The sequence below is a fragment of the Dipteris shenzhenensis genome, chromosome 3 (assembly GCF_047967505.1).
Source record: "Dipteris shenzhenensis isolate YYH24624 ecotype China chromosome 3, Dip_SZ_1.0, whole genome shotgun sequence".
NCBI lineage: Eukaryota > Viridiplantae > Streptophyta > Polypodiopsida > Gleicheniales > Dipteridaceae > Dipteris > Dipteris shenzhenensis.
Window position 1 is genome coordinate 18,247,755 of NC_141598.1, and position 288,358 is coordinate 18,536,112.

The 288,358-nt window shown below is 44.2% G+C and overlaps 3 protein-coding genes and 1 long non-coding RNA gene across 9 annotated transcripts; all 4 read left to right on the forward strand.

The window, feature by feature from the left end:
* Positions 1–10,252: 10,252 nt before the first annotated feature.
* LOC147903467 (Clathrin adaptor complex small chain family protein) lies at positions 10,253–63,309 on the forward strand. Of its 5 annotated transcripts, none has more exons than XR_015540767.1 (8): positions 10,253–10,460; positions 10,676–10,718; positions 10,876–10,937; positions 48,881–48,977; positions 49,096–49,166; positions 54,609–54,700; positions 62,397–62,616; positions 62,873–63,309. XR_015540767.1 is itself a non-coding variant. In XM_087372535.1 (7 exons), the coding sequence occupies exons 1-7, from the start codon at positions 10,392–10,394 to the stop codon at positions 62,452–62,454; spliced, it is 492 nt and encodes a 163-aa protein (XP_087228661.1). In that variant the 5' UTR covers positions 10,253–10,391; the 3' UTR covers positions 62,455–63,309. The 5 variants fall into 5 exon arrangements, 3 of the variants coding, with proteins under 3 accessions (XP_087228661.1, XP_087228660.1, XP_087228662.1); XR_015540766.1 differs by having other exon boundaries at positions 62,397–62,766; positions 62,873–62,933; XM_087372535.1 differs by having other exon boundaries at positions 62,397–63,309.
* A 32,028-nt stretch (positions 63,310–95,337) lies between these two features.
* On the forward strand, positions 95,338–196,429 carry LOC147903468 (histidine kinase 5-like). Of its 2 annotated transcripts, none has more exons than XM_087399151.1 (13): positions 95,338–96,931; positions 97,994–98,050; positions 98,218–98,445; positions 115,838–115,931; positions 116,170–116,376; positions 116,515–116,648; positions 132,463–132,512; positions 136,055–136,455; positions 136,825–136,925; positions 151,816–152,103; positions 152,224–152,631; positions 152,820–153,011; positions 195,680–196,429. In XM_087399151.1, exons 1-13 carry the CDS (start codon positions 96,263–96,265, stop codon positions 195,842–195,844), a joined length of 2,994 nt encoding a protein of 997 aa, XP_087255277.1. In that variant the 5' UTR covers positions 95,338–96,262; the 3' UTR covers positions 195,845–196,429. The 2 variants fall into 2 exon arrangements, with proteins under 2 accessions (XP_087255277.1, XP_087255282.1); XM_087399156.1 differs by having other exon boundaries at positions 116,518–116,648.
* A 53,496-nt stretch (positions 196,430–249,925) lies between these two features.
* On the forward strand, positions 249,926–258,420 carry LOC147903469 (uncharacterized). Its single transcript, XM_087399168.1, has 5 exons — positions 249,926–251,103; positions 251,374–252,390; positions 252,962–254,161; positions 254,442–257,591; positions 257,704–258,420. The coding sequence occupies exons 1-5, from the start codon at positions 250,830–250,832 to the stop codon at positions 258,291–258,293; spliced, it is 6,231 nt and encodes a 2,076-aa protein (XP_087255294.1). The 5' UTR covers positions 249,926–250,829; the 3' UTR covers positions 258,294–258,420.
* Positions 258,421–261,641: 3,221 nt separating this feature from the next.
* On the forward strand, positions 261,642–262,198 carry LOC147903470 (uncharacterized). Its single transcript, XR_015540756.1, has 3 exons — positions 261,642–261,732; positions 261,852–261,929; positions 262,107–262,198. It is a non-coding gene; the product is annotated as an uncharacterized LOC147903470 (long non-coding RNA).
* Positions 262,199–288,358: the final 26,160 nt, after the last annotated feature.

Genomic DNA, 288,358 nt, shown 5'->3' on the forward strand with positions numbered 1-288,358 from the left:
GGCCAAAAGCATAGAGCCCTTCTGAATTTTCCAACTTTGAAAGCCAAAAGTGGTGTGAAAACCAGCATCATCTAGCTGACCCACTGAAATAAGACTCTTGGTCAGCTTAGGCACATGTCTCACATGTTTCAAAACAAATGCAGACCCATTTGCAAAATAAAACTTTATGTCACCTGCTCCCACTATGTCACATGCATAGTCATTTCCAAGATGCACACAACCTGTCTTTCCACTATCATAAGTGGAGAACCATTCCCTATGGGGAGTAACATGGAATGAAACACCAGAATCCAAAATCCAATCCTGGGAATATGCATCATCTGAAGTGGTAAGCAACTCTGCAGATAAAGTAGACATGAAGAGAACATCATTGTCACTATCATGTGTGACTGCATTGATCTCCTTGATCTTCACTTTTCCTTTGTCCTCCCTTGGACTCTCTTCCTTTTGATTTGCACCCCAATTTGCATTCTTTTTCTTATCCTTTTGCTCTCTTTTCAGCTTGTAGCAATCCTTTTTCATATGGCCCTTCTTGCCACAATGGTAACACTCAATGTTCCGTGCCTTGGATTTGCTACGAGACTTCCCTCTTTCTTGGGACTTCCCCCTGAACTGTGATCTGCCCCTTTGCACATTTAAGGCTGCATCCTGCTTGTTGCCATCCATAGACTTCCGTCTAATCTCCTCGGCCAACAAGCTACCCACAACATCATCAAATTTCAGTACTCCACCAGGTGCAGAGTTACTGACAGCTGTACGGAAGGTATCCCATGAGGATGGCAATGAACATAAGAGAAATATTGCCTTAGTCTCCGCATCAAAATTCATCTTCTGAGCCTGAAGCTGGCTGAAAATAATATTGAATTCATTCAAGTGAGAAGCAATGGAGACCCCTTCCTTCATTTGCAGCTCAAACAACCTCTTCATGAGGTAAACTTTATTAGAGGCAGTTTCCTTCTCATAAGTGGCACACAGTTTCTTCCACAAATCTTCCGTAGTCTGCTCATTTACTACTGTGAAATAAACTGACTCTGCAAGATGAAGTCTAATAGTAGACTTTGCTAATGCATCCAACTCATTCCAATCATCCTCAGACATATTTGCAGACTTAGCTTCAATCCCTGCCAAGGGTTTAATCTGCTTCTTTTGAATAAGCACATCCCTTATTTGTTCTTTCCACAAAGAAAAGTTTGTCCCATCAAACTTTTTAATGCTGAAAAACTCCTTTTCAGGCATGGAAGAGGATGCCATGATGCAAATGAAGCAAAATCCCAAATGCTAGTGCCTGCAAGAGAGAATCACACCAAATACTAGGTGCACCCAAATGTGTATGCCACAATAGACTGAAATATCACCAAAATTCAAAGCTCAAAGCATCAAAAGATGCATCTGACTCATGTGCATATACTATGCATCCATATGAGCAAATCTGGCCCAAAAGAAAATGCCAATAAGTGCCAAATGACTCAAGCATAAACACTGTCCACTGGCATATGCATCAATAATGTCTCATCCAAGAGAGCATAGCACTATCAGTGCATCACCTGCAATGTGTCAAAGCTGTCCCTTAGCTTAAAATAGCATCCATGTGCAAAGCGTCCATAAAAAATAGCATCCCACAAGGCAATTTGGGCCTATCAGCGCATCCAACAAGGACCGCAATGCATCCAAATGGCCTATAAATCATCCACTGCAACCCAATGCATACCACGAATGAGCACACTCAAACTGCAACCAGAGTGATCTGCATAAGGTATGCTCAAGAAATCATAGTCCCACGGTAATGAGCGCTACTGAAAACAGAACCTGAGATGCCTCAAAACATGGGCGCCATGGCATAATCGGACTCAGCAAGAAAATCTGCAAATATCTCTCTTCTGCCAGAACTCCAAAATCCCAACCGATGAGTGAGAAACGGGAGTCAATACTTATCCACTGCCATGTGGCATAAATCTAAGGTTTCAAAACCTTAGAATGAAAAATGCATAACAGAGAGACGAAATCGAATACACAGAGATTTATAACTCTGAAAATCCTTCACCGAATCGCGCAAGAACTGACAGGTAGGGGTTTTTGGGCGTCCGGAACGCAATGGGACAGACGGTTTTGGAAACCGTGGTCTCAATCACTGGGTCCAACACACAGACTGAAAAACGTTTTTGGAAACAGAGCTATCTGTAAACTCCACCGGAGTGCGAACGATGAGCACCGGAACTGACAGATCTGCAAATGGTTACTCCAAACTTGACTTCCAACTCCCGGGCAAAAAACGCAAGAATTGACACAGTGAGTCAGAAATCCAATGAAATGATCCCAGATTCAAGAATGAAGGTGTTTCCAAGCTCCTGAAGTGAAGTGGACACCAAAAGCAAGCAATAGTTGCCTCTACAAGTCAATACGGAGTCTCTGTCATCGAACGGAACAGGGAAAAGCTCAAAAAACGACTTTTTCTTTCAAACCACTTAACAGGCTCTCAAAACCACTTCGCAAAGCCAAAGTGACTTTTCCAAAGGTTCCTCCAAGGTCTCTGCATACTCGGATGCAAGTAAAGTCACCCACAAAGCTTCCCACAAAGCTTCTCCTTCCTCCCACAGAGCTGCTGAGCTTCCAAGCATTCACGCACGCTCAGCTAGATCACCCGGGCTCTGATACCAGTTGAGAGTGCTCTCAACAGAAGCAAGAATGGAAGAAGGAGAGAGAGAGAGACAGAGAGCCACACAAGTTTTGGTGGGTGCAGAACCACCCTAATCTTCTTTTTCATTCATTTATATATGTGTTTGAGTATTGTACATAACTGGGGTTAAGGCACAGTGACCTTTAACTCCCACACCATATCTAAAAGAACCTTTTCAATTCTTGCAATCATCCTCTCACTCACTTGTTGGGGCTTCAAGTTATATGCATCAATGATGTACAAATACACCAACTTTTCAATTATTCTCACAATAGCATGAAGTGCACAAATGTATACTCACTCAAGAGGAATTTCAAGAATTGGGCTCTACGATGGATCTTTCCCTAGAGCATCCCTATCTGGTGCCTTATTTTAATCTATCTCTGCAAGTTCAGAGGCCCATTGCTTTTGATTCTTTTTACCACCTTTGCAGGTATTGTTGTTTGCATGCATAGTGGACAAGGATGGCTTGTATTTGCTCCATGTGCCACATTAAACATACATTTAATAGTCTTGAGGTCTGCAGCTAGATGCCATTCTACATGGTAGGATATATAGCCCTCAACTTCAAGTAGCTCACCATTGTTATGACCTTTGATCATAAGTTTGATAAAAAAACTACTTCAAAATTGAATGTGACTCTTTCGGCACTTGCAAAAAAAACTCACGTGTTATTTCAAAATATTCTAGGTATTTTACATTATTGCATTAAAATTCAAATTTCCATCATACCTCAAAGGCAACCAACCACCAAATCTCCTGTGTCGATTGAACACTGAACTGCATAAGTCATCAAGCTCAACTTCAACGTCCAGTATTCTATTCATCATTGTTAAACTAACTCTTACTAATTTTTGAACTTTGACCACCTCACTTTCATCGAGCTTTAGTACAATCTGTAGAGTACGATTGCATTCCTCCATAGGCATATCATAAAACTTCACCATGGCTTGCAGAACTCTTCGACCATCCATCACAAAGTTATTGTTGACTATCAATTCCAATTCTTTAGACTCTCCAACCTCTGTTTTCAAAGTTATCAACATCAGTCGGTTTAGGAAGCGGGGCTTTAGCTTTTGCTCCCACAAAAAGACATGTTGTTTTTAAGCTCTTAAATATGAGCTGATATGCCCTTGTACTTATCCCTGCAGTATCACAAACTCCCTATGCACTAGTTGCATTGCTCCATAACTTTGTTCATTGATGACTCAGATGTTATCTCTAATTTTAGACTTTTGAATTTTGGATGTTGTATAATAGACTCCAATATTTTTTTCATAAACATTTCACCCATAGCACCATATTGTTCATCATGGATAGACATGAGTTCTAAAACACTCCTACAAGCTCTTCCAGTGACCACTTTTCTTGGATATTTCATCCATTAGACATGATTTTCCTCTTACGTAGTCTTGGACCCATTGGAGTATCCTTCATGAATGATAATGTTTTTTCTAACTTTTTTATCTTATCCTTCAGAGCTGTGTTTTGCATATGTAAGTGAATTGCATTTATAGTACTCTCTCTCAATTGAGCATCTAATGTTTGAACCTTTACTTGTAATTCCTGATTTTTCTTCTCTATGCCATCATATGCAGACATTTGAAACCATTCTCACCCTTACATAGTAACTTTATTAGGCTGGTCAATCCATGGAATTGAGGAGTCTGACAAGTTTGTGGATCTACTGGATATATTTTCCCTTCTAACCACAAATCCATATGTGTTTTTCCTTGATTTTGAAGAGCTACGAAATCACTTTCACTTGTTAAGGAGGATTCATTTCTCTAAAAAAATGGTGCATTCTCTACATCTATTTGAAAATGGATATCCACCTTTTTTTAAATTCTGAGCGGCTTGCATGATTTCATGCGCTTTCCACCTAATATAATATAACATTAACATCAACAAATAATATACAAACATGACATGTTTCAGAAAAGTATCAAACCAAGCAAAAATGAAAATCTCAATTGCATGCAAAATCTAATTATTGAAATCTACAAATTCAAAAAAGCATTTACTTATCATCAAACACTGTTAAACTATGTGAATGAACAATACCTCATAGGGATCTTTGAAGGGAAAACATGATCAAACTTGTCCTCCTCAATGGTCCCTCTTGTAATCCAGGATGCTGAAGTTGATGGATTTTTCTCCAAAACTAATTATATGCTTCCAAACAACTCCAAATCTATTTCAAACCATCTTTTGTAAAAAACCTCAATAGTAGGAGTGTATCAATAAACAAATCTTTCTTCCTCTTCAAATCATGTATTAAAAGAAAGCAACACAATTACCAAAACAAACTACATATTAACTACTTCTTCAAAGTTGCATCATAAAATCTTGTTATTTTCATTGTCTTGCATTGTTCTCAAGGTTTTCTCACCTGAATCTCCATGCAAGTTGCTCTGATAGACCCTAATTTGAGTTGAAAACTAAAAACATTCTAAAACTACATGAATGAACAGTACCTGATTCTTGGAGCAAGGTTCTTTAAAAGAAAAATGTGATCAAACTTGTCCTATTCCAGGAATGATGAAGTTGATGGTTCTTGCTTCAAAACAAATTATATGCTCCCAAACATCTCGAAATCTATTTCAAGCAATATTCTGTAGAAAACTATTGATAGTAAGAGTGGAAAAGACTCATTTCTCATGAAATTTCTTACAAAACAAACAAATCTTTCAACGTTTTCAAACCATGTAATAAAACAAAACAACACAACTACACAAAATGAACTACGAACTAATTGTTTCTTCAAAGTTACATCATTAACAAACAAATCTTGTCATACTCACCATGTTGCATTGTTCCAAAGATTATCTCACCTGAACCTCCATACAAGCTATCTCTGGAGGGACCCCAAACCTTCACAAATGGTTTGAAATCATTCATGCTTAGAGATTGCAACAGAGAAAGTGACTAGTATTGAGAGATGGGCAAAAGAAAGATTGATTTTCATGCATCAGCAACTGCAATGCATGAGAGTCAATCTTCTTTGATCCTTTCTCAAAGAATCTCATCCAGTAGCTCCTTCTAAGCTCCAAACACCCCTGCATCATTCATGGCTCACTCAGAACATTGATTGCTGTGTCTTCTTGAATCTCAGATGAGAGAGGAAGTGGCTAAATTTGAAGGAGAAGTGCCCAAAATAGAGAAAGGAGAAGGTAGGTTGAATCTCATTCAAAATTCTTGAAAGTTTTGAAAGAATGAGTGAAATGGGAGGGAAATGCAGGTAGAGAAGAGAAGTGACGAGATTTTGGCATGAGATTCCATCCCATGAGAGGGAGAATAGAGAAAGAAGCTTCCTGCTCAGGAGCCAGCAAGAAATTTAAAAAGAGGGCTGGAGCAAATAAAAATTCAAAATGGTGCTCAGAAATGAGGGGGAAGGAAGAGGAATGAGAGAGAATGAAAGGAGTGTGGTGGTTGGATGGGAGGATTTGGTTTCAGATCAAATGCTACAAGTTTCGTTGAGAAACTAGGTTTCTTAGTTTGATTATAGTTTAAAAATGTGATGGGAGAGTTGAGGTAGCAAGTGGGTGCTCCACATCATTGTTTGGGCCATTGAATAATGAAATAGAGAAGTTAGGCCACTTCCAATATTATGTTGCCCTCCACCAGCCAATATTCTATTGGGTTTTATTCACCTTATTCTTCCATGTCACTAGCCCAAGGGCTCCCTTACAAGGCCCTTTTTTAGTCCAATTTTTTTGTAATGATATAGTTAGGAGGACACTTAGATATGTGAAAGCCACAATTAATGTTGGCTTCGTTTATGCAAGGGAAGGAGGAATATGCTTGGGTATATAGATGCAGATTGGGCTGTCAGTATTGATGATATGATATCAACTTGTGGGTATGCATTCTCTCTTGGAAGTGGTGTGATTAGTTGGAGGAGCAAAAAGCAACCCACGGTTACATTGTCTAGCACGGAAGCTTACTCTATAGAGGGGTTGCCATAGTAGCATGTGTGAAGAAGCTTGGCTGAGATTACTTTCATATGAGTTTGTTGTATGAATTGATCATCTAGTGGTGATATATTGCGACAACATAAGTACTACAATGCTGGCCAAGAATCCCATTTACCATGCAAGGACTGAATGCGTAGAGGTCCACTATCACTACATCAGAGAGAAGGCAATACATGGAGAGAGATTGACATGAGATATGTCAAGATAGATGCATAGGTTGTAGATATCTTTACCAAGTCATTGGGTAAAGATAAGTTTTGCCTTTTTAGAGTGTGGCTTTAGGCATATGTGATGTACAAGCTCATGCTAAGATTGAGGGGGATATTGTTGATATATAGAGTGTATGCATATGCATGTAGAGTGTGGATAGATAGTGTGTGATGTGGAGTCTTTAAAGTAAGTGTGTGAAAAGAGTTAAGTATCTTCTTATTCATGAGGTGAAAGAAGAATGTAATGAAGGTGTAATGGAGACAACTTGTAATGAAGGAGCATAGTTCATGAGCATTTCTCTCCCTTTGTGTGTTACGTGTTGATTGTCTCTATAGCCCATACCCACCTCATAGAGTAGGTGGTTGGTACGGTGGGTAATATGGCTAAGGATAGTAGTTTAGGGGTCCCAACTTGATTAGAGTCAAAGGGGAATTATGGAGTGAAAGTGGAGCAATTGGAGGTAAAATTGGCACCGACATATGGGTTTTCTTGTTAGTAGAAGCTTCCTCAGATCTCAACCCCATAAGATACCTGCATTTGGAGGCGTTGTGACCATAAATTTCACAAAAAGTGCAAGATGAGGCAAAAGTCAGTACCTTACATTTGGCTGGACATTCCCAATGATGATTATGACCACCTCTGACCTAGGTTTCAAAAGATGAGGGCTCCTCATACCTCGTTATTTCTTTCAACTTTTCTTTTATTTCTTCCAACCCCTTGAGATTATACATACAGATGATCCCACATTGAACCTAGTGATAGGGAGTTGTGGTGGTTCAAAACTTAATTGAGACCATTCCATCTTTGCCCGCTTCCTTCAAGAAGCCATGCAAGGATGCCTGCTCAAGAAGTTTGTCAACAAGTCTTACTGTAATGGAGGAAGACCATGCCCTCAAGAACCATCCTTTTATGACAACATCATTAGGTGAGGCAGACATCTTAGCAACCAAGACAATTATTCAGGTTTCAGAGATGTCTTGTAGATTCATCATGACTGTGGACAACTCTTGGACAATCATATGATCAAACTTTTCCAACTTAAAGGTATGATAGAAATTAGTCTTGAGGTCCAACCGTTTTCAAGAGGTAATTGAATACACCATACATCTTCTGAATCCTACAAAGATGAAGGAAAAATGTATAGGAAGGCATGCTCATTCTCCACCCCCTTTGCCTTGCACATAGTGGGGAACTACATGTGCTTCTACATACTCATGCAGCTAGCCCTTGAACTTTTGTGTTTTGTTATGAGCCTTCACCATAGAGTTAAGGCAAACCATTGGAAACACGTCACTGACCTAGCCAAACTTACATCCAAGGAAGGTACCATTGTTGGAAGGGACATTAGCGAAGATAAGAAGCACCTAGAAACCATGGTTGACGATGGTGTAGAAGCCATCATTGGGATGAAACAAGAGGACCACACTTGAATGGAGTTCGTTACAAATGCATATGTTGACAAAGGAGTTATGATTTAGGTGGATGCCATAGATGAAGGGGAGAGATTGGAGTTAGATATGGTCAGCAAGAAAATGAAGCGTGTTGAATTCATACAGGTTGCAAAAGCATTCAATAACGATATGGATGGAGAAGCAAAAAGAACAGAGATGATGTGAAGGGAGAGGGGAAGGACATGGATGGGGAAAACATGGAGAGTAGAAAAAGGAAAGGTAGGAGATATGGGAAAAATGAAAAGCACAGAAGCCATTGGTACTGGTGAGGATGTTGAAGGTTGCAAGTAACCTGCATGGCTGGAGTTGTGAACTATAGGTGAAGCCAATTCCATACTTTGTACTCATGCCTCAATGGGTATGGATGTGGTCACCAAACCTAACAAATTGATGTTAAGAAAGACATCCCTCCTACCTCTAAGTAAGTTTCAAACTCTTCCTTTGCTATGTACCTCTTCCTCTTCTTTAGGAATCACAACTTCATCCTGACCACCATTGGTCTTATTGGTCCAAATCAACAAGGTCTTCAATGAAGTTGGTAGCCCATTCTGTCACCATAATAGGGTAACTTCTTGTCTAGTTCGAGGGCTTCCCAAGATGTCATCTCAGATATTGCCTTGTTTGGTCTTGAGGTCCAATCTCCTCAAGTACCTCCTATCTGTCTTACTTGCTCCCTTGAGGTGTTCAAAACTATGTGGTGCAAGCCAAATTGACCACTATCACCCTACAATGCCACTCCATTCTTCGGCTTACCCCCAATGGCTCTTACCTAATGCCTCCATTAGTTTCCTTATCTATACTTTCCATCTACTTGGTCTAATGGCCCTTTATCACAACCAATTATTCCATACATATATCTTGACCTAAGGCCAAACCTAATTGAAAAGGCCTTTATTTTTCAGTCGAGAAATTCAATTGATTTCTTATGTGAAAAGGCAGAGATATCGAATTAAGCTAAGATCAAAGGATAAATTGAAATCTTCATGCAAAGAGGGGATTTGAACACAAGACATCTTTTATCCACTCATAGAGTCTTTCCACTGGGCCCCTCCCCTTACAAATAGACGAACATTCTCAAGTGGATACACACCACCTAGTGCCCAGCCAATAGAGAGAAGGGGCGGGCGGTGTGCGATTACGCACATAGTGCTCGCAATTATAATGAACTTAAGAAGTTGGCCCACGTGGTTAAGGATAGAGCCTTCCTATTGTGCTATCCCATGGTAGCACAAATGTGGTTTTTGGATGGGCGAGGCTTGGGCAAGGGATTGAGGCTGCCCACGCTAATGGGCACCCCCCAATGTAAGGTTGTTGAGTGGTGGCCACATTAGGGCACGCTCTCCTACTGCCCATAGTAAGGCGCTTGGTCTCGAAGGCCAGGATCAGCCAAGTATATGTGTCGGACGAGTTCGTCGGATGGGTGTTCACACTAGCCGGGCAATGTAGGCTGGTTTATTGGCTGTCAAAGCCCGCGAAGGGTGCAACTAAAGGGGCTTAGCACATGGGAAGAAATAGGATGGGAATAGGAAAAGGTGGTCCCAAGTGGTCCCATGTATATTTCTATCCTATTCCCATCCCACCATGTGCTAACAAAAAAAGAACTAGGGATGGGTTTAGGAGGAAGAGGACACATGGCATCATTTCATGTGTTTAAGAGGTGGGGACCTTGTGGGGACAAGGACACATGTCATCCTTCCATGTTTTTGAATCCCTAAAAAAGGGGAACTCATTCTGGCTGCCAGGGTCTAGAGGCCATGGTCCAGGATGGGAGAAAAAGTGGCTACTCCCATTCTAAATCCATCCTAAACCACTTGGTGTAGGATGGGAGTAACGATGACAAAAATATTCCCATCCTAAACCCATGCTAGCCCGGTATGCCACACCCCCTATCGTCCAACTCACCAACCAATGGGTTCATTCCATTGTGCTAAACGGGGCGTCCGCGTGGGGTGTGAACCCAGAGTGGTGTGAACCCCCGCAGGGGCTCAGTACTCCCTCTTCCTAGCAATACGACACGCATCAGGATCGTGACGATCACAGGACAAAGTGAAAAGCAAGAGAGAGCTGCCAACTTTCAGAATGATTCACGCTGTGCTGGTGATGAATACACAGGGCAAGCCTCGCCTCACAAAATTCTACGACCCAGTTGTAAGCAAATTCTTGTTGTTTAATGTGATTGGGATGGATTGTGTTCCGCGCTATCAGTTGATGAGATGATCGTGAACAAGATAGAAAGCTCTAGGGTTGAAGCCATCGAGACTGACGGTAGAGGCGCTTCTCACATCATTTAATCAACTTTCTGTCTTTCAGTCCGCTTGTTTGCTAATAATAAGCAATTATTTCTATTGTTGATCGAAGAGCAGCGTGTGGACAAGCAACAAGACATAATTCGACGTGTTTACACAGGTCTGTCACTCTTCGGCTATTCCACAGGGTCAAAATTTTAATTCTATGAGAGATTAATGACTCGATCTCTCTTTTTCTTGGCTGATGTTCCTTTAAAGATTTGTCATTGATGTTAAAGAAAACATCAGAAGTTCTTATTGTGATGTGTTTCGTGCAGTTCTATCCAGCAGGGCTGAACATCTTTGCAATTTCGTTGAAGCCGATGACATCTTTGGTCCAGTGCGTCCATACCGTTCTTTTGAAAGTGTATTTTCTTTAAGGTTTTCTTTGGTTGCGTTATGAATCTTAGACTGTTTTACCTTGTGTTAGGTGTTTTAGCTTGTGTGTGTGTGTGTAAGAGAAGAAGAAGAAGAAGAATATATTATCGTCCTCTGAAGACCAAAACCGGCCTATGGGACCTGAGCAATACAATATCACAAGTACATGAAAGCTCCTCCCGAAGATGGGAGGGTGGAAAGAGAAACCACCTTCTAGGATTCAGGTGGATTCCTATGCTTTAAGAGCTTATACACAAATGTTCCTAAAGCTGAAGGTGACCCTTTATGCAGCAAATCAGCCAGTTTGTTATGTCCCTCAAGGAGGTGATTGAACTCTTCCCTAATGTGTGCATAGTGAGGGCATATCATTACCATGTGTTCTTCTGTTTCAACCATACCTTGATCACATAGTTGGCATATTCTACTCTCCCTTGGCATCTTTTTCCATCCCCCTGTTTCTATTTGCAGCTGGTGTGATCGGGTGCAAAGTGAGGCTAAAGCCCTCCGTTTATGCACTGCTATAGGTGTACATATGTACTTCTGCGTTGTTGTCTCCCTTCCTGTATAAATTGACCAATATTCGGGGTTGATATATGTGCGATAGTACTCAAATTTATCTTTGTTTTCTGCTGTTTGCCATTTCCTGTGTAGTGCATTCAGCAGGTCATAATGAAAAGCCTCTTCATCAATCTCCTCTGAAGAGTAGTTTAAATACTCTTCTACTTCCCACTTCTTGAACCATTTTTTTAGGTCCTGTGCCCATCCGGATGTCAAAATCTTGCCCTTGTTTGTCTTTTGAAGCTTCTGACTTTCATTCCATGCTCTCTTTGGTAGCCTTTCATTATCCATGCACTTGACCTTTGTGATGTATCTGAGTACTCTCTTCAGAGCATGTAGCTCTATGGGTATACATCCTGTCTCTAGGAGTAACAAAGAGTATGGTGTAGTAGCCTTGATGCCCAGGTGCCTCCTAATGAAAGACTTTTGCATTTTCTCTATCTCATTCCACGTTGATGGAGATATACTCCCACCCCATACCTCTACTCCGTAGAGTACTGTCTGTATCACATATGCCCCAAAGATCATATTTCGTACTTGCCACCTTCTCGTATTGCTATTGTTGCACTCATTTTCAAATTGGAAGTATTTTGCCCATCCTGCATCAAGTCTCCGTTGCACACAGCTGTTCCATCTATTATTGGCGGGGATTTCAATACCCAAGTATTTGAATGAGTGCACTGTCTCAATGGGTTGTCCTTTATATAAGATTTGGAGGGGGCTGCTTGGCTGTATAGTCTTGACTATCATGAGTTTAGTTTTGTTGACATTAATAGCCATCCCACTCTCTGCACAAAATATGCTGAAGATATCCATCATTTTTTGCATCTTACTTTCACTATCAGTGAAAACAACCACATCATCTGCGTAAAGAAGCAACCAAATCACGAGACCTGCTAGATGAGGGCTGTATAACTCATCTTTACATGCTTCTTCATTCACCAACTCCTCAAGTCTATCAATGCATAGGCCGAACAAAGTGGGTGAGAGCGGACATCCTTGTTTTACCCCCATATTACTATAGAACTCTTGTGACATCCCATCCTTACATTTTAGTTGACATTTTACTTTCTCATAAAGTCTAAAGACAGCAAACCTTATTTCCTCGGGCACCCCTATGCATTCCATTCTCTCCCATAGCACATCCCTAGGCACTGTATCAAATGCCTTCTTAAAGTCAATGAAACAACAGAAGAGTGGCTTCCCCTTGAGGCGGCTTTCCTCCATCAAAACTCGAAGAGTAACTAGGTGATCCACTGTACAGTGTTTTGGTCTGAAACCAGCTTGTCCCATTGCTCTTTTATTTTCTTTCTCTGCCCAAGCACTCAATTTTGCCTCTACTATTGTGCTATATAGTTTGGCTAGAGTGGAACATACCATAATTGTTCTGTAATTTGTTAATTGATTGCGGTCACCCCCTTTGTAGATTGGTTTGATCCAATTCTCTTGCCATTCTGTTGGGAAACCATTCATCAAAGCCTGATTTAGTGCCATTGCTATGTGCCTTTGCGTGTGCTCATTGGTCCACTTAATGAGTTCAGCCACTAGGTGTAGAGTGTCTGCTGCCTTTCCATTTACCATTTTCTTGAGGCCATCTTGTACATCTTTCAATGAGAAAAGACCCTGAGTATTACTGCTGAGAGGTATGCTCACCATGGGCCGAGCCTTGGGATGTGTGTAGAGCTGTTGAGCATATTCCAGCATCTGTGTTTCTGTAAAATCTCCCATAATGTCATTTGACCTTTATTTAATTCCTTTCCATGCTCTTCTAGGATGCTTGATAAAATCAATTGCATCAGTCCATTCCTTGTTCACAATATGTGCACGTCTTTTTTTACGTGTAAGTGCATGGAGCTGTTTCTCAGCTGCTCTTTTCTCATCCCCCATTGGGATCCCCTTTAGTGCATTCCTAGCTGCCTTGCACTCAGCATCAAACCAAACATTGTATGGTAGCCCTTTCTTGCATTCTTTATTGCTCTTTTTGTACCCCAAAACCGACTTGGCTGTAGTGAGAATAGCATTTTTCAATTCTGTCCACCCAATTTTCTGTTTTCCCAGCAGACACGTCTCTAGAGTTTCAGCGTACTCCACCTTCTTTGCCTCATTTATATGATAGTTGCCTTCAACTGTTTTGCGCTCTTCTAAAGTTGCCTTGGCAAGTAATATATTAAGCTCCACATATAGTGGTGTGTGATCTGAATCAGGGGACTTTGAGCCAAGTGAGAAATTGTGAATGAGATGGCAAGCTTCCAAACCAATCAATGCATAGTCGATCACCTTGGCCCTCCACTGGCAGGGAAACAAGTAGGGGTATTTGATTTTGGGAAAAGGGCTGTGCCATTCACCACCAACATGTGCATTCCATTCATCAATTGCTCCAATGCCCTACCATGTGCATTCACTTCCTTATCCTTCGAGCATCTACACCAAATGGGGTCAATGTCTATCTCATGTTCCTTGATGTATTCTTGCTGAGTGGGATAGTGAAACTGTAGATCTCCTATCCGTGCATTGAAATCACCAATGAGCAAAACATTTCCTTTTTTGTTGAACATAGCTATATCCAAGCACAGGTCTCCAAGTGGCTGGGTTGGGTCAACCTCATGTCTTTGGTAGAAGGGAGATTCTCTATGAGGAATGTAGCACCCTGCAATGTAAAGTGGTGAGTGCATTCCTTTTACCATGATCCATATGAAGCGTTTGTGGATGTCATCTTTGGCTATGGAAATCATGTCTTGTATATGCTCCTTGTATATGCATGCTACCCCTCCTTGCCCTCGTAGGCCAACTTGCTTTTGCCAGATGGAGTGCACCACGTATCCATTAATTTTAGGAATTCTGCATATGTCCCTTTCCCAAGTCTCTGCGAGAAAAATAATGTCTGCATCATGCATAACTTCATTCAATCCAGCCCCTTTATGCCAAGGGAAACCTCTACAATTCCAAAACATGATCTTCAACTTCTTTTGGGTTCCATAGGCCGCGTGTTCCTAGAGAGAGAGAGAGAGAGAGAGAGAGAGAGAGAGAGAGCGTTTATTAAAAGTCTTCGAAAATCCGAAGGGTCTATGAGATTGAAAAACCCCAGATACAAGGAGCTGGATGGTTGGAGCCTTTAAGCAAGCATCTATGCCCAAGACAAGTGCAACATAAACATAGAAACACTAGTTTTAAAAAATGTCTGAGCCCATGGAGAGGACAGAAGTTGTCGCATGGCATTGCTCCTTTGGATGATGGTGGAAGAGTCAAGCCCACAGTAGGTGCAGGTGATGCACGAGGCTGCAGTGGCATAAAACCTGTGATAGAGTGATGGCGAAGATCAGTGTGGTCTGCTGTGATCTCCTAGCTATGGCCATGTGTCGAACAAGTGCCACTATAACACCCGTCAGCTGTGCCATGATCTGTGCATCAACATGCTAATGGGTCTATCGTGTCTCTTGCTCCAAGCCTCGGCTACACCGTCTCCCCAGGGGTTGCTCGTTCGTGCTATTTGGCTGGAAAAACTTAGTGATCACACTCCGCGCTTTGATCTCATCTATGTGCCTTTAGCAGATGGTCTCTATATCATACGGCCTTAGGAATAAGAGAGAAGAGGAGATGAATGAGAGAAAGAAGAGGAGAGGAGGGCTTTTTTACTTTGTGGAAGCAATTCCAAGGAGCCAAATATGACTCATCCAAAGTGATATGAGGATCAAACACATGACACAGACAATGACAAGATCACAACTGAAACCAACAAGTGTGCTTGCAGTTAGTGACATAAATGTTCGTCGTGACGTGACTATATACATTGGGTGGGGAGAGAGAGAGAGAGAGAGAGAGAGACGTCTGCGGAAGGCCTAACGGGCCTATGGGACAAAGTGCGGAAAACACCAAAAGGGAAAAAAACCTCATACAAGCCACAAAGGGCTGGAGCAAAGGGCGCGCTAAGGCCCTTGCTGAGTACTATGCTGAAATAAAGAGCTCGATAGCTCAAGAAAAATCAAATACAAAACATGTCGTATCATATCATATCATGTCGTGTCATATCATGTACTATCTGAAAGTAGGAAGAGAGCTAGAATTGGGACTAGAACTCAGAATCCGAAACCCGGCACTGTGGTGTCTCATCTATGAGTGGCGAAAATGTCTTAGATGTGCGTATGTGTGGCCATCTGACACATCCCAGCACTCCTGAAACCCCTGATCTGCAAAATAACCACTCACAACATCAGAACTGAGCAGGCTGCTCACCACCCAACCGTGACATCTACGGGATGTGATCCCGAATCAGAAGATGTCCCCCCGAGCCACGAGCTGAGCTACCGGCACGAACTCCCAATCAGATCCAAACCAGCCTGGTGTCCCATACCACCAGGTGGCGCTGTGAAGCCCTGGATCTGCCACTGGGCCTTGGGCTACGCTAAGATGCAGGCGCGCGTCCGCGACACAATCCAGGATCAGACCTAGCACCTGGGAACGAGACTTGCTCCCAACTGCACACTGAGAACTGAACCCCCTGGGCCTCTTTTATAGACTCGGGCCCCGGCGCCAAAAATAGCGAAGACCTATAAATAGTTCATACCCTTGCCACTCAACCCGAGAATCAAGCCTGCCTAGCTCTAAGCCTCCCCAGGCTAACCTGAGCTAGTTCTGTGTACCTAGTACACGTCAGATACCGATCCGTGCACATGACATACTCCCCCTCCTCTAAGAACTCACTCCTGAGTTCGGTAAGAAATCGGGAAATGTTCTTTGGAGGTTTTGTAATGTCTCCCATGTTGCATCCTCCTCAACACGATCCTTCCACTTAATCTTGTATTCCGTGATAGTACGATTTCGAATCTGTCTTTCACGAAATTCAAGAATAGATTCAGGTTCGTGAGGAATAAAAGTTAAATCTGTAACTTCTATAATCTCATGAGGAGAAACAATTTGATCATCTGCACCCAATACTTCTTTCAGTCTACTGACATGAAAGACTGGATGTACTTTAACATCAGGAGGCAATTCTAGTCGATATGCAACTGGTCCAATTCTTTTAATGACCTTGAATGGGCCACAATATCTGGGGGATAATTTCGGAACCAAACCAGTACTTAGGCTCTTGGATTCCTTAGGAATTCTCAAATATACCATCGTTCCTTCAGAGAACTCTCTAGGTGAACGATGTCTATTAGCATAAAATCGGTCCCGATCTTGGGCACTTCTAATAGACTCCTTGGCAAACTGCAACATTTCCTGCATGTCTTGCAAGAAATTCTTAGCAGCATCATTTTGAATCCCTTGTAATCCTACCATAACTGGTGACTTAGGTTGAAACCCGTACATAAGCATAAAAGGACTATAACCTGTACTAGAATGCTTTGCACTGTTGTAAGCAAATTCAATCATGGGTAGATAATCTTCCCACGAAGACTGTCTCTTAGATACATATGCCCGAAGCATGTCTTCAACCAACTGGTTGACCTTCTCTGTACTGCCATCGGATTGTGCATGATCCGAGGAACTCATACTTAGAGTAGTTTCTAACTTCTCAAATACAAGTGTCCAAAAGTTACTTGTAAACTTTGAGTCCCTGTCACTGACTATGTCAGATGGCAAACCATACAGCTTGAACAAGTGGTCCACAAACTCGTGAGCCAGCTGAACAGCTGAAATAGTTGTTCTTGTAGGTAAGAATCTAGCCATTTTTGTCAAACGGTCAACTATGACCCAAATAGAGTCATGACCCTTGCGCGTACGAGGCAAACCAGTAATAAAATCCATGGAAATACTTTCCCATTTATTACCTGGAATCTGTAAAGGCTGTAATAAGCCCGCGCTCCTAAGGCGTTCAGCCTTAGTAACCTGACAAACTCGGCAACCTACCACATAGTTCTCTACAAATGCACGCATCTTAGGCCAATAAAAGGTATGCTTCACAAGAGACAGAGTCCTATGTATACCTGGATGTCCCGCACTAGGAGCATCATGACACTCCCAGAGAATCTTGGATTTTAGGTCCAGAACATCAGGTACACAAATCTTTTCATTCCGGAACAGCAAGCCGTTCCTAATCATCCACTGACCTCCCGCCGCCTGTATCCTAGGTGGCACAATCCCTGAGTCCTGGTCAACCATGGAGCTCCCATCCTGGACTTTCTGCCAATAAGAACTGAAATGACTATCAGTTGCGTATAGCCCTCTCAAGGATTGAAATAGGTCTGAGGATATTTCCGTAAATGACAAAGCATTTACAAACTTAACTCGACTTAAGGCATCCGCCACACTATTCAGCGAACCCTTACGATAACGTATTTCGAAATCAAAATCCTGCATTAGCTCTGCCCATCTAGCTTTCCTTCCTCTCAATTCTGATCCATCACACACATACTTGATTGACTGGTGATCAGTCAATACAAGGAATTTTGAACCATACAAGTAGTGTCTCCAAACCTTGAGAGCATACACTACCGCATAAAGTTCCTTCTCCAGTGTGGGCCAACGATACTGGGTGTCGTCTAGCTTCTTACTCTCAAAAGCTACAGGTCTACCTTCTTGGAATAGAGCGGCCCCAATCGCATAATCACTCGCATCGGCCTCTAAAACATAAGGCCGAGTAGGATCGGGTAATGCAAGAACGGGTGCTTCCTTGATAGATAACTTCAAGGTTTCAAAAGCCTTGTTCATTGCATCATTCCAAGGGATCGGTTGAGTAGACCTGCGTCCACGACCTTTCAATATGTTGGTCAAGGGTACCGTGATTTGTGAATAATCACGGACTGACTTCCGAAGAAATACCGTAAATCCTAGGAAAGAACGAAGTTGTTTCACAGTCTGAGAGATAGGCCATTCTAAAACCTTCTGGATACGATCCAGATCAATGCTAATACCTTCAGAAGAAATCTTGTGTCCTAAGTAAATGATCTCCTTCATAAAGAAGTCACATTTACTCATCTTGGCATAAAGCTTATGCTGTCTTAGAACAAGTAAGACAACCCGAAGGTGTCCTATATGATCCTCAAGCGTTTTACTATATACCAAGATATCATCTAAGAACACGACAACAAATTTGCCCAGATAATCTCTGAACAAATCGTTCATCATCTGCTGAAAAGTAGCAGGAGCATTGGTCAAACCAAAAGGTAATACGAGGAACTCGTAATGACCATACCTAGTCCGGAATGCGGTCCTATCTATGTGTTTAGCATAGATACGGATTTGGTGATAACCCGTACGCAAATCAATCTTAGTGAAATACTTCGCTCCGGCCAAACGGTCTATCAAATCATCAGAACGAGGTAAAGGATAGCGGTTCTTAATTGTAACTTTATTTAGTCGTTTATAATCTATACACATCCTCCAGGAAGAATCCTTCTTCTTTCTTAAGAGGACAGGTGCACCCCAAGGAGATTTACTTGGGCGGATATAGCCCATATTCAGGTAATCCTCAAGCTGGATAGCTAACTCATCCTCCTCTACCTGGCTCATCCTATATGGTGGTACACTGATAGGTTGAGCCCCTGGGACTAAGTCTATGCGATGATCTACTGCCCTTTCTGGAGGTAAACCTTCCGGCAGTTGAGCTGGGAATACGTCCTTAAAATTATCTAACAACGTTCTCAATTCTCGGTGTTCAAACACACTTAATTCATTTTTGTTAATTACCGAAACAATAAATGAAGAGAGTGGAATCAAAACACACTGATAGACATCATAATGAGAAGTGTTTAATATATTCCGAAGCTGCATCGCAGATACAATAGGCCCCTGAGAAGGGATAATCTTATCACACTGAATACAAAATTGGGTGCCTTTGTCTTCAAAAGAAAGGGTATGCTCCGTCCATCCGATCTGGATATTGTGGGTTTTAAACCACTCTATCCCGATCAACAAGTCTACATGCTCTAGATGCATAACGTAACATGTGAGAGCTCCTGTGTAGGCTTGAATCCGGATGGGAAGCGCTTCAACCTTGCGATCCCAAAACTGCTTCCCGGCTGGAAGCTGCACCTCGTAGGTGTGGTCGCTAGGTACTGTGGACAGCCCCATCTTCTGCACAAATTTGTAATTAACAAAATTGTGAGAGCTGCCCGGATCAAAGAGAATGTGAACCCGTTGGTCCCTAACTTCTCCATAAACTCGGAAAAGATCATGGGAACCAAATAACGAAGTATTAAAGGTACAATTACAAGAAAGGGGGCAAGTAATGACATTTACTGAAATACCTGTCATCGTAACCTGGTTGGCTCCCTTGGCTGCGGTACGCTGACCTGCCTGGAGCTTCGGTCCTAGCACCAATCTCTGGTTCTTCCGCTTAGGACACTCATTCTTCGTGTGGCCCCGCTCCTCGCAATAAAAACACCGGCCCTCTTTCTTGAGCCTGAGAGTGCGAAGGAATCGGGCCTTACCATTCTTCGCAGGAGTTAAGCTTTTCTTGGAGGCGTTGTCCGTAGACTTCGTCTCCCCAATACCAGTCGCATGCTGAAAGAACTTGCGTTTGTTCTTTCCGCTGGTCTCGGTAACTGTGGTTGTTTTAATACCGGCCATGGTATCATCATATATGCGTGCATATGTCATGGCCTCCTGTAATGTTGTGCACTTGTTATTCTTAATCTGTAACTTATAGGAGTCTGGCAAACCATCCACGAAAAAACCTAACAAGGTTACAGGATCCATTTTGGTGGCCCTGGTTTGCAGATCCCTAAATCTCTGAAGATAGACTTCAAAAGTTAAGTTCAATTTTGACATATCGAGGGCTTTGAGCTTGCCGACGATATCATAATCATCTTCCTTCTTCAGGAACTCCTTCCTGAAGATACCCTCAAATTCTGTCCAAGTATCAGGCTTAGGCTGGAGTTCTTTCCACCAAAGCAAGGCTTTACCTGACATAAACCCTGCTGCTAGCTGAATCTTTTTCTCGTCTGGATAGGGGTGAAATTGGAAGTGAACTTGCCACTTGTGCAGCCAAGTGTCAACCACCTCCTTTGTTCTTGATTTCTGGTCACCTGGAAAGGGATCCGGAGTGATATTCGGGCCTAGCACGGAGGCCATGGCATCCACATGCGTGAGTGCCTGAACCGTGCTAGCCAGAAGAGTCAAGGTAGCTTGTATCCCTTGGAGTTGCTGTGTCAACCCCGATTGATTAGCGTTGACCTGCTCAAATTTACCATCTAGAGCAGTCGTGAACTCACTGAAGGCTTTCTTAGTGATCAGGTCGTCATAGAGACCCTGATCATCCTCCCCCACTGGAGTGTAATCTAATTCCTGCTCTCCCATAGTGAACTCGGGATTCGGAGCATCAGACATGGCTGAATACTAACTCGATTACAGGCTGAGAGAAATAAATAACTGAAACGGAGCACGGAGGGAGATGGAGTAGAAGAGAACCGTCCCAGATAAATCTGACAGAAAGGATGCTGAAATCTGGAAGACCACGAACCCTGGTGCCTCCCCGAATCTGCAACCGGATGCGCAGTCAATGGTGGAGGCTGTACGGACTGCTGACGTGGCCTGTACGGCTGCTGACGCAGTCCGTACGGTGGCTGTAGGTGCAGGCGCAGCTGCTGTACGGAGCAGCTGCAGGTACCGCAGGTGACAGTACAGTCCGTACAGGCTGTACGGCTGTAGCTGCAGCTGTACGGGCTGGTACTGGAGCCTTGGGAGCAGCGCTGGGCTGACGCAGGCAGGGGCTGCAGCAGAGGAGCTGGTCGAAACTGAAGAGCGAGGCGGGCTGGCTCAGATCTCAAGGTAAGATCTCGAAACTGGGGCTGCTTGTGGGTTGCCTAGCTCCCAGCCCCCACCTATATAGGGTGCAGGGCGGCCTAATTTGGAAGCTAGGCTTCCAAAGAAGGCTGAGCCCCTCCAGCTTTGGAGGGGTGCTTTTACGAAAAAAGCACCTGAGCCCCTCCAACTTTGGAGGGGTGCTTTTTCGCAAAAAAGCACCTTCCCCCTGCCCTTCTTCCTGCGCAGGCTGCACGCAGCCCTAGGCAGGCTGTTCGCAGCCTGTTGCGTAGGCTGTGGTCAGCCTGTTGCGCAGGCTGTCCTACCCCTACAGCCTCGCCTCTTCTACTCCCCGCATACTCTACTCCTAGGCTGTCAATTTCCTGCCCTACGCTCCTTCCTTTCTGCTCTCCTTCTCCTCCCTCAGACTTCTCTCTGTAGCCTTCAGATTTTTCGTTTCTATTTCACTCCTCTTCTTCTTCCTTTTCCAGATATTTCCTCACCCCTTCTACCCCAGGTAGACAGCAAATACGCAGCAGGAAATCTCGAATTTTAGGGCTTACCTGGAAGAGAAATCCGTCAAATTTCTCGCATCAGAAGTTCCTACCTCAGGAGTTGGCTCTGATACCAACTGACACATCCCAGCACTCCTGAAACCCCTGATCTGCAAAATAACCACTCACAACATCAGAACTGAGCAGGCTGCTCACCACCCAACCGTGACATCTACGGGATGTGATCCCGAATCAGAAGATGTCCCCCCGAGCCACGAGCTGAGCTACCGGCACGAACTCCCAATCAGATCCAAACCAGCCTGGTGTCCCATACCACCAGGTGGCGCTGTGAAGCCCTGGATCTGCCACTGGGCCTTGGGCTACGCTAAGATGCAGGCGCGCGTCCGCGACACAATCCAGGATCAGACCTAGCACCTGGGAACGAGACTTGCTCCCAACTGCACACTGAGAACTGAACCCCCTGGGCCTCTTTTATAGACTCGGGCCCCGGCGCCAAAAATAGCGAAGACCTATAAATAGTTCATACCCTTGCCACTCAACCCGAGAATCAAGCCTGCCTAGCTCTAAGCCTCCCCAGGCTAACCTGAGCTAGTTCTGTGTACCTAGTACACGTCAGATACCGATCCGTGCACATGACACCATCTCACACAGAGGTGGCGGAGGGGGATGTGGTCTCCTCGATCTTTGAACAAGCTGAGCTATGTTCAGAGTGACCCCTCGTCTCGAGCAATCTCCTCTGAGGAAAGCTGTGATAGGTCCGACCTGTGCTCTGGTCACTCTCCGTGTCATGGGTAGCTTCTGTAGTCCTCTCTCGACAATCCATACGGCTCGCATATCAGCTAGCTCCTCCTCCTCCACCCCACGGTGTCTTGGAGCTAACTTGACACATCCCAGCACTCCTGAAACTCCTGATCTGCAAAATAACCACACACAACATCAGAACTGAGCAGGCTGCTCACCACCCAACCGTGACATCTACGGGATGTGATCCCGAATCAGAAGATGTCCCCCCGAGCCACGAGCTGAGCTACCGGCACGAACTCCCAATCAGATCCAAACCAGCCTGGTGTCCCATACCACCAGGTGGCGCTGTGAAGCCCTGGATCTGCCACTGGGCCTTGGGCTACGCTAAGATGCAGGCGCGCGTCCGCGACACAATCCAGGATCAGACCTAGCACCTGGGAACGAGACTTGCTCCCAACTGCACACTGAGAACTGAACCCCCTGGGCCTCTTTTATAGACTCGGGCCCCGGCGCCAAAAATAGCGAAGACCTATAAATAGTTCGTACCCTTGCCACTCAACCCGAGAATCAAGCCTGCCTAGCTCTAAGCCTCCCCAGGCTAACCTGAGCTAGTTCTGTGTACCTAGTACACGTCAGATACCAATCCGTGCACATGACATACTCCCCCTCCTCTAAGAACTCACTCCTGAGTTCGCTAAGAAATCGGGAAATGTTCTTTGGAGGTTTTGTAATGTCTCCCATGTTGCATCCTCCTCAACACGATCCTTCCACTTAATCTTGTATTCCGTGATAGTACGATTTCGAATCTGTCTTTCACGGAATTCAAGAATAGATTCAGGTTCGTGAGGAATAAAAGTTAAATCTGTAACTTCTATAATCTCATGAGGAGAAACAATTTGATCATCTGCACCCAATACTTCTTTCAATCTACTGACATGAAAGACTGGATGTACCTTAACATCAGGAGGCAATTCTAGTCGATATGCAACTGGTCCAATTCTTTTAATGACCTTGAATGGGCCACAGTATCTGGGGGATAATTTCGGAACCAAACCAGTACTTAGGCTCTTGGATTCCTTAGGAATTCTCAAATATACCATCGTTCCTTCAGAGAACTCTCTAGGTGAACGATGTCTATTAGCATAAAATCTGTCCCGATCTTGGGCACTTCTAATAGACTCCTTGGCAAACTGCAACATTTCCTGCATGTCTTGCAAGAAGTTCTTAGCAGCATCATTTTGAATCCCTTTTAATCCAACCATAACTGGTGACTTAGGTTGAAACCCGTACATAAGCATAAAAGGACTAAAACCTGTACTAGAATGCTTTGCACTGTTGTAAGCAAATTCAATCATGGGTAGATAATCTTCCCATGAAGACTGTCTCTTAGATACATATGCCCGAAGCATGTCTTCAACCAACTGGTTGACCTTCTCTGTACTGCCATCGGATTGTGCATGATCCGAGGAACTCATACTTAGAGTAGTTTCTAACTTCTCAAATACAAGTGTCCAAAAGTTACTTGTAAACTTTGAGTCCCTGTCACTGACTATGTCAGATGGCAAACCATACAGCTTGAACAAGTGGTCCACAAACTCGTGAGCCAACTGAACAGCTGAAATAGTTGTTCTTGTAGGTAAGAATCTAGCCATTTTTGTCAAACGGTCGACTATGACCCAAATAGAGTCATGACCCTTGCGCGTACGAGGCAAACCAGTAATAAAATCCATGGAAATACTTTCCCACTTATTACCTGGAATCTGTAATGGCTGTAATAAGCCCGCGCTCCTAAGGCGTTCAGCCTTAGTAACCTGACAAACCCGGCAACCTACCACATAGTTCTCTACAAATGCACGCATCTTAGGCCAATAAAAGGTATGCTTCACAAGAAACAGAGTCCTATGTATACCTGGATGTCCCGCACTAGGAGCATCATGACACTCCCAGAGAATCTTGGATTTAAGGTCCAGAACATCAGGTACACAAATCTTTTCATTCCGGAACAGCAAGCCGTTCCTAATCATCCACTGACCTCCCGCCGCCTGTATCCTAGGTGGCACAATCCCTGAGTCCTGGTCAACCATGGAGCTCCCATCCTGGACTCTCTGCCAATAAGAACTGAAATGACTATCAGTTGCGTATAGCCCTCTCAAGGATTGAAATAGGTCTGAGGATATTTCCGTAAATGACAAAGCATTTACAAACTTAACTCGACTTAAGGCATCCGCCACACTATTCAGCGAACCCTTACGATAACGTATTTCGAAATCAAAATCCTGCATTAGCTCTGCCCATCTAGCTTTCCTTCCTCTCAATTCTGATCCATCACACACATACTTGATTGACTGGTGATCAGTCAATACAAGGAACTTTGAACCATACAAGTAGTGTCTCCAAACCTTGAGAGCATACACTACCGCATAAAGTTCCTTCTCAAGTGTGGGCCAATGATACTGAGTGTCGTCTAGCTTCTTACTCTCAAAAGCTACAGGTCTGCCCTCTTGGAAGAGAGCTGCCCCAATCGCATAATCGCTCGCATCAGCCTCTAAAACATAAGGCCGGGTAGGATCGGGTAATGCAAGAACGGGTGCTTCCTTGATAGATAACTTCAAGGTTTCAAAAGCCTTGTTCATTGCATCATTCCAAGGGATCGGCTGAGTAGACCTGCGTCCACGACCTTTCAATATGTTGGTCAAGGGTACCGTGATTTGTGAATAATCACGGACCGACTTCCGAAGAAATACCGTAAATCCTAGGAAAGAACGAAGTTGTTTCACAGTCTGAGGGATAGGCCATTCTAAAACCTTCTGGATACGATCCAGATCAATGCTAATACCTTCAGAAGAAATCTTGTGTCCTAAGTAAATGATCTCCTTCATAAAGAAGTCACATTTACTCATCTTGGCATAAAGCTTATGCTGTCTTAGAACAAGTAAGACAACCCGAAGGTGTCCTATATGATCCTCAAGCGTTTGACTATATACCAAGATATCATCTAAGAACACGACAACAAATTTGCCCAGATAATCCCTGAACAAATCGTTCATCATCTGCTGAAAAGTAGCAGGAGCATTGGTCAAACCAAAAGGTAATACGAGGAACTCGTAATGACCATACCTAGTCCGGAATGCGGTCCTATCTATGTGTTTAGCATAGATACGGATTTGATGATAACCCGTACGCAAATCAATCTTAGTGAAATACTTCGCTCCGGCCAAACGGTCTATCAAATCATCAGAACGAGGTAAAGGATAGCGGTTCTTAATTGTAACTTTATTAAGTCGTTTATAATCTATACACATCCTCCAGGAAGAATCCTTTTTCTTTCTCAAGAGGACAGGTGCACCCCAAGGAGATTTACTTGGGCGGATATAGCCCATATTCAGGTAATCCTCAAGCTGGATAGCTAACTCATCCTCCTCTACCTGGCTCATCCTATATGGTGGTACACTGATAGGTTGAGCCCCTGGGACTAAGTCTATGCGATGATCTACTGCCCTTTCTGGAGGTAAACCTTCCGGCAGTTGAGCTGGGAATACGTCCTTAAAATTATCTAACAACGTTCTCAATTCTCGGTGTTCAAACACACTTAATTCATTTTTGTTAATTACCGAAACAATAAATGAAGAGAGTGGAATCAAAACACACTGATAGACATCATAATGAGAAGTGTTTAATATATTCCGAAGCTGCATCGCAGATACAATAGGCCCCTGAGAAGGGATAATCTTATCACACTGAATACAAAATTGGGTGCCTTTGTCTTCAAAAGAAAGGGTATGCTCCGTCCATCCGATCTGGATATTGTGGGTTTTAAACCACTCTATCCCGATCAACAAGTCTACATGCTCTAGATGCATAACGTAACATGTGAGAGCTCCTGTGTAGGCTTGAATCCGGATGGGAAGCGCTTCAACCTTGCGATCCCAAAACTGCTTCCCGGCTGGAAGCTGCACCTCGTAGGTGTGGTCGCTAGGTACTGTGGACAGCCCCATCTTCTGCACAAATTTGTAATTAACAAAATTGTGAGAGCTGCCCGGATCAAAGAGAATGTGAACCCGTTGGTCCCTAACTTCTCCATAAACTCGGAAAAGTCATGGGAACCAAACAACGAAGTATTAAAGGTACAATTACAAGAAAGGGGGCAAGTAATGACATTTACTGAAATACCTGTCATCGTAACCTGGTTGGCTCCCTTGGCTGCGGTACGCTGACCTGCCTGGAGCTTCGGTCCTAGCACCAATTTCTGGTTCTTCCGCTTAGGACACTCATTCTTCGTGTGGCCCCGCTCCTCGCAATAAAAACACCGGCCCTCTTTCTTGAGCCTGAGAGTGCGAAGGAAACGGGCCTTACCATTCTTCGCAGGAGTTAAGCTTTTCTTGGAGGCGTTGTCCGTAGACTTCGTCTCCCCAATACCAGTCGCATGCTGAAAGAACTTGCGTTTGTTCTTTCCGCTGGTCTCGGTAACTGTGGTTGTTTTAATACCGGCCATGGTATCATCATATATGCGCGCATATGTCATGGCCTCCTGCAATGTTGTGCACTTGTTATTCTTAATCTGTAACTTATAGGAGTCTGGCAAACCATCCACGAAAAAACCTAACAAGGTTACAGGATCCATTTTGGTGGCCCTGGTTTGCAGATCCCTAAATCTCTGAAGATAAACTTCAAAAGTTAAATTCAATTTTGACATATCGAGGGCTTTGAGCTTGCCGACGATATCATAGTCATCTTCCTTCTTCAGGAACTCCTTCCTGAAGATACCCTCAAATTCTGTCCAAGTGTCAGGCTTAGGCTGGAGTTCTTTCCACCAAAGCAAGGCTTTACCTGACATAAACCCTGCTGCTAGCTGAATCTTTTTCTCGTCTGGATAGGGGTGAAATTGGAAGTGAACTTGCCACTTGTGCAGCCAAGTGTCAACCACCTCCTTTGTTCTTGATTTCTGGTCACCTGGAAAGGGATCCGGAGTGATATTCGGGCCTAGCACGGAGGCCATGGCATCCACATGCGTGAGTGCCTGAACCGTGCTAGCCAGAAGAGTCAAGGTAGCTTGTATCCCTTGGAGTTGCTGTGTCAACCCCGACTGATTAGCGTTGACCTGCTCAAATTTACCATCTAGAGCAGTCGTGAACTCACTGAAGGCTTTCTTAGTGATCAGGTCGTCATAGAGACCCTGATCATCCTCTCCCACTGGAGTGTAGTCTAATTCCTGCTCCCCCATAGTGAACTCGGGATTCGGAGCATCAGACATGGCTGAATACTGATTCGATTACAAACGGAGAGAAATAAATAACTGAAACGGAGCACGGAGGGAGATGGAGTAGAAGAAAACCGTCCCAGATAAATCTGACAGAAAGGATGCTGAAATCTGGAAGACCACGAGCCCTGGTGCCTCCCCGAATCTGCAACCGGATGCGCAGTCCACGATAGAGGCTGTACGGACTGCTGACGTGGCCTGTACGGCTGCTGACGCAGTCCGTACGGTGGCTGTAGGTGCAGGCGCAGCTGCTGTACGGAGCAGCTGCAGGTACCGAAGTTGACGGTACAGTCCGTACAGGCTGTACGGCTGTAGCTGCAGCTGTACGGGCTGGTACGGGAGCCTTGGGAGCAGCGCTGGGCTGACGCAGGCAGGGGCTGCAGCAGAGGAGCTGATCGAAACTGGGCGCTGCTGAAGGGCGAGGCGGGCTGGTACAAATCTCGAGGTGGATTCTCGAAACTTGGGCTGCTGGTGTGTTGTCTAGCACCCAGCCCCCCATCTATATAGGGTGCAGGGCGGCCTAATTTGGAAGCTAGGCTTCCAAAGAAGGCTGAGCCCCTCCAGCTTTGGAGGGGTGCTTTTGCGAAAAAAGCACCTGAGCCCCTCCAACTTTGGAGGGGTGCTTTTTTCGCAAAAAAGCACCTTCTTCCTGCCCTTCTTCCTGCGCAGGCTGCACGCAGCCCTAGGCGCAGGCTGTTCGCAGCCTGTTGCGCAGGCTGTGGTCAGCCTGTTGCACAGGCTGTCCTGCCCCTACAGCCTCGCCTAACTGCGTCCTTTCTAACCCTCGCATACTCTACTCCCAGGCTGTCAATTTCCTGCCCTACTCTCCTTCCTTTCTGCTCTCCTTCTCCTCCCTCAGACTTCTCTCTGTAGCCTTCAGAATTTTCGATTCAATTTCACTCCTCTTCTTCCTCCTTTTCCAGATATTTCCTCACCCCTTCTACCCCAGGTAGACAGCAAAAACGCAGCAGGAAATCTCGAATTTTAGGGCATACCTGGAAGAGAAATCCGTCAAATTTCTCGCATCAGAAGTTCCTACCTCAGGAGTTGGCTCTGATACCAACTGACACATCCCAGCACTCCTGAAACTCCTGATCTGCAAAATAACCACACACAACATCAGAACTGAGCAGGCTGCTCACCACCCAACCGTGACATCTACGGGATGTGATCCCGAATCAGAAGATGTCCCCCCGAGCCACGAGCTGAGCTACCGGCACGAACTCCCAATCAGATCCAAACCAGCCTGGTGTCCCATACCACCAGGTGGCGCTGTGAAGCCCTGGATCTGCCACTGGGCCTTGGGCTACGCTAAGATGCAGGCGCGCGTCCGCGACACAATCCAGGATCAGACCTAGCACCTGGGAACGAGACTTGCTCCCAACTGCACACTGAGAACTGAACCCCCTGGGCCTCTTTTATAGACTCGGGCCCCGGCGCCAAAAATAGCGAAGACCTATAAATAGTTCGTACCCTTGCCACTCAACCCGAGAATCAAGCCTGCCTAGCTCTAAGCCTCCCCAGGCTAACCTGAGCTAGTTCTGTGTACCTAGTACACGTCAGATACCAATCCGTGCACATGACATAACTCTATGTGACATGCTGCTGTGTCTGGTTAGCCTCTGTGTCCTGTGGTCTGGTCCCCTCTTGCTGCTCCTTGATCTGTTGTAGTAGGGTCTCTCTGTGTCAGCACATCTCAAGTAGATAAGGCCCAATGTAGACCTAGTCATGGAAGTGGATCAGTCGCGATAGTTGGCCCGAACCCACTCCCATCTTGATAGAGACAGTGGTGTCGCCCTAGGATCTCGTAGAAGGCTACGCATGTGCAGAGAAAGTGCTCCTCTGTCTCAATCTCTCCTATCGTTCATAGCATGCAGATCCGCTGCTCTCTAGGTATACGTGCTGCTCTCCCTGTCTCAATCCTCAGCTGATGGGATGAAACCCACATTTGCCCAATGGGGATCCTCAGTGCGTGTGAGTGAAACCCAGGTCAGATGAAAATCGCAATTCACTTTGGCACCGTGGAACATTTCACAATCAACGCGGGACTCCTCTGGAGCAAATTGCGGTACCTGGGGCAGGATGACTGGCACTGGGGAGAGAAGGGTAAGGAGCAAAACACAGCACTAGGGCCTAGAAATAAGGCCCCCCCCCCCGGAAGGTCTTTATTGCAATAGAATAAGGCTTTGTACAACTGGCTCTCACAAGAGCATGGAGTGAGTACAATTTGTGTGTTCTAGAGCTCTGAGGCTCTTCTTTTATAGACTTAGCCTCCAACCTGAAAGTAAGAGCTTTCTAATAAGCTGGGGCTAGCTTTTAGCTTTTTCCTAAGCCTAAATTAGGCATACTTTTCTTAGAAAGCTGAGCTTTCCTTAAAATCAGCTTTAGGGGGATTTTCTTGGAAATTGCGCTGGAATTCTTGCTGACTTGGCCTTGTGGGGTCCTCGTGCCCACATCTTGGTGCTTTTTGCCTTGTAGGACTTGCTTTTTGCACTTTTCCCTTACTTCTAGGGTCTTTTTGCACTCCTCTTGGTCCTACACATTGCCACAAACAAAAACCAACACTTTAACCCATTAAAGGTTAGACTAATGCATGCATTCTAGTTCTTGGACTATCTCTAGTCCCTTGTGGGCGTCACCACAGTTCTCTTTTCTACCAATGCAAGGCAAAATTAAAAACAATAAAAGTTATTCTTGGTTAACCAACTTCACCATTCTTTAACCAAAGTCAATTCTAATAAAGATTACTCTTTATTTTCTTAGGAGAAGTCCCAAATGGTGACAATGAGACTCCTCTATCTTCTAGATATTGGAGAGAGAGAGAGAGAGAGAGAGAGAGAGAGAGAGAGAGACTTAACCAGTCTTGGTCAAGCTCTTAGACAAGGCCTATGGTAAAGGCTTTGTCTCAACATCTGATGCATGTCTTGGAGAAAGTCTTTGACCACTTGGTACCCTTTCTCCCTTAAGTCCTACAAATGGAGGAGCTCTAGCTAGAATCCATACACTAACATAACTTGTAGTTAAATGCTTTGCACTATTATAGACAAACTCCAAGATTAGAAGATACTCCTCCGAGATAGATTGTCAAGCATTTTTTTTCTTAGATCCTCATTTGGGAGGGACTAAAATGAAATTGTATAATCTTCACAAGTAGTTGTAGCTTGAATGAATAAAATGTGGACTGCTAGCGTTTGTCACCGTAGAGTCTGCCCTTCATTTCCGGACTGCCGACACAAGTTCAGTACGACAACCTTTGTATAAATGGATGCTCAAGTATGTATGGGTGTGTGGATTTGTTTGTGTGAGAGGAGAGCATATGTTTATACTATGTTCTACACCCACTGTTGGGCGTTGATAACGTTATTGGGGATGTCATAGTAGCTAGTCCTGTTAGAAATCGACCAGCAGAGGGTACTGTGATGCAACAAGACTGCTCCTAACTAACAGTAAAGACTACTAAGTTTAGGAGAATTTGCAGGAGAGTTAAGTAGTGTAGTACCTTATGTTTAAAAAAAGGGTAGGAGAGGAAGATCATGGGCTGGATCTTCAACAGGGACTTGTGAGGGGCTGCACAAGGACAAGAGGAAGTCAATCCTTTTTAGAATTCAGCTGAGTATTGAACTCTTGCTGTATATTCTATTTCCAAGTACAACTAGAGCCTTTATATAGGTATGGCCCAGGGTAGTACAAAGCAGTATTGCTTATGGCATTACCTCCTAGGATGCCACGTGGCAACTTATGGTATCCCCTAAAAAGAAGAAAACACTTACAAGCCAATAAAGGCCTTTCTACTAACTTTTAGCCTAAGTAAAAAGTAACCCTCTGTTACAATCCTCCCTCAAATAGAAATTTGTTCTCAAATTTGAAAAGGCTGTAACCTGGACATACAATGCTCCTTGTAAACCTGAACAGCTCAATTCTGGTCATATCAACTGAACAATGAAGTTTCTCAGTCAATACCTCCCTGGATTTGTAAATGGATCATATAATATTCCCAAGAAATCAAGCAATTGGGTGGAAGAGCTATGCTGTCCAATATAATAGATTTGATCATATAATCCAATGAGAGACATGCTGATCTGAGAAAGGATAGTGAATGCTGGCTGCAGCATGTCCATATATGCTATATAGCAAGAGAAAATCAAATCTCCTCATAAAGACTCAATTTTGGCCATAGAATTCAGCTAAGCAATTGAGGGTACTGCTTCACAATTGTAGATGGCTGCCAAGAAGACTCCTAATCAAGTAGACCTCTCCATTTGATAAGATATTCCATGTAGGACTTGTTCCTCAACACATGATCTCTAAATTCAAGGATCTTCTCAGGTATATACTCAATTTGGCCCTCTTCATCCATAGGAGGTAGCTCTTCCATAACTTGCTCCTTAGGCCCCAAATACTTCTTGAGCAGTGACACATGGAATACTTTGTGTATTCTAGAGGATGGTGGGAGCTCCAACTCATAAGCCACTTCCCCAACTTTCCTCAAAACCTTGTAAGGTCCATAATACCTATGAGCAAGTTTAACATTGGTATTACCTTTCAAAGAAGCATGCCTAGACTTATGTAATCTGAGAAATACATAATTCCCTTCTTCAAAATAAAGATCTCTCCTATGCTCATCAGCATAATCCTTCATCCTTGCTTGGGCCCTTACCATATTATCTTTACATTGCTGTAATAGAGCTGTCATGTGAGCCAAATCATCCTTGGCTTGCTGGCTTGTCAATGCTTGATCAATAATGGTTGATGGGACATGAGCTTTACAGCCAAACATGGCTTCAAAAGGGCTCATACCAATTGAAGCGTGCTTGGTGGTATTATAACAAAATTCAGCTAGATGCAACCATTGATCCCACGATGCTTGGGTCTCAAAGCAAAAATGCCTTAGATACTCTTCCAACCAGCGGTTAACCCTCTCTGTTTGCCCATCAGTTTGAGGGTGATCTGCTGTACTTGGGGTAAGAAGTGTTCCCATAGAACTGAAAAACTCTTGCCAAAAATGCCCCATGAACTTAGCATCACGATCACCCACAATCTCCTAAGGAAGTCCATGTAATTTAAACACATTCTCCATGAATTGCTTAGCCACCTTGGAAGCTGTAAATTGGGTCTTAGTAGGAATGAAGTGGGCAGCTTTAGTAAGTCTATCAACAACCATAAAGTTACTGTTCCAACCCTTAGAGGTCACCGGTAGACCTGTAATAAAGTCCATGCTGATATGTGTCCATTTACCTTGAGGTATAGGTAGAGGTTGTAGTAGACCAGCTGGCCTCAAATTCAACTCCCTGTTTTGTTGACAGGGCTTACAGCTTTGAACATAAGCAAGAACATCCTTCCAAAGCCCCTTCCAGTAAAAACTCTATTTTACCTTATCATACGTCTTGTTGAGGCCTATATGCCCAGCCATAGGAGATGAGTGAAATTCCTGCAAGATTAGCAGCTTATAGGAGGAATTTTCAGTAAGAAATATTCTATCATTATACGACAAGAGCCCATTGTGCAACTTGAAATTGGGATATTGCTGACAGTCAGGATCTTGCAAGTCTTGGAACATAGCAGCTGCTTGAGGATCATTGAGATACTCTTCTTGCATGCCATGGATCCAATCTTTATAAACCTCAGTAATAGATGATAAAGTACAAGCCCATATGCTGGAAAGAGAATCTGCCACAATATTTTCTTTGCCCATCTTGTAATCTATGTCAAAGTCATAGTTTTGCACAATGGATAGCCATCTCCTTTGCTTGGGTGATAGAGAAGACTGAGATAGAAAATATCTGAGAGTCTTATGATCAGTCTTGACCTTGAAATGGCTGCCATAAATGTAGTGGTGCCACTTTTTGATTGCATGAAGTATTGCCAACATCTCTTGGTCATAAATGTGGAAACTTGACTCTTTGTCATCCAATTTCCGACTTTCAAAGGCAATAACTCCATGACTGTGCTTTAGGACAGCTCCAATGCCCCTTCCACTGGCATCAGCCTCAATTATAAAAGTTGAGAGAAATCAGGACATACCAAGATAGGCGCTGAAGTTAATGCCTCCTTTAATGCTTCAAAGCTCTTATTGGCACTGTCAGACCATTGGAAAGCATTCTTTTTTAGAAGATTAGTGAGAGGAGCTGCCAATTTGGCAAAATGCCTTATAAACCTTCTATAAAATGATGCTAGACCAACGAACCCGCTCAGCTGGGTGATATTCTGAGGTATAGGCCAATCCTTTACACACTTTACCTTGCTGGGATCCACCTTAATACCACTACTGCTGACAATATGGCCCAAATATTCCACTTCTTCAGCCATGAAAGTGCATTTACTTGATTTGGCATACAACTGGTATGTCCTCAATACTTCCAATACTTGCTGGACATGCAATAAATGCTCTTCTTTCGTTTTGCTGTAGATCAGTGTATCATCAAAGAATACCAACACAAATTTATAGAGGAAAGGCTGCAATACCTTATTCATTAGGGCCTGGAAAGTTGCAGGTGCATTGGTTAGGCCAAATGCCATCACTTTGAATTGATAAAGCCCACGTTCTGTTCTGAAGGCAGTTTTATCTTCATCTCCCTCCTTCATCCTTATTTGATGATAGCCTGACCTTAAGTCAATCTTTGTGAAGTACTTTGCCCCTCTAAGCTCATCCAGTAGATCATCAATTCTAGGGATAGGAAACCTATTCTTAACTGTCATTTTGTTCAAATCCTTATAATCAATACACATTCTAAATGAGCCATCCTTCTTCTTAACCAATAACACAGGAGAGGCAAAGGGTGACTGACTGTGTGTAATAAATTCCTTGTCAAGGAGTTCCTTTATTTGCCTTGCCACCTCTTCCCTTTCAGCTCTAGAAAGTCTATATGGAGCTTTGTTGATTGGCTTAGATCCTGGCTCCAACACAATTGCATGATCCACATCTCTCAGGGGAGGGAGATGGTTGGGAAGATCAGCAAATACATCAGAGTATTGCTGTAATAGAGATTGTATGTCTTTATCCTACACCAACAACCTATTACCCTCTTGAGACTTGGTCAACTGAATAGCATAGACTCTGGCCATTCTTCTTGCAGAAATTAAGGACAATTTAGGAGATTGGTGACCCATCAAAGTGATTTGCTTACCTTCATGCATAAACTTCATATACAGCCTGTTAAGCTCCATAGAGAATTCTCCCAAGGTTCTCAACCATTCACAACCAAGGACAATGTCAATAGGTCCCATTTCCAAGACAAATAGATCTCCATGAAAAGTATAGTCTTCAGAAATTTGCACTTGAGCATCCTGACAATATTGCTTACAGTGGGAATGCTGACCATTAGCCACCTCAACTTTGATCCCATGATCCAAAGTGGACGGACATAACCTCATTGTTTGAAGTGTCTTTGCATTAATGAAGCTATGAGTGCTCCCACTGTCAACCAAAATGTGGACTGGTCTGTTATTGATTGTTCCTTTTAACCTAAGGGTTTGAGAGCCCTTGCAACCCATAAAAACATCAGGAGATATGCTGTACACAACTGATTGTGTATCCCAATACACTTCATCATCATCAACAGCATCATTTCCATCAGAATTTTTGATCTCATCCTCATAATCTTCAACAACTTCAATGTTCCATTGTCTAGATCTATTTAAGCACCTTGGTAAACTATCATCCATAAGCATGGTGTCAAACATGGATAACCCACCTGGATCAAAGGGAAAGGTGGTCCCCTTTTTGGAACTATGATCCTCATCATCATCAAGGCCTTCATTCACACAGTCTTGATATTCATGAAATTCAGATTCTGCTGCAGATGTATGAGGAGATAAATCCTCATCAATCTCTAGAATCAAGCTCAACTTTGCTCCTGTTTTTGCTTTGCACACATTCCTATGTTCAGGGGTCCACTTCTCACCACAAAGGTAGCACAAATTCTTCTTCTTCCTGTCATCAATAATTGCTTGAGATAACTGCTTAACCAACTTGTTTCTTTTATCACTCAGATCATCCTTTGGAGTGGGTTTAAAGGATGACTTTACATCTGTAGCCTTGTAAGCCTTAGGTTGTCTCATGCCACTGCCATACACTGTGGGGAACTAGAAATAGAAGAAGTTGTAGCAGGTGCAGGAAGTTTGCTTTCATCATTGGAAACCCCTTTGACCATAGGCTTAGTTCCAAAGTGACCAATACCCAAAGTCTTCTCCTTCCCATTGTATTTGGGTTCGTAAAGCTCTGCCAACTGCATGGCCTCTTTAAGAGAATTGGGCTTTTGAGCTGCAACATCTGAAGCAATACTAGGGTGCAGACCATGGATGAACTTGAGCATTCTAACTCTTTCATCAATACCATGAACAAACAGAGCCAATTTCCAAAACTGTTTGATATAATTTTTCAGTGATCCTTGCTGAGTAAGATCATACCACTTACAAATATATTGATCCCTAGTAAAAGGAGATATAAAAGTTTTAAGCATTTCAGCCTTGAATTCATCCCAAGCATTAAAAGTTAACCTTTCTTGCTATAGATGCCTCCACCAAGAGTGGGGGCATAATCTTCCAGATGAAGAACAACAAATCTGATTTTACCTTGATCACCCTTTGGATATAGAAGGAAGTAATCATCCATCTTGCTGAGCCATTCCTCCAATTTCTCAGAAGAGGTAGAATCACCTTTGAACTTAGGAAGTATAATCTTGTCTTTCATATCTTTGTCTTGATGAACAGGTCCTTTTGGTTCAATAGATTTAACTGTTTGTATATATTGCTGGAATATCATTGCTGCCCTAAGGTCTGCTGGTAGCAACTTATATTCATGGAATTTTTGACACAACTCTTCAGCTGCTGAACTGTTATTATTATTAGGAGTCTTACCATGTGCTGAATCCTTATCCATATGAGCTGTAACTCCACTAGAGTGATAGGTCCTTCGGGCAGAAGCCATAAAATCAACCGGTTCAGTTACATGTATAGGATCATCATCATCATCATCTGAACCTGAGTCTCCATCAATTTGGGGCTCCACAGGTCTCTTCCCATCATAAATTTGGCTTCTCTTTAACTGGTCAAACCTTTTATTAAAAGTGGCAGACATGTTCTGCATCCTTTGGTGCATCCTGTGACTATTGGACTTAATCTCATTAGTTAACTCCTTGAATATCTGTAGCATTGGGTCCATACAACTCTTTATGAGTTGCTCTTGGTTAAGGGATGCTTGTACTTGAGGAGTTGCTGCTAAATCCCCTTGAACATTGCCAACATGAGGATCATTGGGCTCAAAAACTACAGCCTGATCATCAATTGGTTCCTTTTCTGAGATGGAATCAAGGATACCCATTGGTTGCTTACTAGCTTGACCAGTAGATCTCTTTACAGGCATCTTCAATGACTAGAATCTAGAGTAAATGCACTGTCTTAAGCCCTAATCAAGAATCCAAATGCTAGTCTTGCCCTAATTTCACAGGTCAACTTTCAGAGAGAAAACTTGAAATTTCCCACTTGATTAGGCGATCCTTGTGCCAAGACTGAACCAAAGAGCCAATCAGGAGTAGAAATTCGTAACATTACACCTGGATGGCGAGAAATTGCTAGACTTTTGGCAAATTACAATCCTGCGCTAGCTGTTGCAACTGATTTTTGAAATTCTCAGTAATAAAAAAACTAGATCACTATCACACTTTGTCAGTTGCATTCATGGATATAGGCGACCATCTGCACTAAAGCTGACTCGAAATGGAGCTGTGCATCTGAAGTTCGCAGCAGTTCCTCCATGCCAGTCAGTCGAAATAGCTTATAACTCCTCCAAATAGTCTCGGATCACCACCAGACTTAGGGAGCAGCCTTATGAGATTAGTGCGAACAGATCAAGCCAAGAACGCCTTAGTTTGGTGCAGGAAAACAACAGATTGTCGCTTTCTTCAGTCTCTTGCGCCAGAGAGAAAATTCACTTCAATGGTGACTAAATACTCCACCATTTTAGGATTCTCACACATATAAATGATCAGGGAAGCAAGGGCTTTCCACTGATGCAAGAAGCTTCGAATTCTGAGCACTTCGAAAATCAGGGTTTCTCAAAGCTTGCCATGTGGCAGCTCACAACAGAGAGCACTTCTGGCGCTGAATTTTTGCAGAGAGGTAGGCCCTAGGCTCAAGAGTAGATGCTCCAAATTTCAAAGTGATTGGACAAAGAATTTCCCACAAATTCCCACGAAAAGTGCTCTGATACCAATGCAACAAGACTGCTCCTAACGAACAGTAAACACTACTAAGTTTAGTAGAATTTGCGGGAGAGTTAAGTAGTGTAGTACCTTATGTTTAGGAAAAGGGTAGGAGAGGAAGATCATGGGCTGGATCTTCAACAGGGACTTGTGAGGGGCTGCACAAGGACAGGAGGAAGTCAATTCTTTTTAGAATTCAGCTGAGTATTGAACTCTTGCTGTATATTCTATTTCAGTAATGAAGTACAAGTCATGAATCAATTGCCAAGTACAACTAGAGCCCTTATATAGGTATGGCCCAGGGCAGTACAAAGCAGTATTGCTTATGGGATTACCTCCTAGGATGCCATGTGGCAACTTATGGTATCCCCTAAAAAAAAGAAAATACTTATAATCCAATAAAGGCCTTTCTACTAACTTTTAGCCTAAGTAAAAAGTAACCCTCTGTTACATGTGACATGAAGTTGGGGGTAATAAACTTCATGCACCTCTTCACTTCCTGCTGCTTTCGAACTGAGTGGTAGAGATATTCATCACTGGGAAAGGGACATTAAAAAGAAGCTTTTATACCAAGAGACCACACCATACTATCCTCCCTTATATGAGAATGAAGATGGTAACATCCCAAGTGATGTTGAAGCATAGGGAGAAGGAAAGGATCAGCGGAGGCCATAATCTCAGCAAGTCAGTCTGCGCCAAAGAGAAGAGCGATACGTTGTTGAAAGAAGATCTTGCGGCTCAACATGACATGAACTGATATATATCTAGGAGTTTGAAGGGGCTGATTGGGTCGGATGGGTAGCTTCCGAGGAAACATTGCACCTCCTTCATAGACACCTTTACACTTAGCTCAAAATACTTTCCAAACTGTCATAAGACACAGAGACTCATAACTTTTAGCAGAGACATGATATAAAATATTCAAACACATATCCAGATGCACCTTGAAATGGGCTTCGCTTTGATATAAGTTTCGTAAGAAATAGAGAAGTGGTCGGAAAGATATGGACAGTTTACTAGATGGGGGTAAAAACTGTCTGAAAAAAAACAGTCACACACAGAGAGTCATAGATTTTTAGTTTGCCATCTAATACAATAACTGAAGACATAGGATGATGCTCCTTGAAGAGAGCTTGGCGCTGATATAAGTTTCGTCCAAATCGGACAACCGAGCGAAAAGTTATGAGCAAAATACTGACAGGGGGCCAAACTGTCATGAAAAACACCTACTCCTCCTACTGGTGCCGACTTAGAAGAATACTACCTCCATGCTTATTCTTCATCAACGATCCAAGTCCCATAGAGGTCGCCTTGGAGGGAAGAAAGAGCCTCCTTTGTGGCTTGGGAAATAGATAAACCATGTATGCGCAATGAGCAGCCGAATAGACAACACTTCTGAGTACTTTGGAAGAGAAAGTAATGAAAAAAGGGAAGAGACACTCTAGAGAGAGAACCTGAAGTGACCTTCATTACCAATAGAGTGAGACTCCACTTCAATGCAACTCAAAATTCTACAAACACAAGGGAGAAGAAGAGGTTTCATACATATAAGAGAGAGCGGAAGCTCCAAGACTACTCATAGAGAGAGAATAAACTAGAGAGAGATGGACTCAAGAGTCTACATAAGAGAATACCACAAGAGGAAGAGAAGACTCATGGAAGAGGCTTGAGGAGACTAGAGCTACAACAACATGAGGCCTAATGGTGGAACCTGAAGTGACCTTCATTACCAATAGAGTGAGACTCCACTCCAATGCAACTCAAAATTCTACAAACACAAGGGAGAAGAAGAGGTTTCATACATATAAGAGGGAGCGGAAGCTCCAAGACTACTCATAGAGAGAGAATAAACTAGAGAGAGATGGACTCAAGAGTCTACATAAGAGAATACCACAAGAGGAAGAGAAGACTCATGGAAGAGGCTTGAGGAGACTAGAGCTACAACAACATGAGACCTAATGGTGGAAGAGATGATGAACAAGGGAGAGGAGGGCTCCTTTTATAGAGATTTTGTTACCCTCCTTCACCCATTTACAATTGCTGCCTGTAGATTCTTTTCCCCATCAATCACATAAGCCCGTATGTCACCATCTATGTCCTTTTTGCTACTCTTGCCATGTGTCCCATCAAAAGATGCTCAAGGCTCTTAAAATATTAAGAAAGTCAAGAGTCTCCCCACATGGAGTCCATAGGGACCCTCTCTTTTCCATATGTTCACATTCTCCTTATTCCACATAAGAATTCTATAAGGCTTCCTTTTGACTCCACACTCCTCCACATGCCTTCCACACGCTTGGCATGTGGCCTTTCTTATATTATTGGAATACATGGACATGAGCCCACCTCTTTATATGACTCACTCTTCCTATTTTCTAAAAACCCCATAATATCCCATACACAAATAACTCTCACGGCATACCAAGGTATTTATAATTCATACCTATGGTATTTACAATGATCCATTTTACTCATCCTCTCAATATCATATAATATCTTAGAAAAAAGAAATAAGTGAGAGCCGCTAGGCTATCACTTGATACTCAAACTCTTATCAAACATAGAAGAAAACAATACCAATGCCAAATAAAAAATATCAAATTTTGGCGTCACTACATAGTGTGGTGTGGGTTGTGGAATCACAAACTTCTTAACTTATGTGCATCAAATAGATGTGCAGACTCATCAATAGGCAATGAACCAGCCAGATATAGAAACTACCAAAATAATATATTTCGCCAAATCTATGGACACAATACAAAAGAGATAGATCCAAAGTCCCACCAATGGTGTGGTCCTTTGATCCTACCACAAGGTCCTTCTCCTATTTGCCAGACTCGAGCCCGCATGCTCCACCTCGAGCGTCTGTAGACTTTGTGTCTAGAATGATCTTCTCAACCTTTGCCCTGTGTGTCAGCCCCGGTAGGCAGCCCCTTTCAAGCTTTGTCTGCAGCACATAGGTCCTATTGGTCCTCCTGAATTTAGGCCCCAAGGCAGCTGCTCCACTGCTCCAATCTGCTTGTGAAAGGCTGCTCAAGAAGATGAATGATGAGGGGCTGGAGGCCCTCCTTTTATAGGCCCCCCAGGGGCTGGCAAAAAACTGACCAGGCAGACCTAATCTGGCCAACCAGGTCTGCCATAAATGCCCCTTTGGGGCTCTCTTTTCCAGGGCCTTTGGCCCACAGTTCAAGGCAGGGGCACAGCCCCTATGCAGGCCGACTTGTGCTTTGTCTCCCCACTGGCATGTGGCTATAAAACCAAGGCCATATGCCCCTTTCAAGCTTTGTCTGCAGCACACAGGTCCTATTGGTCCTCCTGAATTTAGGCCCCAAGGCAGCTGCTCCACTGCTCCAATTTGCTTGTGAAAGGCTGCTCTAGAAGATGAATGATGAGGGCATGGAGGCCCTTCTTTTATAGGCCCCCCAGGTGCTGGCAAAAAACCGACCAGGCAGACCTAATCTGGCCGACCAGGTCTGCCATAAAGGCCCCTTTGGGACTCTCTTTTCTAGGGCCTTTGGCCCACACTTCAAGGCAGGGGCACAGTCCCTATGCAGGCCGACTTGTGCCCTGCCTCCCCACTGGCCTGTGGCTATAAAACCAAGGCCATATGCCCTTCAACCTTGTGGGTTTCAGGCCCCCATAGTCTGCCCTTGTTCCAGGCCTGGTAGGCTGGCTGTGACAAGCCCTACCAGCCTCCAAACAGGCCGACCTGGTTGCTGGCTTCCCCGCCATCTCCTTCCATCTTGCGCCATGTGCCATCCATGATGTCTGGGATACCCCTCTCTCTTTGATTCTTGCCCACATGGCAGCCACGCTGCTGCTCATGTGTCAGTCTCTCAAACCCTAGGTTCACCTCCCCCATGCTCTCCTCATATGGGGGCTTGCAGATGGGGAGGTGGCCTTTCCAACACCCCCTCTCACCGACACATCTCGGCCCAATGCCAACAAGTCGATGACGATGCTCGAGTGAATCTTGGGTCGTAGTCCTCTGGAACACTTTGAAAAATTTTCCTAGCTTTTCATCCAGTGGCTCTTGCTCCACTGGGTCTGGTTCCGCTTGCGCACACCATCTTGGTACACATGTCCTACACAGATCTATCTCTAGTAGCACCTCCTGGCACTACCACCTTCAGTCACGTTCTTGCCTTCGAACTTGAGCAATCCAGCCACCACGATCTTCCAGTTGTCCCCCTCATAATGAGTGAACAACCTGGAGTCTTCCACGCATCGTGCTTTGAGGGTTTGTTTCAACCCGTCCTTCCTTTGACAAGGTCTGCAACAAATGAATATCTCCAGATAACTTGGACCACGAACTCTCACTGAGCTCTCAATCAGGTACTCTTCTGGCTTCATTACACTTTGTCCATCACCTTCCAGCAATCTGTGTCCGAGATTTGAAGAAGCACCTACACTTTCCCTTCTGCCTTCGAAGAAGCCAATTCCTTCCAATCTCGCATTACCTGAGACAAATGAAGAGTAGAGTCTCTCCACAGCATGCTATAAAGGCTCAAATTGAGAATATCAAGTACATACCAGATGGTCGTACTGCCAGTGTGCTTGCTCTGAAAGCAAACCATGCACCTCATTGAGGCACATACCAATAGTCTGTGTAATCATGTACTGTCCCCACAGCATCCATCTAAACATGAAAACCCCAGGGCACACTATAGAATCCACCCTCGTGTCAGTATCAACAGCCACTCGCCTGGAAGATACCAAGCACTCCATGTTGTCCTTCACCTTCACAAAGGTTTCTGACTCCTTGTCGACTCAAATCTCAATGTTAGACATCATCACTGCGGTTTCTAGGTCGGCATATCTGACCTTAGTAACACACGGAGATGTCACCAAGAACAGCTCTTCGATTACCACATTAGCTTTGGCTTTTGTGTCACCCTCTGAATGTGAGTCGGACTCCTTTCTCTTGTTTTTCTGATTCGCCTTCTTCTTTTTGCAGTCCTTCGCAAAATGACCTGGCGTGTCACAATAGAAGCACTTCTTCTTCTGCTTTCTCTTGGAAGTGTCCTCGACATCAGAGTCATCCTTCTTGGACTTGCCACCGTAAGGCTTGCCCTTCCCTTTGCTAGCGTAATCCTTCGCCAGCAGCGTCTTGTCATCTTTGTCGTTGTTGTAGAGCTTCTCCCTAGCTTCTTTTTGTAGTAGTAATATACCCAACTCCTGAAAAGTTAGAGGTTGGGTCCTCTGTCCTGCTGTCATAGTTGTTACAAAGCTTTTGAAACTCTGAGGTAGCCTCGTCAGTACCATCAAGGCCAAATGGCACGAGTCCACCTTCTGACCAACTGATGCCAGTTGATCCCTCACCACCTTGACCTTTATCAAGTGGTCATGTACCGAATCTCCCCCATCCATATCTAGGTTGTAGAGCTGATGCAGAAGAAGCAAGATCCGTGATGTGTTGTTTGTCTCGTACAGATCCTTCGGAATGGTCCACGCCTCTACTGACGTGTTGACCATCTGGATGTGAGGAAGCACAGAGTCCACCGTAGTCCCTATGATCAAATGCCACGGCATGGGCAGCTCTGTTTTCCCAAGCTTTGAGCTCCTCTCCATCTATTGGCATGAGTATCTTCCCCTGTTTGTCCACCATATCCTCTGGCTTTGCCTCCACTCCTGTTGTCAATCTCCACAATTTTCGAGCCACTAAATGACTCCGGATCTTCGCCTTCCAGATCGGGTAATTTGTCCCAGCCAGTTTCCCAGACTCTCCAAAGTTAGGCATGGTGAAAGAAAGAAATCTGGGGGAGGAGGAAGGGAGAGCAAGGGCTGAAGAAACCGGCATCTCTATTTGTAAACCACACAGCAAAGTCGATCAAACTCAACCTTCCGTAGACCAGAAACTGCAAGTTACCCTCCTTCTCGCAAGGACACTGTCCTCCAGTCGTGGAAGTCGATTCCCAAGAGCTTCCGAATCCGGGTCGTCCTTCAGCAAGGTCCCTATCTTCAGACTCCGACACCCGTGAGCCTCCTACTTGGGCTGTGATACCATGTTAGAAATCGACCAACAGAGGGTGCGCACTGCGGAAGACTGATAGAATAGCCCAGCAGCTCACACAGTGTGGTGTGGGGTGTAGAATCATATACTTCTTAACTTAATGTGCATCAGGTAGATGTGCAGACTCATCAATAGATAATGAACCAGCCAGATATAGAAACCACCAAAATAATATATTTCCGTCCAAAGCTATGGACACAATACAAAAGAGAGAGATCTAGAGTCCCACCAATGGTGTGGTCCTCTGATCTTACCACAAGGTCCTTCTCCTGTCTGACTATCGCTAGACTCAAGCCCACGTGCTCCACCTCGAGCATCTGTAGACTTTTTGTCCAGAATGATCTTCTCAACCTTGTTGCCGTGTGTGTCAGCCTAGGTAGGCAGCCCCCTTTCAAGCTTTGTCTACAGGACACAGGTCCTATTGGTCGTCCTGAATTTAGGCCCCAAGGCAGCTCTCCACTGCTCCAATCTGCTTGTGAAAGGCTGCTCCAAAAGATGAATGATGAGGGCTTGGAGACCCTCTTTTATAGGCCCCCAGGTGTTGGCAAAAAACCGACCAGGCAGACCTAATCTGGCCGACCAGGTCTGCCATAAATGTCCAGGGCCTTTGGCCCACACTGAGAGCATATGTTTATATTATGGCCTACACCCAGTGATGGGTGCTGATGACTTCAGTGGGGACGTCATAGTAGCTAGTCCCTCCTATGCGTGATGGATTTAATGGTTTCCAACTTCACGAGTGACTTATCATGAGATTGAAACTGCACTATGTGTTGTGTTTTTAGAGGATGAGTTTGGGCATGTTCCTGGATTCATCTAGATATATACTCCTTTCAATGTGTTTGCTGTTTACTAACATAAGCATGCAACATATCTTCCAAAGTTTGATCGACCCTTTTTGTATGACCATCTGACTGCGGCTAATCATACATGCTCATATTCAACTTAATTTCTAGCTTATGAAAGACAACCCTAAAAAAATGGCTATCAAACTTACTATCCCTGTCACTGACAATACTGGTGAGTAACCCGAAAACTCATTCAAACAATCAATAAAAGCTTAAGCCCCAAAATGTCTGCATAAGAACCTGCAAAACTTTGAATTTCTGCAATTTCTTGCAGATGTTGACTTGGTTGTCTGCAAACAGCAGATTTGAGGCAAAAGCCCAAATTTTATAGACAACTATACCTGAAATCGACAAAAGCTCCAAAATTTCACATTCAATCTGAGTGATATAAACTGTAGAAACCTGCAAGTATGTTTGAAATCAACAGAAGCTCCCAAAATTACAATGCCAACCCTTAAGGCATAGTAGTACAAAGGCCCTGATCTGTTGACAGAGTTTACTTGCAAATACAATAAACAATATGACAAGCAGTACAACAGATGACAGCAAACAGTGTACGATAAATCTGTATGGACATATTCATATGGCAGACCTTGTATGATGGCAGAAGGTTGTACAGACGCAGATTCTGTAAGCTGCTTTGATAAATGTGTAAGCTGCCTTATATCCTCTTCTTTTGCATGCATAACAGGTTAAACTAAACGAACTGCAAAATTTTAGACAAATTCTGCATAAGTCTTGCACACATGTATGGATTGGGCTAAGATGGTAAAACATACCAGAGTCGCCTTGGCACATGTGTAACCTCAAAATGCAGCATCAAATGCATCTTGGATGCCCAAAAAGTCTTGAGGTTTGCACAAAGCAGGCTAAAGCTGAAAACGAGCTGTTGTTTGAAGCTTTCTCTATTACACAAGTGTGGGTCCCCTTGAGTCAAAGCTACCTGGTATGCAAATATAGTGAAAAAGGTGACAATCAATGAGAGCATTACTCCACAAAAATCAGCAAAGCTCTATTGTGTGGTTTTCCTCCTCTTTTTGCCCCCTTTTTATTCCAAAGGAAGCTCTTAGGCTCTCCCTTGAGTATTTGCTGCATTGTATATACTTCATTCTCATAGTCCATTCTTGTCTTTTGAAGATATTAATAAACACTATCCATTCAGGAGCTATTTTGGCCACTCAAAGATTTCTTGGCCCATTCAGATCAGCGACCGTGACAAATTTCCCCCTTGAGCAACAACATAGAGATCGGCTGATGCGAGTGCATAGGAGAGCACGGGAGGGGCCATCTGAGCCTAGCCAGAGGACGATCACTGACTTTTTCTCCGGTGGCCCAAGCCAGTGGCAGCAAGGGACGAGATGTAGTAGAGACTTTCAGCGCACGACTCGAGAGACTGGACCTTGAGTGGACTCTCACACGAGGACAGACCACTGGAGTGACGGTATCACTTGTCAAACGACAAGCTACCTCCAAGAGATTACAGAGGAGGGAGAGACCTAGACAGGTTGAGCACCAGCAGCATTTCAATACTGATTTTCTTCCTCGACGATGCTAGTCCTCAACCACTGACGGCTGAGCTCATCTCGTGTATCCTTAGCCGACCAATGGAGTTGGTCTCACAAATAACTTACAGAGGTTCTGTCACTCGGATGGATATTTGATCGGATGGCTGATGGCTAGGAACCTCCCCTCTTTGTCCTTTCCATTTGGGTTTCTCTTGCAAGGCGACAGCACAATGTATTTATGTTCTCGTCTCAGACATTGGCCTTGGGCGTGTGTGCCCTTTTTTAGTGGCCCCAGTCCTTAGCGTTCATTATATTTGGTTTTCTTCGTTCTCATAGGCCTTAGGTCTTTTGTAGACATGAATAAAGTCTCTGCTTGCCTTTTTAGATGGACTGACTCTCGACTTTTCAGTGTAATTTGGATGCCGTGCCCTCTCAAATACCACGAGATGAGATCAACAGTATCATACGGCTGGATCTACTCTAGATCTATACGTCATTGACTTGGAGGGGCAACCAGGAGTTTCCCACCAAGCTCTAGTTCTACCATGATCACTTTCTGATAGTGTCCGAGGATGGAGTGATTGTCAGATCTAGTATGCGGATTTTAGAAATGGCAATAGAGGGTATACACACAGCGGAAGATTGATAGAACAGCCCAGGAGCTCACACAGTGGGGCTGGGGGGCAGAATCACAGACTTCTTAACTTTGTGTGCTCATCAAACATGTGCAAGCTAGTGAATAGACAGTGCTCCAAGAGAGAGATAGAACCAACAAAATATTTCCATCCAAAGGACACAATACAAAAAGAGTCCAGAGATCATGGTCCTCTGTCCTTACCAAAAGAATATTGTGCTACTACCGTAGCACTTCTAGATCCCTAGCCTACTTTGAGTCCGATCCTGGAAGACAGCCAAGGGTGCAGCCTCTTGCTGAGCTATGTCTGCAGCTTCTTCAACCCTACTGGATCCCCTGGATGGCGGCCTAGATCTTACTGCTCTGCTGCTCCAAATCTGCTGGTGTTTGCTGTTGCAGTGGATGTAGAATGAGGCCCCAGGGGCCCCCTTTTATAGGGTCTGGATGTCCCCCAAAGTGGGCCAACTGGCCCTGGTCTGTGTGCCTTGTTTTGGGGCGCTGTGGGGACCCTCCATGGGTCTGTGTGCTGGCCGGCTTGGTTGGCCATCCAACCAGTCAGCCCAGGCACTATATAAGGGCGAGGGAACTGCCCATTGCAGTCCCTTTCCCTGCCTGTCCTGGCCCAGGCTTCTCTTGCACCTGTCCCCTCCAGGCCGACCTGATCTCGGGTTGTTTTTCCCGTCCAAAGGGTCTGCCACCTGTGCACCTCTTTCCTGGAACCTACTCCAGCCTGTAGACTCTTGTCCTCGGCCCATACCACGAGCTTTTCCTGCTCCGTACAGTCACCGTGTGGCAGATTTATACTGTTATGGGCCTCCAAAAGGCCTCCAACCTGCTAGGTATGTCCTGAGGTATGCTGCCCACATGGCAGCCTGTGTGCTGCCTATGTGGCAGCCCCCTCTTCACTGTCTTTCCCTTGAGTTTGGTACCCACATGGCAGCCAACAACACAGGCTGCCATGTGGCAGCCCCCTCTTCACTGTCTTTCCCTTGAGTTTGGTACCCACATGGCAGCCAACAACACAGGCTGCCATGTGGCAGCCCCCTCTTCACTGTCTTTCCCTTGAGTTTGCTACCCACATGGCAGCCAACGAGCTGCCCATGTGGTTCCCTGACCCTAAGTCAACCTGCCCCATGCTCTCCTCATATGGGGGCTTATAGATGGGGAGGTGACTCTTCCAACACCCCCTCTCACCGACACATCTCGGCCCAATGCCAACTTGTCTATGAAGATACTCTAGTAGCCCCCATGTCATAGCCCTTTGGAACAGTTTGGTGTCGATGTCAATTTCAACTAGTGTCTCTTGCTCCACCAGGTCGGGTCCCATACAAGCAAACCATCCTGGTGCACAAGTCCATTGAAGGTAGCACCAGATTGCACCACCACCTTCAGTCACGCTCCCGCCGTCTAGGCACCAACATCCTCCAACTGTCCCCCTAATAAAGAGTGAACAGCCCGGAGTCTTTCAGGCACCATGCTCTTGGGGTCTGTTTCAACCCATCCTTCGTTTGGCAAGGTCTGCAACAAAACAACCATCTCGAGAAATGACATCCCAAGAATCTCTCTAGATAACCTGGACCACGAGCCCCCTTAAACTCTCACGTACGTACTCTTTCTTTCTTTCTTTCTCGTTGGAATTCTGCACTGTCTAGTTTTGGTCTTATAGACCTTTTTGCCTTTTTCTTCCTACGCTTGTTTACAATTGAATATGTAGTGGTCCTATGAAATTGTATGCTAGCTAGTTGAAGGTTTCTTTAAGAGGTGTGAAAGCTTTGCATTTGTGAAAGCTTTGCATTTTATTGTTGTTATGAAATTTGGTGTGGCTTCATGTATTCTATTCCTTTATTTATAGAAATATATACAGGGGGTTTTGTAGAACGATGTTGTGTAGCACATTTTGAACAAAAAAGGGCCTTTGTTAAGTTCTTTATTTGATGTCTGGGTTTTGGGGCAGGACACGAAGTTAGTGTATAAACACTATGCTACACTCTATTTCGTATTTGTCATCGATGATGCTGAAAGTGAGCTGGGTATTCTTGACCTTATCCAAGGTAAATTCTTCACATTAATATTAATTGCTTTCTGCTCGAGATTGTTATCTTGAGGAAATTATTTTTGGTGGAAATCCTTTTGTATGGTATATAGTACTAATAGGTGAAGACTTTTTAGTTTTTGTAGAGTCGCTGGATAGGTGCTTCAAGAATGTTTGCGAGCTTGACATAGTTTTCAACTTCAATAAGGTATTCTTGAAAAGCATCAATTTTGTGAAAACAAGGTTTCCTTAAATTCTTATCTTTTGTGCATGTCTATCACCCTATTACAATGACTCGTAATTCTCAATCGTACATGATGCTTTTCCTTTGATAAAAATAGATTGGTTTTTTGTTTTTGGATGTTATCATGGAGTTGCTATGGCATGATGCCGTCCGATTATAGACTTTTGTTGGGGTATCACAATCAGGTTTAGGTGTTTTCTCGAATTCACGAGACATGTTATGGGAAATGTTGCGGACAAATAAAGCCCACCCTGTAAAAACAAGAAAATGTTTTAGAATTGATAAGTGAGGACATGAGGCCTAACACCTGACTTGCCCAGTATGCCTCACAATGGGGCTGATATGTGGCAGCAAGCAGGCCCAGAAGGACCTCTCTATCCTACTCTACCCTCATGGGGGGCGGGCGGGCACACCCACAAAAAGGCCCTCTCTGGACTAGCCTAACCTCATGGGGGGCGGGCATACCCACAAGCATTGGCCCTCTCTGTCTAGTGCTAGCCTTCGTCATGGCTGAGTATGCTCTTCACCTTCGAAGTGCCGACAAGAACTCAGTATGAAGACTTTGTATAAATGGATGCTCAAGTATGTGTGGATGTGTGGATTTGTATGTGTGAGAGCATATTTTTATACTATGGTCTACACCCACAGTTGGGCGCAGATGACGTCAGTGGGGATGTCATAGTAGCTAGTCCTTGCTATGCGTGATAGAGTTTATGGTTTTTAATCTTATGAGTGACTATCGTGAGATTGAAACTGCACTATGTTGTGTTTTTAGAGGATGAGTTTGGGAATGTTCCTGGATTCATCTAGGTATATGACATCAGGAGATGTTGACCTCCAACACCACCTCTCAGCTCCTGGATGGACACTAGCACCAAGGAGTTGGGTGTGCCGTTGGAACAACTGGAGGAATTCGTCGTGTGATGCTCCTTCGCTGAAGACCGTCACAAGTACTGTCAAAGAAGCCCCCTCTTGGCATGAACCACCTGAGCACGATCATTGGAAACCTGGAACTGCTGCTCCTAGGCCACAGGTGCGAGATACACTGGTCCGGTACAGGTACATCAAGTCAACAATCCAACTGCTGGTACTGGTACATCACTCCAACACAAGGTACTGTAACAATAATCCAACTGACACTACCCTCATTGCAAGGTCTGCTTCCCTGTATGGGCACCTGTATCTTAGAGCTATACGTCCCCCTCTCAAGTCCAAACTGGTACAGTGTCACTAGATCGTTGAACTTCAATGCTCCAATGACAATGGGCATCTAACAGCTGTGTCTGGATTCCTGCACTGGCAATCTGTTGACCCATTTGGATCTCTAGCAACTCATCAGACAATAACTGCAGCAGAACACTAGGATCTGCCACGTCATAACGTCCAAACAAAAATACACATTGGTAACATACTGCCACCTGAGTAGCGGGAACAACTCCTCGTGGCTCAAGGTCCTGCCTGAAAGGTTGCCGCAACCAATGAATCCCTTCCCATTGCACCTATCTGGCAGGTACCGTTGCCACAAACAAACTCCATCTAGATCTAGAAAGCCTGCTAGTAGCGCATCCTGTCGCGTGTGGAATAAATGTCATAGCAGTGGTAACACTATCTTGCTAGTTACTGGTCCCCTCACCATTCCTTTGAGGACAGTGTTGCCAACCTTTCTGGCCACATCGGTTACATGTACGTGATGCCTTGAGCGCTTTCCCTTCCTCAGCTCTCAACTCTTCCTACTTTTTTGCTCAGCTGTCAAAGCCTCTGGTAGACTCTCATAGGTACGATCTACAAATTGCTCCTCCTGGTCAAGCGCCATTGGGACCAATTCCTCCCAGGTCAACACATTCATCCTTCCACTTGTTATCAAGGACGAATAGAAAGCACCATACTGAGAGGATAACTTGGGACAGTAGAGTTATGGCCGTGTCCTCGGACGATATCTGCTCCCCACCTGGAGGATCTCTTGCTAAAGTTCCTGTAACTTGTTGATGTGCTCCCGCATCAATGAAGACTTCTTGGGATCCAACAATCTCATTTGGACTTCCAGGGAAATCTAAGGATTATAGTTAAGAAATATAAACGACCTTACCTTTGTGTGAGGGGGGCCTGTATATAGCCCTCCCAGGTCAACACATTCATCCTTCCACTTGTTATCAAGGATGAATAGAAAGCACCATACTGAGAGGATAACTGGGACAGTAGACTTATGGCCGTGTCCTCGGACGATATCTGCTCCCCGCCTGGAGGATCTCTTGCTAAAGTTCCTGTAACTTGTTGATGTGCTCCCGCATCGATGAAGACTTCTTGGGATCCAACAATCTCATTTGGACTTCCAGGGAAATTTAAGGATTATAGTTAAGAAATATAAACGACCTTACCTTTGTGTGAGGGGGGCCTGTATATGGCCCTTCACCCTCCTGCAGTCGGCTGCCATATGTGGGCCGACTCACTGCCCTACAAGGCTGACTCAACCTTGCAGGGGGCTGACCCCCTTAGTCCCTCTATAAGGGCTGGAACTCAGCCCTAAAGGGGCTCGTCCCCTCAGCCCTGCCACCAGGTCTGACTGGACTGCTCCCTCCTCTTGCCCTATAAGATGGGCTGAATGGGGCCTATATGAGGGGCAAACCTCCTGCACACACCCCCAACTGGGCTGCTCCAACTGGCCGACCCCTCCTGCCCTCAATCAAGACGTAGGGGCTGACCCCTTGCCTATAAGCCCAACCAAGAAGCCTAGGTGGCTGACCAGCAGGTCGGCCCACCTCTGCCCCTAAAAAGGACCCGTAGTGCTGGCCACGGAGGCCCTACACCTGACCTGCCCAGTGCACCTCACAATGGGGCTGATAGTGGCAGCAAGCGAGCTCGGAAGGACCTCTCTATCCTACTCTACTCTCACTGGGGTGGGCACACTTACAACAAGGCCCTCTCTCTAGACTAGCCTAACTTTACGGGGGGCAGGCACACCCACAAGCATTGGCCCTCTCTGTTTAGAATGGCATTAGGAGATGTTGACCTCCAACAGTAATAACATAAGGTATTCCCACGACATTTGAGCATAGGAACACATTTGTACTAGTCCTAGGGGCCATTTTTCACATTTGTTTGGATTGAGATATTTGGTCGTTGTATAGCTGCTTATGCTTGGGCACTGATGACGACATAAGTGTTGCTTTGCTTGCTAAGTATGTCTTCCTTTTATTTTTCATAAAAGTTTTTGTTTACCTCTTTTTTTCTTCTCTTTCATTTTCTCTTTTATTTTCTGTGTAGATTATTGATCTTTAGAACAACAAAAAATCTAAATTTGTATGATTGGACTTATTCTAGTCTTACAAAGGTATATTTGGTCGTTGTATAGTCTTGTGGCTATTCCTTGCGGCTATAGACAATGATACAGGAATCATGCAAAAGCCTGCAAGGGGCTGGGCCAAATAATGCCATCATGAATGCTTTTTTTTTCTCGGTTATCTTCAAGCTTATTCGATTTTCCTATCTTTGCAGAAAAGACATTTATTATAAAGGGAATTCATAGGGTGTATTAATCGTAGAATAAAGTGTGGGCCATTCGAAACTAGGTATAGGCAAATTGTACTCGATTTGAAGTCCTCTTTTAGGGTTTATGAACTTAGGGTCCGTCGTATGTGTGCTTTGGCATTGACTCTTCCCCTGCTTGCACAGTTGTTTATAGCTCTAAAAATCTCCTCTAGCCAATGAATAGTGAGGCTTTGATTTGGCCATAGCTGCCAAAATTGCCATTAGTGCAAACAAAATCAGGAAATTCCAATGCCATAACCAACTCCTACTACTAGCAGCTGAAGGTGTGTGTCACTAGAAAGTATAGGCATTTTCCTTCTCCAAGTCAACTACTTCTGTCCACTTTTGTCTTGAATCCTTCCACCAATGGTCTTGCCGGTGCATCAGCCTTGCCCACCCTCCAGGCTGCCTCACAAGTGAGGTTGACCCCTATCTTGGAGAACAGTTTGGCATCCTTGTGATCTCGGTGAACAGGGTTTTGGTGTGCGCAATGGGGGTATCTCCTACTGGTTAGCCTCTCACTAGTACATTTAAGTATTTGCTGTTTTGCGTCTTGTCCTCCTCAAGGACATCCGATATGATATCTTTTTAGGGGCTGATGTGCCTTTTTTAACCACATTCTCCCATTCCAACATCTTTGCTTCCTCTTTGCTGATTCGCTGTTTAAGTTCAGCGTGATTCCCTTGCATTGTGGCCTGCATAGGTGCAATCTTTCCTGAGGTTGGCATTCTCTGTTTTGAGGTCTTCCATGGCTTTACAAGTCCCTTCCGTGGTCCCTTTCATATGTTTGATTTGCTGTAGTTCAATCCCTAATGCATGCACTTTGTCTTGGAGCTTGGTTTTGACAGATTTCCATTCTGCTTTTTCCCAAACTTGGAGCATGCCTACTTCCCTAATCCCCACAACGTTTTGCAAGAATGCCATGGATCTCATCTTGGAGGCTAGCAAGGAAATTCTGAGAGGTTTTAGGAATCATGGTTGGAAGGCATCAACGAGATTGCTCCTCTGTCAAGATAAAGATCTACAAGAGATATGGGAGTTCTTGGTTTGGTGGCTTGAAAATGATTTCGAGGTCAAGTTTTAAGGATTGAGACAACCAAATGTGATCATCTTTAGTATGTGTGACTCAAGGACAACTTGGAGCAAGTACAACTATTTGCCAAGGAAGCCAACTGCAAAGGCAACAATGACCTCTACTTAATATTATGACGTGGATGTTAAGTAGAAGAGGTTGAGTTACCTTTTTAAGAGCAAGTATAGTGAACTCGAGAGAGTTCCCCAATGTAACATAACAACTAGGGATGAGTCTAGTACTTTGGGTGGGGAATTGCCGGGAGGGGGGGGGGGGGCATGTGAGGAGGAACAGCTTGCAATATGCGGCTTGTGTTTTAATGTGGTTTGTTGACCTTTCTTGCATGGGGGGGAGGGGAGGTGTCATGTTTGGAGAAAGAGTTCCAATAGGTGGGAGTTTGCAAAGGTCTGGTAGAAATACCTATACATACGCTTTTGTTTTGTCTTGATCAGATGGGTCTTGCTTCATCTTAGATTGCACATTGCAAAAAATGCACTTGTATATTGATGGTTGGTGAGGATGATGCACATGCTTATGACCATGAATTGAACACATTATGGACATTGCATTATGCACAATGCACACAAGAAAGTTCTAAGCTTAGAGGGGGTCTTGGGTTTTGGGCCAATATTTGGAAGGGGGGTTTGTTAAATGTTTGGATGTAATTGTGGGTGTCTTGTTTTGATATGCTTTGTTGAGCGTTCCTACATGTGTTGTAGATTTTGTATATATGGTTTTCTTGTTCATGTGTCCATCCTTTGGAAGGCTGAGAATTTTTAAGTAACCTCTTTCTTTTCTTGTTTCAATAGGTGCATACTATATTGGACGAGCTCATAATAGGTGGGCAGGTCGTGGAAACTAGTAGTGCAGAAGTTATCAAGGCGGCAGAAGAAGTTTTCAAGTAAGATTATTCCCATATAATCTTCCTCTTTTTTTAAATGTTTTGTGCCAAATTTTATAATCACAAAGAGGTATCGAGATATATAAAGTAAAGAGAGTCTGATTGAGTATGCTTGTGCTTTCTAAGTTAGGATTGTTATTTTGCCTCTTTGTAGGTAGCGATACATAAGTGTAAAGGGTCCATTTAGCTTTTTATGTTTTAAATAAGAGAAAGAAAGAAAGAAAGAAAGTCTATTAACGTCCACTGGAGACCAAAAGGTCTATGGGACAGCAAGAAACCCTCTAGTACATCTGCTTTAGGGAGGGCACATGGCAGCTCCCAAGGAGTGCAAAAAGCCACCCACATTATTTAGAACACCTACATGATAGTCTGGAAGAGTTAACAGCCATACATCCGTTTAAGACTGAGAGTCTTTTGGTTTTGATTTGAACTCTCTGATTAGTGCTGCCCTTTAACTTGTAAGATTGTCGAAGAAGCTTAATCCGCATATCTTTTGACTTCAGTGTAAGGATTGCATGACCTTTATAGTGCAAAATAGAAGCTGGCTTGGAGTCGTCATCATCCTGCTCATCATCATCCACCCATTCAATGTTGGGCAAGCTTGCTTTGATCTTTGTCAATATTTCACTATATGTGTCCTCCTCGTTGTACCAATTTTCTGGGAGTCCCCCTATTCTAATCTTCACTGCATTATCACATCTAGCTTCGTGTTCTTGAACATCTGACTTACATGCTTTGGTATCCACTTCCACAATCACTTCCTTCTTAGCAGTTTGTACTTTAGTGTGAATGAGATTTTTGACTGTAGAGACTAGCTGCGGGGTAGGGGGGAATCCTTACAAGATTTTACAGCCTCATCAATTACTGCCTGCTTACCAGGCCCTTCGAGAATGTGAAGTCGAGCCTTTACTTTTGCCTGTTCCAATCGTAGCTCTCTCACTACCTTGTTGGGATATCTCAAGGTGTATGCCTCAGGTACACCTTGGTTTCTATGTGTGAGTGCTAGAGGCACAGTTAGGTGCCCACAAGCACAGTTAGGTGGTGGAAGAGCCACATAGGATGATTGAGAGAATCTAGGAGCAGATTGAGGAGATGATTGTGGAGCTCTGAAGTCATCAATGATGTTAGTGAGCATGTATGAGGTGCCTACTTAAGGACCTCACTCTTCTTCATTCTACAAGCAAGTAATGCAAGTATTCTAAGTTTGTGTCCACTCTTTGCTTTCCTTTCAGCTTTCCAACATAGTATCAGAGCCATTTGATCCCCCTTGAGCCCATTTCTGCCACATCATCATCTTCTTCTTCTCCATTTTCCTCTTTCTTCTCAAAATCTTTGAGAGCTTGGTTCTCCACCTACAAACGACCATTGCCCAAACCCTCTGAGCTGGAAACTCCTCTAGTATGGGCGAACTTCCACTTGCAAGCAATTGAAGAAAAAACGTCTGTGGTGGCTGCCATTCTCCAAACAGCGAATTTCTTCTGTTGCTCAATACTCCCTGCCTGCTCCGCCATTGCCTGAGCCCTCTTAGGAGTAGATGGGCGACCTCAAGACGAAGATTTTGAGCCATTTTTCAGGTCATTTGGTTCAGTAACGAGGGAGAAATCGTCAAAACTCAGGTTCAGCCTGTAGCAACTCTCCCGGGCAAAAGTGCGCACCATTTCGTCCAACCTCTGTGCTGGACCCTCTCTGGTATATGAGCTTTCTTTTGCTTCAGAAAGCCCTCTTTTCCTTGCTTTGAAGAGTGAACTACAAGCCCTCCAAGTTCAGCCTTTTGGTTTTGACAGTTTTGGACAAGTTTTTGAAGATGATGCTACATAAAATGCTACTCTAGCATTTCTAGTTTTTTGAAACTTTCAATAACTTTAGTACAAGTGTGGCTTCAGTTTTGTTTTGAATTGCTAGACCTGGTTTTGATTGGAAAGTATTCATTTCAGCCACTTCTATGAAGCATGTAAGTGAAAGCATCATTGTTTGAAATTTGGTCACAAGACTTTGCTACATTAAATGCTTATATTTTGAAGCATTTCAGTTGTTATTCTGAGCCCTGTAAGAGAGAAGACACTACCCAATACCTGGGTTAGAGCCTCTCATGGCTTGCTTATGCAAAATATGTGAAAAGCCAAAACATAAAGCAATGTCTTGTTATGCTACAAAGGATGAAAATGCCAACCTGACTTGCTTGTTGAAGATTGCCAAAACAATGGTTGCCAAAAAGGAAGCAACTACAGAGATCTACCCTCTCATGGCACTTTTATTTGACTCCAAGTACAAGAAAAAGATGAAGGTCAGATACCTAAGATATGCTTCTCTACACAACTATGGAGATGACAAGATAATTGTTCTCTTGAAGGATATGACTTTCAGATCCACTTGTTCTATCATAGTACCATCTTATAAGGCACTAGACACTGCCCATGTGGTAAGACCTTGCCTTGACATGGATATTTTGCCTCCACAAGATGAGGCATCCTTTGAAGATTATGCATTTTAAAACATCTCTATGCTCGAGATCTCTCCTTTTATGTCAAGGTACTCAGCCTGGATAGTCCTCCAAAATGAATGAAATAAACTATTGTGTTTTTGTGTGTTTTGTAAATACCTCTGGTCACCTTATGATGTAGGCCATGTGTATGTTTTGCTCCATGGTACCTCTTGCAGACATTGTGTGCATGTACATGCAGGGGAGATAACCATTGGAAGGTCTTTTTTGTATCCCTTTTTGTTTACCTTACACCCAAGGGAACCCTTGCTAGCATGAGAACCTAGCCATAGATTAATCCTTGACCACCATGAGATGGCATGAGAAACTATGAGACTAGATGTATCCTTGACATAGCCTGAGGCATTCCCTTGAGGGGGGGTTTGTTGGGATATCTCAAGGTGTATGCCTCAGGCACACCTTGGTTTCTATGTGTGAGTGCTAGAGACACAGTTAAGTGCCCACAAGCACAGTTAGGTGGTGGAAGAGCCACATAGGATGATTGAGAGAATCTAGGAGCAGATTGAGGAGATGATTGTGGAGCTCTGAAGTCATCAGTGATGTCAGTGAGCATGTATGAGGTGCCTACTTAAGGACCTCACTCTTCTTCATTCTACAAGCAAGTAATGCAAGTATTCTGAGTTTGTGTCCACTCTTTGCTTTCCTTTCAGCTTTCCAACATACCTGCTGCAGATCAAAAATCTGATCCTGTTGCCCAAGGATATGCACAGAATTACCAACAAGAAGGCTCAAAATGACCCATGGAGAGAGTGTCATGGCTGCAACTGTAGAGTACCGAATCTTGATGTATGTTGAGGGAGTTGAGGGGGACTTGGAGGAGAGGGTAGGCCAGTAGTCCATAGTTGGTTGTCTGTTTGAACCCCCTAGCTTAACCTAACCCTCGGGTTGGGTTGGGGGTTTAGCCCAACTCGAGGTTACGGTCAGTTAGCTGCTTCTAACGGGTACAGAGGGAGAGGTACGAATGGAGAGGTACGACTGTTGTTGACGGACTATACGGACGGGGGAGAGGTACGGACGACGGGATTGTACGGTACTGGCTGCCTGCTGACGGTCACTCATGAGACGAAGGTGTGGTTGGTAGTAGTCATCAAGGTTGGGAGAGTCGGAGCAGCGAGGCCAAGTGTTGAAGGTCGCAAGTCACAATAGTTAGAAGGACTTAGTTACAATCGAGCAAACACATGGATCCCACTGAAGCCCTCATTAGAGGTATGCAGAATCTGCATTCGGCCCCCTTGACTAGTCACACAAAGTGTAGGTTTGTGGTCCTGTATATCTTGACGTTGGTCATAAGTTTTTGAATCTCCTTGATGAGCTATGTATAATCAAGGAATGATAGGCGCGATCTCCTGGTTTTGAATGTGACAGACTTTTTTCGTGTGTGTTTTGTCATGGTACCAGTCGACACAAAATTGATAGCGAGTTTTATGTCTTGTTTCCGAACAAACTTTTGTTGCATGATCTGAGGTTTACACTATCATGGGGATGCCATCCTCAATGCTTTTGATGAGGATTAACTATGTCTACATTAGTTATCTCATGTTAGCAAATGAGAGTTGCCTACTCTCAAACACCACCACCTTTGATTTATGGTTAATAGACTCAGGTGCTAGCAAGCACATGACAAGTAGAGGAGAGTGGTTTCAATCAATAATCGGTCCACCACAGTTGGTGTTGTAGAGGTTGCAAATGCCTACAAGTTGAATATCAAAGGGCATGGCACAATTCCAGTGTCGGCTTCACATGAAAAATGTGCGAAAAAATGTCAGATATGTGCTACGTCTAAAAAGTTCTAGCTTTCAATTTCAGCCTTTCACAAAGCTAAAGTGCATCGTATAGGATTCATTCGCTATCAAGCATAAAATATGGAGACTGTTATACATTTAACGGCAAAGTGATGAAGCTAGAATATGTATGTCCTGAGTTCAAATAGCTCGCTACTGATTTTGGGGACAAGAAGATGGCTCACAAAGCCTTTGCGCACTAGAAAGGATTAATGTGGTGCATGCCTTGGTTTGGTACATCAAAATAACGATGTGCTGTCCATGAGGCGCATGCATTGCTAGATCCTTTGCGCTAAAGGGAATCTCCATAAACAATGGGAGATTGTCTTTTCATCTCTAGTTGAGCAAGAGTGATAAGTAGCGTCCCTTCTCATATGCTCTTGCCAAGGCCCAATGGGAGGCCACTAGCCATCAGTCATAACAAGGGGATTCTTAGACAGGACTTGAAGACTCAGGATCAGACGATGGTTGTGACTTAGAGGGGGACAATAATACATAACCACAATTGGAGCTTGACGGTCCAGCTAAAAAAAGATTTGAAACAGATTTTCATTGCTTCGAAACAGATTTTCATTGTGCTAAAAAAAGGGCGATTTCAGCCTTTTCTCTGCTAGAACCTTTTCAGGTTAGAAAATTTGCAGTAATTTGCCATGGCTGATCAGAATACCTCCTCCCAGGGAGAAATTCAAGGTATGGACCTGATGGGGGGTGATGATCAAGAAATCTATGATGATTTGGTCACCAAGTTTGCTTTTCTAAAGAATCTGGATGCAAGAGTTGAAAGGGCTGCTTCGAATCATCACCAGTTGATTCAATAGATCCAAGCTCTAGAGACTTCAGTCACACGATGATGACAAATACCGTCCAAGTTTCTCACACATGTTGATGCTGTGTTGGGCCCGAATATTACTCTAGATACCTTTTTGATCAGAAAGGCAGAACCAAGGAGGTTGTGGACACCTGGTTACTTAAGTGGCAGGCGCACTTACAATTTCACGTGTAGTTTGATGGCAGGAAAATTCAGCTTGCAGTAGGTAAAGCCCTTCTTTGGTAGAAAGAAATGCAGCAGCAACCCACAAATTGGGCTGAATTTGAAGAAACCTTCAGACGAGCATTCTTGAAGGAAGAGGAAGGCTATGCATAATATTGTGGACAAGCTTAAGGCCCTTGATATGACCAAACAAAATCTTACTTTTGAAAACTATCTACAAAAGTTCAGAGACTTGGCAGACACAAGCAACAAAGATGGATCCTCTTACTTTGTTGGGATTCTTTGTTGATGGATTACTTGATTCTTACAAACTTCAGGTCAAGAATAATAAAAGTACCTGCTATCTAGCGTAGCCTAAGATCCAGCAACAGTTCCAAGGCCTTTGGGTGCCACTTGGTGGTATGGGACGCTGATGGGCCTATTATTGGAGCCTGGGAAATCACTGTAAATGTTGTACATGTTGTATATCTCACACGTAGGATCACCTGTAGGTAGGCGGGATTCAAGGCTAATATGGATTAGCTCCAGGCATGGAGGCTAGGAAGTAGCTACTAGCAATAAAAAACCTATTCGAGTTTTTGGTTTTGTGTTTGGAAATAATCATGATTTTCCTAATATGATTTTGTGAGAGACCTTGAATACAGGAACTGATGATGAAGTGCTCATGGCTACTCATGGATAACTGGCGTGCCCACCACAAGCTTTTGCTTGTGGATCTGGGAAATTGGCAGCTCAGTGCATGTGATGAGGATGATGGAGACTGAGGGAAGTACTGGAAGATGAGCGCACTTTACGGAGTCTTATGACAAAGGTAGGGTTGCATGGCATCTAGGAGGTTGCATGAGAAGCCAACGGTAAAAGTTTGGTTAGCTACATGTGGTCCTTGGTTTACTTGGAGACATCTTTAGAAAAAACTCAAAAAGCGGAGGTTCCATGGGTATATGTTAGCTAAAAATAGATTTGAGGTCGTTTTTTGCACGAGGGGCTACTTTTGGAGGTGATTTCAGCGCGCTTCGGTGATGTTGATCCATTTTTTACCACAAGTCAGCTCATGAGATAATGTTTTCATGTGTGGTATATAGGTCCCAAGTACTCCAGGTTTGTATGAAAAAACTCACCTTTTTAATGTTGATGTAGAGAAAATTTTCTCTAAGATAAAAGCTTGTCAAAGATGTTGCTTGTTTCAACCAAGGACTTGTTGAAGACCAACATGCCATCTTTGTAGATGATGTCCTACTTATCAAGATAAGGCCAAGAGATGTTACTTGTCAAGGTCATGAATGTTGCTTGGGCATTTCAAACCCAAAAGGCATACATTTAGAGTGTCGGTGTCTTTTGATATTTAAAGTGTCACCTGATGATATCCGAATGTGAAGTTATAAACTTCTTCACAAACTTCAGATGCCTCTGCAAAGCACGGGACCTGAAGCCCACCACAGGAAGGAGCTGAAAGAGCAAGAGGTTTGGCTACAGGTTACTATCATTGCTGCATCACAGTGTCAAGTGGCCTCATGATGCTCAAGCTCATCCTGCAAAGCGGAGTAGAGGACACCAGGTACTGATATCTGACATGCTTCAGAGATACTAGGATATTCTGCTGGGACCCTAGCCTGGAGCTTAGATCTCTCATGGCTCGCATTTGACGTATGTGCATGGTTTTTAGTTCTCAGTTTCTTTAGCTTCAGCTAGATTTGGATCTTTAGAAGTGTTCTAGACAGCTCTCGTTCCCCTCCACGGGGCTTTCTCTCATGATGTAATTTAGACTTGATCTCATAGGCTTTTTTTGTCTGCAAACATTAATAAACCTCTCTCTCTCTCTCTCTCTCTCTCTCTCTCTCTCTCTCTCTTTGGCCAGTTGCAAGGAAAAGTAGTATACACAATTCATACTCACGTTTTGATGTAATTCACAAGAAAGTTGAAGTTAATATTGTCAGTCTAGAGCCTGTAAATGATGTAAACAGACACTTGAAGTCTATTGCTGAGGTTAGCAAAGACTCTTAGTGTTTAAATGATATAATCACCTTAAGATAGGGTAGGAGAATTGTCGGTTTGTGCTAGCAGTTGGTGCTATTTGTACTTCTATTTGGAATCACTTCTAATGTCCCATAACCTTCTAGACCTCTGGTAATAACATATTTTCAGCTTTTGGTAGGCTGTCTCTTACTCCCTCTCCGAGTGCTTTGCTTAGGAATTGTTTCGTTTTGCCACACTAGATAGTTCTATCTCATGGGTATAGAGAAGAGGAGTAATGTGGTACTCTCTAATATAATTTCAGGTGTTGACTTGGAGCTCTTTGAATTCATCTTTGTACGTTTTGCTTTTCTTGTGGGACTTTTAGGAAGAAATGGGATTCTCCTTGCAAAAGGAATGTGGTTTTAACAAGTGGGAAGGGAGGGTCTGACAATTTCTGCAATACTATTGCAGGCTAGAGAGCCTCACAGATATGATCTCGATTGCTCTTAAAGCTACAGGGAAGCGCTAGTGGCTCAAACTGATTCCCTTTACCATGATCTCACAAGACATGACTGTTGATGGTGGTGCTCGTCAGGCCTGGCTCAGTTTTCTCTACATTATTGTTTGGAATCATCAAACAAAATGGTGCTTTTTTAGGGCATAACATTCATTGGGGTTTGGGATGCAAAAGGTAAGTCTTTTTCATGCAAGCAGAGTGGGTTATTTGATCGGTGCTGACTCAAACTTTTAAACTCGATAATGTTGTTCAAGATGAAAATTTGGGGTTTCCACATCATCATCATTCAGCATAGGCTTCCTTGAGTGCTTCAAAAAATACTAGGTTTGGCAAACTCATAGCCTTCTCTTTGCTTGTAATTTTAATTGCAAAAAATGTTAACATGGCCTATGATTTTGATACGTATCTGTTGCTGTTAACTTGCAAGCAGGGGGACGCATCTTCCATTTGAGTTTGTACCGCCATATTGTGAAAGACTTTCCGCTGCCTCTTAGGGTTGCAACAGCTTTTTAGAGTGGTTTGTTTATGGAACCCTGATGTGAGATGCAGGAGATCCTTTTCTTAATGTTTTCTTATATGGTCCAACAGAAATTGTCTCATTACAAAGCCTCTCAATGAAATCATATTCAATTTAATTGCTAACATTTATTTGTCCTTTGCTTCTACAACAAGAGTGCATGTGTGCACAAATGCACTGGGCTCGTCTTATGAGACTCGAGACATCTACAATCCGTTTGAAAGAAATTACTTATAAATTCCTTGAGCTCTCTAGTTGCAACGACACAATATTATTTGTAAGATCATGCACTCTATACTCTATTCGAAACAAGTGTAGTGTTGCGAGATTATGGCCCTTTAAATGGAAAATTAAACCGGTTTATCATGACATCCCTTGTTCATTCTTGACATTAATTAATTCATTGATGGCTTGCTATATGTCGCAGTCCTTGGCATGTATTTATTAATCCATTCATTGCGCACTTGCTATACTTTAGGGTCCCATTGTTGTCATAGAGCACATAGCTACTATCTTAAAATGGAACTTGGATCTTATCATTTAATTAAAACTTCCTAAAGGATAAAAAAGAATGAACAAAATATAAGCATGAGACACTACACAAGATCCATCAGGACCCGATCCTCCTTGCAAATGTTAGGGGTAGTGTTTTATTATTGCCTTGGTAATATTCAAAGATTTGCGTCTTTTCGAAATTGAAGCCCAACAAATACATGAATAAGACTACGTTGACAAGAGCTCATAACTCTTCCTTGGTTGTAGCGTAAATAATAGTGTCATGGACTACAACCATATGACATCTCATCCTTTAATCTTGCATCCAACTTGGCTATCTCTACTATTGATTAGGCAGGCATAAAGCTTGTTTGACAGGCATAAAGTCCGTTGGGTAGGCATAAAGCCCGTTTGGCAGGTAAAAGCTCTTTTTGATGGAATACCTCTTTTGGTAGCATATATTTTTAGAAAATAGTTTTTTTGGCAATTGACAGAATATCTCTTAAGCAATTGGCAGAACAAAGCGAGAAAGGAGTTGTAGTAATCTTCAACATTTAAAAGCCCCATCTATAGGTCAACATTGCACGTAAATAAATCCAAAGCAAACTCTTTATAGGATTCGATGTTACGGAAAGATGTATTGGGAGGATGATGTCGATCAAAACAAGAAAGAATCTAGTGTTTTGATCGAATATTAAATCAAAATTAAGAAATTTGAAGTCACTTCTCAAATAGTAACGAAGTTAATGTCAAATTGTCTCGTAGTTGCCTTTATACCAAAGATAACACACAAACAAGTATTGACTAGTCTCAATTATAAATCGAGCAAGGATAGCACATGGAAGCATGCATAGACCACTCGATTGTAAAGTACGATAAGATAGAAACACGCATCGACAACACTCAATTTCAAGGTAAAACTTGTATACAATTGTTAAACTGACCACAAAAGACTGAAGAAACAAGATGGTGTAAAATAATTTACCAGCTTGTCATGTATGTAGAGCTGAGATCAAGTGATAACTTTCGTGAGCTCTTTCAAAGTGCTAAATTCACTTGCAAAGCATGGACTTCAATTCCTTGAATGGTTTTTGCAAGACAGCAGAATAAAGAAAAGTGTTTGCAGGAGGATTGACCAGTGAGGAAGTACTTATATGCCTGTTGAGACATCCCAACCTTGTGTTGGTGCATGTCAGCCATAGCTCGAACCTCTCCCACTGTTTTCCCTATAATCTGTCACATTAAAAATTTAAGTTAAAGAGATGAGCGAGATCGCTAATAACACTCGTTGTCACTCATCATAGGTGCCAATAAAAAGATGCCAAACACTTAGCTGTCTACATCGACATTAGAAGACAATACGATTGGCTTCAATGGCTGTGGACTGTTTTGCTCCTTGGTGGAGGGATAACGAGGGTTACCTGAGAGTCGTCAGTCGCCTTGCTTGCTTTTACCCATAATGGTCTACAGTATGCTTTTAGAGATGAAAGCTAGATGTGAAAGAACTGCTTTTGGTATTGTTGTGTGGCATGCTCCTTCAAGGCTCGAACAAACACAGGCCAGTTTCACACTTGTCAGCATAGCCTTTGTCTTCTTTAATCTTCATCAGACAGATCATTAGATTACAAACCTTGTTGTTGTTGGGCTCGATTGAGAGAGCTTTTCTGCACGCAACGAAAGTTTTATTAGGACAGTAGAGACAACAATGACAGAAGCTGAAGACTTGTCAAGATGATAGAATGGGAAGAGAAAGTGTGCTTGAGCTAAGTCAACTAGAATGTGATATTCACATATGAAAGGAATGAATGAAATAGAAATTGTAAGAGCCAAATCACGTGCCATGAAGGCTTGTTAAAGAGCTAAGATCAAGAACAAAGACTCGGTGGTGCATCTTCTCCGCTCCTCCCCAATAGGAAAGACATCCAAGCTTTTGCAGCACAGAGCATTGACATTGTAAGAGCTAGAATCATATATAAAACATAGCTATAGATGATTCAGAGTGAGCATGTAGTATGTACCCCATCTCCAAAGCCAAAGATGATGTGCACCAGCATAACAAGAGATTCATTGTAACCTTCGAAAAATTGGTAGAAGCTCGCTGAAGGACTTTATTAAGGAGCTGATGAATCGGGGGAGAAGATTAGCATGTTGGAAGCCTAGATTTAGTGTTTCCTGGATTTCAAGGCAACATATAGAGGGATGGATTGAGAGAGCTCTGAGCTCTTTAGGATTTTGTGACTTCGGGAAGAAGAGGAATTAAAGGCAATGGTAGGCAATTTGTAATTAAAAGTTTTTGCAAGATTTACCGTCCCCGAGGGGAAGGTGAATTGAAGGAATCAGAGGTTTACTTGTGAGGGTCGACAAGGAAGAGGTGGCAGTGCAGGCTCACAATCTCTCATATCTCTTTTGTTACAACCTCTTGGGCCCATATGGCACCAAGGCATTCTTTCAACCTCCCCTTGTCTTCAAATGGCTCTTGTGTTATCCATATATAGGATCCAAATGGCTCGTGTTATTCTTGCCAATTTGGATGATCTTGGTGCCTACCTCTGTCTTAAGTCATTTGAGGCTCAAAACCCGCAAGACAAGAACGATGTTGAGCCATTTGCAGCTAAAACCCATATGGCCAAATCCATCACCGTGCTCCATGGCTGTGGCTATTAACAGGCCCCCCTTCATGTTGATGAGCCACCCTCGGATCAACCGCGTTGAAGTGGAGAGGAGTGTCTGGAGGATTGCGTAGCAGTCCAATTAGCGGGGGTGATCCACGTGAAGTACGAGCGGAATTTCCAAAAGTGGGTGGCATGCATGTGATCGAAGGTGCAAATGTGATGGCCATGGAGGTTGCAGACTTGAAGGTAGAGCCGAATGTCCAGGAACTGAGGGGCCGATGTCAAGGTTGAAGACAATCTGATTGTTGAGATTATCGAGCTTATCATTGTCAATGGGTTGACTGTGGGCGGGGAGATCACGGAGGACCAAGAGGATGCGAGAGAATTTGACTAACTCCGGCTGTCTTATACTCTCTAGAATATGAAATCCGGGTGGCTAAATTGCCAATCTCGAATGAGGAATAGTTTTTGGGTCTATCTTAACCTCTCTCCAGTGATTTAGCATACTCAATGGCCCCTCTCACACGGAGGGGCTCTTAAATATGGGTTGTCTTTAACATACAGCCTGTTTACCACCAAGAATCTCAATTCCATTTTGATATGTGAGTGATCAGAGGAATCGGACCATCTTCATGTTAAAAGGGAGATCAAGGAGGATCCAAGCTGATAATGAAAGGCATAGGGGAGAGAGATGTAGGCACACTCAAATGTCTATTGTAATGTATATCATCAACAATATATAATAGGCTTCTTATATAGAGAGAGCCTTTAGAATAGTCAATAGTTGTGGGATCCTCTGATCCAAATCTCTCCTTGTGGATGTCCTCAATCCACATCCTCACATCATGTAGTCCACATCCTAGGGTGGCTACTTTAATACATTCCTATACCATACCTTAGCCTCTAATATGTGCTCATTGCACCATATCTCAACCACCTGGGGGCCATGATTCATTGGCTACTGCAAGGTGGTCAGATGTGAGTTACAAGATCAAATCCTCCCCTTGGTGCTTACATGGTACTCTCAAGTGGTCAGGTTTGATTACAAGAATATAGGCTAAAGGTGGAAAGGATGTTACTTCTTAATACATGTTATTCTTGTCATTGTGCTCATGGCTTGATGATGACTCCACGTAGTTGACCTGCTAGATCTTCAATCTGTAATCTTCTTCCTTGTTTTCCAGCTTCTTGCAATGGTGACACTTTGGTTTGTTCTTTAATCTGCAGTCACTTTGATAGTGCAATGGTAACACTTCATTGATGTTTTACTGAACAATGCTTGTTCTTCATTATTGCTGTTGCGTGTTGATGTTGATGTTGATGTCGATGTCGATGCCTTCGACTCTCTTTCTTTCTCAAGAAGAGAGGATACACATTCCTCAACTTTGGATCTGGGAGATTCTTCAAAGTGGTTGTTAGTGAGCTGTACTCTGTAGGCATGCTTTTAAGAAGAATTGCAAGTGCATCTTTTTCCCCTACTTTTGCATTTATGCCTTCTAGTTGGGTCATCATGCTTTTGATTTTGTTAACAAATTGTGCCATGGATTCATTGAAGACCATGTGCAAACCATAGAATTCAATCTTAAGATGAATTTCTTAGTTTTTCGCTTTTGCACACCAAACACTGTGTTCAACTCATCCCATGCATCTTTGGCATGATCCTTGGAGTCTATATGATGAATTATGTTTGGACCCAAGTGCAAACCAATGAGTGATAGTGCTGCTTCGTATTTTTTTCCTTCCAGGCATCATTTTGTGCAATGGGTATGTCTTCTTTTATAGTCTTTCAAAGCCTTTGATGCATCAAAAGACACCTCATTTGTGTAGACCAGGTGTGAAATCCTTCCCCAGTGAACTTTGCAACAGTTGGGGTGCGTATTGCCATTGCAAAGGTCTTACCGGTTGAAGAAACTTTCAAATCTGACAGTGTCTAATTGCTGACAATGATTTTGACTTGACAAGCGCGTAGAACTCAAAAAGACAATCACTTTTTCTTTTTGGAGCGTGTGCAAATTCTTTTTGGATTTAAAGTTATGGGCTGGTAAAAGTTTTTAAGGAAGAGGTGGCCTTTGATGATGTGGCACAAGCTATTCACATGCAACTTACAAATTGTGCTTGGCAAGGGGTTACTGTGCTGAGGTGTCCCTATGTCACGTGGTAGCAAATTGACTTAACCAAACCTAAAGAAACTTAACTAAGGGAAATGTAATCTTGCCACGTGTCCAAAAATCTACCTAACCCAAGGTCATGTTGACTTGGGCTTATCTGCCACGTGTCAATTTGTTGGGAAGATCAATCGGAACGGATCGAGCTTTCGGGAGGAGAGCTGAAGTGGAGGGCGGAATTCGAAGCGGTTCCTTGTGAGCATTCTAGAGTCCTTCTTCACCAATGGAGGTCTGAAGCTAAGAGTGGTGTGTCTTGTTGATGCACACTGCTCGTGTGCTGCTCTTGCGGGTCATTGAAAACTCTGGTGCAGAGAATGAGACGTGGCTAGAGAGAAGACAGGCTTGCAGGCCTTTTGGAGCTGTCGTCGCAAAAGTCCTTTATGTGGGGTGGAGACTGTAGTTTTGTTGCGCAACCACAAAGTTGGGAGTCAAGAGAGCCACAGAGCCGGGCTGGCACTGCTGTCCTTCAAAGGAGGAGCAGAAGGTCGGCTGTGGATGAAGGTAGCAATAAGCTTACCAAGAGCTACTGTGTTGGTCGCTGAAGAAGTTCAAGCACAAGATGTGGCACCAAGCTCAGCCCGTTGCCGTTGACGCTGCTGTAGGCCCGCTCTTTGAATGACGTTGATGAGCTCGGTTGGCCGAAGATACAGGAGTTGTTAAAGGTTGACAGCCGTTTGTATTGTTGAAAACTTTGCTTGGTCATTTGCATCGGTCGTCTGGTCGCCCCTCTTTTATGCTACATGCTTTTGACTGCATGTTTTCTGTTGCTTATATGCTCCCCTACTTTCGCTTGCTTGGTTCGGCTAATTCCTTGTGGAGAACCCGATGTCGCTAGCCCTCAAAGACCTAAGAGTTTAACTCTTAGGCATCACTATCCAATGCCTCTACTCGCAATGTCAGAAGTACAAAGAAAGAAACCGCTTGATGTGTGAGATTCGGAGCAAGAGTTATATCTTGTTGAGACCAGGCAAGCTCTAGGGAAGTTGAGAGAGACCGCCTCTAAGAATGACCTCAAAAAAGAATGAATGAACTAAAAAATCTCTCAAGAACACTCAATGAACTAGACTAGGAGAAATAAACCTATGCTCTGATACCATGTTAAAAGGGAGATCAAGGAGAATCCAAGCTAATAAGGAAAGGCATAGGGGAGAGAGATGTAGGCACTCTCAAATGTCTATTGTAATGTATATCAACAACAATACATAATAGGCTTCTTATATAGAGAGAGCCTTTAGAATAGTCAACACTTATGGGATCCTCTGATCCACATCTCTCCTTGTGGATGTCCTCAATCCACATCCTCACATCATGTTGTAGTCCACATCCTAGGGTGGCTACTTTAATACATTCCTATACCATACCTTAGCCTCTAATATGTGCTCATGGCATCATATGTCAATACCTCCCCTTGGTGCCATGATCCATTGGCCACTGCAAGGTGGTCAGATGTGAGTTACAAGATCAAATCCTCCCCTAGGTGCTTACATGGTACTCTCAGGTGGTCAGGTTTGACTACAAGAATATAGGCTAAAGGTGGAAAGGATGTGGCTTCTCAATACATGTTATTCTTGTCATTCTGCTCATGGCTTGATGAAGACTCCACGTAGTTGGGCCGCTAGTTCTTCACTCTGCAATCTTCTTCCTTGTGTCCTAGCTTCTTGCAATGGTGACACTTTGGTTTGTTATTTAATGTGCAGTCACTTTGATAGTGACCCATCCTTCCGCAATGGTAACACTTTATTGATGTTTTACTGAACAATGCTTGTTCTTCATTATTGTTGTTGCGTGTTGATGTTGATGTCGATGTCGATGCCTTCAACTCTTTTTCTTTCTCAAGAAGAGAGGATACACATTCCTCAAACTTTGGATCTGAGAGATTCTTCAAAGTGGTTATCAGTGAGCTGTACTCTATAGGCATGCTTTTAAAAAGAATTGCAAGTGCATCTTTTTCCCCTACTTTTGCATTTATGCCTTCTAGTTGGGTCATAATGCTTTTGATTTTGTTTACAAATTGTGCCATGGACTCATTGAAGCTCATGTGCAAACCATAAAATTCAATCTTAAGATGAATTTCTTAAGAATGACCTAAATGAACTAAAAAATGTCTTAAGAACACTCAATGAACTAGACCAGGAGAACTAAACCTATGCTCTGATACCATGTTAAAAGGGAGATCAAGGAGGATGGAAGCTGATAAGGAAAGGCATAAGGGAGAGAGGTGTAGGCACACTCAAATGTCTATTGTAATGTATATCATCAACAATACATAATAGGCTTCTTATATAGAGAGAGCCTTTAGAATGGTCAACACTTGTGGGATCCTCTGATCCACATCTCTCCTTGTGGATGTCCTCAATCCACATCCTCACATCATGTAGTCCACATCCTAGGGTGGCTACTTTAATACATTCCTATACCATACCTTAGCCTCTAATATGTGCTCATGGCACCATATCTCAACACTTCGGACCTTTGGTGCTCGAGATAAATGGCTATCAGAATGTTTCAACTCGGATGAAGTATGAAGGTCCTTACAAGGTCCCGGATTGATTGGCCGGCAGTCGTGGTCTATTTTGATATTGATGCTCATTTTGAATGGGAATCTATTAGTACTTTCTTGTTTAAAGCACTAATGCTCAGTGAAGAGCAACAATAGAGTAGGAAACAATTCCGTTTACCATAAGTCAAATTAATATGCATGTTATACTCATAATGATTCAACATCGAGTCTAAAGGCAGCTATGATCCTACTTTGACTAAGCAACAACGGATTTATTCGTCGACAAGACAATGGTTTTGATTGGAAATTTTAAGCAGATGAGGCAGTCAAAGGAAACAATGCAGGTTCGTTAATCAATAGATCATCCAGGTGATTATTTATCAAAAGAACTTACACAATCTTTGTGGAGGCAGCTCTTGTAAATCACATGCAAATCAAATGACAACAGGTAAACAAAATTGGAGCGTTCGTGAAGAACGAAGACAGTGCAGAGAAAACTCACTACAACTGATGCAAAAGAGAAGGAAGGCAATGTATTTCATCGAATCCATGGTTTGATTGTAGATCGTGTATGTCGCTATGACCAAATCTTAGATTTTCCTCACTACACGAAGTCTTGATAGATCTTACTAGTGCATGCCCCTCGCTTTGCTTCTTCCATAAATTACCACAATCCTTGACATCTTGATCTTCACCTCTACGCTGTTCACATCGCCTACAAGCCTAGCAGTCATGTGTCCCCACCCTATTATTATAATCCTGCACACTCAATCCTGTCTAATTATCCTTGCGAGTTGCGCTTACGTTTTTTGCATCACGGCATAATCAATCGGGCAAGCAGCTCTTGCTGATCTTTCCTATTAATCCTAAGACCCTTCACTTTCTTCTTTACATCATCGATGTATATTCATCAAGCAATGGGATCTATTCATTGTATGTTGCTCCATTAATACATCCAATAGGTCATCTATCCTGGGGATTGGAAACCTATTCTTGATAGTGGCCTTATTTAGATCCTTGTAATCAATGCACATGCGATGTGATCCATCATTCTTCTTCACCAGAAGCACTAGAGAGGAAAAAGGAGAAGTGCTATGAGAGATGAAGCTCTTCTCAAGCATTTCCCGCACCTGTACTACCTTTTCCTCCTACTCAACCTTAGAGAGATGGTATGGGGCTTTGTTTATGACTGCTAGGCTCTAGAACAATGGCATGATCCACATCCCTCTTGGGATCCTCAACACGAGGAATGCTACCCCCTTGAGATACTGACACATTCCAATGCGTAGAGGGCATGCTCCTTCCAGAGCTCTCTGGCCAACTGCCTTACTGAAATGACCTACAAATCAGGAGTGGAAATGCCATGCAATGCTATAGTTCTACCCTTGTGGACAAAGCTGAGTGATAGGGCATTTAATTCCATGCTGATTTTACCCAAAGATTTTAGCCAATCGCAGCCGAGGACAACATCTATTGGGCCCATATCTAGTGCCAAGAGATCCCCAGCAAATTCATAATCCTCAGAGAGCTTCATCCTTGCATCTTGGCAACAAAATTTATTGACCAAATGCTGTCCATTTGCCACCTCTACTCTCAGCCCATGATCAACCTCAGTAGCAATTAGTCCCACCTTCTGTAAGGTCTTAGAATTGATGAAACAATGAGTGCTACCGCTATCCACAAGCATGTGAATAGTCCTACCATTTATTTATCCTTTTAATCTAATAGTTTTAGCACTTTTGGCACCCATCAAGGCATGAAAAGAGATAGCATAGATTGTTTGTTGCGCATCCCAATAGATCTCCTCCTCGTCCACAGGAGCATTTCCATTCGCATCCTCTCGCACAAGAAAGGCATAGCAATCTGATGCTGCACATGAAAGACATTAGGCCAATGGCCTCGCATTTAACATGTGGGTTGAGTGCCATCGGATTGTATACCATGCATATTATGTTCATTAGCACACCAGGATCAAAGGGGAAATCAGCCCCCTTGTGGCTCCAACATCTGGAGCTTCTTCCACGACTTGTGCACCGTCTGAATCATCATGAGTGGCCTCCAAAGTCTCTTAAGCATCCACTAAATCCTCATCACTTGATATCTCAATAATCATGTTGAGTTTTGTAGTACCACTATTGTGCATTTTGCAAACTTCCCGATGCTCGGGAGTCCACTTCTCGGCACACTTAAAGCATAAGTTTGCCTGCTTTGCCTGACCATAATAGCACTAGTGTGTTGTTTAAATTTTGATTTTTCATTTCCAAGACTTGGCTTAACTCTTGGCTTAGCATCAAATGACATGTATGGCTTAGCATATGGCATCTTAATGCCTGTAAACAGTGGGAAACCTCAAAAATGGTGTTGTTGCTGATTTTGTTTCATACCAATCAGTCACCTTAGGCTTCTTCTTAGCCTCATTTGCATTCCCATATGTGTTGCCCATTGTCATCTTATACTTGCTGGCATATTTGGGCTCAAATACCTCTACTAATACAATGCCTTTTCTACTTTGTATCATGAGAGCTTTGCTGACTCTTTCCCCAATCGGCCTGCCATGATCCAGCTAGCACTCGCTTCTTCAATTATTCCAATTTGAGAAAGCATGATGTCTAGGAAAATAGCATAGTTGAGGAGCAGGAGTCTGGACTGCTATTCTGAGTCGCATCGCGGGGGGACATAACAGAGTGGAGAGGCATAATCGAAGGAACCATGATACATTAGCAAGAAACAACCGCTCTTCCAACATTCAGCAGTTTGAATTATGCACAGGGATGGGATCAAAGAGGAGGAAAGGGATGATAAGATGTGAAATTTTGATTAATCCATTTACACAATTGATTAAGTTTTTTAAGATGGAAGGAAGACGACACCCGATTGCTGATGGAGCGATGACATTTCTATAGGAAACTTTAGGCTACAAGTTTGTTAGCAATGGCTCCGCTCTTGATTGTCTTCTTGCTTCCACCCATCTGCCATAGCCTCCACAGGTCACGGATTTGAACTTTTTCCTAAGGTATACCAATTTATAGTTTCTTTCCTCCTCCTGCTACTTTGAGATCAGCCAACCATGGGCACTCCAAGGGTTCTCAGAAATTCTTCCACTTATCACAACCTACAAGATTGGTTCAAGCAGCCTGAGTTCTGATACTCTTCCAAAGTTTACGTGAAGTTCTTCGTTTACTTTTTTTGTGGTAATCATCAGTTTGTGGATCGTCTTTGCTGTGAATTGCTTTGAAGTTCCATCAATGGAGAAAAATAGGGTTCTGTCGATGGAATTATTTTCATTTTTTCAACCTTAAATTGTTTATAGATGATGTGGGGTTCTATTGACTTTAACTTATATATATTTTTATGTAGCTTACAATGGTAGCAATCCTAGAAAAAGCTAACCTTTTGATTTCTTGCAAGTTCTTATGTTGGTAGTGATGATGGCTGTAGGGACAAATTGATGTAATGAGATCATACCGAAGGTTTCAAAGTCTATGATTATAAGTGTGATCACATGAGTGAGTGTGTGAACACGTGTGTGAATGTGTAGGTGTGGCTGATGATGTGTCAGTTAGTAGGTGTGATTGAGTGAATCTAGGAGTGTAGTGTGTGATTGAGAGATTCATGGAGAAATTTGTGGATCTAGATGCTCTCTTGAGCTCATAGGTACGTTGTATCTCTTGCCTATATATTGGCCATCTCTCTCATGAAAGAAGAATCTTCTTCCATCTTCTTGTGCCTCCATCATGTTTCCATTGCTGCTCCAACATGTGGTGTCAGATCCACCAACCCGTTTCTAGCCACCTCATCATCTTCTCCACCTTCTCCATCCTTCAAGAAATGGCTAGAAATGGGTCAAGGAGGGCGTGGTTGAGAAAGAATGTAAGATCGTGCTAAACCTAGTGCACACAAGATCAGCAGAAGAACTAAGGAGGCTCAAAGCACACTAAATAAGACATGAGAGGGAGATAGCAAATCTATATCTCTTGCAATGTGTGTTCAACAATACATGATAGGCCTCTTATATAGAGAGTGCCCTTTGAATAGTCAACCATGTGGGATCCTCTCATCCACATCTCTCCTTGTGGATATCCTCAATCCACATCTCCACATCATGTAGTCCACATCCTAGGGTGGCTACTTTAATACATTCCTTATCACATACCTTTGCCCTTTAATCTATGTGCTCATGGCACCGTATCTCAACACCTCCCCTTGATGCCATAATCCTTTGGCTACTACAAGGTGGTCAGACGTTACATTCCATCACCTCCCCTTAGTGCATGCATTGCTACTTAAGGTGGTCAAGTCTGGTTTACATGTCAATACCTCCCCTGGGTGCTTTCATAGCTACTCTCAGGTGGTCAGGTTTGATTTACAAATGTGTGGGCTCAAGGTGGCAAGGATGTTTATTTCTCAATACATGTTGTGGATGTCGTTCTCTTCTTTGCTTGATGTAGCTTGATGCATGATGCTTTGTTCTTCCATGTGCCTTGATTCTTTATGTGTGGATGCCATGCTCTGTGCTATGGTCATCTCATACAATTGTGCTTTTGGCATGCTTTTTGCATACACGCGTCGCTTTTCCATTTGTTGCAAAGGTCTTACCAATTGATTTCTTTCAATATTGGCAGTGTCTAATTGTCAACAATGATTTTGACTTAATAGGCGCATAGAGCTCAAAAAGACGATCACTTTTCCTTTTTGGAGCGTGTGCAAATTCCTTCTGGATTGGAACTTACGCCTTGTTGAAGGTTTTGTGAAGAAGAGGGCCATTGATGATGTGGCACAGGGATTCACATGCTGAATTCCATACTGTTCTTAACAAGAAGCTCTGTGCTTAGAAGGCACTTGGGTGATGTGGCATAACTTTGACCAAACTGAAACTCAACCAATCTGTAACTGAACCAAACCCTATGTAACCTAACCAAAGTCTTTGAACTCAAGGTTAGCTAAACTCAACCATTGTGTTAACCAAGGTTAGAATCTATCTTCCACATGGCTAGAAACTGACCAAGCCTATGAACCATGGGTTAACATCACCTAACCTTGGTTAGAGCCTATCTGCCACGTGGCCTAATGCTAGGAGAAAGAAATGGAAGCTTTGCTTCTCTGCAGACGACAGCGAAAGGAGAGCTGAGTAGAAGCTCGTGCTGGTGAGAAAGTCGTAGCTTGCATGTAGCGCGGGATTGATGAATGCTTTGGAGCACGAGGCTATGAGGGAATGCTCGCGTCTTGCTGGCTCGTAAGCGGCTGTGGTGGAAGCTTGGAGCGGGAGTCGCGTGAGGCTGGAGCTACCAGAAAGTCGATGAGGGAGCCGTTGCGTGTGGTTGATAGGCGGCTGTTGACACTGGTCGTGGAGAACTTGGAGGTCTTCAAGTAGTTGGAGTCGTTGTTGAAGCTTGATGGAGGTGTTGCTTGGTGGCTATGGGAGAAGCTCTCGCTGATAGCCTAGAGGCTGTGAGGCAGCCCGTTGTGTGGAGGGCTTTACATGCTGTAGGCCTGTTGATGGAGATGCTCATTTGGAGAGACGTCGTCTGTTGGGGAGTCCAAGTCATGGATGCTGCAGGCTGCGTGCAGGCCTTCTGTGGGAGCTTATTGTAGAAGCCTCATAGGAAGCCGGGTGGGAAAGCAGCTGGATGAAGCTTCAGGATGAAGCTTCAGAGTAGTTGCCCTGTTACATGCAGTCGGGAGGCTTGTTGGAGCATCGCGGATGGCTTGATGAACAGCAGGTCTCTGTTGCAGGGCGTGCTACAGGGTCGTTTGAGCATAGCGCCTCAGGGCTATCTGCGATGGCTAGAGTTCTTCCGTGGGGAGCAGTGTAGTTCATGTGCTGGAGCACCGTTCGCTGCTGCGTGCTTCTCTATGATAATGGATTGCCCACCTTCTCGGGGCTCATCTGCATCATATGTGTAGAGGCCCGAAACTAATGCATCCAAGACTCTATTAAGCCTCTTTCTGTGAGCTGTTCAATAATCGCAATTGCTTGATATCATTGGCGATGGTGGAGAGCTTGTTGTGAGGTCTTCTAAAAGAGGCAATGAATAGGTCTCTTGGTCTAAGCTGCCTTAGGTAGAGTCGTATTGAGCTGAAGGTGTAGAGATTGCTCGTTCAGTTGAGGCTTTGAACTATGGGAGGATTGCTCACTGGGCCGAGCATAGACTAGGATAGAGAGATATAGTCTCTCTAGAACATTCCTCACACTCTCGTAGCATGTTAACTAAGGAATACAACATGTCCTTTGGAACGATATAGAATTTATTCTTCAAGTTTTGGCTAGAGAAATCTTATAAACTATCAAGAACAATTGAACCTAACCCAAACAACTTAGGTCTAACATCTTTTTAAATATCCTACAAAAAAAACCAAAATTGTAGATAAGGCATGAGTATTAATACATCAAACAAAATCTTCAGCTTCACATAAATGCTTCCATAAACCTTAAGAGGGCAAAATTTGCACCATAGTACTAATTACATGCAATAATATCTTAACACTAGTTTGGTAACCTGACATGATAATGACCTAGGAATAGCACTAATCATGATAGAACTAATTCATAGATGTCTTTTGCGTCCACCTCTTTTGGATTACATCTTTACATCTCAAAGAAAACTCGAAAATTTTCCCTCACATGCTAAGTTGAATGCCAAATTTAGAACATTTTTATCTTGGTTATATCTATGCTAAAGAGGGATATAAAAAGGACGGTCTAATGATCATGTATGATTTTTTATTCCCATGCCAATAATTTTCCCATGTGTCTTAATCATAATAAATATTGATTATGGTCCAAGGAAATCATCAAATGAACTTTTTTTCTAGGAGAGATTCCCCCTGCAAAGGCTCCCTACCTTTGATCTTGATTTAGCATGGCGTAACCATGATGTATCTTTTTTTTTTTGCCATGCCAAAATTTTGCAATAATATCAAGATAACATAAATTGACTCTGGATAAGTGAATTATCTAATAATTGTTTTTGTTGAGAGTTGATTATCAAAATCAATGAAAGGACAGTTTATGTCCCATAGTGTGACCAATCTAGTGTTGAATCACATACGAAAATAATGACATTTACATGATATATATTCCTAGCCTGCACATTCCTATATTATTCACAAACAAACATTCGTAAATGTTAGTTTGTTAGCACTGGCTCTCCTAGAGACAGCGCTTATTAAGGATTTAGTTTGGGGGAAGACTTGTGATTATTCGTAGTTATTTTGGGAATTTTTTAAATTCACAACCTCTCTAGCATCAAGCAAAAGGCCTGAGAAAGAGAGCTACGACTCCAAAGAGATGCAAACAAATTTGGAGATTCCATGCAAATTTGGAGCCTAGGCTGGGCTTTTATTTGAAGGTGAAGGTGCCAAGTGGCTTCATACAAAGCTACCAAGTGGCTTTATGAGGGTTGAGAAAACCAAAAACTTGGTATAGGCTGCCTTATGTAAAAATATATTCTCGCCTGATTCTTCAACATATTTTAGCATTTGAGGTCATTGTATGCTTCATTGAAGGTATTCTCTATGTTTTGAGTGGTTGATCCTCCATTTTCACAAAGTAGGTCAACACACGTTGCCAATTGCATTACATGGGCACTATTTTATCTACTTGATCCTAGTAATCAAGAGCTACCCTCATGTAATCAACTGGTTTTTTGTTTGACAATTTATAAAGACATTCTTCTTCAATTCCACTGGCTATGATTTTGAAATCATCAGCCTTGTCTCAAACAAGAATTTCCCTTCATCAAATTCCACCTCCTTGTTCTATTAGTAATGGCACTAATAGATAGAAGGTTTTTCTTCAAGCCTAGAACATACAAGTATGCCCCATATATTTTATTTAGCATTTGTATTGGTATATTACCACTACCCTTGGTTTGATGAAGTCTCAAGTCTCCTAACTCTACATGGTCACTGTCACTTTTCTCTAATTGAGAGAACCACTCATGGGGAGTGAAGTGATTGGAGGCTCCAAATTCAATGATCCATGACTCATCAACTTGGCAGACTTAGTTGGTTTTGAGATAGCTAAGTATTTCTTAAAATGACTAGTCTGGGGCATGGCTACATTTGTGTTGTCTTTACCATTACGTTTCAACTTGCATTTAGCCATATATGCCTTTTCATTTTGACATTTGATAGTAAAGTGGTCAAGCTTCTCACAATAAAATCAAGGTCCTTTCTATGATGTTCATGTTCACACTGATAATAAAATTTACACTGTGGCTTAGGGTTGAACCCGAGTTTTTGATTTTCTCTTTTATTTTTAGCCATAAAGATTGTATCATGATTCATCCCAATTACCTAGCATCTTGCTCTGCCTTTTGGTTTCCTCAATGATGAGGTAACCATTTGGCTGAGTTAAAGTAAGAGGATCTGTCCTTAAGAGAGTGTGGTGACAAAGTTGCCCCATGGGTCTGGAAGACTATTGATGAGAAGACCTTGAGAAGACCAACTTTGTGCATTAGGCATCTTCTCACCAAGCATTGCTAGTTGAACTATCAAGTCTTTGAGTTGATTCAAATGGTCATTTACATTTTTCCTTCTTGCATTCAACTATCTTTTAATGACTAAGGCTTTTTGCATACTAGTATTTTCATAGGATGTCTATGATATTTTCCACTCTTTAGTTAGATCTTTTTAGATTTTTGACAATAGGGCTTATTTATTCCTTAATGATCAAATTTAGAGTGTATGAGCATGTTGTCTCTTCTCATATAACTTCTGTAATTCTCTCTTGGATATTTTTTAGTCCCATCAATTGTACCCAAAGACTTTTGAGCTTTGAGAATATTATCAAGCTAGAAAATCTAAGTGCTATAGTTGGTCCCACCCAGCTTAGCACCTTCTAGGAGGGGATATTCATTGGTTTGAGACATCGTGCCTTGAGTGGCGTATCACGCACACACTGTGAGAGCAATGTGTGTTTTAATAGGCTAGCTCAATCAAATGAAAGTATTGACACCCAAGAAAATAATTGAAACTTTCTAATTGAAGCATAATTGAACCACACACCAAGTAGAAATAAGGCATAATCCCTACCTCTATTCGTAGTTGAATAGCAATGATGATGATGTTCCCTTATCTATACTTCACTTTAAGGCCTACATCTCTCAATTAAGTAGGGAAGAATGAAAGGTTTTTCCATTGAACATAAGGCCTAGTCCTCATCAATAGGAAAGGTTTTGTGAACAGCTTGCCTCCTCTTCCTCAAGAGAAGATGGTTCAAAAAGGATGTATCATGGAACAACACAACCATGAAAATCTATCAAAGAGGGGGTCAAGAAAGAAAGATATCCTTGAACTAATAAATTTTCATCTCCATGGTTCTTTGAATGTCAAAGTAGTAGGAGGTAAGGTTTACTTCCATTGGTCAATGATTACTCTGGGGAGACGTGTGTACTTCTTGAAGGAAAAGTATGAGAACCTTAAGTACTTCAAGGAAATTGTTGCCACATTGCAAACCAAATTGACAAATGTGTTAAGGCTCTCAGATAAATAAATGGGGAGAATATAAGTCAATAGAATTAGTTGAATTTTGTAAAGGGAAGGGCATTGAAAGGCAACAATCTACTTCTCACACTCTCTAACAAAACGATGATGTTGATTAGTGCATGTACCATACTCCAAGTTAGAAAAGTAGGAGTATGTTGATAGCTTGTAAACAAAACTCTTCATAACTAGAGTGTTATGAAAGTTCTACTAAACAAAACTCTTGAAGAGGCTTTTATAAGAGTAAAGCCTGCATGGATTATGCTCATATATCTAATGCCAATGTAAGAAAACTAGATAATAAATCAATGGCAGGTGTATTTGCTAGTTATAGTGATGATAACAAGGCCTACAAGATTTGGAATCCTAAAGCACACAATATCATCATGATCAAGGACACAATGTTTGATCAAGGAGGAATGGGTTATACTTCACAACAAGATATGTTGTTTTGTCTTATCATAAGACAGTGGTAGAAAGAGAGATAGACCATCTATTGCTAAAGAAGATAATACTAGTGAGGTCAAACTTGATTCAAGGACCGTACCAAAATATTTTAGGAAAGCATCAAAGAAGGTCAAGTTATTGATGAGCCCTTGATTAGTAAGGAAGGACTTGGAAGATCTAAAAGGATCCAAAAGGCACTAGATAGGCTCAATACAATTCATGCATTCATGACCACTATGGAAGATAGAGATGAGTTTGAGAGATATGAGGATGCCAAGGATAATCCCACACTTAGAAATGACCCAACGAAGGGTACATACAGCGAAAGAATTGCCTATTTAATACATAAATCTTTACATGAATCTTTGGGAATGGTGAGTAACATAATAGGATGGCTTTTGAAGAAACCCACATGTAGAGTAGACTTCTCTATGAAAACTCTCTTATGATCCTTCTTACAACTTTTACTTAATAAGGGGTGACATTGAAAACCCTCTCTCAACATGGCCTCATGAAAGGGTTTCTCCAAAACAAAGAAACCTCATTGAAGCAAGCCATCAAGGTAGTTTCGCCAGCAAAACCCCTTTGAAGTACCTCGATGGCTTGCTCTAGCCACTCAAATCAATTGGAAAACCCCATTTGAGCACATCTAAGGGGTTATATTTTGGAAAATATTTCATATATAGTATTAACTCTTACATGTATTTTATGAGAGTGATATATAAGCCCAAGTTAATCCTTATTTATAGTAATTTAAACTTCTATAAATATCTTGTTATTTATGCTATTAAAACACTAGAAAGAACTTGTCATATTGATATAAATGTGTTTAATAATAAGTAATTAGATATGTATAAGATTATTACATTGAGAGTGATTATGAGGGATGTTTCTTAAAAGAATTATTTTCCAATACTTTTTTAAGGTAATAACAGGGGTACAAAGGATGTCTATGATTAAGAAAATTTATGTTATGTAAAATTGAATGAGTGACAATTCTGTATATTTTTATGTTATTTTCACTTTATGAGTGAAAATAAAAGTGTAAAAACCATGTTTCCTAGAGAAATACAACTTTTAAAATCTCTTGAAAAACATGCTCGGATAAACTTGCTCATAAAATTGACACATCCCACACACACACACACACACACACACACACACACACACACGAACGCGTGCACACACACACACACACATGTTTTTTGTGAAATCCATTTGTCATTAATTAAAAAGAACCCCAAAAAAGGGACAACCAGCTACAAACATCAAAATATGTCATTATTTGACGAGAAGGTAGGATAATCTAGATCTAGCGCATGTAGAGAATCATAAAATGATCTTCGTAGAGATGCTCAAAAGAATCGATAGTTAGCTAGAAGGGGATCACAAAAGACCCTATGATTGCAGTCATTCCATAGAGTCCAAAGTGCATAGTAGCAAACCTTTAAAAAAAGGTAGATCATAGCCCTACCTCATAGGATGAAAACTAAACAACCAAAAAATCTTGCAAAAATAAGCAATAGGGAAATGAACCTGGAGTCGTTGCTATACAAGAAGAGAAATACCAAAATAGGTGAGGCATAGACTTGTTGAAGAAGTGAAAGGAAAGCATGAAGCTAAACATTAAATGAGAATGCTTGCTTGCTTATGGAATGAAGAAATGTGAGGTCCATATGTAGGCACCTCTACATGAGCCACCAAGCTCCACAATCATCTCCTCAATTAGCTCCTAGAATCTCTCAATCATCCTATGTGGCATCTACCACCACCTAACAGTGCTTATGGGCACCTAACTATGCCTCTAGCACACACACATAGAACCCAAGATGTGCCTGGGGCATACACCTTGAGATATCCCATCAAACCCCCCCTCAAGGGAATGCCTCAAGCTATGTCAAGGATACATCTAGTCTCATAGTTTCTCATGCCATCTCATGGTGGTCAAGGATAAATCTATGGCTAGGATCTCATGCTAGCAAGGGGTTCGCAAGGGTGTGAAGTAAACAAAAGGGATACATAAGACCTTCCAATGGTTATCTCCCCGACATGTACATGCACACAATGTCTGTAGGAGGTACCATGGAGCAAAACACATACACATGGCCTACATCATATGGTGACCAGAGGTGTTTACAATGTCTGTAGGAGGTACCATGGAGCAAAACACATACACATGGCCTACATCATATGGTGACCAGAGGTGTTTACAAAGAGCACAATAGTTTATTCCATTCATTTTGGAGGACTATCCAGGCAGAGTACCTTGACTCAACATAAAAGAGAAATCTGGGGCATATATGGAGATGGTTCAAAAAGCATAATCTTCATAGGAGACCTCATCTTGTGGAGGCACATCAACTGAAAGTAAATTGGCAGTTTCTGGTTTTGTAGTTGCTTCCTTTTTTGCCTTACAATACTTTTCATGGTGATTGTTTTTGCCACAATATTTGCAAGGATTGATCTTGAAGAAATCTTTTGAGAGGTGATTAGTCTTCCCACAATGTTTGCAAGGTGAAAACTTGCCCTTTTGAGTTTTTATGGCATAGGCTGTGTCATTGCCTCTTTGGAGTTCCATGTGCCTTTCTTCTTCTTAAAGAGCAATAATAAGACCTTCAAGAGTAGGATTAGGAAGATTTTTCAATGTGGTAACAACATGATCATAATCTTCAGGCATACTTTTGAGCAATACTGCCATTGCATCATCTGTAGTGATTGGAGAGTTGATAGAAGCAAGTTGAGTCATGAGACTCCGCATGTGATTGACATGGGCAATCAAGGGAGTGCCACTAGCCATCTTCAATTCAAAGAAAGCAATCTTAAGTGACAATTTTGAGATGTGAGAGCTAGCACCAAAAATAATATCAAGCTTCTGCCAAGCTTCAGAAGGAGACTCCAAATCAAAAATATGATGAATATAGTCATCTCCTAAGCCAAGAGCAATAATGCCATAGGCTTTCTCCTCTCTAGTAGGATCTCGTGCCGGGCGTGTAGGAGCTGAGGATTATCCAACATTAGAGGCTGTTGAAGAAGAAGTTGAAGCAGGTTTGACAAGCCCCCAGAGGTTTTCCCTCATCAATGCAAACTTGACTTTCATCTGCCATGTGTGAAAGCCTTTACCATTGAACTTCTCAATATTCAAGAAGGTAGCCATGAGAGGGTCTAACCTAGAATGGGCAGCGTCTACTCTCTTACAAGGCTAGAAAGAGTTGAAGAGCTTCAAATTACAAGCATTTAGTGTAGCAAAGACTTGTAACCAAATTCCATACTACAAATCATAATGGAAATGATGCTTCAACTTGCATGCTTCATAGAGATGGCTAAATGAAAGTATTCCAAGCAAATCCAGGTATAGCAACCTAAAGTTGTAGCCACAATTGTACTGATGCTATTCAACACTTTAAACATTAGAAATGCTAAAGTAGCATCTAATGTAGCACCAAACTCACAACATTGTCAAAACTATCCAAAACAGAGGCCTGATCTTGGAGGGCTAAGATCTCCTTCTTTAGAGCAAAGAAAACAAGGCTTTCTAGCTCAAATGAAAGCTCACATATGGGCAAATTTCCGGTGTAGAGGTTAGACGTAATGTCACGTGGTGTTGCTGGCTAAAATGTCGTCAAATTCGAATGGTTTTTAGCTCTGTTCTCCTCGAGTATACAGCCATTGCTGCTCAAACTTGAACACAAGAGAGTACAAACTATGGAAAAGCTTTCCCTAAAAGGAATTAGAAAGAGGTGGAGCAGAGAAGGAGAATACATGACAGAGAGCTTCGACGAAATTCGGGGAATGGCGACCAGCAGCGACAATTATTTTCCAATTCCTTGTAGGTGGAAGTTCGCCCATACGAAGGGTCTCTCCCACCAAAAGGACTTGGAGAATGGTGAAAAGAAGAGGGATTGGGAAAGAAATGGTGAAGATGAAGAAGAAGAAGATGATGACATGGCATAAATGGGCTTAAGGAGGATCATAGTGCTCTGATACCATGTTGAAGAAGTGAAAGGAAAGCATGAAGTTGAACACGAAATGAGAATGCTTGCTTGCTTATGGAATGAAGAAAGGTGAGGTCCATATGTAGGCACCTCTACATGAGCCACCAAGCTCCATAATCATCTCCTCAATCAGCTCCTAGAATCTCTCAATCATCCTATGTGGCATCTACCACCACCTAACAGTGCTTATGGGCAGCTAACTGTGCCTCTAGCACACACACATAGAACCCAAGGTGTGCCTAGGGCATACACCTTGAGATATCCCATCAAGACTCTCAAATAGGTAGACATTATCGACAAATGGCAGGAGCAATATGATGACAAGGTAAAAGCTATCTAAAGGGAAGACCCAAGCATAATCTGCCATAAGAAGAAATTTTTCCAAAGGGGAAGTTTAGAAGCCCAAATGCAGTGTACTCTTTTATGCCACCATCAAGAGGTGTGTCTAATAGTGTGGCATGAAGTGAAACCCAAGGGGGAGACCTCAAAACCCTATACAAGATGCCATGGTGATATCAACCAATGGCAATGCACATCAAACACAATCTTTTGATTGAAGAACCCAATCTTTCAAGCAATCAAGCATCTCAAGCCAAGGTACTGGCTGAAAATCATGGAGCATCTTTGATAATAAGTACCATATATGCTTACAATGCTATCCCAAAGCATATTGCCTAACAACTGCAGGAAAAGAGATGATCATGCCAGCTACATTAAGCAAATCATCGACCTTGGAGATACCTTTGGATGAAAGGAATTAAGAGTGGCAAGGTTCTTGTAAAGCCAAAGGAGCTACAAATGCCTTTGACCGATGATGACTCTCAGCACGCAAAGAGTCACTTGCTAGATTATCTGTGCCATTCCATTTAAGTATGTGCTACCAATCAACAGTCAAACTAGAAGCAAAAGGGCATCCCTTTACTCTACCTTTAATGTGACCTAAAAGGAAGTCCCATTGAGTGGGCTGCTAGTGACAAAAATCTAGAGAAGACAAGTGTATAATAAAATGTCGCATCATGAAAATCCATGGTTGCTCACCTTGCATGAATTGTAGCATCATTTTCCCTAGTATGTGCATGCACACACACACACACACACACACATGCATGCACCCACATGTGCATGCACAAATTGATCATATTATCATGCTTCCTTCAAGCAAATCAAATTCGGTATATAAGACAACCATATATCCATATAGATATCAATGTAGATATATAGATATTTGGAACCCATGCTATCATGCACCTAGATTTTTCTCATATGGGAGCCTTACATGTGAGAAATTAAGCTATGGTGAAGTGATAGAGCATGGAGGATTGACCTCGAACAAAAAACTTTAAGAGGAAGGCTTTCTAAAGCATGTGCCACACTTTTACTATACCATTGCTCATGCAAATGTGGAACCTTAAAATTGCTAAACTAATAAATAGAGTAAGTTCCTTGACCTGACCCATTGACTTGGTGCGTTATTGACTAATTTGGATAGCATGTGTGCTTTTGGTTTGTGGTTGCATGTGTGAAAGAAACAAATGAACTATGTAGAATCCAAAGCAGAAAAATGAATGTGGTGTAACCTACATACAACTTTTAGATGATTGTGTTACTTCATTATAGCCATTTCAAGAAAGACAATAACACTCATGACTAATATAAAACCTCACAAAAGATAAATATGTGCGTTATCTTACACTACCTTAGTCCCAACCCCTTGTCAGTACAAACAATTCTAAGGAGTGGATTCTTACCTTTGTTTACAACCTTTGAAACCTCGTTGACTCAATTGCCAACCTTGAATTACAAAGAAACACTAAAATTATCATGGGGGAACCATGTCTATGTATACTTAGAGGTTTTGGACTTATGTCGAGGGTAAACTCAATCATTTTGATTAGTACTCATAGGGAATAGTTGAGAGTGCTCTCAACGGAAGCAAGAACGGAAGAGGGAGAGAGAGAAACAGAGAGCCACACAAGTTTTGGTGGGTGCAGAACCACCCTAATATTCTTTTTCATTCATTTATATATGTGTTTGAGTATTGTACATAACCGGGGTAAAGGCACAATGACCTTTAACCCCCACAACCTCCCACTTAAAGGACAATGTGCCTTTAAGGGAGAACAACTAGTGAGCATACTATCCAATGCCCATCAATACACGACAATACTCAAACCGCTGACTAGGTAGACTCTTCATCAGCATATCTGCAGGGTTATCATCTGTATGAACCTTGACAAGCTCTATGCGCTTGTCCTCAAGTACCTCCCTGATGAAATGGTACTTGACCTCAATGTGTTTGGTCTTTGCATGAAAGACCGGATTCCATGCTAGCTGAATAGCACTCATGGAATCACTATACAATTTCAGTACACCTGTATGAATCCCCAAATCTCCCACTAGCCGATCAAGCCATATAGCCTCCTTGCAACCCTCTGTGGCTACAACATACTCAGCCTCTGTGGTAGACAAAGCAACGCAGTTCTGTGCACAAGACATCCACGACACTGCACCACCTGCAAAGCTGAACAAATAACCAGAAGTGGATCTCCTACTATCCACATGCCCTGCATAGTCTGAATCTGTGTACCCAAGTACACGCATGTCTCCTCTACCAAAGCAGATGCACATCTCCTTGGTACCCTTCATGTACCTCCCATGATGCACTTAACTGCCTCCCAATGCCTCTTTCCTGGATTAGCCATATACCGGCTAACAACTCCCACTGCAAATGCAATGTCTGGTCTAGTAGCTATCATAGCATACATAAGACTCCCAACCGCTGATGCATAAGGAACCTTGGCCATCATGGCCCTCTCCTCATCTGATTTGGGACTATCTGTATGACTCAGTTTCACATATGGAGGCAATGGAGTACTCACTGTCTTCCCCCCCTCCATATTGAAATGCTGCAATACTTTTGTAACATACTCTTTTTGTGAAAGCCAAAGGAGTTTCCTACTCCGATCACACGTGATGCGCATACCAAGAATATGACCTGCAAGTCCCAAATCCTTCATATCAAAGGCCTCATGCAACTTGGCCTTTAATGCATCTAGCTCATAAGTATTCTTGCTAGCCAATAGCATATCATCCACATATAGTGCCAAGATTATCAGGCTATTATCCTTAGCCCTTTTAGTGTAGAGGTAGTGATCAATTTCACTCCTTCTAAAACCCTGGGACCGAATGAAAGCATCAAACTTCTGATACCATTCTCTAGGCGCTTGCTTAAGACCATAGAGACTCTTCTTCAGCTTGCAAACTAAATGTTCTTTGCCCTTTTCTTCAAAGCCTTCTGGCTACACCATGTAAATTTCCTCATGCAAATCCCCATGCAAGAAAGCTGTCTTGACATCCACAGCTGCATAAGCTCCATATCCTCTGCTGCCACTAGTCCAAGCATGCATCTAAGTGTGGTCATCTTCACAACCGGAGAGAATATCTCATCAAAGTCCACACCCTTCTCTTGCTTGAACCCTTTAGCGACCAAACGGGCCTTGTACCTAGGCACATCATCACCTGTGACCTTCATTTTGTAGACCCATTTACATGGCAATGCTTTCTTTCCATCTGGCAAAGAAACCAAGTCCCAAGTCTTATTCTTCATAAGTGAACTCATCTCTGATTGCATAGCATACTCCCACTTGCGTTGATCCTCGCGCATCATAGCCTCTCTGTAGCAAGAAGGCTCCCCGCAATCAGTAAGCATCACATAGTCTACCCCTGAAACAAACCTATCAGGCGGTCTAGACACTCTAGATGATCTTCTCAAGGGCATTTCAGCTTGCTGTCCCACCTGCATATCAGCCACATTTGGCTCATCATTTCCAGCAATAGATGATCCATCATCTTCCCTTGATTGTATACCTGTGGGAGTACTTGGTGGTACCATTTCTTGCACATTTGGTGCATGGACAGCTTACTGTCTATCAACATATGCAGGTGGATTCACATCCTGGAAAGTGATTCTCCTCATTTCGACATCCCTCATGGGTGCCTTATGCATCTTCTTCTCACTCAAGACTACATCATGGCTATGTATGATCTTCTTTGCTTCTGGATCCCAGAGACGATAGTCCATCTCTCCACTTTCACCATAACCCAGAAAGATGCATTTCCTAGACTTAGGATCTAGCTTCTTTCGAAGCTCGTTTGGCACATGTGCATATGGCTCACACCCGAATATACGCAAATGAGAGTAAGAGGGCTTCTTGCCACTCCATGCCTCTTCAAGAATACCACCATCCAAACTCTTACTAGGTGATCTATTGATCACATGCACTGCAGTCTTCATTGCCTCAGCCCAAAAACCACCAGAAAGACTTGCATTGGAAAGCATGCATTGCAACCTTTCTTGAATGGTATGGTTCATCTTTTCTGCAATTGGATTTTGCTCTGGAGTACGAGGGGATTTGAGCTCCCTCTTAATCCCACGTGTATCACAGAAATGCTGAAAGTCATGAGAGAGATACTCTCCACCATTGTCAGTCCGTAGGCATTTAAGCGTTCTACCTGACTGATTCTCAACCAAGGCCAGCCATTTCTGAAATACCTGGAACACATCACTCTTTCGAGCTATAGCATAAGCCCACACTTTCCTAGTTGCATCATCAATGAATGTCACATAGTATTCAGCCCCGCCTAATGATCGTGTAGGCATGGGACCACATATGTCTGAATGCACCAAATCAAGCTTTTCAAACTCTTTCTTTCCCCTTCTTTTATGGGATGATTTAGTCTGCTTCCCATAGAGACAGTGCTCACAAAATTCAAAATCAGAGAAACTCAAATGCGGTACATAACCTAAACGGTATAAGAGTTTCATTCCATTCTGGCTCATGTGCCCCAACTTGCAATGCCACAAAGAAGTGCTTGGCTGCTCGGTTATTGCAACAACATGATCAAATACCCCTGATACATGTAAGGGATACAAAGTCCCACACTTGGCACCCCTTGCCAAAAGCATAGAGCCCTTCTGAATTTTCCAACTCTGAAAGCCAAAAGTGGTGTGAAAACCAGCATCACCTAGTTGACCCACTGAAATAAGACTCTTGGTCAACTTAGGCACATGTCTCACATGTTTCAAAATAAATGCAGACCCATTTGCAAAAGAAAACTTTATGTCACCTACTCCCACTATGTCACATGCATAGTCATTTCCAAGATGCACACAACCTGTCTTTCCACTGTCATAAGTGGAGAACCATTCCCTATGGGGAGTAACATGGAATGAAGCACCAGAATCCAAAATCCAATCCTAGAAATATGCATCATCTGAAGTGGTAAGCAACTCTGCAGATAAACTAGACATGAAGAGAACGTCATTGTCACTATCATGTGTGACGGCACTGATCTCCTCGATCTTCACTTTTCCTTTGTCCTCCCTTGGACTCTCTTCCTTTTGATTTGCACCCCAATTTGCATTCTTTTTCTTATCCTTTTGCTCTCTTTTCAGCTTGTAGCAATCCTTTTTCATATTGCCCTTCTTGCCACAGTGGTAACACTCAATGTTCCGTGCCCTGGATTTGCTACGAGACTTCCCTCTTTCTTGGGACTTCCCCCTGAACTGTGATCTACCCCTTTGCACATTTAAGGCTGCATCCTGCTTGTTGCCATCCATAGACTTCCGTCTAATCTCCTCGACCAACAAGCTACCCACAACATCATCAAATTTCAGTACTCCACCAGGTGCAGAGTTACTGACAGCTATACGGAAGGTATCCCATAAGGATGGCAATGAACATAAGAGAAATATTGCCTTAGTCTCCGCATCAAAATTCATCTTTTGAGCCTGAAGCTGGCTGAAAATAATATTGAATTCATTCAAGTGAGAAGCAATGGAGACCCCTTCCTTCATCTGCAGCTCAAACAACCTCTTCATGAGGTAAACTTTATTACAGGCAGTTTCCTTTACATAAGTGGCACACAGTTTCTTCCACAAATCTTCCGTAGTCTGCTCATTTACTACTGTGAAATAAACTGACTCTGTAAGATGAAGTCTAATAGTAGATTTTGCTAATGCATCCAACTCATTCCAATCATCCTCACACATATTTGCAGGCTTAGCTTCAATCCCTGCCAAGGGTTTAATCTGCTTCTTTTGAATAAGCACATCCCTTATTTGTTCTTTCCACAAAGAAAAGTTTGTCCCATCAAACTTTTTAATGCTAAAAAACTCCTTTTCAGACATGGAAGAGGATGCCATGATGCAAATGAAGCAAAAATCCCAAATGCTAGTACCTACAAGAGAGAATCACACCAAATACCAGGTGCACCCAAATGTGTATGCCACAATAGAGTGAAATATCACCAAAACTCATGTCTCAAAGCATCTGACTCATGTGCATATACTATGCATCCATATGAGCAAATCTGGCCCAAAAGAAAATGCCAACTGCAATGGCAATCCAAAATGCCAATAAGTGCCAAATGACTCAAGCATAAACACCGTCCACTGGCATATGCATTAATAATATCTCATCCAAGAGAGCATAGCACTATTAGTGCATCACCTGCAATGTGTCAAAGCTGTCCCTCAGCATAAAATAGCATCCATGTGCAAAGCGTCCATAAAAATAGCATCCCACAAGGCAATTTGGGCCTATCAACGCATCCAATAAGAACCGCAATGCATCCAAATGGCCTATAAATCATCCACTGCAACCCAATGCACACCACAAATGAGCGCACACTGCTCAAACTGCAATCAGAGTGATCTGCATAAGGTATGCTCAAGAAATCATAGTCTCACAGTAATGACCGCTACTGAAAATAGAACCTGAGATGCCTCAAAACATGGGCGCCATTGCATAATCGGACTCAGCAAGAAAATCTGCAAATATCTTTCTTCTGCCGGAACTCGAAAATCCCAACCGATGAGTGAGAAATGGGAGTCAACACTTATCCACTGCCATGTGGCATAAATCTAAGGTTTCAAAACCTTATAATGAAAAATGCATAACAGAGAGATGAAATCGAATTCACAGAGATCTATAACTCTGAAAATCCTCCACCGAATGGCGTAAGAACTGACAGGTAGGGGTTTTTGGGCGTCCGAAATGCGATGGGACAGATGGTTTCGGAAATCGTGGTCTCAATCACTGGGTCTAACACACGGACTGAAAAACGTTTTTGGAAACAGAGCTGTTTGTAAACTCCACCGGAGTGCGAATGATGAGTAACATAGAAGTTTTAGGACCTCCTGAGTCCACCGGAACTGACAGATCTGCAAATGGTTGCTCCAAACTTGAGTTCCAACACCCGAGCAGAAAAACGCAGAAACTGACACAATGAGTCAGAATTCCAATAAAATGATCCCAGATTCAAGAAGGTGTTTCCAAGCTTCTGAAGTGAAGTGGACACCAAAAGCAAGCAATAGTTGCCTCTACAAGTCAATACGGAGTCTCTGTCATTGAACGGAACAGGGAAAAGCTCAAAAAATGACTTTTTCTTTGAAAACACTTAACATGCTCTCAAAACCACTTCGCAAAACCAAAGTGACTTTTCCAAAGGTTCCTCCAAGGTCTCTACACGCTCGGATGCAAGTAAAGTCACCCACAAAGCTTCCCACAGAGCTTCTCCTTCCTCCCACAGAGCTGCTGAGCTTCAAGCATTCACGCACGCTCAGCTAGATCTCGGTCTCTGATACCAGTTGAGAGTGCTCTCAACGGAAGCAAGAACGGAAGAGGGAGAGAGAGAAACAGAGAGCCACACAAGTTTTGGTGGGTGCAGAACCACCCTAATCTTCTTTTTCATTCATTTATATATGTGTTTGAGTATTGTACATAATCGGGGTAAAGGCACAGTGACCTTTAACCCCCACAATAGCTAGATCAAGAACCTTACATATAATAATTTTTAAAATGTTAAAATTCTGTGTATATTTATTTTTGCAAATTTTTTGCAAGTGCAACTTGGAAAAACTACTTCTTATTTATTGAAAAATAAAAAGATAACACTTGAGGAAAAATATTGAAGCAAGAATTAGAAGTGTACATGTGCCAAATATATAGAAATAGGAAGACCTTGTATTTGATGGCCATGTACATCTATGGTATCTTCAAAGATGTATTCTTTTGGGATTAATTTTCATAGCGTCCCTATATATGAATAGGAAACACCCTAAGTGACATTTTGGTAGATGCAATTTTTGGTTATACCACTCAAAAAGTTGCAAATGCTATTGATCTTGCGTGAAAGACTAGTGTTAAAGAGATGATGCAATAGTAGTTTGCAAACCCTTATTAGACATGTGATGGTATGGCAATTAAGATCCATTATGGAAGAAGGGGGGGGGGGAGACCCACTATGGAAGGAAAAAAAGGGCTAATTGGCTACGTATATGTGGAAAGAATGCCTTTCATCATTCCCAATGATAGGCTATTTAACGTAAAGGAAAGAATCATAGCATTCTTACCAAAAAAGACACAACATTCATGATCCTTTTGAAGGCCAACAATGATGAGTTTTTTGTTATTTCAAGGGAGTATAGTTAAAGGAGAAGAGAGACTTAAGTATAGTCCTTGCATCATCATGTACTACACTATAGGGAGATGTGAGAATATGACATGATTTAACTCACTCATATGTTCAAGTGGAGGCCTCATCTTGACCTCAACTTTGCAACAATTGCTAATATGATATTCATGGCATCAAAATGAAGAAAATATATTCATTAAAAAAAAAGGAGTCACACAAAAAGTTTTGAGCCAATATTTGGCAACATTTTAAGCTCTTGATGCATTTACAAATATTTTAATACATGTGAGGAGATAGATAAAGAAGCACTATGTCCTAATACTTGAATAAAGCTAGGCGCAATTTGCAAGTTATTGCTTACCAACTCATGCATTCACACATGGAACCATTTTTAAACATCAACCATTAAAAATAGAATTGTTGAATGAAAGATAGGGGGAACACATGCAAGACAGAGTATGTCAATAATTTACATGACTTGACAATGCAAATAATGTTTAAAGAGAGAATATATAGGTTAAAACTTCAATTTACATGGAAATTTTATCAAGATTCCATCAATACACATTCTTTTGTGCATGCTTCCTTGTGCATGATGGGAGATCAATAGCTTCTACAATATATGAGGATTCTTAGTTTTTAATGAGTCTCATTCTTAGTGGCCATCATAATTCATTATGAAAAGATTGCAATACAACAAAATGGGAGAATGTATCCACAAATCTTTGGATTAGTTGTGTATATGTAGATGCACAAGTAGGCGTATGTGTGCGCGCGCGAGCGAGCGAGAGAGAGAGAGAGAGAGAGAGAGAGAGAGAGAGAGAGAGTTATTATTTGTGAATTGGGGAAGCAATGTGAAAAATTAAAATAGAAGAGTATGGTACCCTTAGAATAGAAGAGTATGGGAAAGGGGCCAAGCCACACGACAACAAAAGCACTGGGACACTAGTCTTTCAAAAGTGTTCATAGAGCACTCCCTAAAAGGAAGTGTTAACAAATAAAAGAAAAATTAGGGTCTTTACACATTGAGGCTCCACCTGCCATAGACACTCCTGAAAACCAATGGGAATAAATTAAACCTATGGCAAGCACTTAGGGCTTTACACAGCCCACCACACTCTCCTCCTTACGTCTTGCTTGGTTGCCAAAATTTGCCGATCCATGGGGCAATTATTGCAACCAATGGGTTAAAATTTTAATGCATTTATGGGCGGGCAGTGTATAGGCAAAGGCTTTGCCTAGGACCACATGCCCGTCCCATTTTTTATGTGCACTAACTTTGGGTGGCTTTGGGCGGTCTCTAAAGACCTTTAAAATCATGAGATGTTTGTGCCTTTCTTTGCCAGGTCTTATTGAAGATTCACACTTCTAAGAAGGGAAATTGGGAATATGAATTTTATAAACTCTTTGATTTTATGTGATTGTTCCAACTTTCTCCATCCTCCATCTTTTTCTCTTCTCTCTCTCCCCCCCCCTCTCTCTCTTTCTCTCTCTTCTCTCAACTTTCATTCACTCTCTTCCCCCTTTTCGGTACACCATCTCCACACACATCGAAATTCATCTTCTTTTTCACTTTTTGTATTTCGGGGAGGCCTTATGAAGGATTGAATATCATTCACCTTGTTCCGCTTTTTAGTATTTAACTCTAGAAAAAATTCAAATTTTCTAGAGTTGGGGGGACATAGTACACCTCATCTTTAAAAAAATGGATTTTTGAAGTTAGACTTCCGAGCTTCCTTACTCTTGGCAACTCATTTGTTTCAGAGCATGGGGGGAGAGAGAAAGATACAATGAGCTGAATAGGCTGCTGTTTTTTTTTTGTGAGGAGGCCTCAAAGGGACAAAGTTTCACGTGGGAGTGGGCGATGCAACAGAGTCGAGCTCATGAGTGAGAGAAAGAGAGAGAGAGAGAGAGAGACGTAACAATGGGAAACACAATCAAAGGAGGAAATGGCTGCTGTTATTTCTGAGGCTCTATCCATAGCTTTTGAGAGAGAGAGAGAGAGAGAGAGTATTTGTGAGGCGCTGTTGTGTGTGTGTATGTGTGTGTGTGAGATTGGGAGAATTTTGGAAACACGATCACAGAAGGAAATTGTTTATGCTGTTGTTGTTAGACTCTATCCATAGCTTTTTTGTGTGAAAGAGAGAGAGAGAGAGAGAGAGAGAGAGACACAGACACACACACACACACACAAAAGATTGTTTGTGAGGCTCTATCCATAGCTTTTGAGAGAGGGAGAGAGAGAGAGACATAATTCTGGAAACACGATTAAAGGAGGACATTGTCTGTGCTGTTGTTTGTGAGGCTCTTACTTTACCAGTGTGGGAATATGCAACTCTCTCATTGAGACTCATCGTTCAGAGAGGAGAGGAGAGATCAGAGCAACTCTATTCAGAGCTCAGAGCAAGCCATATAGTAGCGAGATGAACACCTTACTGGCACACAATCAATCGTCCTCCCATTCACATTCTGCATTTCATTACACCAGCATCTTTCCAATCAACTCACTCTGCATGTGCTATCAACCCAGCTTCATGCTCAATAGATTTCTAATTGTTGCAGTCCACCTCCGAAATTGGGCGGTCGCGAGGACCTTCTCAAGCGCCTACCACACGATTGTATTTTAGCGTCAATGAAGAAACAGTAGACGTAAAACTGTTCGTTCGTTCTTTCATGTTCTTGTCGATCCGTTCCGTGTAGAGAATCATCATGGAGGTTGCTTTTTGGAATTCTTTTCCCTGAAGCGGAAAGCTTCATGGGTATACTGGAAAGCAATAAGACAAAGAGCTCCAATCTCTATCAGCCCTTTCGCCCGATCCAAGGCAAAAACAGCTGAGGACGAATTATCGACCGCCAGGGCCTCGAGAAGCAGCCCGTTGGAGTGACACAGCTTACTTATGGGGTCACGTTATTCCTCGCACTATTGCATATGCGTGGGATTCAGAGTTCCCGGTCTAGGAAATGCAGTCCAGCTTTCTTGATCTGCAAAATTTTGGAAGTTCTCAGCTTTTTGGATCGCCAAAATTTAAGTTGTTCATTGAGGGAGTTCGTTTTTACTGAGTCCAAGCCATCGATTGGGGAGCTACACGCATATAAAGCTAAATGGCGTCCTGCTCTCAAACAGTTGTATGTTGTTCGTCAGCGTCTTGGGCATAGACTTAGGCGCAGCAGTTAAGATGGAAGTGGAAACAATGCCCTCTATGTGGCCAACGCATCTGCCTAGAAAGGCTGAGACAAATTATACGGTTAGCCAAATTGACTCAGACAATGGACTATTTGAAGAGGCTAATGCAGCCCCATTAGATGGTCATCCAATGATTGACAAAGAGCGGCTTGTGGAGCTAGTTAGATCTAGTCAGAAGGGCCTAGGACAGCTCACTAGTCTGGCAAAGCAGTGGAAGATTACGCAAGTTAATGCTTTTCACCACCTGCAGAAAGAATTGCATGATCTAACCCACGAACGACTAGAATCATGCCTGAAGCATCAGGAGGTGCTGCAGAACTTTGAGAAGGATGATACATATGGTATCGCAATACTGGAGCACGAAGTCAACGAAAGCAAGAGTTTGGATAGAGAAAGTGAGTCCATAGAGCTCTGGAAAGGCCGTGCCATGTATTTGAATCAACTTTTGTCGGAGAGCTTACAAAGGGAACAAATACTGGTGACGAGACTTCGAGAGACTACATGCACACACTCAAAGACACAAATTTTAGAACAATTAAAGCAACAGCTGTTAAGAGCTGACAACGTCTTGCATTCAATTCTGAAAAATGGTCCCGTAGCCATTGCTCATCAGGTAGTCCTTGTAGCCTCCTTTACTTTGATACTGTGGAAACACAAGTTGACTCTTTATTTTAGAATGTATGCACAAAAATAAGTGATTGATGTAAGTTAGGATTCTCTTTTAAGACGTCAAATGAATACTAAGCTGAACTGCAAAAGGAAAAATTTTACAGTAACTCTTTGCCTACAAAAGGCTATCTGTGGTAAAAAAGATAGTGCAGCCTCTTTATTTGGATAGAGGGCTAAAGTGGTTTTGAAAAATGAACGAGGTGAAATATTTAATTTATGTTGACCAAAGTTTTGCACAATCCAAGTGTAGATACAGGCGGTTTTGTTTTCCTTGTACATACCAAGGCATCCACTATGTACAGTTATCTATAGTAGATAATGTTCGTCGTTCCTTCTAAACAGCTTTGTTGAAGTGACGAAAACACATAGCTTTTAGTTTAGCTCACCCTCCAACGTTGACATGTGGTCAACACATGGTCATCATGTGGCACATGGTTGGCATGTAACTGCTTGAGAGTGTCTCTATATCTGCAACACACATGTTTGATGAGCACGTAAAGTAAAGAAGTTTGTAACTCCACCCCCAACCCCACTGTGTGAGCTCCTGGGCTATTCTATCAGTGTTCCACTGTGTGTATACCTTCTGTTGTGATTTCTAACAACCACCTTCATTGCGATCAATGGGAAATAAGTACCAGTGGTCGCTGGTAGTAGGGAAAGAGTGGTAGGTAGTAAGGAGCAAAAGACATGCCAAGGTAGGCGGTGCTGCAATTGGGATTTGAGTAGGAGCAATGGGAAGTAGTATTGGAGTAGAAGCAGTAGCAAAGCTAGAAGAGAATAGAGGAGTACACACTAGACTAGAACTCACACTAGAACATACTAGAACACACCAAACTGACTCAACTTGGCTTCATATTCTAACACCTTGTTAATTCTTCATTGATTTTGAAAGTAGTAAGGTAGTGGTGTTACATTCTGCTTGCTGTCCCTGTCCCAGATCCTTCTATCTTAAAAATTATGGCATGCTTCAAATTAATTTAGTTTTTCCTTTTTGTTTGGTTGCTAGGACAAAGAGCTGTGCTATCGATTCTACCTCACTCATCAACCAGGATTCACTGATAAGGTGACAACATAGATTTGGAATTTGCATTGACTCAATTGCTAATACAAGCTTAAGAGGCATTTATGCACTTTTTTTATAAAACTCAAACATAGAGTGTGAATGGTGATGTCTGAGAAGGAAATGTGACTTTGGAAGTGTTCTGAAGATAAGTTGTTTTATGCTTTCAGAATATCATCGGGAAAAAGGACGATGAAATGTTTGTGGGGGTCGGGCTTAAGGAACTTGTGGATTTCAAGCAGGATATTTTACAAAAAGCAGTACCAATGACTCGGGAGCTTAATCTTGAAACAAAAGTGTTTGGAAATAAGTCATTCCTGATAGCAGCTGAGCCAGTGTTGAATAAAAATGGAGAGACTATTGGCTTGAATTATGTCAGTCTCGATATTACTGATCAGGTATGAGTCCTCATCTGTAATTCATTTGAGAAATCATATGTCCATTGGCATGTTAATCTCAAATACACGTATGTTCTTGGAGGTATAGGGTCAATGCCCCACATGTAAGCCCCCAAATGAGGAGAGCTTAGGGGCTTGACACCTCATCATGTAAGAATCATAATCAACAATGCTCATGCTAGAGGAACAAAAATGAGCAACAGGGTGACCAAGTCGGCCGAAGTACAGAAGTCCACCTCTCAGATAATAGAGAGAGCTCTCACCAAGAATCCCGACACACCAAGGCGAGCTCGTAGTTCAAACCTCTATCTCCACTGACACTCTCCTCTCCTTCCCTGTACGAATGATCATCCAAATGATGACCCCCTCCTCTTCACCCCCACCTTCATCGGGCTCTCCTTGCTGGAAATCTCCTCTGTCTTCCTTAGCCGTTATGCCACTCCGTCTCTTGATAGCTTCGGCGACTTTTTGACTCTCAGCCTCTCCTGGTTGGTGCGGCGTAACTACTGGATAATAAACATCCTAGCGCTTTAATGGGCTCCATGTGCACCTCTTAGTGCGTCTAACTGGTAGTGAGCTGGACCGGGTGAGATGACGTCCATTGACATAACTGATCCTTCACCATGTGCACCACCATGTGCTTTGGTAGACTAGGTGAAACACCCAGAACTGCTTACTCCTAGCTTTACATTGAATCACGGGCACAGGCACAGGAAATCACCTCCCAGCCGATCTCAGTGGTAGTTAGCTTTCTTACACAAAAAAATCTTACGTTGAAGCTCTTGCTTACTAAATTTCCACCAAGCTCCAAAATTCCCTAGATGGATCTAGTATGCCACATGTCTTCATTTTAGGGTCCCTCCTTAATGCATCTTTCACCCCTCTCTTGGGATATCATTACAACCATTTGCCCCTTGGCACATTTCATGCATTTAGGTCCCTTAGCCTTAGATCCACCTAGTCTAGTGCCATCATCCATGTCACCCTCACCAAGGACCTTGACCTTGATTCCTTTTTTATCATTTACATGAAGCCCAAACAAATATAATACAAACATTGATCCTTTAAAGGAAAATGTCGACTGACCCTTCCGAGGTCATGTTACCTCGACTTGAGCGTAACATTCCTTCCCTCTTCAGGCATCAGCGTCCTTGATGATAAAGTTTGGGAACACTCTCCGTAACTGATATACGGATTCCCTGGTAGCTTCTGATAGAGGTAAACGATGCCATGCAACCAACACCGTGGGTATCTTCCGATTGCGTACTTGCATTGTTCCTCGGTCCAGGATTCCTATTGGTTCGCGTCTTGCATTATCCTCTATCTTCTGAAACAAAACAACACCCTCGATTAGCGAGTCACCTGTATGCAAAAATTTCTTTAAACGAGAAACATGAAACACTGGGTGCACCTTACAACCCAGTGGCAATTCTAATTTATAGGCTACCTTGCCTATTCTTTTAAGAATTAACCATGGCCCACAATATCGAGGTGATAATTTAGCACACTCTCCTGTAGTCAAAGACTTAGAGTGCCAAGGAACTTTGAGAAAAACTTTTTCTCCTTCCTTAAATTCTCTAGCGGATCGGTTTTCATCCGCATACGCCTTAGCTCTATCCATAGCTTGGCGGATGTTAGCTCTCACAAGTGCTAGCATCTCCCGCATCTGAACCACAAAGTTCGCGGCACTAGGCACTTTCTGAGGTATTCCAACTATAGTTGGATTCGCTGGTCTATAACCATAGTTCAGCTCAAAAGGACTGAAGTCTGTAGAGGAATGTTTTCTATCATTGTAGGCAAATTCTAACAATGGCAACCACTTGTCCCATGTATGTTGCCTCAATGACACACATGCTCTAAGCATATCCTCTAAAATTTGGTTGATTCTTTCCGTCTGACCATCCGTTTCTCGATGATCCCCACTACTCATTCCCAACTCAGTCCTTAGTGTCTCAAACACCGCAGTCCAAAATTGACCGGTAAATTTGACATCCCTGTCTGACACTATGGATTTGGGTAATCCATGCAAACGAAATATATGTCTAATAAACAAATCCGCCACTTGCGGGACACTAATAGAATCTCTAGTTGGAATGAAGTGAGCCATCTTGGTAAGACGATCAACCACCACAAGGATAGAATCATATCCACCTTGTGTCGTAGGCAGACCTACAATAAAGTCCATGGAAATGCTCTCCCACCTACCCAGTGGTATCTCCAAGGGCTGTAAAAGTCCGGGTGGCTTCAACCGCTCTGCCTTACTTACTTGACACGAAAAACAACGTGTCACATATTCATGAATATGCTTTTTCATCTTTGGCCAAAAGAAATCTCGCTTGACGAGATCATATGTCTTCTTGACTCCTGGATGTCCCGCACATGGGCTATCATGGCATTGTCGAATGACTCTCTGCCTGAGATCATTCTGATTAGGTACTACTACCTTGGCATTTCTTTTCAGCATGCCATCCCTTATGGTATATCTTGCATAAGTTTGGCCTTTTCTGGATGCCAGGTCATCCTTTTCCCCGGGTTTGAATACATGAGCCTTAGGCCAACGGCTGTGGACGAACTTGTCCACCTTTTGAGTTTCTCTAATCTCGGTCATTACAGCACTCTCTAATACCGTGAAACTCATATTATGCATAATGCGTGACAATGCATCAGCAACTTTATTATCCTTCCCTCTTCGGTACCGAATCGTCAAGTTAAACTCCTGCATGAGTTCTGCCCACCTAGCTTGGCGGCCTCTCAAGTTAGGTTGTTTATAAAAATGTTTTAGAGTATCGTGATCAACATCAACATAAAACTCTCACTCATACAAATAATGTCTCCATGTTTTCAGAGCATGGACAACAGCATACAACTCTAATTCATGAGTTGGCCAATTTCGTTGAGAGGGAGAAAGCTTCTTGCTTTCAAAGGCTACTAGCCTTCCCTCTTGGAGGAGAACTGCTCCTACCGCAATGCCACTTGCATCGGTTTCAAGGAAAAACGGTTTCTGGGGATCAACTATTTTTAACACCCGTCCTGAGACCACATCTTATTTTATGGTGTTAAAACTTTCCTGTTAATTCTGTCCCCATAAAAAAGGTACTTTATCTGAGGTTAGATCAGTCAATAGCGATACTATTCGGAATATCCTTTGATATGCCTTCGATAAAATTGGACAAATCCCAAGAATGATCGCAAAGCAGTCAAACTCTGAGGGATTGGCCAAGTCAGTATCGCAGCCACTTTCTTTGGATCCATTTCTACCCCCTCAGGAGTAATTATGAATCCTAAATATTCAAGTCTTATCATACATAGTATAGTTTTCTTTTTATTTACATAAAGACTGGCCTTCCTCAAAGTACTGAACACTATTCTTAAGTATTCGTAATGCTCAGCAATACTTTTGCTAAATATAAGAATATCGTCAATAAAGTGTACTACAAACTTTCCGATATACGAACGTAGTAAATCATTCATAAGCATGACGAATGTAGCTGGAGCATTGGTAAGTCCAAAGGGCATTACCAAAAACTCATAATGTCCAAACCTGCTTCTAAAAGAGGTTTTATGCACATCCTCGGCTCTAATACGGATTTGATGGTAGCCACATTTAAGATCTATCTTACTGAAAATTACGGCCCCATGTAATGCATCTAGCAAATCATCGATCCGAGCCATCGGATACCTATGCTTAATCGTGATATTATTCAATGCTCTGTAATCTATACAGAGGCGAAAAGTATCATCTTTCTTCTTCTTTAATATCGTGGCGAAGCAAAAGGTGAGAAACTTGGTTGAATTTGTCCCAACTTGAGGTATTCTTCCAGTTGTCTTCGTACCTCCGCCTCTTCGGTAAAACTCAACCTATAGGGAGGTCTATTTACAGGTTCTGTCCCTAGGATTAGTTCAATCTTATGCTGAACATTCCGCTCTAGAGGTAACCCATAAGGTAGCTCATCCCTAAAACAATCAGAGAACTCCTCTGCTATTTGATCAGCCAGCTTGGCCATCTCTCCATTTTAAGCAACATCAGTGCTAGCCGAAGAATCATTAATCGGCTCTACCGATGCTGTACAAAGAAACAAAAACCCTTCTTGAGCTTTTCGAATTTCGATTACGGAAACCAACGGTCCTTGAGGTATATCTTTTTCACCTCGTAAGACATACAGCACATCATTCATCTTGAATTGATAAATGTGCTTTTTTCAATCTATGGCTGGATTCTTCCTAGAATGCCAAGCCTTACCCAGGGCTATGTCTGCATGAGCAAGCTTTGTCATTTCAAAATCAAGCTTCTCAGCATAGTCTTGAATTCGAAGCTCCAACTGGGTAACCCTTTGGTCCCATACTTCAGTTGAACTTCCATCTGCCATTCTGACTGTATATGCATAGTCAGATGGGCTAGTCATTAGTTTCAGCCTCTTCACAAGCTTGGAGTTAATTACATTATGCGTTGACGCTGAGTCAAACAACACAATGACATCATGATTAGCTACTTACCCTTTCATCTTAATTAACTCCGTATCATTAAAGGTTGTATACCCCGTTGGTGCGGGCTTTGACAGGACATCATCAGGTGCACTAGTTACTAACTTAGCAACAGACACACATAACAAAACATGTACTGACCTTTGAGAAGATCCCGCTAGCTGAATCTGCATCTGCATCTATTCTGCTCTGGGACTTCCCTCCATTTCCACGTCGCATTCTGAGATCACCATCTCAGCCATCTGACGATCTTTGTTTCGTGGACAATCTTTCCACTGATGAGGCTGAAGGCATCCAAAACACAAGCCTTCTCTCCTCGCTTTTTCTCTTTGCTCTGGGTTTAAAGAAGACTTCGACCAAGCCCAGGCTGCCATTGGTGTTACTTTTCTTTTCATTCCAATGGTGGTACTTGATGTAGGAGTCTCAACTGGTTTCGCCTGCTTGGCTTGACCACTAGGCTGTGAGACACTCCCTTTGCTAATCCACTTCTTCTTAAACCCAGTTTTCTTCGGGTACCCATACTGAGTCCCAACCTGCACAAACCCACTTGGTCTGTTTCCTTTTGCATCCTCATAGTTCAGGGCTCCGGTCATTGGGATTCCTTCTGACAGGGCCTCCCTTTCAGCAGGTGTGGGGATCGTTTCACCTGTTGAGTTTCCTGCCCTCAGCAGGAGTGTTTCGGCCCAGGGGAAGCTGGTCTCCTCTACTAGGTCAGGTAAGCCTTTCCATCCAACATCCTCCTGTCGATGAGGATAGTCAGCTGGAACATACAGGGCCTAGGCGGAGTTCCACACCGTTGCTGTAGGCAGCTGATTCGGAACCAGCTTCATCCAGGCGTCATTGGAGGTGCTATTGATATCCTTTTTATCCAGGAACACAAGCTGGATGCCAGTTATTGCTCTAAGTCTGGCAAACTGCTTTCAGGACATACCTTCTGGTCGCCTGCTATGGGCACAAGGGGAGGTACTTGCATTTTGGTCTCTCTTTCTATTCTCCCCTTGGTTGCTGGTCATGGTATTATCTCCCCTTCTAGAGCTCAATGGATCAATATTTTGATTGGAGGGCGTAAGATTGGTCTTCTCAATCTTTATGCTCCCAACAACAGAGGGGAGCGGATCTCCTTTTGGAAGGAGTTACTCTCTTGGGCCCCCATTGCAGATTCTTGGATCATTGGTGGCGACTTCAACATGGTTGAGTTGCCTTCAAACAAAAAGGGAGGCAGACAGGGTGGAATTCATTCTTTGGAGAGGGCAGCCTAGGATGCCTTTCTCTTTCAGTTCAGTGGCAGAGACACTTGGTTGGATGATGCCTTTCATATTATGCCACAGTCACTCCTGTACTCTTGGTCGAACAGGAGAATACACATGCCCATTCATGCACGGATTGACAGATTTTATGTAGACGATTGGGCACTTGACAGAGGAGGATCTGTATGCATTTCTACTGGGGTCTCCACCTCAGATCATTTTCCAGTGGTGTTGCAGATTCTTGAGCCTCATCGGAGAGGACGCTCTACCAGTGTCAGGATTTCGGATGCTTTTTATGCAGAGGAGAGCCTCACGGAGGATATTTTACAGATTTGGGTTTCTCACATACAGGGTGGAGCTGTCCATCCATCTCAGGTAGCTGCAGCCTTATCCGGAATTAGTGACTATTATCATTCAGTCGCTGATTCTAGGAGACGTGAGATTCTTAGATGTGAGATTGGTATACGCCAGCAGTTAGCGTCCCTTCAGAGGGAAGAGCAGAAGAGGCCCACAGATGCTTGGATTCAGGAGCGCCTTGCTGCAGCAAGGGCTCATTTGCAGACATTGTTGGATCAGAGAGCAGAGTATGCCTTTCATGCACGGGAATCCTTTTGGATTCAGATGGGTGGCAGGGTCAACAAACACTTTTTCTCTACTCATGGGCCCAGACATAGTAGAGATAGTGTTTCGCAGCTTGTTGGCTCAGACGGGGTGTTACAGTCAGATCCTGATGCTGTCATGCGTGTAGATTCAGATTTTTTTGCATCCCTTCTTACTGCAGATCTAGGCACACAGGCCATTGATGATGCCAGAGAGGTTATTTCGCAGTGTATCCCTGTATTGGTGAAGGATGAGATGTATGTTTCTCTGGATGCACCTTTCATTTATGCAGAATTCAAGACTGCATTACTTGCCCTTCACAAGGGCAAGTGCCTAGGTTCAGATGGACTTACCCCCTCCTTTTTTATTACTTTTTGGGAGCAAATTGGTGATCACATTACATCAGCCCTGCAGGGCGTGTGGGACTCAGGTGAGATGCTGGACTCACTCACAGATGGTCTCATTCATCTCATCCCAAAGGGGGGTAATAGGAATCTTGTGTCTCAATGGAGACCCATCACTCTTTTGGGAACTTTTTACAAGATTTTGGCGAAAGCCATCAGTCTGCGGCTACAGGTTTTTCTTCCAGATTTGATTCATGACACGCAGACAGGGTTTGTGCATGGCAGAAGTATTTTTTATAATATTTTCTCATTTTGGGAGGCCTCAGAATGGGCCATGCAGAGCCGCCAGAGATTGGCCATTCTACTCTTGGACTTTGAGAAAGCTTACAATGGAGTAGACTGGGATTTCTTAGAGGGTACTCTATCTCGCTTTGGTTTTTCAGATGCATGGATTAGAGGAGTATCCTCTCTCTACAGATCAGCCCATAGCCAGTTGCTCATTGGGGGGGTGACAGGGGGTTTCAGATTTCCAGATCCGTCCGCCAGGGATGTCCTCTTGCCCCGTTTCTTTTTCTGTTTGTGGCGGAAGCTATGAGTATCTACATTAGATCTCAAGCTGATATTTATGGGCTGAGGCTTCCTATCCGCCGGGAAGAAGAGCTCCTGGATAGTGAGTTGGCAGATGACACGGCTGTTTTTTTGGATGCCTCCCCCAGGACACTCACTTCCTTCCGGACAGCCTTGGATTTGTTTTGCACGGCTGCAGGTGCACACATTAATTGGCATAAATCCAGTGGTTTTTGGATTTCCGAGGATGACACCCCGGATTGGGGTAATGATATTGGCTTCACTTGGGTACAGAGGGGCTTCTCCGTCAGATATTTGGGCTGCCAGGTTGGGGTGGGCATCTCTCCCTCACAACAGTTTGCTCCGGTGTTGGAAAGCATTAGAAGAAAGCTCCTTTTCTGGAGCTCAGCCAAACTTGACTTGGCCTCCAGGGTGGTGGTGGTTGTATGCTCTTGTTGGTGCCACTCTAGGGATTGTATCACTCAACTTAAGAGGCTTGTACGAAACTTTTTATGGAGTGGTCTAGATGGCACAGCTGATGTTACAGACAGGGTGGCTTGGGAGACCTTGATTCTTCCTACAAGAGAAGGGGGTTTGAATATCATCGACCCAGATCTACAGTGCAGAGCTTTACTCTGCAAGTTCGTTGTGAGAGGGCTTATGCCATGACAAGAGCCTTGGAAGGATTTTTTTATCAAATGCATACAGTCTCGTACTTCAGGAGAGGATTGGACACACAGTACTAGATGGGTTTTCACCATAGCCCACCTCAGGTCTCCCTCTTCCCCTCTTATGGTTGCTATCCTGAAAGCATGGGCCAGCTTCAAGAGTACTCTTCGCAGGATTCCCCCATCCACCCGTGAAGAGATTGAAAGGCAGCCTATCATGTGGAATGACAGGATTTTGGATGAGCTTGGCAGACCACTTGGAGCTTCTCCTTACATGCAGTGGCCAAGATGGGAGAGGGGCCCTGCATCTACAGTGGGAGCATGGGAAGCCTTTAGGAAGCTTCCTGCAGACCAACAGGCCCAGATGGTTCTTAATCTCAGAGGGAGTGCAGGGAGAGTCCAACAAATTGATGCAGCCTTGCCCTTGGATTGGGTAGACACAGATGACTTGCCTATTACTTGCTCCACCTGGATGGGGGCATTTTCCAGATTGGGAGTTCCTTTACAGGTGATTGCTTTTCTTGACCCACATGAGGATGCCTTAGTATTTGATGTTTCTTCGGGGGGCAGGCTGTCCAGATCCACAGACGATATCTTGTCGGAGGTACCGTTTCAGCCAGTCAGGATAGTGGGCTTCATGGAGCATGGCTCTCTTTCACAGTGGTACTTGGATCCTGACCCGCTTCTCCTCGCCCTTGGCTCATGGAGGCTGTGGCTCTATGGAGGTGTCCCAATTAAGTTTTTGCAGTGGGACCCTGGGGAATGGGAATGGATAGATGAAGGGCACCGAGAGAAGGGCATCCCCTTCTTTCGTTACACGGTCAGTAATGCTAGGAAATTCCAGCTCGGCTCTAGGGGTTGGAAGCCTACCAGAGCTCCTCATTGGGAGAACTTTCAGATTTCTGTTGACTTGCAGAGAATTTTTTGGCAGAGGCTCTGGAAATCCCACCGGAATAGAAAAATCACTCTCTTCTTTTGGCTTTTTATTCATGGTGGGATAGCAGTGAACAATTGGAGATCCAAGTTCGGAGCTGATCCTTCTTGCCCTCGCTGCCTTTCTGCTTTGGAGACAATACATCACTGCCTATGGGATTGCAGACAGGCGAGAATCATATGGAAGGGGATTGCAAGACTTTTCAGCACTTTTGTTCGCCTACCTTTCTATATGACTTGGGGATCAGTGGCTTGGCTTACTCTTTCAGGGCCCCAGGTATTTTTTGAGAGACTTGACTCCTCTTGGGCTCTTTACATCCGACGACACCTTGTGGAGTCGTGCTCTCTAGAGGATGTTCCAGCCACTCTTTTCAAGGCTGCTCACTCCTCGGTCGACTCTCCATGGGAGATCCTAGCTAGCATTGCAGCATGGCACATTTGGAGAGCCAGGTGCACTGAGGCTTTGGAGGATTCTCAGGTTCACCCTTCTCAGATCTTGGCCAGTACATCTTGGCCAGTACTTGGACAGATACGATACACACTCTGATGGCCATTTGGGCGACCATGCAAGGATCATCTCGAGCAGCCTCCTCCAGGAGAGTTATTTTTCTCAGAGATTGGAGAGACTCTCCCTTCTTTGGTGAGACTTCTACAGGGTTGAGATGGCATTTTCAGCCTCAGCCTTGGTTTCTTTCTACCTCATTCCTCTGAGGTGTTTTTATTACATGCTTAGCATGGTGTATTTCCGCACAAAGCTTGCTCTAGCGGGTTTCTTTCTTACTTAATAGAAGTCTCTTTTTTGAAAAAAAAAAAAAAGAGTGACCAAGATGTGAACATATGTGAACACGATGCGACTAGGTATGACCAAGGTCTAACAACTTGGCATGTTGCTGAGGTGACCTGATGTGACCCAGGTGTGACTCTTGGTGGGAGTCCCGGAGACTTTGAGTACAACAAAGATGGTCAACCAAAGAGCTATGTATAATCATCTTGGTAGTGGCCGTACTCACCGCAACTATAGCGCATGATTAGTCTACAAAGGTTGGGCCTCCCTATACCTTGTCCTCCCCGACCTCCTCGAAAACCACCTCGTCGACCGCATGGGTAGTATGGTCCATACCCACCTCTCGAGGTAGGTGGCTGGTACGGTGCATAATACGGTTCAAAAATATGGGGCCCAACCTGACCGGGTGTAGAAGCTTGAAGCAAAGGGAGATTAGGAAGTAGTAGACGTGGAACAGTAGAAGGGATAAGTGGCTGTGATGCACTTACAACAGTGGGAGGTACGGGTACTTGGTTGGTGTGGCTTTTTGGACTGCAACAACTAGGGGTTCTCTACTCAGATACTAAGGTAGAGGCTTCCTTATCCCCTTAAGGTATGTACATTCGGAGGCATCATATCCTTGAATTTCACAAAAGGTACAAAAGGAGGCAAAAGTCAATACCTTATGCTTAAAGGGGACATTCCTAGTGACCATGACCAGATCCTTTGCACTCGATGCTCCGGAGACCACTTCTGACCTAGGTTTCGAAGGAGGAATGCCCCTGCTTCTATATTTAAGTCCTTTGATTTCTTCCAACTCCTTGAAATGCTACCGTTCTGATGATCCCTCATCTCTTGGAAGCTTGGTGGGTGACAGTTGTGGTGCTGCAAAACTTAGTTGAGACCATTCTATCTTCACGGCTTCCCTCAGAAGGTCTTGCAGGGAGGCATGCTCAAGATTTTTATTGCAATGGAGGCAGGTAATGCCTTCAAGAACCACACCTTCAAGACAACACCATTAGGTGGACTAGCATCTTAGCAACCAATACCCTCATTCGAGTGTACATTTCATAGATGCTCTCTCCCAGCTTCACCATGTCTATGGACAACCCTTGGACAGTCATATGTTCCAACTTTTCTAGCTTGAAAGTCTTGTAGGTCCATCCAAGTTTATAAATGATTACCACATGTCAGCTGCATCCTTCAAAGATGATGGAAAGATGTGTAAAAAGGCATGCTCATTATCCACACCCGTAGCTTGTTAAAGATAGTGTAAATTGCACTATTGCAGTCCAAACAGACATACAGAAAATGGAGCAAGCAGGATTAATCTACCCAGTGGATTACTCCGATTGGGTCAGTGGAATTGTCATTGTACCCAAAAGAGAGACCGGCAAACTTAGAATATGTGTTGACTATCGGAGTTTGAATGCTGCAACACGACGTGATAGGTTCCCCCTTCCCTTCACAGATAGAGTGTTGGAGATAGTGGCAGTACATGCTTTATACTCATTCATGGATGGATATAGCGGGTACAACCAAGTCCGAGTGAAAGAACAAGATCAGCCCAAGACTACCTTTGTCACTCAATGGGGAACATATGCCTACCGAATGATGCCCTTTGGACTAGCCTTGTTCAGGGGGAAATTTTTGAATTTGCATCGGTTTATGCCCCCCAATCTTCTCGTGATAGAGCTTTGATCTGGGCTGCTATGCATACTTATCCATGGCAACAACATGCCTTCATTTGTGATGACTTTAATAATGCCCCTCAATCGGGTGACAACACTTCAGGCCACACTCATATGTTGGCTTCTGAAACACATGCATGGTCTGATTTTTTGCTTCAGTTGTGCCTAGTTGATCTTTGGAAGGAATTACAGTCCATGCTTCTGAGCTATATCTTTTAGCATAATGCTCAATCTTCTTATCGGGCACGCTTGGACAGATGGTATCAGATTGATTCACGGCATTGTGATGCCTTTACTTGTCAAATTTGGGTTGATCATGCTTTCACACATTCGGATCATGCTCCTCTTTGGTTGAGGCTTTCCTTACATGAATTTCCCACTGACAGATTGCCGTGCCGAAGGCTTTTGCTGATTAATAATAGTTATCTGGAGCATGCTGACTTTAAAGCCTTGGTCTCTGATGCTATTCAGCCTCTCTCTCGTCAAATACACATTGGTTTGGATTATGCCTGGCAGGCTTTTGTTGCTCGGATGCAAGCAGTTATTCGAGATTATGGCAAATCCTATATGCAAGCCACAAGGGAGACTGTAGCACATGCCAAATTTACTTGTCAGAGTTTGACTGAGCTTGCTCATCTTCGCCCTTTGTCTTCAGAGGAAAGCATGCTCTTATGTGAGGCTCAAGTCTCTCTTCAATCCAATGATCGCAGAAAGCTTGCTAAATGGGAAACTCGATCCAGACAACGGGCATTTTTGGATAAAGGCTGCTCTTTCAAGTAATTTTTTAAGAGTTTACACTACAAAAGACAGGCTGCTAATATCTGTCGGATCCGGATGCCTGATGGCTCTTGGTCAACATCTCGTTCAGAGCTTGCTGATTTATGTGTGCAGCACTTATCCACTCATTTTGGGCATGTGGATACTCTTTCTCCTCGGGTCGTGTCTGCACGTCAGCTTCTTTTGCAACATATTCATCCAATTCTGTCTGATGCTCAAGCTTGAACATCCCTTCACTGAAAGGGAATTGTCTGATGCTGAGATCCTGTGGCAGATGGAAATCTCCAGGATGGGATGGTCTCACTGTTGAATTTTTTCTTGCATTCTGGGATCTTCTTAAATTCACCTTGCTGCAAATGGTAAATACAGCATGGCAAAATCAACAGATGCCTATGTCATGGAAAAAGGGTCTTCTCAAGCTGATTCCAAAAAAGCAGCTATATGTGATTCACTTGGTGATTGAAGGCCAATCACGCTCATGCCAGTCATTTACAAGATCATTGCCAAAATGGTGGTTGATCGGATTAAAGGTTATTTGCATGATGGGTTGCATCCCTCCCAATGTGGCTTTGTTCCACGTTGCCATATCACAGATAGCATTGCCAATGCTTATATTGAAATTGAATATGCCAAATACACGCAGTAGGATGTTCTACTCTTGCAAGTAGATATTGCAAAAGCCTTTAACATAGTTCAATGGGATTTTATCTCGCAAACTATGCGAGCTTTGGGGTTTGGACAAAAAATGCAGCAGGTTATTTACTGGCTTTACAGAGATAGCAATGCGGCTTGCATTCTTTCTGGGGATATCTATGATGAGTGGACTCTTCGTTGTTCGGTCCGCCAGGAATGCCCTCTCAGTGCTTTACTGTATGCCATTGCTACTCATCCTATGCTGCAATATATTGATCATCTTGTGGCTACAGGATCACTTCATGGCTTGGAATTGGATGCTAATCGCAGCATGGTTGCTCAAGCTTATGCTGATGATTCTTTCTTTACCCCGAAGAATACACCCCATGATCTTGGTGCCTTGATGCAGGCCCTCTCTGTTTATGGTTTGGCAGCTGGTCTTCATGTTAATTTTCAGAAGTCTAAGCAGCTCCCTTTGCATTCCAAAGATTGGCATAGTCTATTATGGCCCGGGGATATCATTCCACCCACTCAGTTTGTTCGTCATCTTGGTTACCCTTTGGGGTGGGAACTCACTCGCCGACAACAAACTGATTGGGTTTTGGCTAAGCTTCGGAAAAATCTTTAGTATTGGAAATTGGCAACCTGGCCTTCGTCTTCAAATAGTGCAGTCCATCCTTGTGGCATATATTCAATTTTACTTGCCATTGATCATGTTCATTAAGGCGGATCTTACATCTTTCATGTCTGTCTTTATGGAAATCTTCTGGTGATCCAAACATGGCAGAAAAAGTCTCAGGTTGCTTTCGATGCATCACATTTGTTCTCCCAAGATGCATGGTGGATTGAACATCACGGATATTCATGTGCATATTCTTGCCCACAGGGGGAAAATGTTGTTGCAATTTCTGCAAGGTGATCAGCCTTGGGCTCTTATGATTAGGACTCTGGTCACTCATATCAGTATTTCTGCATTTGGTCATTGGCAACTCAATCACTGGGATTTCTTTTTTGGCTGCACTGATGGCACTTTGCCTGGCTGCCCTTTTGTCTCCCGCTTGCTTCTTGACTAGAAGCATGTTCTTTCTCATCTAGAATGGAATGGATGGCAATCTTTGCTTGGGAATTCTTTGAGAGCTGAAAGCATTCACTGGTCGAAAGTCTTTCAGCCTCCCTTGGCTTTACAGGAACCTCAACGTTCCTACTTTGTCTCGTTTAAAGGCATTACCTCGGTTGCTGATGTTATAGATGATGCTGGTACTGTGCTTCCCTTTTCTCTAGCAGCCACTACATATGGATTGGGCTCTCATTATCGTCCTTTGTGGCGACAAATTACTTCTATGCTTTCACCTTTTGTTCCGATTCCTCCTTTGGAACTCCAGGACCAGCTAGATGATTGGACTTTGACTTCTTCAAGGTCCTCTTCTCGTCCTTTGAGGCTATCTTAGATTATTGTACCTCCATTGTATAAAATCCTTTTGCCTCAACCTTGGGTTTCAGAGAGAGGTGATTCTATTTGGCGAATGCATCGCCCAACCAAGTGGTGGAGAAAAAGATTACAACAACTTTGGGCCTATAAAGTACCGCTTCGGCAACAGGTTCTTTTGGCGAGTTCTTTTAGGAGTATTTCCATCTGGATAGCTATTAGCTCATCGACACATTGCTCCTGCACTTTGCCACAGATGTTCTGCTTCTTCGGAGACTGTGCCTCACTTGTTTTGGCATTGTCCGTGCTCTCGTGAGTTTTTTGATCTGCTTCGACAGCTTGTGTAAGTGAGATTTCCATCTATTCCGTTTGGGAAGTTCTTCTGGCTATTTGGGTTTCATTCATCCAGACCGGAGTTTCATCTTTTCTTCGTTTGGGTTCGCTACTGGGCACTATGGACTTTATGGACATTTCTCTGCATCAATCTTTCTTTGATTGCTTGCAGACCTGCTACATAGATCATGAGGTCTTTTTGGCATATATTGAAATTTTCAGTTGATGCAATTGTAGCACCTTATTTTGAGGGTTCTACTCATATAATATAATCAATCAAAGATTTCACCCCAAAAAAAAAAAAAGTGTGTGTGTGTGTGTGTGTGTGTGTGTACACTTGAAATGTATAAGTGTTCAAAGTTTCCTTGCACAAGATGGTCACATATAGCGACTACATTAATTCACATGTGAGCACATATAAGTGTTCAAATTTATGAGTGTGTGTGTGTGTGTGTGTGTGCACTTGAAAGCTATAAGTGTTCAAAGTTTCCTTGTCACATATAGCGACTACATTCATTCACATGTGACCACATATAGCAAATATCAATCACATCTAGACAGCATAATGTGCATCCTCACTCTACATGGGGAATGATCTATAAATATTTAACACAAAGTTGGTGTATATTTTATATATTTTTACATTACCAATGCGTTTGGAGTGCCCCAAAACCCCTGAAACAACTTTTGAATCACCAAACCTAGACTCCGGATGAGAGAGAGATGACATGCTTAAAAGATGCCTAAAGGTCCACAAAAGGACTGCGTGTTAACACGTGGTCTTTTTGTTAACACACGGTCCTTTCGTGGCATGTTTAAGCCATTATTTGAAGTGGAGTATGAGCATGCCAAATCATGCTTAAAACATTCTTAAAGGCCCACAAAAGGACCGCGTGTTAACACGCACTCCATTTGTGGATGTTTAGGCATCTTTAATCATGCCATTTCTCTCTCATCTGGAGTCCAATTTTGGTGATTCAAATGTCATTTTGGGGGTTATTGTGCATTCCAAACGCATTGATGATGTCAAAATTCACAAATTCTGCACCAATTTTTCGTTACATGTTTTGGGAAGGTCTTCTGCATAAACATTCGAGCAATTAACTTCCTTGGATTTCATCACTCGATTTTCCTACTTGGCTCGTTTTTCACGGCTCGCTCTTGGCTCGCTTTTTGGTAATCCTCGGAGAGAATGTGGTTGAGTGTGAAAAGCATCATCATGCCAAGCATCCCTGTCACTGTACTGAAAAAGGAAGGCATCCCAAGCTGCTCTCTCTAGGGAGTAGATACCACCTTCCCTACCACCCGTTTTGTCTAAGGGCATTTCAACCATGTTGAAATCGCCCCCTATAATCCAAGCCTCTGCAATATGTGACCAAGAGAGCAGTTCCTTCCATAGAAGGACACGATCCCCTCTAGAATTGGTTGCATAAAGGTTTAAAAGACCAACCTTCTGCCCACCAATCAAAAGTACAATCCACTGAGCTCTAGAAGGGACTATGATCCTGTGTCCAACCACCAAGGGGAGTATAGAAGAACAAACAGAGATGCAAGTACCTCCCCTGGTGCCCAAGGCCGCTGACCAAAAAGTATGGCTTGAGAGAAGCTTACTTGACTTGGCACAATCCCTGACATCCAATTTGTGTTCCTGAATCATAAGAATATCAATGGGTCCCCCAGTAACACCTGGATGAAGTTTTAAAAAGCATCTTCAGAATCCTGTACGCGATACAAGGCAAAAAACATCTTAGAATCTACAAGGCAAAAAACCATTTTTATTGCCTTCGGATAGCTCTTGGCATACATGTTTGAGAGTCTTTTGTCCCATTAATTTGCCCCAATTCATAGTCGTCAATGACTTTGGGATCTTTATTTGTAAGTGTTTTCATTGCGCTAAAACCCGGCCTTCCAATGGCAATTATTTCTTGGTACAAACCTGAAATTTCCTGCATTAGAGTCTCTTCAATGGAATCTGCTTTCATCTATATTCTAATCAACTATCTGAGATTATGTTTCTTTGTCTTTGCACTTCTTGACTCTTCTCTTTGTGTGTGTCATGCGTTGACCTATATTCCTCTTTTAGAATGGTTTGAAGGAGTCTTCGAAAGTTCGCTTGCTGAATACAATGGACAGGTTTTGGGGTGTATGATGCTCCTCTCCTCCATTCACCCTTGCTTGCATCCCGAGCACAAAGCACGCATAGTACACGAATAAATTATACAGCTTTCAGTGGATTTCTAGGTGAGCATGGGCTCTTGTGTTTACAATACAATTTGGCTGTGCTATGCCAATAGCACTTATCTCAATATTATGTGCATATTTTGGTTTTTTCAGAGGTACTAGACAAGGTTGGTAATGAATTTCACAACAGTGTTTGTTTAATAAGAGAAGAAGAAGAATTCTGGCATCATGCTATGCCATGAACCTCCCCTTTGATCAAACTATTATCATAACAAACAACTTTTAGAGACAGATCATTTCTACAAACATGTTTTGGCTCACTTTATCCAACTTCGGTCTCTGATTCTCTCAAATTTGCTGTTTCTGACAAAGATCCCGTTATAAGATTATGTATTTCTGTGATGTCCCGTTTTTTTCTTTTCATATTAAGAGTAGTAACACCCAATCCACCTGAAATTTACTTCACGCATGTGCATCTATAAAAAATTGGCACCATGAGCGACAAAACGAAGAGTAGGTTGACTTTGTATTTTTTTCAAGTGCTTTAACTGATGGAAAACATGACCAGACTTGGCTATTTCGATGTGGGATTCTCAAAGCATATATTCAGAAAACTACGTCATATAAAGATGCAGTGTTTGTTTTTCATTCATGCCACTTGATAAAAAAAGCTGGCACAGCAATGGTCGCTGTGGTATGAAATCCTTAGGGTCTATTTTTCAATATCTCTGTAATTGTGATGTGAAGATCACCAAAATGGAGAAATTAGCACAAGTTAGGGAGGAGATTGCAGTACAGAAGGCTATGGAAACAGAGCTTCACAAAACAATACAGATAACAGGTAACGCACTTTGAGTTTACTATTCGTGCTATTTTTACAAGCAAACATTGAGCTGGAAATGATCTAGACTGTGGTAGAATGTCATGTGCTTTTCTGCATGGACACCTTGACATAATGTCACCCTGAATTGCAAAAAGGTAGCTTTTGTGATTGTAAATAGTTCATTCCATTCTAGAGAAGTCAAGGATGTGGAGTATCATATCTTATTTTCTCTGTAATAAGCATGTATGATTTGCAGAGGAAACAATGAAAGCAAAACAAATTCTAGCTACGATGTCTCACGAGATCAGGTCCCCACTTTCAAATGTTGTAAGCATGGCTGAGCTTCTCTCCATGACAGAATTGGATTCTAAACAAAGAGATCTGGTAGGAGGCATAATGTCCTCTGGGGACCTTGGTCTGCATGTCATCAATGACATTTTGGATCTATCAAAGGTTGAATCAGGTGAATAAATTTTTTATGGTGTTCATGCTTTGAACATTGTTCCCTTATTGTACTCCATCATCCTTATCTGCATCTCTTTATTGTTCATCACATTTGGTTCTTTCATGACTCTGAAAGTTTTTTGACTTTGCAATGAAGGAGCCATGAAGCTGGAATATACAATATTCAGGCCTCGAGAGATGGTTAAACATATACTAAAGGAAGCAGAAGCTTCCTTGCAAGACACACGAGTAACTCTTGAAGGTGTCGTGACCGACGATGTACCTGATGAGGTTGCTTAGCAGATACAAATTGCAATTTTATTTTTCTTGTTGTGTGTGATTATGTGTGCGCACGCGCTTTTACAACCAAAAAAACAGTGTGTCCTTAACTAATTTAAGTAGTTGGAAAACCACCAGGCTGGTCATCAATTATTTCTATTATGAAATATATTTTTATTTTATTTTTTCAACCACGCTGGTTTAGGAAATCACATCACTCGTCTATGACCTAAACTAGCTTGGTGATATATTGCATGATGCTGCAACCACCGGGCTGTTTTAGGACAATCACATTAAGTCCAAGCCAACCCAGTTTAGAAATTAGCTGGTATATGACCCAAACTAGCCCAAAAATTAAACTCAACTAATTTAGCCACCGCTAGGAAACACATCAATTTCAACCACCAGGCTGTAGAGATATAAAATGATATGGTGGTGTAGGATAGGCTAGTACTTAGTCTATTTTGTGTGTTAGTACTTGGACTATATATACCAAGTACTTGTACAAGTACTTGTACTTCATTTTGTTGAACATTTCAGTTGGAGTTCACTTGTGTTCACTTCTTGATCTCTTGTGTTCACAATCCATCTCCATTCTTGTTCCTACATTTAGATGATTAAAGTCGCCTTAAATCCCGTATTTCACCAATTCTTTTTTTTTCCCCAAAAAAATTACCTCATTAAGTATAAATGAAAACCGCAAGAGCAAGCTCTAATGCGGGAGTACATCATGCCATGCATGAGAAAAAAAAACCAGCTCGAAAAGAGCTGAAAATGCCACCTCAACCCTGAAGGAGACTCAGAGAAGAAAGGCGATCCTCTCCAAGCTCTGAAAAAAGTATCTCTCCTGGCTGTAGTTGCTCTGGAGGACCCCTGCAAGGTCGCTCAGATGGCCATCAGTGTGTGTATAGTATCAGTCCATAGACTAGCCATAGACTGGGAAGGGTGAACCTGGGAACCCTCCATCGCCTCCATACATCTGCCCTCCAAGTATGCCAAGTTGCAATGCTAGCAAGAATCTCCCATGGTGTGTCTACCGAGGAATGAGCAGCTTTGAAAGGAGTGAAGGAAACATCCTCGAGAGAACATGATTCCACAGAGTGTCGTCGTATAATGAAGGCTGAGTCTGAGTCATGTCCCTCGAAAAACACCTGAGGTGAGTAAGAGATAACCATGCCACTGATCCCCAAGTCATGAAGAAGGGTGCTCTATGAAATATGCTAAATATCCTAGCAACACCCTTTCAGATCGTCCTCGCCTGTCAGGTTCCCTGCAATCCCTCCATGAATAGAAAGCCAAAAGAAGACAGCGATCTTTCTATTCCTGAGGGATTTCCAGAGCCTCCTCCAAAAGTTTTTCTGCAGCTTTGCAGAAATCTGAAAATTATCCCAATGAGGAGCTCTGGAGGGCCTCCAACCTCTACTGCTAAGCTGAAATCTCCTAGCATTTCTAATTGTGTAACGAAAGAAGGGGATGCTCTTCTCTCGTGCCCTTCATCAATCCACTCCCACTCCCCGGGGTCCCACTGCAAGAACCTAATGGGGGAACCACCGTAAACCAGAGTCTCCAAGACCCAAGTGCCAGGAGAACAGGGTCAGGATCAAGATACCACTATGAGTCCATGCCCCACTCCATGTAACCTGCAATCCTAACAGGCTGGAAGGCAACCTCCAAAAGAATATCATATGAAGATATAAGAAGTTTGCCTCCCAACTGAACATCAAAGACAAGGGTCTCCTCATGTGCATCCCACAAGGCATGTGCATCCCACAAGGCAATAGCCTATAAAGGAATACCCATCCCATGAAAGCTCCCAACCAAGTGGACTCTGTGATCGGCATGTCATCTATATCTATCCACTCTGCTGGTATGGCTGCCTCTATCTGTTGCATCCTGATTGCACTCCCCCTGAGGTGGCCAACTGATAAGAGTCTCTAATCCTCTAGAAGCTTCCTAAAAGCCTTCCAAGCACCTACTGTGGAAGCGGGTCCCCTCTCCCATCTAGACCATTGCATATAATGTGACACTCTTAGTGATCTTCCATGCTCATCATGCATTTGAGTTGCTCGCTGTGGGCCAACACCATGTTCCACCGTCGATCAACTTGGTAGCTATCTGGCAAGACATCATCTTCACGCTTCGCACCATTTGGAAGCAAGGCTCTCTAGGTTCTCGAGCTACCGTCGCACGACGGGAACGTTTCTACAAGGCTTGGCCTGCAGGTGTTTTCTACAACATCACTCCGAGAGGGATCAAATGGTTGTATAGTCCGCCCCTGATTGTTGGCCCCTATTACAAAGAATCCCTAGGCAGTGAGTTGGGATCTCTAGCAGCAGCAGGAGTGCCTTTCTGACAGCTAGCATTAAATTTTTTGTTGATTTTCATGGTTGCACCTTTATGGTATTTACCAACTTGTATGATGGTTTTTTACAAGCATCAATAGAAGTTCTTTTCTCTGGGAAGAAAAAAAGAATCATTCCACATGACTAGCTGCCTGTCTATTTCTTCGCAAGAGGAGGGTGGAGCTCTCCGAAGAGTCCCTTTGAAGCTATTCCAAGCGTTCAGAATGGCAGCCATGAGAGGAGAAGAGGGAGATCTAAGATGGGCTGAAGTAAAGAGCCATCTTGAGCTGTCCATCCAATCTCCCCCATGAGATGGTGTACAAGACTGAATGCTGTGTAAGAAAAAATCTTTTCAAGGCTCCTATCCATGCATCAATCCTCTCACTATAAACTTGCAGAGCAACACCATATACTGCTCCTTCCTCTGTGGGAAGAATGAGGATCTTCCAAGCCACCCTGGCTACAACATCTGAGGTGCCATCTAACCCACTCTAAAGGAAGTTATTGATAGGTCTCATGAGCTGAGAGATACAACCTCTAGATCTGAATCCAAGTGAACCCAATGTCAGCCCTCCAATCTGGAGTGTCCTCATCACAAATCCAAAATCCATTGGATTTGTTCCAATTAATATGAGCCCCTGTTGCAATGCAAAACAAATCCAAGGCTGTCGTGAATGAGGTGAGTGTCTATGGTGTGGCATCCAAAAAAATAGTTGTGTCATCCTCCAACTCACTATCCAAGAGCTCATCCTCTTGCCTCAACGGAAGCCTCAGCTTTATAATATCCGTTTGAGCTCTAAGGTAATAGCTCATAGCTTCGGCCATAAATAAAAAGAGAAGGGGGATAAAGGGCATCCCTGATGGACTAATATGGTAACGTGAAACCTGTCTCCCCTGACTCCACCAATAAGAACCTGGCTATGGGCTGATCTATAGAGAGCTGACACCCCTCTGATCCATGCATATGTGAATCCAAAGCAAACAAGGGCACCCTCTAGAAAGCCCCAATCTAATCTCTATCATACGCTTTCTCAAAGTCCAGGAGTAGAATGGCAAGCCTATGGCCATTATGCATGGCCTAGTCAGAAGCCTCCCAGAATGAAAAGATGGTATTGAAGATGCTCCTGCCATGCACAAAGCCCGTCTGCATATCATGTATAAGATATGGAAGAAAGGGCTGTAACCGTAGGCTGATTGCTTTTGCTAAGATTTTGTACAAAGTACCCAACAGAGTGATCGGTCTCCACTGAGATGCTGAATTTCTGCAACCCCCTTTTGGGATAAGATGAATGAGACCCTCCGTAAGTGAGTCTGGCATCTCACCCGAGTCCCAAACGCCCTACAGGGCTGAGGTAATGTGATCCCAAATCTAATCTGAAAATGAAATAAAGAAAGAGGGGGTAAGTCCAGCTGAGCCAAGGCACTTGCCCTTGTGGAGGGCAAAGAGAGCAGTCCTAAACTCTATGTTGGTGAAGGATGCATCAAGTGAGACTATCATATCTCCAGTCACCAACATAGGTAAGCACTGCCAAATAACAACTCGAGCATCATCTCTGGCCTGTGTGTCAGGATTTGCTGTAAGAAGGGAGGCATAGAAATCTGTGGCTACCTGCAAGACGGCATCTCATGTGTTTGTAAAACTCCGTCTGAGTCAACAAGCTGTGAAACACTCTCCTTACTATGTCTGGGACCAAGAGTAGAGAAGAACTGCTTGTTGACCCTACCTCTTGCCTAAGCCCAAAATGACTCCTTGGCATGAAAGGCATACTCTGCTCTCTAATCTAACAGTGACTGCTGTTGAGCCCTTGTTGCACCAAGGCGCTCCTGAACCCAAGCATCTGTAGGTCTCTTCTGCTCTTTGGTCTGAAGAGCAGCCAATTGCTGGCAGATACCTTTCTCTTGCCTGAGAATCTCACCTCTCCTGATACGAGCAAGTGAATGATAAAAGTCGCTAATATCTGAGAGGGCTGCAGCTACATCTAACTGGGAAAGCTGCCCATCGTGCATGTGAGATACCCAAGTCCGCAACACTGCCTCTGTGAGGACCTCCTCTGCATAGAAGGCATCTGGAATCCTAATACTGGCAGAGCGGCTCCTCACCTGAAGGATCTAAAACCAACAAAACAATTGCAAAATGATCTGAAGTGGACGCCTAGGTGTAATGCATACTATCCCACCTCTATCCAGAGCCCAATCATCCACATAAAATCTGTCAATCCGTGCATGGATAGGCATCTGAAATCTCCTATTCGACCAAGAAAACAGAAGTGATGTGGCTGAGTGTGAAAAGCATCATCATGCCAAGCATCTCTGCCACTGTACTAAAAAAGAAAGGCATCCCAGGCTACTCTCTTTAGAAAATGGATACCACCTTCCCTACCTTGTCTTTTGTCTCTAGGCATTTCAACCATGTTGAAATCACTCCCAATGATCCCAAGACTCTGCAATGCATGACCATGAAAACAACTCCTTTCATAGAAGGACACGGTCCCCTCTTGAATTGGGAGCATAGAGGTTTAAGACCAACCTTACCCCCACCAATCAAAAGAATGATCCAATGAGCTCTAGAGGGAACTATGATTCCATGTCCAATCACCAAGGGGAACATCAAAGAAGACATAGAAATGCAAGTACCTCCCCTAGTGCCCAAGGCGAGTGACCAAAAAGTATGGCCCGAGAGAAGCTTACCTAACTTGGCACAATCCCTGACATCCAGTTTGTGTTCCTGAATCATAAGAATATCAACGGGGCCCCAGGTAGCACCTGAAGGAAGTTGGTTACGAATCAGCTGCCTATGGCGGCGGTGAAGTATACCTCCAAGGCCCTAAACGTTCCAACGGACAATCCTCATCGGCGAGAGGAAGAGGCTGGATGAAAAACCTTACCCGACCTAGTAGCGGAGACAATCCTCTCCTGGGAAAGAATCCTCCTATTAAGAGGAGGGAAGTTAACTAGGGAAAGCACTCCCATACTTGTAGAAGGGGAAGCTCTATCCACTGTGATTTGAACAACCTACTCCCCAGAGGTAAAGGGTACAAACTCCTCTAACTCAAACTCTGCCATATGAGCCAAAACTACAAAAGAATTCTTGAGTGATGCTTCTAGCGTAGGTGTGCGGAGGATCCCTGCAGATGGTGGAGTGGAAGCAATAACCCCCTTGCCTATGTCAAGAGGTGAAGAAAGAGGAGTAGAAGAGGAAAGGGATTGTTGACAACGGGAGAGCAAAGCCATAAATTTAGCATTAACATCGAGTAAGGAACAGGTTTCGGCAATGAGTTGCTCCATAGATGGAAGCTCCTCCACATGAACGTCTAAGGGGATAGGAGCAACTTCATCAACACAAGGAACTAGGACAAGAATATCTCATGCCTGTAAGGAAGGGTCCATGGTGCCAGCAGTAGCCTCTAGAGGTGGAAGGCTCACCAACTGACTGGCACCTAACGTGGGACGACTGGAACAAGACAATGACGCGGTACCCCATCTGATGTGACTGCTTCTACTATCGAAGAAGGCATCCCAAGGAGAGGGGGGATCTTGGTGACCATATATATATATTTTTTTTTTTTCAAGAAAGAGACTTCTATTAAGTAAGAGAAAAAACTCGCGAGAGCAAGCTCAAAGCGGAATACATCATGAAACCATGAGGATAAATAAACCCCCTCAAAATGAGGTGGAAAACAACCAAGGCTGAGGCTGAAAGTGCCACCTCAACTCTGTAAGAGTCTCAAAGAAGAAAGAAGAATCCTTCCATTCCCTGAAGAAAGAAGCCCTCCTAGCTGAGGCTGCACGGGAGTCTCCCTGCATACTCATCCATACGGCCATCAAGGTATGTATGGTGTTTGTTCAGATACTAGCCAATGTGTGCGAGGGATGAACCTGAGTTCCCTCCAATGCCTCTGTGCATCTGGCCCAGATATGCCAGGCTGCTATGCTCGCTAGAATCTCCCAAGAGGTATCCACAGGGGCATGTACAGCTGCAAAAGGAAGGTGCGGTATCACATCCAAAGAATAGGACTCAACCTGATGATGTCGAATCGAAATGGCCCGAGAAGAGTCAAGTCTCTCATAGAATACCTGAGGCCCCGTAAGAGAAAGCCAAGCCACTAAGCCCCATGTCATAAAGAATGGGGAGTGGGCAAAGTGACTGAAAATCCTGGCTACCCCCATCCAAATCATCCTCGTCCTCCTGGAGGAGGCTGCTCGAGATGAACCCTGCATGGTCGCCCAAATGGCCATCAGAGTGTGTACCATATCTGTCCAAGTACTGGCCAAGATCTGAGAAGGGTGAACCTGAGAACCCTCCAAAGCCTCTCCCTTCTTTGCTGAGACTTCTACAGGGTTGAGTTGGCATTTTCAGCCTCAGCCTTGGTTTCTTTCTACCTCATTCCTCTGAGGTGTTTTTATTACATGCCTAGCATGTTGTATCATCACACAGAGCTTGCTCTTGCGAGTTTCTTTCTTAATAGAAGTCTCTTTTTTGCCCAAAAAAAAAAAAACCATCCTTGCCTGTCTGCAATCCCATAAGCAATGCTGAATCGTCTCCAAAGCAGAGAGGCAACGAGGGCAAGTAGGGTCGGCTCCAAACCTGGATCTCCAAAGAGTCACTGCAATCCCACCATGGATAGAAAGCCAAAAGAAAAGAGTGATCTTTCTATTCCTGTGGGATTTCCAGAGTCTCTTCTAGAAGCACCTCTGCAAATCCGCAGTGATATCAAATGCCTCCCAATGAGGAACTCTAGAGGGTCTTCGACACAATCACATACTAATCTCTGCCTTCTTTCGTCAAATCACGGGCACAATCACAGGCGATGGCATCCAGATTATCCTCCCAGCCTATCTCATGGATTGCATACACACAAGATACGTAATTCATTTTCTTCATGCCTATCCACAAGCCCACAATTCCCTAGATGGTTCCCTCCTGCCACATGTCATCATTTTAGACCTTTAGCTTGGTACACCATTTACCCCTCTCTTGGGGCACAATTAAAACATTTGCCCCTTGGCATTCTTACACATTTAGGTGCACCTAGGCCTGAGCACTTAGAACCACCTAGTCGATGCCAATACACCCTCACCTAGGATCTTGGCAGTTACTTCCCTTGACCATTTAATTTACGCACATAAAATATTACAGAAGTCGGTCCTCGAAGGGAAAATGCCCACCGATCTTTCCGAGGTCATGCTATCTCGGCTAGAGCATAACATTCCTTCCCTCTTCAAGCATCAGCGTCCTCGATGATGAAATCTAGGAACACTCTCCGTAACTGGTATACGGATTCCCAGGTAGCTTCTGATAGAGGTAGACCATGCCATGCAACCAACATCATGGGTATCTTCCGATTGCGCACTTGCATTGTTCCTCGGTCCAGGATTCTTGTTGGATTGCTTCTTGCATTATCCTCTATCTCCTGAAACAAAACAACACCTTTGATTAGTGAGTCACCTGTATGCAAAAATTTCTTTAAACGAGAAACATGAAACACTGGGTGCACCTTACAACCCTGTGGCAATTCTAATTTAGAGGCTATCTTGCCTATTCTTTTTAGAATTAACCATGGCCCACAATATCGAGGTGATAACTTAGCACACTCTCCTGCAGTCAAAGACTTAGAGTGCGAAGGAACTCTGAGAAAAACTTTTTCTCCTTCCTTAAATTCTCTAGCGAATCGGTTTTCATCCGCATACGCCTTAGCTCTATCCATAGCTTGGCGGATGTTAGCTCTCGCAAGTGCTAGCATCTCCCGCATCTGAACCACAAAGTTCGCGGCACTAGGCACTTTCTGAGGTATTCCAATTATAGTTGGATTCGTTGGCCTATAACCATAGTTCAGTTCAAACGGACTGAACCCCGTAGAGGAATGTCTATCATTGTAGGCAAACTCTAACAATGGCAACCACTTGTCCCATGTATGTTGCCTCAATGACACATATGCTCTAAGCATATCCTCTAAAATTTGGTTGATTCTTTCCGTCTGACCATCCGTTTCTGGATGATCCCCACTACTCATTCCCAACTCAGTCCTTAGTGTCTCAAACACCGCAGTCCAAAAATGACCGGTAAATTTGACATCTTTGTCTGACACTATGGATTTGGGTAATCCATGCAGACGAAATATATGTCTAATAAACAAATCCGCCACTTGCAGGGCACTAACAGATTCTCTAGTTGGAATGAAGTGAGCCATCTTGGTAAGATGATCAACCACCACAAGGATAGAATCATATCCACCTTGTGTCGTAGGAAAACCTACAATAAAGTCCATGGAAATGCTCTCCCACTTACTTAGTGGTATCTCCAAGGGCTGTAAAAGTCCGGGTGGCTTCACCTGCTCTGCTTTACTTACCTGACACAAAAAACAACGTGTCACATATTCATGAATATGCTTTTTCATCTTTGGCCAAAAGAAATCTCGCTTCACGTGCTGGTGCCGTTCTAGGGACTGCATCGTTCAGCTCAGAAGACCGATCAGAAATTTTCTTTGGAGTGGGCTTGATGGCACAGCAGATGCCTTAGCCAGGGTGGCTTGGGAGACCCTCATCCTCCCTACACAGGAAGGGGGTCTCAATATTATTGATCCAGATTTACAGTGCAGAGCTTTACTTTGCAAGATGGTGGTGCGGGGACTTATGCCAGGACAGGAACCGTGGAAGGACTTTCTTATTAGCAGCATACAGAGGTGCACATCTTCTTCAGGAGGAGACTGGATGAGCAGTGTTAGGTGGATCTTCACCACAGCACAGCTCAGACCACCTTCATCCCCTCTCATGGTTGCCATTCTGAAAGCTTGGGCCAGTTTCAGAAGCACTCTTCGGAGGATTCCTCCTTCCTCTCGTGAAGAGATTGATAGGCAAGCCATCATGTGGAATGACAGTATTTTAGATGATCATGGCAGACCACTGGGTGCCTCACTCTACATGCAGTGGTCCAGGTGGGAGAGGGGACCTGCATCATCTATGGGGTCTTGGAAAGCTTTCCGCAAGCTTCCAGAGGAGACCAAATCAAGGTTGACAGGACATCTCAGAGAGAGTGCAGGGAGGATCTTGCAGATTGAGGCAGCCCTTCCAGAGGTTTGGGTAGACACATGATATGCCACTCACTTCCTCCACTTGGGCAGGTACTTTTACGAGAGGCGGTGTTCCGCTTCAGGTTTTGGCCTTTCGAGATGCACAGGAGGATGCTCTAGTTTTTAGTGTCCAGGATGGTGGCAGATTGCTCAGGTCCACAGAGGACATCTTGCTTGAGTCTGCTTTTCAGCCTATCAGGGTTGTTTTTTTTTTTTTTGAAAAAAACAGTGCTGATTATATTACTTCGAGAAACAAGAATACATGGGGTCAGTTTTGCAGCTAACGGGGCTGCATTCACAAATCGGACGCAGCCCTAAGAGGAATCAAAAGCTCTCTCTCACGGAGGGATCAGGCGGGTGTGAGTAAATAGCCAGAGAGGCGGTGAGTAGCGCCACTGAAGGCCCTGAGATGTATGCTCGAAGAAGAGGCCCTGCGTATCCCAATCTCGGAGGAAACGTCTCCGCTTCTCCCGGTCGGCCCGGGAGTCCCCCTGGATCTGGTCCCACTGACCTCTGAGCGTGTGGATAATCTCGCTCCAGATGTCGGCCATGATCTGGGCAGTCGAGGGTGAGGTACCTCCGAGGATCTACGCGCAGCGCGAGGTCCAAATGTGCCATCCAATGATGCTGCCAATAATCTCCCAAACTGGCTGCCTCACCTGAGATCCTGTGTCCACCTCTGCCAAATGCTGCGGGATGCCCTCAAGCGGCCCCCAAGTCCCCTGGTGGGTGATGAGGAACATAGGGTCCTGCGGGCCTGCCTCGAACATCTGGTGATAGCCAGGTATGGTACTGCACCAGCAGAATGCGCCCCAAGTGATCAAACCTAGCTTCGGCTCTGCACGAGTGAGGATCCCAAAAGCCCACCTCCACACTTCCTGGGCGCGAGTGCAGCTCCACAGGCAGTGTTTTGGTGACTCCTCGTCCTCATGACAAATTTGACAGAGTCCATCGTGACCAAACTGCCGCAACCAGCTCCCCACTGGAAGTCCCTTGTGGGCGAGTAGCCAAAGGAAGTAGGAAATCTTCCGCGGCCGCCAACTCTCCCACAAGGCCTTCCAGAAGGCCTGAAGAAATAGCCTGGAAATACCCTGAGCATACCATCTGGGCCGCTGGGTGGGCGATCTGCTCTGCATCCTCCCGAGAACGCTCCTGCCGAGCTTCGCACTGTATGCGAAGAAAGGGGTCGTCCCCTGGTCTGCCACAACCTCTGGCCATCTCCACTCTCCTGGGTCCCAGTCAAGCTCTGAAAGGGCCCGCCCCTCCCAAAGCCAGAGACGCCACAACTGCAACTGATCCTGCTCTACTCTAGGATCGACCTGCCAAACCTTCCCCAAGAGGCCTACAACAAGAACCCTCTGCCACGGGAGAAGGGGGTCGATGAGCGCACCCTCTCTCCTGAGTCGACCGTCACCCAAAACGGCGAAGAAGGAGACAGAGGTGTCGGCTAGCCGACCTGCAACAACCAGTGGGATGCCACGGGGGGTGAGCTATCCAAGCCAGCGGGCATCACCAGGCATGAGGATCTGAATCTCCATTGGTACCAACCAGCGGGCAGGAATCGCTCCATCTATCTCTGTGCACCTCGCCTGAGCACCACGGACGCCCCCTGCTGCGGCTGCAAGTGCAGCTGTCTCCAAGTGCCTGTAAGTGTCCCTCCAAACTCGAAGGGACCAAGCGGGCCTCCGCATCCAGCCATCCCACGAGATATGCGACCTCTCCCCCAGCTGAAGGCTCGAGACATCTCTGACCTGACCGTTCCAGATGAGCGTTTGACGATCGATCTCCTCTTGACTGCTAGGAGGCGACTGGATGAGGCTGAGACGAAGTCGCCTCCAAACAGTGAGCATGCTACGAATGAGCAGGGAACGGGGGCGGGTAAGCGGTGCAGAGGTAAAGATCCACCTGAGGGATGGCAGCCACTCTCCTCCTCGGCGCGGGGTGCAAGAACTGATCCCTTGCTGAAGTAGCAGCTTCCACGTTTGCCCCCCCGGGGTCAAACCGTGGATAACTAACTTGCCCAGCAGGGCTTGACTCTGGAGCTCTGGATCAATGACTCCTAAGCCTCCCTCCGCCTGCGGGAGAATGACTCTGAGACCATCCCCTCCGGACCATAGGAAGTTCCGAACCATCCTCCTGAGCTGTGCCACGCAAGACCGCGAGAAGCACCAACAAGAGGCCACATACCAGGCCGTGGCCACGAGAACCTGATTGACCACAAGGGCTCGATCTGCAAGAGAGAGCTTAGCAGTGCTCCAAAAAGCCAGCTTCCGTCGTATGGAATCTAGCACTGGGAGAAACTGCTGAGCTGGCGTAATGTCCAGGCCAACCTGAAAACCGAGGTATCTAGTAGTCTGCCCCCGCGGGATCCATCTGAAACCCAAAAACCTCCCCCACTGTGAGTAGGCCCCCGGGTCTGTGAGAAAACCAACTGATTTGTTCCAGTTGATTTTCGCACCGGCTGCCGAAGAGAAGACCTCTAAGGCCAGCCTCACCCTCTCCAGCATCATCTCATCATCCTGTACATACAGCGCCGTGTCGTCTGCATACTTCGAGTCTAGGAGCTCAGAGTCCTCCCTGATGGGAAGGCGAACAAATCAAAAATGAAGTCCATTGTAATACTTACTCACGGTGCCTGGGGCACGGGAAGAGGCATAAATAGGCCAAGTGCCTTCCGTCTGTCATACTTCACTTTCTGACACGTAAGGCATTCAGTAACAAACTGATGTATATCTTTCCGCATCCCTGGCCAAAAGAAATACCTCTCTAGTGCCAGAGTTGTTGCTGTAATTCCTCTATGTCCAACATAGGGAGGTGCATGGCATTCCTCCAAAATCTTTTTCCTCATCTCCTGGGTGATGCATAGGCAGTCATCTTTCATTAGATATCCATCTTTCAGGGAATAGTGACTGGTGGACTGCCCCTCTTGCATTTGCTGTGAAATCTCACCAAAATCTGCATCATTAGCATATTGCTCCCTCATGCCTTCCAGGTCCTGATGATAGGCAATAGTCACATTATTGACCTGGGGTCTTTAGGACAAGGCATCTGCCACTCTGTTTCGAATTCCTGGGGTATGGACAATCTGAAAATGATGCATTGACAGCATATTTGCCCATTTCATATGCTTCTCGGAAAGTTTTGTTTGAGTTAGAAAATGTCTTAGACTTTGGTGATCTATTTTAACAGTAAAATCTGCACCCAAAAGATAGTGCTTCCATGTATGGATGGCATGGATTACAGCCAATAACTCTTTCTCATAGATTCCCAGATATCTCTCTGTATCCCGGAGTCTCCTGCTCTCATAGGCCACTACATGACCATTCTGATGCAATACAGCCCCAACAAATTCCCCACAAGCATCACAGTCCACATCAAATGGCTGATACAAATCTGCAACGATTAAGATTGGCTCTGTAGTTAGCCTCTCCTTAAGTGTGGTGAAGGCTGTCTTTTGAGGAATTCCCCATCTGAAAGCTGCATTTTTCTTAGTAAGATCGTGGAGTGGAGCGGCTATATCCGCAAAATGCCTGATAAAAATTCTGTAGTAAGAACACAGGCCTAGGAAACTTCGAACTTCATGGACAGTTTTCAACTCTGGCCATTCGTGAATGGCACGAATCTTTGCCGGATCCATCCGTATCCCATCTTTGGATATTATATGCCCCAAGTAATGGATTTCTTTCGAAAAGAATTCACTTTTCTTGCTGTTTGCATAGAGCTGATGATTTCTCAGTTCTTGAAACACTATAGCAAGATGTTCCTTGTGCTCTTCTTCGGACATAGAAAAGACAATTATGTCATTGAAGAAGGTACCAGTGAACTGTCTATAGGGTCGGAAGATACGATCCATCATCCTATTGAAAGTAACTGGGGCATTTGTCAATCCAAAAGGCATCACCAGATATTCATACAACCCAAAAGTAGTGCGGAACGCTGTCTTGTGCACATCCTGAGGCTGTATCCTCACTTGGTGATAGCCACTCTTCAAGTCTATCTTGCTGAAAACTGAAGCTCCATTTAACTGATCCAGCACATCATCAATGCGCGGAATAGGGAATCTATTCTTGATGGTCATTTTGTTCAGTGCGCAGTAATCGACGCACATACAGAATGAGCCATCTTTCTTCTGTACTAGCAGTACAGGGGAACAAAAAGGAGAAGAACTGGGCTGAATCAACCCCTTGGACAACAAGTCCTGCACCTGAGTCATAATCTCTTCTCGCTGAGTTGCACTAACTTTGTATGGGGGCCTATTGGGTGGCTTGCTGCCAGGAATGAGTTCTATGCCATGATCCTCAAGTCTCTCAGGGGGTAGTGCCCCTGGCAAAGCGTCAGAAAAGCAATCTTTAAAATTTTCAAGGAACTGAAATTGCAACTTCGTCTGCCAAGTAGTAAAGCCTTGACCCTTGAACTTCTCCACGAGCAAAGAGGAGGATAGAGATGTCATAATAAGTTCCTGAGCTATCCATATCTTGGCCCCTTTCAACTTGTAAGATTGTTGAAGTGTCACATCATCACCTATGATTTACAAGTACTCACAAATTCACCTTATAGATTAAATATAATCATTCCTCTTGCTGGCTTAGGAGACTTAAGTAATAAGAGGGTAGACAAGCTCATTGGTTGGGTGTCACCTTCAGTGTAGGTGTTCCTTCACATGTTATTTGTATTCTTTAGAACCAAGGAGGCAAGACAATTACTTACATAGCAGAGCAAGGCTGGAGACTAGTGAGATCGACAGAGTATGAGCTGACTGAGGATGCTATTTTCCACACAGTTGGAGTTTTTGGCTTCAGTGACATGAGTTGGTAGATAGATCCCCAATTCTCTCTAGTCATAGGACATCCATGGCTCCTTTGGCTCTATGGTGGCTGAACTCTTCAGCACGTGCCATGGGACCTAGGAGAGTGGAGATGAATTGATGCAGTGCCCTCCCGTAAGCCTTTTCCTCCTTCAACTTACACCATCAGGAACGCTATATGAGCACAAATACAGAGCCTATAGTGGATACCTACGCAAATATCATACTAGGAGAGCTTTTGCATTATAGTCCCCATGCAAACTCATTAGAGACGACTATGGAGATCAATTAGAAGAGACAAATATTCATCTTATTTTGCTCCTCTAGCACCGAGGTCAACATTCAAGATAGGACTTTGGTGTATGTAGATCCTTGATGCCCATGATGTTCCACAGCATTGGAGTCCATTTAGCATTGCATTTGGGGTTGTAGAGAGGCTAAGAGGGATTGGCATAGCATTGCACACCTCATGGACAGACTGAAGAGAGAGACCCACTATATCACCACCTAGGAATGCTTCACCTGGCTCACACAGTCAAGAACTAAGGTGTTGTATGATTGAGCAGATTTGGATAGGGCTTGCCTGATCCGGAGAGGAGTGCCTCAAATTACCTTGGTAGATGTAGTACCGATTACTATGTCGAGGCCTCTTTCTCCATCTGCAGATTTGGGCTAGGAGAGTATCACCAGTCTCATTGTAGGATAGATATATTTGAATAAATAGAGGCTATATATGAGACTTTGACTTTTCCTCTTAGCCATGTTGTATCATGTAGAAGGATATTATTCACATTCTCATGGCCATTTGTGGCATGATTCAAGGCTCTTGACTTGCTGATGTGGGCAGAGGAGCATCTTTCATGAGAGAGCAGGACCATGTTTTGTTTTTCTCACACGGTCAGAAAAAATAGTGTCAGATGCTTGGCTCTCTCTTACGGGGCCTTAGTCATGACTCAGGTGGGGGTTTTTACTTTCGACGACACGTAGTAGAGTCATGTTCTTTCCAAGATGTTTCATTCACTCCTTTCAAAGTTGCACATGCTTCCGTAGATACCTCATGGGAGATTCTGGCTAGTTTTGCAGCATGGCATATTTGGAGAGCCAGTGGATCCCGGGTTCACCCTTCTCAGACATTGACCAGTATATGGATTGATACTATACATACTTTGATGGCCATCTGCGCAAGCATGCAAGGGTCATTGAGAGGAGCCTCTGCTAGGAGGGATATATTTTTCAGAGTTTAGAGGGGATTGCCTTTCTTCTCTGATTTTGCTTCAGGTTGAGGTGGCATTTTCAGCCTCAACCCTAGTTATTTGCTTGCTCTTTTTTGAAATTTGGTTTCTCTCATGCATGGCATGGTGTAATCCCGCATTGAGCTTGCTCTTGCAGTTTTCTTTCATACTTAATAGAAGTACCTTTTTTTTGCAAAAAGAAAACATGTGGTGTTCCGTGAATATTCAATCATTTGAAAGCTATGGAAGCTGCACATGGATGTAGAGAATGGATTACATTTCTAATTTCTTTATTGGCAATAGCATATATCACAATTTATTGGGTATTGATGCTATTGTATCTGTTGACTTAAAACTCATTGCTTCATCCACATTTAACAGGTTATAGGTGACATCTTGAGGATTCAACAAGTGTTGAGAAACTTAGTCAGGTAAACACTTTTCTCTCTCTTTTAAATCCAACAAATATATGAATGTATTTGCATACTACATGAATGTGTTTGCATGTAAAAGGACCTTGATTAGAAGCTATTTTTGCCTATCCACTTGTCACATCTTTTGATGGAGACATCAGGTATATTTGGCCTTGGATTTATCTTGCCTTACTAAATGATCTCAGTTGTATTTAATGGCATATTTTTGCATAAAATAGGCAATCCTTGAAGATTTTGCATAGTGAAGAACGATGCCTAGAAGAACAGCTAAAGTAAGCTCCATTTCTCTTGATGCATACATCTTTCAACATAACTTTTGGCATCACCAACCTCTCACCTACCATATGAATCTTGAAAGGTGTCGATTTCAAGTTATTCAAGTTTTACATTTTTCAAGACATTAGAGGTTTCTCCAAGTTGAGAAGTAGATGCCTCAAGTTGACATGGAGGGCTTGACAATATGATTCTAGGAGTTACAATTTGAGATCTGTTAACTTTGAGATTGGTGCAGTTAGATCATCATTAACGATTTTATATATTAGCAATATGGTTTTCTAGTCTCGTGAATCGTGAATACAGAATTCCATATTCACCGTAATCTCCACTATTGTTTTTCCTTTGTTTTCACTCTCTTTAATTAGCTTTTCCTACTATGACATAACTTGTCATGGAGAGAGACTTCTAGAAACAAATAAAGTGAAAAGCGTTATCTAAAGAGGAGAATGAGGTACCTACTTTCTTGCTATTTGTTCGAGGTCTTGGGAACTTGACTTCATTAACAATTACTCAATGAAGAATATCTTTGATGAACAAGCTCACAACCAGCAAGAGTTGATGAAGAAGCTCTTGATGAGGAAGCTCACAGCCAGCAACAGTTAATGAAGAAGACCTTGGCGAGGAAGAGCTGCATCAGAACTGAGTGGCATATATTTTAAAGACGCTGACAAATTCGTTGCCAGCTACTACAACACAAAGCTTGGAGACCCCACACGTGCCATTTCATGTTTACAGGATTTTACTACGTGCATGAGCTGCTGAGATAACCCGCACATAAAAAGGAACAAGAAGTTCTTGAGATGAGCGCAGTCTGCTACAATAATTCGCTCCTCTCTCAAATTCGCTCAAACATCTGTTTGCCACTGCACAATGATTAACACAGAATTTCTACCCCATGCATAGCTTCATCTTTTACATTTTTATCAGCCACGGGCTGCTAGTCCTCTTCTCAAGTGGCATTGATTTGCATGTTGCGTTGCAAACAACGGTAATAGCACCTCAAGCAAATCAAATGGTTGACAAGCCATTTGTTGAGATTCTACCGATGGTAAGATATTAAGACTTCGCGAACCAACTATTGGAGAGAAAAATTGTCGACTTCCATATTCTTAGCAGATCACACTTGTTCAATACGATGGTCTGTTTTCCTCAACTATAACTTACTTCAAGGTCGATTATGCCTCTGATACCATGTAAAGTAGTCGAACCCCTTTAGATTTCCACCCAACCATTGCGCTATCAACTCAAGGCGCCCTTACGTCTTTGTATACGTGAAGAAAGATCTTCCATTGGCTAGGATCAGGATATTGAATGGGCGTACTGCAACGATGGATCATCTAGGTTGTCTGGAAATAGAGCAAGTTGGTATAATACGATCCCAAGGAGGTTAATCATGAGTCCATGTGCACATGCGAAGGTGATAAGGAAGGCCACTGCAAGAGCGAATGTCGATCATGGAAGATGCAGTTGGACACGCTACAAAAATCATGCGACCAAGATGGCTGCCCACCAAAATGGTTGGAGTGGTGTTGGCAGAAGTGGATGCGCAAGCGGTCACAAGATCACATAACCAGCCAAGATGATTCCATAGAAGTCAAATGAGCCAAGGATTTGCTAGAAGTAAGAGAAGAAGATGGTGCAGGAGATCAACAATGTTCTTTTAAAAAAAGAACCCCTTGTCGAAATAAGGGAGTAAAGGCAAAGCAGGGAAGCCTAATAGTGCAAAATCAAATCAGCATGGTCTAGATAGAAATTTTGTAAGCTCAATGTGATGTTTTCCATAGGTCAACTAATGGAGCTCTCTCCCTATTGTGCAAAGTTCTTCCAAATCCCTACAATCAACAACAACATACCGTGGAATCATTGACCACAAGGGTGGAGGTGGGCAAAACAGTGATTTGGGATGAAGAGGTACCCATGATCCACACAAAATTTGGAACCATACGGTGAAGGAAGTGCTCCTTGACAGAGGCTCTCACGTAAACCTCCTCTTTAAGGAAGTCCAAAAGAGGCTCAAGACAAAAAACTTGAATACTCTCCAATATAGATTGATGCTTCAATTATACGTGAGTTGTAGGGTTGGGCAATCGACAGTACTGGAACTGCACCTGAGACGGCAACCCTTGTTTGACGAGGGGCAATGGGGGCATGGCCCATGGGGTGCTACTGGAGCACGCTATCAAGGAGAACAGCCACCTGGAGTTTCTGCCTTCTTTCTGCTTTCGGAAATCTCTATCGAAGTGCCCAAAGAGAACCAAATTGTAAACTCTCTACCAACTAAAAGGACTCATCTAGTCTTTGAATAATAATATGGTCATGGGAGACGTTAGGGTAAAAAATAATGACCCTAACCCTTGGGACCTTGTCAGCCCTAAGTGCCTCTTCTGTGGAAATAGGCAAACCAGGGAGAGGGGGAACCTCTGTGAGCAATCCAAAGGAGGTTCCAATCAAGGCCAAGATCCAATGATAAAACTAAGTAAGACGGGAAAGTCCGATGAACAAAGAGGTGACCCACCTATCAGCCTCTAGTGGGTTGAGCCCTATTGTGTAGAAGTTGGAAGTGACAAGAAATGGAATTTGTAGATCACGAATAAGGTAGCAGCTGCACTAGTTGGAAGTGTTAAGTCAATTGCTAAAGCAGTCAACAAAGTGGTTTCTGACGACGACATAGTTTTGCAGAAGAGGAGGGGATGTCCTCTTGACCTTGTGAGCTTCAGATGAAGGTTATCCTCCTTGCCTTTCCTTCTTCACCTGCTATCCACTTTGCACTTCTTCGTTCCCTTCAGAGTTGCAACTTGGATCCAACCACCATGGATCTTGTTGTATGGACGACTTTCTATGCCTGATGTAGTAGCTCAAAGGGTGGCTCATAATCAGCACTGTGTGAGGGGAAGTAAGCTCGAATCTACCTCATCCCAAACTGAGCATTGTTTCCCTAGAGATTGTTTATTTTAAACTGGAATTCTCAAGGAGATTCCACCCCCGGTTTCTACAGAAATGATTTCTTATAAACTAAAATTCTCAAGGAGATTCCACTCCCGGGTGTCCGGCCTCTTGGTCACTCCACCAAAGCTGTGTTCATATTATAATCCCTCTTTTAAAGAAATCAAAATGAGGGCTAAAATGTCATAGAGAAGAAAAATATCTAATTTGTCTCCTCCTGCGTATGTGTTGCAAGCAAATAGGAAAAAGGAGTGAATTTTCTATTTGCTTGCATATGTTAACAATGCATACCCAACTCACTACTTGTTATTGATGTGCAGCAATGGCATTAAATTCACTCATGAAGGCACTGTTCGGGTTATCTTGCAAACGTTATGGTCCTCAATCAAAGAATCAAAGTCAACTTCTCTGGGATACTTTCTGAGTGAGGGTTGCTCCGAAAGTCAAAGTGACCCTTCAACACGAGAAAATCAATCAAAACACGAAGTTGATAAGCATGGTTTCTTTCTTGGAAGTAGCAACAATATATATGAGCATAAATCTCCAGTGCATTGCGCCAATAAAAATTATAATTTAGCACATTTAATCCCTCAGCTCAAGAAAACGTTTACTTTAAAAGAGTTGTTACCAAAGGTTTCTGGTATGGAACAAGAATTGACCATAGAAGAGGATATGGTGGTGCTTAAATGCGATGTTGCGGACACGGGCATTGGGATTCCTGGTATGTTCAAATATCTGAAGCCCTATTTTTTAAGTGGACCATTTCTTCCAAAAACCAGGGTATAGAGTGCTTGAAATCGAGTAAATAATGATATTCTCCGAATTTAATCTACTAAGATCACTAAAAGAATCTCTGCAACAGGCCTGCCAAACAAGAGTTTTATTAACAAATTTGGTTGTACTCTGTACTTACAGTTAAAATAGTTCACATATGACCATTTTAGGACCTATGAGTACTTTTTGGATTTATAGGGTATAGTATTTCCCCCCCCCTTTTGTGCTTTTTTTAAAAAAAATTCGGGATGCAATCAGAGCATCACATATGCATTCCTAGAAGAAAATGTGCTAATATGGTTTTATCCAAATACAGACTCTATGCTTCCAACTTTATTCGAGTACACACAAGCAAGCACTGGAGATGCACAGAAGGACTGTGGCCATGGACTGGGACTTACAATCTGCAAAAAACTGGCAAGTGTTTGCTTACATATCCTCCAAGAACTTCCACCCACATTTTTATATAGAAAAATGAACTGGTGAGGGTAGTAAAGACGTAGACATAGTTCTTCAAGGATGATTTAAATGATGCATTACATTAGACAACTCCTGAAGATTGCAGATCAGCAGTAAAGCTTAGGAATTAGCATCCTGGAGTTATATCAGTGTAAAAAAGACCCATGCACGGAGTATTTATATTTTTTCAACGTCGCTGCTGTGAAGGCCTAATCAACTCGTGTGAATACTATGTTATCTTTCCCCCAATTAAATGTAAGGTTTGGTACCCAAACACACTATTTTGGGAAGGAGGGGCAGGGGATAATTTACTTATTTCTTCAATGGAAGTGGCTAGCCAGCCAAAATTAGAATCATGTGCAAGTGCATTAAGGGGAATTTCAAAGATCAAAGAGTGTCTTCTCCCTCATACCTCCTCTCAGACTAGTCTATGTAGTGAATTCATTGTGTTTTTGCAGTTAGTTGCTGCATTTTCAGTTAGTATACTCTCCACTTCTAATAGGAGAGCTTCCAGGACAGCATTGGCTTACCAAAGCATAATGCATTTCAGTTTGTTAAGACCTTTTGTAAGGCCAGTTTTGATAGAATCTGTGGCAGAAGATCCAATGGAAGTGAGATTGTTCCATCCCAAGTGGATAGCTCATCATGAATTCAAGAAAGGCATGGATGGATACTTGATGCATGTGAGGACTCTTTTTTTTTTCTTAAAGAAAAAGTGATATATTCCATTCAAAACGAATCATACAACAGGTGGGAGAGAAAGCACTCTATCCCTAGCCTCAACAATGTGGCAAAAAGCCCATGGTGGTGGTCTAAAATGCCACGACATCCCAAAAGGGGTCAAATGAAAAAATAATGAGCAGTCCCATGTCCTCATGAAGGATAAAAGTCTCCCACGAGTTGCCAAAGAGGTGCCTGTACACCGCTCCCACTGACTCCTGAGAGTGAAGATAATCTCCGCCCAAATGGAAGCGAGAGTGTCAACCTTCGTGCATAAATGGCCCCCAAGGACAAAAGAACATCGCGAACACCATATCCGCCATAGGGCAATGCTGGAAATCACCTCCCAGGCTGACCTTGCAGGTGAAGTAGGCATGGAATCCTGAGCTGGTACAGGTACCAAAAGTAAATCCTACGGCTCCATGATGCTGACATCTGTGGGACCCCGTCTCTGGCGACGCTGCATGAAGAAACTGTGGTCTCCTGGCTCTGACTCAGAGAGAGCAAAGGCTCCAGATCCTCTCCCCCAAAGGGCAGCGCCCCATGTCATCAGAAAGGACTCGGATGTAACATATGAGAACAACCTGAAGATACCTGTCCATACCACTCTAGAGCTGGGGCAGCTCCATAAACAATGCTTACTAGATTCCTCTGCAAGCTGACAACGCATACACAAGGAGGGTCTACCCATCTGTTGAAGCCAAGTACCCACAGGTATACCCCTATGTATAGTGAGCCAAAGAAAGTAGGAGACTTTCCTGGCTCTACTGATGCCCCAAAAGTGAGTCCAGTAGCTCAGCAAGAGCTCTGCAGTAAGTCCCTGTGCGTGCCAATGCTGTGAGGCAAATGGTAGGTGATGAGAGTCTCTCTGTTGAAGCCTGTAACCTGCCCTCGTTGAGTACTGGAAAAAAGAAAGAGGACGAACGCCTGCCACCAGAGCAGGCCACGCCCACTCACCTGGGTCCCAGTCGAGCTCCGCAAGAGGTCGACCCTGAAAAATCCAAAGTCTCCATCTAGGATCCTCTGCAATGGTCAACCTGGAAGGATCTGTGGGCCATTCCTTACCTAGGCAACCAATGACCCTGACTCTGCCAAAGGAGCTCCTGTCGATCCAGGGGCTGAGTGGGATACAATCTGTGAGAGGACTCCGTCTCAAAATAAGTAAACGGTGCCGGTCCTAAACGAACTCCAATGCATAGCCCCTCACTAAAACAACCTGACCAAGTAGAGATGGGATGAACATAGGCTGGATCTGTAAGCATATCCCTCCACTCCTAAGGAATAGCTCTCATGATCAGTAATCTGGTGGCAGCAATCTGTCCAAGTGGCCCGTGTCTATCTCTGATCTCCTCCTCTGACATCTCCACACCTCCTCTGAACCAATCTCCGACTGTCACAACCCCCTGAGCATGCCATTTGGCCAAGGGAGTCCTAAGTTCTGTACCAATGGAAGATCCGTGATATCGAACCAAGGGGTTATGATAGAGTGGCTGTCGGGCAATTTCCTCTCTGGAGGAGGGAACTGCTCTGATGAGGTGTTGTTGAAAGTGATCCCATATCTGAATAAGCCTTTTCACAAGTGGTGAGGAAGGCTGAGAATGCTGGTCCGCCAGGAAGATCCAACTGACTCTACATGCCCACTGGCCTACTGCTCTAGGGGTGCACTGGTGAATCCCATGCAGTAGGAACTGCTTCCACGGCTGATCTCCTGGAGTCAAACCTCTAACAAGAAGTTTGACTAAAAGGGCTCTGCTCTGCATCTCAGGATCAAGAACCCCAAGTCCTCCCTGCGAGGAGGGTAAAGTGAGTGTATCCCATGAAACCCTGGCCCTAGTGTCCTCAGAACCGTCGCCACCACTCCACAGGAAGTTTTGGAGCAATCTCCTCATCTGACGGATCGAGTCAGCATGAAAGCACCAACATGACGCAACGTACCACATAGTCGCTAGTAGAACCTGGTTGAGTACCAGCGCTCTTCCAGCCAAAGAAAGTCTAGCCGTGCTCCAGTAGGCCAGCTTTCTCCGGATGCTCTCAAGAACTAGGGCAAACTGTTGCGTCGGGGACACCTCAATGCCAACCTGGAAGCCTAGATATCTCGTGGAGGTGCCTCTGGGAATCCATACAAAGCCTCTGTCTCCTCCCCATGCTGGGGTATCCTGCTGAGCTCCTGTCCAGATGCCTTTTGATTTGTTTCAATTGACAAGTCCCCCTGAGGCTAGGCAGAACTTGTCAATTGAATCCGCAGCAGTAGCAAGACTATATGCATCTCCTCTGACTGTCAGTGCCGTGTCGTCAGCAAATTCAGTGTCCAGAAGCTCCCGCTCCTACCAGATAGGCAGATGGAGGCCCAAAGTGCCATGACTAGTAGCCTACATAAAGTATCCCATAGCCTCCGCTACGAAAAGGAAAAGGTAAGGTGCAAGCGGGCATCCCTGTCGTACCGATCTGGATAGCTGAAAAGCCGGTCCTCTGCCCCCACAGACCACCATCCTGCTAGAAGAGTGGGAGTAAAGTGAGGAGACCCAAGAAATCCATCTATCACTGAAGCCTAGCCTCCTCATAGTGCCCTCCAAGAAACCCTAGTCCACCCTATCATAAGCCTTCTCAAAATCGAGAAGAAGAACTGCAATCTCCTGCTGACTCTCCTTCGCCCAGTGAGTGGCCTCCCAAAAAGTGAAGATGTTATCCAAGATACTCCGATCTTGGACAAATCCTGTCTGAGTAGTTTTGATGATATCTGGCAACATAGGCTTTAGGCGAAGAGCCAAGGTCTTCGCTAGGATCTTGTAGGTTGTCCCTAGAAGTGTAATGGGTCTCCAATTACGTAGGACTATCTTGTCTCCCCCTTTCGGGATGAGACAAATCATACTTGTGCATAATGTCTCGCCCAAAGATCCTATATCGAGAGCCTCTGAAAAGGCAGAGAGTAGATGAGGCCCAATCGTATCCCAAAGAGCTCTAAAAAGAAGTGGCGACAAACCGTCCTCCCCCGGGCATCTGTCTTCGGGCAGCTCATGTAACGCGTCCGTGATCTCCAGGAGTGATAGTGGGCTATCCAAAACATGACTCATCCTGTCTGAGACCATCAGGGGGACATGACTCCAAATCTCCTCTCTGGCTCTGATCATCTCCTTGGTGACTGGATCGGCGGTGTAAAGAGTGGAATAGAAATCAGAAGTGATCTCAACAAGATGGTGAGGGTCCGTCTAAAGAGACCCGGCCTCATCCACAAGTCTACGAAGACTGTCCGAAGAGTATCTCTGACCCACTGCCCTGAAGAACTCTCTAGAGCATCTATCCCCCTTCTGAATCCAGAAAGTCTACTGGGAGTAAAACCTGAACTAGGCCCTCCTGCCCTGAATCTCCTCTAGTCTCTCCTGAGCCTCCGAAAGCTGCCCTCTGATGAAAAGAGAATGAGGGAAACTTTGAATCAATCTCTGAAGTCTGGATACCTCCGCTCTTGCATTCCGATCTCTGATTCTGAGCTTTTCCTTCTCCTCTTTTGCCCTCAACTGGCAGGCCATGCTGACTCTAGCCAAAGCCCCCTCTACCCACATCAACCAGGGGGACGAGCATTTTCTGAGCGAAATCTTCCGAGCGTCCGAGCGAAGGAAAAAAAAAGCTTCCAACTATGCATAAATATGGCAAAAATCGATCAGAAGAAAACATAGTTTCACTTAGAAATATGCAAAGTATTATAGCAATGCCTATTTTATACAAAAATCTTTAGGTGAATCTGTAGAAATGGTGAGAGCATAATGGGATGGCTTTTGAAGAAACCCACATGTAGAGTAGACTTCTCTATGAAAATTCCCTTATGATCCTTCTTACAACTTTTACTTAATAGGGGGTGACATTGAAAACCCTCTCTCAACCTATCTTCATGAAAGAGTTTCTTCAAAGAAAACTCATTGAAGCAAGCCATCCAGGTAGTTTCGCCAGCGAAACCCCTTTGAAGCAAGTCTCCCAAGGTAGTTTCGCTGGCGAAACTACCTTGGACAGCACTTTTAAAAGTGACATAACTTTCATATCCAATGTCCAAATATAGTCATTCAACCACTTAAATTGATCGGAACACCCCATTTGAGCACATCTACGGAGTTATATTTTGGAAAATCTTTCATATATAGTATTAAATATTACATGTATTTTATGAGAGTGATATATAAGCCCAAGTTAATACTTATTTATAGTAATTTAAACTTCTTTAGAAACATGTCCATAAATATGCTATAAAAACACTAAAAAGATATTGCCATATGATATAAATGTGTTAATAAGTAATTATATATGCATAGTATTATTACATTGAGAGTGATTATGAGGAATGTTTCTTAAAGGAATCAACACTTTTTTAAGATAATAACAGGGGTACAAAGGGATGTCTCTAAATAAGAAAATTATGTTGTGTAAAAATGAATGAGTGACTAGTCTGTATATTTTTATGATAAAGGGATCTAGTTCTAGTGAAAATAAAAGTGTAAAAACCATGTTTCCTAAAGAAAAACATTTTTAAAAATCTCTTGAAAAACACGCTCGGATAAACCTGCTCATAGGTTTTTGCTCGTAAAATTGACGCATCCCATCAACCAGCCCTCATCCACATGAGTGTCCACTGACAACTAAGTCTCTCTCAACCGTTCCACGAACTCTATATCCTGAAAAACAAAGTCCGGAACTCTCACAGACCCTGTGCTCTCTAATCGAGAGGTAGGAAGAATCTGTAATAGGACTGGAGCATGGTCAGATAAAACATAACCCGGGCGGATCCCAATCTGTCCTCCTCTGGCCTGACCCCATTGGCCAATATAAAACCTGTCAAGTCTGACCAAAGGAGCAAGAGAACTGAAGACTGTCAGCCAAGTGACGAAAGTCGTCCAATCGAGCTACATCATGAAGTCCAGCATGCATAACAAAACTATCCCACTTTACTCTCTCCCTATCAGAAAGGCCACCCTCTGTCTGACCCGACTTGTCTTCAGCGATTTCAACCATGTTGAAATCACCTCCAACAATCCAGGTGTCTGCCTGAGGAAGGGACTCTCTGAGCTGTCTCCAAAAAGCGCGTCTGTGGGCTGGATCTGTGGGAGCATACACATTGAGAACACCAACTGATGTGCTCTCAATATGAAGAATAACATAGCATGCTCTACTCTCCACTAGTGTACCCTCTTGGGTGATCTCTGAGGCCCACCTAGCTGAAACTGAAATGCAAACTCCTCCCCTCGTGCCATCCGATGGGCTCCAATATGTCCGGCTCTGTCCTTTGAGTAAGGATCTGCATCTATCAATCCTGTCCTGGGAGAGCTTATGCTCCTGGATAAGACCCTGAGGAAATAAACCGAAGGGAGTCCCTAAGCAACTGCAATCTAGGAACTCCCAATCTACGACCATCTGCATCTGAGGTAAATCTGCGGCCGTTCAATCCTCTCACATTCCAAGAAATGATGGACAACCCAAGAGTGAAAAGCTGCGAGGACGAGGCTGTACTGGGAGGGGTGTCTAAAAGGACGCTCCGCATAGCAACAAAGGAAGGTACTGTGCGACGGGGCTGTGAAAGGGGTCTCGAGGGAACCTCGTACAGGCGCATGAGATCCTGGGACGGGCTCTGACTCTGACCTATGTCATAAAAAACCACTCTCTCAATGGACTGTTGGGGAGAGGCATCCATCACAGTAACTGCAGCCTGAGCAGTCTCCTGCTGAATAACTGTCTCCGTACCCAATATCTGAACCTCCGGGGTAGTAGTGTCTAGAGTCATGAAATCGTGAGCTACTGTCTCCTGCACAGTGTGAAGACCTGCCTATGGATGATCCTCCGCATCTCCCCTTTCCGGGGTCTCCTGCACATGTGTCTCGACTCCCTGAGCTACCGTCTCCTACACAGTGTGAAGACCTGCCTGCGGATGGTCCTCTGCATCTCCCCTTTCCGGGGTCTCCTGCACATGTGTCTCGACTCCCTGAGCTACCGTCTCCTGCACAGTGTCAAGACCTGCCTGTGGATGGTCCTCTGCATCTCTCCTTTCCGGGGTCTCCTGCACATATGTCTCAACTCTCTGCCATCTGTGAGCTCGTACCTGGGGCTGCTCGTACTGCTGGCTCTCTCTCTGTCTCCGTCTCCTCCAAGCTCTCCGTGAAAGCTATTCCACTGGAGGCACCTCCAGGTAGAACTGTGAAAACACTTAAATGAAACGTTCGTTTGAGTGAGCTACAATGTGCCTTTCTACAGTTGGAAGTTACATGTCTGTTATGAAACTGACAAATGATCATATGTTTTTTACTACAGGAATGGTGCTGCTTTGGCTTGGATTGGTGACTGGGCTTGTTGTCTTAGTGGATATCAGCTTGAATTTTACAAATTTTCTCAACCCTTGAATTGAATTCAATTTTCTAGGTATTTAAGCAAGCAAAATTTTGATCCTATCTTATTGATTTTCACCCTCCAACTTCCAGAAGGGTATTGAGTCAAGGGGAACAATTTGTGTTCCATGTGCTTTCCATTATGTAAGAATTCTCCAAATGGATGAATAAAGGTTTTTGGTTATCACTATTCGTCTTGCAGCAGTAAATACCTTAAAAGTTGCATGGAGTCAATCAATTCATGTGAACACAATTGTTCCAACAATCTTAGGGCACAATAGTTTCATCTATAGTTCAAGCAGCAATAATGGTGAAATGTGGCTTCATTTGCCACAGTAAGTTTCAGACACTATGCCAATCAATAATAGCAAGTCTGTATGCCTTTTCCAGTGAAAGATTCACCTAGCAGGCAAAGGGAAATTTTGCTCTCATATGAGTATTGTTGCCAGAAGTGTTACTGCACAAAGTTTGTATAGAAGAACGGAAGGGAATTGAAGCCCTCCACGTCTTCCACTAGGAGGCAAGGGTATCCAGTCTAAAGGGAGAGGACAGTTTGATTAAAGTTAAACTCAAGGATGTGCGGCCTTGGACCGTCCTATGATGACTTGCTGGGTGGGAGGGCTGCCTCTAAGAGGAAGGGTCGTACCCAGTATTAGGGAAGATTAACTCTACAAAGCACAGATGTGGATGTGATTGTGCACGGGCCACTGGCCAGATTGGTTCAGTTTTAGTCTTCCAAGGAAACTCCATAGGAAGTGCAACACTGAAGATGTGCCAAGAAATGGAGGAGACTTACACATCATCTGTATGCTATGAAGTATGTCATTGGACCTTCCCCGATGGTAGAGTCGCTGACTGGGAGGACTCGGTCATAGCTCAGCAACTTGTCAGATTTGGCTCAGGTTTGGTCCTCAAAGGAAACTCATTCTGCAAGGGTAGAGGAAGCCCACTCAGGAGGGCATCTGCCAAGGAACTGAAGTTTTTTAAAATGGGACACTCTGTACATCTGTTAGGAAGTATACCAATGGACCTTCCTCAGTGGTATCCTGGCTGGGTGGGAGGACTTTCACTAAGAGGAGGGATGGTACCCACTATCAAGGAAGGAAATTTTTTTGGAGGTCTTGGAAATGAACATATGCCAAGGAACAGAAGACCCTGAAAATGGGAGGCACTTTTTGTTCATCCATCAGGAAGTATTCCATTGGACCTTTCTCAATGGTAGCATGACTTTGTGGGAGGAACTTCAGAGATCTGGAGTAAAGTAAATCTGCATAATGCCGGATGTAACACAGCCACTCGTATTGCATGGCTGATATGTGAAAGTTGCTCTTTTTTTGTACAAACTCCTTCATGGAGGGGACACCTTGTAGAGGGTGGTGGAAGGGTTTCAATATTCACCTAACCTTGAAGGTTGTGTAAGGATTAGAATGGCACAAAGCCATGAACTTAAAAATTATTTTGCAAGCAAGAAAGCTATTTCGAGGGCCTTAAGATTGTGGTCGTTCGGATGTGAAGCAGGGGAGTGAGCTGAGTATTAGCCAAAAAGAGGTTATCTTGATGATAAGAATAAATTGCAAAGACAAGAGTTGAAAAACAATGTTGTGCTGGACTGTTGTATACCTTACCTATCAATCGAAGGATGCTAGGCCAGCCCAATTAGAGCAAAGACAGATCCGTGCAAAATTAAGGGTCAAATTTCAAAGGCAAGAGAGTGATCCTTGCAATATTAGAGCACTGGAGGCTCCCCCAGAGGAGGTTCCTCTCGTTCTGCTGAATGAGTCGAAGCAGGCTCAGAGACCCCTGGAGGCTGAACTGAAGGCTTTGGGTCACTCAAAGGATGAGAAGGATCCGGAGTCTCTAATCGAGGCCGACGACTAGGGCAATCCCTAATCTCTTCTGACAGAAAAGACACTGATCAGGAAGCCCCTCGTACAAAACCCTCTGCTGCATCTGTACCCCATCTCCCGTGGAGTACGAAATCAAAGTAGGCAAAGGTCGAGGAGGGGGGAACTCTGAAGTGAGTCTAACCCTTGTAACACCTGTACCAGCAAGTGACTGAGCATAGGAAAGTCTAGCACCTAATGGGATGACTGTACTTGCCACGCTAGCCATATGCTCCACAGCTCTGCGACAAGAGCTAACCTCATCAGGATGTCCAGGGAAAAGCATCCAAAAAGAGACCTGACAGTACTGAAGTGCTTCCGCCAAGGCCACAAATGGATGACTCTGCTCTAAAACTGAATCGGTGAGCTCATAAGTACTCTTTGAGCCTGCTCTGCAGACTGAAGGCCAAAAGAAAGTACCCTCTGCCAAGCAATCGGAAATCCGTAACTGAGACACCCAATGAGGCCATGCTGGTGTACACCCAATCACGTAACTGTTGGCCTCTACTGGGTAGAAAGCCAATGATGTGCGTCAAACGAAAACCCTCGTCTGCTACCTCAATCATCTGCACAATGTCAGGAGGAAAAGAAACTGTGACTTCAATCTCCTCAGGTTCAGCGACGGGAGTGGCATTAGTGTCCTCCATTGTCTCAGCTTGCGCTGTCCTGAGGGGAGGAGCTACCTCTGCTGAAAATACCCACCAAGAACTCGCAACCAACCTCTAGAATCCCAAAAAACCCGTGGTTAAAGAAAGCCCCAAACTTCAGCCTACATGGAATGAAAACAGGCCACTTAATGCTGAAGTAGAAAGCTCCGCCAATGTCTAGGAGCAGCCCAGGAACTCAGCTCCCCGGAACACGAGTAGAACAGCCCCGGAGAGGGCCCTGAAGCAGCCCAGCCTGAAGCGCAAGGGAGGGGCAGACAACAGCTACTGTCGGCCTAAAGGGCGGCCTAGATGGTAGCTTGAAGGGGCGCGACCAGCAGCAGCTAGCAGGACCAGCAGGGTGCGACCAGCAACAGCCAGTCGGGGGCTGTAGGGGGAGGGGCCACAACGCGAGCGGGCTGAAGGGGGGGCACGACCACCAGGAACGACCTGCAGCAATCAGGCGCGGCAGCAGGCTGAAGGGGGGCGCAACGCGAGCTGAAGGGGTGGGCGACCTGAGGGCACTGCCAACGGACCCTGCGCGGCCAAGGCAGCAGAGGCGAAGCCAAGGGAGCAGGGCGCGGGGGACAGGGCGCTGCCAAGGGACCCTGCGCGGCCAAGGTGTAGGGCACTGCCAAGGGCTGTGTGATGGCGACGGGCGATGGTGGGCAGCAGCAGGCGGGAGCTCCTCCAATCGACTTTTTGTCCAAGTCTTTTGTGAGGACTCTTTATAGTTGAGGTCATCGGTCTAGCAATAGAGATAATGTTGCAACCTTTCGCAGTCTCAATACTCGGATGATGTTCCTACCTAATTCTATCCACCTCATTTATGTTAATTGCATGTCATTGTGTGTTTCCTTTAGGATATGCGTGCGTTGTGTGTTTGCCTGGTACATTGCATGCTTAAAAACTTTCCATGCCAGTTAGAAAAAGGTTTGGTTCATGCATAGTACATGAGAAAATTATTTGAATAATAAAGCCTTCAAGGGGAAAGCAGAGTAACAATCTGAGAGAGAAAGAAAGAAAGAAAGAAAGTGTATTATTGTCCACTAAAGGCCAAAATGGGCCCATGGGACATCAAGAACTCTGCATACAAGATAGCACAAAATCAACGTGCCACAAAGAAGAGGCATCGTCGAATATCATCTAAGTGCTTCGCAATACAATGCAAGTGAAAGTACATAATGTCAAATATGAGCCTAAATACAAAGTAAACTAGATGCAAGGAAACCGCCCCTGGGTGCAAAATGGGGGGATGAGTACAATATGCCAATGCAAAGATACAAGTCCAGGTGTCACGGAGTCTGAGAACCAAAATAATACTGGAAATCCTGTCCATCGACTCTGCCTCCACGTAGTCCATCACTCGTGAGAGAGGTCCAAAGCCATCCGTGAAGAGACAGTGGAATCTACCTCTGAGCTGAGAGAGAGAGAGAGAGAAAGAGAGAGAGAGTCTATTAAGGTCCACATGAGACCAACAGGTCTATGGAATAGCTCAAAACCATCTAGTACATCTGCTTAGGAAGGGCACACGGCAGCTTCTAGGGAGTGAAAAAGAAACTCCTATTATTTAGAGTACCTACATGATAGTCTGAAAAACATAATCAGCCATACATCAGTTTAAGAATGACAATCTTTTGGTTTTGATGTAAACTCTTTGATGAGTGCTAGGCCTTCATGGTATACTGCCCATTTTCCATCCTTCCTAGCAGCCTTGACCTTGGCTAATTCTATTGCTACGGCATCCCCCACCTCTCTTCTTCATTCCATCACTCCTCTCCCTTCCACCTCTGTGGCCTCCCCCCCCTCTGCATCTATTGTATCCACAGGGGTGTCTCTACAGGTGATTGATGTTGCGGACACTATTCCAGTGGAGTCAAGATGCCAGGTGACACCAATTTTCCCACCATTCTACAATATCCACTGGGGGGTCTCTACAAATGATTGATGTTCAGGACACTATTCCAATGGAGTTAGGATGCCAAGTGACACCGGTTTTCCCATCACTATCGGGCGCCCCTTCTTCTATCTGTACAGTTACTGATCCCATCGTCGCCTCCTCCATCCATGATGGTTCTTCTGCTCCTGTAGCATCCGCTGAGGACCAGCTCCTTCCACTTTCTCTGCCACTCATCAAGTCTGTGGAGGTACTATCTCCCTACAGGGCACCACTGTCTCAGGAATCTTGTGGTTTTGATCTTACCTTCAGATTGGGCCTCCATTCTCCTCTGAGTACAGATTTGATAGTGACCGCTACCACAATCGCTTCTTCATCAGGATAGCAGGCTCCTCGCCTCTCCCTAGTACGGTCCTCAGCTCCTGCCACTATAGTTATTCCCCCTCGGCAACACCGGACACGGCCACCTGACACATTTGCCCCCCGAGTAGGTCCCACTGTTTTTGCAGCTGCTACCTTGCCCCTTCAGGCTAATTGTCCTCCTCTCCAGGAGAACGATATGCTGGACCACTACATCGCATCATCCTCTGGGCAGTCTTTCTCCATTGAGGCACAGTAGTAGGCGCAGACTCAACATTACAAAAAATTGAGCTAAAGCACAGGAGATCTTCCGTGGACATTGAGGAGGAGGACATCGACCAGATAGTGACAGTTCCCTTGTGCAACGCCTTGACAGCTGGCTCTATCAATCCACAACTCATGCATGTTTTCTTAGCATGGATGCCCTCGCACCTGTGGAGGATTTGGACAAATTGGAGGATCGGGCCATGGCAGGTGTCTTTGAGGAGTTTGGTCAGATCGTTGACAAGGCAGACAGGTTGAGTTACGAGGACCGCTATGCGTGGGCGAAGCTATCTATGCCCATGGCGCAGCGGATCCTCGATGACATATTTACTCAACTTGGTGCAGTGCTTCTCAACTCCAGAGGGCATACTCAAGGCATGTTGTCCAAGAAGCAGCACCTATGGTTGGAGTACGAGCGTCTCACACGCACACATCAGCAGCAATGGTAGTCACAGCTTGAAGCAAAGGAGGCACTCTAGCACAAAGAACAGGAAGAGCTTCAAGAGAAGCATCGCCTTGGGCAGGAGGAATGGGGCGATTAAAAGCAGACACTTACACTTCAGCGTACAGCATTGCAAGAGGAGCTTCCTATGCTCCAGGACCGCCATACATCAGAGCGTGCCGTTGCTGAAACTCGAATCAACAAGGTCCAAACAGAGCTTGCAACCATTTCCATAAGAGGATGAAGGTGGCACTGGCTCCTGGTGTTGGCTGAAGACGATGCTGGCTCTTGGTACTGGCTAGAGGTGGTACTGGGTTTTGGTTCATGGTTGTAGCCATCTCTTGAATGGTAGAGCAACTTCTACAACATCTATATAACAGCAGGTGCGTGGGCGAAGCGATCTATGCCCATGGCGCAACGGATCCTCGATGACACGTTTACTCAACTTGGTGCAGCGCTTCTCAACTCCACAGGGCATACTCAAGGCATGTTGTCCCAGAAGCAGCATCTACGGCTAGAGTACAAGTGTCTCACACGCACACATCAGCAGGAATGGCAGTCACAGCTTGAAGCAAAGGAGGCACTCTAGCACAAAGAACAGGAAGAGCTTCAAGAGAAGCATTGCCTTGGGTAGGAGGAATGGGGCGATGAAAAGAAGACACTTGCACTTCAGCGTACAGCATTGCAAGAGGAGCTTCCTATGCTCCAAGACCGCCATACATCGGAGCATGCCGCCGCTGAAACTCGAATCAGCGAGGTCCAAACAGAGCTTGCAGCCATTTCCATAAGAGGATGAAGGCGGCATTGGCTCCTGGTGTTGGCTGAAGACGATGCTGGTTCTTGATGGATGTGGTGCTAGGTTTTGGTTCATGGTTGTAGCCATCTCTTGAAACTTCTACAACATCTATATAACAGCATTGGTGTCAAATTTTATTATTGCAAGAGTCTCTATGTCAGCTTGTGCGGTGGGATATCCATATCTTTGTGAGTGCCTTTGAGGCTCGGGTATCTATCCTTGTCTGTAATACACTTAGGATTCAACCTAATGTGTATGACAAGTTATGTGGACACTTGGAGGTCGCCACTCCCTCTTAAGTCTTCATCAACTATTGCACAATGCTTGATCCCCTCCATCTTGACCTTTTTCATTTGACCAATGACTTCCAAGCTCTATACATCTTTCAACCATAACCGCTGAGGTGCCAAAGACACTAGACTTTGACACCAAACCTCTATGGATACGATGGCCGATTTGGCACCTAACTAACTTATTGTGCAAGATTTCATGCCAAATGTTGTTGGTAGCTTGGCTCATTTGGCAAATTTACATTGTAAACTTTATGATGTGGAATCCTTCATTTTTGGGGAAATTTGGTGTTGTACATCTTGAAACTGGAGTGCAAAATTGTGGACTTTTTGTAATGTTCTCAATTGTGATTTTGAGCCGTCAAGTTTACATAGAGATTTAAAAGTGCACTTGATATTTGCTATTGATTTGGCAGTCCTCTAGCTGGATTTTATCCCTCCATGGCTGGCTGTCTTAAGGACGAACATGACATGCCACCATCATATTGGATGTACATGACACTACGTTCTTTCATTCTTTGGCACATAGAAATGCATGTCTCGAGGCAGATGGGTTGGATATTCTATCTCTATGTTATGAACTTCTTATGAAGAAATGCCTCAGCCCATCTAACTTACAAGCTACATTGCATCATGCTTGCCTTGTCATTTCTCACTGAATGATGTTCATAATGTTGTTCATGGTTTAGGCAGTTGGGATGCTTCATCAACGCTGAATGCTTAGATCTCTTCTTTGAATATGGTCATCAAAATAGGGCTTTCCTGCTCCAAAAACACTTGTTTCTTTTAATGAAGAGACTATTTCTCTCTTTCTTTTCTCCGATTGCATGATAGTTTTCCTTTCTTTCATTATTTCCTCTGTTTTGTTTCCTTGTGATAATCGTCTAGTTTATTTATGTCACTAACATATTCTTTTTTCCAACAAACAGTTTTTTAAATGTGATGCTCATGCTGATCTTGGTGCACAAGGCCTGCCGTTCTTCTTGCTTTTTTATTTCCTGCTAATAAGACTTACAGACATGGCCGCAGGCAAGGCTGTTGATAAAAATGATTGCATACAAAAATCCTTGTTATTTTGATTTGAAAATTTGGGGAAGAAGTTATGGCTACTCAATTCATAGATAAGGTGAAAGGGTACATCCCTGTTTACACATCACGCATGTGTTCTGATAGTAGCCTTTTGCCAATGACAGGTGGAGAGAATGGGTGGAACTATGATAGTAACCAGCAAAGAACATGTTGGCTCTACGTTATCTTTCAGTCTACCATGTAAAACTGTAAGAAAGAGAGAATCTCAGCTAGATTCAAAATTTGAATTGGGCCAGAATATCAACAGCCAACAGCATAATAATATGCAGAACCAATCAAGACCTCTGGAAAAACATGAAAATGTATGTTTAGATGGAAAATACCCGTGTCATATTGGTACTCCTGTTCAACTTCCATACAGGCATAAGGAAGTCAATAAGTTTCCAATCAAGGTAGGAGAGACAATGCTCTGCCAAATTGATTTTGACAGTTTTGATTTCCAATAGGTACAATATTTAACTATTGGGAGCATTTCCTATGGATTGAATAGTGAGACGGATGGTTTTGTGCAGGAGTTATCAACAGTAAATCAAAGAGATTTGAAAAAATCTTTTTTTATCAGAGAAAACAGATTTTATCCCAATACGTCTGCAAAGCCCCCTGCATTGGGATATCATCACAAAGAAAATACTTTCGATGCAGAGATTCAAAATAGGCAATTATATCAAAGCATGTCCTCATCTCCTGATCTGGCAGGATCTCTGTGTACAATGTATAAAGAAAATCTGTTTTGCAGACTACACATGACCCCTGACAGGATGCACAGAAAGCCAAAGATTCTTTTAGCAGAAGGTGACTGTGTGCATGTCATTGTAGCTCAGTCCATGATGGAGTGTCTTGGGTATTCGCTTGACGTTGTCAATAATGGAGCAGAGGCTGTGCAAGCAATGCAGACAGGCATCTATGATCTTGTTCTGATGGTAAGCTCAATGACTTCTGAGGTTCCATATGCCTGAGAATAGATTAAATGACAATTGTCTTTTAATGTTGTAATAGATGGCATGGTTCGTATTAGAGGTAGATGTAATCTATCTGCTAACAGTGCTTGTTATGAGTGGGTTTTAGTATCTATTTTCATTCACTTATTCCCTTCTTATGGAACTGCCAGGATCTTTGTATGCCAGTTATGGATGGTTTTGAAGCAACACGAAGGATACGAAAATTTGAAGCAACAGGGAAATGGGATTTAAGCTGCACGAAAAAGGGAAATGAATTATGTCCTTCTTCATTACTTGTAGATATCAATGATCACAAGGAGGAAGCACATGCCCTTGTACGAAAAGGAATACCTGTCATTGCGGTATGTTTTTCATCTGACATTCATTAACGGCTTTGTGCATCATGGCACGATTCCTGATTAAATACATGCCAGTCAGTGGGTTACAATCTAAGATGGTACAATGATTTGCAAAAGAAGACTTATCCTTTCTTGCTGCCCTTACCTTCAGCTCTTGTTGTCACCTCTCCTAGCAGCTGTGGTGACCACCTCCTTGACTGACTGTCTACTCTCAGCTTAGGTTGGCGCCCTAGCCTTAAACCTGCCTCTTCTCTCAGAAGCCTGCCATCCCTTGCATCAGCCCATCTCCTTTCTAGCTGCCCGCATTCTTTGTCAGCTCTTCTGCTTGCTCCACTAGTAGCCTGTCAACCCTTTCCACCTGCTTGTAACTTATGTGGTTTAGCCTTGTACCTGCCACCTCTTCAAACTCACCTGTCCATTTTTTGCATTTTGCTAGCCCACCATCTACACTTCTTTCCATTTGTCTCTCCTTGACAGCTTGTAAAATGTTCCCATATATATCCGTCCATTTTGTTTTGTTTTGATTTTTAAAGACATTCCCCGTCATGAACTTGAAAACGGAAACAAGAAGAAAGGATTGTACAGAATTTACAAACTATGCACTATCAAGGGTAAGCCCCATGCACGTCTTGTATCCGAGACATACTAGCATCAGGAAGGAATAATACAAGATACATATTCTCATCTGGTGATAGGACAAAATCTGTATCAAGTTTTTGAGCACTACTTTTCTTTAGAGATTCTGAAGATTTAGGTATCTTGAGGTAGACTTTCTCATTTACTTCAAACTCCAACCTTCTACAGTGGGGGTTTGCATAACTTCGTGCTCTATCCTGAGCTCTTCTTATGCTATCTTTAGCTAATTTAAGCATTTGATTCATATCTTCAAGAAAGTCTTTGGCTGCTTGAACCTTCTCTTTTTGGAGTCCCACTGCCATTGGGTCTCTTGGTTGAAATCCATACATCATCATGAATGGACTAAAACCTATAGCTGAATGTTTGGCACTATTATATGCAAATTCTAATATGGGCAAATACTGTTCCCAATTAGTTTGTTGCTTACTTACATATGTTTGAAGCATATCCTCAATGATCTGATTGACCCTTTCAGCTTGATCATCACTCTGTGGATGATCCGTGGTACTCATATTCAACGAAGTTTCCAATCTCATAAACACATCCCTCAAAAAATGGTTGTTAAATTTGCTATCCCGGTCATTGACGATACCGGCTGGTAGCCCATACAATTTATAAATATGCTCCACAAATAGCCTAGCTAATTTTGGAGTTTTAACATCTTCATTGAGAGAAATAAAATGAGCCATCTTGGTCAACCGATCAACAATTACCCACATAGAGTTGTGTCCCCTTTGTGTTCTAGGTAATCCCATAATAAAATCTCCAATGGGTGTAGAAGACCTCCTACCTTAAGGCGTTCAATCTTATTGACTTGGCATCTTTGGCACTTCAATACATAGTCTTGGACATCCTTACCTATTCTAGGCCAAAAGAATTGCCTTTTCAGAAGCTCATATGTCTTCTGAATTCTTGGGTGTCAGCACTTGGACTCTCATGACACTCAAAAAGAATTTGGCGCCTAATGTCATTATTATCCGGGAACATACTCTACCCTTGTAGAGCAAGTAGCCATCCTTAATAGTATGTTTTTCCCACTTGAGTCCTTTATCACCAATTTGTGATGTGTCACCATTTCCATGTGACTCCTCAGTGAAAGCCTCTCGATTAGTTGGATCCCTATTTCTAATTGCTTTCCATATTTCAAAGAAATGAGAATCAAACTCACATTTCCCTTTTAAGGACTCTAGGAAATCATTCTGAAATTGAGTAAAACTCAAGCCATTATTGGCATTCGGCTAAGGGAGTCTGCTACCACATTGAGCTTCCCCTTCCGATAATGTCAATTGCATATTAAACTCTTGCTTTAATTCAGCCCATCTAGCTTTTCTACCTTTAAGCTCTAGCTGATTGCAAATCCACTTAATGCTTTATTGATCAAAGATGATCTCAAATTTGACACCATACAAATAGTGCCTCCACTTCTTCAAAGCATAGACTATAGCATACTATTCCTTCTTATATGCCGAGTAATTCCGTTAGGCATGATCTAACTTTTTTCTTTCAAAAACCACTAGTTGACCTTTTTATAAAAGTACTGCCCCAACAGCAAAATCACTGGCATCTGTCTTAACCATGAATGGTTCATTGCGATCCACTACCTTTAAGACAGGAGCTGCTGCTATAGCTACTTTTTAATTTTTCAAAACTTCTCTTTTGAGGTTCGTCCCATATAAAGGTGCTTCCCTTCCCCTTAAGCAAGTCTGTCATCGAAATAGCAATCTTAGCATAATCTTGGATGATTCTTCTATAGAATCTAGACAAACCTAAGAATATCTGTAATTCTTCTAGGTTAGTAGGATGTAGCCATTCCAATATGGCCCCTACTTTTTTAAAATCCATACGAACCTTTTCTTGGGATATTATATGTTACAATTCTTTTGCAAAGAATTCAAATTTGGATTATTTAGCAGAAAGTGAATTATCTATAAGTAGTTGGAACACTTTTCGCAAATGTTCTAAATGCTTTTTCTTAGTCTTGCTGTAAATAAGAATATCATCTAAAAATACTACAACAAATTTTCCTAAATATGGCCTCAAGATACTATTCATAAGTGTCATGAAAGTTGCTGGAGCATTTGTTAACCCAAATGGCATTACTTTAAACTGATAATGCCCATACCTAGTACGAAATGATGTTTTAGGGACATCCTCTTCTCTAATTCAAACTTGGTGATATCCTTAAATCAATTTTAGTAAAATACTTTGCCCCTTCCAATTGATCAAAGAGCTCATCAATGCGAGGCCTCAGGCATAGGATACTTATTTTTTATGGTGAATTTATTGAATGCTCTGTAATCTATGCATAAATGCATAGTACCATCCTTTTTCTTTACTAGTAAACTCTCTGTAGGTCTTCTTCACCTCTTGGGAGTAGGTCCAAGAATGCCTTAACTGCTGCTCATGTTTGCTGCAGGTTTGCTGCTCCAGAAGATGTGATCACAACACCTTGCTGCCCTAGAAGACAGCCAAGGTCCAGCCTCTAGGAAACTCAGTCTGCAACACACCTTCCACTCTCCTTCACCCTCAGTGTGAGGCCCAAGGGAGTGGCTTCTGGCTGCTCCTGTCTGCTCCTTTTCTTGCTGAATGTTGGATGAATTATGAGGCCCTGGGCCTCTCCTTTTATAGGTCCAAAGGCCCTGTCAAATGGCCTACCCAGCAGGGGGATGAATCGACCCCCTCTGGCCGACTTGGTTGGCTGGCCCAAGCCTAACCAACTCTATATAAGGCCCTAGCCAGGCCCTTTTGGGCTGCTGCTAGGCCGCCCTTTGTTGCTGCTAGAGACCTTATTGCAGGCTGTACACTTGCCCATACACCCCCGCCATGCTGTGCCATGCTACAGCCCTTTGCTGGCACCATGTCCTGCCCGTACTCCTTCCGTACATTGCCCTGCAGCAGCCCGTACTGATCTGTACAGTGGCTGATGTCATCGCGCATTTGTTCTAGGCTCTTTCAGCCCTCCAACCTTCCAAGTATGTTCTGAGGTGTGCTACCCACATGGCAGCCCATGTGCTGCCCATGTGGCAGCCCTTCCTCTCCTTTTCTTTTGGGCACATGCCCTAGGTCTCCCTCCCCCATGCTCTTCTCATATGGGGGCTTACAGATGGGGAGGTGACCTTTCCAACACCCCCTCTCACCGACACATTTCGGCCCAATGCCAACACGTTGATAAAAGAAAAGGGGGAAAACTGGATAGTCCCTAAGCAATCTAGAATAGCTCAATGACCTTATCCACTCCTCCCAAACCAAAGGAAATGCTCCCTCACTAACAAGACTTTAGATATTTTATCCAAGAGTGAATCATTTAAAGGGAAAAAAAGTGACAGGTTTCCAGATAAAAGACACTTGATTTATTCAAGAGAGGTTCTCTTCATTACAAGATTGAAACACTCCAAAGAACACTTCATGTACTTCAGGACGTAACTCAAGGAATAAATATATCACATCACTTCCGAAGTACACCTTGGAATGAATGAACTGAGGCCGGGAACCAAGTAGATCAAAACACCAAGTGAGGCTCTCAAGACTAGAGCGCTTACAACACTTTAGAGCAAGATATCCGAGCACCACTACCACAAGAGTCCCCCACAACAAATAATCACAAGACAACACAGATCTTGCTGTTAATTCAGGAAAACAATCCCCAGAACAGAGAGCACTCAAGCCACCAATGAATCCCACTCCTACGATCAAAATTCCCAAGGCATCACTTCAGAAAAAAACAGTGGATCCTTTGCAGATTTGAAGGTACTCCATCCTGTCAACACCAAATGAGAACTCTAGCCAGAGATAGGCTGAATCAAACTATTCGATTCTGGAAACTCAGCAGCTTCACACCAACAAACGATCCTTCTCCTGACTGCTAGGAGTCACGGAACAGCAACAAGTAGATACACAATTCCAAGGCCCAAACGTCTTTTTCAATGCAACTTTAACTGGAAGCGATCAGCCTAGAAGAATCGAAACGCTTCCTCTGAGTAGCATCAATCACAACTAACTCTCGTACAACTTGCTCGATCAACAGAAAGAAATGGGAATCAGCTCCTTTAGATTCTTGTTCCTTCTTTCCTGAGGATGAACTCTTCACGCCCTCTTTGCAGCAGCAAATTGATGCAGACCAGCAAGCTACTTCATTCGTCACAAAAACCCACGTACATATCAAGAAATGAATACCTTCAAGAACAAAATGATGAGCGATGGCTTCGCTTTCTTGCTGGTGTCCAGAGAATGAAGAAGAAAAGCTGCCTTCTTTGGTAAGAGATGTCGATCCAGCCCACAATTCCTCCTTGCAATCTTCCACAATCAGTAACATCATTGCATGGCTTCCAGCAACCACATCCGGTGTCGATTCTTCCCCCAAATGGAGCACTGAAATCAGCACGTCGATCGTCCTTCTCCACATCGCACAGGTTTCCGGAATTCTTTTACCCACGTATCATTTTTGATTTCTTTCTTGTCTGGAGTAACCTTGGCATACATTCTCATTTTTCTCCAAAGGTTTTTTACCACTCTCCTTTGCTTACATAGAATCACCCCATGGCAAATTTAATTGCACATTTGGCCCCCTAGGCACACTTTCTACACACACTTTTCACATGCAATTTTGCCTTGTATGCAAACCCACATTAACCAGCTAAAAGCCCGTTGACCTGACAACAAAAAAACCCCAAAATCCCATCCCATCATGAACACGGTGACCCGGAAAAAAACCCCACAATTACACATAATTTTGGACATGTTACCCCCCAACACATGACCCTTGGATACCCTTGCTCTGATGTGATTGGTGTAGCACTTGGAGATTCATCATCTCCCATTGGGGCCCTTGCAGAGTTTTATTCAACTTAAAAAAAATATTTACATCACATCATATATATTTTTTTGAAAAATGTCCTTGGAACAAAAAAGCCCCATCATCTGCTAGCTAAGTGTACCTATGTGCCTACCCCTTATTATGTACAGTGCACAAGAGCTTACTACATTTTTTGACCTATCATATTTGCCCACACCCAAGACTGCAGACATTCATGTCTTGCAGCTCGGAGTTGAACATGTGCTTCAACTCAAATGAAAGATTTTCATCCATAAGACTTTCTGCTTTATCTGCTACTATCACCATTGGTCCACACGAGCTTACTTGTATGATCCTGACAACATATTTCTTCAATCTTAAACCATTAACCCGATTCTTATGCATCTTGCCATCCAAGTCTTCAAGCTGATATGAGCCATTGGAGTACCTCTTCAACACACGGTACGGTCCTTCCCACTTGGTCACAAACCTTGTCTTGAATGTGAAGTCCAGCTTACTATCATAATGCAGAACTAAATCCCCTTCCTTGATCTTTTTATCCTTGTATTTCAGATTTATCTTTTGCTGCTTTTTCTCCTGAGCCATTGCATAGTGTTCTACAGCTTTCTGCCTATCCAACTGAACTTCCTGCATGTCAAGCAATCGATTCTAATAAGCTGTACTTGGCTTTTCTTCCATCTTCATCAGCATCTGGAGAGCTGGAATCTCTACCTCTAGTGGCAATAGTGCTTCCTTCCCATAAATTAAATGAAAAGGTGAAAACTGAGTTCCCTCTTTTACTGCAATCCTGTATGCCCACAAAGCTGAAGGTAAAGCCTGATCCCAACTCTTCTCATTAGTCCTCATCATCTTAGCCATGATATTTCAAACTTCCCCATTAAAATGCTCATTCATAGCATTACATTGGGGGTAATAAGGAGTAGCATATCTGTGCTTGATTTTCAGTTTTTCACAAAGCAAATCCATTAATTCACTCCAAAAGCCTGGTCCTCTATCAGACACCAATTCTAAGGGCATGCCATAACGACAACAGATATCCTCATACACAAACTTGCAAACTGATTTTGCATTTACTGATCGTACCGCTTTTGCTTCAGCTCATCGAGACAAATAATCAACAACTGTGAGTAGGTAACAGTTCCCTCTCGCTGTCATTGGTGGTGGACCAACAGCATCGATTCCCCACTTCTCAAAAATATCAAAAGCAATCACTACATTTCTTAGTTCTGGATGCAAGATCCTCTTTCCCATTTGTTGGCACTGAAAACAAGACATACACCAATGTCTTATATCTCTCTGTAAGGAAGGCCAAACATAGCCTTCTGTCAAAATCTTCCTTAACATGATCTTAAATGCAAAATGGCCGCCACAGATGCCTTCATGATTTGCTTCCAGTATATGCTGGATCTCATCACGCCAAGGTACTCTTCTGAGTATCAGGTCAGCTCCTTTCATGTATAAAACATCACCAATCAAACAATAAGGCTGACTTGTCTTCACGAACCTATATCTCTTTTGTTTGGGAACTTCTTCAGAAACTTTTCCAAACAACAAAAACTTTTCCACCAAAGTCAAGAATTCTCTACCCCTATAAAGAGGTTCCTGTACTCTCACTGCTTGTATATGTGGCTCAGCCAACTCTTCGGCAGCATTATGAGCCTCCAAGTTTAGACTCCTCACAACATGATGCAAGCTCCAGGCCTCAAGCTGTCTCAACTGCTTCCTAATGACATTCAGCCAACTCCTTAAATGCAAATGCTTTGTCTTCCAGACTCCCAAGATTTGCTTGACAACTATTAAGGCATCACCCTTGATCATTAATCTCTTGATTCCCAAACTGATACATACCTTCAAGCCTTCATATAATGCTGCATATTCAGCTTCATTATTACTGCATGCGTTAAGCTGAATACCCAATTTATGAATCTGCCTCTGTTTGAGGGGAGGGGTTCCTATCCTTCCGGAGGTGTTACCGGAGGCCAAAGGCCACTGGCGTGAGAAGCATGAGTTTTGCAATGCTCTAATGCAATGGATCGTGCAGAGCGCACCGTGCAGTAGTGTGCGAGTGTCGTATGCTATACTGCAGTGAACGACGACGTACGAGTGCACTATGCTAAATGACAATCACCGGTGAACTCCACAACATAAGCTAAAATAAGAAAATCCTACACTGGTGAACAATCCCCATATCGGGAAGAGACAAGAGATGAGAAAGTGACCAAGTTGGCCAAAGTACATATCACTGGACGTGTCCCCAGGTCACAAGTCGCAAGTCACAAGAATACACAAGTCGCAAATCACAAGAATACACAGGTCTATCCCCATAGTAGACAAAGGGTACACACAAGTCTCTCCACATTCTCTCCTTGGCGAGCTCGTAGCTCTAGCCTCTCTCTCTCCTCACTCTCCTCTCTTTCGCTGCCTTGCCGAATGCCGAATGCCCCCTTTTCTCTCTCCCTTCTCCTTCATCCTCATCCCCCGCCTTGGAGGGTCCCTTCTTCGCTGAGAATCCGCCCCTTTCTTCCCATTGGTCATCCTCTTATCGCCTTAGCTGTTGAGGATAGCCGTTGCGCCGCTGGCTCTCTTGATGGCTTCGGCGACTTCCTGACTCCCTGACTCGCCAGCCTGATGGTATAAATTCTCCATGTGCAGGTGAGCTGGTTCACCGCATCTCTTGATGGCTTCGGCGACTTCCTGACTCCCTGACTCGCCAGCCTGATGGTGTAAATTCTCCATGTGCAGGTGAGCTGGTTCACTGCACCACTGCACCACTGTATCACTGAACCACTGTGTAAATATAAATACTCCTGACTGCTCCATGTGCTAAGCTCACTCTCCAGGTGTGCAGCTCTTGGTGAGATCACTTTGGACACGGTACTCCTGGTTGACCTGTGTCGACCTGTGGTTGACCTGTGTCGACCTGTGGTTAACATGTGTCGACTTGTGGTTGACAGCCTCGGACAGTACTCCTGGATGAACCCGTGTGATCGCGTGGCTAACTTGTGTTGACACATGGTCAACATGTGGTCAACAGATGTCGTCATGTGGTCAACGCCTGTCGACAGGTGGTCGTGTGATAAGGTAACAGTTTCCCCCGCCACGATCATTCACCGTCCCGGTGAATAGAAAGGGAGGACGAATCTGTCAAAGAAAAATAAAAATGAACTTACAAACCATTGATATGGTGATGGAGTGGGAAAAGGAAAGAGTACAGACCATGTGGTTGGCCGTGGGAGTAATCCAAGATTTGTATTAAGTTGAAACGTGAAAAATAAACTGCTGTATGATAAGGGACAGCATGGAAAATTGCAGAAAAGCCTGAGTATATCTTGAGGTAAAACACTGATATTTACAGTGAGGGCCAAACAGCTTGGCAAAATCTAACAGTGCAAAAAAAAAAAACCCAAACACCAACAGCCATGTATCAACCCTTCTATGAGATTACGGAGGGTGGTAAAGCTGCAGCCTGTTCCTCTGCCTTCTCCTCTTCCGCCTTCGTATTTGGCTCTGTGGCTTTTTGCGCATCCCTTTGCTCTGGCTCAGTCATAGGTATCTGTGGATGGGGTGCTTCCTCCTCACACTCAAGCGTGTCCATCACATTTCTCAAATTTTCATACTTGTCTTTATATCGGTGGTATCGCCGGTAGTAATGATCCTTTTGCTCTTGCAAGGTGGACTGGGAAATCTGGAGGGTGGCCAAGTGCATCCGAAGAGCTGTGAATTCTTCCTCCATGGATGAACGCTTCTTTTCCAATTCAACCACTCTGGATTCTGATTTTTCTTTGGCAATCTCGGAGGAAGACAAAGACTCTTTTAACTTGGTAATCTCCTGGTGAAATCTGGTCACCTCCGTGACATGCTGGCTGTGCAAAGTTGCCAGAGCTGCAGCATGTTGGCTGCGTAAAGATGTCATTGCTGCTTCCCATTCCTGCCTGTGATTATGGAGGCGATCCTCAAGGGCAGCCTTCTGAATATTCCAAGCGATGTCACGCTCATGTATTGCTGAGTCCTTCTCTTTCTGCCACCTTTCCTCTTGTTGTCGAAGTGTCACGCTAGTGGCGCGCTGCTGGGCTGCCTGAGCTCTCTCGAATTCTAACTTTAAATGTTGCTGTTGAGAGAGGAGCTTATGAGCATAACCTGTGGAATTGAAGACCGCTGTCCCAAGCTGCGTGAAGGTGTGGTCCATGATACGCTGAGCAAGATGCAGGGACCTTTTCATCCACGCATACCTGTCGCTGTAATTCATCCTGTCTGCCAAATTAATGACGTCCCCCAATTCCTCAAACATGTCAGGGAGAGCTCCCTCTTCCTCGGTTGACAGGTTTCCTGTAGGTGCCAATTTGTCCAAGTGCACAAAACATGTCGGGGCCCTGGAGATCTTTTTGTTCTGTGCGAGGCAGTCCTGCAAGGGAATGGTGAAGATTTGAGTGAGATCCTCCTCTTCCCCACATACTGGTGAGCGTTTTTTGTGAAGGACAGATAGTAGTTGGCTGTAATCTTCATTCTGTTTTTCCACCAGGGAAATATTTGAAAGAGGTGGGCCCGATGAAGCAGCTATGTAAGCTGTGAACATATCATTCTCATGAAGGGGTGGGCAATCCACAGATTTGGGCAGAATCCCTCCCTCAAATACCTCCTCTGATGCTGAAGTGGCCGATGGAGCATCTCCGCGAGAGGGGCTCCCACTCCCGCCGTCTCTAGTCCTGTCTCTGCCTAGGGAGGCCGAAATGTGAAGTACACCCTGGGATGACATCTCCTGAGAAAGCCCGTGGGAGTGGGAGTCGGGTCCTAGGCTAAGATTCAGGTCCAACACCTGGTCCAAAACATGGTCAGAGGTCGCCTGAACTGTGGTGATGACTGCATCGGTGAAAGTGGTAGGGAGTGAAGACGAAACAGCTGCAGTCCTTCGTAACAATACACCTGTCGAGGAAGTCCCGGGTACAACAGTTGTCGTCACTGGTACAACAGGAGGTGTACCTGGTGCAATCCCTCTCATTGAAAGTCTGGAGATCGCCGGAGAAGCCTGGACAAGTGTGACTGATGGAGAGGCAAGTCCTGGCACGGGCACGACTGATGGAGATACAAGACATGTCACTGATGGTAACCCTGTGGCACCGGTAACAGAATATACTGAAGAAGCTCCGGTGCAGACTTCATGAGGTGGCACTCCCGAGGTGTCCTCCTGAGCGAAAGAGGAGAAGAGGCAGTCCCGGGGGAAGGAACACTGGAAGTGACAGTGAACGATGTGGAAGAGGGGGTGACAGGAGGGGAGAGAGATGATGAAGGGAGGCGACCTGTGACAAGGGGAGGAGGGTTGGCCTTCCACTGATGAAGTAAGAAGGTGAGGTGGGGCCCACAAGTACAGGTATATGTGCCCCGACGCTTGCGAACTGTGTTACGAAAGGCAGAGTAGAAGAGTGAGGCGAAATCATAGGGAGTGACCGAGAGAATGGAGTCTAAGGTAGAATGGATCGCCGTGGTGATGAAGAAGTGGCCTGGGGCAGAGTAGAAGTGTGTGAACAAATACCTCGCTAGAAGCGCCTCTCGGCTGTTTCCCTCGAGAACTTTCTTGCACTCATGTCCTCTGCGATGAGTTTTACAGGTAGACAAGAAGGACAGGAATGTGGGTGAGCCGGTGTGAGGTGGCAAAAAGGGAAGTGTGGGAAGACGGAGATATGTGGATACGAGACTAGGAGTGAACATGTGACGGGAATTCAAGAATCCGAATGTGTCTGTTGCAAAGTCATAAGACTGAATGAACGCAGTACACATTTGGACATCCACCTGGGGAAGTGTGACATCATCAAACTCCACGAGAGACATGCGGGCTATCTCATCAGGTGACAAGATGCTAGACAGCTTGAGTGTGGGATCGAGGAAAGGTTTGAAAACCACCCGAATGATCGAGGAGGATGAAGCTGGGGGTGGAAGATCACAAGCTGTACTTTGTGGGGCCAAATCACCGCCACCGTTACTGTGACCACTGTGCCCACTGGATGCCTTGGATGGTGTTTTGATTGTACCTGTGGGGGGCAGATAGTCAGAGCCTCCATGATTTGAATCAGAGGAACTCGAAAAGGGGGATAGCTCCTCATCCGATATGATAGTGATCCTGTCGGAGGGAGGTGAATCTGCAGCTGCTCGAGGTCGTTTCAAAGTGCTCTATGGTGTAGACCCGGCACCCAGGTCATCAGTGGTGCGTTTGCCAAGTGATGCCATGGAAGATGGTCCCGATCCTGTCGTGTGGCCTGCTCAAGCCCGATGGAAGTCAACGAATAAAGTATCGCGGGGTAATCTGGGTTTGTACTTGTGGTGAGAGGCACGGGTAGGCATGAACGATGGCGTCGTATGGAGAGGAAAAGAGTACGGAGGGGGTGTCGATGTCGAGGTCTGGAGAGGCAAGGAGGGAGGAGGAGGTGTTGATGTCGAGGTTAAGCAAGAGAATACTTTAGCAGAGCCACCAGTGCAGGCCCATGCTTCGATGGAGAGGAAAAGAGTGAGGAAGGGGGGTCGGTGGAGAGGGAGAGTAAAAGGACAGATGTAGACTAGGGGGGAGGAGGGGGGCTGGAGCTAGGAGGGTAGGTGATGCAGAGGGTGTAGGGAGGAGAAGGGGGGAGAGTTGCTCCAGAGAGGGGGACGTAGGCAGATAGAGGGGGGCTGCGCAGGAGAGAGGGGGAGGGGCAGGGTGGTGTGTAAAGGGAGAGCGGGGAGGGGCTGTTGCGCAAGAGAGGGGGAGGGGACTGTTGCGCAGTAGAGGGGGAGAGGGGAAAGGTGGTGGGTAAAGGGGAAGAGGGGGGGGGGGGCCTGTTGCGCAGGAGAGGGGGAGGGGACTGTTGCGCAGGAGAGGGGGAGAGGGGAAGGGTGGTGGGTAAAGGGGGAGAGGGAGGGGGGGCCTGTTGCGCAGGAGAGGGGGAGGGGGCTGTTGCGCAGGAGAGGGGGAGGGGACTGTAGCGCAGGAGAGGGGGAAAGGGCTGTTGCGCAGGAGAGGGGGAGGGGACTGTTGCGCAGGAGAGGGGGAGGGGGGGGACAGGTGGTGGGTAAAGGGGGAGAGGGGGGGGGGCTGTGGCGTAGGAGAGAGGAGAGGGGAAGGGAGGGGGGTAAAGGGGGAGAGGGGGGGGCTGTGGCGTAGAAGAGGAGAGGGGGGGACAGGTGGTGGGTAAAGGGGGAGAGGGGGGGGGGGGGCTGTGGCGTAGGAGAGAGGAGAGGGGAAGGGAGGGGGGTAAAGGGGGAGAGGGGGGGGGGCTGTGGCGTAGAAGAGGAGAGGGGGGGACAGGTGGTGGGTAAAGGGGGAGAGGGGGGGGGCTGTGGCGTAGGAGAGAGGAGGGGGGGAACGGAGGGGGGTAAAGGGGGAGAGGGGGGGGCTGGTGTGCAGGAGAGGAGGAGGGGGGGGAAGGGTGGTGGTAAAGGGGGAGAGGGGGGGGCTGTTGTGCAGGAGAGGAGGAGGGGGGGAGAGTGGTGGGTAAAGGGGGAGAGGGGGGGGCTGGTGTGCAGGAGAGGAGGAGGGGGGAAGGGTGGTGGTAAAGGGGGAGAGGGGGGGGCTGTTGTGCAGGAGAGGAGGAGGGGGGGAGGGTGGTGGTAAAGGGGGAGAGGGGGGGGCTGTTGTGCAGGAGAGGAGGAGGGGGGAAGGGTGGTGGTAAAGGGGGAGAGGGGGGCTGTTCAAAGGGTGGAAAGAGAAGGTGTTTGTAAGAGAGAGGTAGGAGTTGGACAGAGGGTGGAAAGAGAAGATGTCTGTAAGAGGGAGGTGGAAGTTGGACAGAGGGTGGAAAGAGAAGGTGTTTGTAAGAGAGAGGTAGGGAGTTGGACAGAGGGTGGTTAGAGAAGGTTTTTGTAAGAGAGAGGTAGGAGTTGGACATAGGGTGGAAAGAGAAGGTTTTGGTAAGAGAGAGGTAGGAGTTGGACATAGGGTGGAAAGAGAAGGTTTTTGTAAGAGAGAGGTAGAAGTTGGAGAGAAGGTAGAAGGAGAAGGAGTCTGTAAAACAGGATGAAAAGGGAAGGCCGTAGTTAGAGAGAGAAAGTGACACAGAGTGAAAAGGGGAGGCCGCATTTAAAGGGTGGTCATTTAGAGAGAGAGTGGCACGGGATGAAAAAAGGTGGTCACACTTAGAGAGAGAAAGTGGCTCGGGTGAAAAATGGAGGGCTTACTTAGAGAGAGAAAGTGACACTCGGGTGGAAAGAGAAGGACCCATTTAGAGAGAAAAATTGGCACCAAGGGGAGAGAGGAGGAGCCATGTAGAGAGAGAAAGTGACACGGGGTAGAGAGGAGGACCCTTGTAGAAAGAGAAAGTGGCCCTCACTCAGAGGGAGAAGATGTCACCAGGAAGGAGAAGGACTAGGAGGGTGTTTTCTCATTGATCATGGTACCTCTTGATGCGTGACCCATTCACCGGTGCAGGTAGGAGTCTGCCTTCCAAAGTGGCCAAGTAGACTCCGCCACTTGGGATAAGCTTGGCAATGAAAAATGGACCTGTCCAACCACTCACAAACTTAGGTTTGTGTTTGAGAAACTTACTGGAATACAAGAGTACTAAATCTCCGACTTTGAAATTCCTTTTTCTGAGGTTCCGGTCATGCCAAGCTTTTTGTCGCTTCTGCCAAACTTCTTGAGCGAAAACTGCTTCACGTCGATGCTCTGCCAGTGCTTCCAAATCCCACAAGCGTTCCATTGTGCAGGCTTCAAGGTTGTCATTTTTGTCTGGAAGAATCCTGTGAGTGTCAAGATGAAATTCATAAGGCATAACGGCCTCCAGTCCATAGACCAGCTCGAAGGGTGAATACCCAGTACTCACCTTGTAAGTCGTTCGATAGGCGAATAAAGCAGCTGGAAGTACGTCGTCCCAATCGGCTAAAGAATTTAGGCAAAGTCGATGCACGATCCCGCACATTGTGCGATTTGAGCTCTCAGCTAGACCATTGGCACGTGGGTAATAGGGAGATGAAAATTTGTGAACTATTTGAAGCAGGTGAACTAGTGCAGCAATGGTGTCATTTAGGAAGTGAGACCCTCTATCACTTATCAATTCAATACGACAACCAAACCGAGAGATGATCTGGTCATATAGAAATGTGGCTACTACCTAGGCTGTACAGTTCTTGACTGCCTTGGCTTCGACCCATTTGGTTCCATAGTCGGTGGCAAGCAGAGCATACTTGTTCCCTCGGCGTGTGGCAGGAGAGATGGGTCCAATGAAATCCAATCCCCAGCGATAGAAGGGAGGCACCGGAGTGAATGGTTTGAGAGGGAGGTACTCACGCCTTGTAGGCTTGGGGCGCGCTCATTGACATGAATCACATCTGGTCACATGAACATGGCAGTCGCGGAAGAGCTTGGGCCACCAGAACCCTGCTCGCATGATCTTCCGAGCAGTAGCATCTGAGGCCATATGCCCTCACCTATGCCAGCATGTGCCTCTTTAAGAATGGATTGTGTCTTGTGCGGAAGCACACACCGTCTCAAGATCTGATCCTTCCCGAGCTTGTACAATTGACCTGCAATCAACTTAAAAGAAGCAGCTTGAAGGATCCGTTTGCGTTTCTCTGTTGGAGTTAATCCTGGAGGAAAGCCACCTGTAGACAAGAGGTGTACTATGTTGGCATACCATGGTGGGAAGCAGTCCACCGCAAATAGGCATTCATCAGGTAGTGCCGTTATTCCGAACAAGCCCGCATCGGGTAAGTCATCGGTGATACCACTGGCTCGTTCCCCGGAATGTAACCTGGACAAGTGGTCTGCAGGTTGATGCAGTCTCCCAGCCCTCACCACAATGTCGAATTCAAATTCTTGAAAAAGAAGAATCCATCTGCTTATCCGGCCACCATGAGTAGACTTATTCAATAAATACTTAAGAGCTTGATGATTAGTGATGATCACAAACTTGTTGCCCAAGAGGTAGTGACGATACTTGGTCATGGCATAAACCATGCCGAGACCCTCCCTTTCTGTGGTACTGTAATTGCGTTCTGCTCCATTGAGTTGTCAACTCGCGAAGTAGATCGGCAAATCAATCTTGGTATCCTGGTTAGGTTGAGCCAGTATAGCACCTACTGCCCACCCACTAGCATCCACATGGACATGAAAAATTACATCCCAATCGGGCTGCCTAAGGATGGGGGCCTTCACGAGGCGATGCTTCAGATCATCAAAGGCTAGTTGTTGTGGGGTGGCCCAAACAAACGATCGGTCTTGATGTAGGAGTTCTGTCAAGGCAATAGCAATGTCGGCATAGAAACGTATGAACCTTCGGTAATATCCTACATGCCCTAAGAAGGACTTCACCTCTTTGGGTGTACGAGGGATGGGCAATGAGATGATCACCTCTACCTTTGCGGGATCCGTGGTCATGCCCTCAGCAGAAACAATATGACCAAGGAGAACACCTCGGAGTGCGAGAAAGAAACATTTGTCAGGGTTCAAACACAAGTGCACTTCTCTGCACTTATCAAAGACCCATCTCAACTTATGTAGATGATCATTTTGTATGGCCGGATCAAGATGGGAGGCTGATTTACCATTAAAAACAGAGAAGTCATCTAGAAATACCTCAAGAAACTTGCCGATATTCTCTTGAAAGAGTTTGGTTACGAGTCGTTGAAAGGTTGCCGGGGCATTAGCTATGCTCCATGAAATCAGCAGGCACCCCCTTCAAATCCTTGTAGGACCAAGCAAAGACATCCACAAATTCTTTAAAAAGGTCGGTGATTGCAGCTAGAAGATAGTCATGTTCCCAGACCCAAGTGGCTAACTTCAAATGCCTGGGTTGGTCCTCACTTCCAATGTTGAGATACCGCCAGTTCCGTGCCTCATCAACAAGGGCAATGCATTGGGATGTTGAGGTACTTGGTTCACCCATTCTCAATCCTGTATGTGCTGGAGTATCTTCAAGGGGAAAGTCCCCCTCCACTTCTCTCAACCAAGATGAGGGGTAAGTAACTGGGGGGTTCTCAGGCATTGACTGAGATGTAGAATCAGTAGATGTTGCAGATGTTGTGTGCCTTCGATGCCTCGGTGACTGTTTCAGCATGCCCCGGTAAGGTAAGCCTTCCACCTCATAAGTGGTTTCCCGAAGGTCTTGAATTGAGGGGTGGTCAGCTTCTGATAAGAAAAGGTCAAGCAAAGTGAGATCGGCCATGTCCTCATCTCTGTATCCTGTATGCACCCTGGGTCCGCCCAAGACCTCAAGCTGTTGGTGGTGATTCTCCTCAAGTTCAGCAATGTCTATGTCACTTTCTTCTAAATCACTATCATCATTAGTCTCGTCTTCATTAGTGTTCCTGTCTTCTCTATGACCATCATTGCACTCAGCAGTACCATGGTTGTACACCGTAGTACCATGGTTGTGCACCGTAATACCATGATTGTACTCTGGAGTACCATTGGTGGGTTGTGCACTACTAGCCTCGTCCCTAGTAGATCCTTCATTGTATCCTATAGTATTGTCAGCATCATTTTGACCAATGTCCTCCATGTCGGCCACTGGACGAGATCCTCAATGTTTATTGCAATACCATCATTGTCCTCAGTACGATCTGTGGTGTCCACTGTAATACCCCTAGTGACCATTCTCTTATACATGTGTGGACTATTGCAAAGTCCAAAGGGCATCCTTTCGTAAACTAGTTCAGCTAGACCCTGTCGTTGTTCTGGGTGGATTTCTGATACTGTAAGTAGGTGTTCTTCTTTATCTTCTTGTTGGCATAGTTCCACCATGTGGACCGCTAAGGAGCCCAGGGCTCCCATCCAATCCAAAATGACAGCCTCCTCGTCTTCTTGATCAGCCCGATCCAACAAGTAGGTCAAACTTTCAAATCCTTCTAGGGTTGTCTCCTCATCGATATCTTGGTCACCACCCCTAGGCCAGTCCCCACAAGCCCAATGCTCCTCTTCGACTCCGGCTTGTTCTTCAAAATCCTCCTCTCCTAGTTCTATTGGTATGTGCCTTGCCTGCCCTGTGACCATATCTATTTCGAGGGATGTCGATCCCAGGGGCAATCGAATTTCATCAGTTGACCAATCCTGAATGGCTTTTGAAGACCGCAACCATGGCCTACCAAGAAGTAGAGGGTAAGTTTGTTCATTTTCGGTCATATCAAGGACAACAAAATTAGAGAGAAAAGTTACTCCGCCAATCTTCATGTGAACACCTTTGACTGCACCCATTGGTTTTACTCTGCGTTGATCAGCCATGCGTACCTGAAAGTGAACATCACTTGTCAACTTCAATCCTAGTTTTTGGAGTGTACCTTTCGGCATAATGTTCACAGCCGCCCCACCATCGAGGAAGACGTCCTTCAGCTCCACTCCATGGATCTCCACGGTGAGCTTGGGACTTTGTTCACAAGTGAGGGCAGCGTAGGCAGAGAAGTGGTCCGGTGTAGACCCATGCTGAGCCGGTAATGTCTCTGGTGTTGGCCCACTCGGAGTAGATCCCTTGTGTCGACCTCCTGGGAGGCGATTCAGAAATGTAATAGTCTGATGCTTGATTTGGAGGGACAATAGACAGAGTTGTCGTAGAGTGAGGTTGGGTTTGAAACTCATAAGATCTTCAAACAAGGAGTAGTGGTGGACACTAGCATTAGCCTTCTGCAACTTCATCCTCCTAGCCTCTGGCCGAGGGTCGAAGCTTACACGAGGATGTGGATGTAGGTCTGAACTGTGAGTCATTGTCTCCAGTGGTTTCTCTTCCATTACTCCTTTCCCTTTTTCCTGGGCAGGACTAGGTCTTGTCCCCATAGCCTCTTCTCTGTTGAGTGCTGTTGGGGACAAAGTGGGAGGACCTACTCGTGCCTCCTTATCCCGATACTGTCCGAGGGTTGTCACTTCTATTGCAAACCTCACAGTTTTGGACTTGCGGGACGGAAGCTGAGGTGTGCTACCTTCATCTTCAGAACTTGTTTGAAGATCTCTCGTGACACCCTTTACTACCTCCTGATACCTCAAAGGCATAGATTGATCACCCGAGGATGAGGCACTCCCAGAGTTAGTGGTTGACCTTAATGGCTGTGGGCCCTTCGAGTTTGTTTCTGAATCACTATCAGAAGCCATCATGGGTGGTCTATTCCTGGGCGTACTGTGTACCTTGGAGGAGGAGAATGACCTCGGTGGGGGAACACTTGTCGAACTCATTGGTGCTGAGGTCTCTGGTGCTGACTCTGAGTCACCCTTACATTTGTCACCTTTTGTATGTGACCGTGTCACAGCGCCCAACACTGCGCCAATCAAATGGGGATTGTTGCCCTCCCCCGCCACTACTACATCAACCATATTCACTTGGGATGCGGGTTCCACTCTTCTATTGGGACAATCTCTGGTGTAGTGGTCATTTGTGTTGCACTGTGTACAAGAGGGTCCCCCGAACGGCTGTGTACAATCATCTTGGTAGTGGCTGTACTCGCCACATCTGTAACACATGATGGGTCTTCTAAAGTTTGTACCTCTGCCTGCACCTCCGCATCCACCTCTGAAACCACCCCGTCGACCGCGTTGATAAGAGGGTCCATAGCCACCTCCTGACATAGGTGGTTGGTACGGGGCATAGTATGGCTGAGGATAGAAATAAGGGGAACCAATTGAATTGGGGGCAGGAGCTTGGAGCAAAGGGGGAGTCGGAAGCAATGGAGGTGGCATGACAGGAGGAGGAGGTGGCTCAGATGCTCGTGCAAGAGGGGGAGCAGGAGATACTTCTGTTGGACCAGAAGTTATGGGTACCGTTCTGTTGACTGCAGCAACCAGAGGTTCCCCCGAGGTATACTCTGGAAGAAGCTTCCTTAATCCTTTGAGGTACCTACACTCAGAGGCATCATGTCCATGGATCTCACAAAATGTACAAAATGAGGTAGAAGTAGGTACCTTTCGCTTGGAGGGGCACTCCCAGTAACCATGGTTAGAACCCTTGCATTCGGTGCACCAAAGGCCACTTCGAATTTGGGCCTCAAAGGACGATTGGCCATCCACCTTTATTCTATCTTTTAGGCCTTCTTTGATTTCTTCTAACTCCTTCTTGAGTTGCTGCCATGCGGATGATCCCTCCTCTCTTGGGAGTTGGGTGGTCGTATTCGTTGATGAGGCAAAGCTTAGCTGTGACCGTTCCATCTTGACAGCTTCTTTTAGGAAGTCTTGAAGTGAGGCATGTTCAGGGAGTTTATCCACCAACCTTATAGCAATGGAAGGAGGTAATGCTTTTAAAAACCATCCCTTCATGATAGCATCATTAGGTGGCACAGACATCTTTGCCGCCAAGACCCTCATCCTTGTGTACATCTCAGAGATGCTTTCTCCAGGCTTCATGGTGTCAGTGGATAACTCTTGGACAATCATGTGTTCGAATTTTTCCAACTTGAAAGTACGTAAGAATTCCTCCCTTAGGTCTGTCCACGTCTGGAAGTGGTCCGGAGGAAATTGGCTGTACCATACATCCGCGGCATCCTCCAATGATGAAGGAAAGATGTGAAGGAACGCATGCTCATTCTCCACACCTTTAGCTTTACATGCTGTGAGGAACTTCCTCACATGAGCTTCCGCATCCTCATGGAGGTGGCCTTTGAACTTTTGAGTCTTCACGTGGACCTTGTTGAGTAGCTCAAGAAGTCTAGCTCTGTCTGGGGGACTGAGAACGGCCATCCCCACCCAAGAGGTTGGAGAAGATGCAAGAGTTGGAGGGAGTCCCGATGGGGCTGTAATGAGTGTTGGTGTTCCCAAGGAGGAGACCACCCCGACAACTCCTCCTGTGGAGGACCACAATGGGGAAGTCACTACTGATGTAGTCATAGAGGGAGTGTACCCAGATGGTAGCGCGTAAGTGGGGGGTCTCGGTGTTGCAGAGGGAAAGGGTGAGAACATGGAAGATGTGGGGGTGAAAGAGGATGGGAGAGCATTTGGGAAAGAGAGGGACGGAGCTGAAGTCATGGATGAGTAGGCAGAAGGGAAGGAAGGAGGTGGTGGAAAAGGCAACACCGGTGTGGATGGAAAGGGAGATGAAACCATCGTGGCAGGTGAAGGCATGGCCGGAGCAAAAGTACCCCCCAATGGAATAGATGTAGAAGAAGGATTAGCTAGGAGCCCGGAGCTATGCATAACAGATGAGGTAGCAGCTTGTCCACAAGAGGTTGAGGCGGGAGCAGATGGAGTCACCACTCCAGTAGAAGAGGTGGTTGATGAAGACATCGTTGCAGGAAGAGGAGAGGGGCTTCCTTGACCTTGATGAGTCCCTGAGGAGCCCTCGTCCTTAGTACCCTCTTCTTTCACCTGTTCTCCGCTTTGCACTTCTTCTCCGGAGTCCGGATCTGACCACCAGGGTTCCTGTTGATCCAAGTCAATGAGAGTGTCGATGAAGTTACTTGCTCTGGCTACTGCTCCAGTGGGCTCACTTTGTGCTCGAGTTGAGGGCTTCGCAAACTTACGTCGCACGTAATGCTGCTTGTACCTAGTTTGGTCTGCCGAAAGTCTTTTCTCCACTCTCCTCAAGTACCTCCTAGTTCTCTCACTAGCTCCTTCAAAGGTTTCAGAACTACTCGGCATAAGACCTCTCTCTAGGACCCTAGATCACCACTTCACTCGTGCTACTCAATACCAGCAGAGTCCCACCGTGATCGCCATAAACTGTTTGAGGGGAGGGGTTCCTATCCTTCCGGAGGTGTTACCGGAGGCCAAAGGCCACTGGCGTGAGAAGCATGAGTTTTGCAATGCTCTAATGCAATGGATCGTGCAGAGCGCACCGTGTAGTAGTGTGCGAGTGTCGTATGCTATACTGCAGTGAATGACGACGTACGAGTGCGTACGAGTGCACTATGCTAAATGACAATCACCGGTGAACTCCACAACATAAGCAAAAATAAGAAAATCCTACACTGGTGAACAATCCCCATATCGGGAAGAGACAAGAGATGAGAAAGTGACCGAGTTGGCCAAAGTACATATCACTGGACGTGTCCCACCGTGATCGCCATAAACTGTTTGAGGGGAGGGGTTCCTATCCTTCCGGAGGTGTTACCGGAGGCCAAAGGCCACTGGCGTGAGAAGCATGAGTTTTGCAATGCTCTAATGCAATGGATCGTGCAGAGCGCACCGTGCAGTAGTGTGCGAGTGTCGTATGCTATACTGCAGTGAACGACGACGTACGAGTGCACTATGCTAAATGACAATCACCGATGAACTCCACAACATAAGCAAAAATAAGAAAATCCTACACTTGTGAACAATCCCCATATCGGGAAGAGACAAGAGATGAGAAAGTGACCGAGTTGGCCAAAGTACATATCACTGGACGTGTCCCCAGGTCACAAGTCGCAAGTCACAAGAATACACAAGTCGCAAATCACAAGAATACACAGGTCTATCCCCATAGTAGACAAAGGGTACACACAAGTCTCTCCACATTCTCTCCTTGGCGAGCTCGTAGCTCTAGCCTCTATCTCTCCTCACTCTCCTCTCTTTCACTGCCTTGCCGAATGCCCCCTTTTCTCTCTCCCTTCTCCTTCATCCTCATCCCCCGCCTTGGAGGGTCCCTTCTTCGCTGAGAATCCCCCCCTTTCTTCCCATTGGTCATCCTCTTATCGCCTTAGCTGTTGAGGATAGCCATTGCGCCGCTGGCTCTCTTGATGGCTTCGGCGACTTCCTGACTCCCTGACTCGCGAGCCTGATGGTATAAATTCTCCATGTGCAGGTGAGCTGGTTCACCGCATCTCTTGATGGCTTCGGCGACTTCCTGACTCCCTGACTCGCCAGCCTGATGGTGTAAATTCTCCATGTGCAGGTGAGCTGGTTCACTGCACCACTGCACCACTGTATCACTGAACCACTGTGTAAATATAAATACTCCTGACTGCTCCATGTGCTAAGCTCACTCTCCAGGTGTGCAGCTCTTGGTGAGATCACTTTGGACACGGTACTCCTGGTTGACCTGTGTCGACCTGTGGTTGACATGTGTCGACCTGTGGTTGACATGTGTCGACCTGTGGTTGACAGCCTCGGACAGTACTCCTGGATGAACCCGTGTGATCGCGTGGCTAACTTGTGTTGACACATGGTCAACATGTAGTCAACAGATGTCGTCATGTGGTCAACACCTGTCGACAGGTGGTCGTGTGATAAGGTAACAGCCTCCCATCTGGATCATGCACAACAACACCTCCTGAGTCTTTATTCAAGCTCTTCTTAAAAGACCCATCAAAAAACAGGGTATATGCATTATCTAATGGCTGCTCTTCCTCCTTTGCAGTATGCTCCTCAACTTCCTTCACCGGAATCGGTCTTTCTTTGTAAGTAAGCAAATCAGCCAGCATAGCCCTGGTAGAGTCTTCAACAAGAAAAGTAAATGAAAACTCCTGAAGTTCAGTAATCCACTTAATCATGCTTCTTGAGAGGTGGGTGCTATTCAACAAATGAGAAAGTAAAGAGGAAGTAGTAAGAACCACAAAAGTTTGAGACAACAGATAGGAACGAAACCTTCTACAAGCATAAACCAAGCTGGCCAGAATCAATTGAGCTGCTGTGAATTCTCTTTCAGCCTCACTTTTTACCCAGCTTGCATAATAAACTGGCCTCATATACCTTGAGCCCTCTCCTTGCTGTAAAAGTATAGCCCCAATAGCATCGGGACCCACCAAAGGATTCACATAAAAAGTTTTTTGGAAGTCTGGTATCTTCACACTTGAAATATGACCAAGCATCTCCTTCACTGCTTCAAATACTTCTTCATATTCACTTGTCCATTTCAGTGGCTCATGCTTCACCACCTGTTGAAGAGGATACAACACCTGAGATAACATATGAACAAAACGAGACGAGTATTTTACCTTTTGCAAAAATGTGTGTAACTGTTTAGTGTTTGCGGGAGCATCAAGCATAATTGACGCCTTGATTTTACTTGGGTCAGGTTCAATCCCCTGCTCAGAAACTAATATGACCCAACACTTTCATTCTTGTCCTCGCCAAATAACACTTATCTGGATTGAGCTGCCCTCCACTATCATCCAGCTCTTGAAGTACTTGGTCCAGCTTTTCACAATGCTCTCTACGCTTACTGTACACACATATATCATCAATAAAAACTTTACAAAATTTATATAGGAACGGTGCCAACACCGCATCTGAATTTTCTTGATAATGAGAGGGAGCATTTGAAAGGCCAAAACACATCCTTCTATATCTAAAACAGCCCCATGGAGTGATAAATGGTCTTCTCCTGATCCTCCAGTGCAATACCAATCTGAAAATAGCCCGAGTAGCCATCACATAAACTATACATCTCATGCCCAGCCACTCTATCAAGTATATCATCTAAATAAGGTAAGGGATAATGATTCCTCTTCGTAACTGCATTCAAGGGCTTGAAGTCCACACACACCCTCCACTTGCCATTCTTTTTGGGTACTATCACCACAGGACTGGCCCAATCAGAGAACTCTACAGGATACATGATATCAGCCCTCAACAACTTAATTATTTCCAACCTCAGGACTTCTGTTTGCTCAGGACTAAGTCTTCTCATCTTTTGAAATATCGGCCTTGCATTCTCCTTAAGCTGAATCCTTAATGGCTTACCTTTGAATCCTCTTATCTGTTCATATGAAGTAATGAACAAATTTGGATATTTGCTGAGCATAGCACAATACTCCCTTTTCTCCTCTACAATGAGATCGGGGTTTAAAGTCTGCTCCACCTTTTCTTGCATTGATTCTTGAGAATTGTTGGGCTGCATGAACTTCCCCATTACTTCACCTCTGTCCTCCCCCTCTTCACTGCTTTCAGGTATCTCATTATGTTCTATTTGCAGATTTTCTACTCCACCAATAAAAGCCACATCAACATCATCACTTCCTGATGTAAAGCTGCTTTCTTCTTCACTGCTGGAATCACTTTCACTGCTCTGTTTCTTCCCTTTTTCTGGATCAGAAATTTCTGCCCTACTAACCATATCAAATCAAATTCTCTTTCTTGAAAGAGCATGAACAGTAATCACCTCATTTTTCCAATCTTGAATTGCCCCCACCCTGCATAACCAAGGTCTCCCAAGAATCAGAGGATAAGCCCCTAAACCAGCTGGCATCACATGGAAATCCATCTTGCAATGCACCTTAAAAGCTTCCACATCCAATTCAGCCACAATCCCCAAAGTCTTGACTTTTGCATGGTTAGCCATCCGAATCCGAAACCTTGAAGGAGAAGAGATCTTCAATCCTAATTTCTCAGCACTTGCCTGAGTCATCACACATATTTGGGCTCCCCCATCAATATATGCCTCACCAAGTTCCTTCCCTTTATGCCAGGCCTCCACTAAGGGCAAAATATATGAAAGCTCAGACATAGACATCAACTTCACTGTCTTCTTTCGGGCAGCCCTATTGCCAGGATTCACTGCTCGCCTCCATTCCTTCTTCAATTTGGGACACTTGCTGATCATTTGCCCAAAAGTAATATCAGACTTCCTCCTGGAGAGATCTCCCACAAGATCATATTCTCCTTGTTCTCTTCCAATAGGATAATCAAACACCTTGTATTTTCTTCTGGGATTCTTAGCTCTTCTGCTCTTCTTCCTTTGATAGTTGACCACCTCTTCAGCATGCTCTTCCTGCCTTGCACTCGGACTGGCTTCTTCTTCACGGACTCTTTTCCCTGTAGGCATAACATCTGCATCCTCTTCCTCTATTCCAAGTAAACTCACAAGCTTTCCTTTGCCCTTTTCTTCAGCAGTGAATTTACCATTACCACTCGATTGACCTGCTTCCTTCACCTCTACATTATGATCATCACTCCTATTATTCAGCCCAGTGGATAAATATCTCCCCCCTCTCGAGGTGGGTTAACACATTGTGAACTATGATGACCCATAACTCCACACTTAAAACATTGCACATTGGGAGCATAAACCCCTCGTCCTCTTCCCGCTTGCCACGGAGCTGAACCACCATGTAAAGGCAATCCACCTATATCCCTCCCTGCTGGAGCCCTACCTTTTCCCCTACCACTCATTAGATTCAGAGAAAGATTCTTCATAAGTTCTGACATTTCATGAATCTCTTCCTTCATGGATTCTTCCTTTTTAGGTTCTGACTTAAATGGCTTATCCGGCAAAGGAAATGTAGCAGTAGGATTAGCCTGCACCATAGGAAGCTTACTACTAAGCTGTATCAATCTCTTTTGTTTCCTTTCCTTTTCCATGGCTACTCTCAGAGCATCCTCAAAAGTGGGCAATTCCTTACATTCCACCTTAATTCAAATTTCAGACTTCAGTCCAGTTATGAACCTATCCTTCTTTATCACTCGAGGAGGCACCTCTGGCAGCAAAGCAGTCTGCCATCTATTCCACAAGATAGTAAACCTTCCAGATTCATCCAGTTCTGCTGCAAAGCACACAACTCTCTCCACAACCCATCAGCATCACGCGCACATGCGAACTGTGCCAAAAAGGCAGCCCTCACCTCAGTATAACTCGAATTTCTATGAACCCTTTGCTCATCTTGGCAACCAGCTTGGAACTCTTGCAACCAATTTCGAGCCTCTCCCATCAAGCAAAAGGAAAGAAACTGCAAAAACACTTCACGAGCATTTCTGTCTTTAATTAAAGCAATAAACTCCATACTCTCAATGAACCTCTCAGGATCTTCATTGAGCAACCCATAAAATCTGAGAAATTCATGAGCCATCTTGTACACAGGAAAAAAACTCAACCAATCACCACAAAACAAATAACTCTATTCCTCAGTAGTACTCTGACTTGCAGCTAACTCAGATCTCTATTTCTTCAGGGCAATCTTCTTGAGAACTTTCTTAATTATTGCTTGGAGACGAATCACTCGAAGGTTGTGATCAATGCAATTCTGCCTTCTATGCCCACACCCACTACATAACTCACAATGTATCACCCGCATGTGAGGCATTGTCTTCATAGCTCATCAAATTACACCCAAGATTCAGAAGAGAATCTTCAACCAACCCACGAAAAGTAGATTAAATCTCACCCAACCCTTCCAGGCTGTCTTGTTTCGAGTGCACACTATCTCAATCCAAGAACCACAGTGTTTTTGTGTCTCCAGCAGGATCACCAAAAAAGATGATAAAAGAAAAGGGGGAAAACCGAACAGTCCCTAAGCAATCTAGAATAGCTCAATGACCTTGCCCACTCCTCCCAAACCAAAGGAAATGCTCCCTCACTAACAAGACTTTAGATATTTTATCCAAGAGTGAATCATTTAAAGGGAAAAAAAGTGACAGGTTTCCAAATAAAAGACACTTGATTTATTCAAGAGAGGTTCTCTTCATTACAAGATTGAAACACTCCAAAGAACACTTCATGTACTTTAGGACGTAACTCAAGGAATAAATATATCACATCACTTCCGAAGTACAACTTGGAATGAATGAACTGAGGCCGGGAACCAAGTAGATCAGAACACCAAGTGACGCTCTCAAGACTAGAGCGCTTACAACACTTCAGAGCAAGGTATCCGGGCACCACTACCACAAGACTCCCTCACAACAATAATCACAAGACAACACAGATCTTGTTGTTAATTCAAGAAAACAATCCCGAGAATAGAGAGCACTCAATCCACCAATGAATCCCACTCCTACGATCAAAATTCCCAAAACGTCACTTCAGAAAAAAACAGTGAATCCTTTGCAGATTTGAAGGTACTCCAGCCTGTCAACACCAAATGAGAACTCTAACCAGAGATAGGCTGAATCAAACTATTTGATTCTGGAAACTCAGCAGCTTCACACCAACAAACGATCCTTCTCCTGATTGCCAGGAGTCTCGGAACAACAAGTAGATACATGATTCCAAGGCCCAAACGTCTTTTCAACGCAACATCAATTAGAAGCAATCAGCCTAGAAGAATCGAAACGCTTCCTCTGAGCAGCATCAATCACAACTGACTCTCATACAACTTGTTCGATCAACAGAAAGAAATGGGAATCAGCTCCTTTAGATTCTTATTCCTTCTTTCCTGATGAACTCTTCATGCCCTCTTTGCAGCAACAAATTGATGTAGACCAGCAAGCTACTTCATTCGTCACAAAAACCCACGTACATATCAAGAGATGAATACCTTCAGGAACGAAATGATGAACGATGGCTTCGCTTTCTTGCTGGTGTCCAAAGAATGAAGAAGAAAAGCCGCATCCTTTGATAAGAGATGTCGATCCAGCCCACAATTCCTCCTTGCAATCTTCCACAATCAGTAACATCATTGCATGGCTTCCAGCAACCACATTTAATTGCACATTTGGCCCCCTAGGCACCCTTTCTACACACACTTTTCACATGCAATTTTGCCATGTATGCAAACCCTCATGAACTAGCTAAAAGCCCCTTGACCTGGCAACAAAAAAATCCCAAAATCCCATCACATTACGGTGACCCAGAAAAAAATCCCACAATTATACATAATTTTGGACATGTGACCCCCAACACATGACCCTTGGATACCCTTGCTCTGATGTGATTGGTGTACCACTTGGAGATTCATCATCTCCCATTGGGGCCCTTGCAGAGTTTTATTAAACTTTAAAAAAATATCTACATCACATCATTTTTTTTTTTTTTTAAATGTCCTTGGAACAAAAAAGCCCCATCATCTGCTAGCTAAGTGTACCTATGTGCCTACCCCTTATTATGTACAGTGCACAAGAGCTTACTACATTTTTTGACCTATCAACGTCGATGACGATGCTACAGTAACTCCCTGGTTGTAGTCCTCTGGAACACTTCGATGTCGAAATCTTTTCCTGGCTTTTCATCCAGTGGCTTCTTCTCCACCAGGTCTGGTTCTGCTTCCTCACACCATCTTGGTACATAGGTCGATCTTTGGTAACACCTCCTGGCACCACTTCAATCACGTTCCTGCCTTTGAACTCGAGCAATCCAGCCATCACGATCTTCCGGTTGTCCCCCCCATAATGAGTGAACAACTTGGAGTCTTCCAGGCACCATGCTCTCAGGGTCTGTCTCAACCCGTCCTTCCTTTGGCATGGTCCGCAACAAAAGAACATCTCTAGATAACCTGGACCGCAAACTATAAACGCACCTGACTGAACCTAAGTCACCCTCCTTCTCGCAAGGGCACTGTCCAGTCATGGAAGTCGATTCCCAAGAGCTTGTGAATCAGGATCGTCCTTCAGCAAGGTCCCTGCCTTTAGGCTCTGATACTTGTGAGCCTCCTACTTGGGCTCGGATATCATGTTAGAAAAGACCTAATAGAGGGTACGCACAGCAGAAGACTGATAGTATTGCTCAAGAGCTCACACAATGTGGTGTGGGTGTGGAATCACTGTAGGATCGGATAGAAGAGAGAGAGTATAGGTAGCTAAGGGTCGCAGAAGAACACCCGTCAGGTCAAACTTAGATAAACCAAACACAAAAGAGTACAAGGTACAAGTACCTAGACCTAGGACTAAGTGTCCTAGGTGTCACATAGGACTAAGTGTCCTATGTGGCCTAACAGACACTAACACTATAAGTGTCTTTATTTATGCCTACAAGGCACATACCATGGCCTATAGGGCATCACTAGAACCACCAGAGAATGGCCTACAAACCCCCCTCCATGGGATGGGCTGAAGTACTCTGGAAACGTCTCAAAATTCCTGGTATTTTCTAGTCATGGTGGCACATGTTATCCAAAAGGATATAGCCACCTATGAATGTACAAGGGACGTCAGATCATGTAACAAAGGGAACCAAGTGTAAAGCCTGTCGAAAGACTTCGAACTTGGGACGAGGAAGTGCCTTTGTAAACATATCTGCTATGTTGTCCTCTGTGGGAAGATAGGACAACTCTATGTCTCCTGCTGACAACCACTCCTGAACATAATGATAGTGAACTTCAATATGCTTGGTACGCGCATGAAACACTGGGTTACGCGCAATGGCCAAAGCACTCTAGCTGTCAGTGTAGAAAATAGTGGAGGATGTCTGGCGAATACCAAGATCTGTAAGTAACTGTCGAATTCAAACACACTCTACTGTAGCGGTGAAAGCTGCCCTATACTTAGCCTCACAGCTAGATGTGGCAACTGTTGGTTGCTTCTTGCTGAGCCAAGAGATACATGAATTGCCAAGCAAAAAACAATTGCCAGTATGTGACACTCTGGTGTCGGAACATCCTGCCCAGTCACTATCCGTGTAAGCATGCATGGTAAGTGAACCCTGATCACCATAGAAGAGGGCTAAATCCTGAGTGCCTCTGAGATATCTGAAGAATCTCTTCACTGCTTGCCAATGCTGTGAACTGGGCATGTGCATGAATCTGCTGAGCTGAGATACTGCATACTGCAAGTCAGGTCTGGTGCGACATAAATAAATAAGGCATCCAACAGCCTGCTGATATAGAGTGATATCACATGGTGGGCTCAGCTGAGAATTTGAAGCCAGGGTGCACTGGAGTAGAGATTGGCTTGCAATCCTCAAACTAAAAACGATCAAGGAGCTGTCCAATATACTTGGACTGAGACATCATGATACCCCCCTCAAGACGAGCAAGCTGAATGCCCAAATAATAATGGAGCTGTCCCATGTTTGACATTTCAAAAACCTGCTGCAAATCAGCCTTGAAAGCTGGAATTTGCTGAGTATCTGGGCCTGTGATGAGCATATCATCCACATATAATATCAGCACCAAAAAATCAGATCCACGTCCACGGACATAAAGAGTGGGCTTTGTGGGACTATTCTGAAAACCAAGGGATAGTAAGTGTGCATGAATTTTGGCATACCATGCCCTAGGTGCCTGCTTCAAACCATAAAGGGCTTTTCTAAGCCGGCATACCTTATTTTCAGAATTAACAACCTCAAAGCCAGGAGGTTGTGTGACATAGACTTCTTCCTATAGATCCCCATGAAGAAAAGCAGTCTTGATATCAAGCTGGTGCACTTGCCAATGATGATGGGCTGCAATTGCAATGACACATCTAATGGTAGTAATCCTGGATGTGGGAGCAAATGTCTCCTCAAAGTCAATGCCTTGTTGTTGGGCATACCCTTTTGCAACAAGACGGGCTTTGTATCAATCTATGCTGCCATCAGATTTTCTTTTTAATTTATAGACCCACTGAGTTCCAATGGCATGCTTGCCGGGAGGTAGCTCTACTAATTCCCATGTGTCATTTTTAGCAATGGAATGTAACTCAGCTCTCATTGCATCCATCTACTCTTTGCTATCAAAAGCATCTTTATGGCAGAGAGGCTCTTCATTACAAGCGGTAGCAAGAAGTGCAAACTCAAGAAAGTGACCATGCTATCTATTCCCTAATCTTGTCCGGGCAGCAAAAGGTTGATCTTGTTTGCTGTCCCTCAATGTATCAAGAAGCCATCTGCGAACTTGTCTTTGCTATCTATTGACAGCTCTTTCTTCAATGACTGCATCATGAATAATGGGATCATTTTGTCCTAGAAGAGAAACCTGCAAATCAGCATGAGGTAGTGGCTGATTATTGCTTGGTGGAGGGCCTGCAGGAGGCTCATGTTGCTGGTCAAAGTCCTCTTCTGATGATGGCAGAGGTAACCAAGATTCAAAGGCATAAAAAATGTCAACATCTGGCTTAGCTTTGCAGTCCACAAGAGGAGAAGCTGAATGTTCAGCAAAGATTACATCTCTACTGACAATAATCTTCCCACTATTTGGTTGGTATAACTGATACCCTCTGCTCTCCTGGCTGTAACTAATAAAAATACATTCGATTGCCTTGTCATCAAGCTTATGTCTCAGCTGAGATGGTACATGAACATATGCAAGAGACCCAAAAACTCTCATGTGTGAAAGTGAAGGCTTCCTGCCTTTCAATGCTTCATAGGGTGTAACAGTCTGTAATGCCCGTGTAGGTGATCTATTCAGCACATAGTTGGCACACATTACTGCATCAAGCCAAAATTTGTTGGGCAAAGACTTGGCCTTAAGCATGCATCTGGCCATCTCCATTGTGGACCTGTTTTCCTTTTCAGAAACAGGATTCTGCTGAGGAGTGTAAGGAGTAGTGCATGAGTGAATAATGCCCCGTGAAGACAGAAATGCATTAAACTCCTTTGACATATACTCTCCCCCCCCTATCTGTGTTGAGGGTGACAAGCTTGCTTCCTGATTCATTCTCAACCATATTCAGCCACCTCTAAAAGCATAAGAAAACTTCAGATTTGGCTTTTAAAGGATATATCCAGCAATATCTTGTATTATCATCAATGAGAGTCATGAAATATTTGTACCCCCCAATGGCATTTGTCCTCATTGGGCCACAGACATCACTGTGCACTAGCTGCAATTTCCTTTGTGAGAGTTTTGGACAATTCTTTTGAAAAGGAAATCGATGCATCTTACCCAAAAGACAACCCTCACACACATGTTTGGAAACTGTGTGAGTCTGAGGTACATCATTTGCCATCTGTTGTGAATGTAGCTTTGCAAGAGCTCTATAATTGAGATGGCACATTCTCTCATGCCAAAGATGAGTTTCAGCAAGCTGTGAATCTGAAATAGCCAATGCTTCAATAGAAAGTGCAGCTGAGTGATGATCAAGGTGATAAAGCCCCTTTTGCAAAGTGCCAGTGAGAACTATGGCATTGTCATCACGAAGATCATAAACTAGGCATCTGTAGCCATTAAAAATCACTCTGAAGCCTGAAGTAAATTGAAATTAGGTTGACTTCAATTCCAGGCACAAAAAGAACATTTGTCAGAGTGACAGGATGGCTTGAAATGGATGTGAGCTGCACATCTCCAACTCCTTTTACAGCATATGAAGCATTATTAGCACATGTAACAGTCTCCCCTTAAGGTGCATCAGCTAAAGAATGAAACAACTGTCTGCAAGATGTGAGATGCTTGGAAGCACCACTATCAAAGTACCAGGACTGAGCATCATTAGCAGTAAAGAATGCATCAGCTTTGGAGGGATCAAATGAGCAATGGACAGCCCATGCCCAATCATCCTGAAGAGCATGTGCATGTAAAGCATCTTCTGGCTCATGGGATTCAATAGCATGAGAGGCATTAACTGTCAATCTTGCTTTCTTTTTCTCCGAAGCAATGTGCTTCCTGCATTCTGAAATGTCATGTCCAGGCTTGCGATAATAGTTGCATCTTTTCTTCTTTGCCTTATCTGCAGTATTTTTAGATGCATGGGAGGAATTGCAGCTGCTATGTGCAGATTTTGGCTTGCCCATAGGCTTGGAAGCCTTGCCTCTTCCTGTCTACTGTGAAGCAAATGCATGATCAGGAATAATGGCTTGTCTATTAGCTCTACTTTGCTCTTCTGGCAAAAGCAAAGTAACTAGCTGATCAAAAGAATAGCTGGCCACTAATCGAAGGGTTGTAGCAAACCCTTGATATGTATCTGGCAGTCCATTCAATGTGGTACTAACAAGCTGTGAATTTGGCACCACCTCATCAATGTTGGCAAGCTGTTCCATGAGGTCCTTGACCTTTGTCAGGTATGCATCCATTGACTCACCTTCATTCATACTGACTTCCTGTAATTGCCTTCTCAAATATGCAACATGAGCTTCATTGCGAATGTGATAAAGAGAAGCCAATTTATCCCAAGCATTCTTTGCTGTCCTGCAAGACCGGATGTGTGGAATAATGATTCTCTTGCATGAATGTGCATTTGCATCTCTTGCATCCCATCTTGACTGTTCTTGAGTTGGAAGAGCAGTAGCAAGAGTGCTAGAGGAAGAGGCATCAGGAGGAGTACCCCCTGCAGAAGGACCAGCAGTAGAGGCAACCACTGTAGCATTGGCTGGCCTCAGATCAGCCCCAGAAACAATATTCCACAAATGCTTTGCAACAAGAATATGTTTCATGAGATAAGACCACATCGGATAGTTGGTGCCATCCAACTTATCATCTTCACGAAGAACTCCAAATAAATCTTGATTGTTCCTAGCCATAGCAAATGTGATACCTTGAAAAAGACCTGAAAACCCAAAAGCCTAAAGGCTATCACTGCAAAAGCTGGCTGTCCAAAAAAGACAGCAAATATCTGCAAATTTCTGACCCAAATCAAAAGGCAAATGCAGATCTAACCCAAATGTGACTGTGACAGGCAAGAGGGCAAATGCAGAAAAGCCCAAATTTTGCTGAAATTTTTGCAAATGTGACCCAATGAAGGATAATCTGACTCAATGTCCTGCAAAAGTGACTCAATGTCTGATAATCTGACCCAATGTATAGTCTCAAGGCTTTAAACTGAAAAAGTATGATTTATTGTCCCAAACACCAGCTTAAATTTAGCTCCCAACACAAAAGCCCCAAATTTTGTTGACCTGAGTGATGACGTGGCACAATGTGACAGTCCTGAACCTGAAATTAACTGAAAACTTCAATTTTTGGAAAGATTTCAGTTGTCAACCTTGTCCAAAATATTGTATTGACAGGTTGAAGGTCCAGATGTCAAAAACCCTAAATTTTCCTATTGGAAATTAGGGTTTGACAGTCAAATACTGTCTAAAAACAGTAAAAGATTGCAAATATTGATTGTGTATTAGCTTCTGGTCCCCTGAGCATAAACCTGAGACTGAAAAGACCTCAGTAGATAGAGTATAACGGGCCACGAAGCTAATGCAGCAGATTGAAGTGCAAAAACGACTAGAGCGTAACTGGAACTGCCCTTAGGCACCTCGAAATAAGTGCGTAACTGCAGGTGTCTTGTGTGGGGATTTGAACACATCGCGATAGCAGAACGACTCCTGCAGACGACTGTGAAGAGGTCACTGAAGGTTCACGGAAGCTGGGCACCTGGATCCACTGAAGCGTCACTTGAACTAGGCGTCTACTGAAGGGAAGTACAAAAGTGACGACTGATCGCCACAGTAGTGTGTAGAACCTCGAAAATGCTGCAGCTGGAGCCTACGAGGAGTCGCCTCAGTCTTTGAATAGCAAAGAGACGCTTGGTGGCGACGAAAGAGCTCAAGAAGCCTTGGAGGAAACGTACGGTGATCCGTACATATCTGTACGGAGGTCCGTACAATTGTACGGACAGTACAAAAAAAGAGGCTCAGGAAGCAGATCTCGCTCTGATACCACTGTAGGATCGGATAGAAGAGAGAGAGTGCAGGTAGCTAAGGGTCGCAGAAGAACACCCGTCACATCAAACTTAGATAAACCAAACACAAAAGAGTACAAGGTACAAGTACCTAGACCTAGGACTAAGTGTCCTAGTTGTCACATAGGACTAAGTGTCCTATGTGGCCTAAAAGAAACTAACACTATAAGTGTCTTTATTTATGCCTACAAGGCACATACCATGGCCTATAGGGCATCACTAGAACCACCAGAGGATGGCCTACAATCACAAACTTCTTAAACTTATGTGCATAGATGTGCAAGTCAGTAAATAGACAATGCTCAGAGACATATATAGAAGCAACACTTTATATTTCCGTCCGTCCACAAAGTAGGACAGGATACAATACCAAAAGGTTCTCCTACTAGATGTCAAGCACTTCTAGATCTCTAAGCCCATGTGCTCCACCTCAAGCATATGTAGACTCTCTGTCTAGAGTGTTCTTCTCCACCTTACTGCCTGTGAATCAGCCTAGGTGGGCAGCACCTTGCTAGCTCAGTCTGCAGCTCTCTATAGGTCTTTTTCACCTCCTAGGAGTAGGTCCAAGAATGCCTTAACTGTTGCTCCTGTCTGCTGCAGGTTTGCTGCTCCAGAAGATGTGATCACAACATCTTGCTGCCCTAGAAGACAACCAAGGTCCAGCCTCTAGGGAACTCAGTCTGCAGCACACCTTCCACTCTCCTTCACCCCCAGTGTGAGGCCCAAGGAAGTGGCTTCTGGCTGCTCCTGCCTACTCCTTTTCTTGCTGAATGTTGGATGATGAGGCCCAGGGCCTCGCTTTTTATAGGCCCAAAGGCCCTGTCCAATGGCCGACCCAGCAGGGGGATGAACCAACCCCCTTTGGCCGACTTGGTTGGCTGGCCCAACCCTAACCAGCCGACCTGGTCGGCTTGGTTGGCTGGCTCAACCAGCCTATATAAGGGCCCTAGCCAGGCCCTTTTGGGCTGCTGCTAGGCCACCCTTTGTTGCTGCTGGAGACCTTATTGCAGGCTGTACACATGCCCACAGACCCCCGCCAATGAGCTGGGTTTTTTTTCTCTCATGCATGCATGATGTACTCCCGCATTAGAGCTTGCTCTTGCGGTTTTCATTCATACTTAATGAAGTAATATTTTTGACAAAAAAGAAAAGAAAAGAAGCAAGGATATAGTACATTTATCTAGATCTAGCTACTTGGAATAATCATAATTCATTGGTAACGGCTTTGAGAACACGGTATTACAAAGGTGATGATGATGTGGATCTATGGCAGAAGATTTTAAACAGAAAAGTGATATATTCCATTCAAAATGAATCATACAACAGGTGGGAGAGAAAGTACTCTATCCCTAGCCTCAACAATGTGGCAAAAAAGCCATGGTGGTGGTCTAAAATGCCACGACATCCCAAAAGGGGTCAAATGAAAAAATAATGAGCAGTCCCATGTCCTCATGAAGGATAGAAGTCTCCCACGAGCTGCCAAAGAGGTGCCTGTACACCGCTCCCACTGACTCCTGAGAGTGAAGATAATCTCCGCCCAAATGGAAGCGAGAGTGTCAGCCTCCGTGCATAAATGGCCCCCAAGGACAAAAGAACATCGCAAACACCATATCCGCCATAGAGTAATGCTGGAAATCACCTCCCAGGCTGACCCTGCAGGTGAAGTAGGCATGGAATCCTGAAGTAGAGGAGATTGAAGGATTATGTGGAGTACAAGACCGACATCACATTATGGGAGAAAGAAAAGAAAGAAAGTTTATTAAAGTCTTCGGAAGACCGATGATGGGTCTATGAGACTATGAAAATCCTGATACAACGAGCTGTGGTAGTGGAGCTACTAAACGAGCATCCATACCAATGCAAAATGCAAAATGCAAAAAATGCAAAAATGCAGAATGGCAGTACTAAGTCCTAAGTACAACATAGTCATGTGGATGGTCAACTATATATCAATCTCAGCATCATCATCAATATCATCATCATCCCCAGCAACAGCAAGATATCAGGATGGATGAGGCAGTGGAGGCATGAAGTCGGCAATAGAGTGCTGTCGGCCACTCAGAGGTGCGGTCTCGGCACATCTCCTGGTCGTAGCTCTACGTCTAATTAGGGCTACTGTGACCCTCGTCCGACTCTAAACAAGGAGGGGATGTCTCCAAGTGTGATCTGTGTGTCGACAGTCTGTCTGAGCTGTCGGGTCACGGGCTCCAGGTCACGGTCATGTCGAGGCCTCGTCTCGTTGGGGTCCATGTGATCTAGCTGAAAGAACTCCGTGATAGAGCTCTGAGAGGGATCAACTGAGGAAGAAATCTGCTCCTATCTCCGTGCTCGGAGTATCCTCTCGTGGTATCTAAGTGCCTCATGAATGAAACCTACTAAACACCGCTGGTCTAGGTAGGAGAGGAAACAGGCTAAAATCTCATAACTATCCCTAAAGAGGCAGTGGAAACGTCCTCGGATCTCATAGTACACAGGACACCTAAAGATGAAATGCTCCTCTGTCTCAACCTCCTGTATGTCACACAGTGTGCATATGCGCCGCTCCCTGTGTAGTCGCTCTGCTCTGCCGCTCTCGATGCGAAGTCTATGTGAAGAGACCCGGAACTATCCAAGAGAGATCCTCAGCGAGTGGGGTAGGTGAATCTGTGTGTATCCTGGTGGGTCAATGAAACCCTCTGCTGTGATATGTAAGAAGTGATCTTTGTAGAAGCTAAGCTTCGCTGGGAGTTCACTTGGTTCCAACTAGGTCCGAAAAGTGTGTAGCTGTAGTAGATCCTCACGGATAACTTGGTTGACCTCGTGTGATAAGAGGGGAGAGAGCGGAGTATCCATGCTATACTGGAAGGGAGGTAGTCTATCCATGTGGAGCCCCAGTCGCTCAAACCATCTCTCTATACGTGTATACCAGCACCTCTGATCTCCTCCTGCTGCAAGTGCCATAGAAGAGGATAGAGCTATCCATGGTAGCCTGCTATGCCCCAAGGTATAATCCCCATATTCCCTAACTCGGTACAGATATGTGATGACCTGAAATGCAGCATCTAGCTGTAAAGGGGGTGACCCAAACTCAGCCTGAATGATCTGGTGAGGAACGGATGACTTACCACGAATCATCCGTGATAACATAAGAACTTGTAGCTGCTCCACACGAGCCCACTCTGTATCCGACTAGTCTGGCCCCCAACAAGGGCTGCCATACATCCCTGCTAGGCGAGCTAAGGAGTCAAAAAGCAACCCCTTGGTGCGTGGATCCTGAAAGTGCGAGCAGAAGCACTGCCTCTCTAGATTGGCCAATGAGGCATACCCTCTACTCAAGCGTGCCTGCATCGCAGGTCTCATAGTGAAGCTCGGTCCGGAGAAGATAACCCCAAGATAAGTGTATGATGAAACTATCTCAACAGATGACCCCGCAAATGTGAACTGCTCTTGACGCATGATGGCTCGAGATGTATTGAAGATCATGACCTTGGTTTTACCCGGGTTGACCTTCAAATCATGAGACTCACAAAAGGACTGTAGTGCGTCTAGGTGTCTCTGAAGCCCCTCTGCTGAGGAAGACAAGAGAGCCACGTCATCTGCATAGAGCAAAATCTGGATCAGCGTGCCCACAAGAGAGCAACCTACACCCCCCTGTGTCTGCATCACTGTCTCAAGCTCGTCAATGTAGAGGCCAAACAAGGTAGGCGACAAAGGACACCCTTGTTTGACCCCGATGGTACTCATGATCTCGTCTGTCCACCTAGATCCTGCCCAAACTCTGCCAGAAACTCTCTCGTAAAGTGCCATGACAGCCCAAATGATCTCCTGGTCATAACCCAAGTCCTGTAGGCGCCATATGAGGCGGGCTCTCGGGACCGTGTCAAATGCCTTGCGGAAATCCACAAAGCAACAATAAACCCTCTGCTTCTGTAGCCTCGCCTCCTCGATGATACATCTAAGCGTGAGAATGTGGTCCATGGTTCCATGATCACGTCGGAATCCGCGGCTTGTCCAGTTGCTCTAAGTCCTCGACACTCTACAAGTCTGCTAACCTCGGAGTCAAGTACTGATGCATAAATCTTGGACATGACATGTCCAATCATAATGGTCATGTAGTTCTCCGGGCTCATGGGATCCCCTGCCTTGTGGATGGGTGAGATAGTGTTAATGGTCCAAGTGTGTGGAAATCCCAAACAAACCGTTTCATTAAAAAGCTTTGCTAAGATCGGGGCTAGGAGGTTAATCCCATATGCAATGAACTCAGCGCATAGCCCCTCATGATCCTTTGCTCGGCCATTATGAAGTTTCATTACGGCATCCTTTACCCCTCCTCTAGTGAAGAGGGTGCAGGATGTGGGACGAGGCATGTGTGAGAGGTTAGGGACCTGGCTGATTTGGGATGTCATAGACTCCCATGTATATCCACTGACTATTGGAAGAGGGCGCTCTGGACTCTGATGTGTCTCTGTATAGAAGACTATGTCGTGGCCTGTAAAGGATTCTGAGAAGTTCCCTGGTTCTGACCATAAGGTACCATTACAGTTCCAAATGGTGCAGGACAGGGTCTCGGATATCTGAGTCTCATAGACCCCGCTCTCCTATGTAGCGGAGGGGGCAGGTGTCCTACGGGGGCCTGTAAGAAGTCGTCCCTCTCGTACCACTGTTCACTTTCCCTCCTTCCGGGCCTGATCCCGTTGCTGTAGCAAAGAGCGCCTCTCCTCAACCTGTAGAGGTGTGAGGTCCTCATCCATAGAGATCGCTGGCTGATCTCGAAGGACTGACCTGTGTCGTAGAGCTGAAAGTCGTGCCCGAGTGTCATGGAATCGTATGATTAGGGGTTGCTCTCGGTTGGGATCTCTCCCCACCCGCCATGCCCTCTCTATCCTGTGCTCAGCCACACCCAGGGTAGCGGCCACGAATGCAGTCGCATCTACCATCGGTGTAGCCTCAGTGCATGGGATCCTGCGTACTCTGATATTGAGAGCCTTACTGGCTCTCTGCTGCTGCTCCATGAGGGTAGCCGAAACGGTTACCCTTGCGGGTTCCCGTTTGGCCACGTCAACCCATCTGGAAGTCTCCTCAATAGCAGATTGCATGCTCGCAATCTGTGCCTCGACCACTGGGGTACTCACTGGGACAGTGTGTATGGCTGTGACCTCCTATCGGAGCTGCATGATATCCTATCTGAGTCCCTGAATAAGACCCGCCTGCTCCCAAATGGCCCTAGCCTGCTCCTGTATGAATGCGGCTCTGCTCCTGGTTGAAGCGGACCTGCTCCCGTGCGAAGCGAGTCAGCTCCATCTCACGCTCACGGAAACTATGTATCTCCATGAGCAAGGTCTCATGGGCCTCTGGTGTATCAGCCGATCCATGTCCATGCTGAAACTGTGGTGACTGTGGCATGAAAGAGTGGGACTGAGTCCGGAAACTGGACGGTGACTGAGTGAGGAACGGAGATGATAGTGGAATGGATGAGGCAGTCCCAATGGGGTGTGGGAGGGTGGGCTGACTGAGAGGGAGAGGGGAGAGTGAAGCGTAATGCGGCACAGTGTATGACACCTCCGAAGTAGGGGTCATAAGCTGTGCGAGAGCTGTAACAGGAGAAGAGGGGAAGGGAACAACAACCGGCGCCATGGGCATGAGTATGTCACTGATCGTAGATGTAGATGGAGTTGAGACTAGAACTAGAGCTGGGCCTGAAGCGGGGATTGAAGTCGAAGTAGAGATAGAGATAGAGGGAGCTGAGGCTGGAGCTGAAAACGAAACTGACACTGTAGTGGGAGTTGAGGTTGAGGTAGAGATAGAGGCTGAAGAAGCTGAGGCGAGTCCTACCTTTGCCTTGCTGTCTACCCTGAGTCCACTTCGGTTGTAATGTGTGTTCACATCCTCCAATTTCAGTTGTGTCGTTTGCTTTTTTTTGTTGTTATTATTGTCGTCTTTCTTGGCTTTGTCCCCATTTCTCTTGTGGTGCGGGTGCAGATCTTAGTGTTCGACCGGGAGCGGGAGCACCGGTTACCCCTCCCATAATGGGAGGCACGTCCAGTGCGAGGTGGTGGAGAGGTAGGGCGGAAGCCTGAGGTGGAGAGGCAGCCAAGAGGTGGAGAAGGAGGAGAGGCTAAGATGGCGAGTTTTTTTTTTTTTTTTTTGGGTGGTGGTTTTTTTTTTTTTCCCGAAGTTCCAAAAAAAAAAGAAAAAAAGAGAGTGAAGGTGGCGAGGGGAGCAGAGAAGGGGGGGGCGGTGGATGAGCGGAAAAGGAGGGAGGGAGGTGGCTGAGTGAGGGGGTAGCGGGGAGCGAGGGGTGGCTGAGGGCAGCGAGGGGCTGAGCGGGGGGCAGTGCTGAGTGGAGAGCAGGGGTGGCTGAGCGGGGAGCGGGGGAGCAAGGAGTGAGGGAGCAGGGAGCGGGAGAGCGAGGGAGCTGAGCGGGGAGCGGGAGAGCAAGGGAGGGGGGAGCAAGGGAGCGGGGAGCGAGGGAGCGGGGAGCGAGGGGTGGCTGAGCGAGGGAGCGAGCTAGCAGAGAGCGAGGGGTGGCTGAGGGGAGCGAGGGGTTAGCGGGGAGCGAGGGGCTGAGAGCTGCGAGGGAGAGGGCAGCAGGGCGTGAGCGGGAGAGCGTGAGTGGGAGAGCGTGAGCGTAGGGAGCGTAGGCTGAGCGTGAGCGGGAGAGGTGGTTGAAGGAGGACAGATTTATAGCAGGACTGCATCCCTTGTTGAAAGAAAAGGTGGAAGAATTCGAACCAAAATGCTTTGAGAAGGCAAGGATAGGGCATCTTACAAGGCTAAGAATTATAAGATAGGATGAATTTTCATATAGTTGTCAAGGTAGAGGAACCTGTGCCTTCAAAGGGAGGAAAATTGGAGGTCCAAGTAAGAGAGGGGCTTACAATACAAGGTAACCATCATAAGGTAGATCCTGTTATTACTTCAGATATTGTGGAAAGGATAAACGAAAATATACAAAATCTTTCTATCAATTTGGCCCAAAGAACAAGGGCTAGGGATGCAGAACTTTCTATGCAAATAGAGGTCTAGGAAGGAGTCGAGGAGTTGATGGTATGGGGAGAGGTTGAGGGCAATTGCAATGCTGGAACTGCGGGGAGATGGGACACAGCATGCACAACTTTCCCTGGCCATGAATGGAACCAGGCCAAGGTATTCCTAATTTTTCCTCAAACTATGGCACAGCCACCTCAGATTTTGGCTAGGGGTAATCCACAAGCACAAGCAGTCTCTCCGGTAAGAGAAGAAGCCGTAAAACCAGCAGGTGGGAGAAAGAGCTACATATGGTTGAGTAGGAGAAACTAGGGAAGATTGCAGAGATGGATATCATGGGAAGTAAGAGGAAAAGGGGTACAGAAAACGAATCGACTCAAGAGGAAGCCGAACCAACCAGACATGTCAGAAAGAAAGAAAGGCAAGAAGAAGGAAGACTAGACACTAAAGTAGGAGGAGGATCACAGAGAAGAGTTTTCCGCTAGGAGGACATGATGCTTATGAGGACTCTACTTTGAGCATGCTTGTTAGTAATGTTGCTTCTCTCAGCAGTCACAGTACACCACTAAGATCTGATACTATGCACCATCTGTGACATGCATGACTTGGAAACAGAAGAGCATCTACTGATGATATGTCCCAGATACTACGAGATTTGTGGGCAGTACCATCGCCAATTTGATCCGGGTCATTGAGTACCTGACTTATGATGGACCGCATTCTTTGGACATGAAGTCTTCGGATTCCGATTTGGGATCCCAAGGCCAGATGCTGGACATGGCCTCTGACAACAGAAGATCACATAGAATTATTCACTTGAGAAGAGCCCACAGTGACTAAAGGTCGTTGAGTTTGGGAACCCAAGCCTACTCTCCAGAAATGTCAGATCAGCAGGAAAATGGACAAAAAATTGCAAGTTTATCTCCAAGTTTTACTCTGAGCCATAAGCATTCAGCATGTAGCATTTATAGGCCAGATAATACCAGGATTTTGCACAACCCTCTTTCTATTCGTTGGTTTTTTCATCTTTTTCCTTTTTGTTTTCCTCTCCATCACTTGATTTCTTCCTAGTATATATGAATGGCTAACAACTTACAATAGTAATGTTACTCCTGTATATAAGATGGTTGAATTATTGTATAGGTTCTCACAATTACTTGGGATGTCCAACATGTAGATACATTATGCCAGAAAATAACAGTGCATATGAACTACATATTGATGCAGATGATAACGAACTCCCTGGCTGACAATATCAGAGAATGCTATGCACAAGGGATGGACTCCTTTATTTCTAAGCCAGTTACATTTTGCGATCTAGAGCGGATACTTAACCAATACATTCCGCAGTGTTTCAAATACCCTGGAATTCCCAGCGAAGCAAGAAGGTAATCTCTGTGATCAACATATAAAGGGACTTAAGTAATGGATGTATGTAACGGCTCTAAATGGAACTGTGGTCTGCAAGCCGACAATTTGGATGATTTTACAAAAGGCAGATTCTTGACACACACCAATTGGGAATATCAGAGAAACATAGTAGTTGAGAACTTGGGATTGCATCTTAATTGGTATTATGACTTTGGTCAGAAGATTATTCAACATCATTCTTGGACATGCAGCCAGCATATACAACTATGATTACTTCCTTATATGAGGCAAGCCAGTTCAAATGACTAACTGTTTTGGATAAAATGATGTAACTATAGTTTCAAGACTTGAATGGTTTTCTGTACCACTTCTGGACTCTGATGACAAGACTCATGCTTCAACAAATTCAGTAGCTGTTATATGCAGTACTTGGACAGCTAGACTAAAAGTTGTCCAAAAAGTAGGTTATTTAAGGACAACACAAAACAAAACATCCATAAAAAATATTCAGATTCGTTGTTGTATGACAATTCCAGAGTACTCTTCTCATATGGACCTGCAAATGGTGCCATAGCGATACAGTATGTATCTTCTAAAATGCAAGTTTCAGAGTTGGATCGGGAAGGGTAGGACAAAACCATTCCAAGTTGTGCTAAAGCATAAATAAATGTACAGCAGGGTGACTATAACCCACTTCATGCCCACAAGGGCATTCTAGAGTGTTTCAACATAGGTTGTTTAGATATGGGTGTGAATCATTAAGCACATGTTTCCTGAACGAAAGCTTACACGAAATATGTTTCTGCTCAATATGAAACAGTACTGTCCCAAGTTCTTTTGTATATGCACTCTTTTAGCTATTTTTATGATAGGAGGTGAGATATTGGGTCATTATCAAGCTTCTCTAAGCTTTCAAAGTAGATAAATCCATCTTTTTTCTTGATCATTGCATCTATGCTGGCTGGGACCTGACCTTTTATCAGGTGTGCAAGTTGTGTAGAATGATACTGATTTTCAGCCTTGGCAAAACTCTTAAAAACTTTACCCAAATAATCAGTTGTATCTGATCTTAAAGATCTTAGAAGAGCACAGTCAAAACTCTACTCGTGGTGACTAGATTGCACCAAAATAGCCGGTTCTTTGCTTATTTTTGAAGAGATTTGTCCACGTTCTAACAACTTTCTATACTCCTAGAATCAGATTCCTTAATTTACAAGCATCATGGTCCTGTATCTGCACAGTCCCTTTTCCATGGAAGCTCACCTTTGATTGATCCAGCCTTGAAAGAATTAAATCTACATTACTGTCAGATTATTTTATTTTTTTGCAAAGAAAAGAACCTTCTATTAATGCTTGGAAGACTTCATACAAAACAACAGCCCCGAAGGTGCTGAGTATGGAAAAAACCCGGGAAAAGGCTGAAAGAAAAACTGGCCTGTTCTAGAGAAATCCTGCTCACTACCTAGGGGATCTTTGGTACTGGGGCTAACAGCCAAGTGGGGGGACTATACAACCAGCGAATCCCTCGAAGAGTGAAAATGTAAAAAACTCTTGCAGGCCAAGCCTTGCAGAATCGAGCACGGAGCTTGGGGTCCCACGCTCCCAGGTGGAGCGGAGGGTGTATCCTGCTAGACGGCGACCACGGTAGCCGAGGGTGGAACCGGGTGCTCACCCATCACCAGACTGCAGCAGCAAGCAACCCAAATGTTCCACGCAGTAATACTGGCTACTACCTCCCAGGAGCGAGCTATCAGGAGGGACCGCCTCATGGAGCTCTATCCTCTGAATGCTCTAACCCTGTATCCGGTAAGTTGGGGAGATCTCATCAATTTGGAACGCGTGTCCTCCCTCAGTCAACCAGGCCACCATCCCCCAAGTGTAGTCCCTCTGAAGGCTCTGCATACGGGTCATAATCCTGAGAGCTCCCATCCAAATCCTCGCTGCGCTACGACAGCTCTAGAGGTAGTGAGGGATCGTCTCCAGAAAACCAGCAGAACAACAATGACACTGCCCCTCCACCCGCATCTGCTCCAACCACGAGCCGATGGGCAAGTCTTCGTGGGCGGCCAGCTAGAATAAGTACGAGATCTTCCTCGGCCACAAACTCGACCATAACCATGTCCAAAACTTGGAACGGACATCCCAGGGCACTCTCTGGGCCACCCAATGCCTTTCCCTCAAAGGGATGTCCATCTGAAGCCTCCTGCCAATCCGTGTGGTGTAGGAGAAGAAGGACACCTCGTCCACCTACTCGGCAAGGCTATCCCTGGAGGGCCAGAATCACTCTCCCGGATCCCACTGGACCTCCCTCAAGGGCCTACCCTCCCAAAGCCAGAGGCGCCATCTGGGGTCATCCTGCTCTAAGATATGTAGGAACAAAGTGGAGACAGGTTGTGAATACAAGTGAGCAAGAGTGCACACACAAGAAAGCTCCAATAGAAATGTTCAAATGAAACAATACAAGTACTTGGTATATATAGTATCCAAGTACTACTAGTCAACCATAGGGTTGACTTTATGCCTACAACACCATATCTTTGTAATCTCTTACAAATCCCCCCTCAAAGATATGGTTGAAAATACCTTGGAAACATCTCAGGTGTACCCTGCAGTACCTAAAGTACCATGGTTGCACAAATTCATCCAGATGGATATGCAACCTACGGGAGTACATGAAAACAATGTCATTGTGAATCACTTCACAACCCCCCTTGACATTGTGAGAATGTCTCTAATCCCCAAGCCATGTCGATGTCGTGAGAAAAGATTTGTTGACAGGGCTTTGATGAAGATATCCGCCACATTGTCCTCAGATGGACAATAGATGAGATCAATGAAGCCATCAGAAATACAATCCCATACATAATGATAATGATTCTCAATGTGTTTCATGTGAGCATGAAAGACACAATTGTTGGCTATGGCAATGCAACTCTGGCTATCACAGAAGATAGAGTTTGCTTCGCCATCCTGTGCATGATGCAAGTCATGTAAAAGCTTCCTTAACCACATTAACTCCATAGTGGCCGAATTTGCAGCTTTGTACTCTGCTTCACTGGAGGGAAGAGAGACTCGCTTTTGCTTCTTACTGAGCCATGAGATACAGGCTGAACCCAATGAGAAGCAATAGCCAGTAGTGGACCATCTGTCGTCAATGTCCCCTAACCAATCTGAGTCGGTGAAACCACTCAGCTTTAGATCACAATCTGAAGCATAATGCAAGCCAAGAGAGAGAGTGCCATGGACATATATGAGAACCCTCTTTGCTGCATTCCAATGTGTGATCGTGGAATAATGCATGAATTGGCTCAAAAGCCCTGTGGCGTAGGCAATATCAGGTCATGTGGAGCATAGATATATCAAATTGCCAACCAACTGCCTGTACAAAGTGCCATCAAACTTTTCAGCAGTATCATGGTTACTCAGCTTGAATCCCTTTTCCAATGGAGTAGCCACAGGCTTACAGTTCTCCATAGACAGTGCAATAGGCCCAAATTTGTCATGTCAAATTTGTGACATAAAGCAGACTACACTGCTATAATTTGCTGTTGCAAATCAGTGCTAGTGAGTATGATGTCATCCACATATAGTACCAACATGAACAGTTCTGATTTTTGCTGCAGAACATACAGATTTGGCTCTGTATGAGTGTTTACGAAGCCCTAGGACAGCAAAAACTGATGTATCTTCTGATACCACACATGAGGTGCTTGCTTCAGCCCATATAGATCATTCGTGATCTTGCATACCTTGTGCTCTTTCACCTCAAAATCTTGGGGCTGATGTACATACACCTCCTCTTTAAGATCTCCATTGAGGAAAGCGGTCTTGACATCCATCTGGTACACTAACCAACTATAAAACGCAGCAAGAGAGATGACAGAACGAATGATGGTCATCTTGGCCACTGGAGCAAATGTCTCCTCATAATCTATCCCCTCCTCTTGTGCATACCCCTTGGCAACCAAACAGGATTTGTATTTCTCGACTATGCCATCTGAATGGTATTTCACCTTATAAATCCATTTCGTGCCAACCACATTTTTCCCAATGGGCGCATCAAGCAAGTCCCATGTGGCATTCTTCTCAATGGATTTAATCTCAACTTCCATAGCTTTCTGCCATGCCGGAGTATGCTGAGCATCCTTGAAGCTCTGAGGCTCATTTTTAGCTTCCATCACTGAGGTCATCAAAGCAAAATTGACCTTTTTTTTATTTTTATGAGTGCTGGCCCTGGTTTTCCCCAAAGTAGGCTGATCCTTAGCATCTTGAATGGTCAACCTTACCCAACGTGGAATAGATTTCTCTACGTCAACCTGGCCCTGGTTTTCCCCAAAGTAGTGGCCTCACGACGTTGATAATGCCTCCAAACATGAGGGTGTCTATTCTCATTAATTGGCTGCAAATCTGAAACATTTGAGGGAGAGCCATCCTCAACATGTGGCAAGCCATCTGAACTATGAGAAGTAGAAGGGGAAGCATCAAGAGACTCCATCTCATCATCCTCAAACTAGATGATGTCCAAAGGGGTGTCATCGTATGGTGGCAAGTCTGCACTAGCGGGCTGCATGCACTCATTCTCAGCAAAGAGAACATCTCTGTTGATTATTACCTTCCCGGTAGTGGGATTATAAAGCTTAAATCCCTTGCTTTCAGTGCTATACCCCACGAAAATACATTTGACACTCTTGTCATCAAGCTTTGTCCGATGTGCATCTGGAACCAAAGCATATGCCACTGAGCCAAAAACTTTGAAATGACTAACCTTTGGCTTAAAGCCATACAAAGCCTCAAATGGAGTCACATTAACCAAAGCTTTGGTAGGGCATCTGTTCTGAATATAAGTGGCTGTCACAACTGATTCTCCCCAAAAAGCCTTTGAGACTCTCTTGAATTTCAGCATCCATCTCGTCATTTCCATGAGAGTACGATTCTTCCTCTCAGGGAGTGGATTGTGCTATGGTGTGTAAGGGCATGTCAAGTGATGTTTAATCCCATGTTGCTTCAAAAATCCCTGGAATGCATGTGACATGTACTCTCCCCCTCTATCTGAGTTGAGTGTTCCAATTCTAGAATTGGTTTGGTTCTCAATAGAACACCTCATATTTTTCCTTCATGAGAAAAAGCCATGTGAACCTGGAGAAGTCATCTATAAAGGCCACAAAGTACCTTGCTCCTCTATGCGTGGGAATAGTCATGGAGCCACATACATCACTGTGCACTATCTGCAACACTCTGGTTGCCTTGACCCAATTCTTGCCTTGTTTACTAAATGGCAAGCGATGCAATTTGCCAAGTGCACACCCCTCACACACTTCATTTGCTGGTTGCTGCTACAACCTCATATCCTTTCTTTGGATCCTTGATCTTGCATTGGTTATCCCGAAATTCGACCAACATATGTTGATCATGGGCATGTTTGAAACTGAAATCAGATTTTGCCTCAAATCTGGAACATACCAAACATCTCGGATATACTTAACTTTCCCATTATCAAGCTGAATGGGAATGTGCCCAACTCCGATGATGTCTTGAGAAGCATCATTGGCACATGTAACCTGTCTGCCATGAACAGGTGTGATGCTCTCAAACCACTCTTGGCGAGGAGTCATGTGCTTAGTAGCACCACTGTCAATATACCATGTATCACTTGCAACAAGGGAAGCATCCCCTGATTGATTTTCAGCATTCAAATCCCCCCTGGCATCCATCTTGTCATTAAATGCAGCAAACACAAAATCTCTATCACCTTGGACAAGATGAGCTTCAGCATGTGCATCTGAAGCACAAGTTTCAGTGGGGGCAACAAAATTACTGCTAGAGCTGTCCCTTTGCCTCTTCTTTTCATTGGCAATCCTTTTCTGACACTCTGCGATGTAATGCCCTGGCTTCTTGCAATAATTGCATTTGTCCTTTTTTTAATTTTTGCTTGAACTACTTGCATTCCCCTCCTTGGGCTGAGTTGTATGGCTGTGTTTTGGCTCAAACTTTTTCTAAAATTTGCCCTTTCCACCCATGGCAAGGGCTTGCTCTCCCTAATGAGAGGCTTTGGCAAAATTTGAGCATCTCTCCTCTTCCTACAACAAAAGCTCAACTAACTCATTGAACGAGAGTGGGGCTGCCCTGAGAACAATGGTCAATGAAGTGACAAATGTGCCATATGAGGGCGCTAAGCTATTGAGAGTAATAGAGACGAGCTTCTTGTCTTCTATTTCCTCATCAATACTTGCGAGCTGATCATGTAGATCAGTGATCCTGGCAATATGATCCGTGATGGCCTGGCCTTCCTGCATCTCGAGATCCTTGAGTTGATTTGTCAAGGCAATGGGCCTTGCCTCATTCTTAACATGATACATGTTTGCCAATCTTTCCCATGCTGCCTTTGTATCCTTGCATGACTTGATAGTCGTCATAATGTGCCTCTTCACATTTGTGGCAATCAAAAACATTGCTTGGGCACTGCGGCGGTCAAACTTCTTCTGCTCCTCCGTCGATGCTATGAGACTAGCAGGAGGGGCTGTAGCAATCTGTTGTATGCCTATAGTCTGACCCGAAGAAGCTGTGCTAGATGTAGATGAGCCTGCTGGCCTCACCTCATCCCCACTAACAATATCCCACAAGCCCTTACCAACCAAGATGTTCTTAAGCATGAATGACCACAAGGCATAGTTTGGTCCATCCAACTTGTCACCCTCGGACAAATTGCCAAAACTGTCTGAAAGAGTCGACATGATGCACAATGGGATACCCACAAGCTGAAAATGTACCTGCAAAAAGAACTGCAAGTCCCAAAAGTGCAAATGTGCCTGCAAATTCTAAACTATACTAGCTGCAAATGCAAAGTATGACTGGCTACTCTGAAATGTGCCACTGACTGCATAATGCAATCACTGCACTCTACTGCAATCTGAAGTGCAATCCCAAACTAAAAATGCACAACCCAAATCTGAAATAGCGCACCCACGAGTGCTCAAATGCATCCAACGGAGTTCAAAGGCATCCACAACTGTAGAGTAACTGCAAATGCACCCAACAATGTAAATACAAGTCATACAGACTCCCGGCACTGTCGCACAACTATACGGACAGATCCGTCTGGATTGTACGGATAAGAAACATGATTTTTTTTTTGCGTGAAATGGTGCGGAACAGGCTTGTTTGTATGCAAGCAGCTCAGAAATTTCAAAAAACGTTGAAATCAGACCTCAAAAGGTCAAAAAACAGCCGTTGGACTGTTGGAGCTGCCTCAAACGAAAGCTAGAGAGCTGAATGTGAGAACCAAGAACGGGCATTGGAGCACCAAGCTTGCGGGAGTCTGGAAGCAAGCGTGGAAATGGGCTCTAGAGATGGAAGCGCTCTGATACCAAATGTAGGAACAAAGTGGAGACAGGTTGTGAACACAACTGAACAAGAGTGCACACACAAGAAAGCTCCAATAGAAATGTTCAAATGAAATAATACAAGTACTTGGTATATATAGTACCCAAGTACTACTGGTCAACCATAAGGTTGACTTTATGCCTACAACACCATATCTTTGTAATCTCTTACAAGATACTGGGAGGGTCAATGTGTCACTCCTTCCCCAAGCGTCCCACCACCCTGATCATCTGCCAATGAATCCCATCTAGACTCTCATCCATCTCTGGGTCTCTCTCAGTGAGTGCCTGGAGTAGGCCTCCAGGTCCTACACGAAAAAAATCGAGTTGCGTGCTGCCTCATTGCATCATCATCCTCAAGGAAACACCTGATGGAACAGCATGAAGGATTCAACAAATGGAACAAAAGCGATATCTATTCAAAAGAGGAGAGGGCCTTATAAGGGCAACTGATACAATGCATGTGCCTCAAAGGAGAGCATCTCCAGATCCACAAATCACTACACTGATCTCTTAATCACACCTAATAGAACCTTCTACCACCTAACCTGGTCACACTAACCACCATGTGGTGACACACAAACTCACACAAACCTTGTACCCCTTGGTACACCCCATTACATTAATTTGTCCTTCATGCCCCCCCACAAATTGATGACCTCACCCCAGCAGTAGTACATAGGAAGCTTCATGGTTTGTTCACACCTAGTAACAACACTCGTGACTCTAACCTGTGACTCATGCTGGTTATGGATCTTGGTTTACAACTAGAAGATTGGACAATGACTATGTATGGAAATCCCCATGGGTCCAACAAGGTAAAACCTCAAACAAAGGACTAACAATCATTTAAGGGGGACATCCCATGGTAGAGAACCTCTACTTCTTCCACAAGGTTTGCTGAACATTTCTTCTTTGCATAGCACTCTTTCTCAAAATGTCCAGGTTTTCCACAAAAGTTACACTTCATCTTGTTTTTGTCGGTGGATCCCTTGAAGTTGCTTTTGGCCAAATATGCCCCATGTTCTTTGTAGTCATTCCTCTGTTTGATTTTTCTTTCCTCTTCCAAGAGGGATGCCTCAATTTCCACCAAACTAATCTATGGTATATTAGTGAGAGTAGTGACAATAGTGCCATATTCCTCAGTTAGGCTTTTGAGTAAGATAGGAATTACAATGGCATCATCAAGATCAAACTTAATGCTAGGTAACTGAGTCAGTATGCTCTTCATGGAGTTTAAATGTGAAGAGATGGATTCTCCTCTATCCAATTTTAGATCAAAGAATTTGATGAGCAAGCTAAACTTAGAACACTTCCCCTGTGCTCCAAAGACAAGCTCAAGATGACTCCATGTAGCATGAGCAGTCTCACAGCCATCAATGTGGTGGATAAAAGAATCACTCAATCCAAGAGCAATTATGGCTAGTGCCTTTTCATTCTTAGGGAGCCATAAAGCTTCTCCTTCCCTAGTGGTTGGTTTCTTTTCTTTTCCATTAGCCACATTCCAAATCCCCTTCATAAGAATAAATTTAGTTTTAGTCTGCCAAGTATGAAAACCCTCTCCCTCAAACTTATCTATCTTGGTTTTGGAGGCCATAGGGAAGGTATTACCAAGACTGGCAGTGTCTAATCCCTTTACAATTCAAAAAGAACCATCACCATATAGATGCATGTTCAGAAACCATGAATACAAAGCTATCAATACACCAAGTAGAATGTTTATAGTTGAATGAGACTCCACAAGTCCAATAGCTAAACTCTAGCACTCCAGCATAGTCAGTACTAAAAATTCTTGTAATCAAACTAAGAAGCCCCAAATCTTAGTTGACGTGGTCGACCCTCCAATTCACAGAAAATGTGAACTTAGAAATGAGTGAGATTGAAGGCTGAAATTCAAGCTGTAGAGGCAAGCATTGAAGGGGCTTTTACAATGGAATGAAAGCTCTTTCACTAGAGACGGGCTCCTAGAGAAGAATTGCGCAATGCCGCATCGGAATGTCAGTGAGAATAGCGTCATTTTTGACTGGTTTTTCTGCCTTTTCTCCTCATATACTGGACCATTATTGCTCAGACTTCATCAGCATGCTCCTTGTAGCATCGCCCAACAGCAGCTAGAGCCATTTTATGAATGGTGTCTCCTACAGGGAGAATTACATGAATCTTCGACGGTTGGAAAGCGTGTCGGCATGGGCAAAAGACGCGACCATTGTCTAATTCCTCCTAGCCAGGGATTGGCCCCAACACAAGGATACTTCAGCTCAGAGGACAGGGAAAATGGCTCAGAGAATGGAGAGAACAAGCTTAAGCAAAGTCTGTGGGAAGAAGTGAAGAAAAGCTCCATTTGGGGAAGATGATGACATGGCACTCAAAGAGGGCTCAAGGAGGGTGGACGTGGCTCTTATACCACATGATGGAACAACATGAAGGATTCAACAAATGGAACAAAAGAGATATCTATTCAAAAGAGGAGAGGCCCTTATAAGGGCAACTGATACAATGCATGTGCCCCAAAGGAGAGCATCTCGAGATCCACAAATCACTCCACTGATCTCTCAATCAAGCCCATGAATCTCTCAATCACACCTAATAGAACCTTCTACCACCTAACCTGGTCACACTAACCACCATGTGATGACACACAAACCTTGTACCCCTTGGTACACCCCAGTACATCAATTTTTCCTTCAACACCAGTCCAAGAAAAGTGGCCCAAACATGTGATGTCCATCCATATGTGAAGTCCCTCCCACTAGAACTCAGGGATGGCTAGGTCTGTCTCTCTCATCGGCCGCTACCCTGCCCCTCGTAAATGCGCTAAGGCGCCAAGCCTCTCCTATGCCCCTTTGGGTAATCTGCTCCATCTGCCAAAGGAGCCAGCTGGTCCACTGTCCCAATGTGCCCAACCAATGTAAGTCTGCTGCTCGAGCATATGTCCCTCCTGATCTCTGATCTCTAGGTGCCAAACAAGTGGCTGACACTCGAACTCCTCTCTGCATCTGGGCTAAGCACGAGTGAGGACCCCTGCTAATCTTTGCTAGACCTTATGGAGGCTCCTCATCAAGGGGGAACCCTTCCCTATAATGGGGGCCTGTGAGAAGATCCATGTGTGTGAATGCTGCCACTGCCCCCCAGTGTGTGGGGTGTTCCTGAGAAGCCTTCGCTGTAAGAGGAGCTTCCAAGGCTTTGCACCTGGGGTGAGGCCGTGAACAACCAACTTGCCCAAGAGGGCTTTGCTCTACATCTCCGGATCAATGATACCCAAGCCTCTGAAGAAGTGAGTGGGATAAAAGAGATGCATGATGACACAAAGAGAGAGCTCAAGTGAGGAAAAGTCAAAGTGTATTAAAATGAAGGAAGATCCTCCATTATATAGAGTGAGAGGAAGGTGTAGGAACCTCCCCTACATCAGTGGCAATCAGCCCCTACATCAATGGAATTGGCTAAATCAAAGGAACCTCCCATGTGGGGGCCTTTGTGCTTACATCATCACTTATGTCATAGTCTAGACACCTCATAGCACTAGGTGTGCTTCTATTACACACACACACACATGTGACTCCCCTAGATGCACACATGCACCTTAGAGCAAGCCCTTGATCACATTTATCCCAACATACCCCCCCTCAAGGGTTTGCCTCTTGCTATGTCAAGGATACATCTAGTCACATAGTTTCTCATGCCATCTCATGGTGGTCAAGGATAAATCTATGGCTAGGATCTCATGCTAGCAAAGGTTCCCAAGGGTCAAGGTTTACAAAAATGGGATAGACCAAACACACATATCACATGGCCTACATCATATGGTGACCAGAGGTGATTTACAAAAGACAAAACACATAACATTCTTTTTGAAGTACTACTCTAGACAGAGAACCTCAAAATTTGACTAAGTGATGATAAACAAAATTTCAAAGAGTAAGTGCTCAAAAGGCAAAGTCCTTGTCTTCTACCACAAAGTTTGATTCTTCAGTTGTTGATGGTGTTCTCTCTTCAACCAAATTTCTCGTATTTTTCTTTTTCTCATTGCAAAACTTCTCTGAATGATTGTTCTTGCCACAATAAGTGCAAGGGTTGATTTTATAGCAATCCTTCTCAAGATGATTGTTTTTACCACAATGCTTGCATGCCTTGTACCTACTCTCTTTGATGAAAACTTTATTGCAATTGCTTCTGTGTGTACTTTACCCATTCTTGAAGTGTTCTTTCTTTCCTCCTCTTGTAAAGCACTGATGATGCCCTCCAGTGTGGGTTGAGGAAGATTGTTCAAAGTAGTCACAACATAATCATAGTCTTGAGGCATACTCTTCAAGAGCACATCCATAGCATCATCTTCAGTGACTGGAGAGTTAATTGAATCCAATTGTGTCATAAGACTTCTCAAAGTATTAACATGAGCTGCAACATTGTCTCCATCTATCTTAAGTTCAAAGAACTTAATTTTCAAATTCAATTTGGAAGTATGAGAGCTAGCACCAAATAATACATCTAACTTATGCCATGCCTCAAAAGTGGATTCCAAATCTGAAATGTGATGCACATAATCATCTCCCAAACCTAATGCAATTATTGCATAAGCTTTTTGTATCCTTTTGGCATCTGCAGGTGTAGAAGAAGAGTCACTTGCCTTCCCTTTACCTTTGGTTGTGGTTGATTCACCTTCTTGAGAGGATTGAGTTCATGTCTTAACAAAATCCCACAAATTCTCTTTCATAAGCACAAACTTTATTTTCATTTGCCAAGTGTGAAAGCCTTGGCCATTAAACTTGTCAATTTTATAGGTAGCCATGAGAGGGTCTTACCTTTATCAAGCAGTGTCTACTCTCTTACAAAATGACTAATCTTGTTGAACAAAGAAATCTCCCTCACCATACAAATGTAGATTGCTAGAGATAAACTTAGAAAAGCCTAGTTGTTTAGCATATGCATACCCAGTTGGCTTCTCCCAAAGCTTCTTGGCCGGGGTCTTCTTTACCTTGAACTTTGTCCTTCTTGTAGTCTTCTTCAAGTGCTTAGCATTGGAAGAACATTGAGAGCTTGGCATCTTGACAAGAGATTAGTCCCAACTGAACCTTCAATCTGAAATTGCATTCTCTGATCGATACTTTAGCACCACTTCATTCCTCAAACATCATCTTAGCATTTACTCTAGCATCAAATTTTCAAAAATTGTAAAAAATGCTTGCAAGGAAACAGAGTAACTTGGAGGCTTGAATTCTCACTCCACATATTTTCAGATTTGGGGCTTTGTAAGGTGGAATGAAGCCTTTATACCAGAGAGTAAGCACAACAGAGGAGGGGCGAAATAGTGCGCCACATTGCCTATGAGAGTCCCTCCAAAGTTGACTATTCTTTTGTTGATTTCTCTGCAACCACTGGCTCCGATTTCACTAGTAGCAAGCTCTAGGCATTGCCTAACTTGTGCTTGAAGGGCAAGTCGTCATTTGCTCTGTAGGCACAAAATTTTGCTAACAGTCAGTGCACTCTGTTTGGATCAGCATGGGCGACAGAGACCAAATCTAGAGGAATGCTTTGAGCCAGAGGTGCGCCTTAGGGGGTAGAATCTCTAGTTAAGAGGGTTTGGCAAAAGGCGCAAGGAATGAAGAGAATGGAGCTTAGCCATTTCTGAAGAGGAAGAGAGAGAGAGCTTCAAAATGGAGGTGATGGAGAAGATGATGAGGTGGCACTACCAAAGTGGATTCTCTAGAGCCTACCAGCTCTGATACCAAATGAAGAAGTGAGTGGGATAAAAGAGATGCATGATGACACAAAGAGAGAGCTCAAGTGAGACAAAATCAAAGTGTATTAGAATGAAGGAAGATCCTTCATTATATAAAGTGAGAGGAAGGTGTAGGAACCTCCCCTACATCAGTGGCAATCAGTCCCTACATCAGTGGAGCTGGCTAAATCAAAGGAACCTCCCATGTGGGGGCCTTTGTGCTTACATCATCACTTATGTCATAGTCTAGACACCTCATAGCACTCACACACACACACACATGTGACTCCCCTAGATGCACACATGCACCTTAGAGCAAGCCCTTGATCACATTTATCCCAACAGTCTCCCTCACATTTATCCCAACAGCCTCCCTATTCTTACGACATGATCACCGTCTGCCAAGCGACCTGGGCTCTAGTATTCCTCGTGTCCGAACCTACCCAAAGGAAGTTTCGAACAACTATTAGAGCTGCCCAATGCACCCTCTGTGAAACACCAACAAGAGGTGATATACCAATCCGTGGCAAGAAGGATCTGGTTTGCCACTAAGGCACGGCCCACTAGGGAGAGTTTGGCCGAGCTCCACCAATAGAGAAGCTTGTGCCGAATACTCTCGAGGACCGAGGTAATCTACAACTCTGCTATAATATTAATACCAACGCGACATCCGAGGTATCTTGTTGTCTGGCCCCGCAATATCCATCAGAAGCCAAAGTCACTCCCCCACTCTTGAATCTCCTGTGTCTCCTCAGAGCTTGTGAAGAAACCTATGGATTTTGTCCAGTTGATCCGGGTGCCCAAGGCCTCACAATAAATAGCTAGGGCTCCCTTGACTCTCTCCAAACTCGTTGTGGTGCCCTCTACATACAAGGCTGTGTCATCTACAAACTCAAAATCTAGCAACTCCTCCTGCCTGATTGGGAGCCTCAACCCTATGAGGCCCACCACCTATGATCTCAAGTAGTAGCCCAAATCGTCCGCCACAAACAAGAAGAGGAAGGGAGCAAGGGGGCAGCCCTGGCGGACAAAGCGAGAGAGAGGAAAGGCCTCGCCCGTGTGTCCTCCGATAAGCCTATGGCTAGAGCTCCCTACATAAAGCACAAAAACTCCTTTGATCCATCTGTCTGAGAAACCCAATCTCCGCATAGTACCCTCCAAGAAAGACCACTCCACCCTGTCGTAGGCCTTCTCAAAATCCAAGAGGAGGATGGCCAATGGCTATGACTCCTCCCTAGACCAATCCAGTGCCTCCCAGAATGTGAAGATGTTGTCTAGGATGCTGCGCTCCTGGATGAACCTAGTATGTGTGTCGTGAATGATGTCAGTAAGATGGGGCCGTAACCACAAACTCAAGACCTTGGTGAGGATCTTGTATGCAGTATCAAGCAAAGTGATTAGTCTCCACTGTCAGATGTCTAACCTATCTCCCCCTTTTGGGATCAAACGAATCCACCCGTTGCTTAGGGACTGAGGGAGCCCGTGTCAAAAATCTTCCTGGCAAGCTAGTCGGAAAGGGGTGGAGATGATCTCCCAGAATTTCCAGAAGGGGGATGGAGTCAAGGACACTTGTGGTTCGGGAGAGCCTTGAGGGCTTCCCAAAGCTCCTCATCTATGAAAGGCTCCTCCAGACTGCTCCACAAATCCTGCGAGACTACTATCAGAACGTGATCCCAAACTACCTCATGGGCCACAAGACAAGCAAGAGTCATCCTCTCTGTCTAAAAGAGCTGGCTGTAAAAACTTGTGGTCAGGTTTAAAATCTCTTGCGGTTCAGTGTGCATGATGCCCTGCGGATCTCAAAGACACTGCAACTGCATACCTACCGATCGGAGTGCAGTGGTCTGAAAGAACTGCTTCGTCATCATGTCCCCTTGCTATACCCACCGGGCCCGAGAAGAGTGGTAGGAGAACTCAGCCTGCCAAATCTCTATGTCCTGAAGCTCAAGGCGAGCGCTCTCAAACCTGTCACTAAGCCACTGAGATCTTGGGTCCTGCTCCCGAGCCTCTCTATGGAGGAGAGGTCTCTCCGTAGTGCTCGCTTGCACTCCTGAAGAGCCCTCCTCCGCCTAAGGGCATGAGCCTACAACTCCTCACTATTCCTTTGGATCGCATCGGCCATCCACAAAGCCCAACCCTCACACGGTGCTGTCTCTGGCTGCTACCAAATCTCTGCCCATGACCTGTTGAATCTCCTCGTCCTACAAGAGGTCTTTTGGAATGCAGACCCCCTTTTGGGAAAGACCTCGGTGGGGCTACTCTAAGTGAAGTACTGCTAAAGATTGGTCTAACATCGTGGTACCTACTAGAATCCTAGTAGAGCCACCTCTGTGTAGTGCCCAGTCTCCAACGTAGAAGTGGTCTAGCCTCTCAAGCAGTCCATCATGTCTCCTCTATCCGAAAGAGAAGAGGAGGTTGTCAGGTATGTTGCTGAACTCTAGATCTCGCCACGGGTCTCTGCCACTAATCATAAAAATGAACTGCTCCCAGGTGCTCTGTTTTGCTACTGGCATCTCAAAGAAGGAGGTGCCGCCCTGCTTGTCCTCCTCAAACTCCAGGTTGTTGAAGTCCCCTCCAATAGTCCAAGAGTCTACATCTAGAAACTCTAACAGCCTCCTCCAAAAGGCCGAACGGTGCTGTCTGCATGCTAGGGCATACACGTTCAGGATCCCAATCTTGGACTCTCCTATCCTAACTCCCATCCAAACTGCCTATCCTAGGATAAGCTTGCCCTAATCATAAAGCTCTATAACCACTGTCTGTGAGACCAAGATGCTGACCCCTCTGCTCCATCCTACTGCAAGGGACCACACCTCCGGGCCTCTCCCTGAGAGAGGGTGGTATCGCCGTCTAATGTCCGATGCTGAGAACATATGCTCCTGAATCAAAAGTATGTCCATTCTCCACCCTACCACTGTCCTCTGCAACTACTACCGAAGGATCAAGTACTGCGGTTGACTACGAGCACAGTCGTGGAGCCCGTGCACATTCCAACTCACTATGGTCCAGCTCATGAGGACAAGGATGCTAAAAGCAAGGCTCTCCTGTAAGTGGATCCCTGTTCCAAAAACATTGCCTTATGTGACTTTGCCGGGGTTTGGAGGGCGAGTACTCCATGTTTGTACGTCGACATACTAAGGTGGGCACTGGCTCAATGCCAATCTTCCATGCTGCCCACTTCATCAAGAAGAAGACTTCCACCCCGAACAACTCCGCACACATCTGGAGTGGCCATTAGTATGCCCAATCAACCTTTGCCTCAAGTGGCAATGTGATAATTCCTACCGCCAAATCACACATCGGCTTCTCCCGAATGAAGCACAACTGAAAATTCACCTCCACACCATGGGCGTGCCAAAGGTCCATAATAGCATCAAACACCAATAGGGACCACTTCTCCAACTCTATGGAGGCGAACTGGAATGTCCAAACTGGGTGTGTCTGGGAGCCCACTACACTAATCGAACCCCCTTTCCGAGGCTGCAAGACCACAAGCATTACCTCCAGGGATAGAGGGTAAGAGTTCGGAATCTTTAGTAATTACAGTATCCCAATCTCCAAAGGTCCTGCGACGGTAAGGGATGTCGAGGCTAGAAATTGGGAGCTGCTGACCGAGAGGACAAGCCCCTTCCCTCTAACTCCCTCCCCAAATGGAGAGAGGGGACAGAATCTTGCAATGAGGAAGCGGAAAGGGGTGCCATCTACCCTTGCCTACTGGCAAAGGTGTCGAGGCAGGGGAGGGGAGGAAGGCTGAAGAACTTGCTAAGGAGGTGGAGAGGGGGGCGGAGGGGGAGGGGGGGAGGCGGAGGGAGGGGGGTGGGTGGTGAGGGTGACCATAGCAAGAGGGGCAAGGGGGGGGGAGGGGGCGGGGGGAATCCAGGAGAGTGTGAGGGGAGTGGAGAGGGAGAGGGATCTGGAGGGGGAGGGGGCAGGGGGGAGTAGGGGCGACCACATGCCCCCTTGTTGATCAAGCTCGCTGGGGCTCTAGATCCGCTACTCCTCAGTCACTGTCGGACTAACGTCTGCAACTTCCACCATCGCAGCATTAGGAGCTTGTGGGGCTCACTATTGATGCAAGGGTGAATGTGGACGCTGAACCTCCATCACAAGAGGATCACCTGACTGGGCAGTGGCCCCTGCCACTTGGGGAGGGGGGGTCTCCACATATGGGCTTTTGCTGCTACTGCTCCTCAAGTGCCTCTCGAAAAACCCTCTCTCTCTCTGCATCTAGCCCTCTTCCTACAATGCTTTTGGGCATGTTTACTTGGTTTCTTTTTCTTTTTAACCTAGGTACCCAGTCCCCTTCTGAGGGGGTCACCCAGGGGGTCTGAGACTCCAGTTGCTCCTATCTGGGGGGTGCTGGGGCTCTGGCTTGCTAGCTCTGCCTGCTCTACGGGGGTGGGGGGGAGGGGCTTGGCCTTGGCCGTGGAGGCAATCTCTAGCTAGGTGACCCATCTGTCTACAACAAAGGCACTGGCTTGGTAACCCAGAAATCTCCACTCGCTAGTGAAGTGTACCCCCTTCGAGGGTCTCTAGGAGGATCAACTCTCATAGAGACTTTGGGCTCTCAACCACCAATCTAATCCTGGAGACCCCATCATCTACGACCATTGATGCGGTCGAATCTGGTGGAGACTCGAGCACAATGCCAAATGCCTGACCAATGGAGGGGAGGATGGCTCTATACTCCTTTGGGAGCCCTAGGAAGCGGAGCGTAACCCAAAAATGGGAAACATGGTGTGGTCCTCCACTGTAAAGCCATGGTAACAAGGGAAGACGTACACCATATGTGGGCCAAGGAGGATGGGGCTCTCCTCCACCGTTGTCGAGGTAGTATCGAGGGAGATCAGCTGGATGAGGAAGACACTTCTTCCATAGATAGTGACCCTCTCAATGTGGTCACCCTCTAGTGCCAAGCTCGCCTAGTTCCACTCTCGCACTTGTCGCCTTGTGGGTGTGAGGCCCACAATCGCCTTGTCCTGGAGTGATTGAACTACTTGCTATACCTATTGCTTGTCGGCTGGAGAAAAAAGGACCTTAACGGTTGTGGGATTCGAGGGTGTTGCCATAGAGCCCCTCTGGCCAGACCAAAGGTCACCACTAAGATCTTCCTCCTCCTAACAAACACAAATGCTCCTGTTGCGAATGAAGGAGAGGAAGGAAGGAGATGAAGAGGCAGAGAGGATGAGGAAAAGGGGCGAGGGGGGATGGAGAAGGCGGGGGGAAGGAGGCGAAGAAGGGAGGTGGGAAACGAGCAGGAAGAGCCAGGGGGCAGCGAGGAGAGGCAGGGCGGTAAAACAGTAGGGGGGTCGGGAGTATAGGCTCAGAGAGGGCGGGAAGGATGCGGAGGAGGCACAGAGAGAGTGGGAAGGAGGCGGGGGAGGAGGCTGAGGGGGGCAGAGACAGGAGTGGAGATGGGGAGGGAGGTGAAGGCGAGATGGGGTGGGATGGCAGTGAATTGGAGGTGGGGAGGGAGAAGGAGGTGGAGGCGGGGAGGGAAGGCGGGATGCAAGCAGGGGAGAAGGTGGAGAGGAGGCAAAGGTGGGGGATAGTAGAGGGCGGAGGGAGAAGGTGGGCAGGGCAAGCAGCGGGAGCAGCCAGGGAGCGGGAGCAACAACTATCAGATTTTAGAAAAGATAATTATGAGAGAAGTTATAAATAATATCAATGTCAATCCTCCATTGTAATAATTGATGTTCTGTGGGCTGATATATCTGAGGGTCTTATGTGTGATGATGAACAACTTGATTTGAATCCTCATCACGTGTGATCATGTGAAAGGTATTTAATTTCTTACATCTCAAAATGTGAATTGGAAAAGCTAGCTAGAGCAAGTTGCAAGTCATGTTAAAAATATATCACATGGGGAGATCTAAACGAATTCAATTCAAACATCTAAATACTTAAAGAATCAAATCTACATTACTGTGAAATTTTAGAAAGATAATCATGATAGTAGTTAGAAATAATATCAATGTCTAATCCTCCATTATGATAATTGATATTCTATAGGCTGATGTATCTGAGGGTCTTATGTGTGATTATGAATGACTTGAATTGAATCCTCATCACATGTGATCATATGAAAGGTATTTAGTTTCTTGCATCTCACATTGTGAGCTGGAAAAGCTAGCTAGAGCAAGCTGCAAATCATGTTCAAAATTACATCACATGGGGGTGTATTCAATTTACAAATCCTTTCTAGATGGTCTTAGACGGAGTGCAATCCATGCACCGTGTTTTGTACTTCAAGCTTGGAAAGTAGTCCTGCATAGAAAGTAGTGAAGGAGAGGGGTTGTGTGAAGAGAGAAGAGGGGATGGGTGGTTTGCGTATAGAAAGATGTATAGTCCTCCTACATGGGACAAAAAAGGGGGTGGCTTGTGGGGGGCAACATAACAAGCTAAGGTGTAGGTGTATGGGAAGAGGGGAGGTTTTTTAATTCTATTTCACATGTATAGTTTCTTTTTTTAAATCTATTTCATACACACATACATACCACAGGAGATAGCTTAGCACCAAAGACCTCTTGCAACTCAAAATGTGGTACAAATAAGCTAGATAAACACCTCACTAAAGACGGTATGGTCTTCTTCCTCAATCTATAGCTCACCCAAGAAGACATCACCTTCTTCTTGCTTCTAGCTAGAGAGTGCAAGGCCATCAAAGCTCATGGTGATTTTTGAAGGAGGTTATTCTAAAAGTAATCAAATTATGCCTTCACGATTCTATTCCATGGTCAATGGCATCACATGGGACATCCAATCTACTATTAGGAAGAGGGAAATCACTCCAAGATTCCACTCTTGAAATATCAAAATAGATTTGCATGTGAGCTAAAAATGCAGAGGTAGAAGGTAAAGTTTGGACAAGGAGGAGAGAACATGTTAATCCAGTCTTCCAACAACATGTCTTGAGATGTCCTAGTCCAAAAGGAGTCGAGGACAAGTATCCCTCTCCAGGTTATAGCTTTTTGGGGAGCACACGAGGATGTCTTGGTTTTTAATGTACAGGCAGGTGGCAAACTAGTTATTTCTTCAGAAGATATTCTTTTGGGCATGCCTTTTCAACCTGTCAGGATCATAGGCTTTTTGGATCAGGGCAAGGACTCTATACGGCATATTGATCCGAGCTCTCATCTTTCTCTTTCGAGTTCTTGGAGGTTGTGGGTCTTTGGAGGAGTCCCCATAAAGTTTCTTCAGTGGGACCCTGGAGAGTGGGAATGGATTGTTGCAGGGAACTAAGAGAAGAGCCTTCCTTTTTTTGGTTACACGGTGAGTAACGCCATGAAATCTCAAATCAATTGCAGAGGTTGGAGACCTTCCACCAAGGCCCCTCATTGGGAGAGTTATCAGGTTTTTGCTAATTTGCAAAGGTTCTTCTGGCAGAGGCTTTCAAGGTCCCGAAGAAATAGAAAGATCACTCTATTTTTTTGGCTTTCTATTCATGGAGGGATTGCAATGAATAGGCGAAGGTCTAGATTTGGGGCAGACCCCAATTATCCTAGGTGTAGTCTACTGCTAAGTCGATTCATCATTGTCTATGGGACTGCAGAGGCATGCAAGAAGCCATTTGGATGGGAATTGCCAGGGTCCTCAATACTTTTATTCCTTCTCGTTTCTTCATGAAGTGGGGATCAGTGGCTTGGATCTTCCTATGTCAGGACCTTAGATCTTCTTTGAGTGGTAGGATGCTTCTTGGGCCATTTCAAATCGACGTCACCTAGTCGAAACTTGCTCTCTGGAGGATGTGCCTATCTCCTATTATAGACCAGTACATGCTAATGGGGATACCGCTTGGCAGATACTAGCTAGTATCACTGCTTGGCAGATTTGGAAGGCCAGATGCATAAAGGCCTTAGAAGGATCTCAATTCCATCCCTCGCACACCCTGGCTAGTATTTGGGCTGACACCGCTCACACACTAATGGCTAGTTGGGCGAGCATGCAGGGTTCTTCCCGAGCAGCCTCAGCCACAGAAGGTTTATATTCCTTAGGGAATGGAGGGGTTCCCCCTTTTTCTTAGAGAGTACAGCAGGGCTGAGGTGGCACTTTCAGCCTCAACCTTGGTTTCTTTCCAGCTCATTTTGAGTTTTATGTTCCCTATTTTAGGGGGGTTTCCTCATGTACATCATGATGTATTTCTGTTGTGAGCTTGCTCATGCTGGTGTTTTTCATACTTAATAGGAGTCTTTTTCAAGGGGAAAAAAAAAGGATTCATCATCATCAAAACTTAAGAGAAAGAAGGGTCTACAAGAAATAAGTAGACCTAGACCCAAGCCTCTGAGTGATTAAACTATTGACTATACGTATAATATTATACATCATGTATAGTCATAAAAATCAATTTTTATTGTCAGTCTGCTAATACTGATATGCAAGTTGTTCATTACCTGACAATTCTCATGAGTACACTCCAAAGATTTCTCATCCCTTCAATGAAATTGAGCGCTTCAAATGAGGACTTTTATAGGTCACTCTCTTGGTACAAAACCTTGTTTGTCCAAGAGGAAGTAGTTTGACACCAATGTTGTTACAAAAAAAATGAGATGACACACTTGGGATGATCATTCTTCAAGGAATTACTCAATTTCAAACACCTATATAAGGTCCTCTTTTAATGTCTATAATGTCAAAGGGCCATAGTAGCGTTTAAGCTTACTAACATTAATGTAGCCATCCATCTCAGTGCCATCAAGGGTTGCAATTCTACAAGAACCTTGAGGTGTAATCTCCACCACTCAATATGGACCCATGCCAATACTTCAACTTGTGCTTGGTGTTTCTAACAATATATAAAAGAGTAAGATCACCCTCTTTCAAACCTTATTGCACAAGTTGCAGTCAAACCATTTTTTGCAGTGCAACTTCTCCACTTTAATAGCATAAGCGACCCTTAGGAGTGATTTGAACAATTGAGATGAAGGTGGTACGAGGACCAATGTAGAAGATACAAAGAGACGTGAGAGCATGTTGCCTACAAGCAGATACAAAGAGACGTGAGAACATGTTGCCTATAAGAAGATCTAGACAAGGGTGATGTAAACAAACTACCAGCAAAGGTCTGGGCTGGCTAGCACTGGAATCACCACCTGGGTAGTGGAGCTCTAATGAGGAAGACATGGTAGTAGATGAAGGTGTTGTGGCCAATTCATTATTTTTTGGCAAAAATTATAAGATCTTCTAACTCCTTCTAATCTACCAAATTGAATACCCATTGATAATGGCTAGATAGCACGTAAAAAACCCACTCAAAATGCAAAGTTACCAAAGTAAGGAATTTTTTTTCCCTTTTTTGGAACCCCTCTAGGGAAGCATCCTTAGAACATAAAAAATTAATCAGGCCAAACTCCTGCTAACTCAAGATCGAACACGCCTCTGAGAAAAGCTAAAAGGAACATACTACCAAAATGATTTGAAAAACCACTAAAAAAAAAGAGGAAAACTACCCAATATAAACCCTCTATTGACTTAGCTTTAGAACAACATAAATTAAACCCCAAGCACATCTATCTATCAAGGAAGCAAACACGTTTCATTAAGTATCAAATAGAATGTCCATCTTAGACCAACCTAACAATCTTTTATAGTAATAGACTACTAGAACAAGGCTCCTTTTATAAAACCATAAAACAAAAAACAAAAAGTTTGAAGTCTAATAAACAAGAGCAAGCATAAATCATTCATTAGTTAATGAGATGCACAAATCAAGCACAAATCCCTAAAAAACTCTAGAATGTGTTGAAGATCATAACCTTGATCTTCCCAAGTTTGACACTCAAATCATGCAACTCATAGAATTCTTAGAATGCATCTAAGTGTCTCTAGAGGCCCTATGAAGAAGAGGATAATAGCACCACATCATCTGTGTATAACAAGATCTCTAAATCAAGGAACCAATAAGAGAACATCCAGCCCCCCCTAGGGTCTCCATAGAAGCCTCAAGCTTGCCTATGTAGAGGCCAAACAAGGTTGGTGATAGCAGGCAACCTTGTTTGCCCCAATAGCTCTCATGATCTCCTCTGTCGTCCTACCAAAGACCCTCTTGTAGAGTGCCATAATAGCCCATACAATCTCCTTGTCATCATAACCCAGGTCTTGCCACTATCTAATAAGGTAGGCCCTCGATACTACATCAAAGGCTTTGCAAAAGTCCACAAAGCAATAATAGACCCTCTGCTTCCATGCCCTAGCCTCCTCAATGACACTCCTAATTGTAAGTATGTTATCCATGGTGCCGTGGTCACATAAAAAACTAGCCTAACCCTCTACCCTAAGTCCCTGCATCTCTATGAACCGATTGACCTCTATGTTAAGTACTGATGCATATACTTGGACGTGACATGTCTTATCATGATGGTCCTATAGTTTTTGAGTTCATGGGATCCCTTGCCTTGTGAATGGGTGCAATGGTGTTAAGTGTCCAAGTGTATGGAAATCCAAGACAGACTACATCCTTAAAGAGCTTTGCTAAGATCGGGGGGCTAGGGTGTTTATCCCATATGCAATAAACTCAATGCATATAGTCCCTCATGATCTTTCAATCGTCCATTATGAAGCTTCAATATTGCATCCTTGACACTGTGCTCGGTGAAAAGAGTGCAAGAAGTAGGACAAGGTGGGTGTGAGAGGTCAGGAGCAGGTTGGGAGCGGGTTGGTGAGGAATGTCATATAGTGTGCATGCATAGGTGTGCCAGATCTAGGTGTCTATATGGGGTGATGGGGATCTGGGTGTCTTTGTATAGGTGTGCCAAATTTGGGTATTAGAGAGGGGGAGAGAGAGAGAGAGAGAGTAGTGTTCGAGTGTAGAAATTAGAATGTATGTGAGTGCCGTGAGTGTAGAGAAATGGTGTAAAAGAGTGGCTGCCTCTAATTGTACATGAGTGTGTGAGTAGAGAATAAAAACCAAAATGTGAATTAGTGACCTCTAATTGTACATGAGTGTGTGAGAAGAGACTAAGAACAAAAATGTGAGTTGGTGGGAGGAGATTGTGGGCGGGTTGAAAATTGTGTTTGAGTGTGATAGTGAGCGTATAAAGGTGAGAGTGATTTAGAGGGAGGATCAGAGTAGAGATGCACATTAAAGGCTATAAAGTGAAGTAGATTTTGGAAAGTAGAAACAAGATGGTAATGTTAGGGAAGTCAAAGAGAAGCAAGAGGGGTGGAATGGAGGCAAAAATGAGCAAAAAAGGAAGCAAAAAGGAAGAATAAACCAAAACCAATCAAGAGAAAAAATGAGCAAAAATGGGTTGAATAAAACCATAAAATGAGAAACAAGGTGATTTGAGACATAAACAAACAAAAATAGAAGCAAGAGGGGTGAATTATAGGCAAATAGGAAAAATGATAGAAAATGGGTGGAGGGAAACATGCAAACCAATAGAAAATGTGTAGAGGGTGTGATGCAAAGTGGAATGGGGCTATGAGGTTGAGCATAAGTTTATTGGGAGGAGAAGCAACTATAAGGGAAAAGTGTCCTAAGTCTAGGTTCACACCACACAACTCCTAATCTAACAAATCCCCTTATAGTGGTAGTGTGAACATGTATACACAGAAATAGATTAATCACCACACTACTCATAATCTAACAAATCCCCCCTCTAGTGGTAGTGTGAACATTTGTATAGAAATAAATCAATCACAGAAATGAAGTAATCCTAAAGCTTTGCAAAAAAGAAATTTCATTAGATATTTCCTTGTTAAAAAAGGTGTGTGGGGCAATAGATCAAGTTGCTCTCTCTTGCATGCACTCTCTCTTTGCTATAATGACAAGGTACCTCAATGTGTTTTGTGCAAGCATCAAACATAGGATTTCATGCTACTATGACAGTTGTTTGACTATGAGTGAGATGGGAGTGGCTAGCTATAGAAACCCATGAAGATATACCATCAATCCACTAAGCCATAATCACCCAACTGTACTTGTGAAGACTCCCTCTACTTAGCCTCACATGAAGAGGTGGCCACAGTGGGTTGCTTCTTACTCAACCATGATACGCATGAGCTGCCAAGAAAAGTGGATTGCCTACCATCACAGTCACCAACACTAGTGGGTTGTTTCTTACTTAACCAAGATATGCATGAGATGCCAAGAAAGAAATACTTTCCACTAGTGGATTGCCTACCACCATAGTCACCAACACATTCTAAATCACTGAATACATGGAGTCGAGAGTGACACCGATGGGTGTTGGGTGCCATGTAAGTATCTAAAAAATGCACTTTATTGCATATCAATGAGTAGACATTGAATCGCGAATATAGTCTCACCTATGACACTCCAAATTGAATGTTAGGATGTGCATTGCATAGGTAAATGAGGTGGCAAATAGCATGGCTATATAGAATGGCTTACAGAAGGACTTAATGATTGTGGGAAAAGTAATAGACTATTTCTTCATGACTGAATTCTAGAATCGTGGTAGCTAGCGGCCTGTTGTGGATTGAAGATGCACCGGCCTTGCAATCATAGGACATTGTCACATTCATAGATAAATACATTACAGCAGACTCATCATTGTTGGATGCAACAAAGAAGGACATTTAAACACACAGGCACAAGAGAACATGTAAGGAAGGAAGAAGCACATGTAGATTTGGATTCTTGCAACCACCAATGAGTGCAACGAAAATTCTATCACCACTTACAGCAGAACAAAGCAATCTAGAACATTAAAAAACATTCAAAAAACTACAATCTGTACTACTTGACTCTGCAATCACATCAATGGACTTTGACACATTCTTGCATCATCTCAGCATATCAAAACAAGAGTACATTGACACACTGAGGTCTAGAATAAATGAGCCAACAATTTTCTTAAGAAGAGAACCAAAAGATATTTTCACAATCAACTTCAACGCTACAATAAAAGCACTTTGGGTAGCAAACACAGACATACAGTTCATTCTAAACCCGCATAGTGCTACAACTTATTGCACTTCATACATAGCAAAGGAAGACATAGCCATCGAAGAAACAGTTAAGCAAGCATTAAATGAGAGTGTAATGTCTAACACACCTGCCAATGAACACGTACGTAAAATAGGAAATGCAATATTGAACACTCAACACAAGCACTCAAGAGGCTGTGTACCTTTTGCTATACCTACCCCTTACAAGCAATACTAGAAGACACACTTACATAAATGCTAGCCCACCTGATGAGCACACACTATTGTTAAAATGAAGGTGACAACTAGAGAAGATGGATTTGGAAAGCACAATGATCTTCTTTGATGACATTATCACTAACTATCAAAGAAGACCGCTACACCTATAGCAAGTCTGCCTTGCATAGTTCACAAGCGAGTACTCACATGACAAGAAGAAAATGAGGAAGAGAAGAAAAGTAAAGATCATAATTTATAATAACTACAACAAGACCTCGAGAATCATTGTAGAGAAGAATGTCTTTTGTACTTACCTTTCATAAAAAATAAACACTCTCTAATAGAAGAGATCCCAACATGGCATGACTTGCACAATGAAAACAAGCAAACCATTTAATGCAATAGAGCCACATTCAATAAAACGTTACTGCCAAACAATAAAATCACATCAAATAGCAACACAACATCCAGATCATCCAAAAATACATCACAAAATGAACATCAAGAACAATAAAATGTTGGTATGGAAATGGAAGGCTAGAGGAGGAACACCAATCAAACTCCACCCAAGGCACAAGGCATGATGCAAAACACAAATTATCATGAACTCTTTAGAAACTTAAACAATGAACAACGTATAATAGTGCAAGATATTATGTAAAAAAAAGAAAATATGGAAAGAAACAATTCATTCTTTTCCTATCCTGTAATGCGGGAACAGGTAAAACTTACACTCTACATGTGATGGTGCAAGCGTTGCCATAAAGAGAACACAAACATTTAACTCCCATGAATACCTCTACTAGCATACACAGGAAAAGTAGCTTTCAACATTGGTGGAACAACAATTCACTCTGCACTGCACTTACCTCTCCTCATGTCCAACTACATGTGCCTTTCAATGTAAACATTGCAATACCTTTCAACACTATACCAAAATTTGGAACTGCTAGTTTTGGATAAAATTTCATGGATTGGATTAAACACCTTCATTGCCATTGGCATGCATATGAGAGAGATTAAGCATAACCACTCAAAACCATTTGGAGGAGTGGATATGCTATTATGTGGAGATCTTTGCCAAGCAAGACCTACAAAGGACAGTTGGATTTTCTCACAAAGAAACACATCCTTTGCAATAAGGCCATCTATTTGGTGGGAAAAAGCTACATACTATGAATTGATTAAACCAATGAGGTAGAAGAACATACAATTCATTGAGATGATCAATAGAAAAAGATTGGGACAACAAACACAATAGATCTGCTTCACTTACACATAAAATACCGATCCAAACACAGAGACATCACAAAATTACCACACTTATTTACACAAATGCTCTTAAAGACAAACATAAAAACGAGGTATTTGACATTCTTTAAGGTGAAGAACACATACTACATGCAAAAGGCAAGAGACATAAAACTTGCAGCAAGTCAATACACACATTAGAGGACCCAAAAGCCACAGGGCTTGTATTCAAAACTACAACTAAAGGTAGGAATGATTGTGGAGATTTGTTTAGGAAATTTGGACATTCAAGACAGACTCGTGAATGGGGCTGATGGAATTTTCATGCACTACAGTGACAACAAAATACATTTTAGTAGATTGGATATAATTTAATAACATCAAAACCGGATAACAAGCAAGACTAAGGCATACAAACCTTTACAATGACAACACAAAAAATATGGACCCCATTGACTCATATTCATGACTCAGATTCAACGTGAATTTCAAGTAGGAAAAAATAGCCTAAACACATTCACATGAACACAATTTTTTATTCAACTTGCTTTGGCACAAACAATACATCATTCACAAGGACTTTCAGTGCACTCAATTGCATTTGACCCATGGGGCATAAAGTTGCATGAACTAGTTTACATAGCAGTATCAAGGGTCAGAGATCTGGAAAACCTTTTCCTACTACACAATAAAGAGGAAAAACATATCAAGGTTGACACAGTAGTGTTGAACGTGATAAATCGCCTTGAAAATGAGTCACAATGGAAACTCAAAAAAATCAACTTCTCCAACATACTTGACCAACAAAAAGTCATTCAATCCACGAGATTGATATATGCCCACAAAAAAGATATTCAAAGTTGCCCAAGCATCATGTCCACAACAGTATTCTATCTGCAAGAAACACATGCCCAGCATACAAATGTCCATGCCATACAAGGGCTTCTACACATTGTGAAGGAAGAGGGGTAGCATTATGACATACTATAAATGAAACTTGAAAGTTAAAAAACAACAATATTACATTCAAGGACGGGCTCAATGCCTACTTAACATCTTCCATATAAACTCAGTTCAAGAACCGACTGTAGTAAACATTTAGAAAAATCCCAAAACATGAGCTACTTTTATTTTCCTCTACGTCTATTTGATGCTACAACTTGATGATACTTTTCTAGATGAAATGCTTGAGTTCTTAGTATCCACTTAGTTCTCTTCGTTCAAAAGTTAATCTTAGTGCATATACATGTCCAAAATTATTAGTATGTTAAAACCCTTGATTGATTTAATTTTTGAGTGTTAAAATTTGTAAGTATTGTTTGACTAATATAAACAGTAAGTGATGTGAGGTGGGAGGAATTCAATGACATCACACGTGATGTCACACACATCTACCAAATCTAATCATGACCTTATTTAAATCCAAATGTCATTTGACTTTTCACACTCACACTCATGCACTCCAATGCCATTACACACCTTAGTCAATGAAATACCCAACATTATGCTCTTTTAATTCTCCTAAAAAGCAAGCCTAAGGAATAGAATGCATTGACAACAATATTAAAGAATCTTATAGATCTCAACACTCAATCAATGTATGACACCTCTAGTTAAGAAAGGGAGTTATAAGCAACTACATCAACAAGTAGCAACAACTATGAATAACAAGTACTCTTCAACAAAGAAAATAAGAAGTGTTGCCATTGTGGAAGGATGGGTTATTATCAAAGTGATTATAGATTGAAGAACAAACAAACGTGTAACAATTGCAAGAAGTTGTGACACAAGGAAGAAGATAGTAGATTGTAGAACTAGAAATCCAAATAAGTTGAGTCATCATCAAGCAAAGAGGAGAATGGCAAACAATATAATGTACTGAGAGCCAAAAAGACAAATCTTACCATCTTAGCAGATGAAGGTAAAAGGGCACCATATGAGTAAACCTTGTTTCCTATTTTATTATATATAATCATCTGAGAGTAGCTATGGAAGAACGTAGGGGAGGTATGGACATGTTGTAATAACAAAATTTGCCACCTCACATTCTACAACTCCTCATTAACCCAAATGCAATACAAATTACTCAAGCTTAGTAGGAAATGAGCTTGGTTATCCTAGAAAAACTATTGAGTCTTATGATAGAGCATAGAGGTCCTCATCATTATATTGAGGGAATCAATCAATATAGATGATGACAATATATGACAAAGAAAACCCCTAGGGGGGTCCTCACCATTATATTGAGGGAATCAATAAATATAGACGATGTCAATATATGACAAAGAAAACCCCCAGGGGGGTCACTATGTAAAAACCACATATAGCATGTACGATCACTCAAGGGGTGTCTATATACCCTTAAATTATATATCCTTATTGTAACTCCATAAGAAAATTAAACCTTTTTTGTCAATTGCACGTGCTATCTTACATATTTATCAGTGAAACCTCTGGGGAAAAACCCAACCCAGTCAATTTTGCATCCTAGAGTGTTTTGGCAATGGAGAAAACCATCAATTGGCTGAGTACAAATAACTAAGTTGTACTAGCAAATTTGAATCCTTTTATAAAGAAATGCAACATTGGGAATCCTTGTTTAGAGTGCCCATTAAAGTCATCCAAACCTAACTAAAAAGAGACACCCTCTATAGCTATGGACTTATTGGGAATAGAAGTGTAGAGCAAATATTTAAAATCAATTTCAACCCATTGGAAGAAATCAATGCCCCTACACTTTGAGTAGAACCTAGCCACAATAGCTTGCACTAGTAACTCTACAAATACACCATCTATCATTCCATAGGGGCCCCAAGCACAAATACTTACTTTTCCAGTTCTTAAGCTAGACCAAGCTAGGACAAGTACCAAGTAGTGAAATAAGGTGTAGAGATAGGCGAGTTAAGAGTTGAAAGAATCCCCCCTTAGGTAGCAACCAACCCCTATGGAACCTCAAAAGACCAATTCGATTACAAATTACCTTGAGATGGCCTAAATGTCAAGTAGCACTTTCCCATCATTATAGGAACAAGCTGGGATAGCAATAAGTTATTAAACTCTAGCCTCGCTCTATGGGTACCTTTCATAAAATTGGGTATAGAGGGCAGTACAATGAAAGAGGTAGCAATGATGTTACTACCAAATGGAGACTGAGCACCATAGGCTCTAATACAATGTTGGGGAATATATATAGATGTAGATGTAGATGTAAATGTAGATGTAGATGTAGATATAGATGTAGATGTAGATGTGTGTGTATATATATATATATATATATAATTTATATTTACATTATTTATTTATTTTTATGTAGATAGATAGATAGATAGATAGATAGATAGACAGATAGAGAGAGAGAGAGAGAGAGAGAGAGAAGAGAGAGAGAAAGAGAGAGAGAGAGAGAGAGAGAGAGAGAGAGAGAGAGATCTTATTGATTCATAATTTATATTGTCCATTGTCCTATTGGATTTGGGTAGTCTCCAATTGGCCATGCTTATGCTAATCTAATAACATGGATAGTATCTAGTTGGCCATGCTTATGGTTCAAATCAGCAATGGTAGTGTGACACCAAAAATTGATATTTTTTATTTGGCATTGGTATTGTTTTCTTCTATGTTTGATAAGAGTTTGAGTATCAAGTGATAGCCTAGTGGCTCTCACTTATTTCTATTTTCTAAGATATTGTATGGGATTAAGGGGATGAGTGGAATGGATCGTTGTAAATACCATATGTATGAATTATAAATACCTTAGTAAGGGTGAGAGTTATTTGTGTATGGGATATTATGGGGTTTTTAGAAAATAGGAAGAGTGAGTCATATAAAGAGGTGGGCTCATGTCCATGTGTTCCAATAATATAAGAGAGGCCACATGCCAAGCATGTGGAAGGCATGTGGAGGAGTGTGGAGTCAAGAGGAATCCTTCTAGAATTCCCATGTGGAATTATGGAAAAGAGAGGGTCCCTATGGGCTCCATGTGGGGAGACTCTTGACTTTCTATATATTTCAAGAGTCTTGAGCATCTTTTGATGGGACACATGGCAAGAGTAGCCAAAAAGGACATGGATGGTGACATACGGGCTTATGTGATTGATGGGGAAAGGAATCTATAATAAAAGGAGCCCTCCTCTCCCTTGTTCAACATCTCTTCCACCATTAGGCCTCATGTTGCTATAGCTCTAGTCTCCTCAAGCCTCTTCCATGAGCCTTCTCTCCCTCTTGTAGATATTCTCTTATGTAGACTCTTGAGTCCATCTCTCTCTAGTTCATTCTCTCTCTATGAGTAGTCTTGGAGCTTCTGCTCCCTCTTGTACGTATGAAACCTCTTCTTCTCCCTTGTGTTTGTATTATTTTGAGTTGCATTGGAGTGGATTCTCACTCTATTGGTAATGAAGGTCACGCCAGGTTCTCTCTCTTGAGTGTCTCTTCCCTTTTTCCATTGTTTTCTCTTCCAAAGTGCTCAAAAGTGTTGTCCATTCGGCCGCTCATTGTGCATACATGGTTTATCTATTTCCCAAGTCACAAAGGGAGCTCTTCCTTCCCTCTTAGGCAACCTTTATAGGACTTGGATCGTTGATGAAGTCTAATCATGGAGGTAGTATTCTCCCAAGTCGGCACTAGTAGAAGGAGGAGGTGTTTTTCATGACAGTTTGACCCCCTGTCAGTATTTTGCTCATAACTTTTCGCTCGATGGTCCGATTTCAACGAAACTTATATCAGCATGAAGCTCTCTTCAAGCAGCATCATTGTATGTCTTTAGTTATTATGTTAGATGTGAAACCAAAAATCTATGACTCTCTATGTGTGACTGTTTCTTTTTCAGATAGTTTTTACCCCCGCCCAGTAAACTGCCCATATCTTTCTGACCGCTTCTCTGTTTCTTACGAAACTTATATCAGAGCGAAGCCCATTTCAAGATGCATCTTAATATGTGTTTGAATATTTGATATCATGTCCTTACTAAAAGTTATAGGCCTGTGTCTAATGATAGTTTGCAGAGTGTTTTCAGGTAATTGTAAAGGTATCTATGAAGGAGGTGCAATGTTTCCCTAGAACCTACCCATCCGATCCAATCAGCCCCTACAAACTCCTCGATATATATTATTTCATGTCATGTTGAGCTGCAAGATCTTCTTTCAACAATGTATTGCTCTTCTCTTTGGCGCAAACCGCCTTGCTAAGATTATGGTTTCCGCTGATCCTTTCCTTCTCCCTATGCTTGACTACAACATCACTTGGGATGTTACCATCTTCATTCTCATATAAGGGAGGATAGTATGGTGTGGTCTCTTGGTATAAAAGCTTCTTTTAATTTCCCTTTCCCAGTGATGAATATCTCTATCACCCAGTTCAAAAGTAGCAGGAAGTGAATGAAGCCTGGAGAAAGCATCTCTGAGACGTACACAAGGATGAGGGTCTTGGCAACAAAGATGTCTGTGCCACCTAATGATGCTATCATGAAGGGATGGTTTTTGATAGCATTACCCCCTACCATTGCTATAAGGTTGGTTGATAAACTCCCTAAACATGCCTCACTTCAAGACTTCCTAAAAGAAGCTGTCAAGATGGAACAGTCACAGCTAAGTTTTGCCTCATCAATGACTACGACCACCCAACTCCAAAGAGAGGAGGGATCATCTACATGGCAGCAATTCAAGAAGGAGTTAGAAGAAATCAAAGAAAGTCTGAAAGATAGAATAAAGGTGGATGGCGAGTCGTCCTTTGAGGCCCAGATTCGAAGTGGTCTTTGGTGCACAGAATGCAAGGGTTCTAACCATGGTTACTGGGAGTGCTCCTCCAAGTGTAAGGTACCTACTTCTATCTCATTTTGTACATTTTGTGAGATCCATGGACATGATGCCTCTGAGTGTAGGTACCTCAAGGGATTAAGGAAGCTTCTTCCAGAGTATACCTCGGGGGAACCTCTAGTTGCTATGAATCCCGATGGAAACGAGGACATTTCTTCGATATGCTGTCTTTGTTTCCTTCGATATGTTGCCCTCGTTCCTCTGATATGCCGTCTTCACTGGTTGTTTCGATCGTACCCGACTCATGTCTGTTGTAGGTGGGGTTCCCGAAGGCAGAAGCAGAAGCTTTTCCCTGTTTGACTATAGGGCTGTCATTAGACCTATCATGGAAAAGTTGGCCTAAACCCATTGTAGTCAATAGAACGGTACCCATAACTTCTAGCCCAGCAGGAGTACCTCCTACTGCCCCTCTTGCATAAGCATTTGAGCCACCTCCTCCTCCTGTCATGCCGCCTCCATTGCTTCCAACTCCCCCTTTGCTCCAAGCTCCTGCGCCCAATTCAATTGGTTCCCCTTATTTCTATCCTCAGCCTTACTATGCATCGTACCAACCACATATGTCAGGAGGTGGCTATGGACCCCCTTATCAACGTGGTTGAAGGGGTGGTTTTTGAGGTGGACCTAGAGGTGCAGGCAGAGGTACAAACTTTAGAAGACCCATCATGTGTTATAGATGTGGCGAGTATGGCCACTACCAAGATGATTGTAAACATTCATTCGGGGGACTCTCTTGTACACAGTGCAACACAAATTATCACTACACCAAAGATTGTTCCAACGGAAGAGTGGAACCCGCATCCCAAGTGAATATGGTTGATGTAGTAGTGACGAGGGAGGGCAACAGCCCCCATTTGATTGGTGTAGTGTTGGGCGCTGTGACACGATCACATACAAAAGGTGACAAATGTAAGGACAACAGCACCGAAGACCTCAGCACCAATCAATTCGACAAGTGTTCCCCCACCAAGGTCATTCTCCCCGATACACAGTATACCTAGGAATAGACCACCCATGCTTGCTTCTAATAGTGATTCAGAAACAAACTCGAAGGGCACACAGCCATTAAGGTCAACCACTAACTCTAGAAGTGCCTCATCCTCGGGTGATCACTCTATGCCTTTGAGGTATCAGGAGGTGGTAAAGAGTGTCAAGAGAGATCTTCAAACAAGTTCTGAAGATGAAGGTAGCACACCTTAGTTTCCATCCCGCAAGTCCAGAACTATGAGGTTTGCAACAGAAGTGACAACCCTCAAACAGAGCACCGAGATAATGAGGCACAAGTAGGTCCCTCCACTTTGTCCCCAACATCACTCAATAGAGAAGGGGCTATGGGGACAAGACCTAGTTCTGCCTAGGAAAAAGGGAAAGGAGTGATGGAAGAGAAACCACGGGAGACAATGACTCATAGTTGAGATGTACATCCGCATCCTCATGTAAGCTTTGACCCTCGGCTAGAGGCTAGGAGGATGAGGTTGCAGAAGGCTAATGCTAGCGTCCACCACTACTCCCTGTTTGAAGATCTTATGAGTTTCAAGCCCAACCTCACTCTATGACAACTTTGTCTATTGTCCCCCCAAATCAAGCATCAGACCATTACATTTCTTAACCGCCTCCCAAGAGGTCGATAGAAGGGATCTACTCTGAGTGAGCCAACACCAGAGACATTGCCAACTCAGCATGGGTCTACACTGGACCACTTCTCTGCCTACGCTGCCCTCACTTGTGAACAAAGTCCCAAGCTCACCATGGAGATTCATGGAGTGGAGCTGAAGGACATCTTCCTTGATGGCCATGAACATTATGCCGAAAGGTATACTCCAAAAACTAGGGTTGAAGTTGACAAGTGATGTTCACTTTCAAGTGTGCATGGCTGATCAACGCAGGGTAAAACCAATGGGTGCAGTCAAAGGTGTTCACATGAAGATTGGCAGAGTAACTTTTCTCTCCAATTTTGTTGTCCTTGATATGACCAAAAACGAACAGACTTACCCTCTACTTGTTGTTGGTAGGCCATGGTTGTGGTCCACAGAGGCCATTCAAGTCAACTGATGAATTCGATTGCCCCTGGGATCCACATCCCTTGAAATAGATATGGTCACACGACAGGCAAGGCACATACCAATAAAACTGGGAGAGGAGGATTTTGAAGAACAAGCCGGAGCCGAAGAGGAGCATTGGGCTTGTGGGGACTAGCCCATGGGTGGTGACCAAGATATCAATGAGGAGACAACCCTGGAAGGATTCAAAAGTTTGACCTACTTGTTGGATCGGACTAATCAAGAAGACGAGGAAGCTGTCATTTTGGATTGGATGGGAGTCCTGGGCTCCTTAGCCATCAACATGGTGGAACTATGCCAACAAGAAGATCCCAAAGACTATCTACTTGTAGTATCAGAAATCCACCCAGAACCACATGCACAGGGTCTAGCTGAACTAGTTTACAAAAGGATGCCCTTCGGACTTTGCAATAGTCCACACACGTATAAGAGAATGGTCTCACTAGGGGTACTACAGTGGACACCACTGATCGTACTGAGGACAATGATGGTACTGCAATGAACATTGAGGATTGTCCAATGGCCGACATGGAGGACATTGGTCAAAATGATGCTCATAGTACTATAGGATACAATGCTGGATCTACTGTATACGAGGCCAGTATTGCACAACCCACCAATGGTACTCCAAAGTACAATGATGGTCCTATGGTGTACAACCATGGTACTACTGAGTACAATGATGGTCATACAGAAGACAGTAACACTAATGAAGAAGAAACTGATGGTGATAGTGATTTAGAAGAAAATAGACATTGCTGAACTTGCAGAGAATCACCACCAACAGCTTGAGGTCTTGGGGGGACCTAGGGTGCATACCGGATATGGAGATGAGGACATGGCCGATCTCACTTTGCTTGACCTTTTCTTATCAGAAGCCAACCACCCCTCAGTTCAAGACCTTCCTTCGGTAATATCCTACATGCCCTAAGAAGGACTTCACCTCTTTGGGTGTATGAGGGATAGGCAATGAGATGATCACCTCTACCTTTGCGGGGTCTATAGTCATGCCCTCAGTAGAAACATTATGATCAAGGAGAACACCTTGGAGTGCGAGAATGAAGCATTTTCGTCACGGTTCAAACACAAGCGCACTTCTCTGCACTTATCAAAGACCCATCTCAACTTAATCATTTTGTATGGCCGGATCAAGATGGGAGACCGATTTACCATTAAAAACATAGAAGTCATCTAGAAATACCTCAAGAAACTTGCCGATATTCTCCTAAAAGAGTTTAATTACAAGTCGTTGAAATGTTGCCGAGGCATTACATAATCCAAAGGGCATCATTCGGTAGGCGTATGTTCCCCATTGAGTGACAAAGGTAGTCTTGGCTAATCCTGTTCTTTCACTTGGACTTGGTTGTACACGCTATATCCATCCATGAATGAGTATAAAGCATGTCCTGCCACTGTCTCCAACACTCTATCTGTGAAGGGAGGGGGAACCTATCATGTCATGTTGCAGCATTCAAACTCCGATAGTCAACACATATTCTAAGTTTGCCAGTCTCTCTTTTGGGTACAATGACAATTATGCTGACCCAATCAGAGTAATCCACTGGGTAGATTAATCCTGCTTGCTCCATTTTCTGTATATCTGTTTGGACTGCCTTGCCATAGTTGGGATTCATGCGGTATGGACCTTTAATCACAGGGTCTGCATCCGGATATAAGTCGATGTGATGCTCCATGAAATCAATGGGCACCCCCTTCAGATCCTTGTAGGACCAGGCAAAGACATCCACAAATTATTTAAAAAGGTCCGTGACTGCAGCTAGAAGATAGTCATGTTCCCATACCCAAGTGGCTAACTTCAAATGTCGGGGTCCTCAGTCCCTATGTTGAGATACCGCCAGTTTCGTGCCTCATCAATAGGGGCAATGCATTGGGATGTTGAGGTACTTGGTTCACCCATTCTCAGTCCTGTATGTGCTGGAGTATCTTCAAGGGGAAAGTCCCCCTCCACTTCTCTCAACCAAGATGGGGGGTTCTTGGGCACTGACTGAGATGTAGAATTAGTGGACATTGTAGATGTTGTATGCCTTCGATGCCTCGGTGGTTGTTTCAGCATGCCCTGGTAAGGTAAGCCTTCCACCTCATAAGTGGTTTTCGGAGAAGGCTTGTGGGCAGCTTGATTTACCTGTGCAACACATGACCGGACATCAGTTTTGCGACTGGTGTATGAAGTAGGTTTTCCAATAAGCCCCAGGAGAACCATTGGAGGGCAGGGATGCGGGTGCTAAAATACATCAAAGGCACACTTGATTATGGCATCACCTATACCAAGGCCAACATCTTGACCGGATTCCGTGACTCGGATTGGGCAGGAGACGTGGACAGCAGGAGATCAGTGACAGGGTAATGTTTCTCACTTGGATCTAGAGTTGTGTCATGGGTCAGCAAGTAGCAACCCACAGTTGCTCTTTTTTCTCTTGAGGCCGAGTACAAATCTGCATGCTTTACTTCTTGCAAGGCAGTGTGGTTGAGGAGGATTTTGGGGGACGTTTCTATGCCAACATTGTTGTTGCACTGACAGAACTCCTACATCAAGACCGATCTTTTGTTTGGGCCACCCCGCAACAACTAGCCTTTGATGATTTGAAGCATCACCTTGTGAAGGCCCCCATCCTCAAGCAGCCCGATTGGGATGTAATTTTTCATGTCCATGTGGATGCTAGTGGGTGAGCAGTAGGTGCTATACTGGCTCAACCTAACCAGGATACCAAGATTGATTTGCCCATCTACTTTGCCAGTCAACAACTCAATGGAGCAGAATGCAATTACAGTACCACAGAAAGGGAGGGCCTCGGCATGGTTTATGCCATGACCAAGTATCATCACTACCTCTTGGGCAACAAGTTTGTGATCATCACTGATCATCAAGCTCTTAAGTATTTATTGAATAAGCCTACTCTTGGTGGCCAGTTAAGCAGATGGATTCTTCTTTTTCAAGAATTTGAATTCGACATTGTGGTGAGGGCTAGGAGACTGCATCAACCTGTAGACCACTTGTCCAGGTTACATTCTGGGGAACTAGCCAGTGGTATCACCAATGAATTACCCAATGCAAGCTTGTTCGGGATGATGGCACTACCTGATGAATGCCTGTTTGTGGTGGACTGCTTCCCACCATGGTATGCCAACATAGTACACCTCTTGTCTACAGGTGGCTTTCCTCCAGGTCTAACTCCAATAGAGAAACACAAGTGGATCCTTCAAGCTGCTCCTTTTAAGTTGATTGCAGGTCAATTGTACAAGCTTGGGAAGGACCAGATCTTGAGACGGTGTGTGCTTCCCCACGAGACACAATCCATTCTTGAAGAGGCACACGTGAAGAGGCACACGCTGGCATAGGTGGAGGGCATATGGCCTCAGATGCTACTACTCGAAAGATCATGCATGCGGGGTTCTGGTGGCCCAAGCTCTTCCATGAACTGCCATGCTCATGTGACTAGATGTGATTCATGTCAACGAGCAGGTCCCAAGCCTACAAGGCACGAGTACCTTCCTCTCAAACCATTCACTCCGGTGCCCCCCTTCTATCATTGGGGATTGGATTTCATTGGACCCATCTCTCCTGCCACACGCCGAGGGAACAAGTATGGTCTGCTTGCCACCGACTATGGAACCAAATGGGTCAAAGCCAAGGAAGTCAAGAACTGTACAGCCCAGGTAGTAGCCACATTTCTATATGACCAGATCATCTCTCGGTTTGGCTGTCCTGTTGAGTTGATGAGTGATAGAGGGTCTCACTTCCTAAATGACACCATTGCTACACTGGTTCACCTACTACAAATAGTTCAAAAATTTTCATCTCCCTATTACCCATGTGCCAGTGGTCTAGCTGAGAGCTCAAATTGCACAATGTGCGAGATCATTTTCATCCCGTGCCACTTTCTCTCTCTAAGTGAGGCCTCCCTTTAAATGCGGCCTCCCTTTCACCCCGTGCCACTTTCTCTCTCTAAGTGAGGCCTCCCTCTAAATGTGGCCTCCCTTTTTCACTCCGTGTCACTTTCTCTCTCTAAGTGCCACCTCCTTTATTCATCCCATGTCACTTTTTCTCTCTAACTAGGGCCTCCCCTTTTCATCCTGTGTCACTTTCCCCTTCTCCTTCCACCCTATGTCCAATCCCCTACCTCTCTCTTACAAACTCCTCCTCTTTCCACTCTCTGTCCACCTCTACCTCTCTATTACAAAACCCTTCCCTTTCCACCCTATGTCCACCCCTACCTCTCTCTTACAAAACCCTTCCCTTTCCACCCTATGCCTAACCCCTACCTCTCTCTTACAAAACCCTTTTCTTTCCACCCTATGTCCAACCCCCCACCTCTCTCTTACAAACCCCTTCTCTTTCCACCCTCTTTCCAACCCCTACCTCTCCCTTACAAAACCCTTCCCTTTCCACCCTTTGTCCAACCCCTACCTATCTCATACAAAACCCTTCTCTTTCCACTCTCTATCCACCTCTACCTCTCTCTTACAAAACCCTTCCCTTTCCACCCTCTGTCCAACCCCTACCTCTCTCTTACAAAACCCTTCCCTTTCCACTCTTTGTCCACCTCTACCTCTCTCTTACAAAACCCTTCCCTTTCCACCCTATGTCCAACCCCCTACCTTTCTCTTACAAACTCCTTCTCTTTCCACTCTCTATCCACCTCTACCTCTCTCTTACAAAACCCTTCTCTTTCCACCCAATCCTTACCTCTCTCTTACAAAACCCTTCCCTTTCCACTCTCTGTCCACCTCTACCTCTCTCTTACAAAACCCTTCCCTTTCCACCCTATGTCCAACCCCCTACCTCTCTCTTACAAACTCCTCCTCTTTCCACTCTCTGTCCACCTCTACCTCTCCCTTACAAAACCCTTCTCTTTCCACCCTATGTCCAACCCCTACCTCTCTCTTACAAAACCCTTCCCTTTCCACTCTCTATCCACCTCTACCACTCTCTTACAAAACCCTTCCCTTTCCACCCTATGTCCAACCCCCCACCTCTCTCTTACAAACCCCTTCTCTTTCCACTGTTTGTCCAACCCCTACCTCTCTCTTACAAAATCCTTCTCTTTCCACCCTATGTCCAACCCCCACCTCTCTCTTACAAACACCTTCTCTTTCCACCCTATGTCCAACCCCCTACCTCTTTCGTACAAACTCCTTCTCTTTCCACTCTGTCCACCTCTACCTGTCTCTTACAAAACCCTTCCCTTTCCACCCTATGTCCAACCCCTACCTCTCTCTTACAAAACCCGTCCCTTTCCACCCTATGTCCAACCCCCCACCTCTCTCTTACAAACCCCTTCTCTTTCCACCCTATGTCCACCCCGCACCTCTCTCTTACAAACACCTTCTCTTTCCACCCTATGTCCAACCCCCTGCCTCTCTCTTACAAACCCCTTCTCTTTCCACCCTATGTCCAACCCCCTAACTCTCTCTTACAAACTCCTTCTCTTTCTACTCTCTGTCCACCTCTATCTCTCTCTTATAAAACCCTTCTCTTTCCACCCTATGTCCAACCCCCCACCTCTCTCTTATAAACCCCTTCTCTTTACACCCTCTGTCCAACCCCTACCTCTCTCTTACAAAACCCTTCCCTTTCCACCCCTACCTCTCTCTTACAAAACCCTTCCCTTTCCACCCTATGTCCAACCCCTACCTCTCTCTTACAAAACCCTTCCCTTTCCACCCTATGTCCAACCCCCTACCTCTCTCTTACAAACCCCTTCTCTTTCCACCCTATGTCCACTCCCCACCTCTCTCTTATAAACCCCTTCTCTTTCCACCCTATGTCCAACCCCGACCTCTCTCTTACAAGCACCTTCTCTTTCCACCCTATGTCCAACCCCCTACCTCTCTCTTACAAACACCTTCTCTTTCCACCCTCTATCCACCTCTACCTCTCTCTTACAAACACCTTCTCTCTCCACCCTATGTCACTCCCCCACCTCTCTCCTACCAATACTTCCTCTCTCCACCCTTTGTCACACTCATCTCTCTCTCTTACCAAAACCTTCTCTTTCCATCTTCCATCATCCTTGCGATGCACTTCCAACTAATTTTTAGCACTTCGCTAAATTTGGAGAATATGCTAAATTTGGCAAACATGCTATTTTTTGTGGATTCGGTTAAAATTGGCCATTTTGCTTTTTGGCTCTCTCCCCTCCATCGGTTCTCTCTACCCCCTTACACATTACATTCAAAAGAGCTATTTGCTAATTTTAGCTTTCTTGCTTTTTTTGTCAACTTTTCTCTTGCTTTTTGACAACTCTCCCCCCTATATATATCACCCTTTCTTTTGTCACCTCTATCCAATTCAGCCTTGCAAGCCTCCTGCTAGCGCCATCTCCTCTACCACATCTCTTGCTCCAGCTCCAGCCATCCTTGGGCCTTCCATCATCTCCTCCTTGGGCCTCTACTTGCTTCTAGGCCCTCTCTTCAACCAACCTCTCCATCCCAGCAGAATCTCTGAGTCCTCCTGGCTTCCAACTCTTGCTTCAGCCTCTATGAACTCTCCTCGCCAACCCACCTGGTCAACCAGCTCTCCCTCCTTCAGTTGCTCTGTGCATCCTTTCCATCTTCAGCTCCTCTCCATGCGTCCTCATAGCCTCTCTACGCACCAACTCTCTCCCTCTCCACACAGCTCCCCCTCCTCAATGCACCCCCCCCCTCCTCCCTCATCCGAACAGCCTCCCCCTCCTTCCACGCACCTCCCTCTCCTCCCTCCCTATAGCTTCTACGCAACTAGCCCCTCCCTTTCCTCCCTCCCTACAACTTCTACGCAGCTAGCCCCCCCTCTCCTCCCTCTCTACACCTTCTACGTAGCAGCCTACGCCTTCCTCTCCTCCCTCCCCACAGCTTCTACGTAGCTCTACCCCCCCCTCACCACCTCCGCTACCCTCTACGCAGCCCCTCTATGTACCCATCGATGTCCCCCTCTCTCGCCACCCTCTGCGTCACCTTCTACGCCCCCCTACCCTCTCCCGCCACCTTCTACATCCCCATATCCTCTACACCCCCCTACCCACCACCCTCTACACACCCCCTCCCGCCACCTTCTTACGTCCCCCTCACCCACCCACCCCTCCCTCAGTGCAACACCCCCTCCCACTCCTCCCTTAGTGCACCCCACCTCCCTCCATACCCTCTACGTCACCCCCACCCTCTACGTTCCCGTTCCCTTCTAGCTCTCTCTGCACCCCTCCCTCCCTATACCTCTACATCCGCCCCCTCCCTCCACCTCTCCGCTACCTACTCCCTCCTCCCTCTTCCTTTACTCTCCTCTCTCCAATCAATCTGACACACACCTCTCCCGGGGTCTCGACCGGCCTTTCCGGCCACAAGCTCCTATCTCGTTAGCCTCGACATCAGCACCCCCTCTTCAGTCCTTACCTCACCAGACATCTTATCTTGTAAGCCTCTACATCAGCACCCCCTCTTCAGTCCTTGCCTCTCTAGACCTTGACATCAACACCAACTCCTCGCTCTTTGCCTCTCCATAGGGAGCATTTCATGCCTGCCCACGATCGTCGCCTTTCTCCTATCCCCACGATCGTCGTCTTTCTCCTATCCCCATGACTGTCGACTTTGTCCTATCCCAACAGCTGTCACCTTTCGCCTATCTCCATGACCGTCTCGCCTTTTCTCCTATCCCCATGGCTGTCACCTTTTCCTATCCCCACAGCCATCGCCTTTTCCTATCCCCATGACGATTGCCTTTTTGTTATCCCCACGACCCGTTGCCATAGCTCCCAACCTGTCGGCCCGTCAACTTACGCTATCCCCACGGCCGTAGGGATACCAAAAACTATAAAAGGCCACCCTATCCCCTCGGGTCGTCGCCTTAGCAAAAGAAACAAAACTCTGTCAAAACTTTGCCAGATTTTTCCCAGCCCTTTGCCCTCTTCTAGCCTGCATTCCAAACCCCATTGAATGTCCTCAACCTCATCCTCCTCTAACTCGGCCTCCACCCCCCAAATCCATAGCCCATCGACCCCTCTGAATCCCAGAGTACACCCTCAAGGCCGAGCACCTTCATGTCGAGGTGACAGGGAAGGCAGTCTGCAACGGGTCCAAGGCCTGTCAGAGCTAGGGAGGCTTGTACCTATGGCTCCTTGAGGGATTGGTACGCGGCCGCATTTTGGTAGTGGAGGGTGTAATCATGCCCCTCATAGGCATATCCGGAGTGGATTGCACAGTCGTTGAGTTGTTGCAGATAGGCTTCTCCGAGTGGCGAGTGCACTTGGGACCTCAGAACCTTGTACTCCCCCTGCATTGGAGCTGGGGTACGCTTTTTGGATGTCTTTGAGGGGGTGGTCACAGCCGTTGCGTTGGGATTTCCTCCTCCGTTTGCAGTTCCTCTGCTAGAATGTCAGAGGACATTCGGGTTGTCCTTCGTATCCACCTCCATTATTAACATGCTCACTATTGGTGCATGCTCATCTTGATCACATCCCTTTTGAAGCATGTCTAATTGTTTCTTCCATAATCGGCAATCACTCTTTGGAGGCCTTCTTTTCTATTATAGAAGTAGCATGCCATGTTCATGCTCTTCATTTTCTCCCCTTGATAGGGTCTTCTTATATCTAGTTCTACTTGGTGGATGATTGCCATTTGTTCATGTTTATTGAACCAACAATCTTTGGTTATCTGGCTTGAGCAGTAGCAAATTTTACAATACCTACTCAATCGAAACTCATATAATGTGAGACCATTTGCTCTTCCTTTCTAAGGTGCCTCTAATGCCCATATATTTTAGAATCATCTTTAGCTCCTTCTTCTCGACCTTGGTGTCTTTTTTTATCAACACTTCATCTTCTTCTTCATCATCATTGTCCACTTCTTGAACAAGATGCATGCAAGAACAAGATGTCAACTAAATTGGTTTGCTTGCACTCCCACCGGTTTCTCTAGCACAAACACTTTGCATTACCCAATAGGATTGCCAAACGTTAGTGCCAAATGATGAACTAATAAAGAGAGGAAATGTATGCACATGAGTTGGAATCAATCTCCTACTATTACTCAACTAGTATTGGCAATCAAATATAGTCAAAGTCAAGGTTGGACATGGGTTGCCTTGGTAGTAGAAACAACCCTAACTTCTAGAACTCCAAGACCTTATATACACGAACTCCTCTTGACATTCACAGTGGTTTTGATCGATTGCATTTGTAATTGTTTGCACCTATCCATCCAAGGAGTAGATGCTAGAACATTATAAAATCCTATTGACTCCTATAGAACTAATATTGTGTAGTCTCAACGGTGACTCACGTGTCATGGGGATCTTGAAGGAATGCTGATGGAGCCTCCACTCCAAGATACTCCTTGCGAGAGCAATGCAAAGCACAAGCCATCTGCAAGTGTCACTCAAGCGGCTCCCATATTTTTGCAATGTGTTTCCACGAGAGAAAGAGGGAAAGGAGAGAAGGGAGAAGAGAGGGAGAAGGGGAGGAGAAGAGGAGAGTGAAGGGATATGGAGTGGCAAACACAAAGGCACTACAAAGGAAACAAGAGAACACCCAAGAATACTCTTGGAAGAGAAGAGGGAGCTTGTATTCCAAACCTGGCATCCAACAATGAAGACCAAAGTCAACCATTTGGCCTTTTATACAAGTCACCTTTTGAAGGGAGGGCCAACCCTTTTCCTTATACCACTCTCTCTCATATCTCTTTTGTTACAACCTCTTGGGCCCATATGGCACCAATGGGTCTTGTGTTATCCCATATATGAGATCCAAATGGCTCTTGTGTTATCCTTGCCAATTTGGATGATCCCGACGCCTACCTCTATCTTAAGTAATTTGAGGCTCAAAACCCACAAGACAAGAATGATGTTGAGCCATTTGCGGCTAAAACCCATCCGGCCAGATCCGTCACTGTGCTCCATGGCTATGGTGGCTATTAACATGCCTCCCTTCTTGTTGTTGAGCCACCCTCGAATCAACAACCCCGCTGGAGTAGGTGGGTGGAGAGGGCTGTCTGAAGGACTACATAGTGGTCCAACTAGCAGGAGATGATCCACGTGAAGTACGAGAACGAAACTTCCAAAAGCGGGTGGCATGCATGTCCTTGAAGGTGCGAATGTGGTGGCCATGGAGGTTGCGGACTTAAAGGTAGAGGCGGAGGTCCTAGAGCTAAGAGGAGCCGATCTTGAGGTTGAAGACAATCTGGTTGTTGAGATTATGGAGCTTGTCATCAATGGGCCGACTGTGGGCGGGGAGATCATGGAGGAGAAAGAGGATGAGGTGATTGAAGTGGACCGCTGCAACCACCGCGGGGTCTGGAACAGAGCCATAGGTGTCGTTGAATGACTGGAGGCGAAAGAAAAATCCCTCCTGAGTCGTTTCCTTGGGAAAATTGTACTTTGGGAAGTTGTAAAGAATATTTGGGTCCTTTCATTGGAGTTCCTAGAAGTGGGCCCAGGTCCATCGTCGTTCCATGGGCATTTATAGGGGGTGGATCCGCCGGTTGACGTGTGCGCTGTGATAGTAGCGCCAAAATTGCTCCTTCAAAAAAGGGTTGAAGGACTATAGATCGGGTTGCCATTGGACATCTTTGGGTGGGGATGAGGGGAGTGCTGGAGGGACATCGTCGCTCGTCATCCATGGGCATAGGTTCCTCAGCAGTATTTGCAGGGTGACGGATCGATGGGCATAGGTTCAAAATTCATCGGCTTCAAGAGTGTGTTGAGCGCCTCATCGAGAAGGTCAACAGGAGCATTGGAGTAGATGGGACTGGGAGGTCCCATGTTGTGCAAAGCTTGTGTTGGAGGCGGTGGAGGAGTACTCTGGGAGGTTTGTGCGGGGTAGAGGGGGCGAGACGGGATTGGTGGGTTGGGCAGGATCTGTAGGAGGTGGCTGCGGAATTTCAGCGAGGGGACAGTGGAGTTGAAGATAGCTATGGTTTCCTGGCCTTCCTCGGTGACATCTTTGGGATAAGCTACATGAATAATTTCAAAATTATTGACCAGGGACTCGCGGGAGTCCTGGAGAGCCTCTAGCACCCAGCTATACAAAATGATTATTCCGAGGGGATGGTAGGTGGTGGAGCGGTATGCAACTAGGTGCCCTTGCATTTGGACGGTGGAGGCCCGGCCATAGGTCTACATCCAGTTGATGTCAGCTTGGAGGCTGTCGGCAATGCAAACCCATGGGCTGAGTTCATTGGGCTTCGCTAGTTGTATCACTTCATCCTGTGGTGGATAATTTGTGGACTATGTGATGACCCAACACTATGCCTGGAAGTTTAGCAGGATGGGGTGAGCAACGAGGGTCTGAAGATCGAAAGGACAGAGGAGGGAGAGAATGGCGGGCTGAAAGTCAAGGGAGAAATAAGACATGGCAAGGATGGCACGATAGTCATCGAGATTGCGGCGGCGGAGGATGGTTTGGAGTGCATTGGGCGGCAGAGGGGCGGTGAGGTCTATGTGGAAAATCAAGTTCTATGCATGGAGTGCATCGAAGTGCCTTTGGAGTGTTTGGGGGACAGTGCATGGGGCAAGAGTGTAAATGGCGAGTTGTGCGGAGACCTCCCAGTACCTTTAGAACTCCTGCTGCTCCCTGTCTTCCAATGTCGATTCCCCTGGGAGGCCAGAGGTGCACAGGCTCTCATTCTCTGCCTACATGGTGATGGTGAGAGTGCGCTCCTGTGTTAGGAAATTTTGGAGGGTTTGGATCTATCTGTCAGACCCCTCCCTGAGTCTAGCTTGCTGTTCCTCTGCTTGCGCCCTGCGTTTCGTGGCATGAAGGCTGGATTCTGCCTTTTCCAATTGGTCCATGAGGGTTTGGACCGTGGATTCATTGGCAAAAATCTCATCCTTGAGCTTGGTGAGGGAGACTTCTAGCTCTTCGGCCTTGGCCTGATATTCCTCCGCTCTGTCGAGGGCGGTTTGTCCGGTAGCTTGTGCGCGACCATAAGCGTGTGGCTGTTGCGCGTGATGAGCTGTGCTTGGAGGAGAGAGGATGACAGCTGGGAGGCGTGCTCTTTCCTCCTATGCAAAATTGTTCATGCCACTTGTGGGAGTTGGGCCATCACATCCAGCATAGCTGGAGCTCCATCTGTGTGAGAGCTGCTCGGCTAACATGGTGTTGTAGCCACCCGAGGTCTAGTATTGGGGTGCGCTACAATATTGGAGGGCTTCTATGAGCCCGGCCCATGGGGACGAAGAGGTTCCAGTGATGAAGGAGGCGGTCTCTTGTGGTTGGGCGGAAGTTGAGGCCAAGACTTGGGGAGTAGAGGGGGTGGGCTGAGTGCTTTGGGCTCTAGGGTGTAGGCCAATGTGTACGGTATCGTCCCCAGGGAAGTCTTTGATGTTGGGTGGCGGCCTTGCCCTTAGAGAGTGGAGTGGAATGCTGGAGACGATGCTACCTTCTTAGGAATTCCCACACACCTAGTGGTCCTCGTATTGGGCGCACAACTGGCTGTCAAGGGGTGGTTGAGCGAGATGGCTGGAGGGGGTGGCACTCAAATCTATCCTTGGTCATTTGGGTACAGCCACACTGTCTCCTCTTCTTTTGCTAGAACCAGTCCTGAGGCTACTTTGTCAACCAGCCCATATCCAATTGGCAGTTGCTACAGAATATGGTAGAGCACAATATAGCATGGGGTTGCCTAGGACCTCGCCGTGAGTCTTGAGGTCTTCTTGCATCTAGGTGCAAAAGTAGTCCGCCCAGTTGTTGGTCACCTGTGGTGCTGCCAATCTTGCAAGGATGCTGGGCATGATTGATTGGTGGTGGTCCGTATGCTTGACCTGGGTCAGGCACCACTGGAGCACTCGTGCTGATTTCTCCAGCTCCGGCTTGGTGAGTTCATAGAAGTGGATGCGGCCCTTACTCTTCTTCTGGTCATAGTTGTAGATTTTGTTGAGGGCCTTGTGCAGTTTTTTCTTATGGGAGTACTTTTTTGCAATGATGGGGAGGCCGAAGGCAGCATGCACCACGTCCACATCGAGGTGGTAGAAGTGGGGGGTGCCTGTTGCATCGCGGAGGATGCCGATGTTGGTGTTCGAGTTGTAAGCCTGGAGGAATTCCCATCATAAGCTCAGAAGGAGCAACCCAGACGAGCCCGAAGAAGGTGATGGAGGGAGGGTTCCATTGGAAAGAAGAAAATAAAATTGTGAAGAAAGTGAGACTTGCTCTCAAGAAAAAGAACTTCTCATCGAAGTAGGGGAGTCATTAGGTCAACAACCAATAAATGATCAACTGATGGGACAGAAGGAATGGATGAAGGAGGGCAACAAACCTAAGAGCGAGGACAAATCTGAAGGACCAGTGGAAGAGAAATAGATCATGGGAGCCTGGGATTACAGGAACTAAACATGATGATATCCATTGGTGAGCTAATGCAGCTTGCTCTCCACTATGTGAAATTATTTCAAAGTCTAGTCATCAACAATGACTTGTAGCCGCATCCCTCATGACAAGGTTTGAGGTGATAAAAATGATGATCTGGGATGAATAGATGCCCATGATCAATGTCAACATCCAGGATATATGGTAAGGTAAGTGCTGATGATGGGGGATTAGGAGTAAACATTATCTTCGACGAAGTGCATGCTAAAGTTGAAGAGCTTGAAGCCTCTCCATTTAAATTTTGTATTGCAAATTAGTGATTGGTGATCCATGGGTATGCTGAAGAACATCTACATCAAGATCAAATGGATCATACTCCACAATCATGTTCATCGTGGTCAGGATGCAAAGTGAAGAGGGATTCCCAATGCTATTGGGACGACCATGGTTGAAGGGTGCCAAGGTGAGAAAACATGCGTGCCTCAGGATCTATGGAGTGCTCTAAGGTGGATGGAACCTATGTGGAAACATGATGAAGAGAATGCTCATGACGTGTACCTCAATTCAATTAGATTCCAAGATAGATTAGCTTGGACTCATAAACAGAATCTCGAGTGAATGTGCATTTCTTCTATTCAACAATACATGATATCGATCCACATCCTCACATCATGTAGTCCACATCCTAGGGTGGCTACTTTAATACATTCCTATACCATAACTTAGCCTCTAATTATGTGCTCATGGCAACATATCTCAACACCTCCCCTTGGTGCCATGATCCATTGGCTACCGTAAGGTGGTCAGATGTGAGTTTACATTCCATCACCTCCCCTTAGTGCATACCGTGCTACATAAGGTGGTCAAGTGTGGGTATTACAAGATCAAATCCTCCCCTGGGTGCTTACATGGCTACTCTCAGGTGGTCAGGCTTGATTTACAAACACGTGGGCTGAAGGTGGCAAGGTTTTTGGTTCTCAATACATGTTGTCGATGGCGTTCTCTTCTTTGCTTGATGTAGATTGATGCATGATGCTTTTTCTTCCATGTGCCTTAATGCTTTATGTGTGGATGCCATGTTCTGTGCTATGGTCATCTCATGCACTTGTGCTTCCAGCATGCTTTTTGCATTCATGCATTGCTTTAGCATTTGTTTGCAAAGGTCTTACCATGAGCTTCGTTTTGCTTCAATGGCAGTGTCTAATCAATGATTTTGACTTAACAAGCACGTAGAGTTTAAAAAGACGATCACTTTTCCTTTTTGGAGTGTGTGCAAATTCCTCCTAGATTGCGAGTTATGGCTTGTCAAAGTTTTGATCAAGAAGAGGGGCAATCGATGATGTGGCAGAGGCTGTTCACATGCAGCTTGCAACATTGTGCTTGGGTGGCACTATGTGCTAGCTTGCCACATGTCACTTTATAGACTAACCCAAGTGTAGTTGACTAATCCAATCTTATCTGAGTTAACCTCCTATGTGCCACGTGTTAATTTGTTGACCAATGAGCAGACTATGGTGACGTTAGCTAACCCTACATGCCACGTGTCAAGTAAGGAAACCTTTGAGGCAAGGCGACACTGAAGAGGTGACGAGTGTTCTCAACACTCGGCCTCCATCGCCCTCTCACCTCTGCACGGTGGGTTATTGCATAATGATGATGCGTCGCATCTGATGCTGAGAAGGCCGACTGGTTGTTGATAAGGCATAGCTTGGTTGGTGTTGGCGCAGTTCGTTGTTGATCATGGTGGAGTTGGAGCCCATGGAGAAGCACTATCGGCTGTTTTGAGGACTGAACAAGAGATTCTCTCAGGATGGAAGAGTTTCTTAGCGCCATGACAGATGTTGGGGACACTTTCTCCTTCATTATCGATGGAGCGCAAGCATTGGATGCTCGGCATCATGATGGCCAAGAAAGAGTAGATGCAAAGCACCGAGAAGCAGCAGATTTGAACTTGAAGTCTTGAAGGGAAGATTCGTGATTTTTCAGCTATGGCGTGACACCGTGATTCTATGCAGGTTGAATTTATCGAGTAGAGATTGGACTCATTCGAATATCAGCTATGGCATACGCTTCCGTGCGGTAATTCTTCCTTACAGCTCAAGCCATGATTTCGAGCTGTGAGAATGCAGATGAGTGCATGGTGCTGGTCAACGAGGCCTTGTACGACATTTGCTTCTGCAGATCTCCAACATTTGGAGATCTGAACCACCTTATTTCAAAAACCATGACTGGAGTCACATGCGGTTTAAGATTCCTTGGGCAATTGAACTCCAACCTGGGTAAACTGGTCGTCAATCTGATTCCCTTTCCAAGACTCCCCTTCTTTATGGTGGGTTTCACTCCTCTCACTTCAAGAGGATCACAGCAGTACCGAGAATCCTCTCAGGCAATTGATCTCTCATCCATCCGTTAATCCAATCTCTTTGCACGGGCAGCCAATCAATCTGATGTCGATGTTGATTAGCGTCTCAATCTCAATTTCTCAGACTCTCATATCACTCGAGTTTTAGAGAGAAATCATTATGTCTACCTAGAACCGTAGACTTTAGCCGATCGTAACCGATGTCAATCTCTCTTTTTTTCTCTCTAAGAAGGAATGTTAATGAAACCTCAAAAGAACTCTCAAGATCTAAAACTAATCTTACATTTTGAAACTCATCTAGGAATGGGAGCAATCCTAGTGAACTACTATTGAGCTAAACTAGGAGAGCTAAGCTTATGCTCTGATACCATGAGAAAACATGCATGCCTCAGGATCTACAGAGTGCTCTAAGGTGGATGGAACCTATGTGGAAACATGATGAAGAGAATGCTCATGACATGTACCTCAAGTCAATTAGGTTCCAAGATAGATTAGCTTGGATTCATAAACAGAATCTTGAGTGAATGTGCATTTCTTCTATTCAACAATACATGATAGGCTTCTTACAATGCATGCGTGTGTGTGTACATTATAGATCTACATGCATGCAGGCATGTACATCATATAAATTAGAACACTTTAGACACACTATCTTCCTAATGATGTACTTTTTACCTCTTACAAGATATTATTTTGTATATAGTGTTGTTTAAGCCTTTTGTCTTGAAATGTACACTTTCAATGTCTCAATAGTGTAGGGTAGGCATTGAATATAAAGCTATTCACATTATATTTTTATGAGTCCATCATAAAAGTGGATGTACCTAATTGCCTTTACAAATTGTTAGGAATTGCACTAGGAGACATTAAAAGGAATGCATCAATTTCTTTGTGGAGAAGTGAGGTGGGAAATTAAAGCCTTGTTATTTGTTCCACTTTAATATATAAAATAAGGAAATGATTCTTTTGTATTCACTAAAGTAATATTGTCATGACAATATAAACAATGTATGGGACAACATTCTTCATATAATCAATGGAGGAGATGAGTTTGAAAATGACATGAGCGATTTTGTCACAACTTGAAGAAATGCTCATAATTCTTTGTGTCAGAGACTCTCCAACTTTGTTGTTAATGAGACATGCATATATGCATCTTGCATTGGGCATAATGGCTTTTAGATATTCAAAAATTTGAAAGCTCATTAGCAAAATGAGGATTTGATTCAAAAAAGTCATGAATGGAAGATCATAAATTAAATATTTTTACAACACTCCAACGCTATGGTGCTAGTTACTTGTAAACACCAAAGATATCATCCAAAATTCATAGCATCAATTGATAGTTGTAAGGTATCTTCATCAATCTACATCATAAGACACACCAATGGCCCAAAATTAATATGAGTGAACTACATAAGCAAACAAGATATTAACATTATCTTTAATACAAAATGAAGATTAGCAAATAGAGTATCGTCATGAACTTGGACCTTTCAAGAAACACCAAAACCATGTAGACAATAAAAGTTTTGATGATTTTTTGGAACATTAGACAATGCATGCAAATGGAGATGAATCATATTTCTTATAGATTGTATCATATTTTTGACATATTAGCAAACCATAGCTTAGTTGAGTAGAGTAAATCAATGCATTCAACATAGCCTACTTAAGGGGACACAGCTAATTGATTTTGCCCTTCCACCTTGTAGCAACTTCATTCCATTAACAGAAGTTGCAAATGATACTATATTTATAATGTTGTGAGCCTTGCTATTAAAGCCATTACACATGAGCATCAAAAACATATGCACAATGAGTATCAAAATGCAAATTTGGAAGCTAATGGGTTTAATGGAGTAAGGATGCATTGGGAGAGTCAAATTTTTGGGAGAAAACCAACATCTCTCGTTGCCAGTTTTTGACTAATAGACCACAAATCATCAAGATTGATGGGAGCATGTGGACACACGCAAGAGCTAATTGCATGTGTAATGCAAAGTAGTTTGAATCACTATCGTTGCAGAACAATGTGCAGAGAAATAGGTAGAAAGAAGCATAGAAGCCACATGGTTTGGATACACACAGGAGGTATGCCTGCCCACCTAGCCAAAAAAGTGGCTCTTTGGTGCCACGTGTTGAGGTGCCATTGGGTGCATGAAAAGCACCGAATGGATAATCTTGGGCAGATAAGACCCCCTGCCCAAGCACTTGGGTGAGGGATTTCTTCATATGAAAAAATAAATGCCCTTTAATTCACCTGCACCTGGCGGGACTCAATCGCTCGTCATGTAATTGAAAACATTATCCACCAAGGATGTGTACGCAACCTTGCTCGTCAGAAGCCGAAATGTTGAGGCTTGGGCGGGTGAGGTTTTGGTGTGTAACCACCTTGTGTTAAATTGTAGTAGTAGGTCCATGCTTGCGATGCTATTGATTTAATTTAGGGTTTAAGGTTTAGGGTTTCGCGTAGGTTGCAATTTGGATAGGTTCTAACTAGTAAACTAGAGTGCATTCTTTGGGTAGGTGGAAATGTAGAAATGAGCCGGGTGATGCTAGGTAGATTCCCATTAGGTTGGGTTCAGATGGGGTGGTATTAGCGAAACCCTTCTTTTGGGAGGACGATTGTCGCTATATGATGTGGCATAAAAATCTAGCCATGCACGTTTCACGGCTCTATATGTGGGTCCTCGCAAAGGTGATTGACCACGTAGGTTCAAATCCTGATTTTTGGAGGCGGTCAGATTTTGTAATTGGTTAGAGGTATATGTACTGGTGCTTTGGTAGGAATGTTCCTTCAATCAGGCATGTCCTGGGTCGAACATCATTGTGCGAAGTTGGGGGGTGTGTGTGTGTGTGAAAATTGCAATGCCCCATTGTTGCATGGATGCCTATTGCTCCATTTGAAACAAACCTTATCTGACAAGACAAGACAAGATAGACAACTGGAAGAGAAATATTAGGTGTCATTTGAAGCTTGGGAAAGCCTTAGGTGAGCTAGGCTAACCGTGGTTGGGTGGGGCGACCGGATGGACACCGGCACGTGTCGGCGGCCCAGTCTTCGTCGTCGTCTTCTTCTTAGGGTATCTTGTTCTACGCTCATTTTTCAATTGTTGTTGTTCGTTGTCTGTCGTTTGCTTTGTTTTTGGGATTTTGCTCACAAAGCTGCTGTGCTCCATCGCCAAACACCGCCAAGCTCCATCGACTAAACTCAGCTCTCACCATCGCCAGGTTCTGCCGCTTTTCTCACCTCCCCCTTTGTGCGCAACCTTGTTTGGTAGAGGCCAAAATCGCGTAGCAGGACGAGTCCGAAGGGCAAAGGAAACAGAGAGAGAGAGAGAGAGAGAGAGAGAGAGAGAGAGAGAGAAAGCGCAAGAAATCAAGCGAGCGAGCGAGCGAGAGACAGAGAGAGGTACTTGTTCGATCTTCAGGTTGCCGAAATGCTGCTCAGAGAACTAAGGATTTGACAGAAAGCATCTATACTTTGAGAACGCCGGTACTGGCTTCCGAAACTGCTGCACAGAAAGCATCTATACTTTGAGAAGAACCGCTCTCACAACCCTAGCCTTGGCTTCATCCTTTTGTTGCTTGCACAGGAATTCCATCTCCCATATGCTCCTTGTTAGGGTTCTCTCTTCTTCTGCTTTCTTTCCTCCTCCCCTACCTATGTCATCGCCTTCCCCTCCCCCTTGTCTTCTTCTTCCCCTCCATTTTCCTCTTCCCGTGTCGTCTTCTTCTGCTTCAGCTCCTTCTCCTTATTCCTTTACAGGCCTCCGCAAAATCGCTACCACTCGTCCCCTTCCCGATTAGGAGGAACTGCTCCTTTACTCCCATTCGGGAGAGCTGGCCTGTGTAACGGAACAGGTTGTGTAAAGGAAAGGTTGGGCAGGCGGGCGCGCGGACGAGGAAAGATACAAAACTATTCTCCTCGGCAACTTTTCCGTAACTATGTGCACTATTAGGGTTCTTTCTTTGTCCCCTCTCCCGCGACTGTACAGGTTCAATGGCAGGAACCTGTTAAGGTAGACGCAGATGTACAACTCTGGTGCAGGTGATGTCCGATCTACAGCTTTTTCCTATGCTCGGGATACTTTGTCTTCTATGCCTCCAGACCATCCTTCCACCTGGGATAGGGAAGTTTTCAGCAGAGAAAAGCTTGATCGAGCAGACAGGGATAGATATACACGAGGGGAAAAGGAATGGCCTTCCGACAGATCTCCGTCCGGTCTGTCATCCCGCAGGTCTTCTTCCGTGCTCGCCGTCAACGGAGGCCTGCTAAGCTCTCCGATCAAAAGATGGGGTTTAGGTACTTTTCAATTTGCTGATCTTGCTATATTTTGTGTGCCCTGGTGACCTAAACGTTGTTTCAAATTGGTCGCGTTATATGCCGTCCCCCTTGTTCTCATATACTGTGTGTCAGAGTAGTAATGTGAGCGGTCTAAACGTCTCTCGTCTTCTTACACTGTCGTAAAAAAAAATCATATTTTAGGTGGGTTACTTCTGGTGTGTTGCAGTCAAAAATAGTAAGCCGACAAGGCTTCTTATCCTACGCTTCTGTTTGTTTCTGGTTGTGCAGGTCGGCGTGCAGCTGTTTTTGAGAAAGGCAGGTATGGGATTGCAGTGGGTCGTTCTTCTAGTTCTTCCACTCTTCAGGGTTCAGCTGCGGAAAACAAGAAGGGAGATACAGATTCTCGCAGCTTGTCAGGGGGCATGTATCCTGTTTATGGCTGGGGCTCCGTCACAGGAAGACCAAGCAAAGAAGTGGATGGGCCACATTCTAGAGATTCGTGCCTCTCTCCCACCAATGATTCTAGCCCTTGGATGAAACTTGCCTCTCAACCATACGGAGGTCAAACTGTCGTTGGCTCATTGGATCAAGCACGGTCAAAGTTTAGCAATCCTTCGGGTTGGGATACACAACACAGAGAGCCAGATTTCAGAGAGAAAAATTGGAAGCAGCCTGGATTACACCGAAGAACGGGTTTGCTCCGCAAGGTTGATTCTGGCAGAGATTGGAATTTAGGTGACACCGAGTTGGAGGGAAGATTGGACAGATATGGCAATTCTTCTAATAGGGAACATATGAATCAAAATGTTTTAGGTGGCAGCAAAGAACACTCTCGCCGTGATGGAAGGGCCCAGGATAGGGCTTTGTTGTCCTCTTTGCCTTCATGGGCTCCTGACACTGGTGCTCAGTCATTTGGGTCTAAAGTTTCTGAAAGAATAACAGCTGTCCAACCAACTCGACATGGCTTTGGGCACAAATCTACTCGGGAAGGTGTAGGACATGTATCGCCTAGGAAACGGCCACGTCTCATGTGGGGTCAGGGACTTGCAAAATATGAAAAGGACAGGGTTGAGGAGGACCCAGCAGTTGGCAAGAAGTTTGAGGAACAGAGTGAGGGGGACCCAGCAGTTGGTAAGAAATTTGAGGAAGGGAGTGAGGAGGACCCAGCAGTTGGCAGTAAGTGTGAGGAAGAGAGGAGCAATGGTTTCGGCAGTGTGATGCCATTAGATAGACCTACTGGAGGCAATGTGGTTCCTTCCAGCCAGTACAATTGTCGTCCATGTGCAGATCAAAATCATAATTCCGGTGAGAATTTGTAAGCTATTGATGCAGTGTCCACTTAATCAGGGTCTTTTGCATGTTTCCCCCAAACCTAATGTCAATGTGAGCCCAGAGCAAGATTGCATTTTGTTGTGTCACAAGTCTTCCATGCCATAGAAATCCAGTTTACTGTCGCTTAGATTTTCAATTCTTGGTTGCATAATATGTTTAGTAGTCTGGCAATGTTTTGCTCAAGCTACCTGGTTTTGCCCTGAGTTTCTCTTCCTTTGGTAGAAGCCTGCTTTCTGAGGGGCTTTTTTGCAGTGCTTCAAATGCTTCTTGGTCTGCGGGTTTCAGTTTTATTTGTGGTTTGCGGTGTTGCGATTCTCTCCTCCATACATAGTATCTCATCGTTCTCCATGTATGGGTGCGATGCAATGTCATTTTTATGGAATATTGGTGTGTAAAGTGATTGATTTGATATGTTTGCAAAATAGACATTAATTGTACAGCACTGTTGCATAGGTTGTGGTGTTTGCCTCCTATTGTTTATACTATTCCCTTGATTGCATATTAAATTGAATAGGACTAATGAAAAGGGAACTTGGTGGTACAGGTTCCATTGTATTTGCTACTGGATGTGCGGAAGTGTTCCCTTCAAGACTTCAAGAGAGTACTATTTGTGCCAGCCAGGAAACTTCAACTGGGAAAAAGATGGCTGGTGAACAGAATGGCATTTTTAGAAATTTGGAATCACGGCCAACAAGTTTTGAGCACTGGACATCAACAACTTTCTTTTCTCAAACCCCAATGCTCGAGGATGATCAGGCTCTTCTTGCCAGCTGTGAGGATTTAGATAAAGAGTTGCTTATGGAGCAGGTTGAGAAAGTAGAGGTTGAGATTGATTTTGTGGAAAAGGAGCTTGTCAAGTTGGAAAATCAGTATGAATATGTTGAGGGAGATCATTTGAACATAGTGGCAGCTCAAGACTCCAATGTACATTCTGCAAGATATGCTTCCAAATTTCCAGCTAAAGCATCCAGTACTCAGCAAGAGGTTTTAGGCTCTCCAGCTTGCTCGTCACATATTGCCTCCAAAGAAGGCGAGACTATGGAAGATGTGACACTGCATTCAGAGGATCATATAAGCAAGGTTTTGGTGCAGGAAGTTGAAGTCACAGATCAGAATGTGCAGAATGTGGCCTCGGGACATACTGCAGAAATTGCAATGGGAAGTCTCATGGCTGATTGTGAGCAAGGTGGAAATTGTTTTTTAAGAAACCTGGGCATTGAATATCTTCCTGTGGAACCCCAAAAAAAATTGACTTTTGAGGCTGATCAGATAAATTTCCCCCCTGCAAAAAAGGAAGGTGATCAGGGAGTTAATGTGCAACTGAAAGAAAGATTTGTTTCTTGCATCTTACAAGCAAACCAAGAAATGGCAAAATGCTCTTTTGATAGTTTATCTCACCTGCTTCCTAACTGTCGTCCCAATGGCATAAGGAAGCCCCATGAGAACGGGAAGGTTTATGGAAGCCCTCAAGAGGCTGAGGTCTGGAAACTCAATATAGAAAGCCATGAAAGTAAAAGGAAGTTTTTGGAGCGGAAAGCTGCAGAGAAGAAATGCTTTTTGAGATTTTCGGAGATGGTTTTGGCTGTTAAACATAGGGCTTTGACAGAGTTTTGGAAGGAGGAATACGATGTCAATAGCCAGTGGAAAGATAGTGCAAAGGGTCTTCGTTGGTGGGAGCATGAACAACATAATGACAGTGCTCCCCCAATAGAAGGGTCATTTGTGAGGCAACACCATGTTACATGTAAGCTTATTTTCCATGAGTTTTTGTGATGGAATTGAATTGAAATACAAAATTATCATGCCTGACTTTGAGGGTATGAAATAATGAGTGTTGTGTTTTCAAGCTGTGCCTACCATTTTGTACAATGGTTAATCATGTTTTGTGCAATGTTTTTTTCCCCAGAGAAGAGAAACAATTTGTCCAATGTTCTAATGAATTTTATTGAAAATAGAAACTTACTTGTCTGACTTCGAGAGTGCTAAGCATATGCTGTCTGTTGTTTTATTTTTCCTTTGCATAGGCTTGACAGTGCCTGATGCTGCTATTGGAGAGGTTCAAGTTCTTGAAGAGCCACAGCCTCTTTTTGGTCATCAAAGAGCTTTTCTGCGAATGCCGGCAATGTTTTTGGATGATAAGGAGAGAGATTTTCATAGATTCGTTTCAAACAATGCCTTGGTTGAGGACCCGCTCGCTGTAGAGCAAGAACGAAAGGTCATGAACCCTTGGTTGAGGGATGAGGAGAAAATTTTTCTGGATAAGCTTTCTTTATTTGGTAAGAACTTCAGCAAAATTGCCTCGTTTCTTGAACATAAGACAGTTGCTGATTGTGTTGAGTTTTACTATCGAAATCAGAAGTCCGAAGATTTTGCAAGGGTGCATGCTAGGTCTCAGTTGAAAAAGCAGAGAGGCTATTCCCGAGCTGGTGCCTCATACCTTGTGACTACCACCACAGCTAATAGTAGACATCGAGATATTGGTGCTACTCGTGCTGAAGGTCTAACATTAGTGGCTGCTGCTGCAGCTGCCATGTCTAACCCAAGAGAATTTTCCAAAATGGTCAGGAATACAAATTCGATTGTTGAATGTGCTCGACACCTTTCTACTGACTCTCAACTTTTAAATACTCCATCCAAACTGAGTAGGTGGAAGGAAGAGTGCAGCATGAATGATGTCTCTGCTCTTGTAATTTTGTCGACTGCAGCCACAAGCTTTTCTCCTGCTACTGATCCCAGTTTGCGTGCCTATAGTGATAAAAAGTCAAACAAGCAGGGATCCAACTTGGTTAAGCCTGTAGGGAAGGGTTACCATGGACAGCAGCAATCAGGGTTAAAAGGAGCCCGGAACATGCATGCCCGCTTTTTGAATGGTTCTAGTGAAGGATTAGATTCCCTGTGGACTGACAGTGAAAGGGATCTTTTCACTAGCGCTTTGGCCATGTTTGGGAAGGATTTCCATAGGATTTCGTTAAGCGTTGGTTCTAAAAGTCAGGGTCAATGCAAAGCCTTTTTCAGCAAATCACGAAAGCGCTTGGGTCTGGATCAGTTGGTTGAGCGTTATAAGGCAACTTTACAAGCTGACAGAGACCTCAGCATGGATTCAAAACCTTCCCAGAATGCTGATGCAGTCGTAAGTATTGGAACAAATGATATATATTGCAAACCATCCACACAAGAGATGGAGAGTGTGCAAGGGGAAAGATCAGAACAGCAGGTAAAAAATGAGGACAAGGTATCAGATGTGGAAGTATCCCTGGAGACTGAATCAAGCAATGTGCTTAAGGCCCAGGGTGTAAATCAAGATGCCGAATTTAGTGTTGTAATAAGTGCATTGAAATCCTTGCAAGCTGGGACATTGACCACTGATAAAATGCCTGACTCTGGTGATGCATGTAAAACATTGCCAAGTGCCTCTGATGATGCTGTGAAAGAACAGTATTTTGCTGCCAACAATGGGTTAATGCCAACAGATACGTCTCAGGACTCCTGTCTTATCAAAGAAGCTCGAGTTGATGCTGTCCAAAGCTGTGCTCAAGAAACAAGTTTAGTAACAGTAGGGACATTGGTATCCAATACTGAGCCTGTGATTATCAAGATCAATCCTATTGCAGCTCCTAACACTGTGCAGGATCTTTTCAACACAGCACCTTCTCTTGTCCCTGTCTGTGGGATGTCGGCACCTTTGTTGAGTGCTCTCACAGCTGCCCCTCTGATGCAGCCTGCGCTGGTGAAAAAGAAAAGCCCAAAAGTGATGGAGAGCAAGACCAGGAAAGAGCCAACGTCGTGGACCCAAGAAGAAAAAGAAAAGTTCATTGACATAATCAGGAACCATGGTAGGGATTGGGCCCTTTTGCATGAATGCTTGCCAACAAAGTCTTTAACTCAAATCAAAACTTATTATCAGAATTCAAAGGCAAAACTGGGGCTTGCACTTGAAAGGACGCTGAGTGGTAGTGGAAGAGGTGATCCATCAAGGAAACGCAAGGCAGAAGATTCAGATGTGAACAGCAGTGCTGGATCAGGTCGGCCACAGAAAGTAGCTTTGCAAGCTGATGAGAACTACTTCAGGGTCAATCTAGGAGCTCTAGAAAGTCCTGAAGCTCTCACATATTCTACTCTTGGCAGAAATTCAGCTGAAGTTCGAGACAGTACGATTAGTCCACAAAACATTTTGCATCCTGCCTCAGCCATTACCTCTATGTATAATCCTCCCTTTTACATTTCACCCAGCCTTTGCCCTGTACAGCCATATGTTCATCCTACTTCTCTGAACACACAACGGGTGGTTAATCACCAGGAACCACAGCTGTCTATGGAACCTCTAGTTCAACTGCTACAGCAGCAAACATCTATTCACCAGCTACAGCAGCTGCAGACTCTGCCTATTCCTGTGGTGGAGCATCTCCTTAAACTAGCAGCCCTATACCCACAGCAATTAAACCCCCAGGCTTTACTCCAGCACCAACAGCAGCACCAGGGAGTGGTACAGCACTTGCAACAGCATGTACCGGAAGGAGTTTTCGTTCAGCAGCAGGTGGAGCCTCAGCTTGTCCAGGGGCATCGACAGCAACAGCTTCAGCTTGAGGCTCAGCAAGTTCCATACAAGCTTCAGCAGGTTTCAAGTCACAATCAGATGCATTCCCAACAACCACCGTCGACTCAAGGTGTACCTATGCAAGTTGTGTGCCAAGAGCAGGTGACAGGTCAATCTAAATCTTCGTGTCTACAGCAGCAGAAATCACTGCAGTTTCAATCTCAGCTTTATGATATTCACTCAACCTTGCAAGGTTTGCTTCAGCAGCAGCAGACAACCCAGCAGCACCAGCTTCAGCAGTCCCAACTTCACTTTCAACCGTGCCACCTGCAGCTTCAGTGGCCACAGCAAGCTCAGCAGCATGTGCAAAAGGAAATTTCTGGCAATTCTCAGTTGCAGCTGCCAAATTTCCATCTTCATCATGAGCAATTAAAGCAGCAATCTTCTCTAGGCAGGGGGGTCGTGCAGGTGTTGAGTGCCAACTCAGAGGTCCTAGGAGGAGTCAACTCTGATCTTCAGAATGAAGTCAGGGTTCAACAACATAACTTGGAAGAGTTCCAGAAACCACATTTGGTTTCCCATGTATCGGCCCAAGCACCCTCAAAACACCAGGCCACCTCGGAAGCACAAGCGATTGCAGGTGATGTAAAACTCTTTGGTCAACCACTTGGATTGGAGCCAGTGACCAGCTCTCTGCACACTAATTCTAAGGACTCCAGCAGCACTGACTTCTAATGTAGCTTTGTCTGCAGCCTCCCTTAGCTTCAGCACAGCAAAATCTGCGGTGGATATACCTGTTGAAGACTATCGGACAGTCGGGAACCCTTTTGTACAACGGCAATGTTGGCCTAACACATGGCTGGCTGCATCTGCTGGGACATCTGCTTCAAGTAATATTGTGCCCCTTATTAGACAAGGGAGCACTACAGCAAGACCAGTGGTGACTGAATCAGTGCCCCATGGTGGTCAAAACTCTGTTGCATGTATGGCTAAGTGGTTGGCTCAAGGGGATGATTGTGCCAATGACCTTGCTAGTTTATCATCCCATTCGCCAGGAATACAGGAGGGGAGAAGCTTTCTTAGAGTGCTTCCGAGTTTCCACTGTTGGCTTGCAGATGCAGCAAGCTCTCATTGTGTACAATCTAGAGAGCTAGACAGATGTGACAATGACAGGACAGGACGGGATCGATTGGGGGGTATACCACTGGGGGAAAATAAAGGGACAGATTTCAATCCAGTCTCTGTGACAATGGCTGAAGGGCAGATGGCTACTTCCCAGCATGTGCCACATGTTTTAGATGCTTTGATGGTACTCTGGCAGTACCAGTGGCAGATCAACTGAAGAATTTCTGAGTCACTCTTGGCAAGCTCTATGTAGGGATCCCTCTTCAGTGGAAACTAGTAAAGCCAGTGGAACTCTTTGGCAAACCTGTAGTGGAAAGCCAGAAATTCTGCAGCATCTAAGGGAGGCCCTTTCTAATTCGCTGCCCCATCTCATGCAACCTGAGGCACATACTGACACTCAACGTGGTTTCGCCCCACCATCCAACCTAGTAAGCTCAAATGAGTGTGAATCGAGAGACCAAGATGGCAATAGGGATGCAGCAGGATAAAACCTTTGAGAAAACGAAATGAGGTGGCAGGAAATTTCAAAATGAGGTGGCCTGGCATGCCAAATTTTCTAAGCTACCAGTCATCAGCTTCAAGGTACACAAGCCAAGCAGTTGTTTTGTTGCGTGCAGCACTGGTGGCTCTGCCTTAACTTCTGTGTTTTATGAGGCTTCACTATGAACACTGGTAGTGCAGTGGAAGGTAATGCTTTGAGCATCTGAGTTACATTGTCGTCTGCCTATTTGTCAGAACCTGCTCAACTATGTGTGGGTGTGTGGATTTGTATGTGTGAGAGCTTACTTTTATACTATGGTCTACACCCACTGTTGGGCACTGATGACGTCAGTGGGGATGTCATAGTAGCTAGTCCCTGCGATGAGTTTATGGTTTTCAATCTTATGAGTGACTCTCGTGAGATTGAAACTGCACTATGTTGTGTTTTTAGAGGATGAGTTTGGGAATGTTCCTGCATTCATCTAGGTATATGCTTCTGCCGTATTAGCGGACATGCAAATTTCACGTTGTGAAGTTTTCGTCCAAGTTGCGGCCTGCTGGTATGGCGATAATTCTTTCTATCTTAAATGGTGCGTTGCCCTATCAGCTAGATTTAGATTTAGATGCTCGTTTGGGAGAGACTAAAATGAAATCGTTTAGACTTCACAAGCAGTTGTAGCTTGAATGAAGAGATTTGGACTACTTTTTGATTAGCCTTCTCCTTTAGTGCTAGCCTTCGTCATGGCTGAGTTTGTCCTTCACCTCCGGAGTGCGGACAGAAACTCAGTACGAAGACTTTGTATAAATGGATGCTCAAGTATGTGTGGGTGTGTGGATTTGTATGTGTGAGAGCATACTTTTATACTATGGTCTACACCCACTGTTGGGCGCTGATGATGCCAGTGGGGATGTCATAGTAGCTAGTCCCTGCTATGCGTGATGGAGTTTATGGTTTTCAATCTTATGAGTGACTCTCGTGAGATTGAGACTGCACTATGTTGTGTTTTTAGAGGATGAGTTTGGGAATGTTCCTGGATTCATCTAGGTATATGACTCGTTTCTGTTCTGGCAGGTGTATGCCCCAGGAGCAGAAGAAGGAAATGCCCCAGGAGCAGAAGAAGGAAATGCTGTGATGTGGATTGCTGCACGATGCTGCACAGAGCTTGAGTGCAGGATTGTGCCAAGCCCGTGAGAATTGTCCCAGGTTTGATGAAGCCTTTGCCATTTCCCCTCTTGGTTCTCTTCTGGGTTGGGATGAGTTTCCTTCCTCTTTCAGGCAGGAAGCTTTGTAGTTGCTCTCTCTGGAGAGATGCAAATAGGCTTTTATGCCATCTGTAACGGGAGCATTCATGGGAGCATTCATGGAAGCTGTTTTCCAGCATCCTGAGTGATTTTGTATAAAACTGTTCATATTCCTAAAGAATGTTGATTGTAAAATATACCCCATTAAACCCTCTACTTGTTATTTGTGAGCTATTTTGAATTCGAATTTGGCATATGCCCATTTAAGGGCTTGTGGTACATTGGAACAATGCTTGGTTGCAGTTGAAATATGCCCTGATTATCAGTTTTGCAAAAATTTGACGTGAAGGATCATTTAATAGCTGTCTTTCTGATGTACATGTACAGCAAGCAATGCCCACCTTTATGTTCTTAGTTGTAACTAGACATAGAACAGGACATTGCATCAGGGCTGATATTATGCAGGCCAACAGGGTATTAGGACTGGCAACTAACGGGCTAAACAGATGAGGTGGGTCCAGCCTCCAGGCCATTTGGAACTAAGTAAAACTGAGAAGGGGTCAGGCCAGGTAGGTGTGATTGGCCAGAAAGGCATGCATTCGAGAGCAGGCAGCAGCAGCAGCGGTGCAAGTAATAATTCTGGACGCAGCAGGTTGATACTCTGCAGCAAGCAACATTCAAAGCAAGCAGCAGACCTTGCAATTGAAAAGCAGTGGGAGAGGGAGGAAGAGTGGAGGCAGAGGGGAGACAAAGGCATTCTCTGGGTGCGGGAGGAGAGCTAGAGGTATTCGTAGGACAGGGGAGAGGGCAGCGTAGCAGAGATATAGGTTAATGAGGTCGATTATTAGCAAAGGAAGGGCAAGGCGAGTGATCGTTTAATTAATTAAGAGGAAAGAGTCGAATAGGAGCTAATAGTATGCATCATGGTTGTCATTAGATCATGGCTTGTGCATTGTATTTAAATTATTAACACTGCCTTCCAGGCAGTGTACATTTTCTTTAAAAAAGTGTCCCCCACAACCTTTTGCCACATGGATTCTTTCTATTTCTCTCTCTCTCTCTCTCTCTCTCTCTCTCTCTCTCTCTCCCCCCCCCCCCCTCCCTCTACGTCCCCCTCTCCCTCCCTCGCGAGCAGTCCTTCTCTGCATCCCTTCCTCCCGTAGCAGTAAAGGCAATGCTCAAAATCCACTAGTTCTTTGTGCTTCTCATGATATGATTCTATTGAAACATTACATCCCTTGAAGTAATTGTTTGCCATGAGATAATATAGTTTATAGGCTTTGTCATGTTCACTGTAGCCACCAAACAATGCATCTCCTTGATTTCACGTCCAACTTAAAATATTTTGTAATCATCATACATGTTAGCATTCAAAAAATCCTTGAATGCCAAATATTTAGTTAGCCCATAAAAGATTTAAAACTGTCATGATTTGGTATATGCTTTTTATTTTTAACATTTTTTGGCTTGCCCCAAGGGGGGTAGGGTATAGTGATCGGGTTGCGTTGTGGAAGCTAAAAATTCATTTTTAATAAAATTTAATATTGTGCGAGTTTTGATTGGTTGACTGTCATTTTTACTAGGTGTGTTGTTGGCTGCGCCACCCACTTTGTGCATGTGCCTCTTTGATTGGTCGAGCCAAGCCATTCATGCATGGCCTCTCATTTGACCAACAGCAAATTTGGGAGTCGTTGCATCTTCGAATTGCGTAGTATGTTCACTATCGGTGAATTCGGGACTCATTCCCTTTGAGAGAAGGATCGTCACCCCATGCGCTATGTGTTTTGATTCGTTTGCTTTACATAGTTGCATATGCTATGCTTCATTAGGTCTTCTGGGCTGGCCTTGCACCGTCTGAAAATCCCTACATCATTGCTCTGGAGAGGAGTGTGTCCTTTTGGGATCATTGGCTGCCTTCGTGGTTTGCTTACCATGTAAGCACGTTGTTGTTTTGATCACCTGTTTCCTTGTTCCAATGAGTCGGTGTCTTGGTGTTCCTATAAATCTTGCAACGTTTTTGTACCTAGAGTGTCTCCTTCACTTGGATGTTCAGGGATCATCTTATTCATGGCTTCCCAGCACGAGGTGCTTGCCGAATCCATGGAAACTGACAGCATGACTTTCGAGTGAGGTCAGATTGCCATGCTGCGCATGTGAAATACTACTTCATTCTTGACTTCGTTATTCCTTCCACTTGCCAGCGCTTCTTGCTTGCTTCCTTCCGTTCTTTTCTTTTTATTACCATGACTTAAATCATGTATACTTCGTGTGTCTAATTTGACTTCGTGCGATCTCGGGTGCGTTCCAGAACTAGGGAAGAGGTTCTACCCTAAAGTTGAGGGATCGGTGATTCCATCGGCTCCTCGAGAAGCAAATCGTAGCGTTCACCTTGCTTTTGCCTGGGGGTAATCCTTTCAACTAGTACTTCGTATGTTATTATAGTAGACTTTTTGGAATATTTGCTAAGCTGTTTTCATTTTCTTAGTTGACAATCCGGTGGGAACAGTGAAGAAGTAGGAGGACGTAGAAGAAGATGATTGCTCTATGCATGATGCAAGTAGCCCATCAGTGCATCCCCGGGTGCGCGACGTTCACCTTTCTTTCTCCAATTGTGGACATGTTCCAGTGTAGCCTCCTTCCTTGAACGTTGATGCCCCTCTATCCATTCGTATGATTAACGTCGACGCCGAGAAGATTGATGAGAACGTGGCTGACCCTGGTATACGTAATCTCAGGGATGCTTTTCCTTTGTCGTTGCTTTACAACTTTGTTTGGATTTCGCTTGTTTTGACTTTATTCTTCTATTCAGACACCGTGAGTGGGATTGGGATGATTGCATGCGGTAAAAGAGTCGCAGAGAAGGGGAAAGGCATCTTGATAGAGAGTCTGGCTGCCAAAAGACCTCGAAGATCTTTAAAGAAGCATTCCAGGTGGTTGCGAAAGACGGCTACGCTAAAGGGGGACATTGACTTTCTAGCTGCTGTGGTCAGCCCGTGTTTAACCTTCTTGTGCTTAGCTTACACACGTAGATGGTGCAGGTTTTTACTTATAAATCCTAGATTGTGTGCATATTGCACAAGCCATGCAGGCTGTCGTTACGAGTTAACAATTTCAGAGTAGCCGTAGTAGTCCACAACATGTCACCAAAGAATTGATTTTCACATTCATCCTGATAGAAGAGAAAATTTGTGTCAGATTTCTTGTTCAGTTGCGTAGAACATTGCAGAAACGTTGTACACAATTTTTTGTCTATTACACACTTGATTTTCTGTTCGTGCATCTGGGAGGCATTCAACGGAATGGCCATGTGAGCTAGGAGCCGCAAGTGGTGTCCATGCCACCAAATCTAGCCCAAACACTCCTTCAGGTTGACGTATCGGGTGCCTGCATGACCACCGCCACCTTGTCGGGATCTATCGGAATGCCTTTTGCACTGATAACATCCGAGCAAGCGGCCACTGCGGAGCACAAATGTGTTGGGATGTTCTTTGTCATATTTATTGTTCGTGTTACGTTCAAACGAGCACTTTGCATTTATACCAGCATTGAATGGCATCACAACTGTAGTAGTAGGGGGGAGCCTTTTGAGGGAGCCATCACTCTCCTACCAGAAACTAGCATCACATGTTATCTTCTGTGGCTTCATCGATGATCAAGTCAGGGAGACGGACCATATCTGTTGTCATGGGCACCATAACATTTGGTGGACTCTAATGGAGGCGCGATCGACCAAGTGATAATCGCAGATGGTCCATCCAAGGCTTTGGTCAAGCATTTGTTTAAAATATGTAGTGGCTTCCATCCAAAACATATGAGGTAACTTTCTACCCTTGATCACACACCTGGCCATCTCCAGCAAAGATCTATTCTTCCTCTAAACAACACCATTCTATTGAGGGGGTGTGTGGCACTACACACTAGTGCGATGCTTTTTCCAAAAAACATGCAAATGTAGACGGATTGTCAATCGGACGTACCAGGTGAAAGTTATGCATGAATTAGTGTGAAAAGAAGCCCACACAGGGGCACAAATTCATGAACAATTCGACATGTACTCCACCCCTCTATCTACTTTCAATATTTACACCTTGCACCCTATGTAGTTTTCAACCATGGCAACAAACGAGTGGATACATAAATATGTTAAATTTCTCTACCAAAGGATAGACCCATGTAAATTTGCGAAAGTCGTAACATCACAACATTTAGATACTTTACCATAAATGGTGTCCTCATGAGACCATATACATCATTGTGTATGAGCTAAAATTTTCTAATAGCCTGAACTGATCCATCCCTTGGAAAGGCATTCCTATGCATCTTTCCTAGAATGCATCCTTCAAAACCATGTTTTGGAGGGAAATTTACCCTCTTGAAGTGATGGAGAAATAGACTCGGATGGTGCTCGGCCTATGACTACTCCAACTTAGATGATCCTAAGATTGGAGATGGAACTTGCATTGATGTATTGCTGGGGACTAGATTCTCTGACATCACTAGAAGTCTCATAAGTCCTCTCCCCTACATTGTGCATGGTGACAAGGGAGTGGGAAAGCTCCACATCCCGAGCATTGATTGGACCAAGGATATTCTTTCTTGTGCTAACTTTCCTGCTCTGCCAACTCAGAACCTCAATGGGGGCCATGAAGAAAGCGATGGAAGATATAGCGAATGTGACGGAAGTAGATTTCCTTGAATTGGAGTGATTGGAAAGAAACCTCCCTCAGGAAATGAGGGAAAAGATTACTAGTCCACTTACAAGAGCATATTACAGGAGTTTAAAGGAGGAGGATTCTCCCCATGGATTTTGAAACCACGTGGCATTTTGGCTATCGACATGCCATGTGGCTTTTTGTTTTTTTGAGGAGGTGTCCCTTTCACACATACATAGACAAAACTTCAAAGGGTCATAACTTTTGATGCATAACTCAGATTGAGGTGGTTCAAAAGAAAACATTACTCAAAATTTTAAGCTCTTTTTGTTCATGTGCTCAGATTTTGAATTTGGGAAAATATTAACGATTGATTTGAAGCTGTGAAGTTGTAAGCACATGCAAGAGCATTTAAAAGGGGGGGTTTGTATGTGTGTATGCACATGTGCATTCACATGCTCTCTCTCTCTCTCTCTCTCTCTCTCTCTCTCTCTCTCTCTCCCTCCCCTTCACCCCCACTCTCTTTTTCTCCCCATATCCTCCTTCCTTCATGCTTTCTCTCTATGACTCCCCCCCCCCCCCCCAATCTCTCTTTCATGGCATTTCGACGGGAGAAAAAAACTTGCCTTAATGACCAAAATTTCACATGGTAGTCTTTTTATATAATACAAATTAGCTTTTTTTGGGTGGGTGTGTTTTTGGGTTGTGTATATGTCCGTGATGAAAATGTTTGACAAGGTAAACTTACTTAGATGGCTTTCAACTAGTAGGCTCAAAACATATAGTCATACCTCCTTGCATAATTGATCATAATCATACTTATAAACCTTAGCAATCCACTTTATTCTCTTAAGCAAATGGTTCTGCTTTGGCATATGCTTGGTTTATCTTTCATAGATATTCTTAGTTAGAACTTGATCTACTTCTCACAAGACAAATATTCAAGTGATTTCTTGCACTTTTCTCTGACAATGTTGTGTGTGTGTGTGAGAGAGAGAGAGAGAGAGAGAGAGAGAGAGAGAGAGAGGCCATCAAGATATCATGGTATACCCTTCCCTCTTTTCTCTGCTCTTTTTCATCATCTCCATTTCTTTTCCATTGCCCCCTTCTCTTTTTTGTCCCTCTCTCATTCTGTCATCCCCTGCTCACCTTTTGCCCATTTTCTAACTCTCTCTCTTCCCCCAGTTCATTTCATCCCTACCATTTCCATTCCACCCCCATTCTCACTTGCTCTCATTCCCACCCCCTTTCCCTCCATATGACCTACCCCCTCCCATCCTTTCTCACTCCTTTTTTCTCCCCTTCTCTCATCTCTTACAACCGCCCTCCACCCGCTCTTTCATGTCTCTCCCACCTTCCATTCTCTTCCCCCCTACCCCTCTCACTACCCCCTAACACTCTCCCTCTCAACCTACCCTCACCACTCTCTAATGCACTCTCTCTCACAACCCCCCTGACCACTCTCGAACACTCTCTCTCTTTATACCCCCACCCCCCACTCGCGCTTGCCCTTCCATTGGACTGCTCTCTCGCGCTTGCCTCAGAACTCCCCTGTGCCATGTCGATTGAGCGTCTGAGGCCCCTCAATGCTCCCACCACCCTCGCCCCACTATATTGGATGTCATGCCAACAGTGCGAATGCACGCCACACGAGAATTCTGTAGCACCATTGATTGCATTGTATCGCGTGCATCGATGTCTGAGGGGAGGGGCTCCTATCCTTCCGGAGGTGTTACCGAAGGCCAAAGGCCATTGGCATGAGAAGCATGAGTGTTGCAATGCTCTAATGCAATGGATCGTGCAGAGTGCACCGTGCAGTGGTGTGCGAGTGCCGTATGCTATACTGCAGTGAACGACAACATACGAGTGCATTATGCTAAATGACAATCACCTGAGAACTCCATAACATAAGTAGAATAAGAAAATCTTGTCATACACTAGTGAACAATCCCCATATCGGGAAGAGACAAGAAAAATGAGAAAGTGACCAAGATGGCCAAAGTACATATCACTGGACCAGTGTCTCCAAGTCACAAGTCGCAAGTCACAAGAACACACAGGTCTATCCCTATAGTAGATAGAGGGTACACACAAGTCTCTCCACACTCTCTCCTTGGCGAGCTCGTAGCTCTAGCGTCTATCTCTCCTCACACTCTCCTTTCTCTCGCTCCAGTGCCGAACGTTGAATGCCCAATGCTCTCTCTCCCCTCCCCTTTCCACCTTAGCCTTCATCCTATCCCTGCCTTGGAGGGCCTCTCTTCGCTGAGAATCCCCCCCTTTCTTCCCATTGGTCATCCTCTTATCTCCTTAGCTGTTGAGGATAGCTGTTGTGCTGCTGGCTCTCTTGATGGCTACTCTTCCTGACTCGCCAGCCACTTCTAGTCAGGATGGTGTAAATTCTCCATGTGCAGGTGAGCTGGATCACCGCACCATTGAACCACTGAACCACTGAACCACTGAACCACTAAACCAGTGTGTACCTGTAAATACTCCTGACTGCTCCATGTGCTAAGCTCACTCTCCATGTGCGCAGCTTTCGATGAGATCACCTTGGGCATGATACTCCTAGTTGACATGTGGCACATGGTCAACAACTGTCATCATGTGGTCAACACCTATCGACATGTGGTCAACGCCTGTCATCATGTGGTCAGGGTTGTTTCTATTGTAACAGTTTCCCCTGCCACTATCATTCACCATCTCGGTGAATAGAAATGGAGGGAACCTGTCAAAAGAAAAAAGAAAAAAGAACTTACAAACCATTGATATGGTGATTGCACCTATCGACATGTGGTCAACGCCTGTTTTCATGTGGTTAGGGTTGTTTCTATTGTACTATCATTCGCCGTCGCGGTGAATAGAAATGGAGGAGGGAACCTGTCAAAAGAAAAAAGAACTTACAAACCATTGATATGGTGATTGAGTAGGGAAAGAAAATGGTACAGACCATGTGGCTAGCCGTGCAAGTAATTCCAAAATTTGTATTAAATTGAAACAGGGAAAATAAACTGCTGTTGGATAAGGGACAGCATGGAAAATTGCAAAAAAATTGAGTACATCCTGAGATAAAATACCCTGATATTTACACGGAGAGCCAATCAGCTTGGCAAAAAATCTAACAATGCAAAAAAAAAACAAAAACCCACGTATCAAATTACTGAGGGAGGTCATCAGTAGCCTTCTTCTCTTCCACCTTCGTATAAAGCTCTGTGGCCTTTTGCCCACCCATCTGCTCTGCCCTAGTCATATGTGGCTCTAGCTCTGGATGGTGTGTTTCCTCCTCAGCCTCAATCGTGTCCATCATGTTTCTCAGATTTTCATATTTGGTTTTATACCGATGGTATCGCTGGTAATAATGATCCTTTTGCCCTTCCAAGGTGGACTGGAAAGTCTAGAGGGTGGTCTGTGAATTCTTCCTCCATGGATGAACACTTCTTTTCCAATTCAGCCACTCTAGATTTTGATTTTTCTGATTGAGTAGAAAAAGTAAATGGCACATACCATGTGGCTGGCCGTACGAGCAATTTCAAAATTTGTATTAAATTGAAATTGGGAAAATAAATTGCTGCTTGATAAGGGACATCATGGAAAATTGCAAAAAAACTGAGTACATCCTGAGATAAAACACCCTGATATTTACATGGAGAGCCAATCAGCTTGGCAGAATATCTAACAATGCAAAAAAAACCAAAAACCCATGTATCAAATTACTGAGGGAGGTTACTAGCAGCCTTCTCCTCTTTCGCCTTCGTATGTAGCTTTGTGACCTTTTGCTCACCCATCTGCTCTACCCCAGTCATATGTAGCTCTAGCTCTGGATGTTATGTTTCCTCCTCAGAAATCATGTCCATCATGTTTCTCAGATTTTCATATTTGGTTTTACACCAGTGGTATCGCTGGTATTAATGATCCTTTTACCATTGCAAGGTGGACTGGGAAGTCTGGAGGGTGGCCAACTGTCTCCGAAGGTCTGTGAATTCATCCTCCATGGATGAACGCTTCTTTTCGAATTCAACCACTCTAGATTTTGATTTTTGTGATTGAGTAGAAAAAGAAAATGGTACATACCATGTGGCTCGCCGTGCGAGTAATTCTAAAATTTGTATTAAATTGAAACTGGGAAAATAAACTGTTGCTTGGTAAGGGACAGCATGGAAAATTGCAAAAAAACTAAGTACATCCTGAGATAAAACACCTTGATATTTACGCTTGACAAAAAATCTAACAGTGCAAAAAAAAACCAAAAACCCATGTATCAAATTATTGAGGGAGGTCATTAGTAGCCTTCTCCTCTTTCGCCTTCGTATGTAGCTCTATGGCCTTTTGCTCACTCATCTGCTCTGCCCTAGTCATATGTAGCTCTAGCTCTGGATGGTGTGTTTCCTCCTTAGCTTCAATCGTGTCCATCATGTTTCTCAGATTTTCATATTTGATTTTATACCGGTGGTATCGTTAGTAGTAATGATCCTTTTGCCCTTGCAAGGTGGACTAGGAAGTCTGGAGGGTGGCCAACTGTGTCCGAAGGTCTGTGAATTCTTCCTCCATGGATGAACGCTTCTTTTCCAATTCAGCCACTCTAGATTTTGATTTTTGTGATTGAGTAGAAAAAGAAAATGGTACATACCATGTGGCTGGCCATGCGAGTAATTCCAAAATTTGTATTAAATTGAACCTCGAAAAATAAACTGCTACTTGATAAGGGACAGAATGGGAAATTGCAAAAAAAGTGAGTACATCCTGAGATAAAACACCCTGATATTTACATGGAGAGCCAATCAGCTTGACAAAAAATCTAACAGTGCAAAAACCCATGTTTCAAATTACTGAGGGAGGTCATCAATAGCCTTCTCCTCTTCTACCTTTGTATGTAGCTCTATGGCCTTTTGCTCACCCATCTGCTCTACCCCAGTCATATGTAGCTCTAGCTCTGGATGGTGTGTTTCCTCCTCAGCCTCAATCATGTCCATCATGTTTCTCAGATTTTCATATTTGGTTTTATACCGATGGTATCGCTGGTAGTAATGATCCTTTTGCCCTTGCAAGGTGGACTGGGAAGTTTGGAGGGTGGCCAACTATGTCCGAAGGTCTGTGAATTCTTCCTCCATGGATGAACGCTTCTTTTTCAATTCAGCCACTCTAGATTTTGATTTTTGTGATTGACAATCTCTGAGAAAGACAACGACGACTTCATCTATGCGATCTTCTGTTGAAATTTGGTCACCTTTATGACATGCTGGCTTTGCAAAGTTGCCAAAGTTGTTGCATGCTGGCTACGTATTGTTGTCATTTTTGCTTCCCATTCCTGCTTGTGACTGTGGAGGTGAGCCTCAAGGGCAGCCCACTGAATGTTCCAAGCGATGTCACGCTCATGAATAACTGAGTCGTTCTCTTTCTGCCACCTTTCCTCCGGTTGCCAAAGTGTCACCTTTGTGGCGCGCTACTGGGCTGCCTGAGCTCTCTTGAATTCTAACTTCAAATGTTGCTGTTGAGAGAGGAGCTTATGAACATAACCTGTGGAATTGAAGACCGCTGTCCCTAGCTACGTGAAAGTGTCATCCATGATACGTTGAGCAAGATGCAAGGACCTATTCATCCAAGCGTACCTATCGCTGTAATTCATCCTGTCAGCCAAATTAATCACATCCCCCAATTCCTCGAACATGTCAGGGAGAGCTCCCTCTTCCTACGTAGATAGGTTGCATGTAGGTGCCTATTTACCTAAGTGCACAAAACATGTCAGGGCCCTCGAGGTCTTTCTGTTCTGTGCGAGGCATTCCTGCAAAGGAATGGTGAAGATTTGATTTAGATCCTTCTTTTCCTCACATACTGGTGAGCGTTTCCTATGAAGAATAGATAGTATTTGGTTGTAATCTTCATTCTATTTTTCCACAAGAGAAACATTTGAAAGCGGTGGGCCTGATGAAGTAGCTATGTAAGCTGTGAACATATCATTTTGATGAAGGGGTGGGCAATCCACCGACTTGGACAAACTCCCTCCCTCAAATACCTCCTCGAATGCCTCCATGATTTGAATAAGAGGAACTCGAAAAAGGGGATAGCTCCTCATCTGATATGATAGTGATCCTATTGGAGGGAGGTGAACCTGGCACCCTGGCCATCTGGGGTGCGTTTGCTAGGGGACGCCATGGAGGGTGCTCCTAATCCTGTTCTGCGGGCTGCTCGAGCCCTATTCATAAAAATTTGCAGATCTTTTCTGTGGGGAGGTAAGATACCCAAGGTCAGATGGGACTTTTGTATCAAACCCAAGCAGGAGGGGGGATTAGGGGTTATTGATATAGAACAGGTTGCTCTAAAACTCTCCTCAACCTGGATATTAAAGGCAATCCCACACCCTCTTGAAGATTGGGCTCAACTTCTCCTCAAGAATGTCAGCTCCCTAAGACCCCTTAGAGCCCTCAAGTGGAAAAATTACCCCATGGTGTAGCTATTTGTAATCCAGAGCCTTGCAAAGCTAAAGGCAGCCAGCTTTGGGTCTCTCTTTGGACAACTTTTGAAGGGATCAAAAGCCAAATTGCCTTTTCAGGTAAAGGAGCTTTTATGACCTTGGACTCAATTTGGATTTCTGTTATTTTCAAAGAAGGTGTGCTTTCTAATGAAGAAATAGCTAAGGTAGCTCTTCTCTTTAAAAAGGGCCTGCAAAGATGGGGCAGTTGTGGAACAGTGCTGAACTAAGGTGGAAAACGTGGGTAGAGATTAGTAGAGAGTTCAGCCTAAATAATCAAAGCCAGTCACTTGTTTTGGATAGACTATAGCTTTGGAATGGCAACCAACAGTGGAAGGGTGGATCTTTCCTAGTTTATAGCAAAAGAGTTTAGTTGGGTGGAGAGTACCTCTTTCTTCCCTATACCCACACCAAGCAGGGACATGGGAGATCTTCGCAGGGTTCTTAATGACAAGTGGAAACTTCATGACTCCAAAGAGAAATGGAAATTCAGGTTTTGTGCCATTTGGTCTCCTTCAATTCCAGACAAAATGTCTGCCCTGATGTGGCTCATACTGCATAAAGCTGTGTGGACCAATGTTAGAGGACTCAGGATTGGGAAGGGTAATGGCAAATGTATGAATTGCCAAATCCTCTATAAACTCTAGGTTGTTGAAGTCATGTCCAACAATCCAAGAGTCGACCTCTAGGACACACTCTGTAAGATGCCACCAAAAAGTAGGACAATGCTACCTGCAAGCGAGTGCATACTACTATAGCGTCTAATAATGCAACTGAGTGAGTACAATCTCAAGTGGCAAATGGATCACTCTTGGTGCTACGCTTAATCATGGCTTCACTAGATAAGCCAAGCTGAAAATGCATTAAAGAACCATGGGAGAGCCACCATAAGTCCATCCCCAATGGTCTCATCCACTCATCCATCATCTGATGCTCCATCATCACGTTGAATAGTTTCATAGTCCACTCCTCCACACCTATGGAGGTGAACCAAAGACTTGATTTGGATCGATGTGGGATCCTACCATATTAATACCCCCTTTTTGGGGCTACAAGTTCAACACCAAGGGCATGGGATATGTGTTTGGAATTTCAAATAGTTCCACGGTCCCAACCTCTAAAAATTCCTTAGTAAAGGTAGCCCAGCTCACAAGCGGTGACCTAAGGATTGGGCAACTGCTCCGTCTTCCCTAGAGGCTTGTGAGGAAGTAGCGTCCAACGTGCCAGCGGGGCTACCCTGCTATTTTGGAGAGGTTGGTGAGGTGGCCTTAGCCTTTTGTTGGGATATGTGTGATCAAGGGATTGCTAGGTGCATGTGTGCATCCACTAGAAGTCATATGGTTGTGTGTGTGTGTGTATGTAGAAGAGGCACCCTTAGTGCCATAGGCCATGACACAAGTGGAGATGCAATGCAAGGCCCCCCCCATGGGGTGGTACCTATGATTGTGGAGTTCCTACGATTTAGGAGTTACCTCCATTGATGTAGGAGAGGTACCATGATTTAGGACACCCTCTCTCCATTTCTATAAACAAGGGACTTCCTCTCAAATCAATAGGACGACCATTTCAATATCTTATATTTTCTCACTGCTCTTGCTACAATGCATCTATTATTCCCCACGTTCCAACATGTGGTATCAGAGCATTGATCCTCCTTAAGCTTTTAGATTCCTAGGCTACCACTTCATCACCTTCTTCAACCTTCTTCCATTTTTTCCAATTCTGCCCGAATCTTGTAGCATCAAATTCTCCAGATCTAACCATTAACTTTTAAATGCTTCCGGCTCCAGCTTTGCCACACTAGGGTGCACCTCTTCACCGTTGGGATTGACATAAATTTACTCTAAGCTACCATGCCGCTTCGTTCTTTGCTCGCCAATCTTGCTCAAAATTTTGCCCATTGGGAGACAATTTTATAAAATCCTCTTAGTCATAGTTGGGCAACCTTAGTCATCTGAGTTTTAATTGAAAAGTTACAGCTCCTACAAAAAGTGATGAAATTCATTTCCTGCAAGGATTTTGTGTGTTGGATCTCCATATCCAGGCCACCATTTGCAATTCTGACACTTCTAGTGGATCTAGAGTGGTGGTCCAAAACTTCTACTTGAGAAGCTGTTTCTGGTTTTGTGAACTTTTAAAGATGTGGTGAATCTCTGTCTACTCCGACGTCTTCATTTTGCCATTTCCTCTATGAGTGGGATCTCAACATCCTGGCCTCCATTTGTAGAGCTGTCTGTCCCGTTGGATTTGGGACTGCGTGAAACATATGTCTACAAAGTTGCTTGCTATTCCGTGAAGAATCGAGGGAGTTGTGATTCTTTGTGTTTTTTCGTCGTCTCTTTGAAGAAAATTTCTCAAAGTTTCCCAAGACCTTCTCATTGATTACCATGTGGCATTTTGGCTAAGGTTAAGTTTCCTAAGGTTCATTTTTGCAAGTAAATGCAAGGGTTGACTGGCTCTTACTCCATCCCTGGGTGAGATTTTGGAGTCGTGGTAGAAGAGAGATATTTGTAGATTGTCTTGCTGAGTTCAATTATGCCATGATGCCCATGTTTTGAGACATCCTAGGTTCTGCTTTCATTAGCAGCGGTCATTGCCGTAAGGCCATGACTTCTTGGATATACCTTATGCAGATCACTCTAGTTGCAATCTGAACCATGTGCGCTCATTTGTGGTTTGCATTGGGCTGTAGTGGATGCTTTATAGGTCATTTGGATGCATTGCGATCCTTGTTGGATGCGCTGATAGGCGTAGATTGCCTTGTGGGATGCTTTATTGATGAATGCTTAGCACACAGATGTTATTTTATGCTGAGGGACAGCTTTGACATATTGCAGTGGATGCACAGGTTGTGCTATGATCTTTTGGATGAGACATTATTGATGCTTATAACCATGGACGGTGTTTATGCTTGAGGCATTTGGCTCTTGTTGGCATTATATTTGCCATTGTTTTGTCATTGTGGGTTCACATTTTCTTTTGGGCCAGATTTGCTCATATGGATGCATAGTATATGCACATGAGCCAGATGCATTTTAATGCTTTGAGCCTTGAGTTTTGGTGACACTATCCTTCATTAAAGCAGACATGTTGGGGGTGCACCTGGTATTTGGTGTGATTTCTCTTTTGCAGGTACTAGCATTTGGGATTTTGTTTCATTTGCATCATGGAATCCTCTTCCATGTCTGAAAAGGAGTTTTTCATCATTAAAAAGTTTGATGGGACAAAATTTTCTTTGTGGAAAGAACAGATAAGGGATGTGCTTATTTAGAAGAAGCATATTAAACCCTTCGCAAGGATTGAAGCTAAGCCTGCAGAGATGTCTGAGGATGATTGGAATGAGTTGGATGCATTAGCAAAGTCTACTATTAGATTTCATCTTGCAAAGTCAGTTTATTTCACAGTAGTAAATGAGCAGACTATGGAAGATTTGTGGAAGAAATTGTGTGCCACTTATGAGAAGGAAACTACCTCTAATAAAGTTTACCTCATGAAGAGGTTGTTTGAAGGAAGGGGTCTCCATTTCTTCTCACTTGAATGAATTCAATATTATTTTCAGCCAGCTTCAGGCTCAGAAGATGAATTTTGATGCAGAGACTCAGGCAATATTTCTCTTATGTTTATTGCCATCCTCATGGGATACCTTCTGTACAACTGTCATCAGTAACTTTGCACCTGGTGGAGTATTGAAGTTTGATGATGTTGTGGGTAGCTTGTTGGTCGAGGAGATTAGAAGGAAGTCTATGGATGGCAAAAAGCAGGATGCAGCCTTAAATGTGATCACAGTTCAGGGGGAAGTCCCAAGAAAGAGGGAAGTCTCGTAGCAAATCTAGGGCATGGAACATTGAGTGTTACCACTGTGGCAAGAAGGGCCATATGAAAAAGGATTGCTACAAGCTGAAAAGAGAGCAAAAGGATAAGAAAAAGAATGCAAATTGGGGTTCAAATAAGAAGAAAGAGAGTCCAAGGGAGGACAAAGGAAAAATGAAGATCAAGGAGATTAATGCAATCACTGATGATAGTGACAATGACATTCTCTTCATGTCTAGTCTACCTATAGACTTGCTCACCACTTTAGATGATGCATATTCCCAGGATTGGATTTTGGATTTTGGTGCTTCATTCCATGTTACCCCCCATAGGGAATGGTTCTCCACTTATGACAATGGAAAGACAGGTTGCGTGCATCTTGGAAATAACTATGCATGTGATAGTAGGGGAGCAAGTGACATAAAGTTTTCTTTTGCTAATGGGTTTGCATTTGTTTTGAAAAATGTGAGACATGTGCCTAAGTTGACCGAGTCTTATTTCAGTGGGTCAGCTGGATGATGCTAGTTTTCAGACCACTTTTGGCTTCATAGTTGGAAAATTCAAAAGGGCTCTATGGTTTTGGCCGGGGGTGCCGAGTGTGGGACTTTGTATCCCTTACATGTATTAAGGGTGTCTGATCATGTTGTTGTAATTACCGAGCAGCCAAGTACTTCTTTGTGGCATTACAGGTTGGGGCACATGAGCCAGAATGGAATGAAACTCTTATGCCGTTTGGGTTATGTATCGCATTTGAGTTTTTTTGATTTTGAATTTTGTGAACACTGTGAAGCAGACTAAATCAACCCATAAAAGAAGGGGAAAGAAAGAGCTTGAAAGGCTTGATTTGGTGCATTCAAACATATGTGGTCCCATGCCTACACGGTCATTAGGCGAGGCTAAATACTATGTGACATTCATTGATGATGCAACTAGGAAAGTGTGGGCTTATGCTGTAGCTCGGAAGAGTCATGTGTTCCAGTATTTCAAAAATGGTTGGCTTTGACTGAAAATCAGTCAGGTAGAACGCTTAAATGCCTACGGAATGATAATGGTGGAGAGTATATCTCTAGTATATCTCTCACGACTTTCAACATTTCTATGATACACGTGGGATTAAGAGGGAGCTCACGTCCCCTCGTACTCCAGAGCAGAATCCAGTTACAGAACAGACGAACTGCACCATTCAGGAAAGGTTGCAATGTATGCTTTCCAATGCAAGCCTTTCTGGTGGTTTTTGGGCTGAGGCAATGAAGATTGCAGTGCATGTGATCAATAGATCACCTAGCAAGAGTTTGGATGGTGGTATTCTTGAAGAGGCATGGAGTGGCAAGAAGCCCTCTTACTCTCATTTGTGCATATTTGGGTGTGAGGCATATGCACATGTGCCAAAAGAGCTTCGGAAGAAGCTAGATCCTAAGTCTAGGAAATGCATTTTTCTAGGTTATGGTGACAGTGGAGGGATGGGCTATCATCTCAGCGATCCAGAAGCAAAGAAAATTTTATGAAGCCATGATGTGGTCTTCAATGAGAAGAAGATGCATAAGACACCCATGAGGGATGTGGAAATCAGGAGAATCACTTTCCAGGATGTGAATCCACCCACATATGTTGATAGATAGCAAGCTGTCCATGCACCGAATGTGCAGGAAATGGTGCCACTAGGTACTCCCACAGGTACACAATCAAGGGCAGATGATGGATCATCTATTAATGGCAATGATGGGCCAAATGTGGCTGATATGCAGGCGAGACAGCAAGTTGAAATGCCCTTGAGAACAACATCTAGAGTGTCTAGACCACCTGAGAGATTTGTTCCAGGGTAGACTATGTGATGCTTATTACTAATTGCGGGGAGCCTTCTTGCTATAGAGAGGCTATGATGCACGAGGATTAGTGCAAGTGGGAGTATGCTATGCAATCATATGAGTTCACTCATAAAGAATAAGACTTGGGACTTGGTTTCTTTGCCACATGGAAAGAAAGCATTGCCATGTAAATGGGTCTATAAGATGAAGGTCAGAGGTGATGATGTGCCTAAGTACAAGGCCCGTTTGGTTGCTAAAGGGTTCAAGCAAGAGAACGGTGTGGAATTTGATGAGATATTCTCTCCGGTTGTGAAGATGACCACACTTAGATGTGTACTTGGACTTGTGGCAATAGAGGATATCCAAGAGCTTATGCAGATGGATGTCAAGATAGCTTTCTTGCATGGGGATGTGCATGAGGAAATTTAGATGATACAGCGAGAAGGCTTTGAAGAAAAGGGCAGCAAGCTGAAAAAGAGCCTCTATGGCCTTAAGCAAGTGCCTAGAGAATGGTATCACAAGTTTGATGCTTTCATTCGGTCCCAAGGTTTCAGAAGAAGCGAGATTGATCACTGCCTCTACACTAAAAGGGCTTAGGATAATAGCCTGATACTCTTGGCACTTTATGTAGATGATATGTTATTGGCTAGCAAGAATACTTATGAGCTTGATGCATTGAAGGCCAAGTTGCATGAGGCCTTTCACATGAAGGATTTGGGATCTGCAGGTCATATTCTTGGTATGCGTATCATGCGTGACCGGAGTAGGAAACTCCTTTGGCTTTCACAGAAGGAGTATGTTACAAAAAAGTTGCAGCATTTCAATATGGAGGGGGGAAGGCAGTAAGTACTCCATTACCTCCATATGTGAAACTGAGTCACGCAGATAGTCCCAAATCAAATGAGGAGAGGGCCATGATGGTCAAGGTTCCTTATGCGTCAGTGGTTGGGAGTCTTATGTATGCTATGATGTCTACTAAGCTGGACATTGCATTTGTAGTGGGAGTTATTAGCTGCTGGTATATGGCTAATTTAGAAAAGAGGCATTGGGAGGCAGTTAAGTGCATCATGAGGTACATGAAGGGTACCAAGGAGGTGTGTATCTGCTTTGGTAGAGGAGAGATGCACGTATTTAGGTACACAGATTCCAACTATGCAGGGCATGTGGATAACAGAAGATCCACTTCTTGTTATGTGTTCACCTTTGCAGGTGGTGTAGTGTCATGGATGTCTCGTGCATAGAAGTGCATTGCTTTGTTTACCACAGAGGCCGAGTATGTTGCAACCATAGAGGGTTGCAACGAGGCTATATGGCTTGATCGGCCAGTGAGAGATTTGGGGATTCATACAGGTGTACCACCATTGCATAGTGATTCCATGAGTGCTAGTCAGCTAGCACGAAATTCGGTATTTCATGCAAAGACCAAACACATTGAGGTCAGGTACCATTTTATCCAAGGAGGTACTTGAGGACAAGCGCATAGAGCTTGTGAAGGTTCATACAGATGATAACCTTGCAGATATGCTGACAAAGAGTCTACCTAGTCAGTGGTTTGAGTATTGTCGCGTATTGATGGCATTGGATAGTATGCTCATTGGTTGTTCTCCCTTAAAGGCATATTGGCCTTTAAGTGGGAGGTTGTGGGGGTTAAAGGTCACTGTACCTTAGCCCTAGTTATGTACAATACTTAAATACATATATATATGGATGAAATAGAAGATTAGGGTGTTCTGGACCCACCAAAAAACTTGTGTCTCTCAAGCTCCCTCCCTCCCTCTTAGCTTCTATTGTGTGCTCACACAATGCATCTATTCTTCCCCATGTTCCAACACCTTTCCCTTTCTCAAGGGTGGAGGGTCAGCAAAACAGATTTGGAAGGGGCACACGAGGAAGAGGCATCGAGTGAGATCATTGTTACTTGCTATCATGGAGAGGTTGGCGAGGTGGCCTTAGCCTTTCCCTTTCTCAAGGGTGGAGGGTCAGTGCTAGATTCGAAAGGGGCACACGAGGAAGAGGCACTAGGCGAGATCGCTATTGTGGGGAGGGATGGGGCAAGGGGGTGGTCGTAAGGGTAATAACGGGTGGGAGAAGTGGGAGGGGGGGAAAAAGGAACAAGGGGGGAAGTAGAGAAGGGAAGGTGCACATTAGAGGGGGCAAGGGGGAAGGGTTTGAGGGGATGAGGGGGGGGCATGTGTGCCTGAGGTCTTTGGGTCTCCTCCTTTGCTATCGGCAAGACGAGGGAGGACGACTCTAGGGTCTCTGAGGCTTCAGAGTTTGACGAAACTCTGCTCTTACTACTACTACTATGCGCATGGAGTCTTGCCTATGGGGGGGTCTCAAGAGTCGATTGAAGTCGAGGACCCCCTATTCAAAGCTCGTGGTCCATTTGTCTAGGGGCTGACAACCTAATCTCATTGGGACTGAGTAGCTACTTGTGATCACCTCTTACAGCTTGCATGCTGCAATTGGGTCTTTTTAACCCACTTACTCCACTTCTTCTTCCCCACCCTAGTCCACCTTCCCTTAGAAGGCTTGATGCACGGGGTTTAGGACTCGTGCTGCTATTGCTAAGGCTTTTGCTATGGTTGTCTACAAGCCGCTGGTTTCCACCATCCTCCTGAGCATTTCTATGCTGTCACTATTTCTCATGAGGGGAGGAAGGGGCATGGCTCAGGCCTTGTGTACAATCATGGGCTAAATGCCACATCTATCTATGTCTCAGATATTGGCCCGGTAATATGGAGACCTCCAATCTCTGATGAAGTGTACTCCCTCAAGAGTCTCTAAGAGAATCACCTCTGGGAGTGTTTCTGGTCTCTCTACAACCAATCAAAGATGAGGAACCCCATTATTTGCCACTATAGGCATGGTCAACTCTGAAGGATACTCTAGTATTGTGTCAAATGCCCATCTGATGGAAGGAAGGATCGCCCTGTATTCCAACAGGACCCGAGGAGGAAAATGGTGAAAGAGGAGGGAACCCTTATCGAACCTTGTCTAGATATGTGAAGGCTTGAATGAGATTCAATAGGGAAGGTTGTGCTAAAGAGAAAAAGCCCTGGAGTTCTTCCATGAGCTAGCTCTCAACCTTGGAAAATCAATGGAATGTGCAATGGAGTAACTGGGTTGCAAAGGGGAAATGCCACACTACTAAAAGGGGTTGTAGCTCAATGTTCCCATGCCTTGCAATATGATAGGAAACCACAGCCCATATATTGAGCTATGGCTAAGCAACATGTAGGGAAGGGGTCACAAGACAATGTGCCCCCACCTTGAGGCACTTTGGACTGTGCACTGTTGCCATAGTGGAGAAGAGGAACAAGGGTGTAGGGGAGAAGAGGATTAGAGGTAGGGGAGGGGGGGTAATAGATATTTATTGATATCTCAAGCATCATAATGAATTTATTTTAAAAGAACCTTGAAATAGTTTTGAGTACTTTGAAAACCATTACTCAAGACAACACAAAGTTTAGTGTAGAAGACTAGTTTACATTTTTTGTGCTAGGAGTTAGTCTCAATCAAGTCCAATCTTCAATAGGAGGCAATTAACCTTGCCAAGAAGCAATTGAGTGTATTGGCATTAGGTATTCATTGAAATGGCATAAATAGTGGACATGAGGCCTTTTGAAAACATCAATGATAAATTGGTAATTTATGTAGAAGAGTTAATCTCACACATGCTAGATGATATCATAGAATTTGAAAATGATGATCCTTCCTAGAGAATACATCAATCATTTTAAAAATTACGATCTAAGTTCTTTGATACCAAATAATTTGATTCAAAAATCCAGTATTGGTTCAAGAGCATCTATGCACATGAGCTTAAAAAAGGATTGGGTCAAACCCATCAAGCCATGGGAAAATTCCATAATTTTTAGCTTGGTGATGACAAAATAGGAGGGGGAGAAGGGAGGAGGAGGAGGGGGGAGGAGGAGGAGAGGGAGAGGATGGGTTGCAAGGTTGGAGGAGAGGGGAGGAGGAGTTGCAAGGTTAGGACATGCTTTTGGATGTGGAGTGCAAGGAAGCATGGACACTTGAGACAATTGCTTGGAATACCAAAGTAGAACTCAACACAATGCCTCATTCCATTATGGGGTATTTATACAAGTTGGAGAGCTTCTCTCTCTGCATGTAGGAATTGTAAAACATTCTCTCTCTACATGTAGAACTTGCATATAGAAGTTGCATGTAGGAGTTGCAAGTTGCATGTAGAGCTCGCATGTTGCATGGAGTTGCATGTTGCATGTAGGAGTTGCATGTAGAACTTGCATGTAGGAGTTGCACATAGAAATCACATGTTGCATGTAGAACTTGCATGTAGAATGTGCAAGTTGGATTCCTAAGAGGGATTGTTCCTAGCCTTATGCAAGTACAAGCGGAGCTTTGCCACTACTCTACACACATATTCTGTGCTACCTAAGTCCATGTTGACATAGAACAACATACTCTCAGATCCATTTTATTACCCGTCCTTCGGGTCATGGCTTATTTTGATTTTGGAGTTGGGATGCCATGTGCGTAACCCAGTAGCTGTTGAGCTTGTGGCATGCCAATCACTGCTGCTGTAATGCTTTTGCACCATACAATTTGTGGTCTATAGTTAGAAAAGTTATCTCCTCTTGAGGAGGGGTAGATGGCTATGAATTATGGAGGGGATCTCGTTGCTAAAGCTACAGACTCTGCCATCGAATCTTCTTGGGAAGAGGTTTGGCAGGGGTATCATTGTTGAGGCTAGCATTTCTTGCTATTTTGCATACAAGTTGGATGCAATTACACCCGTATCATTGAGCTTGTAGATTAGTTTGTATGCAAGTCTAATATTTGTGCATTTAGGAGACGACTGTTTTTGGTGGGCGTCTCGTTGTTGCTGAGGCTATAGACTCTTTTGCCAATTCATCTTGAGTTTTGGCATAGCTTCTTGTCCTACTTGTGAATTCATTGCATGCTTTGAGAGTATGGAATTAAAATGTGTGATACTATTATTGATGCAATCTATTGTGTGCCTATGCAAAATTATGTGAGTGCACGTGATCTGTTGAATTAGGTAGGGACTAACTATATGCTTATTTGTGGGATTTCATAGGGAAACTAAGACTCAATCATCCCTAAGTGGAAATTGATTAGGTTTTCCTAAATGTGCTAAGTGGAAATTGATTAGGTTTTCCTAAATGTGCAAAAACATGCACATGCTAGTGAGTGTGCATGTAACAATCTAGTGCAAACTATATGTGCAAAAACATGCATATGCTAGTGAGTGCACGTGTAATCCCAGCAAGATTTGATAGGATTTCTTGGGGAGATTTGAGATTGTAAATTGAATGGAAAAATGGACTCTTGTGACTTTGTTGACTCGCCATTCACTATTCCCAAGGGTTTTGCCTATGAATCATCGATAAGGCATGTGTTGAAATTAGCCTTTTGCATTGTTGGGAGACTACATTCATCGTAGAGCTCCTTGGATAGGACATTTACACCTACTCCACCATCCACTGTGGCTTGGACTTCATCATATGCCTTGTGGATCAAAGGCATAGTGATGTTGCATATGTCATCTCTCTCACCCATCCACACAGGGATATCTTCTATGTCTTTCATAGGTGGAGGGGGATTTGCAAGTTCAATCTAGCCTTTATAACTCTCCCAGAGATTGGGACAATTCCGTAGTAGGATTTCGATGGGAATTGACACAGGACAACTTAGAATGCTAGAAAGCATGGCTCCTTCAAGTTGGCAGGATGGTACATTATGATGCAGATTCTGTTGTTGGAATAGAGGCTCGAATACAATATCAATACTCGGTGGGGCCAAGTTAGGGATTGGATCTTGTGATTACTTCTCAGTCTTAAATTGAGCTTTTTCCTTTTGTACCCATTGTTGAAGTGCCTGAAATCGAGCCTTCTCCACTTCTGCATTTGGGTATGGAGCTTCTTTTATTTGAGGCTTGGGAGTTGATGTGGATGAGCTTGGTTGCTCATTGCTTGGCGGTGGTAGAGGCACTTGTGCTTTCTTGTGAAGAAGTCGTCCTGGTTGGATTGGAATATTAGGGTCCTTGGTGACCTCTTTTTGCTGGTGTGTAATTACATTCACAGGTTGTGATATTATGCTTGTCGGCCCCAGACTTTGATGGCCCACCCCAATAATGCTTATTGGGACATCGAGCTTGTTGTGGGACCTTATTTTTCATGGGGCAATCCATACAGGCATGGCCTATGCCACAATCTTTGTAGAGTGGTTGGAAAGTAGTAGGGCTACCACGATGAGGGCACTCTATGATTCGAGGATTTTCTCCACAACCATAGCACTTGATTGTTGGCACTCGATATGTGTTGGGTTGAACTTGATTTGCATAGACTGGTATTAAACCTTATGCACCATCTACATAGTACACTAGGTACTTGGCTTCATACTCGAATGGCGAATCCACTTCCTCGGCTTGCAATTGTTGTATTGGAACTTCCTGAGGAGCTGGATTTGGCGCTCTTGGATTTGGATTCCTGAGTGATTGCAGGAATTGTGTCCGAATGGGAACATGATTTAGCCTCGAAGCTGGGGGCGCTTGTGCAAGTGCCGGTTGCGTGTACACTGGCATGGGTGTCGGTTGGTATTGTTGAGGTTGAGGTGGGTTGTTGCGCATGTTGAAGATGCAACTATTTTCATCATGTCTACCGATGATGCAGATATGGCACCACAACCTTAGCGGTGGATTTGCTTGTGCAGTGATTTAGACTCTTAGGACCGAGCATTCATTTGCTGTATGATTGGCCATGCAGTGTGGGCACCATACATTTTCTTGCCATGTATAAGTCTGAGGTGGTGGTGGCTGTCATGCGAAGCTTTTGTTCTATGTCTTGCATCATTTCTTCTTTTAGCTTCAGGGTCATGGCCTCTAGGTGATCTTCATTAGACGTTTTGGCAGTGGACTTGGATTTGCCCTTTTTAGAGCACTTATCTCATGCACTGGATCTTCCATCATCACTGCTGCTGGTGTCAGAGTTAGTCATGCCATCCTCGATGTCAATGGCTACCCCATGAGCAGCAATTAATATTTCGTAACTGCAAATCTTTTTCATGTTTTTGTAGATTTTCTTCCTTAGTCCTGTAATGAACCATGCCGTGAGATTTCATGCAATGTAATTAGCATGCATACGTTAGTGTGAGGGTAGAGTGGTATAGTGTGAATAAGGGGATCAACCCCATCCACATGTGGATTGTGTATATATTGTTTGTGTCCTAATCTAGATGTATGTTGATAGGTTATCTTGTATTTTTTTCTTTTGACCTGACAAAATATGCCAGTCCCCTATAGCAATCCTTTCTTGGGATTCCATACTATTTTTTTGCTTTCTCGTGTGAACTAGTGCTAGATTTGTAGTCCACATATGTCAACCTTGTTATTTGTGTGGATGGTCAATGCTATATGTGACTACTTATACTGATTATGTTGATGTGACTACTTATACTGATTATGTTGATGTGATCATCTCACTTTTGACCTACCTGTATAATGGATGTTGATCATCCTAGTGGGTGACATAATGATTTGTAGTTATTTGTGTGTATGGTCAATGCTATATGTGACTACTTATGCTGACATTATCATCCAATTTTGACTTCGAGGTTGGTAGTGGATCTTAATTCCTTTTTCATGGATAGCTAGTGCTAGATGTGCAATCTCCTTATGGTAGACCTTGATCATGTTACCCATAGTACATGTTTTTCTTATGTGTGGCCAATTTGATACATGGTCCATGTATGCCAACCTTAATTGACTGTGATGCATTTATCTCTTAGTGATGCTTAGGGATAACCACATCTTAAAAAAAGGATGTCACATCATTTTTCGATGTTGAGAAATTAAAGCCCAAAATATTAGCATTTCTTAGCAATGTCATCTTCTGTGACACAAGCATTGCTAAGTGATGGCAAGCAACAAAATACTGAGTTCAATTTTTTCACCAAGGTGAAAATTAGTGTCACTTGGTTAAGCCAATTTTCGTATGTTATCATCTATGATATATTATTTTATTTTTTAAAGAAATGTATTAGCTTTGCCCAAAGTATTATGATGTTCATTTCTCATGGAAAAGGAACAAGCTCACTTACATAAAAATATGTTTCTTCTCCTTTCAATGTGGCGTATGATTACTTGTGTTATGTGTGCACTCTCTCTGTGGGATCATCTTTGACATGATATTAGAGACCAAGTGACTTCTCTTTAGCCATTGAATTTGTTGAGGCACCAAGACCCCCTTCCAAGATGTTTATTAGCTCATTTATTGATTTTGTAGCTCATTTTCACCCTCTAATTGCTTTCAATGCAATGTCTAATTATCTAGAGCTCAAGATAAAGATATACTCCCATGTGTTTACTTTTTGTGAGTGAGTTTGTACTTGTGTGTGAGAGAGAGAGAGAGAGAGAGAGAGAGAGAGAGAGAGAGAGAGAGATTTTGAGGTAAGCGTATAAACAAAGAGTATAAACAAAGAAGAGAAGAAAATCCATTCAGGCATGACTTCTTAGTGTACTCTAGTCACCACAAAACCTAGGTGGAGTCTCCCAAAAAAAATAAATTATAACTAACAAGAAAAGAAGGATCCATCCATCTAACCCAATCCACACTATCTTAGAGAACCTAAAGTTGATGAAGAAACGAGGAATGTCTTTAGCCCACCCCTACATCTTTGACAAGTAGGTGAACTTTTATGTGTAGAAGCAACTTTGCTACTAGTGGCAAGCTTGCTTTGTGAAGGATGAGCCAGGGTAAACATGAGTGCTTCTCTTTTAAATTCTCTTCCCATACCTTGTTGAATCTTAATAGCCAAACCCTTTGAGAGTCCTTCCTTAGCCATTTTTTGTTAAAGGCTCCCACAATGTTATAGGGTTGAGAGAAATAAAATCCGGGTGAAAGATAGAATAGGGGTCATTTGTTATTATTTTCCATTACCTCTAAATCCATTTTTCCACGAACCTATCTACTACCCATTCCAAATTCACCATCTCTAATCCTCCCTCATGTTGGGGAGGGTGCAAAACTCTATCCCACCTTGGCTATCTTCTTGTGGTTTGCATCCTCTCCCTATAGAAATGTCTTTAACAAGGAATTGACATTGACGACTCTTGCCTTGGAGGAAGACTAACATAATAGCGTGGTACATGAAGTGGTTCTATCACTTTGACCATATAGGCATAGTGAATGGCTGTAAATCCATCATATTTCAGCCTATCCACAGGATACCTAGCTTTGGTAGACCTGCACAAAATAGGCTCATTAGGTGCTCTCAAAACATCCCTTGTCTTCCTTACTCCAGGTGTAACAATAGAAGGAATACCCAACTCATCATCAAGGCTCTGTTCTGAGCCACTGGATTCACGATCCACATAAGAGTGACCTATATTCACATCAACCATGGGCTGATCTACTTTCTCTTTTTCTTTTCGTGATACTTGCATACCACTATCTGCATTGCTTTGAGGAGATCCTCCTGATCTCAATCTGCCTGTCCATGGCGAAGTATGTGAACCACTGCTGGAGGACACTACAGGTCCACTAATATTTTGTGATTGTTGCTATGAATTCTGTGTAGCATTACCATTTTGTGCATCTACATCATCAATCACATTTACTGGTTTATACCAGCTACTCATCTCATAAAAAATAACATCTCTGCTCACTGTGAACTTACGAGTAGAAGGGTTATAGCATCTATACTCTTTCTGCTACAGAGAATAACCAATAAAGATGCACTTCTCAGCTTTTGGATCCAACTTGGATCTCAACTCATCTGGCACATGAACATAGGCAATGCAACAAAAAACTTTCAAATGAGAAATATCTGGTTTCCTACTAGTATACCTCTCCTCTGGCGTCATGCCATGTATTGCTACAGTGGGAGTCCTGTTCATTATGGAGACTGCTATAGCAACTGCTTCAATCTAATAATAATCTGGCAGGTCTTTTTCATTGAGCATGGCACGAGATACCTCTCCAATATGCCCATTTTTTCTTTCTGCAAGTCCATTTTGCTATGGGGTATGACTGCATGAATATTGCTGCTTTATGCTATGTTCCTGCAGGAAACTTGCAAACTCATTTGAGAGGTACTCTCCCCCTCCATCTAACCTTAGGCATTTTATTTGCAGGCATGTTTCTTTTTCAACCATAGCTTTAAAAGCTTTGAAATGCCCAAACACTTCACTTTTCTTTTTCATAAAATACACCTAAACTTTTGTATTGTATTCATCAATAAAAGTGACAAAATAATGATAGCCTCCAATAGATGTAGCTTTAGTAGTCCACACATCAGAGTGGATTAATTCCAATGGCCTCTTACTCTCTTGAATATGTTTAGAAAATGGTTTCCTTGCCTGTTTTCCAAATTGACAGGCTTCACATACCTTATGCATTTCTGCAACCTTGAACTTAGGCAATCTTGCAACAATATTTTGGGCCTGCATTAATTTAAGTCACTGTACATTAACATGACCAATGTGTTTATGCCAAATATCAATATCTGCAACTACACCGGTCCCATGTGCAAACATTGCTATACTCAATTCACGCATGTCCGCATCCAACGTAAACATCATGCCCTTCTTCTTCCCTTTTGCTATCAAGCGACCTTTATTTTTTATATCCTCAACAAAGCATCCATGAGGATTAAATCTGACCTGCAAGCCTGCTCAACCATTTGACCAACAGAAACCAGGTTCTTTGTGATATTCAGGACATGAAATACATCAGACATGTATTTTTTTATTCTATCCTGCATAGACAAAGGAATTTTACCAGTGTGCACAATAAGATGTGTAGTATCATCACCAGTCTCCACAAATCCCGGTCTTTCCATTTTCCTTGCATCTTGCATCCATTCTGCATGACCTGTCATGTGGTTTGACGCACTTGAGTCAACATACCACACATCATTGCTTTCTTCTGCACTAGTCACAGAATTGGTCATGTGTTGCACCATAAACAGATGCTCATTTCTATCATCACCCTGTCTACTAGAGGATGCATAATTTCCTTGCTATAATTTTTCAGTCATGATGTCATTCTGCTTTTTATAGCAGTCTTTAACCATATAACTCATTTTACCACAGTAGTAGGATTCATCATTTTTGTTTGCATTTTGGCCTCTCTGCCATTCACCACGACCTCTTTGGCTCCCCCTGCCTCTAAAGTTACCACGTTCTCCTTCATAGGATTGGTTTTCTTGAATTTGCTGCATATTCTAATTTCTGCCACAGCCTCCAAATCGGTGTGCTCTACCTCTGCCTCTACCTCTTCCAGCATTTGAGTAGAAGACAACTTCTTTTGAAGTTCCTCATGAAGAAGATGCACCACCATTCTCTGCTCTTCAGAAATTAAAAGAGTAATCCCTCAAAATCAGGAAAATTCTCACGGACGGTGATGGATGTCCGGAATTGTGCATAATCCTTTCTTAGACCATTCAAGGTCACAGAAACTAAATCATCATCTTCCACTAGCGACCCAATAGAAGCAAGTGCATCTGCAATCTTCTTCACCTTTATGTGGTAGTCATTGATGCTCATATTTTCTCTGTGCACATCATGCAACTCCTGTTTGAGCTTCATTCTCCTGGCTTGTGTATTTGTGCTATACATTTTTGTCAAAGTATCCCACGCCTCCTTCGACATGCTTGCATCCTGAATATGCACAATCATAGAATCTGAAATACTGATAGACAGCCAGTACATAACTTTTTCGGCTCTCTCATGCCAGCCTTTAAATGCTTGCAACTCCTATTAATTGGGAACATTAGGAATAACTGGTTCTTGTTCAGCTCCAGTAATGAACTCCCAATAGCC

Excerpts from the sequence above, each read along its gene's own strand:
- LOC147903467 (XM_087372534.1), top strand. The coding sequence starts at position 10,392 with ATGATTCACGCTGTGCTGGTGATGAATACACAGGGCAAGCCTCGCCTC. Across the intron at positions 10,938-48,880 it reads CCGATGACATCTTTGGTCCA|GACACGAAGTTAGTGTATAA; the intron begins GTGCGTCCATAC and ends GTTTTGGGGCAG. Across the intron at positions 48,978-49,095 it reads TATTCTTGACCTTATCCAAG|TTTTTGTAGAGTCGCTGGAT; the intron begins GTAAATTCTTCA and ends AAGACTTTTTAG.
- LOC147903468 (XM_087399151.1), top strand. The coding sequence starts at position 96,263 with ATGTTGTTCGTCAGCGTCTTGGGCATAGACTTAGGCGCAGCAGTTAAG. Across the intron at positions 152,104-152,223 it reads TCAATAAGTTTCCAATCAAG|GAGTTATCAACAGTAAATCA; the intron begins GTAGGAGAGACA and ends GGTTTTGTGCAG. Across the intron at positions 152,632-152,819 it reads TCTATGATCTTGTTCTGATG|GATCTTTGTATGCCAGTTAT; the intron begins GTAAGCTCAATG and ends TGGAACTGCCAG.
- LOC147903469 (XM_087399168.1), top strand. The coding sequence starts at position 250,830 with ATGTACAACTCTGGTGCAGGTGATGTCCGATCTACAGCTTTTTCCTAT. Across the intron at positions 251,104-251,373 it reads GATCAAAAGATGGGGTTTAG|GTCGGCGTGCAGCTGTTTTT; the intron begins GTACTTTTCAAT and ends CTGGTTGTGCAG. Across the intron at positions 257,592-257,703 it reads GGAAGCACAAGCGATTGCAG|CCTCCCTTAGCTTCAGCACA; the intron begins GTGATGTAAAAC and ends CTTTGTCTGCAG.